The sequence below is a fragment of the Caloenas nicobarica genome, chromosome 20 (assembly GCF_036013445.1).
Source record: "Caloenas nicobarica isolate bCalNic1 chromosome 20, bCalNic1.hap1, whole genome shotgun sequence".
In the NCBI taxonomy this organism is placed as follows: Eukaryota; Metazoa; Chordata; class Aves; order Columbiformes; family Columbidae; genus Caloenas; species Caloenas nicobarica.
Window position 1 is genome coordinate 5,794,635 of NC_088264.1, and position 281,482 is coordinate 6,076,116.

A 281,482-nucleotide genomic window follows, 5' to 3' on the forward strand; every position below is an offset into this window, starting at 1 on the left:
TCACGCCTGCGTGCAACTGTCTCAAAAGCTCAGCCCCTGCAGGAGTCGCGTCTTTGTACCGAAGCGTCATATCGAGCATCCTGCTCGCCGCAGCACGCAGCGCATCCGCAAGGGCTGGGAACGTCCCGAGGTCTCTGGATGGAGTTTCGCAGTTTGTGTTGCCACAGGAGACCTTGACACAGCCCCACAGGGACGGAGGCTGTGAAAACTCAGGGAACAATCTCAATCCGCTCTCAAGGCTGTCAAGATCCCGCTTTAATTCATAGAAATCTGCTGAGCTCGATGGCATCTCTCCTGGTTCAACCAGAGCTGGGGCTCCAGCTGCCGGTATTTAACTACTCATTTTCAGGCTGGAAAAAGAGACAAACAAGCAGAGCAACGGCACATCACAGGCTCAGAGCCAACAGTAAAGACATCAAAAAAAAAGTCAACATTACAATACCTAACAATGCCACACCACCCAGCCACCCAAGTGAAAAAGCCTTTTCGGCTTGCTGATTTAATTAAAGTAGTTCATTATCTTATGGTGGAAAGATGAATAACCCTAGGATGGCAGAAACCGAAACCCTGGGATACTTGAAACGGGGTGTTTGCAACCAGCAGGGCTGTGGCAGAAGAATCCTGTGCCTGTACCCAGCAAAGAAGGATTCACTGATAATGCTTTCCCTGTGTATCATTCCTAATCCAAATTGCTTTTCATACAGTCATGCACAACAGCATAAATTCAAGCTCTCAGTCCCTGTCACAAGCAGTTTATGGGGGACAGAAAGGCCTCAAAGGTTTTCTAAAGCATGGGAGTCACAGAGCTCCTCTCCACAACCACTGCCGCAGCCTTCGGGCTATGTAGTTTCTGCAGAATTTGCAGTTCTGTAGAGTCCTTATTTGCCCCTATGCGCACAGGGACTCAGGAGATGAGCTGCAGTGGTACAACCAGCAGGAAAATCAAGGGCACAGTTAAGCAAATTTTCCTTTTCCTCCATGCTGATGGACCTACACCCATTTTGCAGCTCATCCCCTGAGATAACTTCTCTGAGTATCCACGCCCTGGCCACCAGCCACCAATAAACATGAGCTAAACCATAGTGACAAAAACTGCCTGTCAAAGTCAAAATAATTTTTAAAGTAGCTATGAATAGCAAGATGGCTTTTTTTCTTCATGTTCCCTGTATTTGCTTCCTTATTATATTTCCAAATGGGAATGTCCCAGGGTTTATATGCTTGGCCATGCTGATGTGACTTCCAGTGCTGGAACACAGCCCTGGAAAATAATCCACAGAAGGATGCGATTCAAACCCTGACAGGTGATGCTGTCCACACAGGAAGCTTCGACCACATTTCACTTTGCCGTGGAGTATTTCTACATTTTTTCATCTGGGACCTCACCAAGCAGAGCACTGTGTCGCAGCCGCTAGGCAAGAAGAGCAGAGCAGGTCCATCAAAAACCTCCTAGATCAGCCAAAACAGGTCAAAAAAGAAGCCAGGCTGAGGACCTGAGCTTAAATGCCGTTTCTGAGCAGCGGAGGCAGTTCTCCAGCAGTTTCCCTCCAGCTGTTTCTCATCTCCAGCATCTCCCCACAGGCTGAGCCCAGGTTGCAGCTGCACCATGTTGGAGCTGCCCCCCAGCACAGACAACACAATCCTGGAGGGCTGTGGAGCCCAGCACTGCCCTCAGGGCCCCAGCAGTGTCAGAAAGCATGAATACTATAATTATTTTTTTATCGGTTCCCTAGGCAGCCTTGGGGTAAGAATCCCTGCATGTAGCTGGACCAGGTTGGCAACCTTGGCATTTAGCTGCACACGTACTGAGAGGGATGGGGAACTGTACGGAGTGCATCAGAGGTGATTTCTGGCACTTTATTGAGGCTAAGGCCTCAAAGTGAAAGCTGCAGAGTGGGAAGCCATGTGACACAGCTGCTCCTTCCCCAGCATCTGGCACAGGGGCTGGCAAAGCACTGAAAAACGCTGGGTAAGGTGTCTGCAGTATTTGAAATGGTTCAGTGCATCCCCTTTGCTAGTGAGCTTCCTTCAAAAACATATTTCATCGACATGCTCTAGCATTTATTTGCAGGCTATCTTTAAAAAAAAGTATGTATATACATGCAAACACATACAAATTTGTCCACATATATGTGTTACACACGTGCATCCATTGCGATGCATGCACACAGAAAGCTCAGCACCCAAACACCTACACGCGTACATCCACCTGCCCAAATACGGGTTTTTGTGGGGCCACTCGTGCACGTGTGTGCGTGCTCTAAGGCCACCCCAAGGGCTGCTTGGTCCTGCTGGAGCTGGGACCCCTGGGCGCAGGAGGGGACGGGGCGGCCAAGCGGCAATGCCACCCCACTGAGCCACTGCTGGGAACACGCCGAGTCCCAGGGCAGAGGGAAACGGGTGGGTTTTTTCCACCAAATAAATCCACCCCCTATCCCGGCTCATGGAAACCTGGCCCTGGAGCAAGTATGTGTCACACCCCAGGGGGGCCAGCACCAGCCCCCATATTTGCTCCCCAGAGCTCATATTTTCTTTTCTGCTTCCAAATTTGCAGCCTCCACCCTGGGAAACTTCGGTTGTGGTTTATTGGAAGCAACTGCAGCCAGCTGTGCCCAAAGGCGGTCGTAGGAGACTCCTCTTTCTCATCATGGTTTAGAGGGTTGAGGGGTTTTTTATCCTCCCAAGGCTTTAAAGCTTTTGCTATATCACCAATGGGTTTTGCCAGCAATTGCAGAGGACACACTGGATGCAAGCATGGTTTTATTGACCGAGTTTTCTCTTTGGGAAGCATCTCAGACTTGTAGAGATGAAGCTATGCTGGAAATGGGATACTCTGGTATTAGCTGTGAAGTCTAAGTGCTACTGCTGAGGCTAAGACTCTGTCTGGGCCATCCATTTCCATGCGCTGTGCACCGAGAATGGATGCATCTCCACATTTCCTTCTAAAGAAAGCTCAAAAAGATTTTCATTCTAAATTTTTAAAAGTTTCTTTGTTGGTCAATTTTAGTATTTTTTTAATGGAGAATCAATTTTAAATTAATTCAAGGTGTGCAAGACAAAATAATCCTTTTTTTTTCAGTTAGAAGCTGCAGTTAAAAATATGTAAATCGTGATCTTATTTCTATCTTTTCCTGGACTGTTTTACTGTTCTCACCAAGTCTTTCATTTCAGATAATTTAAACATTTCCTGGACACCTTTCAGCTCATTTCATCCTTCTCCCAGGCACTAAGATCAGGTATACATGCAGACTGCTGCAGTTCCAAATTGCCTGTCTTTTAAGACAAGGCCACACTTAATGAAATAGTGAATAAAAGATATGGGGAAGTTTAAACTGCCTTCCTCTGGTTATGTGGATGACAACTGTAGGGAATAGGGATGGAGAAGAGTCGATGTATTTTATGCAGAACCGTGATGCTTGCACTCTGCACGGTTGTATTTGAATAGACATGAGGCTTTGTTATAGACGCAGTGGCTTGAAAAAGGCTTTTTAGTGGCAGCAACTGGCTTGAGCCAACAGTGATAACTTGGGACATAAGTGTTCCTGAGTTACTGTCACCTGTGATGCCACCTCCTCCTCCACAGCCCACTCACACTCTCCTCCCCTAACACAATTTTGGCTTCCGAAACATGCAAGAAATAGAAAGACGACAGCTTAAAAACGTGTTTAGTTTGGGTTTTATTTGGAGCGTGAACATCTCTGAGCCACACGCGGCTGCTCCCCTCCCCACATCGCCCTGCGGGCCCTGGGGGAGCACATCCTCCGCCCCGCCATCCCAAAGCATCCCAAAGCAGGGACACAGGACTGTTCAGACCACAGGGACAGCGAACGCTGCAACAAAGGTGGGATGTTTACCAATAACCCCTCTAATACCAGGTATTTCCCTCCCTTGTAAATGAGTTCAATCATCAGCTGAGTTATTGGTAAAAATAAAATATTCATGACAGTGACCCGAAAGCAGTTTTTGCAAACAGCAGCCTAGCATGAGTCCTTCCCATGCTTTTAAGACATGATGTCTTACTGACATTAAATAGGGGTTGGGAACTGCAGTCCTGTAAAGTGCTCAGAAAATGGCGAGCAATACAAACAATACCGAACACCCTGGCAATTAATATATTCCAAACTAAACTTCTGCTTTCATTCTTACTATGACCTGTTCAGTTCTCTTCAATAAGCCAAATACCACGAAGCAGCTTTACTCCTCACAAAAATTTCCCTTCCTTTCCTGTTCCTGACTTGGCAACTTTTGAAGTGACTGTAAATGCCCCTCAAGCCATTCAACACAAGTAGCTTTATGAGTATGCTTTGCAAGTCATTCAAAATTTAATATAAAAATTAATTGAAAACTCACAATCAAAACAGCCATGTTGTCACAGTATTTTCCTCTGTACATTCTATTTGATAATGACAATATTATGTTAGCAATGAGAATGGACCATTGCGCATCGTTCACTTCAGTAAAACAAAAAAGGCGGTTCCAGTTGTAAAAATAAACAATAAATAAGAAAGCAGCTAAAAATCTCCCTGTAAACGCAGCCGGGACCCACCGAGGCTCAGAGGCAGAACCAAGATGGGGAAAGCGGAACAGGACTCTGAACAAAGTCCTCAAACTGGTCCCCAGGATGCTGAATTCACAGCACGCATCGCTTTTCTGTTCGGCTACCTGGGTTTCTGCTAAAGTCTGTGGCTGCAGACTGGTTTCACTGGCCAAGGGAACACCAAGCCTAATGTTAAACCAGGGGAAAACCCCAGATTTCCTCTCCCACATGTAAAAATAAAGAAATTTTCAAAGGATCACTCGCCAAAGTGCATGTTTTGCTTCGCTATTCTCTGTCTAGAACAAAGGGCGAGTCTACCTACCAAGATGCCATCCAAAAAGCTGTATGTAAGAGAAGAAAGGAAACAGCACGGATGGCAAAGCATCCTTTTACTGCCATCAATGATGCTCCCAGCTGATGGGAAAGCCACCACCTTAGACCTCTCCAGCAGCCTTGCTGGACCACAGCTCTCGCTGCTGCTGTTTACGTACCTTGCTCTATAGTCGTGTCACGGATCTGTCTGGTCATCTCAAGCTTTTACAGAGAAAAGGTGGGAGGCACGCTAAGTGCTATAATATCTAAAATAATCTGATTTACAAGCTCCTTGGAGCACGGGATGTGTGCATGCTTTCAGCAGTGCTCTTCTAATAAATACATATATATAATAACAATGAGAAAATAAATAATAAAAATAGTAATAAAAAGTTACTCATGTGACCTAAGATTACATGCAATATGAAGGTCATGTAGCTTAAGCGAGGGATAAAAATGTCACTGCAAGGAATAGGCTGTACTGGAAGAAGGTGCAAAGCTTTGCTGCAGAGCACGTGTAGGAAACAGCAGCAGAAGGATCTTGGGATCAAGAGAAGGCAGGTGTGGGACCCCTCTGGCTGACAATGCCGTGTAGTCTTTGGACTTTCATTCTGGATGTTCCCTCGTAGGAAAAGCCCTGCGATCATCGCAGACACTGCGGGAATTGCCGGCTCTGCAGCCGGCGGCTGATGCTGCAGGTCAGAGGCAGATCCTGAGAGCAGGCAGGAGCTCTCTGGTTACGGATGCTCAGGGCAATCTGGTCTCTTTTTCCTGGGCTTGCAACTCAAATCAGATTTCTTTCTGTCCCTGTGGTGGCCCAGATCTCCAGCCACGCTGCAAGGGATGGCGTTGGGCTCCCACCTGCTCTGCTCCTCGGGGAGGGAGGACCTCTCTTCCCAGCAGCTCGGTGGGAAGCGGGCAGCGCTTGAGGTCCTGGGGATCCTGCTGAAATGCCAGGACTTCAGCCAAAATCCTGCTGCGCGGACCTCAGCCCTCGCAAACTGTCTCTCAGCCTCTGCCTGGTCCCCCGGCTCGTCCCCCCGCGGTAGATTCGGGCTCGGGTCAGGTATGCGACCGCTTGCTGATGCCGCGGCTGGTGGCCTGCTTGGTCATGTCCTGGTAGGAGGCGGACTTGAGGAACCGGGGGTAGGAGTCCTTCTCCATCAAGGTGCGGGTCTTGGCCTGGGCTTCATTGAAGCAAGCAGAAGTGGCACCCGAGAGATTCTTCCGGGTGATCTCCCTGGTTTCGTGGTCAATATTCACCTGCAAGGAAGAAGCGTCCACAAACATTAACTTGGCATTAACTCCCCTCCCATGGCAGGAGGAAACTCTTTTCTCCATCTTCAGATGAGGGTGAAGATGCTCACAAGCCTTTATATCCCTTCATGTTGGTAAATCACGCGAGGTTAGAAATGAAAGCTCTCATGAACAAGAGCACATCTTCCCGCTTTTATAAAACCCACCAGGATATCGTATTCCTTTACCCCCTTGGGCATCAACCCAAGACAGAGGCAGAAAATCCTCTCACCTCCCTGGGCGCCTCATTTTGTACAAACTCCTCGAAGATCCTGTTGGCCTTGGAGGCCAGCTTGGTTTTCGACCGGGTCTTTTTGAAGTCCTCACACGCCAGCCAAAAGTCGAGGTTCTCCTCGCTGAACTCTGTCTTCAGGAAGGTGTGGAAGGCGGTCACCCCGTCTAGGGAGGGGAGGGGAGAGGAGAGCAGTTAATGGGGCAGAATGGGGGGAGGAAGAGGAGGATGGCTGCTGGCAAGCATCCCCCTGGCAGCTCAGACCTTGGCATCTGCAGATTTCCTTTCCCTCCGGGAAAATTCCACCCTCTGAGACACTACTAATTGGCCTCTAGACTCAAATAAAATCCTTTCCCACAGACTAGTAATCCTCTAGTTTTATTTATCTGACCTTTCTTTAATGAGACTTCAGAGCATTTTCTTTACAGCTTTGGAAAAGAGCTAGTTCTCCCTAAGGAGAAATCCACTGAGGTATCAGTACGCCTGCAGGAACCGAGCAGCGATGGCTTTATTCTTATTTCTCAGCTGAGATCTAAGGGAAACGAGATGTTGAGAAGTACAGGAGAGTAATTGCAGCAATGATTTCAGAGCCAGACTGGGGACACGTATTAAGTTACAAAGCCAGAGATTCTTATTAGCCATCACAACACGTGAGGACAGCTGGAAAAAAACTATGTCTAGTCCCAAAATAGCACTGTGGAAGGACTTTCTCTTGCTGTGGAATAGCTTTTAAGGTAGACAAGTACTTTTGTGTTAAAATTTGGCAATTCTACTATTGAGTATTTACTGTAAAGCCTGGTGTAAGGAAGGGATTATGTGTGGGACTCAAAAAGAGGTCCCTTCTCTGGGTCTGGAAGTACTGTCTGCATGGGGAAGAGGGAGACAGCACCTCACAGGAGCCCTGAGCATCACTACACAAAGAACAAACACTGGAGGGGAAAACGGCAACATGTAACTCAGTAAAAAGCAGCTGAATTCCTTCTCCCTGTGGAAGAGCCATCCCCGAAGGCAAAGGACAGAAAGACAGACCTCTTTCTAAGCCCTAAACCATCTCATTTGGGGAGGAGATGAGATTTCCTCGTACACCGGCTGCAGGCTGCCGTCACTCTCTCGCTCACTGGATGCACCGTTGTCCTACACACTCTCACCCAGAGAAGAAAACAAGATCCTACTCACTTTTACTCTTCAGGAGCTGGTCGAAGGACTCTCTCCATTCAAGTACCTCTTGTGAGGAGTCTCTGGAAAAGACAAAAAGGATGTAAGGCTCGCTGTCCCGCCGACAACACTTCTCCTGCCCCACGGGGAAGGATGGGAGCATCGGTCACGCAGCCCCGTTAACGGGATACAGCGCAAGAAGCAAAGCTGTGGCACTCAGTAGGAAACCAAAGCAAGACCTCAATATCCATTACCTGTGGGCTCTCTTTCCTTTCTCCCTTTCTTTTACCTTCCCCGACATCTCACCAGACCTCAGCTCCATAGTGCAGCTTTGGACAGGTGGCTTCTCTAGACGATACTCGGAAGAGCCCTTTTCCGCTGGTACAATCCCAGCACAGCCTCCTCTGCAAGAAGACACCCTGCCTTCAGCAGCAATATTTAGTATTTTGTTTTTTAATGCTGCCTGCATTCCCCAGGGGTCCCAGGCACTGGTTTGAGACACCAGAGCCCCCTGGGTTTCTTGCCTATCACTGAAGCCCTGCTCTCTTGTGCCTAATGAGAGAACATCAGTTTCCCCGTCTGATTTTATAAGTGGAGGTGGGAAGTGATCCGCCTTCCCTGCCTGCCAGGGTGGGACCGTGGGGAAGGAGAGCTGCATTCTATCCTCCCTGCCGTGCAGATGGGCAGGAGCATCCCTGCGGACAGCCTGGTCCACAGGGACCTGTCCTGGGCTGAACCTGGGACACGGCACCGCCTGCCTTACCTCCGCCTGGAGCACAGCTGCAACTTGCCGGAGGTCCCAATCCTGTGTCCCAGCTCTGATTTATGAAGCAGGATCCCTAAGCGGGTCTTCAGATCCTTGGCTCTGGAATGGAGGAAAGGGAGAGGTGGGATTGCGGGACCACCAGGCTGCTGCTGCCACCCCCCTGCCTCGCAGGGGCTGCAGCCCCCGGACCTGACACAGCCCGAGGGGGCAGCCCTTGCTCCGCAGCTTCGGCCTCTTCTTTGCTTTCCGATGTGCAAATAAATGCTCCCCCAGTTGATTTTTCTGCTCCCTGGCAACCATGCTCGGCAGTGCATTAAGCCCAGGGGACTGTTCCCTCCTGCTCGCTTCCCAGGTTAGCACCGCATGCATTTATAAAGCACAGCGAGCTTTTTTCTCTGGGGCAGGTAGCAGAGCAGCTGCTGGGTGACCAGCTGGAGCCCCCACCACCCCCCCAGCTCCCTGGAGCTAACCCGGCTCCGTTTCCCATCCCCCTTTCCCGGCAGTGCTCTCAAAGCACTGGAAAAACACAGCAATTCCTTTCTGCTCGGCGGAGCGGGAGCATCTCCCTGTTGGGAGGCTGCTGCAGCACAGTTGATGCTCCCGTTTGGTTTTGGTTTTTTTTTTTTTTTGGGGGGGGGTGCTTCTGAGTCACCAGGAGCCTGCCACCGCGCCATGGAGATGGCTTTGCTCCCCGATGTCACCATCCACCTACCCCGTGCCTTCGAGACCCTGTGATCTCAGTGGCAGCGCGATGCTCCTGTGCCAGAGCCCTCTCTGCGAGAGGACCTGGGAGGTGGCTGCCTGTCACCGTGGCTGTGCGGCGGCAGCAGAGTCACCCCCCCGCCAGGATGTCCCTGCAGCAGTACAGCAGGAGCTGCTGCTCAACCAGCTCCTCTCCCCAGAGCCCCTCCGCAGCCCTGCTGTTATTTGTGTGCTGCAGCTCATTCCGGCATCCCAAGGCGCTCATACAAAAATAAGTGTTTAAATGTCAAGCCGGCAGCATGGTGCTCTGTAGCCATGTTTGGCAGGAGGAGCAACATGTAACTTTTAACATTTCAACTGTGTTGAAAAAAAAAATAAAGTCCTGCTGCTGTCAACCTGAAGCAAGCTCTGCAGAGACGGAGCCGGAGCCAGCGACACAGCCCTTTTGTGTTTGCCTGCCCGGACACACGCAGGGCAGCCCTATCCAGCCTCCTCTCCCTCGGCATGTTTTACCTCTGTGTTCCCCTCCTGGGGAGCAGAACGGATGCAGCCAAAACAAATCACTCGGGCCATCCTTCGCTGCATCCTTCCGTGTAGTCTGCACCTCAATTTCTACCAAAACATCACAGCCACTCTGAAGTTAGCAGCATCTTTTCCAGTGAACCCTCTGCATCCTAGAACTGCGGCATGGCGAAGCCCCTTACCTTTCCAGGCAAGTGATGGGGAGCATGGCTAACCCCCGGCACATGCTGAGAGCTGGGCACCCAGGCATCCAGCAACTCATCAGTCAGGTCCTTACGGCAGCAGCAGGGATGTGCGACAAGCGGCTGCGGCACCACCTGTGACTTGAGCGGGTGCTGCCGGCTGGAACAGCAGCGAGGAGATGTGCTTTATATCGGGTGGGAGGCGGGAGAGCTGGGAGGGGGGACCCAGCATCGCTCCAGCCTACAGCCAACCAAAAGCTGCTCTGGCAGCACCCAGCGAAGATAACGGCTTAGGTAGGACTTCTTTTTTTTTTTTTTTTGCGCTGTTAAGGGATGGTGTGGGAGTGGGAGGCTGAGGCTTGTCCTTGAGCATCACAGTCGTAAGTGCTTCCTTGATAACAGGAAAAAACAGGCTCATTTCCACCGACGTGTGGAGCTTGCTGAGTAACCGCCGGCGGCGGGGGGGTACGCAGATGCGGAGAGAGGGACAGGACAGACACCGTCATGCACGACAATTCGTCAGCTCCGTCCTGCTGCCCAAGGGCTTCCAATCCTCCCGGCGCTGCAAGGGTTGGCATCATGGCAACATGCTTTTCCCCAGGTGGTATAAGCAGAGGGTGCCAGTCCCCAGCAGAGTCAGGCTGTTTTGCAGCATCCCAGAGGCAGATGCAAAGCCTGGGGGAAGGGTTTGCACTCCCAGGGCATCATCTGCATCGTAAATTCTCTGCTGGGTCCATGGTGGGAGAAGAGAAGAGGAGGGAATGCGCATCAAAGAAATTCTGAGCAAAGTGCGGGGAAGTATCTTCTAAAGGTGGATCCTATTGAGAAACAAAGGAGGAAAGAAGAGACTAAAAGCAGGGGAGAGACTGGAAACTGGAGGAGAAGGACTGAACCAGCAAAACAGGATGATGAGAAAGCACTGAAATGGTGCCAGACACCACACATCAGCAAGCCCCAAGGTCTGATGCAACAAGCAGAGAGCTCCATGACAGGCAACAGGTCCCCTGAACCAGTCATAGAACCATAGAACAGTTTGGGTGGGAAGGGACCTTCAAAGCTCCCCCAGTGCCCCCCCTGCCCTGAGCAGGGACATCTGCACCAGCTCAGGTTGCTCAGAGCCCCGTCCAGCCTGGCCTGGGATGTCTCCAGGGATGGCGCATCCACCACCTCTCTGGGCAACCTGGACCAGTGTTTCACCACCCTCAGTGTAAAAAAAAAAATATTTTACCAAGGCCAGGCTCATGCAGGCTCCTGGAACTGCCCTCCCTGCAATTCCCTGGTCAGTGGCTCTGGGAGGGAGTGACCCTAAACCCCCCACCCATGGCTATCCCAGAGCAAAATCAAGAGCTGCCATCTCCACTCCTCATCCTCTTTCTTCCCCGCTTTGGTCCCTGCTATTAGCAGCTCCATAGCCAGCACAAACATTCTTCCAGAACTCAGGTTGTCTCTGACCCTCACTGCCCGCACTGATTGCGTTCAAGACATTGCTAGGACATCTCACCGCAAGAGATGAGCCATGCTGGGGAAGCAGCAGGACGCGCAGACATCTCAGCCCTGGGACGGGGAGAAAACTCCTCTGGTGCTGCCTTCGGAAGCAGAAACACAAGGATTTTGGGACAAGACTCTGGGACGAGCACTAGGCACCTCAGATCCTTTGAACTGTCATAGGGACTCCTGTCTTTCTCCTGTCACTTTGAAAAAGCCACCAAAGTGTTTTGCCCATGGCTAGCCAGAAAAGATGCGTCAGGGCTAAAGATCAAACACATGTTTATAGCTCCTGTCTTAGCTTTATTAACAAGAGCAGCCACTTTCCCGACAGCTCTGTTTTCTTTCACTTGAATAAATAAGCTTAAGGCTTCTTGATTACCAGATATTTGGCTACAAATAAATATCCAGAGCTACAGAAAGCCCTCAGTCATGTCTTTCCTGTGCCTTAAAACCACGATTAGAGCTGCGATTCTTGCTGTGGATTTAAAGAAAGAAGGGGAAGAGCAAGGGAAGTGCTTGGCTACATCAGCCTGGTGCTCTACCCCAGCTCGCTGCCATACTGGGAGCACTGGTGTCACAGTGGTAGTGCCAGCCCCATGTCCCTGCAGCTTTTCCCCATAATGTGTATTGGGAACACGCGTGTGTGGTTTTACCCCGTCCCCTCTGTAGCAGCATTTGAAGCGCTTGGCTCGGGTGAGGCAAAGCTGACAACAAGGCAGAAGTGAGGAAACACCTGCAGTGGGAGCTTGGTCCCTCCACGGGAGGGAGAGACCTCTATGAAATGGCCATGGGAGGGAAAGAGTCACCCCAAGGCTGTGTCTTCTTGGGCACCACGACCGCTCGGCCAGAAGATGCACAAAACCATCTGAAATGCCACACTCACGACAGAATCCTGCGTTTGGATGCTTGAGACCAGTGCATGGCTCTGGATCATGCCAGTATCACACGTGTGGGTCTGAGCCCATGCACAGGAATGGGATCAGGCTGCTCTGGCACCAGCCTCCCCACCAAGGCCAGGACAGACCCTCTGCCATGGCCCCCGCCCCCTGCACAAACCACCAGCTCTGCTCCCTTGGGGCAGCCTTTTAAACTCTCCCCTTCGATGGGGCAGGAGATGCTGCTCAAGGATGGGCAGCTCACCCGCGTGGGATGCAGTAGGTGTGATATTTGATAATGCAGAGCCTTTCAGTAAGGTTACGCAATAGCCCCCAAGCCCAACAATGTATGTGTACTCAGATGTCCTCATGCCACTCTATATCTAATTTAATTACGTGCTTCCTGTCTCATTTAGCTTAGCAGCCTCCCGCAGCTCCAGCTCGGTTGCCTGTATTATCAGTCCTTGTTTTGGAACAGAAAAAAAAAAAAAAAAAAAAAAAACACCAAACCCAAAATACCCTCATCTGTGTCACAGTGCCTGGGGCTGGGCAATTCCCGTAACTGTGCTGCAGCCTTGCTGGCACGAAGCCCACCTCCCTTCCGTGGGTATGGACCCTCTTGGGCTTCCATTTGCACCAGGCAGGGTGCACTGGGGGGACCCTGCATGCTTGGGCTGGGAGATGGCTGGACCATGGAAGCACCTGTGGTTGGAGATCCACATCCACAGCCACCGTTTGCCAGCGCAGCACCGGCGTTTGCAGGGGTACAGCTGCCAGCTCCCCCGTCAGAAGCCAAACACGAAACCTCTCGGGCCCAGTTATTGCTGAGTATTGTTTCTGGGTTAGTATTTGTGAAGTGCCAGCAACCTTGAAAAATAGGAAAACAAATTTTTCAGTCCCGAAACTACACAAATGAGGTGGGTAACAGAGAAACAAAGTGGGACCAATGGCAGGGTGCGAAGCATCTTTGCACATGAGCCCCAAAGCATAGCCACACTCTGATGAGCTTCTAGTACCAGGTGGTTTTGTGTTTGAGTGGAGTAAGAGGAGGAGGATGCAGAAACGGATGGGAGGAGGAGTAGGAGGAGAGGAAGAGCCAGGGTCAGCCAAGCCTCCGGAGCCTTGCTGCACTGCAGAAGACGTGGGCTAGGAGGAGCCTGACAGCTGATTTCTCCTAAACTGATGGCCATCAGGAGCAGTAAAGCCTCAAGACAGCACCGCGTGCCCTCTGCTTTTCTTTAACAGAGCCTGCCAGAAGCCCGACAATGTCTGCGTGAAATCAGGGAGATGCCGAATACAAAGGAGTAGAAAGGAGAGACTTAAAGGCACTGTTGGCATTGCACAGCCCCTTCCTCCACCAGCAACCCCTCGTTAAGCTCTGGTTGTGTTTAAAGAGAGATGTAGGCAAAGGAGATGAAAAAAGGGTGCTGGCAGGGGATCACCCACAGCAAGATGATGCTGCTGTGCAGGCAGGAGCGTGGCATCGCTCAGAACCTGGCGATGGTGCCTGGGAGGAGGAGGGAAAGCTGCTGAGGCTACAACAGCAGTGATGGGTCTGCAAGGGGTCCCCAAGGAGCCACATCACAGCTGGGTCTCAGCCACAGGCACAGTTTATGAGACAGGGACGGTCAGGGACTGCTGCGGGGTGCCACATCCGTGTGGTTGCAGGTGAGCCTTGCTCCATCCATGGAAACCACCCCGTTGCAGGACGGGCAGCTGCCTGCACAGGCAGCGGTGCTTGTTGCTCAGCAGCTCCCATGTGACAAAAGGCTCTCGCCATAACCCACGGGGCATTTAATTCATTCCCAACAAAAGCACACGCTGCGTTCACATGAAGCATGAGAGGAAATAGCTGCTCTGGAAATTTGTAGCAGTGCGGAAAGAGATTATTGAAATTAAAAAAAAAAAAATTAGAATTACAAATGAGCTTTTCAAGGGGCAGCTGTTATCCACTCTGCTCACGTGCTTGCTTTGCACAGTGCTGGAGCACATCTGTGTAGGGAGAGGTATCTGACAGCAGGTATTTTTAATCTTCGCTTTCTGTTCCCGGCACCTGCTCTTTAAAGCCACTCAAGAGAAAAAAAAAAATACAAAAACGATGGCTAAATATATCCTAAGAGAAGAGATAGAGCAGCACTAATGGCAGATCCTTCTTTGGATGCATGTAAATTGTTTTGGCTCAGAGACAGGCTTAGAGGGAAGAAACAGCAGACAAAAGGGAAAAACAACAAAAGCAGGAAAGAGAATTTAGGGGAAAAAAAAAAAAAGGCTGGGGAAGAGAACAGAGGGACTGATAAATTTCACTGTGCCACTTTCCAGAGTAAAACAAGCTCATTTATTTTTTGGTTTTAAATGCAACCCTGTGCAGACCATGCAGCAAACACTCACCTGTCGCAGGGAGGGCAGGCTGTGCACCAGGCGAGGTATGCCCAGCACTGGGACAGGTCCAGGTCACCGCTTTCCCTCGCTTGCCAGACGCGCTCAGGAGATGATGCTCTGCTCGGCCTCAGCCCTTCCCTGCTGAGTTCTTTCCTCCAGGTGGGCAGCAGCCCCCATGACATTGCTACAGTCCCCTTCTGCAGCAGCTCTCCCACCACACAATTTTCTACTAACACCAAAACAACTCTTCCCAGCTGCCCTCACTCTAATCTCTGCCCCTCCTAGCACCAACCCTTCCCCTTTTAATACCTGGGATTGCCCTCAGCTGCTGCCTGATCCATCCCCAGCAAGCCCAGGCTGCTCCAGACTCCCTGAACTGGCCCTTGGGACTCACCAAGTTGCTCTGACTTCTCCAGCTCTTGCTGTCCATCTCTCAATCGTGCACACCGAGTTGCTCTGACTTCTCCAGCTCTTGCTGTCCACCTCTCAATAGTGCACACCCTGCTCCCCAAATGTGCTTCCCTACCTGCCAAGCCAACCCTTGCTTTTCCCATTCCTTACGTCTTTGCCCCTGTCCCCGTTGCCAGCCCTTGCCCCAGGCTTTGCCAGTGACTTGCCAGCCTATTCCTTCTTGCGTCTCCCCAGTTTATCCTCCAAGGATGAATCGAGCTGAGCCCTTGATGCGATCTGCCTGCTGGAACCCTGGGCTGCTTTTTATAGCCTGGAGAAAATATTTGTTTGCCCTTCCTGGCCTGATCATGCTCGATTGATTCACGCTGCTGTCTTTTCTGGGAGACCTTGCTCATGCATCCCCACTGCTGGTCCTGGTACAGCGACCAGAACTGGCGCTTGTTTCCTTGCCCCTCGCTGCGGGGCAGCTTTGCCTTCTCCAAGGACGACTGGTCCTGATGCTGCTCTTGCTCAGGTCCTTGGGTTTGGGGTGGGTAATCCACCACAGGCAGCAGCGGGCTGTACCCAGAAAAGGACAGCAACGCACAGGTAGAAAACTCTTCAGGTTTACCTTCTTTATAGCCTCCTAGATCCTACTGACAATATTTCTGACTTGTCTCCCTAGACTGTACCTCCAGGGAGACTGGAGCTAAATTGCTTTAACAGAGAATACTGCTAAAAGTTAACGCATTTCTTCTTCGCTGCCCCATCCAGCACGTCTGTGCCAGTGAAACCAGTATGCAGAAGGATAAGGGCAGGGTTGTAAAAGGCACAAGCTTCTCCCACCCTTTTCCTCCTCAGCAATTCTGCTAGGAGGCACCCCTCCATCCCTGAGCTCGCAGTTCCCACTTTCCTCTCCACACAGGAAAAAGTGCTCAACTCGCATCTTTTCAGACACTCAGGTACAGAGCAAGTGCTCTCAGGCTGTTTATTACGTCCTCGTGATCTCTATACAGTACAGGTGAGTAACACTTTTCAATGCGGTGACACGACTCGGGGGGATATCATCACCTGGTGTGGCTGAGGAGCTTCTCCAGCCTCTTCAGGGCAAGGTGAGCCTGGCAAATGAGCGGCTGATGAAGAGGGAAGGTCAAACCGAACCGGAGCCCCTGCCTTCCCCTCAGCTGGAAGGAATCAGACTGAACAACTCCTGCTGTAATCTGCCAACACCAGCAGCACCCAGCCACCGTGGAGGCAGCTACCGCATCAGGACCTAGTTAAAATACAAACCTGGTGGAAGGAGGGTCTTAAAAGAGTTGGTCTTTCTGCCCAGGTTTGTGGTGGCTCACTGCTGGGTTCACTCCGTAGAGTAATGCCCTCCTGAATTTCTTCTGAGCCACTGCAATCACATTTGCCAAAGAATAAAGACATCTCAAACTGCATCTTATTCGGTGCTTGGGTTTTGGGTTGGGTGCTCAAGGCCCCTTCCTGCCAGTGAGACACAGCCATCCCACCAAGGATGGAGGTGCCAGAGAGCTTAAAGAAAAGTCTGAACTCTGTCTGATTTTGTTTGCTTATAGAGGAGGGGGGAGAGAGATTGTAGGAGGAATGAGATACTTTGATTGTGGTTTATAAGGAAGGGGGAATCTACACCAGGGAGTACTTGTTCAGCAGGTCTCATCAGTAACCCCGCAGAGGACTGAATAATAAACACGAGATGCCTCCTTCCCCTCATTGCTTTTTAGCTGGTGACCGCAGGCACTGATAGAACAACACGAAGACATTTCTCACAGGGTAACACCATTATCTACACTGTAAATGCAAAGCCGAGCAGCTCCTCACCCGTCATGCTTTAGATCCAGCCCAAGGCACACGATGCAGACTGGGAGTTGTGGGGCTACTGGAGACAAGCAGATCACACCGCAGCTGGTGCCCATACTTCCCTGGTACACCAGGTCCCTCTAGAAGCAGGCGCTGCTTTTTCTTCTGTGCCTTTTTGCCAGAAAGGTTGGGGTTTTTTTCCAGTAATAAGCTTATCCCCTTTTGCCACCTCCCTCCCACACCTTTGGTTCCCTGAACTCCAGTTGAGTTCACTGCAGACTCAAATTAGAGATCCAAAACCCTCCAGCAAAACCAAGAGGCGGCAACAGAGCAGAACGACTGACTTTACTAAGCAAATACAACACGCACGCCTTTATTTACACTCCTGTTTTTTAATATATATATGAGAAAGCCAAGAGGAAGCACAGCTGTGACCCTGCCGAAGCAGCCGCTGGCTCCTCGCTCAGCCAGCCCCTGCCACAAGCACAGCACGTGGAGCGGGGATGGAGCAGGAAGACAACACAATACTGGGGACAAGCAGACCCTCTGCAAAGCCCAAGGGGTGCGTGGTAAGAGAAAAGCATTCTGGACTAGCAGCAAAAGGTATTTTAATTCCAGTTCTGTGATATTATGCTCCTACACCGGAGGAAAAAAAAAAAACCAAACAGTACCGAGGAAGAAGACAACAGCCCCAGGAATGAAAGATAATGCAGAAATTATGCAAAGCGGTTTCTTCTTATATAATGGGCAAGGAATAGCAACTAGGAGCTTTATAGTGACGGTAGGAGAGAGATGGCAGGACCAGAGACGAGTGGGGGAGTAAGAGGCAAAGAAAGAGGAGGGACTGATGGGGATGGAGAGTATGTAAAGAGGAGGGCACGAGAGGAGGTGAAGTGAGACCCGGGCTCAGATATTGGGGACAAAGAGTGCTGGTGGAGCGGCAGGTTAGCATGGACAGGAGTGCTTCAGGGAGGACGCAGGGAGGAGGAGGAGGGAAGATGATGAGGACAGGACTGAGAAGGATGGAGGAGGTTGGAGGGAGAAGCAAGAGGCCCCCCAGGGAGCGAAGAGCTTGTGCTAATGGGCGAGAGGCACTCCAGGACTGGCGTGAGGTATGCTTTGCTATTGCTCTGAATGCTGTAAACATTTTGGTTTTGTGTCTATCGGTGAACATTCAGTTCAGTTTGATACATGTGCTCTTATGGGTAACTGGAAGCCGAGCAGAGTTTTACATCTCTTTTTACTAGTCAAACTTACACATGAGGCAAACACAACACTGGCTAAAAAAAAAAAAATCTCAGTTTATGTCGGTTATGCCTAATTCTCCTATTTTAACATGCACATTATGTCTCAGAAAAGCTTCTCTAGGAGGAGACACTAAATAACACACATGTAAAGTCACATGCACTCGCACCCACCCACACGCACCTATTTCCCTCCCCTGCTTAGACGAGCAGGACTTTGCCCCTCACACCTTCCCAGCACCAAGGGCAGGAACCCAGCGGTACATTAATAAGTCCAGTAAAAGTGACGGAAATCATCCCAAACCTGGCTGACAGGCCAAAGCGGGAGAAAGAAACTCAAAGCAGATTCGGGTTCTGCATCTGCTTCTGGAGTTAATGACATCTGAAGCTTAGAGAAAAGGCAATTTGGTAACTCTTCTTCCCTTTTGCTGTCAAAGGACTTGGGAGCTGACTGGCTACGTGCCAGCAAACACAGAATAAAAAGAGCTGAGCAAAATGTTTTGGGTTTTTTTTTTCCCCTCTCTTCATGTGATGGCACACTCTGACATTACTTGAAACAGGAGCAAAATTTTGGATGTGTGTGCTCATGGAGAGGGGAAGTGGGGTTTGTAAATTATGAATATCCCTTTCACTTCAGCAAGAGATGAATCAAAGATAGGATATTTGTCCTTGATGGGGATTAGTCATCACTCAGTGCTTTCCGAAGCTTTGGCTCAGTCATTATTTCCTTAATCAGCCCCTGGTTGAAGGGGAAGAGCTATAAGCTGCCTACTTTAATTCGCTTCAGACTGACATTTGGCATAAAAGAAGCAGCTGGTGCCAATTCCTTGTTCTCGAAAAAAAAAATTACTTTAAATAACTAGCCTGCTTTCCTTCAAGAGACAAACTGTAACAGCAGCAACAAAAATAACTGTGATAGACTCATATGCTTCAGACAATACTTTTGCTCCACTCTATGCTCTAGGATGTTTCCCATGGAGGATATTATCTGGCACCAATTTAATGGGCAAAACACTTCTCCTACATCAGCCAGCACAAATACAGCTCCTGTCAGCATTGCAGCAACAGCATCTCTGAATGTGCCTGTTCAAAGCAATTCCCCAGGTTGACGGAGAAGAGAGGGGAGCTTGGTTTCCACAAGGTGTTGTCGACTTTGAGGTTTTTCTGTGAGTTCTGACACGAGCTGAAAGGATGCCAGCACTGACGCTGGAGGAGCTTGCTGAGGGATGTTCCCTCCTGGGCTTTCTGGAGTCACACTCTGAATAGGACCAGCCTTTGTAGCCATCAGGGAAGCCAGCCTTACTTCTGAGCTTCTGGTTCCTCGTTCCTTGACATAAACATCTTGTCCTGCTGTTTCCTCGTGGCCTGGTTGCCTCTGGGACACCACGGGTGGCTGCAGGACGCTTTGCTGAAAAGCCGTGTCTGGGATGCATCAGCTGGCGCTGAAGGTCAGCATCACCCGAGCCCACTCAGAAAGTGTGCCGGCGGCTTTAAGGAAAATATCACAAGGCAGTTAACATGACCTTCTGCCTTCTCTTTAAAGACGATGACTGCCTAAGCCTGCTGCTGCTGTCTCCTACATCCAGGGCAGCACGGGGATGGTTTTTGCATGTACAGTTGAAGAGGAGGCCTCGCTTCGTCCCTTGCAACATGGCTTGTTTGACACCACAGCACAGGGAAGCTGAGCTGCCGTGTTGCAGGGGGTTGGATCACTGGTCACTGAGCTGTTTTGCAGCCACAGTGACACTGGGTACAACTGGCACCACAGGCCATCTCAAGGGGGATGATTTCAGCCAAAGCAACCCGTGTCCCTGAGAGATCCCGGTCCATCCCGTGTTATGCAGGTGTAGTAGTAGACACGGTGTTTCTTGGAAAGGAGAGTCCTTCCAGCCCCTCCTCACAGTCAGTGGCTTTGCATCCTCCCTTATAGGTCAAGCATTGAGAGTGTTTCACCACAATGCGGGGTGACTTGCCCTCCTCTTTACCTTTCACCTATAGCAGGAGGGGATCTATAGGCGATAAGACTCTGCTCCACTTCCCATAGCCCAGATGCCAACAGGGACAGCCACTGGGTGCATGACTATATCCTTTGCTTTTGTCTTTGACTCCATCCAGAGCACTGCACAAGTTTCCCCAGAGACCTGTCCCACTAGACCTTATTTGCCATGTACCTTGTTTGCTATAAAGCTGCAGGCCCGTGAACAGCTAAACTCACAGCTGTTTGAGTCACCGGATGATGTAGACCCCTTGGATGAACCTGAGGCACATTCCAGTGCCCACCTTTCACTGATCTTTTCCTACAAAAGAACCGGAGAATTCTAGAGCTGATCAACCAGGTACTGAAAAGCAGGTTTCCCTAATGAACAGAAATTGCACTTGCACAGTATTCAGACTTTAGTGTCTTAGAGACCACAGGAATACACCTCCAGAATAAACCAAACATGCTTACCATTCCTATCTTTATCCTAACCCTATTTGTCCTAATGTCCTGCACAACATCCTTACAAAATCCTCAAAACCTGCTTCCTATCTCCTGCATGGACAGTAGCATTTAATATCCAAAAGCAGGCTTTTTGTGTCTCATTCCAAACATGTTATGTTTAGTTTTAGAATTATGTTTACCTAGTTTACACCACATTACACTAAATATTTATCAGCAGCTTTCTGATGCGTCACACCTACCCATCACCCCAAACTAGAGCAGAGGCTTCAGCCTCTGATCTCTGGGTGACCAAGGGAAGGAAAAGATCCACGGACTCACTTTCCAGGCCTTCATAAAACTAAGAAAATAGGTCTGTAGGCTCAAATCCACAGATAGGCTGTCTGCTTCTCAACTAGAAAATATTGCAAGCACCTAACAGCCAATAAGCTGGAACGGCAATGCCATAGAAATGGGGCCTTTAGATGGTGTGACTGCACAGCACAGAGGGGATGCTAAACAACTTGACATCTGCACGGAGTCTTCTCCTGCAGCTGGCTATCCAGGCTGGGGGAATATGGCCAAGGAACAGCTCACATACCACTTCGCACCCAGACACTCCTTCTGCTCACTGCACCCTTCCCTGTGTCCTGTTTTTAAGCAAGCACCATGCAGCAGGGTCTGTGTCTTTAGTAGTTCTTTACATGGCATTGAACCCACAGTGGACAATCGGTAGGTAACAACAACAGTCAATAATCAGTAAATAACAAAAAGATAATCGTGATTTCCATGTTACCTCTCCCTGACATGTGCTGGTGAGGTACGACATGAAAAATGCGGTCTGCCGTAGCAGGCAGGTCTTGTGCTCTTCGTACATCTCAGCATGGGGCAGATGGGACATTCCTTCTCGCGACTATTTCCCAACAGCTGGCAGCTCATTCCCGAGAAGCCACCAAGCCCGTTAATGTCTCTGGCGTCCAGGAGCCTCTTTGTGTTAGGTTTTGGTACGGTGCCTAGCACAATGAAGTCTGAACGACGACTGGGGTCCTGAGGCTGAACTACAGTACAAATAAATAATGTTGATGAAAAACAATCATTCACACTGGAAGACTTGCCTGAGCAGGTCTAGCGAGAGCTTTTGGGCTTACCTTCCTCATGAGAAAAAAACCTCATCTCCTTAACAATCATATAGAAAATAACTCTTAGTCTCCATCTCTGGAAGATAAGGGGCTGTGGCAGGGTAGCAAGTTGGTGTCATAAGATGTGCAACCAAAATGGAAAGGTGAGCTGAGTTCACGGATTGTTTCCACTCTGGGAAGCAGCATGACTCTTGTACCTTTGTTTTCTCTCTCCCTCCCCAGAGTCTCTGGATCCAGACCCCAGCAGCCAGTGTGGGAGACGATGCTTTGGACCAGACTTGGCCTCACGAGTTTCAGAAATGCCCTTAGGGCCCCTCCAAACACAGGGGAGGGGTGAGAGACAGGGAAATGTCTGGAAGGACGGAAAGGTGCAGTGGACTTATTTACACACAAACCAACAAAGTAATTTTAAAGGAAACTTGCTTTCCCAACAGATGACCCCGTGACTAGAGAGGATTATGGTTTTGTGCTAGAGAGATGCAACAACTGCAAGATGGTACTGCTAACCCCAAAAAATCACAGAAACTCAGAGGGTCCTAATACCATGTCCGGATCGCACTCCGGAAGCCTCCTCTTCCCCTTCTCCCTCTTTTCTCATTCCCACTGCTTTTAACACCAAGAAAGTTTCACATTTAGGCATAGGTTTGGGCTGTTGTGGGAAGCGCGTGGTTTCTAAGGGCCCCATCGCTGCTCTAGCTGAGCCTCCGCTGGGTTTGAGACAGCAGGTCTGTGTAAATTTTGGATCTCAGGAACCTGGGGTAGGAGTCTTTCTCCATCAGGCTGTGCACCTTCCCCTGAGCTTGGTCAAAGCAAGAGAGGGAGGGCTCCTGCATGTTTCTTCTTGTCAGCTCCCGTGTCTGGAAGTCTATGTTCACCTGGGAAGAGTAGCAGAAGAGAGTTTGGTACCAAGTGACCAGTTTACCGGCTTCGCATGGCACGTTTCGTCTCAGCCATGGCTGTAGAAGCAGCAGAAGGACCGAGCTCCTACCCCCACCTGTGCCTGAACAGCCCCCCAAACTTTGATGGGTTTAGCAATCCAGTGTTACAAATCCTGCCCCAAATTTGGAAAAGTTGAACTAGTTTTACAGTGATCTGAGCACTTCCGAAATCAAAGTACTTTTGTTCAGGCTCTTAAGCATCTTCTAAAAATACTGACTCAGCCTGACCTCTCTCCTGTCGACTAAAATTTCTCTATTCACTTTATTCTTCACTACATGCCCAATACAAGGGTGAATGAACTTTTAGCTGGGTTTAAAATATTAGTATATTCTTATTAAATGCTTTTAAACTCTTGCTGTTATAAAATAAATTGTTTGATTTTTCCCATAACAGCTTCATGTTACAATATCCCAAGCAAGGACTTGAAAAAATAAACCACCCTCATGTTATGACTGCTGTTTGTTTGCAAAGCCAACAACGTAAGTTCTCCTGTTTTCTTTCCCTAGCAAAGCAGTCAGCATTTGTTAGGGTTACTGTTTAAAACCTGGCTGAAAAGATGCTATTTGTTGTTATTAACCCAGCGTCCAAACTTAAAAGAGTCTAGAATGTAAAGCTGTCTGCCTCCTATCGGGCGACAGCAATACAGATTAGCTTTCTGTGTCACTTAAGGGTCGTTTCACATTCTAGCGCGCCAAAATTAGTACAACGGAACCAAAATTGAGGAAAGACCCCATCCAACCTGCGCTCACATGTCTACTCCAGATTCAGCCCTGCAGTCCTGGAAAATCGCACCCAGCTTCATGAATAACAGCAGGAAGATGCTCGCTGAGGATGACGGGGATTGAAGCGTGCCCTGGGATGCCCACACCACTGGCTGTAAATCTGTGTGCTCCTCGATGACCTCACAAGAGCCTTCCTAGCTCAAAGATGGAGCAAAGAGAGCCCTTTTAGGGGGATCCCCTTGCAGGCACCTCTATCGTGACAAGCACCTGCACAACCTCTCAGGAGGAGCACCGTGAGATAGCAGATGCAGTGAGCACCCTCCTGGTCGCATTATGAACAAAATAACACAACCCAGCGTCACGATGCAGGATCTGACGGTCCCATCAGCCTGTCAGGACTTACAAGAGGACTTAGCAATTCCAGGCTTAGGGTTGTGACTGCACTTTTTGTTCAGCTCCGAGTTATTGCTCGCATCTTTTAGGAGGTCTAATTGAGTTGGGAGTTCGTCAGCAGATAAACCCTCCTCCCTGGAGAGTCAACAAGTTAGTCATTCGTGGGATGCTCTTATACAAAATGTCCTGTGAGAAACGAGCCCAAAAGCCTTGGGGATTGATAGTAAATGAGGGAAGTGAGGTGAAATACTCCTAGGAAGCTCATAGTAATTAGGAAATGTAGGTTGTGGTTACTAGCGAACTCACTAGTTGTGACTAATAGTATCGTCAAAGTAGTCGCCCTCACCAGGGGATGAGTCACCGTGAGCAGAGGCAGCTGTAGCAGGCAGGATGGCATCCTCGTCCTTCTCACCCTCCCCTCCCCACCACCTCTGGGAGGGAAGGGAGGGCTCCCCAGGTCCCAGCGCCCCGCAGGGATGCTCTGCCTGCCCGGGCTGCCAGCCGACCCACCTCTCGAGGAGCCTGCACGTCGATGAACTCCTCGAAGATCCGCTGAGCCTTGGAGGCCAGCTTGGCCGCTGAGCGGGTCTTCTTGAAGTCCTCGCAGGCCAGCCAGAACTCCAGGTTTTCCTCGCTGAACTCGGTCTTCAGGAAAGCACGGAAAGCAGCCAGCCCATCTGCAAGGGAGACACAGGGAGTCACAAGGGGAGGAGAACGAGGACAGGAGCAGTCTTTTTAATATACATTCCTCCATCCACCCCTGCCTACCAAAGGCCATTTGATTTTTCTCCCAAGTTCTGTGATCCCAGGATGTGTCCATCCCTTACACTACTGCATCAGCTGGATTCTCGTGAGCTGTGACAAAGCCAAACGTCATTCACTGTTGCTCTGAAAAAGCAGTTTGCCAGCTAACATGGCAAAAGGCTTTCTTCGGGATTGGGGCGCTTAACCTTTGAAAAGTTCCTCCTGAAAACATCAGGCTTCAATGACAGGGTGTCTTTGCCACAGCATCTTGTGTGTCTTAATGCAGCACTTTGTCCCATCTGTCATTAAGAAAAACCCTTATTAGAACATAGCATCTGTGGACTCGCCTCCCATGTTTTCTGTCACTTTGCTTTATTGCCTCGTGACATATTTTTAGTTCTTATTTAACTAGTGGAAGGATCTTGGAGAGTCTAGCTGTTACAGCTACAATAAAGGGGAGAGGGAAAGGACGTGGCATAATTACCACTTGTCTAGTCAGTGGTAAGAGTGTTCTTATCGCTTGTTAATGCTTAGCAATTGTGACATTTCAGTAACATAACCTGAGTCAGCCAGGGCAGATTAGAAATACGGAAAGATCTATTAGGCAATCTGTGTCCTCTTAAACTCTTGCCTGGGCGTATTTATGGACACAGCTATTGTTTTTTATTTCCTTTCCCTGAATGGCACCAGCAGAGTTGAAGCAGCTGAAGGTTTCACACATGCCCTTTCTCCTTCCTTTAGCTTAGGGGTAAATTTGGGTCCTATTTTTTTTTTTTTTTTCCCAGTAACTTGTTTCTAACTTTACCAGGTCTTTTCTATAGTGTCTGAACATTTGTAGTTCATGACTGGAAACCTCCTGAGTCAGCATCAGCTACTTCCAAGCAAGCACCTAAAAATATCGATGGAATCAGGAATGCACTCGCCAAGGTCAGACTCCCCCAAAAGGTGAGGGAGCGAGTGCGTGTGTGTGCAGCAGGGACAGACAAAGACCAAGGAGGGTTTGTAGGACTTGAACTCCTCCAACACTGAAAGGTGGGGGCTCCATCTCCCCCCTTTCTGGTGTGGGATATCTCAGCAGTGCTGTCTTCCCTCCTTCCTCCCGTGGCTGGTGGTGCAGGAGCTGGGATGGAGCCCAAGGGGCGATGCTTGATCCTTGGTGTGGTCATTCTCACATGTCCCCAGCAGCCCCAAGCCCACTGGGGACAGGGGCTGGCCATGTCACAGGACCCATCACAAACTCCCTTACAGCTTTGGCCTTGTTTTCTTGCCTGCACCAAGTGTGTGAGGAGAAAGCAGCAGGAATGTAACACTGCCCTTTTTCTCCCTTGTGTATCCTAATCTTATTCCTGCTTGTTTCCGGTAGTAACTTAGGATGTGGAAATACTTTTCAGTGCCTCAGCCTGAAGAAGCAGCAACTAACAATCCTATTTCTTGCTGTGCAGAAGTCAGTGGAGATGTCTGACTTCTAACTGCCCAGATTTTCCAAGGGAAAGGCAGAAAAGTAGTTTGGTCCAGTCTGGCCCAATATCAGGCTAAACCCTCTTTCTCAAAGCTGCTTCGTTAACGGGGTCTGTCCGCTCCATCAGTACGTGGCACTGCGAAGAGGACTGCAACTGGTAACTAAATTGGGTACATCCCATCTCAGCTACGCTTGCTTCCTCTATCAGCACCGGGAAACAACTTTATCAAACCAGCTCCATCCTGCCACTCAGTTAACGCATTTACAGGAGAAAATCAGGGTTTCAGACTGATACTGTGTACAAAACTAGGCCTTTTGTCCGTGAGCACTATAGAGCAATTAACAGGGCAAACTGTGCATTCAAGACAGGGGCGATGAGGTGACATTAGCCCCAGAGAAGTCCGCAGAGCAGAGCGCGCCAAGTCACCTCCAGGAGCAGCGTACCTGTCAGAGTCACACTGCCCACGGCTGTTCTGAGCATCTCCGTGGATAGATACGTACAGTGAATGAGACACATGCTTTAAGGCTGCTCCCCTTCCTGAAATCTAGGAGACAGAACAATTTTCCAAAACCTGTGTCCTCCTTAATGCCTATAGAATTCACAGGGCCCCTGTGGGAGCAAGTGGAGGACTTGAGAACAGAGCAGGGAGCCTTTGCAGGAGGAAAAGGAGAGGACATAAGAGCAGGCTGACAGGTTTTAGAAGGAAGAAAGCACAAAAGAGAAAAAGCAGCAGTTCCCTCAGATGTGTGTCATTTTATATATCACCAGTTCCTAAGACGTTTGATGTTAAACATTCCAGCACTCAAGCACACTGTTATGACTATACAACCTCTGCTGTTTATCCTTGCAGAGGTCTTGCTCCTCTTTCTCTGTCCTGGTCTTTTTTCCCCAACTTTTCCTCTACAACAGCCCCAGAGCCTCAGCACTGACAGCGGATCACTTGCAGAAATAGCAGCTTTGCATGGCAAATATCCGCGAAATATAGTATCTGCGAAGAGATGAGGACGTCATGATTGATGAGCTGAGAAACGTGTTTGCAGCCGCAGCAGGTCCCTCCTGGGACCAGGAGGTTTCCCTATGCTCTGCCTCCTGTTCTCATGTCAATCAGCTCCTTTTTATCTTGAAGTAAGTTTAGACAGTGGATAGATAACTAATAGTGTCTGGCTGTTCTCAATTTCTTCATATATTCCTGTTGTGCCCCCCTCGCAGCCTTTGAGGAGCTAGAAATGATGAGGCTGGACCTGGGAGGACCTTTCAGAGGAGGCCTTGGATGCAGGAGAGGTCATCCTTGACCCGAGGCTGCCTGGCTCTCCACAGATCTCATCTTTAGCCTTTGACTGCCTGCCAGCATTTACAGCTGTGCCTGGCAGACAGAGTTTAGAGACGGGAGCCCAGTTGACTGCGCAGTAGTAAATCGCTGCCCACGAGTTTATCATGGAACAATGACAAAACTAATTGAAAGGGCAGAAGGGCAATTAGGTATGGGGACTGCCACCATCTAAGATGGAATTCTACCTGGATGTTGACTTTAACCTCCTCCTGCACGTGGCAGCTATCAAGGAAGCATCACTCATGAAGGACCAGCATTTCAAAGCTCATCCCACCCAACTGGGCAGCTTTTTTTTCGCAGGGGCAACCACCACTGAACTACAATGTGATATGAGCAGGAGAGCATCACCAACTGGGTCATCCTCCTGAAATATCCTGGAAGATGGCTGGAGCACCTGAGAAGTACAATATTTAGGGGATGCTTTACAGGAAAAGCACAGAAATGAAAAGCAGGATTAGAAGTCTTCAGATGCAGCAGCACAAGATATCAGTAACACATAGTCTAAAGGCATGGCCATTCAAGAAGATAGATATATTGGTATAGACGCACAGCCCTTCAAGACAACTGTTGGACACTTATTCAGGAATTTGACCCAAGAGCAGTGAGTCTTGCATGAAGCAAAAGGAGTAAATCAGTGTGACAGAGCAAGTAGGGTGAAGGCAAAGAAACGGAGGGTCAAGTATGAAAGAGAAGTAGAAGACATCTGATTTTTACTTTTGCACTGTAAATGTAGCTTCAAAATACCCGGCTCTCCATTCAAACAGACCAAGGGAATGGACAAGAGGATTGTCAAGAAGGGTTGTGCAAGTATTTGTGCATTATCCAACCCCGAGATCTTGCAATGCACCATACAGACATAAGCCTGCAGGTCACCTGTGAATTAGACAATGACAAGAATTTGTGCTTTATAGATGGGGACTGCCAGGTGGACCAAAGACTATGTGAAGACTGGGACTCAGGTGGTCCTGACATCCCATTCGAATGTCCTTCAGGCCATGGAGAGCGGATCCTTTCCAGCAAGAAGGGCTGTGGAGGAAGGGACTGAACTGACTAGCACACAACACAACACAACACTGGTCTCAACTAAGGCAGGCTTTAGCGACATGAGGAAGAGCTGAGATTAGTGGCTTAAATCATTCGGGCAGACAGCTTAATAACCAAGCATTAGCCACTGTTGGAGCAAGAAAGCGATCAACAATCATATATTTAATGCATGCATTTCACGCCGCTGGGGCAATCAGCAGTTCATGTAGGAAATAAAGGTAGAGTCCTTACGGCTGGTAGATCAGCTCTGTGGAGCACGTTGGGTCCAGGGCTGAAGAGACAAGGCCACAATGCTCTATATAGCACATGTACCTGCTCTCGCTGCTGCTTAGCATTGCTTTGGTGGAGGTTAGCTGCCTGTCACCAGCACAACGCTAATGCTAATGTTATGCTGGCTTAGAAAGGACCAGGAGTAGGTTGCGATATTCCTGTGCTGTGTAGGAAGAGAAGCAATGCGGAGACAACAGAAGGAGAAGGAGGACAACAAAGTTTGTGCAGAAGAGCAAACAGATCACAAAATATGGGGCGGGGGGGCGAGAAACAAACCACCCTTGAGATAAAAATGGAAATTCAGCGCAAAGGTTTTATGTGTTGGATGCTTCATTGAAAAGCGACTAAGGGCTGAGGACAGACTGTCCTGCTGGATTCTGGACAAATGACAGGCCATGTGTCCAGCCCCGCGAGGGATGCAGAATGAGACGTGCCATTGCTTATATTTCCCTCCAGCAGCCTGTCAAAAGAAATCTCCATCTGGCTGACCAGCCTGTACCTCCTGGGCATGAGTACAGAGGAGAGATTACTCCTCTGTTACTCACATGCAAGCACACACACTGTGGACCACGCAGAGCTCCACTGCCTCAGGAGCCATTCTTAATCCACACTGGCACAAAATGGGAAGAGATGCCAAAATCTAGCGTGTCAAAACCACTGGTTTTGCTCCCTGAGCATCCAAGGAAGCATGCTATGTACGATCTGTCTCTTGCTCTCTCAATTCCCTGCTGTGAAGTAGGATCAAACTCCTCTCTCCTGTTGCTAGCTGTGCTCAGAGGTCCTGACCCAAGGGCACACGGCTGCGATGCGCTTGGGTCTCTTGCAGCAAGCTCAGACGAGGCTCCTGTTGTAAAAAGGGGGATCAACTGGCTGACCCCATGGGTTCAAATTTATTTGCGTTGCTCATTAGCAAAAACATATAAGATATCATTGCATTGACCTAATCATCTGGGGCTGTTGATGAAAGGGACCTGAGCTACATCCTACCACACTGGCCCAGGCTGGCCAGAGAGGTGGTGGATGAACCATCCCTGGAGACATCCCAGCCCAGGCTGGACGGGGCTCTGAGCAACCTGAGCTGGTGCAGATGTCCCTGCTCATGGCAGGGGTTGGACTAGGTGAGCTTTGAAGGTCCCTTCCAACCCAAACTGTTCTATGGTTCTACGATTCAGCATTGGTTACTCCAGGACAGCTAGGCTGAGGGATGCTGAAGTCCCAATGCCAATGCAGAAGGAAGGTGGGGATGTGACAGAGAGCGCCTTTCTGCCTTATCTACTCATGATGTCTTCCTAATGTCAACACAAATTATTCTTTAAATGACCGGGGAATTAATCTAAATCAGACCATGCTACACAGAGGGCTGTTGCCCAGCCTGGGAATCTCTGGTGACCTGCAACTGCCTCAAAACCCAGGGATTTTCAATACTCCACTCAAGATGCTGCCAGAAGTAGCATATCAGGATCAAACCTTACCCACAGAGATCATTCATTAAAACAATGGGAGAGAGTGAGGGAAGGGAGGGCTGCTCACAAGGCAATCACACTTCAAGGGTTATTTGACAAAAACAAGCAAAGTTACCGTCCCCATACAATCTGTATAATGCACAATACCTGTTCAGGTCACCTCCTTTTGGAGACTCAGGAAAATAGGAAATGGAAGCGCACAAGTTGTTTGCATTTCCCATAAAAAGCACCGCAGCCCTGCAATCCCCCTCCATGTAGCAGGGCAGCCTGCTCACCTTGGCACTTCAGAGAGACTTTTAGGGAGCTCTGATCCACTCTCCTGCTCCTCAGAACTCTTTTTTGCACCTATCCAACCCCTTGCAACATCACCCACAAAGACTGCCCCATTTTCAGCTGCTACATCCAGCTCCTGAGTCCTGTTTGAGCACTCTGGGTTTTTGGGGTTTTTTTGTTTGGTTGGTTGGTTGTTTTTCCCAAAGAACAGGTTGGCTGGAAGGGACCCAAAACCACCATAATATCTGAACACAGCAGAAAGCACCACTCAGCCCCCTGAAATCAGCATCCCAATCCCCCTTCCAAAATAGATGAACTGTCCATCTAGTGAAGAAAGAGTTTATGACAGATGCATCAAGCAGAAGTGATCTACCTGCTGATGCTGTGAGCCCCAGGGGAAAAACCTCCCTGAACCCAGCTGGAGCTGAGCCCATGCCCCCAGGCAGGAATTCAGATTTTCCCTGGCTAATATTGTTCACCTGGGCAGTCACAGAGAAATTAGGCTGAGGCAGTTCTGTCCTTCTCTTTGCACTAAGAGTAGAATATTAGCTGGCAGCTTCATTACAGATGCAGGCAGGCCAGGCGCTGCTTGTCTTGCTCTCAAATTTTGGTCAGATAAGGCACAAGACTCCCTTTACCTATCTAACATCAGCACATCTCTAACAGCAAAAATGCAACTCTCTTTTGTTCTGCTTTCATAGCAGATCTTTGGCAATTCTTCCGTGTTTTGGATGCAAGTATACCTAAGCAAAAACAATTTTACAACACAATTCCTTTTATGGGTATATGCTCTTTTTTTTTTTAAACCAGCTTAATTAAAATAACACTTCTGTTTCAACAGAGCTTTTTGTGTTTCCATCATTATAACCCTTGGCTGCCAGGCTAGCAATTCCAGAAACTTCAGGTGCAGAGCAGTTGTAATATATTCCTTTAGAATGCAGTTTATTAAACAACAATTTTTTTCTTGTCACTGATCACTAGGCAATGTCACCGTGACTGCTGATAAAAAAAGATTAATTTAAATTTTAAAGATCACCTTCTGTTGCTATTAGGAACTGACTATTTTTCTTCAGGTGCCAGAGTTATCAGAATTACTTTCCCTTCTAGAGATGGGAAAAATTCTGATAAGTCATTTATCACCCTGTAAGGCTAATTTATTAATAAAAACAGACACTCTTGTAGAGGCTGTTGGGCAAAATAATTGAACTAAGGTTTGATTTAGCACTCACAGCAGTCAGCTGAAGAGGGAACAGCGTGTATAGTGTCAGTACATAGATGCGTATAATCACTGGCTTTTGTAACCAAAGCACTTTTGCTGCAGTCTGTATCTAATCAGGAAAATTTCAACTTTTACACTGGTGAAGGAGGAACAGGGGCTCGAGTACAGAATTGTAACTCTGATGTGAATATCCTATCCTCTCCCATCCCCAGGCACCCTATAGTCTCTTTGATGCATTTTTCCCTTCTTGTTTTGAATTTCCACAAAAGAAATGTTCCTTCTTAGCCATACCCAGCTACACCATTATTTTTTTTCCTACTGGCTGCAAAAGCAATGATCTCAACAAGATACTGCTGCTAAAATTATATATTGCTTTTGCTGCCTTGGGCAGCCAGCCTGTTTAAAGTTGTCACTTAATTCCCTGCCAAAACTGTTGTCATCTCAGTAGAAATCCAGCAAAATTACACTTTATTTTAAATAATAATATAATTCGACACTTATGTTAGAATATAAGTGTGGAAAAACCTGAATCTCTAAGAAAGCCAGACAGTTCCTTATTGCGATAAAATAGTTCACCGCCCACATTGACTTATCCCCAACCTTGACTCACTCTTGTTTTATTCTCCAATAGAAACACATTCATGAACCTATACTGTGAATTTCGCCGTCTTGTTTATAATTTCTCAGCATGAAAACACTGGTGAGGCAGAATAATATTTTCTGAACAGAACTGATACGACTGATCTATTGAATGGAGCGAGATGCGCTGATTATATGTTTGCATAAGGTTTCTGGATGTGAAATTTTCCGGTTTGCACTGGTAACTGTAAATTAGAGCCTGCTAGGGGCCACCACGCACGATTTCTTTGCTACAGAGCGAGTTGTTCGAGGTTACTGAACCACACGGGGTGTTGTGCTTCGGCGCAGCGGAGCTGCACAGCAGCACAGAATAGCAGCTGGAGGGAGAGGGAAACAAGCCGGTGTGGTGGGTCTCAGGGGGCTTTAGAGAGCTGAGGACCTGTCCTTTGCTTGTGCGGAAAAATGGGACCCCGAGGCACATGCCGAAGGATGGTACACACGGTGACAGCCTTGGTGTCCTGCCTGCAGTGTATCCCCAGGAGGAGGTCAGACCTCGGGTTGATGGCTTCACCAGTTGTGATAATCCGGATGAGAGGAAACCCACAAAGGGAACCCACAGAAACTCACACCCTTGCCTTTTAATCAGAGAAATCCTGCCTATAAATCATAGAATCATTTTGGTTGGAAAAGACGCTCAACATCAAGTCCAACTGCTAACCCAACACTGGCACTAACCCATGTCCCTAAGAACCTCATCTACACATCTCTTCAACCTCTCCAGGGATGGTGACTCCACCACTGCCCTGGGCAGCCTGTTCCAGTGCCCGACAGCCCTTTGGGGAAGAAATTGTCCCTAATATCCAACCTAAATCTCCTCTGGTGCAACTTGAGGCTGTTTCCTCTCGTCCTGTCTCTTGGTACTTGGGAGAAGAGACCAACACCCTCGATGCTCCAAGCTCCTTTCAGGCAGGTCAGAGATCAGAAGGTCTCCCCTCAGCTCCTGTTCTCCAGCTGAACCCCCAGCTCCCTCAGCCGCTCCCATCACCCTTGTGCTCCAGCCTCTCACCAGCTCCGTTCCCTTCTCTCAACTTGCTCCAGCACCTCAAGGGCTTTCTTGTTGTGAGGGGCCCAAAACTGAACCCAGGATTCAAGGTGTGACCATTGCCCAGTGGGTAGTAAGCACCTACCCAAGGGACCATTGCTGGGCTATGCAACACATACTTTGTTTGCCCTTGCTACAACCAGTACTAAGGGTACGAGGCCAAAAAAAAATAGAATTTGGTCTCTACTCACATTTATGGGACAAAAGGACATCGAAAGAGTCTGCCCATCTTGTTGCTTCTTCTGTTGATAGTCTTCTGTAAAGAAAAGAAGAGGTGAGTTACAGACAGCCGTTGGCTGCTGAGCCCCTCTGGGGCTGTCTGACAAGGACACCGAGGAAGGCTGGATTCTTCTCACCTAGCTTTGGGGGTTTACAACATAGAGGTCTCCAGGTGAGCAAGTCACCCTGGGCTCCCTTTTGAGTCAGTGAGGAGATACCAAGGGACCTGAGTCTTCATCTCACATCCCCAGGTAGGCAGGTAAAATAGGCCAGATGAATCACACTCACAAAGGGACCAATTTTTCCTCATTTACTCTAAGTAGAAGCCCAGGGAACAAGTTCAGATGTCAACACTTACATTGTAAAAGCCAAAAAGTCAAGCAAAATGAGACCCACCCCTACAGAAGCATTTATTTCTCTTTCCTGACTTTCAGAGCAAGGTTAAACTCTCATCTCAGATGTAAGCAGTGACTTGTGGTTGGATGAGTCCCATCCCGCTCATCACAAATCAGGACTTCGGATTCTCTGAAGCATCTATCTTAAGCGCAGTGCAAACTAACACAGGACTTTTTGGTAGCGTTTAACAGCAAGGCTTAGCTAAAGAGGACTGTGACCTGAAATTGCTGGTCACCTCTTTTACTGAGTGAACCGCTCAGATTTCAATTTGTGATGGCAGCGGGGTAAATCACGTCCTCAAATATGTGCAGACATGTCCCACCAACAGCAGCAGGGACCAATGATCCAGGTGTTTTCTGAGGCTGTTTCCGCTGTATCAGCACTGGTTTGTTTTCCTCCTTCCTTGTGGCTAGAAGAACTACTCGACGCTTACACAAAGTACAACGAAAGGAAAATAACACTAGAGGGGGTGGTGGGCAGGGAGGAGAAGGACAGAAACGGGGTTGGGGTGCGATGCTGCAGCTATACTCACTTCAAAGCCCGGTTGGGCTTGTCCGGAAGAATAGCTGTGAAATCATTATATGAGTCTGATTTGTGAGACAGGCAGCCCAGGCGAGTCCTCATCCCTCTGTTCCTGTGGTCGAGGTGGGGGAGCGGGGGTGTGAGCAGGGGAAGACCAAAGAAAATGATGATTATAAGTTTAGCCATAGTGGCAAAAAAATGAAAACGAACCAAAAGCAAAAAAAACCCAAACCACCACCTTCAGTGGCTCTGTGCCTCAGACTTGTGTCCTCGGTTCCCTCATCTGTGAGAGGGACCCCAAAATATCTCCAGGAAGATGCCAAGCAGACACTAAGGATGGACACAGCCCCAGGCTCACCCCCAGCAGTCACTCAGCTGCTCTGGCTGGCAAAAAAGGGTTTTTAAGGCCGTGCTTTGGGATGGTTTCTTGGAAAGACCTGCTCTGGTCAGGTGTGGGAGGAGAGCAACGGGCAGCAATACCAGAAATCAGACGCCATGACCCAGCAGCCCCAGAAACAGCACAAATACCAGGGCTGGAGGGCAGGAGGGGGCTGGAGGGAGAAGAGAAGGAGCAAAGCAACCTGCAAGGTGCTGCAGAGCCATGAGACCCCAGCCAGGATCAATCCCAAGCAGCTTCTTTAGACTCGAGGTTACATAAGCAAACTAAAAAACTGCCTGTCTCCTGACAGGCTTACCCAGGCAGAAAAATGGCTTTATTGCTTTTCTTCCTCTAAATTTCAAAGCAGCCCCAGAGCCTTCGCTTCTCCACCAGCCCCTCGTGTCCTTCCCAGTCCCTTCCCGGGAGAGCCGGCCCGTCCGCAGCATCCTTCTTTACATAACCCCGGGACGGGGAGGAACACAAAGGGAGAGGAAAACGCCACACACACATGCATTATATGGGACTGGCATGACCTCCTCTCAAAAATATATAGGTGCCAGTTAATGGTTTTACATGGTTTCAAGAAGGGCAGAGCCTGTGATGCACCTCCCCAGCCCAAGGGCATCTCTTCTACTAGATTTCCCAGGCATCAAACGGGGCCATTCTCTTCTCCAGACCATGGGGGGAGAATTAGCAACCCTCTCTCTACTTCTCAGCTGCTGGACCCACTTCTGAGCTGGAGAAAGCCCCTCTTCCCAGCCCTGCTGCCAAACCGATACCAAATACTTTCTGACTGCAGGGGGAAGCACAGCATTTTTCCCTTCCATATGTAATTCTTGCAGAATACTTCAGCACCAGCGACTGAGCCAATCTGTAGCACGCCTGTTTCCCCCTTCTCCTCCCGCCCTTCAGAGAGTTTCTATTATTGCACACTCTAATGTAATCTTAAGGCAAATTAAATGTTAATTAAATGCAACGAGTGTCTCCGTGGTGCAGCACAGGCAGCTTGCAGCATTTAACATGCACAAAAACCTGGAGATCCTCAGCTGCAGGAATTGTTGCACAACCTCAAAATATTGACCCGTGCCCAGTGGTCTCGGGATGCTACGCTACATAAACTTCAAATATTGGTGCAGAAATCCTGTGTGCAAAGGGTCACATTCATGGCTGAGCACGCTGGACTTGCTGTGCATAAGCCGACACCGAGTCTGCTATAGGATCTTCCCGGTAGCTTTCCCGACACCTCCTATCCCCAACCCTTCTCTTCCCTGTGCTGTTTGTTCTAACAATCTCACAAATTTCTCAGCAAGAGGTGCGACATGCATTACCGCAATGCTGCTCAGATTTCTCCTCTGATGCCTGAGATCAAGGGACTGCAGCAAAGAATCAAAGCGTACGGGGAACAGAGATGCTGTGCCACGAGCAAGGAGCTCGTCTCTCACAGAACAGCCATCTCTAGGTGGGAACTTCCAAGACAGGACACAAGAGAAAGACAAGGAAAGAAAGTGGGTCCGCAGGAGGTGGAGAGGCAAGGGAAGGGCAGGAGGGAAGAGGGGACACTTGAGGCTTGCTGGACGAGGTAGACAGCAACAGGATGGGCAGGGGTGAGGGATGCATCACATCTTTTCGGTTACCTCCGCGGGATCAGTAAGGCAGCCATTCAGGCATCCAGTTATAGTTAACCCTTGAACTGGCTGGCTTGGACAGCAGTCGGGGCTGTTTGCCGGAGGCAGGAGTGCGGGAAGGAGGGATTTACTGTTTCATGTCCTGGCACTTAAAAATATATGAAAGGATCCTTTGAAGAAAAAAAAAAAAAAAAAAAAGGAGGGTGAGTTGTTCTCATTGTTCTCAACCCATTTGATCCTTGCCTCCTAGCGTGGAAGGTTGATTTTTCAATGGTAGACGTTCAGAGTTGAGGAATGATCACAGAGGAGACACAGCATTTCCTTCTAAGACCAGGGCCGCAGGTTAAGTCCAGCTTCAGCTCTGAAGTGATTTGGGTTTGGTGTCCCAGCTCACCACGGAGCAGCAGGAGCTGGCATTACCGCACTCATCATTCAACACCTCTGAAGGTGTCTCCTCAACAGGCAGAGCTCCAGGCTGACCTCGCTCCTCGCTGACCTCTTGTCCCTGTCCCTCCAGGCCATGGCTGATGTTACTGGCCAGGCATCATGGAAAAGGCTGGCACTGCAAACAAAATAACAGGAGGACTTCACGCGTCTGCAGATGCTGGTCCTTTCACTATCACAGGCTCAAGCACTCACACAAAAATAACTCAAAGAAAGCATCTCCTCTTTGGAGGAGCCACCAAGGAGATGCACAGTCTGCAAAGGGGAGGGAAGGAGGGCGGGAGGGAGGGATGGCACACAGGCAGCTGGTTGAACAAATCTCAGATCAGAGAGTGAAGGTGAGGTCCACCAGCCAGGAGAGCGGTGGGACAGAGAGCAGAACTGCACAGCAAGCAAAGGGCAAAGGTTTATTTGTCAGGACGAAGCCAAGCCCCAAGTAACCTCCATGCCCTCTTGCCCAGAGGGGACAACCGAGGAGACGATGAAGGAACCGATGAGAGCAGAGACAGCGCGTGAAGGAGCGAGGACCCTGCTCCGCCAGGGCCTGGGGAGATCCCAGAGCTTGGGCTGCCCATCGCAACATCCCTTTTAAAACTTGATTAAATTAAAAAAAAAAAATGCACAAAGCCTCTTCTCCCAACTAAATTAATGGAACTGGGATTGCGCTGCATGCCAGTGAGTGCATTTCCTTAATCCCTACCCTGACCGGCTGCTTCCATGCGCTTTAACTGAAATCAATCCTTGTAATTCCTTAAACCCCTTTAAATTTCCTCATTAACAGCCTCACCCGCATGTGGGGCGACAGCACATGAGTCCCTAGAGTCCAGCAGCCCCTATTCCTGTGTCCCTCTGCTGCTGCGAAGCGATGGCTGGGAGCAGAGCCGGGTGCCCTCTCCCTCGCAGGCTCCTCCAGCAGCCTGGATTTTGGGGTACCATGATGAAACAAGCCTCCTGCCTGCCTGTGCTCGCACCCCCTCGCCAGCCCCCCAAAAAACACACTGCAGGGCTGAGCAGCACCCAACTTCCCCGAGATCCCAAAGTCTGTCTGACTACACGGATGCCAAGACCCATATTTCCCATGAAGGCAATTCCGCTGCTAGGCTGACATCCCCACGGATCTCTCCTCTGATTGCAAATAAAGCCAGTCAATTATGACTTTAGAAATATAATCTGTGGCATTTGGTAAAGGCATCCTGGTAGGGGTCCATGGTGAGGTTTTTTTGCCTCCCGCTCCATCATTCATCCTGCTCCCCCCTGCAGTGAAAGGACCCTGGTCAAGGAGAATCATGGATGTGTTTTGGGGGTTTCTCCTTGAGAGACAGAAAGGGAGGGGTGTCACTATGACATTCAGGTTATCAAACCACCCCAGGAGATCACCTGAGCAAGGAGAAAGAAGCCATCCCAATAGCAAAAACTAGCAGCACAAAGGTAAAAAAAAAAAAAAATAAAAAAATAAAATAAAAAAAATTTTAAAAAGATCTTAGGGGCTTGAAGAGATTCTGACCATCCACTCGCATGCAGAGAAAGCCAGCAAAACCTGAGCAGAGAGGCACTGCAGACAGACAGACACAGAGGAAAAAGATACTCACTGCCTCAGACCTGTCCTCTCCACCGGTGCGGCTGTGCCGGCAGCGTGGCCGGCGAGGCTCTGGGGAGAGAGCAGAGCGGTCTTCTTCAGCGACAGCCCCCTGCCCGGGCTGGAAGTCACACTTGGACACCCCTCCCCTTCCCACCTCTCTGCTGGCAGCAGCAGCGCAGCTCCGAGCAGCTCCCTCGCGCCAGCAAAACCCTCCCGCAGCCTCACCCCGGCTGTGCTGCCGGCTCTGCCGAAGAGCTCACCCGGTCAGCACATCCCTCTGCATCCCCTCCTCACCCACCTGGCAGCCAAGCCTCGGTTTCTCCCCCCGTTGGAGATGGGCGGTGGATGCCAAAGGCTGGCAGGGAGCATCTGGGGGTGGGGATGGGGGGATGCCTGCGAAAGCGCTCGCTGTTGTCGCCCGCGGTATGTTGGAATAAAGCATCCGCCTGCGCCGGTTTAATCGGCTCCTCTGAGGTTTAGAGAAGGTTGCTGCCCTCAGATCGTCAAGAGTTGCCACAGACAGAAGGGATGAGAGAGTTTAATTGAAGTGCCCTGGTGACAGCAGGGCCAAATAAAATTAACAGGCAAGGGAGCACCTAATTGCAGGGCACGGGATGACGAAAGGGAAAAAATCCACCTGGCAAGTCGGTGATGATGATGATGATGATGACCCCTTTCACCCGTCCCCCCCTTCCCTCGGCGCGCTCACCCCACGGTACAGGCTCCCGCTCCCTTTTCTCTCCTGCACTCACACCTCCATCCTCCAGAGAATGTAAATGGGGTGCACAGTGCACCCCAGTGACTCGAACAGCAACCAAACCCGCGGCACAGGCACAGTGGGGCTGGAGCACAGCCCCCCAGCTCCGGGCTTAGCTCAGCCACCGGTGACATCTGGGTGTCACACAGGCACTAACATGGGTCACTGACTCGCCGGGGGCTCAAGCCATGGGATCTACATTGCTTTTTTGATTCTGACAAAGCTGATTTATAATAATAATAATAATAAATAATTTTTAAATCCTCTGCAGTTAAGCAAGTCTCCACCTTTTTCCTGCAAACTTGTAGTCACCTGCCTCTCCTCTGCTAAAACATTGCCAGGCCTGGCATCCCAGTGCTACTCGCAGAAATCATGTCTTGAGATAGCACATTATCACCAGGCAACATCCCTGGGGGAAGACAGAGTCCTGCAGAACTAACTACAAGAACACAGGGATTAGCAGCACTGCAGCAAAGATCCCAGCTCTCCATCATCTTGGATCCCCTCCTTTGTAGCTCAATGTGGCAAGGAAATATTTGCCTTGTTCTCATCCTCCCATCGCAAAGCCCAGGTCATCCTGACTCAGATTAATGATGTCTCTGGTTATCAGAAGACAAGCACTGCAAAAATGCCAGAGCTGATACAATCTCCTCTCAGCCAAGGTCAAAGGTTGAGGTTCATCTTATGCCTCTGGTACAACAGCCTAGTTTGTTCCAGTTAAATAATGGTCAGCTTCAGCCCTTGCCCCAAACCTAAGACAAATTTAATCCAACATCACCAAGGGTTTAAATTCGAGCATGTCATTTTTCTTTTAATGCATTTCTGCACTTCCATGTTCTCTCCGGGCAACCGCAGGAAGAACATTTTCGTAATATTTCCAGAACACGCACAGACATTGAAGGGTGGGGGAGGTCAACCAAATGTTCAATCGACAAAGCTCCAGATAATTCTGGTCCATTATTCAGATACCTGCACTTTACTGCAGCCTCAAACAGATCAAAAACTCTGATCAGCTAAGTCTGGATGCAGTAGATCAGAGGACCACATGAGCACTCCCAACTCCTCCTCCTACTTTTACACCAGTTTTATATATTGCCATCTCACAGCCATGACCAGTATGGACAGAGACCCCAGTCCCTATTTCTCCAGTATGTCAGCACATCCTTTCCATTACCTCAGTGAGATCCTGGAGCATCCCACAAATGATTCCGAACACCAATAGTTTATTAATTATAGTTTCCTGGACAAGGTGTGAGTTAGCAGAGAACAAAAATAAGTCAGTTGTGTTGACACAGGCACTATGGGAAATGTAATTAAATTGCGGATAAAGAGAATTATATTTTTACAGGGTAATATTTTAGAAAGCTTCTGTGCAGTAGAAAAGGTTTAGAGCAAATTCCTTCCAAAATAGCCCTCCTGCTTCTGATTATTCTGTAGTTTCTATTTAAAAGCTTTTAATAAAATAACTCATTTTGATATTAGGCTTGAATCCTACCCAAAATTTCAAATCTCTCCAAGAAATACTTTAAAGCAATTTCCTCATGACCTGTTAACAGCGTATGCACAGGCAGTGGACATGTGCAGCATTGGGAGCACTGCCTGTCACTGGACAGGGTGGAAGGGAATTTGCCAGCCTGTTCCTGGGGCGTTAACCTTCTCTCCACCATCTCCAGGGTCCTTTTCACCTTCCGTATTGTTTTAACTGCCTCCCTGCATATTTCATGTGCTTTATCTATTGATCACCTCCATCCCTGGAGGATTTTAAAAGACTCACAGATGAGGTTCTTACAGACATGGTTGAGTGCCAGAGTTAGGTTATTGTTGCACTCCATAATCACGAGGGTCTTTTCCAACCTAAACGATTGTATTATTCGAGTGGTTTTTTTACCCAAAAACTTCTTCTGGACCAAAACCACCTCCACTAGTTTCACTTGGTCGCGGTTTCTGCCACCCAACTGCTAGATAAAATTTCACGGCCTGATGACATCTGTTCCTCCAGCACAGCTGCCCTCACAAATATCCGTCTGGACCAGGACAGCAGCTCTGGCTGGTAGTCGTGAGGCTTTTGGCTCTCCAGCTCCAGCGATGCTCCTCCTGGGGCTGGCAGCTGGTGACCCTTCACCATTTGGAGCTGGAAGATCAGAAGATGCCTTCGCTGACTAACTCATTTGCTTGGCTGACATCTCCACGGGGTTTGACTTAAACAAACTCCTTCACCTTGACATTTCAGCAGACTTCTCCCCATCTTCTCACTCTTGGTCTCTTTTCCTCGGGGGTTTGCTGCCGCTCTGGGATTCCATTATTTTATGCTTAATGAGCCATCATGCCAAGCCTGCCACTGTCGCTTCCACTTCTCATTTTCTGGCTCCGTGGCTTTGTCATATTTACAGTGATCTGCGCCACAAGGGCTTTGAACTTCTTTGGGCTTGCGTTCACACTTACTTTGCCACTTGTCCTGGGTCTGTGCCAGCATCTCTCTTTTCTAGTACCGTGCTGCAAGGAGCTTGTTGGAGGGTGTGTTTCACGGCTTGCCGGTCCAACAGATTTTTCCCTAGAACCAAGAAAGTGCTTCTTCAGCCTGCTGGGATGTTTGGCAGCAACATCCCCCCAGCTGAAGTCATCCTTTGGTACGTTTCCATGAGATCCTGTTGTCTCTGTGATCTCTCTGGAGGATGCTCAGTGATGCAGGCTCTGTGACTGCAAAATGCCAATGACACGAGGCCAGCTGCCTCCCGCAGTAGCCGCTGGCTTGGGAATTCAGGTGACTTCCATGCTGCCAAGCCTGCCTTTGCCTCAACCACAACCCTGTAGCCGTGATCCACTTCTGCTGTGATCCAAGGGGGACTTCTTTTCTTCCAGTAAAAAAAACAACCAACCAAACAACCACCCTCGCCCCGGAGTGACAATCCTAGCAAATCTCTTACAGCACAAAGCGTCATTTGATCTCCTCCAACACACAGTCATTCAAAATATATCCAGAATCTAGACTGGTACCTCTATGGGCCCGACCCCAAGGTAATTCAAATGAGTAATTAATTTATCTCCAGAGATTGCTGTTCTCCATTACTACATGCAATTGAAGCTGGAAGAAAATTGTTAGCACCTGACATCTGACGAGCAGCGCTCTGCTGGCTGCGCCAGGCTGCCTGCCTGCCGTAGGGTCCAGGGGAAAACACACTTGGTCCAGCACACGGTGACTGTCTTGGCAGGAAGGAATTAGCTGACGTGGACAGCTTCCTAAACTGCAAACCAAACCACAGGCTTGTCTGACTTGGGAAGAGAGCCATGAGAACAGCTCCCTCTTCTACAAAAAAAAAGAGCTCCATTAACATCAGGAAATATCCACAGATGTACCTTAGAATGCTTTTAAGGGGTTAATTTTTTTTTTTTTTCATTCACCTTCAACATCAAATCATTCTCCACATCAGGCCAGGCAGGCAGGAAATCCTGAAAGGTGAAACAAGGAGAGCTTGAGTTTCAGGGGAGGTGAGGAAACCAAGCAGCTGATATACTGGATGGAGGAGTGATAAAAGCAGCCACTTCATGTGCTAACGAGGCGGGGCAGGAGACACCCGCTGAGTTGAACTCCCCTTGAAAACAAAAGGCTGCATTTAAAAATAAAAATGAGTTACATAAAGCGCGATCCACAGTTCTGTCTCCGGCTTAGCTCGAGAGCATGGCAGCTATTTAAATTCTCCCCTGTGCCAAGGATAGAAGTGTCTCCTGGACACGTTTGTGGCTGCAGCAGAACAGCATCTGCTCCGAGATGGCTCCTGGCCCCAGCCTGCACCTTCCCGGCTCCCTCCCCAATTCCTCAAGGCAAGTAGGATGCCAAACCAACAGCGCAGCAGCGCGGAAGGCTCCAGGCTGAGAGGGGCAGCTTCTCCCCTTTAAAGCACTTTATTGCCGTTTCCTAATTGTTCTCAGAGGAAACGTGCTCCCGTGCCCAGGAGCGGTTACGTGTGTGTGTTGCCGAGGATGCTGCGAGCGCCGAGCAGGGAGGCAGAAAGGATTGGAGCTGACACCGAGCTGCTCTGTGCAGCCTTGGAGTCCTCCCAGCTTTCGGCAGCGCTGCTGCTGTCAATATGGCAACGTCTGTAATGCAGTCGGTGTGTATACGGCTGGGAAGCCGAGATAGATCCACCCCGACAGACAGAGCTCCACGAAGATCCCCTGCCAGAGATGCTCTGTCCTGTGTATGTTTTGACTGAGCTCTGAAGCTTGAGACAGGCCGGGGAGCGAGGCTTGCTGATGGATCGGGTTCATTTTCTGCTGAGATATCTTTCCAGGTGATTGCAAGCAGCCTGCATTTTGCAAGCTGAACACTCTGCAAACTAGTTGCTTACTGAATGTTAGAAACCAGCCCCAGGATCTCAGGGTTGCAGTCCCAAATCCATTTATGACAGACAAGGTCTATGCTTCTCTGCTCTTATCGCTGCTATTTCAAAGACTCGGGCTTACAGGGCACCCAGGTCCCACAGCAAGGATTTACTGGGGCTACTAACCCCTATACAGACGCACAACGTGGCACTGGGAGGTCATTCCCACTGCAGCAAAACACCCGAGCACGTGCTTAACTTTAAACATGTGAGCAGTTGAATGGATATTTGTACGATGAAATACACAGTTAACCGCATCAGCAAGCTGGGATTTCTCTTGCGTCTCTGGAGGCTACTGCCCTAGCCTTAATTAAAACTTAAATGAAGTGAGTTAGATGGGCTCATCCTCTTTCTCCAGCAGATGGTGATTCTTTAATAAAAAAACGTCTGCTGCATCCAGCACCAATCTCTCTCTCTCAGGAGACCGACGTGTAATCGTCGCCCATGCCCTGCCAGCCTGGATGGAGATGCACATCGAGCTCTACCAATGCCTGCACCAGTCAAGCCCCAAGGATGGGGCAACATCGCCAAAGCCACACGGAAGTTCTGCAGGGCAAGAGGCCGGGCTTGTCCTGTCCGTGCTGCTTCGGAGGAGCCTGGGGCTGCAGGAACAAGTGAGTCTTGGAGAAGGGCAGCACAACAGGACAGCAAAAGCAAAGCCCTTTATGCAACGCGTGTGCTCCCCAGATGGAGGAATGCGACCGCATTCCTCTGGGGTTGGGTACAGTGATAATCAGCACGACGCTAGCACGACGGGTCCCTTCTGTGTCTTAGCTGTGCCAAATTACCGGCTTATTCCCTATTAAACAGCAAAAAGATGGCCCTTGCTACCGCAGGGATCTCCACGATGTTTCAAGGGCTGCAGTAAAGTGAGTGCCCTCACGTCAGGCCCCAGTTTTTCCCCCAAAGAACGCACACGCTCCTGCCATCTCTAAGGTTTCACTCCATCCCCTGCTCAGTGCAGTTCGCTCGCCTCCAATACATTCTCCTTTCGCTCCAATTAATCTTATTTTTAACTAGTTCAGCCCCAGCGTTCAGCCTGGATGTCAGTCACAATGTCACGGACACCCAAATATTCAAAGGAAATACAATCCGGCATTTAAAAATAACAACAATAGCAAAGAAGGGGGGTGAGGGGAAGGAAATGAAAAGACAGTGAAGATCTCAGAGCTGCAGGCACCAGCACAGACTGAGGTTTTCTCCCAGCATCAAAGGCCCACCGCTAATCCCATTGAAACGGAGATCACCCCAGGACCAGTCCTGCTCCTGTATCAGCCCAGCCAGGGCCAGGCTGGGATTAATGCAAGAAATACGCTGCTCTCTTTCCCCGCCTGCTAATTGGAAGCGGTGCCTGCAGCCCTCTGACCATTCTTAAGGTGCCACAGGAAGATTAACGCACCAGGAGAAGCGCTGCAGTGACACTAGCAGGGGTGACATCTGAGCAGCATCCTTCCCCTCCCACTTTGCTTGCAGAGCCATCCTTCCCCCCAGCAAACTGGGGCAGGGGCGAGTAAAAATCCCTCCCCTGGGGCCTCCTAACCAAGCAGAGGACCACAGGATCTTCCATCACCCACCACGGCGCTTCTCCTGGCTCTTACCTGTCTTGCAGCTGGCAGCAGGGTGGTGGCTACGTGGCTTTTGGTGCTTGATGGACATGGCTGGTTGGAACCTTGAGGAACAGTGTCTGCAGGCTCACGGGGCATCGGGGAGGGCAAAGGACCCAGCCCAGCTATAGTTATCTCTGGAGGAGCAGCAGCACTGTGGCACTTTTCCTGGCTCCCTAGCCCTGCATCTCATGAAAAGAAGAAAAGCTGGTGGAAGGAGGGGGGTTAGGAAAGAGAGGGAAGGGGGAGAAGGGAGAGCGAGAGCTCTCGCAGATGCACACACGCCGAGCAGACAGAGGCTTGCAGAGGATGGCACTGCCTGGCTTGCTGTCGCTATCGCTGCCGGCTGGCTGCTGCCCATGGAGAACTCGCCAGCATCCACTGCTGGCCGGGGCCGCGGTGGGGAAAATGGACAGGGAGGAGATTAGGACCTCATGGACCATCGGAGCAAGGAAAACTACTGTCTGGGCACTGGGGGCTTTGTTTGCTTTTACCTGGGAGGGGCAGGGCTGTCCTAGAGGGCAGGAAGGGATTGTGGTGATGGAGAGCTCAGCTTTTCCTTCATGACTTCTTTCTCCTTTTGAACATAACAAAAAACAAACAGGCTAGCATGACCCACAGCTTTTAAAGATGGCTTTGCATCCAGATGGGCAAAAAGTGGGTTGCACATACCCAAAACACCAGCATCAATTAAAGCTCAGCCTCCCCGTCTCGTTCCTGTTGCCCGGGTTGTGCAGATACAGGTGCAGGGTGTTGGGGGGTGTGGAAGGGCACTCCAGCCACAACGCCTCCCCTTTGCACAGAAATCACCGTGCAGAGCTGCCTGCAATCGCCAACGCTCTGCTGATCTGCTTCAATGACGAACCCAAAACACCAAGGGTTCAGAGATCCAGCCATAATCCTCCCCGAAGGGGCGGCAATCCCACACTCCGCAGATTTTTACAATGTGCTTTTCTAAAGCATCACATGCTTAGGAGCGCGTGCCCCTTTGGAAAGGAAGAGCTTTGTGCCTGATGCCTTTGCCAGCTTTTTGAAAGAGCCCACACCTCTTCCCCTTTTCTGCTCTAGTGGCTCAGCACTCTGAGGGGCTGGGTCTCACCTGGAGTGCTCAGTTTGGTCAGAAGGATTAAAAAGAAAGCAAAGCCACATAATTAATATATTAATATTATACCCTCCCCATCACCTGTTTGCTGCAGCTCCCTACTGTAAGGTTTCCCACTAATGATTGCAGAGATACATGGATATCTACCCATATATAAACACGTATCTACATGTATATACACATCCTATACACAGGGCTGCTGTTAATACAAATCAATGGGTGCGATGCACTGAATTACAAGTGCAAAAAGTCTTCAAGTCAATATCCTTCAGGATAAAAGCAGTTAACCTGAGAGTATACCACGTTGCCAGGGCCATCTCTATCTCTAAGTGACTATCTTCAATAATACACCTTCAAGACTCACATGAGACCACACAGACATCTGTCTAGGAGAGGACCCAGTCCTGCTGAGCCCAAACTCCAGCATCCCAACCGCCTGACTGCTCAGCTGGCCTCACGATGTTGGTGCCTAGCTCCAGGAATCATCTCCCCCGTGGGTCACTCTGCCAGGAGCTGTCAGAACATATTTCACGTCTCAGCATGCCGTCAGTTCAGGAATAGAAAAGGTCTCCCTGTGGATCCATAGCTATGGGTCACTTCTCTGATGGTACCAGCCCAGGGGATGATCATTTGAGGACGTACAACCATGAATCCTTATTGCCCCCACGACAGGAGTAAGAAGCTGAGATTTAATGCTATGTCAAGATCCCAGCTATTCCCTCACTACAGAGAGAGCCCAGCAGCACTGGGGAGCTGGATCCCTTTATGCTGCTGAAGTAGGGAGCAATCCCGCTGCATTGAGGGCGTGGGCATCTGCCTTCCAGCCCCATGCATCTGTATTACTTAAAACAGCAACAAAGCCGCTGGGAATCTCAGTGGATGCAACTCAGCTTTCTTACACCCCGGGGTGGGAGATTTCCAAATGACATCCTTTCTCTACAGGGCTGTTTTTAATGCAGATATACCGCAGTGCGATCTCTCAGTACATTCAGTGGGGTGGGGGTGAACCATCTTTGGGGAAAATAATGCCCACGTTTCGGGGGGGGCAAGGAGCCATCTGCTCTGTGCCCCAAAGCATGCAGCCAACCTTCCAGTCTCCAGGGTGCCAGATCCTCCGGCATCCTCACAGCCACATGGCTGGGGTCTGACTTTCCCAGGGGGGAAAAAGGACAGTGCACCTCAGATGATTTGCAATGTGACGTCCGGCACTTCACAGGGTCATGCCGCTTGCAAGGGGACACTGTCACCGCCGCTGCCTGTCACCGCCGTGAAGGTTTTAAACAGGCAGGGACGGCTTCTCCCCGGGTGAGCCAGGATTTCCAGCTGTGTGTGAAAAATCAGAGGGTTTGTTTTGTACATGTGCGAAAGCCTAAACTTAGCAAACACGATGCTAATTTGTGAGGGGAAAATAGGCCGTATTTATGTAACTGTGAAAAGCTGCAGCGAAGGCTACAGATGCCGTGGGAGAGGGGTGTACGTTGGGGGCTAACGACAAACGCTGCTATTCACTCAGCTTTGTCAAGAGCTCCGGTAGCTGCATATTCATCCCCCAGCACACAGGGAGAACAAGCTTGGAGGCTTTCCAGGCTAAGAATAGAGGTCTGGTTGTGTCTGCTGCTCCACAGCCCAGGTTTTGTCTGGGATGAGAGGCACCGGAGTGTGGAAGCGCTGGCTGAAGGAGCGCTGGCAATGGCAGCATCTGCGTACGCCTGTAGGGATGCAGGGCTCTCTGCTCAGCAGGGGTGGAGAGCGCTGAATAAAGGGCGGATTCATTCACAGCCACGCAGGACGGCATTAGTACCGGCCCTTTGCCCACAAAAACACGAATCCCTTGTGCATAAAACAAAACCCCGGCATCTTTCAGAGCAGGCAGCCGGGGCAATGCCGTGACCGAAATCAGCAGCTCGTCCTGGCTGTGAAGTCCGATGGCTCGGATCCACCTCGGGAATCCTGGTCCCCGCAGGGGCAGCGTCCCTGGCAATCCGCCTGCCCCCGACATTCCTCTCCCTGTCCCCTCACAAACACACATTCTGCTCTGCTTAGACCAGGAGCTGAATCCAGCAATACCCACCCTTGGGAATAGAAACCCCAGAGCTGGTCCCTTGGGTGTTTTTCAGATGGCACCTTAAAGGGTCTTTTAGTTCCGGATACCTTCACGTGGCAGCGCTGGTGGGAAACAGCAAGATGCTGCTACTCATCCGGCTTCGAATTTGTGACCTCAGGATTCTGGGAAAGCCCTTTCTTTGCTAAACTGGTCTTGAAAGCGGCGGAAAAGCCAGACTTACTCCCACAGGGAAACTACAAGAAAAAAAAAGCACCGAATTGTGGATGCTGAGGTAGCCTGTGGTTCCAGCAGTCCCCGATCCCGCGGCTGTGCTCCTGGACACGTATCTGAAAGCAGCAGGGGATGAGGCTTCCAGAAAGGACAGTGACCCAGGGCTTCACATGTCTGTCAGCACAGGCCAAGCCAGGGGCTGTACTGAGCAAAAGCATCAACCGCAGGCGGCCGTATCGTAACTTCTGTGGGACCGGAGTCCAGCCTGGGGGGTAAGAGAGACCACCCCATCACTGGCGAACACCAAGCCAGGGGCTATACCTGGCCTTAAGTGGTTTTTTCAAACAAATGGAGACAAATGGGGTTCTGAAGCATACAAGGAGAAGCTCTGCAAAACAGATTAATCTCCTGAGGGAAAGCACAGCCTCCAGAGAAGGCCTTTCCTGCTAAAACATCACGTAACAGAGGACTCTTTTGGGAAAGGACTTGTGAGATCATCTCTTTCTTCTAAAGTAAATGCCCCTGGGCACAATACTTAAAGCATTTCTAGAGGAAAAAAAAAAGTCTTAAAAACCCCCTGCTACTAATTCTGCATGTACCCTCGCTGCAGCAGCCGCACACAGAGCTCAGACGTGAGCCACTACCTGCCACTGCTCCTTCCTAATCCCGACCGGGAAGGATATAACCACGTTCCTGCTGCTCTCTCATTTCTTTCAGCTGCAGCTCACCGCTCGCTCAAACCAACCTGCTGTGAGCAGCAACTCTGCAAAACGTGTTTTGGAGTCATCTTCTGGCTTCGCGGTGCACAACGACCGGGGGTTTCCCATCTGTTGCTGTTTGTTTAGCCCTTGCGTTGCTAAAATAACATCTGGGGAAAGTGCTGAGCCTCTGTTTAAAGAGCGGAGTGCTTGGAGAGCAGACCTGTGTGTCTTTACCCTCTGTGGAAGACGGTGTGATCCAAGAACCATTTGGCAAAGAACAAGAGGCTCAGGAACTAAGCCAACCCTCTCCAGTGCCCAGGCTGTTGCATTGAGATCCTTCTCATGATGCTGCCCAAGATACATAAATGCAGCCCAGCCATTTTGACCCTTAGAGCTGGTTTCCACACCTGGAAAACCATGTGCCAGCTCTAAGCACCTGCAGACAAATTCCTCCTTTGGATTTCTATCACAGCAGCCCAACAAAACCTAGAGCTGTGCCGTGATGCAGCAGAAAGTCTCTTCTGAGTAACCATGAGTTGGGAAGGTCTGTCCCCTAGCAAGACAGGCAGTTGCAGCCCCCAAAATCAATGCTGGTGCTGAGATGGAGCAGGTTCTGGTGCTTGAGGTTGGCTCTTACCTTCCTCCCTCCCTGCCAGCCTAAACCCCATCACTTACCTGAGACCAGCAGCGTGACCTGTTGAGCCTTCACCGACACCGCCCCGAGGCTGGAGATAACGCCATCCTCTCTCGGTGACCTTCCACCACCTCTCCAAGTGGTTCAACAGTGTCCGAGGGTCTCCGACACCTAACTTCAACGCAGCCCGGCTCTCTAAAATAGGCAGAAGAAATTGCCAAGAAGCGCGTGTGGGGAAAAGATAAAAACAAAGCTATGCCAGATAAGACAAAGTTGCAGGATTGTTGCAGCAGGGAAAATCAGTCACTTGAAGGTTCAAGGGGAAAAAATAACAATACTGGAAAAAATCTATGGGAAATACAGAGGCAGAAGACAGCAACTGAGCACTGTTAAGGCTCTGCTGCAAGGAGCATTGGAGGCCAACCCTTCTGCTCCTGGCAATGCCTACGAGGCCAGGAAAGGCTCCTTGTATATCTCAGGCAGAGGAGAACAGAAGCACATTAATGCCTGGTCTAGGAGCTCGTACTAACACTTGGTCTGGTGGCTTGTTACAACTGCGTGTCAAAGCCATAAATCTGTATTTATTAGCAGACTTGTGGCATATCCTGCTTGCAGGCTCCTTACACATGACTAAAGATGTCCAAACAAGGCGACACCGAGAGAGGGTTATATTTCAGGATTTTCCATCATCTGCCTTTGCAAAGACACTATTTGCTGACAGCAAGCAAAGATATTCAAGTCACCACAGCTGCATGGGCAAGTCAAGCTGATCCAGACCCAGCTGATCCTGGGCTTAGAACTCCTACAAAGACCATGTGGATGCAAGTCCCAGCAGTCCCATGAATCTGCAACAAAGGTACAATGTGAACAGCCCCTCTGCTCTTAGAAAAATACAGCACTGGGGACGTGATCTTTGCCGATCCAGAAGCACTGGCCAGGAATTACGGCAGCGTGCGGCTTCTCTTCAAGGGCACGGCTCCAAACCTCGAAATCAGGTGTCGTAGCCACGACCGCACCACGCGGGGACGACAACAAGCGTTTTGGTGTCTGAGTGACTGTTTACACCCCAGCGTGGTATTTGCTTTTTCACAACGGAACAAGTTTGACTCACGTTTAGCTTGTGCCCCAGCATAAACACCAGCGGTTCTGCTGTCAGAACAGCCTGGCATCTGCTGCTGCCCGCAGAGCTGGTTTGGTGTGTGTGTTGTTTTGGGTTTTGGTTTCGGTTTTTCCTCCTAAATTCAGCAATCTGCATTTATCTTCATTGCATGGCATCCTTGTTTTTCCATGGCCATTTCTCCATCTGTCAAGGTTTGAATCCCATCATATCTCTCTCCCAATAGCCTACGGATTCTCCAAATTTGTACTAGTTTCTTAATACGCTAAATACTTTTTCTGTTCACCACCCAAGATTGGAAGAAGTGATCCTGGAACAAGCATCTGAAAATGTACCATTTTGTACCCAGTTTCATCTACAGTCATGTTCGGCATGACTATCCCAAAAAGAATTCGTATATTGTCACATACTGTCTCTCTCACAGCAATAAGACCTTTTTATCTTGTCATAGGATGGTATTACTTTGGTTTGCAATTACTTCGGTTTGCAATTACTTCAAGAAAAACCACATGGTTTGCTTGTCCAACATCTTCCAGACTGCTTTTGTTTTAGATTTTTTTTCCTCTGTAAATGAAAATTAAATGTAATTACCCAGGCCCTCATTTATTCCTTCTAGGAGCAGGTACTACAGAGCTTCTACAGCCGTCAGATGTCTCACCTACTCACCATAATTTGTCAAAAATCACCACAAATGATTCTGAAACCACTTCAGCTTGCTTTTTAATAAAATTCCTGGCACCCAGACAGCTTGAGACCACCTGATTTCCCAAGAGCCCTCTCGAATGTATTTTTTGTCCGCTATTCTAAACAGAGATCTTGCTATTTGTCATTATCACCAGCAGTGCTACTCAGCACTTCTTTCTCTTGAGCTTTTCAACAGCGACTAGTACGGAGAGGAGAAAGAAAAAAAAAAAAAAAGGCATTAAACATTTTTGCGTTCTTGACATTTTTTCAATAGGTCTTCGTGTTCCCACAATCATCTCACAGGAACATTAGTGGTATGAGGAGGATGAAGGAAAGCGCTGAGCTGCCCATTTGTCGTGCTTACCAGGGCTGCGGGAAGGAAGGGTTGTCAGAGGCACAACGAGTATTCTGTACGTTAAGGGATCATAACAAAGCAAAAAGCATTTGTCCTGCAGGCTGAGAGATATAAACTGATCCCAGGGCTACAAAGGGAGAATTGTGGTTATTCATTTAGCACTTCAGGTCACTGTCACCAAAGGTTCACTCCCTTTGCTCAAGAGAGCTCTGACTTAAGCAACTGGGAAGAAAAACTGTAATGCTGAAATAGAAACCTGGAATTTAAAAAAAAAATTTAAAAAAAAAAGCCTCATTTAGCCATGCAAGCTGTGCAGCGCAGTCCAACAAGCCATCTATCAAATATTACATTCAATGTTACAAACGACAGATGCCAAGAGTTAAGTGGTAACGATTTGTGTAGTGCCTGGGTACCTTGAAGATTGATTTAGGCTGAGCCCACAGAGCTGTCAGGACGCTTCGCCTCCCAAAACTCCTGTGCCTGCACCAGCGACCACGGCGAGGAAGGGAATGGGAGGGAGTCATCCACCCGCGGAGAAAAAAAAGACTGAGATATTAGTGTGAGCAATCCTAGCTCCAGGAGAAAAAAAAAAAAAAAAAAAAAAAAGAAAATACCCCAAACAACCCCAGAGCAGTTCAAAAGCAAGGTTGAGTGAAACGCAGGAGCTGCAAAGAGGTCATAAAAGTATTACGCTCAATTGGAAACATCCGACTGCTCAGTGACAGCACGTTCAAGTCCTGAGCGTTGAAAGCAACGCGAGTAAAGCAACTGACCCTCCCGAGCGCCCTCGTCGTCTCTGCTTTTATGTCATTGGGGTGCACAAAGTCTTCAGCAGGCTTGGGTGAGACTTCTCCTCAATTTTATTTATCCTCCAGGTATGCTTAATAAATAAATGAACACTATAAATCAACTTCCGTGCTAAATGACATTTTCTACTTATGAGTTTGTTAAAATGCATAAAAATGTATACAACGGCACATCATGTGATGGCTGTTCTCCATAATAAAATGTGTAGTATCGCAGAGGGTATATATAAGCACACACTGTACACCTCCAGGTTTTAGTTCACACTGCTGCGAAAAGCTAAGGAAGAACAAATAAACCAGCAACCTACTTTATGATTTCAAAGGGAACAGTAACCCCTAGGAAAACACACAAACATCTTCTGTCTGTGTCACTGGCTATTCAAAGTACGGCTTCAATATTTCCTATTGTTGCACGATAGATTCTGATTATTTTGACGTTTTTCAGTATTTTAAAATCTTTTAAGCGGGAGCCACGAGGTGGCAGCGTGAATTAACTGCACATCGTTTTACTGCAGAGTCAGCTCATTCCTATATTCCCTAAACCTCAGGCACTTATTCCTATTCCTATATTAATTTAGCACAGTTATTTAAACGGTGAGTCTACATATAATGCGTGCTTATAATCACTATCATTTATCTCATCTTCCACAAATGAAATTAGTAACGGCATGCCAGCTATTTTCACGTGGCTCCTACAACCGCAGTAAAACCAGCGAGCAATCTCCTACGGCAGCTGTGGGTAGAGCTCGGTCCTGGGTGTTTCTGTGGCAGCTGTGACAAAATTACGCTCCTCCCATTAACACAATCATTTTTTCCCCGCTCCCTCTCAAATATTTGCCAGTGAGTTGCTGGATCTCTCTTTAGTTATAAGATATTAACAGTGAAAATATGAAATGAGGATTCATGGCTTTATATGCTTTCACTTTACATTCTATTTAAAACATCCTTGCGATGTTTACAAGATATCCTCAAGCTCTTGCCTTCCATGATTGCTTTTTAAAAATTTTGCTACGATTATGACATAGTACTTTTTATTTAAATCCAGGGGTTTTCTGTTGTAAAGACGTACGGGAGGTTAGAGGTGGGTTAGCTTTCCAAGCGTTCCTGGGATGCTCCATCTGTGAGAAAACCTTCTGTGACCTTGAGCCAGTCAGCCCATCATCCACCCACCTCTCCTGTTTGTTCCCTGATGTGTTTGTACAGAGCTAAAAAAAAAAAAAAAATTTAAAAAAGGCATTCTACAGTTACCACAAGAAATATCACACCCATTTTGCTCTGGACATTATTGTTTTGCCACTCAAAGTGAAGCGATGCTGTTGGAAAGGATCAGAGGCGCTGGGTACCGCCCTGCTCAGAGCCCTGGCGCTGTAATTGCTGCCAAATTAGTTCTGTTCGTGCTGCAAAAACACACAAAAAAACCTCCCACACGTCCAAAACATTTAAGGCTTTTCTTTTACCAAACTGTACTGAACGTCTTTTTCTTTATACACAAATAACGCCCTAGTGACAAGAAAAATTGGATAGATGACAAATGAGGAGCCTGCATTTCGAGGGACAGCAGCAAAAAGCTGAAGCCTTCATCTACAGTTCCCTTCAAATTGCTAAGCAGACAAGTAAAATTCTCAGGACACAGAGTGTTTTAAATCTATCACTCTCTACCTAGAGGATAATATAAAAAAAAAAGAAATCAATAGTACACTGTGATTGTTGTTCCAGAGAAAACTGCCATTGTACATGGCCCGGTACCAACTTTTCCCAGAAATGTTTTTATATCATTCACTTTGGTATAACACTTGCTACTTGGGAAAATGCAAAATGTTGCCAAAGCCTCCTCTTTGCTTTTCCAGGTACTTCGTGATCTTTTTGGGTTTGCTTGTTTGTTTGTTTTTAATAGTAACCGAAGTACATGGTTAATGCTACTTTTTGAACCAAAAAAAAGTTATCTAGTACCTTTACACAGTACTGAGCAGAAAGTAAAGGTTGATAAATACACAGTAACTCATGGGGGGAAAAAAAAAAAATACTCCAAACAGCCTACAATAGCATCAACTTTTGGCCACTTCAGCTGTCAATGGGTATATGGAAGGTCACAGCTGGTAGGACAAGAAATATGCAGCAATTTCCAGAGGAAGGCAGATGAGAACCTGAAAGTCTACAGCTCAAAATTCATGTGGTTGAAAAACAGAGGGTGTAAGTTTGTGAAATGATGAGCAGAATGGAAAAATATGGAAGGAATTTCAGTATTCATTCTTTCTTATGACCTAAATGGGAACGTACCTCATGAAATGATCTGATGAGAGACTTAATTAAACAAGAGGAAGAACTTTTTAGGACAATGTAACAGCAGAACTCATGGCTACAGACATACAAATACATTTAAAATATGATCAAATTAATGGGAGAACTGTCCATAACATTTTTCTTCAACTCGACTGGAGCACTTCATAAAGCATCAATACAGTCCTAAAATCATATTCGGCTCCTTGAAGGCAAGCGCGAGGCTGATGTGGCCCCCGGTGAAAATGAGTTTGACATCCCTGATATAAAGGCGATCAAAACATAACGAGCAAGCTGGAGCCTGATGGATCATTAGAGGCAAATGTGACCAACCCAGGCTGAATGTATCTGTCACAGAGCTCTGTTTGCTGCAAAATTGTGGCTGGCACAGCTGGTGGCTGCATGTAATCAACATTTTTTAATTACATAAAACAATGCTTAAAAAAAAAAACAAACACACACACACAGCAAATACAAAACAAACTAGAACAGAAGCTTAAAATTAGAGCCCGAACATTTAGAGGTGAAGTCACGCGAGGCCGACACGGGGGATTTCCATCTGGTACCACCAGCTGTCTGCTGCTAACCCAGGCCAGGGAGCGTTCCCAACATCCTCACGACATGGATGTTACACACACTGACAACAGCGAGCGTGGCCCAAACGCACCATTGTGCGAGCAGCTAACGGTATAAAGAAAACAGAGGGATATAGAAACCCTTTCTATTTGGGGGATAAGCTCGCCTTACCCTTCCATTCTTACCATTATAGACTCTTTCTTGGAGCCTGCCTGTATTCACCAGACGCTGGACATCGGTGCAGCATCACCCAGTCCCCACAGCTGCTCCATTCCTCCTGCTCACATGCAGCAAAACTAGGTCTATATGTACAATCTAGCTCCAGGAGTAGTTTTCTAACCCCAAGTAACATCCTCTGGCTTCCACAGCACCTAATGTCCTTACCTCAGGTCTGAGCTAAGGTCCCCGTGCTCTCCAAAGTGAAGAAAAGCACACACAAATGTCCTGTCAGACTCAGGCTGCAGGAGAGCAATGACACAGAGCAGTAGCTCTCCCCTTGTCCCCATGGGGAAAAATAGGGGGTATAAATCCAGCTGAAACCATTCTTTGAAAATTTCTGCTGACTTGTGAATTATAATGCTTTCCTGCAGCAATGGTCAGCTTTCAACAGAACTGGAAAGCAATCAGCACCCTGAACCTCCGGGTATCTGCAGCACAGGATTACACAAACCTGCTGTGAAATTATATAGTAGTTTACCTGAAGAGATAGCTAAATACCAGCACTATATAGGATTAAACTCCAGTGTGAGTTCAGAAAACCGTTCCTGTCTTTATGGCGGTTTATACAAAACCGTTGCAGTCAAACTCACCCAAACCACGCAGGATGGCTGAAATCAAACGCTGCAGTTTCTCCCCAGTTTGACCCAACCTAAAATACTTTCTCTCGATGGGCTTGGAAAATTTCCAGGGGAAAAAAAAAAAAAAAAAAATTGGCTGCTGAGAACCCCACCAGCATGGAACATTTCTGTTCTGGAAGGGGAAAAAGAAAAAATACTCCAACACACCAGAAATGTACCTCTGATGTACCTCTGATGTTACAAAAGGGTGGTATGAACTTTACTAGAGGGTTGTTCCAGTGAAATGTATTGAAACATTCACCAAGCCAGTTCCCCTATGGATGGGGAATAAACTGTCTGCCCGTTTTAAAAGTGTCTTGTTCAGATCTAACAGAAGAAAACCAGCAAGCTGGAGGGGTTAGAGGAGCACAGAGGCCTTACGTACAACTCTGGCTTCTGCAAGAGCCCTCCTTGTACAGCCCCATCACCCATCCGAACGTCTACATCCCACCTACACCAGTCATTGAACTCCCTAGAGCAGAACGCACCCAACCACCATGCGTGGAAAAAAACCCCGACCATCACAAGTCAATCCATACCAGCAAAGACCCAAAACCAAACCTCCAGGCAACACCTGCGTCCAGCTGTTCTGTTCCCAACAAAGGTAACTGCTCCGGGGAGAGCAGCCAATTCACTTGTCCATCATACATCACAGTGAAAAGAGGTTAAAGAAAGAGCAGAGTCATGAGGACATGTGGAAATCACTGCAGGAATCTGGAGATAATGTATTTTATTACTAATTTTATGCACATACAAACTGTGGCATGGGAGGCAGCCCTGTGTGCCGGGGGATGTTTCTGTTAACAGCCGACAGTCTCATCAGTCCCTCCAACACAGGGAGGAGTCTGGGTATACTAATTGTAGGACTACTTGCTCTTTGGACAAAAAGGAATAGTAAAAAGACAGCCCCAAGGCCTTTAGACACTTGTTAAGTTGATGAACAGAGGGGGAAAAAGACCAAACCAAAATGAACACACAACCAAAAAACACACACACAACACACACAACCAACCCAAACCACGCAGCAATACAGATTCACCAACCTTTTCTTAGCAGCACACCTCTACTGAAAGATTACTGAAAGATTAGTACTTAGAGGAGTCCAGGACTTCGCATCTCCGAGCATAGCTGACGTGGCAACGTTTCTCCACAGGTTTGTCTCAAACAGGAGAAAGAACAGCGGGGAGAGGCCAGGAGGGCTCTGAAAGCTTGGTTTGTGGTTATGCTGCAGCCCATTTTCAGCTGGTGTTTCTGACGGACATTGTGCTGAAGTAGTGGATTCAACATCTATTTTCAGCATCACAGACCAGCAGATTTTCCCCAGCAAACAGGAGATACTGCTCTGCGGTATGACCGTCCCTTATTTCCATGCATTTCTTTGCAACACCTGTCTACTCTTGCTTTTCCTCAAATATTATACGCAGCAAAGTATGCCAACCAGATTGTGGTTTAAAAGTGACTTTCTGTACATCAGGCTTCCACAAGCCCAAGTGAAACCTTACACAATACTCCCTAAAAGCCAAAATAATTGTCTTCTCTGTGGCAACATCCACACAACCACTGGCAAATTCACCCCCTTGTATTTCGAAACACCTTCACCCACAAACCCAAGCACAGATGGCTTGCATCAATTTGGGATACATCTTTTCTACTGACCTAATCACAGCAGGACTGCAGCAGCTCAGAGGACGCGTTTTGTTGCATTTTTTTCACAGTAGTTAATCATAGCTGTGTCACACACTTGTAACTGCAGTGAGTCCTTAATACAGCAGTAGGTAAACAAACATCACACAAAACAGCTCACAGAAAAAGGGATATGTGGCCTCAGAGACAGCTTGCTCACATGTTTTGACAAGTGCTCTGCCATTTCTGCCAAAGCTTCTCAGAACATCAGTTACCCTTTGAACACTCGATGATAATCCCAATTTCAAGAACTGGGACTCTTCAGATGCAAACAGCATTAGCATTTACCTTTGCAGTTACTAACCAAATATTACACTACCCCTTATTTCACAATTAAAAAAAAATGTTCAGCACATTATGTTTACAGTTACTATAAATAATAGTGTTGAGGGAGTGAAGAACTTTTCAGAATAACTTATCTTCTGTGAGTCCATGTCCTCAAACAAGCCTCTGACATCCCTGCTTTGGGAACACAGATGATCCTCGAGCAAATTTCACACAAATTTAAATCTCACAACCAGTAAAGACACTAAATAACAAAATCCAGCACCCTCTAAAAAAAAAGCAGACCAAATATAATATACAGCCTTGTAGTAGAGTTAACACCAGCCAGGGTGTGTCTGCAGAGGGTTTGCTGTACACTACAGCACAGAGCTCAGTGGTCTCGTAATGATGCTGCTGGAGCCCACGTCCCATTCAGCACAGTTGCTCCTGCACTCTGGCTGTTCTGGTGTAGGACAGGGATGAACAGGCAGTTGTGGTGAGGAACTTGCTGCTGCAGCTCTCATCACTGGAGCCGCAGGTTTGCGGGACAAGGCAGAATTCACAGGAGACCTGCAACCCTGCTATGCTGTCACAGATTTCTTGTCATTTCCTGGAGGGATCGGGGGTCAAAAAGAAAAACTGGCAGCTTGCTCTTGTAGAGAAAGTCCAAAGCCAAGCTCAGTCAAAACCACACGGTCAGATAAAGTTTATTTACAAACCTCAGAATTAGTGTGCTGAAAAGCACCAGGACCACAGGCCCCAAAGACAGATCATCACCTCTTCAAAAAGCATTACCAGGACAACTGTGGCAAATGTTATGAATGCTTCTCTTCCCCTCTTTGAATAGGGAACACAGCTGAGTATGAACTCCCTGTGGCAAGTCCTGGATGTTCTTGTATCCTTCAACACAAGACAAGCTGCTGGCTGAAGTTTTGCTGTGTTTTCTGTGTGCACAGAGCTGTTGGCCCAGCACAGCACTGCTCTATTGTAACAGTCCTCAGCCAACAGAACCAGTGAGTATCAGGAACACAAAACCATCTGCCAGGGAAGCTGACACCATCACTTCTAAATGGGAGGGGAAATACTTTACAACGGACATAGAAAGAGTGGGGACTTTGAAGAAAACAGATCCCATCTTCCCTCCAACAGGAGGCCCTAAAGCCAGTTTCAAACCTCCTACGCTAAAATTATGTTCTTTTCTTTTGCTTTTCTACTTCTCCTTCCTATTACCGACCCAAAGGTGAGTTCCTATCAGGGAGCCCTTGCGTCTGTTTCCCATTCAATCCTGAAACTGCCATGGTACAGTGGGGTTGCACTGCCCCTTCTGAACTGAATTCTAGTATTTAGAAGCTGTAACCACCTCTGGTTAAACAGATCAGCTCACATCGCTGGCTCTAAATCAGTTTTGCTTTGCCTCTTTTCCTGCAAGAGGCCAGGAAACCTGGATGTGATACGGCTCTAGTTCTTCTGGAGTGATATAGTCTGGAGCATTGCCCATCAGGTCACGTCCCCTGAAGGATTTAGGAAAAGCGATGACATCTCGGATACTTGGAGCATCAACGATGAGAGAGATCAGTCTGTCGAGTCCTAGAAGCAGAAAACAAATGGGTGAATCATTTGCGTTACGGTCCTACATTACTTCCTCCAATTCAGAAAAATCGCAAAGGTGGAGTAGATAATATTACTAAGCTGGAAGAATAAAACTGAAGCAAATAAAGCAAAAAAATTAATCTCAACCAGTAGCAGAAAACCAGACTGGCCTCAAGAGCAGAAATGCCTTGCAAAATAAAGCTTTTCAAGATCACAGAAAGTTCTGCAACACACCAAGGACTGCAGGACAGAGACAGTGCCTTTGCAAAGGCAGCTTAACAAAAGCAGGGCAGCAAAGTGGCAGGAAGACTGTCAGGGCTCTGCTCAACTGCTCAGAGCTCTCAATCAACCAGTTCTGGAGAACTACAACTAGGAGGAATTAAAAAAGAACAAGAGCCTCTGGGTGACTGGATGGATGGAAATCACACTGGAAGACCACAAGTTAAAATGCCACCTTTGTTTTTTGTAGGGGTTGGTTGGTTTGTTTGTTTTGGTGGAGGGTTTTGTTTTCTTTTTTAAAAACCACGCACTTTCAAGGTTCTAGGAGAACAAAACCTGACATTATCCAAATTTAGTGAGCAAAACAGACAGGGAAGAAGGGAAGCAAGACTGCAGGAGAAAGCAAAGTTGTGGCAGTGAGCCAGGGGCATGAAACACAAAGTGCCACACTGTCCCAGGCCTCTTGGCATGCAGTACAGGGATCCTGTTCTGGCTGCACAGGAATGAGAATAGAGATGAACTAACTTTAATGAATATGCTGTTTGTAGAACAGCAGATAAGAACCATCCTTAGAGCCACCAAGAAGTGATTTGGTCCTTGCATAAGAACTAAATCACACTAAGACATTGGGGGGGAACAGCAAAACATTCTGCACTTGGTGCTGAGACCTCTGTTTCCTTCCATCTCTGTAGCAGCTTCGTAGAAGTGCTGTGTAAGCTCACACAGTGTTACCATGCTGGTGGTGCCAAACAGCAACACCAGAACCGCCATCTCCATTGGCCGGAGACAAGGCTTTTGCAAACAAGCACAAAGCTTCTTCCCGAGATCTAATATGCCAAAAAAAAAAAGTCATGAGACATGTGCATCTGGAAAGCTACAGAACACTTACCTAAAGCAATTCCTCCATGAGGTGGAGCTCCAGACTCCAAAGCCTCAAGCAGATGAGAAAGCACCTCAGAATCCTCCTGCAAAATTACATCAGAAGTGTCACTGACAAACAACGCTCTTCCTACTAGCAACATAAGATGAAGGTATGAAGTCATCCATACCTCAGGACTAAGACTTACCTTTCTTTATCTGAGAAGCACACAAGTGTTTCTTTCAGAATTGGAAGTGGATAGTTAAACTAGTCAGTCCTTTAAATCTCCAAGAGAATACTAGAGACATCTGTAGGTATTACCTTCAGCACTTTCTCCAGCACAAAACGCTGTTGTTCTGCACTATGAATTCTGATGGAGCCACCTCCAACTTCACTGCCGTTCAGCACAAGGTCATAGTGCTGGCTACGGACCTGCAGGAAAAGAAAGAACAAGCACCTCAGCAAGGCTGGGGCACAGCTGCATCTGCCACCGACCTGCACACAGCAGAAGCAGTGGGAACGAAGCTGTGACATACTATAACACTGCTCTCTCAGTGGCACCTCACAGTTCAGGTACCAGCCCTATCAGAGACAGACTGCTGCTGACAGAGCTGGGAACAGTACAAATTCTTTTGCAAAATTCATCAAAACCTGAAGCAACATGGGTGGATGAGAATATAAGATTCCTCCACTTAAGCAACTGTTTCCTATAAGCTTCTGTTGTCAGAGGCACACATGGATATTTATCCCCCAGTGTAACCTGGAAGCCATCTCTTCCAGACACGTACAACACGTAGTCAGTTCCATGAGACACCACCATTTTTTACTGTAAAAACAGATTCTGCTTGCCCAGTTTCCCAGGACACACAGCTGTAAAAGAGCCAGCATGGCCTGGAGAAGAGAAGGCTCCAGGGAGACCTTATTGTTGCCTTTCAGAACTTAAAAGGGGCCTATAAGAAAGATGGGGACAGACTTTTTAGCAGGGCCTGTTGCGATAGGACAAGGGGTGATGGTTTTAAACTAAAGGAGGGAAGATTCAGGTCAGACATGAGGAAGAAATTTTTTTTACATTGAGGGTGGTGAAACCCTGGCCTGGGCTGCCCAGAGAGGTGGTGGATGCCCCAGCCCTGGAGACATCCCAGGCCAGGCTGGACGGGGCTCTGAGCAACCTGAGCTGGTGCAGATGTCCCTGCTCATGGCAGGGGATTGGGCTACATGAGCTTTGAAGGTCCCTTCCAACCCAAACCCTTCTGTGATTCTATGATAAGTCAGTTACCTTTGTGGGATCCGAATAGAGGAGGCTGGTGTCTGAAGGGTGAGGAGCAGTGAAAGGGTGATGAGCAGATTCCAGTTCAGCGGGATTCTCTTCCTTGGGGAGGAAGAGTGGAAAATCCACCACCCACAAAAAGTGAAAAGTCGCAGGATCACGGAGCACCAGCCCAGCTGTCTCAAGGATGTCAGCGCTCTCCAGCCGTAGGCTTCCTAACGCAGAGCACTGCAAAGGAGAAGGGAAAGAATAAGACAGGGCAATTTTACCAACAGGGACTTCACTCAAATACCAACCAAGGAAAGAGTGTTTCACAGAGGTAGTGTCACAGACGGCACCAGTTGTAATACATTGTTGCCTTAAACACTTTCTGCCTCATCTCCTAAAAGATATCACCTTCCTGCTGATGCAGCAGAAGCTCCAGGGTTTGACAAAGAAAGGGAAGTTAAGGAGCTGGAAAGCTCATTTTCTTCCAAATGTTCCATCCTCACAGAACTCTCCTAGACTAGCCTCAAGATCTACACAAATGTGGATTAACTGGGGGAATACAGATAAGACTTGCACTTTGCACACAGAGAAATGAAGGCACAGAAAGAGAATATGACAAAATTTTGGCTATAAAGCAAAGCATGACACATTTCCATAAACCAATGCCTTTTTTAGGCAAACACAGAGAGGGGTAGAGATAGAATCTCCCATCGCTGCTGCTAGTAAGCAGCTGTGCTTCACTCTTGTCATCTGCTTATGGGAGACAAAATTAACTACTTGACCTTGTTTTCCAATCTCTGTTTGATGCTTTAAAAATTAAGCTAAGGTAAGAGAAAAGGAAGTGCTGATTTGCTCCTGTTTTATATCTCAGCCTTCATTTCAGTAAGGAGTTATTCCCAGAATTTGACTGGAGGAAATAAAAAACAATAGGTACATTTCATGCCTTATCTGCTGTTGCTATAGCTTCAGCTCCAGAGAAACACAGAATCAGATGATGACCTACTTTAATAATAAGAAGAATTAGACTGAGGTCAGATAATATCGGAGCCATCATCAACATTCAAGTCACACAGCTGCCCAAGAAACGCTTCCTACCACTCGCTTGTGTTCACCAGCAGCCAGCAGTAGCACATCGTCCACCTGCATGTTCAGCGCTTGGATAAGCTCTGACTGCTGCTTCTCACCGAGAAACTTGGTAAGCAGAGACTTCAAGCTTCCATCAGGCCTGCAGATAACTTCCATGATCTCCTAAAGAAAGACAAGAGTATGTTCAGCCCGGTGCTGCCCTCTCTTGCCTTGAAGCATCACATGCTCAGGCACTGACTCTCAGCTATTAAAAGCTGCTCTTCTGCCTTCCTCTGCCTGCAAGTGCTTTTATACACATTTTGTTATTCACCGTTTCCAAAGCCTCAGCCGTGTTTCTGTCTCACCTGGTTAAACTGGGATTTTGCAGACGCCTTTAATGACTCCAAATCTTTATTTTTAAGGTATCTCTGGGAAAAGACCAACAGAAGACAAGTTAAATGCCAGCAAAATATATGGAAAGCCCAACCAGGATTCAAATCTACAGACTGAGCCATTTCCAAACTTCTCAAGCTCTTTTCTTTCCAGTACAAGTTCATCTGAGGGCTGTGGAACAGGACAGGGCCCACAGCACAAGGCACCAGCTGTGCGTCTTCTCCAAGGGCTCCTTTCAGGAAGAGGCCCCTCTAAGTTGTACATCTGGCTGCAGTTTTTCTCCCTGCTCACAGATCACATGTAGCTGGTCAGCGCAGATTAGGCCAACTGCCCCCAGTGTGCAGGAACAAGGTTGTAACTCTGCACTGTTGATGGGGAACGCACAGCTCAACTTGGAAGAACAAAGGGAAACCAACTGGCCTGACTAGCACATGCAAAGAAATGCAGTAAATGAGCAGCTGCATCAAGATCTTGATTTTTTTCAGCTACTCTAATGTTTAGAAGGGCTCGAGATACCACTCTTGTTTTGCTCAAACGCACACCTTAGTGCCCTCTCATGGGAAGCTAGTAAGTTATGTTTTGTGCCAGAATTAAAGAAATCCCAAGAGAAACCATACTCAGAAAGCCCCATTCTCCAAATAAAACTCAGTGATTAGTGGATTTGTTTCCCATACTGCCCAAGCTGCAAAGATACCATAGCCAGAATTAAATCTACTTCCCTGCCAAAATAAACGGCTGTGTCAGCCTTCTGTATCTGTTGTCAGCCCTGGATTTGGTCTGTGACATTCTCATTACGAGATGCCTATCAGAAGTCATCCTTGACAAAGGCAAGTTGAGAGGCGTCCCTGTCCTCAAAGAACCTTGCAGTTCAGTTCTGTTTTCTTCTGTTTGTCCTTCCTGAGGACAATATATTCTTCCCAACACCCATTCATCTCCTTTCCCCTCTTCTAACCCCATTTAGCCCAACCTGACACCAATCACAACCAATCCCAAGTTCTCTGAAGGGCACTACTCCCCTAGTAATAGCAAAGAACACTTCCATACCAATGAAGGAATTCAAATTGGTATTTGATTTACTTCACATAAACCATAAGCAGTATGTAAAAGCATCACTTACCGCTCCCTGACGGATACAAATGGCCTTGACAGTGCCGCGTGGGTAACTGAGGGCATTCTGCACAAACTGAATGTCCGATCGTCGTAAAAAGTCACTGATATCCATTATCTGAGAAAGGAGAGATCACCGAAAAAAGCAGCAGTGGTAGAAACATGAAGAAAAATGTCCTGCACCTGTGTCTTAACGCCTTCAACGCTATTCCCTGGAACATTGTTTCTTTGTTCAGTGAAATCAAATGGTTCACAAAGAAATAAATGTGGCCAAGCTGGAATAACCATTAGGAAGCTGAATGCTGCAGAAACAGAAATGCAAGACAGCCAGGTTGAGGTGGTGACATCCTACCACAGTAGAGAGAGCTGCAATACTGAAACAGAACCCCCAAAAAATTAATTCCTGAAGAAATCTAGCATGCTTCTGTGCTTTTTAGCACTGTTCCTCTTAATACATTTGTCAATATTCTTAGTTCATACTTTCATACTCTTATTTAATTTACAAACAGTGTAAACACACAACCACAGGTGGTTATCTTGAAAACATCTTCAGGCCATAAAAAGGCTGGAGAAGCCTCTCATGAAGCATCCTCACCAGGAGTATGCTCTGGAGTGCCGCAGACAAAAGCACTTGCGGTATCTGCGGATGCCTTATGGGCATCTGTTCCTAAGACAGTGAAGATGCATTGCTTCCTAACACAATAATACACTACCTTTAAAATAAAATCTCCTTAAAACACATCTTTTCCCACAGCCAAATAATCAAACACTCTCTTCCTCAAGACAGGAAGACCTGTACAAAGCAGTGATGATGGGATAGACACCTTGGGTGAGCTACAGCATTAGGAACCCCAGCTAATCGTGTATACATGATCCAAACAAACATTATTAAAACACTAACAGAAAGGAGAAGCTGCAAGTTTCCAGTGGGCAAACCCTCACCTTCATCCCAAAACGAGTATCTGGTTTATCAGTCCCATAGTCAGCCAGCGCCTCCTCGTATGTCATGGAAGGGAAAGGAGTCGTAACGCAGCCTCTTTCCTCAGGCCAGGAATATTGCAGGAGACCCTCTATCAACCTCTGGATCCCAGCCTGATCTACAAATGACATCTCTATATCTATCTTAAAATAGAAAACAAGAGGGGAAATTCCACATTAGCTACAGGTTTTGCCTTTGCACTGCAACTTGCAGAAGCTCTTGCCTATAAAGTCAGCATAAAAAGAAACAATATACTACATTAAATCATGGCATGACTGCATTACACTGAGCATGTGCTTATGATGTCCCTACGGCGCGATGACTCAGGACACAATCTCCTCAGAGCATTAAATGAGGTAATGATGATGAGGACAGAAGAAGCAGCCTCGAATGAACCAGGCTCACTCTGTCTGGGATCTCAAGGCTGAGGAACAGGACGCCCAACCCAGCAGGACAGGAGGAGGTCGCACCATCACACACAATCACTGCTGCAACGTGAGTCCCACATCCTCTGCACCTGGGACCATGCAGTCACCCCAGGACAGCAACCGCTCTCCTCGTGTCCCACACTAACTTCAAGGAGCTGCGTCGATAAAACACGCAACAAACAACATTGTACTCCCCCAAGCAGCACAAGAGCTGGCAGAAACGGAGCCTTCAGAAGGGAAAACAGCTACAAGCTGTTTGGGGTGAGAAGGAGAGTAAAAGGCAGCATGAGCTGGTTACCTGAGTGAATTCTGGCTGCCTGTCAGGCCGTGAACCTTCATCCCGGTAGCAGCGAGCAACCTGGAAGTACCTGCAATAAGACTTTTACTCAGATGGCTATTTAAAGTATCCTAAATTAAATTGTGGCTATAGAATTGACCATTAAAAAAAAAAAAAGAGGTCTGTTGCCTTTGCAGTAATCCTAAGTATTTAAGTATTGCTCTTCAAAACACAAACCCCTTGGCAATAAGTTCTTGGGAAAGTCTCTCAAACTTCACAGATCAAAGGAAGCAAACCCTGGATAAGACATGCAGAAAACAGGAGTCCAAAAAACTCTTACCTGTCCAGGCCTCCAACCATGAGGAGCTGCTTGAACTGCTGAGGACTCTGCGGCAGAGAGTAGAACTTGCCCGCTTCCCTCGAGGGCACAAGGAATTCTTTGGCTCCCTGGCACCAAAAAGAAGAGAAAAGACTTTTTCCAACACCTGGTAAAACTAAAACACTGCTCTAATCACCACTCTTGAAATTTGGGTCCACTTTTGCTTCCCTGACATTTCCTGTTCTCCATTGCTTCATGTGACATGTGGGCTTTAACCTCGGCTCATGTCATGGTCAGGCCTAGCAACAAATGCAGCAGCAATTTGCAGAGCTGTTAGGGAAGGAAATATCTGATACATGAAGAGAGCCTTCTGCACAGCTGAAAATGACACCAAACTCTGAAAAGACTACTGTCCTTTGTAAAGAGTAGGGTATAAAAGCATCTTCCAGAGAGAAACTAAGAACTGATAATTTCTGAGCACTCAGCTCGAAGTACGAGCCAATTTTTCATACCTTTTCTACATACTTTCTTCCATCCACCTAAGCAAGAGAAAACTGAAACACTGAACTTTTGAGCAAGAGAGGTCAGCACAGCAATTAGAGAGTGATAAGTGAAATAAAATGCTAACGAAATGCACAATCTTTTCAGAGTTCTCTAGGAATTGCAGCAAACAGAGACTACCCTTCTCAAGGTAGTTACAGTTTGATAGACTGCAAAACACCTTCCTTCACTGTCTTTTGCTCTCACTGAGCTCTGCTCAACTGGATGTAGATCTATTATCAACATCTTGGACACTTTTGCAGCAATTAGGTTAAATATATAGAGGACTTAAGTCTCACACCACATCTAATGTAGAAACTGAGTAGACCATTATTGGGAGACTGGATTCTGCAGCAGGCAGTCACACAGCCTCAGACACAGCTATTTTGCAGAATTACATCCACACATTCTAAACTAACAACATAGCCCAGAGAGCAAAAGCAAAGGACCTACTTTCCTCATTACGAAATCCCACTTGTAATGTACAAACAGCCATTTCCTCACACTCCAAAAAATCTGTTAACCAACTTGATCCAAAAATATCCCAATGGAGATTCTCCACCTCCTGCTCCAAGAGACTAAAGCATAACAATACACCATCCAATAAAGGGGTTGAAATGCAAGAACTCCATGCATTAGCTGCATCAACAATTCCCGGGCTACAGCTCTTCTCTGCGATTATTTTTGAAATGAAATAAAGGAATATAAACTCCGAAATTAAAACGCCTTGAGTAGTGCCACTGCAGTAACCTACTAGTTAAGAGATAAGTGCTGGGGAAACAGTGCTTAGAGGAAGTTTTTTGGTTTTATAATCTGGCTGTCCCAGGACAGGACTTGTATTCAACATACAGTCTACAAGACACAAGCTTTATTCATTTGAAGGTTCAAAATTAAGACACAAGATGCCATCTCTCCCCTTTCACTCCCTCTACTTTTAAAAGGATCCATGTATCATATCAGAAATTGGCACAGGAGCTGTAACTTAGTCAGGGAACAGCAGTGAAGGCAGAGTGGCAAGTGACAATAATTCAACCACGAACTGCCTGTGCAATCACAGGAGGCTAAATGAGTTACTAACAGGATACGTACCCCTGGGGTTCTCTTAAAGAGCGTCGGAGTTTCTACATCCACAAACCCTGAGGAACAAACACATGCTTCAGACACGGAATATGCTGAGAGCTGGGAGAACTTGTAAGACACAGAGTAGGATAGACTGGGCTTAGTCAGCAAAACAGCTTCTTCAAAATCTACAGGTTTTGCTGCTTCAAAGAACAACACGTGTAATGACATTTAAAGGCTCTGAGCCATCCTGATGTCCCACCAGAACTGCTGATAACAGAGGACTCTACACAGGCTGAAAAATTGTTACTTCTCTACCCATTTTGAACTAGACTTTGCTTTTCCAAAAAGGACTTCCTGATTTTAAGATATGCATGTAGGACCTACAAGAAATCCATCCCTTTGATATGCCTTAGGTTGGGTGACCAAAAGAGGGAACCTACCTGCAAAAAGCATTTTCTCACTGGATAAAGCTCATTTGAAACAACTTGTTTTTAGCACGCTAAGAGATTTCAACATACTTAGCTCTTCAGGCCCACCAACACCCCTCTAAAGATCCCACCACAAGCAGATGTGTCTTTACTAAGTGGGACCAGTTTGGAATAGCAAGTTGACTGGCAATGTCTCCTGTCTCCCAGCAATAGCAAGCAGAAGGGAGGGCTAAAATGTTGTTTGCTGCACCCTGTTCTTCAAGAATTTTTCTTACCATGGAGGTTACACAGATATTCCCGCATCCTCATGACCATCCGTGATCTCATCCGCAGATTGTACTGCAACTGGAAGCTACGCAAGTCCAAGTAGCGATACTGCATCCGTAAGGCCTCTGATTTCTGGAGATAAGAGATGATTAGGATTAAGAGACAAAAATTCAAATTGCATGTCAAATGAAGCTGCTCCTAAGGTCACAGGACAAAAGAAGGAAGCTAAAAAAAAGATGCTGCTCTACTGCCACAACCCACCCATTACCCACAATCTACACAGACAAACATCAGCCTTTGAGAGTGTTTCCATGCATGGCAATTATATATATATTTTTTTTTAAATTACATTTACTATCATAAGAGCTGCCTCATTAAAGCTCAGGATTTCACTCCTCCTTATTCTCAGTCCACTGCAAGGGACTATAGCAATCCCCCTTGTGATTTTTAAGCAGAGGAGTGGTATAACACGTACATCTAAAGGAGCAACTAAATGGTGATACATCCTGATTACAGACAGGAAAATTGAAGTAGTGTGGATGATGGGAATTGTCCAGGACCTGTAACATGGAAGGAACAGGACACAGTTCTCCCAATTCCAACAGGTATGTATCAGTCACAACTTCAATGGCACAGAGAGTATCTTCAATTAACACTGATGTTGATCTTACACCATGGAGCCTCCACTAAAACTAAGCTCTTTTAAAACTGTGTATTTACAGAGGAAGAAAATCCTCTGGCTGACCAGCTACTTGTCCAGGTAAGACTAAGCATTCATGCCTTAAAACACAGCAGTGCACGGGCAGGTTCTGTTCCATACTCTCAAGAACACCAGCATAGCCTGATTTCTTTCACTCTTCCCTTTACCATCTGTTCTTACAGTGATATTTGAAAACCCCTGTGCACTGGAATCATTGAAGCCTTGTTTTCTGCTTAACTCTAATTAGAAATATACCCTCACAGCTAACAAGCAGCACCCCTATTTTAAATACTGTCCTTCCCCCAAAGCAGAGCTGGTAGAACTAAAGTTCTAAGATGTTTTGCCATCACCTTGGGCAAATTCCAAATTTATTGAAAAGTCACCACTTTGGTAAAAAATAAGAAAAAAACCACAGAAACCTTGATAAAATCCTTGATTTCAAAAGGTAGTTTCTTGCAGGAGTTTAGAATCTCTGCAGTCTCTGCCTTCACTTCAATATCCCCCGTTGGCATTTTCTGGAGAAATAAAAAAGGCAAGGGAAAAAAAAAAAGATTCAAAACTTAAGGAAAACAATTGGGAAAAGGTATCTCACAGATGGTGAGGGGAAAAAAAAGAAACCCATGTGATTATCCTCCCTGTCTTCTAACACAGTATAACTCAGAGAACTTCTCTCAGAGACACATTTCTCCTAGATTTCTGTTCAGAAAAACACAAGTCCCCTTACCAAAGATGGCATTTTCTTTCCCATTAGCACACTGATCTCTACAAAAAGTATAATTACTTTTGCTTTGCCTTCTCCTTGAAGGACATGCTGAGCACAGAGGAACAGGCAGGCAGAGACCTTTGAACAAAATACCAGTTCCATTAGCTTCAACGAAACCAGACAGCATACATTTTAATGTGCATTAGCAGCATCACCATCAGTCCTTAATACAAGTCAAAAACAGGCAACTCGTGAGGAACTTCTCAGAACCCCTAGTTCCGAACACCAGTTCTCAGAACTAGTCATCTTTTTCTTAGATTCCATGGAGAACAGACAGCTTCCCCACTTAGCATCGTGCCACTTCAGAGTTCATTCAATCCTACAGAACTCTTTATTTACAAGAGGAAAGTACCTACAACCTTCCAGCAAAACGATAAATGATTAAAAGAAATAAAAGCACGGTTCAAAGCTTGCATTCTTTATAGACATCTATAAGTAGTACGAGAAAAAAAAATTACAGTCATTAATCTAGATTCTCTTTTTAGGCCTGACAATGATGGGGTACGTACAATCCTGACAGATTAATCTACGTCTGTTTCAATGAGAGCTGAGGAATGCACAACATTTAAAAGTGATTCAACCTCTGTTTCCCATACAAAGAGAACAGCAAAATCTATCCTGAGTGAGAAATAGGTCATCACATGCTGTGGAACCTGGGATGACAATACTTCTTTTCAAGAAAAATAAATTACCTCAACCACACTTTGAAAGCCTGAAAAAGCCATTATCCTTTCAAAGGGCTGGAATATAATTTGATTCGTGGGTGTCTCTAATGCGCTTTGAGGTTCTCCTAAGTGACATGTCATAGCAGTTATTTCACCTCCTATTATCTGAGGATAGGCTATCACACACCCAGAAGCCATGGCAAACCTATGACACAAACCCCACCATAATCCCACTATCCAGTGCTCTTTGCCACAGGGAATAAAAACACAGAGAGACCCCAACATCCTCACCGGATTCTCCTGGCCTGGGGGCCGAGGGGACACAATTCCAGTCACTCGCACAACAGACTCCACTGGGGCGTTAGACAAGAGCTGCTTCACACGGGAATGTGCCTGCAAGATGATGACAATGTCTCACAGAAAATCAAAGAACAGGACAAAGACCCTGTGCTCGAGGGCCTCGTTTCATAATGGCCCGTTAGAACTCAGGATCATTCCTCATAACCCAGAGGAAACAGGATTAATGTTTCTGTTGCAGTGTCAGATCAGGGTCCTCATAATACTTAAGCCTTCTTGTGAGTCAGAGCACCCAGTGTGACAAAGTACCTCGTTCTCCCCACCATGTCTGCTGGACCCAAACTACCAAAGAAAAGAAAAAAAAAAATAGGGACCAATATTTTAGTAGCACTTACCTCATCCTGTGGAATGACGACCTGGGTCAGGCCCTGGAAATCCCTCAAAACCAGAAACAGGCCTTGTCTGACCCATGAAAAACACAAAAGGAAAAGGTTTTTTTTCAATAATTCAGTAGTCTTTTGCTTTTTATGCCAAAGCACATGGCAACTAGCTACTTTCTGTACCTTGTGACTGAGCTCAAGGCATTTCCAAGGAATGTACAAACAGACGCTTTTCCCATATCTGAATCTAATTTGAACAATTTGTTTCGCATATGTTACTTATATTTTCTCCTATACAATGAGGATAATAACATTTAATTGCTTTACAGTGTTGCAATAAGGAACAATTAACATTTGTATGAAACTCTGAAATTTTAAATACTGATCTGGCATGGTTCTCAACTGTTTTAGTCACTTCAGAAGTGACTACTGCAGAATATTAAAAGATAACCTGAAGCATTAAAAAACAAGTGTTTGAATCCAGGCCTAGAGCACACATGGGATCTGACAAACAAGCATCTCCATGTTCACCTTGGTTTGCATTTACCTTTGGTACTGAATCCATCCATACAGTGTGACCTCTTGCCCCACGTGAGCAGAACGCAGCTCTCCACAAGTGTTGGTCCGAGTGACAAAGCTATTGAAGTCTTGAATAAAAACAACAAATTATTTTGTGGCTTTTGCAGACAAACAAGACAGAAAGCTACAGAGCTCCCCAAACACCAATACAGACGTATACAAAGAAATCACTTCATATATCCCCAATATGACTACTATGACAGTAGGACGTGTATAACGCAAAATTATCCTAAAGAATTTAAGAGGAATTATTTCTATATCTCTGCCAAACTTTCATACAGAAATCTGAACACAGTCTTGCTGCAAACTGCTGCCCTGCAAACTCCAGTGGCAGGAGAAGGGAAGGCTGCGGATCAGTCCTGAGGCATGCTGAGCATTCCACGCTCAAATCTAGAAGACACAGCAGCAAAAGCGCTTGACAAGCCAAGACTGAACCATATTGACACCCCCCACATAGGTGCGAATTAAACAACTTCCTGCCTCTAATTAAGCGGTAAAAGGCCTGAACCATGATTACAGACTTTCCACAGACCCCAGTATACCTGGCCCCATGACTTAGTTATAAAACTAAGCACACTACTTACAGAACATGCCAGAGTTTCAGCTTGCAAGCAAAGATTTGCAGGATGCCATTACCTAGACATTTATATGTGTGCATAATTATATAAACTTGTCTTCCTACCTACATCACAGCCTAAAGGCTGTAAAGGGTAGAGAGCAAGGTTTGTTTTCATGTTAGGCACTCAGCTCCCCCTGTTGTTTGTAAGTTGTGTGCTATGTAAAAAAGACGGTGGAAAGAAGCAAAGGCTCAGGAATTTAAAAAGAGAAAAAAAAAAAAGTTGGACAAACTGGTTTTGATATATTTTGAGTTGCAATTCACTGTGATATCTATATATATAATTGAAGAAGACATTCTTAAGAATGATCATAGAATACCAGGTTGGAAGAAAGCAGAAGGATCACCTAGTCCAAGCTTTCTTGGCAAAACCCGGTCTAGACAAGCCAGCCCAGCACCCTGCCCAGCTGAACCTTGAAATTATCCAACGCTGGGAACCCACCACTCCCCTGGGGAGGTTATTCCAATGGCAGGGTGAAAAACCTCCCTCTTGTGTCCAACCCAAATCTCCCAACAGCAATCTATAAAGAGCGCGCTTTTAATCTCCTGCACAGACCACCCTGACCTGGGTCTCTAACAGAATAAAAACCAAACCCCAAAGCCCGTGGGAGCTGCTGGGGCCAAGACAAACGGTTCCGTCTCACCTGGAGCCGCCGGGGCCGAGCCCGGCCGGTGCAGAGCCCGTCCGAGGCCCGGGGCCCGGGGCCACAGCCGCAGCAGGCGGGGAAGGGCCATGGCACGGCCCGGGGACAGGCGGGACCGCCACAGGCCCTCAGGCCAGAGTCCGGGAGGGGAAGCGGCAGCCCCGGCCTCTCCCCACAGGGAGGGCCTGGAGAAGCAGAACCCGAGGAGCGGGAAGACCCGGCTGCAGCAGGCGGGTGACCTCCCGGCACAGCCCGCCTGTCCCTGGGACGATCGCCTCACGCTGAGCCGCGGCAGAACGAACACACCCGCAGAACGCGCCGCCACCTTCTTTCTCCTTCCCCCACTTCCGCCCGCCACAAATATGGCGGCCGCGGCACCGCCACGCCCAGCGCGCCGCGGGGGCTGACGGGAAGGGCGTTCAAAAGACGCCAGGGCGGGGAGCGGCGCCCGGCCCGGTGATGGAGGCGGCGGCGGACGGGACGGGGCGGCCGCGCCCCAGCACCGGGCGGCTGTCCTGGGGGCTGCCCTTCGGGAGGGCGCGCAGGCGCTCCGGGCTCAGCCCCAGCAGCCGGCTGCTGCCCACGCCGCGGCGCCCGCAGGTGAAGGCCCGGGCGGCGGCGGGGGTTGCGGTGAGGCCTACCCGTCCCCTCAGCCCAGGGGGAAGCTCTCCCTGTTTGTTGGCTTTTAATATAGAACGTCTTAACTTTTTTTGGTTTAGGAAGACGCAGATTCCCAGAGAACGGCGTTTCTACTGCGCAAGCAGTGGTCCTTGTACAGCGTGACCCCCCTGTACCGGTTCTCCGAGGCTCACCTGAGGGATTACTCGCGGCTCCTCAGCGCCTTCATCGCCGCCGAGAAGAAGAAAGGGCTGGCGGTGGAGATAGGGGGTGAGCTGGACATCAAAGTGGCTGTCACCAGCCTCCCAGACCTGAAAGGCAGCGACCGAGACCAGGCGGCGATTCTTGTGCAGGTAAGGAGCCTTCGCAGCAGTTCTGCTAATTATAATTAATGGATAAAATCAGAGTAAAAGGAGCAATCATCTAATTTTTTAGCTCAGTGATCGATTTACTGCAAGAGCTTGGACACGTAATTTAACTTCTTGGATAAAATGGGTATAATCCTATTTCTTGGCCATAGCTCAAGTCTAATATTTCTAAAATGTTTGCCTCGAGATGCTACTGAACTGCCAAGTCCAGCATGGCAATGGTTATAGGATGTACCATGCGATGGCTTTTCTTGAGCAGCATAAACTCTGATTTCAGGACTGTTCCTAATGACGTAAGAAGTTTTTCCTGCTGTTTTCAACAGAATTGCATGCGTCTTTTAGAGATGTAATGAGCAGACCAAATAACTGTATGAGCTTTAAAGAATGTTGCATGTGAGGTCCTGAAAAAAATCTTCTACCAAACACCTGAAATTATAAAACAAAAACCATTTGCCTAAAAAAAAAAAAAATCAAATGCTTCTTTTCCTCATCTCAGCTTTCCTCAAGATCATCGGCCTCCCCAAAAAACTCTGAAGAGAAACTGGTATGGTCAGGCTGGTTCTGCTGTGTGGCTGGAGATGAGCTTTCCGAGAACTTGCCAGAGGCTTTCACTTGTTTACCTCTGTTCCTTGTTAATGGGGCAGAGAGTTACACGGCCATTGTTGGAACTTGGTTTCAGAAGACTTTTGACTGCTGCTTCCGCCGTTTATCCCTCAGCCCTTTCAATCTCAGTTGGATGGCAGCCATGTGGACTGGATGTAAAGTGGAGAAACCCGCATCTGCCACAGAACTTGTTTTTTCTGTCCCCCGCCTGCCCCATCCTCTGCATATTTCGTATGCCATTAATCTGGAGGATGCCCAAGCTCTGTGGGACACAGTCCAAAAAACTCCAGGAGAGATCACTCAAGAAGAGGTGGATGTGTTTATGGACTGCCTCTATTCCCACTTCTACAGACACTTTAAGATCCACTTGTCAGCCACAAAACTGGTGAAAGTTTCTACAGCAGTTGCCTCAGCACACTGTGATGGGATTATAAAGGTGAGGCTTTAACCCGTGCTGGACAAATAAAATAGCTGTACCTGTCTAGAAATGCCTTACTTTTAAAACTGAAGGTATCAAGTTTCTTATGTGTAATTTCCTACAGGGAGTTGTTAAACCCTCAGCTTTTAGTAGTTACAATTAGTTCTGGAGTTGGGACAACTATCAGTACAGTATTTTACTACTACATTGCAGTAGAAGCTACTAGCCCTAATCTTGGGCCAGAAATAGGTGTACTAGCTGTGGTATAAACAGGAAAGTTTGTTTGCCCAGTGGCCAAAACTTAGGCTTAAAAAGATTCCAAACTTAGTCAAAAATCTTTTAAAAAAAGTTAATTAGCTTTATAGTATTGCAGTTATTAAGACAGAGAAGACAAATATAATTAACCTGCTATATAGAGATAACTGGTGCATGGGTGAGCTAAGAGACAGAAGATCTTAAGAGAGTCAAAACATCTTGCTTAAAACTAATTTGTTGGTAACCCTTTTCACAAAGGTGCTGTTCTCCCTATAGAGGTATCTATAACATGCTTTAAAACATGGAAGATTAATCCTTCCTGAAGTTTCTTCAAGGAATACAATACAGTCTTCTGAGTTAAAGAACAGTTTGTGTAATGCAATTGCTTAGATTTAGTCTATGATGTGCAGACTTTATTGTTCTGGGTACAGAGGATTTTCATTTTGACATGCCTTTTTTCTTTCTTACAGTTTCGCCAAAGCCAATACCTAACTGGAGTGCTGATGCTCCTGACAGAACTAGCAATCTGTCAGATACAGTGAGAGTCATTTCAGCAAATCTTCACGTTAAAAAAGCTTGCTATTGGAAGATGTCTACTGAGAAACTGATTGTAAAATCACTCTTGCAGCATCTTCTTTCCTTTCATCCTGGCTGTCCAGAGTTGGACTTTAAAACTCCTGCACTTGTCTCCATACATTGCTGTAATTCAATGTCATGCACAGAAGAGACATGCAGCTGTTTTGCTCTAAAGCAGCAGCTATTAGAAGTTTGTACTATAGCCCTCAAGTAACTTTATCATAGTCACTCTGCTCATTTCTGTGTAGTTACCAGCCAGGGGCTAGGAGATGAACTTTGAAAGTTCTTGGATGTAACTTATTGACAGGTATTTCTGTTGTTTCTACTTAAGTTTTCACTGAACTGGATAGCCTAAGCTATACAGACCTTAGCCTTAGCTAAACTGTGACTAGCCTTGGGCCAGTCTAAATGTAAAGTCAAGACCACTTGAGAAAAGGTGCATGCCCTACAACCCAGGGCAGCAAAATCCATGTCTCTTTCTTTCTAGCTCACTGAGGGCAGCTGGTAATGGTTGTAAACTGTTCATCTACATCCCAGCTGGGCTGAGGGGAACAGCACGAGACTGACAAGCACCTGTTGATCCTCTCAGACACATGAATACATAGGAAACTGAGGTCTGTGTGTAAGTTAGATATTTGCTATACTTTGCCTGTTTGTTGTCTTGGATGTGATCTTGTAGGCCAGAGAGTGCTCAGAGTTGGAGCTAGGGGTGCTAAACTTTTATATTAGATCTCTCCCTTCTACAGCAGAGTAGGGGTTCAGAGAGCTAGTGCAGAGTGCCTGGCTACAGCTGAAATGGGCAGAAAGGAAGTAGAATAAGTACATGTAAAATGTTATGAGTTTTGTATCTCAGTACTAAATAAAGAAAATATTTGCCATCTTTTGCTAGTAGATTGGTCTTGAGCAAAGTACAGACTACCTATGCCTGGTTAAATATATACTTGTGTGGTACTTATTTCCAACCATAGCTTACCTGACTAAACTAATTGTTACCTACTAAATCATCCTGTGAGCAGCAAAATTTAAAGTCTAGTTTCCTATACAGTTCACCTGTAATAGCTTCACATTTGTGTAGTATATCTGCAAATTGAGGTATAGCCCTCATAGGTAACTGCAGTTAAATGAACAGAGCTAGATTTAGCCAGATAGTGCAGATACTTCCTTCCAGAAAAAACTGGTTCTGAATCATGTGCTTCTAAGAAGTTGATGGTAACACTAAATAGCAGTTTTAAGCCAGTTTTACTTTGAATGGTATCTGAAAGAGAAACAAAAAAACCACAGCATCTATGTCCACACAAACTATGCAAAAGCATAGTCCACTGCTTTCACCCAAAGGAACAAACAAAGAACAGCATAAAAGAAATTTATTAAGATAGCACTATTTATACAAGTTACTCATGCTAGAAAAAAGCATAAATGATACATGTAAACATTTGTTTACAGAATACTTGTTTTCCTTGTAAAGGTGCAAATGATCTTCATATGTAAACACAAGAATACCGACCTTTAGGGGAAAAGGGGCTTTTAGAAAAGTTTTAATGACCCATTTATTACTGTAGTGTAATTGTTACTATATCCAAGCACATTAAAATGCTGAGTTACATGAATCAAAGTGTGAAGTCAATGAAATTAAGATGTCAGCACTGCCTTTTTCATCTCAAGAATTTGCAGTCTGCTTACTCTTTTAAAATCAGATTTAGTAAGGTCCAAAGTTGTATCAGGTGCAAAAGGTCATTCTAGATAGAAATTACAGTAAAAACATATCAGAACCTTTGAGTCTAGAGTTCTTCCTTCCTCTCCCCCCCCACCCCTGGGTGCCTCCACAGTTACTGAAACATGACAGTTGATCACAGTGCCAAACAGTCCCTCCCCTCTGAACTCTTGAATCGGCCTCATACCTTTCCCTCCTCTAAACATACAGAGGCAAAGTGCATAAAAAGATCACTAAAAGGGAAGGTGCCATCTCATCACAAGAGGAACTCTAAAGACAGACAAGAGGGCAGCTGAGGCAATGCTGGTTGAAGCTTTGTTGAGCAGGGGCTGACTGCGGGTCTGCCGTTTGAGCAAGAACCTGAGGAGCTTTGATCTAGGCTAGTCAGAATTAACAGCAGATACCTGTGTCCCCTCTTCAGACAAGAACTGATATCTAGCAGGCAACACGAAAAAAAGGTTTTTTGAAGTAAGCAACAACTAGTTATTTCTAGGTTGATGTACGGGGAAAGGAGAGACGGAAGCTGAACTTTTGTACCATACACTTGAATCATTTGAAATCCTGTTCACTCTCCCCCTTTTTGGGGCACTTCACTGATTCAGTCGATAGATGAGAGTTCCAGTTCTACTTCTTGCCTCCAGCAAGACTGAAAAGATATTCAGGGCACCCATCCTGTACTCTAAGAGACCCTAAAACATACCACAAGGGTTGGAACCACAATAGCTGGCAGGACATAGCCCTGCCCTACCCACCAACTTGTCAAAAATCGTATCACACATGCACATATACATATATATAAAATACATATGTATACGCGCCCATACATATGTATATAAAAAGCTGGAATTATCGCTGTGAGCGACACAAAGAAAATACATGATACAAATTAAATGAAAAAATAAATATACTCTGTGCACAGAAAAGCTCCTGTGCAAAGGTGGCACCTTGCAGGTCAAGTACTTTTTAGAAGCTCTCTGTAAATAAGGCAAAAGCAATGTTTTCTGTATCTCTTTCCTCTTTCACCACATCCACTGCTCACACAGCTGGAGGGAAAGCAGGAAACCCTCCTCTGTGCCAGACTTCCAGTATAGAACGTGGTCTCTACGTCAGCATTGTTTACGCTGCAGTAATTTTTACAGTTTGGTTTATTCAAAAAATGTCAACTATTTAGAAAAAATATGGACATAAGCCACACTTCTACTTTTGTCCAGTGGTTCCCTGGAGTCTGACAACGTGGTCTCCCACTGGGTGCACTCTCACAGAAGTCATTTTTTATAATTCCATAGAAAGAGTCACCGGCAAAGAGTTACATTGGATCTAGACCATTCATACCGCAGCTGCAAAGAGGTCCAGTGTCAACAAGTCTCTTCAGTTTTTCTAGGAATGAGAACCAGGGGGTGTCCCTCCCTCTTGATGCTTACCATATATGAGATTCACAGTGTGTCATTTTGATAACACCCACTCCTCCTCCCAGCCGCCGATAGTTCATCCCACCGTACAACCTGCAAATACAAGGTTTCAGTGGTCACGCTGATCCAGCTCCTTCGCTCAGCTACTAGAAGGAAGACAGAACCAGCCCTTGTAAGCACAGTTACCCCCTTGTTAACCTCTGGGTAGAGCGGACCGTGACAAGTTAGTTGGGTAGCAGTTGTTTTACATACTTCCAAGGTAAACAGCTGTACTTGCTCATGCATTTCTCTCCCAAAACAGAAACTGCTTCTTGTAAAGGTGCAAATGATCTTCATATGTAAACACAATACCAACTTCTAGGGGAAAAAGGGCTTTTAAAAAGTTTTAATGACCCATTTATTACTGTAGCATAATTGTTACTATATCCACACAAGAGTTTTCTGTTACTTGGCTAATCACTTGCTCTCTCCCTGTCTGGTAACGTGCGAGATACAGAAGAACTTTGTGGGCTGTAGATGACCTTGGGCTACATTTTGGGTAACACAAGAGTAAGACCAGGTTTGCTACTTAAAAATCAACTAATTTCTTTCATATTTCTAGTACTCCGAATTTGGATGATCCAACCAAGATGTAACACATCCCAAGCACCATCTGCTTCTCCAAAATATGTTACTTTACCAGTGCCTGCATTTCGTATGGAAACCTGATCCTATGGACTCCAGCATCCTACTCACTTCAGCTGCATATTCCCCTCTGTGCCACTGAAGTCTGCTGGCAAAAAACAGGAGAAGTTCTTCAAACAGCTCCTACCAACACAATTTGTTAAACCCAAATTGTGTCAGGAGCATTTCTCAGGCTACACAAATAAAAACATCCTTCATAGAGCTAGAGGTACAGCAAACAAGAGAAAGACGACCACAAATGTTGGTCAGCTATGTTGAATTCAGTGGGAGAAAAAAAAAAACACCTACAAGGTATTACCTTGAACAACCTCAACTTCTGTGAATGCTCGCCCAGGCAGTAACTCCTAATTCTAGACATCTTGTTATTGTTACTGCCACTGGAAGTAGCCAGAACCATTCAGCTATGGAATACAAAACATGTATTACTCTCTACTCAGCTGGTTTTCTCAGCAGTTCAAAAGGCATTCGCTATAGCTCAAACAAGGGGAAGTTCCTCCACTGCTTCTTATGATGGCTTATCTCAGCAGGAAAGGGTTAATCTACTAGTATTACTAGGCTGGAAGAAATAAGGAGATCAATTCATTTCTATTCCCCACCCCTGAAAGACTATTAAAGCAGGAAGAATACAGACAGGAGCCTGACATTTTATACTAGTAAGATTTGGGAATAAATACACAGGCAATTGCTTTGAAGTGTAGTTATGACTAGAAAAGAAATTGGAAAAAATAGCCTTTCTGCTCAGGGTGCATTTTTTGATTTGCAATTTCCTATTATTTCTCTCAGCTTGTAAATCAGATAAAATTCTTCTAATTGCTGTCTTGCTGTTTTAAAGGGGAAGAACATCGTATGCCCGAAGTGTTCCGTTTCAGCTCTTCCAAATGATCTGCATCATGACTGTGAGCTCCTTCTAAGGGCAGGCTTAGTTTTATTGGGAAGCAGAAGAGACTCAGCCCAAAATAAACAGAATGGTTCTCTCTCTCTGAATGTGGTCCATTTTTGCTACGTTCAAAAGTGGCACCTAAAAATCAAACTAGGTTTTGGTATGGCCTTTTGCTTGCTACCCAACAAGCCTGCTAAATCGTTTATTTTCTCTGGGTCTCAATAACCTACCTATATACCATTTTCCTACCTGTAAAAGATGCAATGGGACTTCATTCATTAAGTGTTGCTCGGATCTGTTGGTATACTCGGATGGTAAAAACTATGCAAAACTTGCTCCCATTTTACTTAAAATGGAGTCAGGCTGGAATTTAAGCAGAAATCTGCAAGAAAATGTTTCTCAACTGCCACAGTCATGGGGATGCTGTAGCTAAGTGGCATATTGAGACATTTTTGAAAATGTCATTCTCTTTCTTACACTTTCACGTGAGCCAACAAGCCACGATGTGAACACTGCGCTGGCTACCGCACCCAACTTCTTGGCTACGGTCTATGTCACATTTCTAATTTGGGCTGGGACAGCTCCAGCTGGGTGGCAGCAGCTACAGCTGCACATCACTATTTGATTGTTTCACAAACTTAACAGTTACCTCCATGTGTTAGCATCTGGATCGAACACCTCGATGGTCTTCAAGTACGTTGTGCCATCAAAACCGCCCACTGCCATCAGCTGCCCATTTACCACTGCGAGGCCAACCTGCAAAGCAACCATCACACATAGTAGCTATTTAGCTGGGATGTCCTGAAAAGCAGGGTTAAAAATCAAAATATTAACAAAAGGATTTAATAACCACGTTTGGTGAAAGGCAATCTGTAGTACAGGTCTTTTTTTGAGGAAAAAGGACAAACAAATAGCCTAAAAATAACAAGACATCAAAATATAGACTGTCAAATAAAAAGCAGAAGGTTCCCCTTAATACGATCTACAAGAACTAGAACCACTTGCATGATAATAGATACCTGAAAACCTAAGCCTTTGTCAGCCAAAATTTACTGTGTTCTGAACTGAAGTTCTTGACGAAGTATGACATGCACACATCAGAATATCAACCAGCCTACAGCCTGGAACACTTGCTTAAACTAGAACCATATGTAAGCCCTTAGTCTGCTTGGATCATCTGTAAACACCCTGGCCTCCAGTCTTTCTATTTTATCTTTCTGCTGAGGCACCAAAAAAAAAAAAAAAAAAAAACAACCAACCCCACAAAACAAAAAACCGCATTGAAATCTCAAACAGTTCTGTGGTTTAGGAAGATCACTTCCGGTGGAAAAAAAAAATCTCGTGGCATAACAGAAAAAAAAAAATGACAAGATCATAATGTAAAATAGTCCTTGTTTTGGCTTTGAGGAAGGTAGAAAGAACTCAGGATGGCTGCAGATACAGATGCATCTGTTTAGCAGTTTCTACAGAAAGCAAACATAGAAGCAGCTCATAAAAAGTCAATGTCTAATCAGTAACTAAATGGAGTGTTGGACAGTGTACGATATGCTTTGAGGCCAGAAAAAAAAAATATGTATTCTCTGCCTCCAAAACCAGTGGTTGCTCAAAATGATTCATGCTTGCCTCACCAGACATCGAAATACTAACACAGACAGAATTAATCCACTCTTTACGATATAATCCAGTATCCAATGATAAATATTCATAACATTTCATCTGTCCAAACACCATGACTACTTAAAACACTATGTTAATCTTTTGTTCACATGTCTACAGGGAGCAGTTGATGAGAACATGCTGTCACTGGCGACATACTAAGTGAAAGCCTAGAAACCCTGTTCCCACACAGATTTCTCAAGGCAATTGGAAGAACTGGCTGAAGTTTGTATCTAAACACATACTTGCCCAGTTTCCCAGCTCTTTCTTCTGGGCAAATAGGTATGTTCACATCCTAATTCATCCAAAGTGGACGGCAGGATGAGACTTGGGTACTAATTTTGATAGTGTTCTCTACCAGTATGTCACAGCAAGTATGGCTACTTCAGCAAGTAAAAGGCTGAAGAACTCCTCCGTTTCAGGCCTAAGCAGTTGACTCCATATAAAGGACTAAAACTATTAAAAAAGACCCTCAAATGACTCCCATTTCCCCATCCTCAGACACGTTAAATAACTGTCTAGGGCATGACACAACCATCACTTCATTCTCTAGTCTTGCTGAAGAGCTTTGCCTTTTTGCAGACCTTTCCCCTCACTGAAGAGAGGTGAAGGTACAGAGACAGCAAGAGAAAAATCCCACAAGATGACACTCCACCCTGTGCTCTCACCACGTGATTACGTGTAGGATACACAAGCAGATCAAGCCAAACTCACTCCGCTCCGGCGGGATGTCATGGCCACGACAGGAGACCACTGGTTGGTTCGAGGATTGTATCTCTCAGCGCTACTGAGCTCTGTCGTATCATCTCTGCCTCCCACAGCATATATCATGTCTTGGTACACCGCGCAGCCCAGGTGCTTCCTCCTCGTCCCCATGGGTGCAATCGTGTGCCAGCGGTTCTCCTGGGGGTTGTAGCGTTCCACTGCAGCAGAAACAACACATCTTTAGGCAACAGGGTTGGTGGGCAGTGGGGCTTAGCACTTTTGAACCTGCATCCAAAGTACTGCTCAATCTGTAAAGACGCTGCAGTTTCCATACACCAAAAATATGATGAACCAGTTTTTCTCTCACACTAATGCTTTTCTTCTATGGAAGGCTTGCTGTTCTCTCTCAAGTCCTACAAAGTCAATCACATTCAGCATCTTCACTCAAGAGTGAGCTGGCAATGCGACAAACCAACCTGCATTACCGTCTTGCAGTAGTTTTACCTTTGGCACTTTTCTTCCTACAGCAGAAAAGGGCTACTGCAGGAAAAAGATGCACTAGCAACTGTTATGCAAATGACCAAAGTATTTTATTCATGACGCGCTGCCAAATGCAGCATCAAGAAAGAAACAAACTACATGCAACCAGGTAATAGGGGCTCACAAGCCTAGAGAGTAAATTACTGTGTCACAGAATCACAGAATGTCAGGGACTGGAAGGGACCTCGAAAGCTCATCCAGCGCAATCCACCCACTGGAGCAGGAACACCCAGATGAGGTTACACAGGAAGGTGTCCAGGCGGGTTGGGATGTCTGCAGAGAAGGAGACTCCACAACCTCCCTGGGCAGCCTGGGCCAGGCTCTGTCACCCCCACTGGGAAGAAGTTTCTTCTCATATTTAAGTGGAACCTCCTGTGTTCCAGCTTGAACCTATTACCCCTTGTCTTACCATTGGTTGTCACTGAGAAGAGCCTGGCTCCATCCTCGTGACACTCACCCTTTCTATATTTATAAACATGAATGAGGTCACCCGTCAGTCTCCTCTTCTCCAGGCTCAAGAGCCCCAGCTCCTCAGCCTTTCCTCACACGGGAGACGCTCCACTCCCTTCAGCATCTTCGTGGCTGTGCTGGACTCGCTCCAGCAGTTCCCTGTCCTTCTGGAACTGAGGGGCCCGCAACTGGACACAATATTCCAGATGCTGGAATTCAAGTATGGTAAAAACCACATTCAAAGCAGAAAAAAAACCCCACAGCAAACTGATGACTAATTTGTTCAACAGCCATCTAGGGACACTAAGGACAAACAGGACAATGACGAGTGCTGACTACAATGAGTGGCAGCAAAGGACATACCAGTATTGAGAGGAGAAGTCCCATCAGAGCCTCCCACCGCATAAAGGAAGCCCCCTAGCACAGCCACTGCAACTCCCAGGCGCCTGGTGCTCATGGAAGCCACGCGAGTCCACTTGTTTTCTTTGGGATCATATCTGGCAAAAGAACAAACACCAAAGTTTAGTGAAGTGTTGACATTTTCGCAAAGGGGCAGGAAGACTGACCTTCTCTCCAAATAAAAATCCCCATAAATTGTGCAGTACTTACCTCCTCTCCAGCTCACCTGCATCGACTGCACCTTCTAAGAGACCCTCTTCTTCCTGTGCCCCACTTTTTTTTTTTTTTTTTAATAAAAAAGTACCTTTCCACAATGTTGAGACAAGAGACACCATCCTGGCCACCCACAGCATAGAGGTAGCCCCCAAGAACTGCTACTCCAACACTGGTCCTGCAGGTGCTTGTGGGGGCCACATCACTGCTCCACTGATTGGTCTTTGGATCATACCTAGAAAAACACACCAAACACCACAAATTGCTTGTCTAGGTAGGCTTCAGATTCTCTCATGCTTGGGAGAAACTCCCAAGCAGCAAAACTCGCTGATCTTGAGCTTAAACTGCAACACAGCTACCTGTAAGTTGCATAAAACCCCTGAAGTGATATAATGCATCCAACACATGTTATTCCAGGGATGTTTAAACTGCAGCTTGAGATGATTCAAACTGAAGATCAAAGGTTTGGGTTCATAAGAGAGCAGGTTACCAGGGGCTGGCTGACATGTGGTGACTTGCACCTACGCAAAGAGCAGCAGCCAGAGTTACTCTGCTGGATGTTCTCTGCAAGTCACACAAGAACTCAGACAGCGTGGGGACCTGCACTTCCAGGTAAGAGATGAAGGAACCAGATGGACTTGGGAAACCAGAAACAGGGAAATATAGTGCATAGGAGAAAAGTGCAGGACATGGGAGATGTAAGGCTAAGGTCGTGATTTGGGAAGCTGGGAGTATGCAAGGAGATATGTGGGAAAGAGGCTCGAAAAGGAAGGAGATATTTGCATAGTTCATTGGATTTTTTTACAGGGCTGAGATGTAGAATACTAGGAGTGCTCAAGTCATGTGGCTTTTAGGCCTGGGGATTGCCACCTCCCAGAAACAGCAAACTTGGTAAAGCTTACTTGACTTCAGTTTTTCACAGGTCTAAAATTGACCTATTTTCCTTCTTCTGTCTTAGTGCCAAGGTTCCCTAATTCTCTAGTTACCCCTCCACAATAAAATTCCAGGACCTTTCCCTCAACATCTAAGAAATGCTCAATGTAACCTCACCCTCCTCAACAATGCTAAAGAAATAAATCAGCAACTACAAAGAAGGTTAACCAGGATCATCACTCCTCCCCTCAATTATACCCAGACCCATTTCTAATATACGTCTTCCTTATACCAAAGGTTATGTCTTGTCTCATTAAGCTGGGCATAACACGACACAAGCTGTTATGCATGAAGTCCTAGTTCAGCAGTAAACCAACACAATTTTGAAGGGGTATGCAAGGGAGGAGGAAATGTAGATAACATGTAAGATAAATTTCAGGTTTTCAGCAGAACAAGAACACAGGTGGGAAAATGAACTCATTTTTAAGAGGCTGCACCCAGGCTTAAAAATTCAGAGTTAACATTTTGCATGTTGGCCTTACGCAGACCTACCTTTCTACACTGTTAAGGTAAGAGGAACCATCATGGCCTCCCACAGCATAGAGGAGATCATCCAGAACACTGACTCCAACACCACAGCGTCTTTTGCTCATGGAAGCCACCATCCGCCACTCGTTGGTTTGAGGGTCGTAGCGCTCGACGCTGGAAATTGCATCCCCACTACACCAGCCTCCCACTGTAGGAACCAAACACAAGAAACAGCATCACAAGAACGCACTGGCCTCACATATTCTTTGTGTGCCTGGTACAAATAATCCCTCTGGAATTTGTCAGCCTTAACCCCATAGCCCCATCTCTGAGTTACTTATTCTAAGGATTATAATTAGAAGAGAGAATGTGATTTTCAAGAGGATTAACCTAAGTTTGGAAGTACTGTGGCATTCAGAGCAGCAAAGTAATCACACAAGTAAGAAAACGTAAGTTAAATCTATAAATATTAATGCACAGGTCACTTCAGGAATATGCTGTGAAGACTGGTGTTACAGGAACACTAAAAACCCAGCTTGAGTCTCCTGACCTCAGCCAGCAGGAGCTATACATACCTGCAAAGAGCACTTCTCCACAGCGGATGGGTTTGCGTGGTCTAGTCCTTGGTCCTTGCATCAGTGGCCGCTCTTGGGGCAACAGCAGGTAGTTTTTAGCTTCATCCACTAGATCCCTGTGCAAGACAGGAAAATATTAATCCCCAAAGTTCACCACCAGTCTCAGAAGGTGTGAATCAAAACTGATGGCAAGAGCAGCCAGCACTAGTCATGCACTTCAGGTATTCACGAATCACTTAAGTGCATGAATAGCTCTAGTTAAAACGTGCACTGTCACCTAAATATTCATCAGTTGTTTACAAGCCATGTACACAGTGACAGCAGTAGACCAGTATCAATATTTGGCCAGAGTTAACAACAGATATTGCTTGCTATAATGACTGATTAAAAAAAAACCAAAAACAAACCCAAAAACTATGACAAGAGATTTGTCAGGCTTACAGTGCAGAAAAGACAAACCCAGCCTGCCTCAAGCTAAAACTTAACAACCAGTTGTTTTGCCTAGGAACTAAACAGGAGTTGAAAAGCACACAAATACATAACACACACACACACGACCAATAGATGGAGATAGTACCCTTGTGATGAATATTTTCTCCATCAGCTCTGGCCAGCTCACACTGTCCATCCATTCATGACTTGCCACCTGGACTAATCCTAATATTCCAAACCCTTGAATAAAACAAAAAAGAAAAAAAAAAGTCCTCCTTCCCTCTAGAATGTGGAATTTCCCCAATATGAATGCTTATTCAGGAATAGAACAGTTTAGCCTATCCCCTGAACATTTTACATTAAGCACAAGAAAAATTGCGTGCTTTATAGATGATACAGAACACCAGAGAACCAGAAAAGCGAGACTCGTAGCATAAGACGAGGAAATTACAGTTTCCCTGCACTAGCATTGTGGGAAATAGCAGAATCTAATCCCAGAGTCCAATTCAGTTATCAAAGTGCAGACTTTTACATAAAAGAACTACTTTAAGTCCTAATGAGATCATGAATACCACGGAAGTGGTAAGTTGTAGTGAAAGGTCATGACTAGAGAAACAAAAAGTTGAAATGGAAAATACACTGAAGGGTATTTTACCAACAGTCAAACTGCATGCTCAAAGTTTGCTATTTCACTGAAAAACAGAAAGAACAAAACACTTCTAGGGCACACTACTGACTATTATGCAAATAGAAAACACTCTCTTGCGTCTCTTCTCCTCCCAGTTGCAAAAGAGGAAATCGTGAGATATCACCCATTTATCACTGACAAACCAGCACCGTTTGAGAGAACAGATGCAAACACAACGAAATGCAATCCTGTAAATCAGTGAGGAGATTTACCGGCATTCCTCATCGCTCTTAATAAGTGGGTCAGAACCCACTGTACCCACAAGAAACTTGGGACTCAGCAGCGGTAGACGGACATGCTGCAGGACCTAAAACACAAAACAGAACATAGATGGTAAACCACAAATACCCAGAGATGCAAGAAGCCAAGTGGAAAAACAGTGGCTAACAAATTTTGATAAAGAGTTAATAATTCCTCTGGCAAACATGCATGGTCATTTACACATCCAAACCCTGGCATTTTAGTTAAATGCCGCTCATCTTACAGCACCTTTGCCTTTTCACTATACCAATTTAGATACCCAGCAGAAAATCAGTCTTCGAAAGGGGACAATCCACTGGATCTATTAACAGCCGATAACAAGGTCACAGTTGAAAACCATTAGAAAATTACAGATGTCAATATATCTGCCTGAAACACTAGTTTAGTTTGAAGTTTTATCAGCCATTTAGTTCTCTTAAATATGAGTGGTATTGTGCAGTAAATGAACAATAACAAATAACATGCCTTTCACAATGGTTCAGAATTTAGAGGTATAGACGGAGAGGTGCAAAAAGGGAAACAGTTACAAGAGCTCTAAGAGCTACCTTGAGAACAGCAGGTTTTTCTGGTTTAGTTTGTTTATTTAAAACAATTTTCAAAAGCTTTCCACTAAATAAAGCTGCATTTAACGTCTATTTCCAAAGCAGAAACACTGAGGCAGGCAGACTCTCACCTCTTTTGATCAGAAAGCCTGAGACTTCAGAGGCTTTCCAGCTGACAGCTTTGTCAGAATGGGTACTTCTCTGCAAAATGGCTTGCCTTAGATGAAGCATCGTATTTCAGCAAAACCATTCTGACAAGCTCCAGTATAAGATCATGAGGGCTGAGGCATAAATCAAACAGCAGAGCCTAACGATACACTGCAAATGAAGACAAGCTTTTTCTTATCCATTTCTTTTTTTTTTTTTAATACAACACTCAAAGCAATGCAGGCAGGTTTGTCTGGACAGACTACCTGAGTGATCTAGTTTGGCAAGTCCTACCTGGAAGCAATTTAACAAAGCCCCTATTGAAGGCTCTAGCGACTGCACCTTCGAGCCGAGACGAAAGGAAAGTGCAAGCCACGTAACCAAGGTAGAAGTCAGAGAGAATTACTGTGGCTTTGCACGCGTTCAGGACAGTGACGCTGTTGTGGCCACCACCGTATCAGCCCTCCTTACTTTTCTCCTGGATAAAGCGCTTTTGAATGTTCCTGAGCTCAAGATTACCTGTGGCAGCTGGGGTCTTCTTTCCTGAATGCTGTATTTCACCCAGGCCATCACCGCGTTGAACACCTGCTCTTCACTGCGAACGTTTAACTCATCACTGGATATGATGTCTATGAGCTGGTTGGCAGGAAGCAGCATGAACTCCTCGCTCTCCATTACCTGGTTAAATGAAAAGGGAAAAAAAAAAAAAATAAAGGAAATACGGAGAGTGGCCAAAGCACCAGAGCCATTCGCCACTCCAGCACTTCAGGAGACACAGCCCATTTGAATTCAGAGTCTAAAGGACTGATCCAGGAAAGTGCCCGATACCCAGCGGTTTTGACATCAACACACGTGAAGCGTTTGCTGCACAGAGCAGAATGCCGTCCCTAGCAACACAACAAAGACACTTTTACATGGGGATGCAAGTGAAAGGGTGTTCCACACAAAGTTGTTTTGTGGGACACTTTTAAAGGGTTAAACCACAGAACACACTGATCAGGTTTCAAAATCGAGGAAAAACAAAGCCCTTCTTTAAAAATCAGTCTCCTTGTCTGCCACGTCTAATATATAAAGCAGAAATAAAAATGTTGCACAGGTGATAAATACATGACTGAAAAGCTGAATCTTGAAGAGAGAGGCTCTAATCTCAAGAAATCCAAAACAGAGCACAAAAATAAGAGTCTCAGAAACAAGCTACCAGAGGCCTTGTAGAGGACATGGGAAGTCTTCCTTAACGCCGATTTGTGGCAGAACAGACAATATTTCAACAGAGGGAGACGCACTCATTCGATCCTGCCTCTTTTGTTCACCCTAAATATATATACATGGAGTGTGCACAGGTCCAGATGCACTTAAGAGGGAATCAGAGCCTCCCAAGACACCAAGGACTGATGTCTCGTTAAATTCAAGCCACTGACAATGTGCGAACACGTTAATTCCTTTGGTTCCCCACGACAGGGACTGAATTTCTCAGGAGGCTTTAGCTGCCGCTGAAGGACGGTTCACACCACATGTGTCGGTCTGCGACTGCCCGGAGAGGTTCCAGACCTCACACACAACCACGTCTTCTGCAGCGATACCGGGCGGACGGGAAAGACGCAAGAATCGAAGTAAATACAACTGCAAAAATGGTTTGATTGATAATTGTCAGCTCAGCTTCCCTACGAGCATTCCCAGTCTGCAGCCAGTCATCTCCAAGAGGTTCAGTGACAGAAAATAACTGAATATGGCCTTGTCCTTATCATCTGCAATCACATTAGAATTCCAGGACTTATTTTATGATTTGCAGCATAAACAAACGAAAAATGCATTCTTTGACACAATCATCTCAACAGCAGTTGGCTGTGCAGTCCTTTTACCTAAAGAAACTAATTAGGAGCACTGAATGGATATACAGAAATTGCAAAGTAGTGAGAACAGCAAATATAGTTAAAAGGTACATGAGAGACGGTGAGATTGGTTACCAGACTTTGGTCTAGGTTGCCCACACATCTCTTCAAGCCTTAGAAAAAGAACTGGGTTGGCCATTAAAGATCGTTACCAGCATTATTCCACAGTCTCCCTCCCTTATACAAGGTCTAGCTTATGTCTAAACTTTACCCTCATGGTTTTAAGTGCAGCCTCAGACTCTGAAAACAGAGGCGCTGGAAATTGAGGAGTTGAGGATGGTCACCCAGACTCCCCCATCCACCCGCAGAAAACCCAGTTGCATCAATGGCCTCATAAAACTCAAAGTACTGGAAGCACTCTGGCAAACCAGGTTATTACTACTATGCAACTTCTTAGTTTACATAGTAAAACAAATAATTATCTGAAATGCTTTGGCTTATTTTGGCTTAATTATCCGGACACTAATAATTATCTGACTAATATTAATGGTCTATTTGACTGACTTGTTTACTCAACAAGAATTGGATGGGCTCCATTTCCTCTGCAGTTTTCATGTGCATTACTGCTTTTACAAATAGATAGAATAAATGTCATAGCATACAATATGGAGTGCAATTTCTGTCTGTTGATAGAAAGTACAAGTTGTTCAACCTTAAGTATATTTCTTTTCCCTTCGCACAGATGTCGGAGACCAAACAAAAAAATATGGAGGCTGTTCCTGTACAGCAGAGTTGTTAATAGAAACATTTCACATTACACGCACAAGATTCACAGGGGGTTTTAGGCAACAAATTGAATTGAGGGGAACAGAAACTTTGAAAAACATTTTACCAAGAAGTTAATGATGTAATGCAGCAATACGCATAAAAATTAATAGAACTAGAGGTTAGCACAGCAGAGGACACGAAGCAATTCAGACTGCATTCAAAGTAACTGCATGGGTTGGCTCGATGCCTGGTGCTTAATATTTCACATTGCCATTTGGGAAATTCCCACCTCACGTTTCTTTTTGCCAGCTTGGAGGAACAATGACCATACGGTCTCTGCCAAGAAAGGCACATTTTTTATCAGTTCTCAGCCTCCACCGTGGAGGATGATGAAGTAGCCAAGTCACTGGCTTCCATCAGGGATTACCAATCCACTCTCCAGATGGAAAATAACAGCAGAATAGAATACAAACCCAACAAGCAGCACCATTAAAATTGTTTGCAGGGAAACAGTGGAAGAAAAATGAATGGTCATTAAGGATGAAGAGCTGCAAAACTCCCACGGAACCGAAAGGGACACCAAAACCTGTCCAGGCCAAAGAAATAGTGCTCTCATCTAAGCAACTGTTTTCCAGAGGTCATGATTCAGTTAAACCAACTATAATTTGCAGCATCTTTGAGGAAGAGAGTGTTTTCTCAAGTCCGAAACTTTTGCCTTTGTGTGCTCTAACAGGGATAAGGAAGACAGAAAGTTGTCTTCGAGGGACTGCAAAAGAACTTCACAGAAGGCAGCTCTTAACAGCCAGCTGCATGTATTAATGTGAAAACAACTTTAAATTGTTATGCTGTTTAAAAGTTATTTAGAGGCTTGTAAGCATGTCCTACTTATGTAATAACGAGGAGAGCACAGATTTAACCATTAAAATGACCAAGCATTGAAAATAAACAACCATCTGGTTATCATCCTGTTCCCCCTCCAAAAAAAGCAGAAGAAATGCAGAACAGGCATGGAGCACATGAAATGGCCAGCTAAAATGCAGGGGCTTTAGGAAATCGCCAAATTTAAATAAATAAATAAATAAAATTTTAAAAAAGAAACCTAAAAAAAACCTACAGGCGCAAACACAACAAACTCTAATCTTAAACAGCAAATTCTATTTTATAGTCTTTATGTTTAGAAAAGATGTATTTAATTGCAACTTTTAGAGTAAACTGATGTCACATATCTACAGTTAGATACCAAATATTGTCTCCAATGTGTCTAACAGTCAAGTTCAATCGTGCTCGCTTCTGCTCATAATTTTCTTAAGTACTACCTGACTGAAATTAATACAATTCCAAACTGCTTCCTGCAGGGAAAAAAAGTTGGCAAGCTGCAATCAATCACAGCACCTACATACTGCCGCCTCTCTAGGGAAACTAAATTAGCACCAGGACTCAGTAACTAGAGTTACTCCCTCTGGAAAGGACCCACCTGTGAAGCGGGTGGAAAGAGGAGATTTCTCCACAGCAGGCTACCCATTCCAAGGGACAGAAAAATGCAGTTTTTGGGAAAGACAAGAGATTAATCTCTATCAGGGGAACAGGCTTTCATGCTGAGCACACTCCTAGCATAGCTGCTTCCAAAACATGCACAAATGCTTGTCCCTCCAACCATAGCTCTGGAAAGACACCACTGAAGTGTTGGGCTCTTTTCTGCATCTGGGTGTAATAGTTAAGTAAAGACCCACTCTTCTCCTGTTGCTCACAGAATCCTAAATTATTATGCTGATCCTTCCCTGAACCAGTTGCTGACAATTTTTTCCCTAAATAATCAGCTAGGCAGAATTAACAAAGGAAAAGAGTCTTGAATTTATAAAGGTCAGCTACGAAATTACACTTTTGAATTACTTTCAAACAACTTCTGCTGAATAATGGATGCAAAATCCTAGTTCTGCTGCAGCAAGGGAGTTGAAGACTCCAGTGAGGCAGCTGTATGCTCCCCAATACACCCACTTTTCCAGTCCCTAAACTCAACATCAATTTTTTTGGTTCTATTGATGTACTGTCCTCACTTTAACACCCGTCTCCCCTCCAGCCATGTAGAATTTCTGAAAGTGCGGTGGAATGTCACACCATGTCAGATATAACACCAAACTCCGACTACACCTGCAACCCTGCCTTCCACATAGCGCTCGTGACACGACTCTAAGAGAAGAAATGCTGTGGATCATATACAAATCACGAGTGCAACGCAGTCCTGCAAGTACCTCTTCCCTCCTTCTTCCCCAACTAACGTCTGGCACTCATCGCTATTAGGGCACACAGCAGGATTTGGAAAGAAGCACAAAATGAGAGCTGCCCAGGCTCTCACAGGACACCCTCCCGTGTTTTACCCCACAACTCCAGCACACCAGCTTCTTACCTCCTGGAAGTTGTGCTGTGTGAACTTGTCAGCGATCCTCAGCAGCTCCCGGCACGAGTGAGTGTCAGCAAAAGCTCGGATGCCCAGGCAATTGGAAGGGTCCAACTGTCTCTTAAGGAACTCGCAGCAGGCCTCCTGGATCTCAGCCAGCTGGAGAAGGCAAGCAGCTGGCAACAAGGTCTGGACGTTCCCCTCTTCCACGGTGATCTGAGAGGTGTACGCAAAGTCAATCAGCAGCTCCATGGCCCTTTCGTCGATGTCTCTGATGACGACTTCTGTCTGCCGGCTCTCTGCCAGCTCCCCGGTGAACATGGCTCGGAAGTAAGGGCTGCAGGCTGACAGAATCACCCTGTGGGCGTAGATCTTCTTCGCGCCGACTACTAGGACCACATCGCATAACTCCCGGTGCTTCCGGAGAAGATTGATGACTTCTAAAGTCTGTCGAGGGTGCTTGTCGGAGACGTAGGGCATGCGAGCAGGCTGTGGCACGCCTTCTGGCAGTTTGTTGGGATCTCCAAGTGTGCAACGGCTGGTCACGTCCATTCCGGTCTCTCCTGGTCGAGTGCTGGTACACCTGCAGTGGAGGAAGCCATAAGACAGGACCATCGTCAACTAATGTACCACCAACTGTCAGCCAAAGCTCTACAGCTCGCACTGATTAACGAGCACGAAAACCAGCAGTGCCCGTAGCTCTGTGCTGGAACGTGGAAACAAGCACGTGATCCCATGAGAGAGGAATCTGTCTCAAATCAAAGCGTACCTAGGAGTAAACAAATGCCAGTTTGCAACAGGCTTATACCTATTTTTATATGCTTTCCATGACACAGCCCTGTAATATCCAACTACACATACATATTTAACTGAACCTCATAATAGCCTTGTGCAGTAGAGAAGTATTATCCCCATTTCATAGAGAGTGACTCAAAGCAGAAGATTAGCTGACCTGCCCATTGTCACCTGAGTTTTCTTTGACAGAACTGGAGATGGATTTCCACTGCAAAGAATCCCACCTGCGTGATTTAACCAAACTCCTCTGTTCTTCTACCTACGTTTTTGATAGGGTCGCTCATCACTGTGATATCTGAACATACTAAAATGTCACAGCCCGTCACAGTAACTTAAAATGGCCCGCAGCCTACCACAACTATCTTTCACATTCACGGAATATCCATTCAATCATCATGTCTTCAGATATTTTTGAATTATGGAGGCTTCTGACTCAATCCACCTTCCCCAACACATTTCAAAAGAAGGTTAATCTTCCCCAAGAATGACAGACTAAGAACTGCAGAAGGCAATTGGGATTATCAGAACAATCAGGAAAAAGTCAAAACAATCAAAGTATCCACAACTATCGGCCTACCAAAAAAGGAAGAACATAAAGCCAAGATGGTAACTTTAGAGATGAGGAACTACTTAAGAATATATAAACCAAGTTTCTGGCATGGAGTAGGAAAAACATTCTCCCCTCCCAGCTCCACATGCAACGTTCTAGCTACTTGATGTCTTTCTTTACAAAAGTTCAGGTACCTTTTCTTCGTCCCTCACATCCCTGAGCAGATGTCAGCTCTACCACGGTTTAAGTGCAATATCGCTCCGCAGAGCAGCACAACAACGCTGACAGATCACGCTTTGCACCATGTATACTAACTGGAGAGAGGAGGAATGCAGTATTGCCCCGAGCCCTTCTGCAGCTCTGCTGGGATGAACCAGGATGACACAGCTCATACTTAACTTTGCAGAGACGTCTGCCTACAGCCCAGGTTTCACCATCACATTATGACCAAAATCTGTGCTAAACAAGAAGAACTAAATCCAACTCTATTTTCAGCAACCAGACTAAATAAGCAGATCGTTGCACACATAACTGAGATGCCATTTTGCGTGTTTGGAGCATATTTGAATTTCTGCCACATATCATATGAACAATTATTAAAAAGACACATCAGCAGCAGTGACACATCAATTACTATAAAAATAAAGAAAATATAGGAAACTACTGCCTATTCCCACTTCAAAGGAAAGCCATCACTTACACCAATTAAAGCACACTGAGCAAAATATCAGAATACTGATGGTTATGAATTATCCAGTGAGTGCACCGGCTGTTGGAGAGGTACTGGAAGACCCAATACATCTTATTCATTACCAGCTTCACTGGTGCACTGGCATTTGTGAGCTGTCACCACCTCACTTTGTTCACACTAAGAGTTAAAAAGAAATCTCTCTTCACTTTGCCATTGCTCAATGTACTTTGCAGCATGCTTGAAGGAATTAAAAAAATAACTCACATCTTTTCCTCTCATTATTATGTCAAATGCACTTTCTAACCACAGGGAAACCAGACTCTTTGCAGCAGTTCAAATTATTCACTTGCATCTTCGCCTGTTTTCCCATTCCCCCCACGCCCTCTCCTTGATCATCACATTCCGATGTTTCAGACCATTACCTCTTCCTCATATCTTAGTTACACAGATCCAGCTGGGTCTCCCCTCTGGGTCTTGCTGCTTGTTCAAGTTCAGCCTCTGCACCTTAAATGCCTCGTTTTTTTAATCCCTACTCCATCTTTTTTATATCCATGACCATTCTCCTCCTCCGACACCTCTGACAAACCCTTCTGCTGTTACACCACCTCTTGCTCGCCTCCACCCGCTCTTGTCCCTCCCAACCCAAATTCACCTGGTGGGGTTTGACAACCATTTCCAAAGTTCCTCACGAATAATGCAGCTAAACTCTCCCTCACAGCAGCATACGCAAACTAAGTTTAATGGTACCCCCAACAAAAACCCCAAGAAACCTTGGCTAAAGATTTACCTAATTGGCTTACTTAGCAGCTAAGGCCAGAGGGTAAATAATTCAATCCCTCTGCCAAGAGATGGAGAAAGGTGGTGACCAAACCTCCCTGTAGAGTCCAGCTCTTGCTAAGCAATCCAAATGGATTTTGTTGTGCATTAGGGGTTTCAAGCAATGTCAAACCAACCTTTAGGAGAAAAAAGAAAAAATAAGAGCCCTATTAAGACACATACTACTGTAATAATTTGGGGCAGTTTGTCTTGACCAGGCTGTCAGTCAAAGCATCTTAGCACACAGCAAGCATTTTTCAAGTAAAAGCCCATTTCACATAACTAGAGATCACAAGAGGTGGTCTGTGTCCACCACAGCATCTCCTTTTAGAAAGCAGAACCCTTTTGTTATGCCTGTAGGCTTTCCTCAGAGATAACCCTCACTAAAAACAGCCCTAAAGCAGATCTCAAAGAGCTTTTTGGACTGGCGCAGGTTCTAACTGCAAAAAGATTAGATTAAGGCTATGCTGCCACAAGGAACCGTGTCAGTCCCACCACCCAAGACTCTGCTGACACACAGCAGTGGGGTGGACCAGCTTCTGCCACGTGATTAGTGGCCAGATTTAAGCAACAGTCCTAGTCCTTCCTGGCCAGAACAGGATTCTTCTGCCCAAATGAGATGCTGCTGAACACCTCTTTAAATTAAGGAAGGTGTCTGGTTAGTGAGACCTGGAGGCATTCCTGCATTGTTCCCATCAGCGTTCATCTGAGTACCTGCATTGTATCCAATCCCCTTCTTCCAGGAGAGAAAGTGCTGGTTAATGATTAAAGAACATTGAATGGATGGGAAAAAGAGTAATAATCAAATTAGCACTCCTGATTCATCCATAACTTATCTCTGGGTGAGGCAGAAGCTAGTGATCAATGGGCTTGGGAATTTCCATACTGGATCAAACCAGATGCTTGATGTTAAGCACTGTGGGTTGCTGCTATACACAGGCACAGAAGTGTGAATTAAAAAGGACACCGTCTGATGGCATGTGTCTCCACGAGGATAATAATTTAACCGCATTATGTGTGCATTATGCATATATATGCATAGAGAATGAAATGATGAGTCAGTAGCTTAGAGGTGTGAAAGACAGAAGGCAGCACTTGATTCTCCCATGGCAGGCTGGCTGCCTCCCCCCGACACAGGCAAAGCCAAGAGCTGCTCCTGAATACTCAGAGTGATTAAGAAGGGTTGAGGATTGGAGAAGAAATGTGTCTGCAAGGATAAAAGATTCACACTCAGCTATGCAGATATTCTGGGCTTAGCTTCCATCAAAATGCAGGGCTGGGGAAATCAGCAAATACAATGGGATTAAGAAAGGGCTGACGAAGGATCAGTTTTTGTAGCACGCTGCTGAAAAGCACAAATGGGAACACTGGCAGCCTGCAACACTGTCAGCTAAATAAATTGGCTGCTCTGCCTCCATTTTATTCAGCTATGCCAGTTCCCAAAAGTTTATTCATTAACACAGGCATCCATGGCACATCCATCCTTACTGCTTATAGAAGCTTCTTTCAAAGTAAAAAAAAAAAAAAACACACCACACCAAACCTAATAATATATATCTAAGAAAAATACTCTGATACTGTCATAAAGTTCCTTAACTTTCAAGTCAGAGTGGCCTGCACTTTTTTTTGTTGAAGATAATGTATGTTTTCGCATGAGATTACATGCAAGCTTTACCACAGTTCAGCAGGAAACAGGCTGACTTAAGGCCTATGAAACCAAAGTCTCAGGCTTAAAATACTGATTGAAATCCAAAAATCACACACTGCTCTACAGAATTTCAGTAGCAATGGATTTTAGTAGCAAATGAAGATAAACCAAACCTGTAGTGATTTCTGTCAACATGTCATCTGAATTTAATGCATACACAAAGAAAATATTTCCTATACTTCTTATAGTACTGCTAGAACAACCACCTTTTACTTGACTCAGCCAAGTGCAATACCTTCAGCAACAGAAGCAACCACCACAACACTGCTGACTAAGTAAATGGAAATGCTTTATTGCGGCAATCAGTACTCTAGGAACTAGTTAGCTAAAAGTCTGATTTATATATATATATATATATATATATATATATATATATATATATATATATATATAAAAATACCACCAACTCCTTTTCTTCCCTTGACAGCAAGCTTTAGCTATACATTCTCAAGGAGGCTGAGTTATGCAAACAAGCAAATAAACCCGACTGCAGTATTATTTTACATTACTCAAAATGAGAACAGCAAGGATCTCCTGTATATGTCCCTATTTACACTGTTTAGTTTGATTTTCACTGACCAAGCCCAGAAAACTCAGTTTCAGAAAGAATGAGGATGTCCACATGCAGGAAGATGAGGTCATGACGGGTCTCCCAAAACCTTCCTAAGCCTTTTGCAGTTTGTCTTGGGCAAGAGCTCTGTGCAAACCACCGGTTACCTTTCTGAGGGTGTGTGAGAGCCCAAGCACAGCACCCGGGGTCTGGCTGCCGGTGCCCTAGCCAGCTCTGATACCGCACTGCTGTAACCGGGGACCAGGCTGCCAGGAAACAGCTGGGTGAGAAGAAGCCAGGGAGCCTCCCTGCTTTTCTTGGGAGCTGCTCAAGCCCTCGTGCCTGGCCTGTGTTGAAGGCACACACGTACCTGCGCACGGGCCCCACTGACACCGACAGGCTTCCCGGCTTGACCTCAGCCCTTCCTCATCATCACAGACTTGCCTGACGAGCACAGGACTCTTGGCTGACCCTGCTCATCAGATCCGCTCTGCTCTCCGTGCTCGACCACTGGAGAGGTCCCTTCTGCCTTGCTTCTACCTTCAGCTAAACAATGTTCTCTTGCTGCTGCCTGACAGTGAGAAATAACAGCCTGCCCCAACTACCACTTCATTTCTAATGCAAGATAAATCCTCTTTGAACATCAACACATTTTCTCTACTATCATGTTGGCAGGAATAGCTGCAATGCCTTCCCTGTTCCAATTGTACTTCCTATCCTCCGAGTGCCGTTCACATTTGATACCAACTCACTGTGTTTACTAAAACAGTACTGACCAATTCTAACTCCCTTCTTCTCGCAGTATCTAACAGGACTCTCACATGTGGTATTAAATGGCTGCAGAGCCCAGAGTAAAAAGATAAAAGCAAGTGCTCCACCATCTGCTTAGCTGGACTTCACAGGAAGATCTGTGAGCCTGAAATCCAATCAGAAACCTTTTATCATTTTCTGCTAAGACACACAGTAGAATAACAAACAAATTTTAACAATCCACACAGAGGCCCTTAAAACATGCAAGAATATTCAATAACCGACAGCTCTTGCCTGTGCTTGTCAGGTTAGACTGCAGCAGTACAATACATTCAGGCGGAGATCAGCTGAAAGGTTAACTCAAAAGTAAAGCCATGTAAATATGTCAAACGTGTTATCCATGCTCTACCCTGGCTTGCCAGAGAAGGAGGGAAAACAAAATACACTGAAAGGTCTGCTCTGCATCCATTATCCAAATAAAATTAAAAACCAAAAAAAGCCTGAAGTGTCAGGATCAGCACCACAATAAACCTCTAATTCTCCAGCCCCGTGCTGTTGCCGACCACTATAACGACCCAGTCTGAGCAGCAGACAGAACTTCCATGATAGCAAATCCAAAGCCACAAATTCACAGAGACATAGAAACCTCAGCACTTCAATTCTCTTCCCTCAATGCAACATGTAGAAAACAGCAAACAAAAATAAATTTAGAACCTCAATTTTTCTGTTAGGTACACAAAAAATAGAGAGAAAACAAGAACACAAGCCAAGTTAGACACCAATTGTACATCATTTTGGAAAAGCATTTTGATAAATGGAGGACAACATAAGAACCTGAAAAGCTGTGGTTTTACATTGGTTAGGATTTAAACAGTCTTTCATTGCGGAAGACTAAGACAGAAGAGAGCTCATCTGCTACTTGATCCATCTCAGAGAAAAAGGAATTCACTCTAAAAGTCACATACAGCTCCTCATTGTCTAAACCACATTTCTTATCTTAGCAAAAATATCAAACAATACATAGCCCCAGTGACGCCCAAACTATGTCCTAAAGTTTACTCATGAGCTTAACTGAAGCATCACCACAGTCTCTTTTTGCTGCACTTGAGGGGTTAATTTAATTAAACAACACAGTGTCACTCTTCTAGCGTTTAAACGAGTAATTCTTACCTCCTTACATGGAACCCAGGCTAATGGTTTCTGCAAATGCTGTAGCTAGAAATGCTTTACATGTTCACCTATGGCTAAAATTCCTTGCCTTCTCTTAAGCGACTGTTTACAGAATTATCCATAATAAAGTTTCCCTACTTTCAACTACCTAAAGAGCACAGACAGAACAAGCAATTTGCATGAGTTCTCTTTACTTCATTTAGAGGTGTAGAACTTCAAGAAACTTTGCTTCCACACAGCCTGGATCACATACAGAAATGTATCTGCTGTTAGGTTTTGCTATGGGATTGCCATCAGATAATGAAAAGCAACTAGAACTAGCAGACAATCCTGTTTGCCAACCTGTCATCATGCTGATTTACTGTGACCATTTTTTCTCTATATAACAGATAATGTTTCTGACATAACCACAGCAAGAACTCCCCTGAATTAAACTTCAGCTGCATCTTCAGCTCATTAGAACTGAGGCAGCTGGCATCCATAATTAGAAAACAAAAACCTCCTTTTCACCCAAGACCTCACTCTATCAAAGGGACTAAACTCCTTTAGTTAAGAGAAAAATAATGGCCCTTAAAAATCAAGTTTAAATTTATTTCCAGGCAGTTTATGTCATACAATTTGAATACCTAAGTAATTAAATACTGAATTTTAAATATGATAGTAAACGGGGGAAGTAGCGAGGGTGTATAGAGAATTATGATAACTTGTGTGTCTACTCCTCCTAACAGCACATTCATTTAAAGACTTCTGGTCTTGTAAATATTGAAAATAAATACATCTAAGTAAGGACTAAAGATAAATGCCTTATATTCTAATTCCGTTAGCCAGGCCTTCAAAAAAAAAAAAAAATTATGGTTTAAGCACTTACGAAACCAACTCACATGATTTATCACATTTGGATAAGGACAATTGTGTTTCATATCTTACCTGCGCATTGGCTTTCCGTCCATGCACCGTGAAGAGAAACCTTCACCCTATGCTTCAAGACCTGATCAAAACAAAACAAAAAAAAAGAAATAAAAGGGTGATATGCTGGAGGAAGAGAACCATCTTTCCCCTCATCAGTCCAGCTCCAGGACAACAGAACTGACCACATCCAAGTACTAATAAGCCTTCGAGCTCTTACCCATCTATAAAATTCACAGCCTAGATTAACAATGTCTGGAATGCAGAGAATAAAGCAGAAGAAAATATAATCATCATTAAAAGTAGTTTCACCAGAGCTGCATAATGATTCTTTAGGCAAATGAACACACGTATCACAAAGTCAGTAAACCGTCTGCCTCCCTGAATCCTTGAAATTGTTCTACAAAAGGAAAAAAAAAAAAAATCTCAAGTAACAGGGTGCTCGCTCTCACTCCTTGCTCAGAGCCAGGAGGTATCTCTCTCCCTCATACATTTACCAGAGATTTAAGGCAGGCTGGCACCTAATAAACAGCACAGCGCTGCTCAGCAGCTACACTGCAGAGCCAGAATTTCATATAAGATAAAACTTGTGTCTGGAAATTGAAGATAACTATGTGCCCGAGAGGTAGGAGGGATGCTAACAATGGTACTACATCTGCACAGATTAATGAGGCTGCCTGATGCTCACACTTCCACTCCAAATATTCCTTTTCTGAGAGGAATAACAGTTTCAAACTGCACAGGCCTTCCATATTCAACCACTAACGTCTAATTCTAATGCAGATTTTACAAGGGCATCACTCATCCCAATTTCATTGCTAATGACTATTCAATTGGGAATAAATTTAATTGATTCATTATTTAAAGCAGTAAGCCTAATGTTCTGTCAAGTATTACAAGCACAGAAGCGTGTTCTGTTTCCCTATTGATATTCACAGACTTCTTCCCATCGAGAAATGGGAAACCAGTGAAACTATAAGAAAAGCAGTGACAGTATGAGACTGAGTAACTCTTAAAACAAACAGAAGTAACATTTAAAATAGAAAAACTTAAATTTAGGAAGAATAAAGTCATTTTTGGAAGACTGAGACTGTCAGATTGGAGGCCTGCATTCAACAATAAGAAGATATTTTTGGCACAATTTGAATTAAACTACAAAAATGCCTTTGGCTTTATCTGACTATGCGAACAAGCACCTTATTTGATATGCAACATTCTCCAAGTACATTATCACAGAAACACAAACAGAGCAGTTTGCCAGTTAACAAAGAATAAGCTCAGACTTGCTGCCTCCTATAGCTGCAAATTACTCGGGTTCATACCTCTCTGCAAATAAAGCAAGCCAGTTCCTCCAGGTTCGGGCATCACATACCAATTTAAATCCAAGCTGTGCGTTCCCAGCCTCTCCCCGATCAGACTTTGCCACTTCTGCTCCCACCAGTGTCGAGCGGCTGTGGGGACACGCGAGTCCTGCGGCGTGAGCCGGGGGGACACCAGGTGCCCAAGTGGCACCGCCACAGCTGCCCCTGTGCCAGAACACTCGCAAAAGCCGTTCTGAGCCCTTCGCACACGCCAGGGAACGTGGACGAGGCTATTCTTAGACTCCCTGATTGCATCAGATTTAATCCCCTTAAAACCGGCATGAAAAGTCGTCGGGAAAAATAAATAAATAAGTAAATAAATAAATGAAATAAATAGAAGCGTTTTGGGCTGGAGCTCTGGATTTCGCGCTCTCCTCCGGTGACACCACGGTTTTCCCAGCAGAACGTGGCGCTATCGCTCCCGCGGGCACAAGCCGGGTGTCCGGCCGGTGGCTGCCCCGCCGCGATGGGCACCGCTGCCCTCCCGCCCCCTGCCCCGCAGCCCACGGACACCGGCGGGCAGCCGGCCCTCACGAGGAGACCGTGGCGGGCCGAGGGGCCGGGCACGCTCCCCCGAGCCGCCGCCACCTCCCCACGGGCCCCGGGAGCGGAGGGCCCAGCCGCCCTGGGCATCCGGGCAGGGCAGCGCGGCCGGGCCGACACCGCAGCGTCGGCGCCCCCCGGGCCGCAGGGCCCGCAGCGCCGGGAAGCCGACCCCCGGCAAGGAGCATGGCCCGTGTCGCGGAGACTCACGCCGGGCGCGGGATCCCTCCTCCGCCGCAGCCGAGCCGCGCTCCCGCAGCAGCCGCGCCGAGCCGAGCCGAGCCCACCCCGCCGGGCCGCCCCTCAGCGGCAGGAAGCGGCCCGGCCCCCGCCAACCGCCGCCGCCGCCAACCGGGCCCAGCCCGCCCCTTCCGCCCCCGCCCCGCCCGCCCGCCCGCTGCAGCGGCAGCGGGACCGTGCGCTGGGCACTGGGGAGGCCGCACCTCGGATCCTGGGGTCAGCTTTGGGCCCCCTCACAACAAGAAAGCCCTTGAGGTGCTGGAGTGAGTTGAGAGAAGGGAACGGAGCTGGTGAGGGGCTGGAGCACAAGGGTGATGGGAGCGGCTGAGGGAGCTGGGGGTTCAGCTGGAGAACAGGAGCTGAGGGGAGACCTTCTGATCTCTGACCTGCCTGAAAGGAGCTTGGAGCATCGAGGGAGTTGGTCTCTTCTCCCAAGTAACAGCTGATAGGATGAGAGGAAACAGCTTCAAGTTGCACCAGGGGAGGTTTAGATTCGATATTGGGGAAAATTGCTTCCCAAAAAGGGCTCTCGGGTGTTGGAACAGGCTGCCCAGGGCAGTGCTGGAGTCACCATCCAACAGGGGTTTAAAACACACAGATGAGTTTCGTAGAAACACGGGCTAGTACCAGTGTGAGCTTAATGTTTGAACTCTGTGACCTCGAGGGTCTCTGCAAATCAAAATGACCCTATGATTCTATGCCCCAGAGAGTCACAGAATCCAGAGGCTTCTCAGCTTCTTCAGACTTCAGAGGCCAAAGTCACCCGGATGATGAGGTCCCTGAGGCGTGTCCAGCGCCGCCTCCGGCAACAGATCCGGCTGCAGCGCGCCAAGGAGGTGGCAAAGGCAAGACGAGGAAAGCCTTCTCCGTCTCCTGTGCAACTGCAGCCAGAGCCTGCACCGGTGGATTGCCAACAAGAAGGGAGTCCGTGAGGCACCCCAGGAGTCAATTTCAGCAGAAAACCGGCTCAGAACAGACTTTATTCTAGACAGAACCGCTTCATAAAGAAAACCACCTAGGAATGGGGTTTCTCCAAAATTATCCAGCACTCTGGCAACATTATAAGCAGAGACATCTGGGAAACCTGGCAAAACCGCTGGCAGCAGCCCATTTGCTTGACCTTCCAGTGCTGGTCACTCCAATAAAGCGTGTTGTTCCTGTAGCACGTGTCATTTTGGTACTGCGGGGATGCAGGGAAGTGGTACCATGAAATGCAGTGGTGCGAGCCAGGCTGCTGTGTGCGGGCTGGCGGAGCCCGTGCTCCGGGAGAAGCGGGAGAGCCGGGCTGGAAGAGAAAGGGCATCCATGGCTGTGAGGTGCCTCACGGGTGCCCAGGTTCCAGGAGGAGGGCCCGGCATCCTGGCAGGGTGTCCATGTCCTGTGAGGATCCCAGGGGCCCCATGTCCTGTGGGGATCCCAGGGGGGCCCATGTCCCAGTGAGGGGCAGTGGCCGCTGCTTGCCCAGGACCCCGTTGGTCGTGTCTCTCCATGAATAATTCTAGACGAGTCACACTCATCAACGGTGAAGATTTTTGTCAAACCAAGAGTGAATTTTTGGCCTTCCTCTTAACACGGGCTACCACTTGGCATCCAAGAGGTTTTGGTGCAGAACCATGTCATGTCTGCTGAGCTGTGGCACAGCACTGAACGCAGCTTGGAGGGAGCTCTGGGCACAGCTCCTCGAAGTTTGGGCACAGCCCAAATCCCATTGAGCTCGGTCCTGCACCCCTGCTGGGCTCAGTGTTCACCGGGGGGCACCGCCGTGGGAGCAGCAGGCTTCAAAATGTGCCTGCTCAGGTCCTCCCCAGCTCCACCTCAGCCTCCATCGCCTGCTGGCCTGGTGGCGAAAGGTTCTGTGACAGCACAGAGACTTGCCGATGTCACATCGGAAACCCTTGCCAGCGCAGCCGATGTGGCAGCCACTCGGTCCTGGTGGTTGCTGCCTGAACGCTACTGAGGGGGATAGCCCAAAACAGTTCAAATATCAAGAGGTTTGTGCTCTGGAGAGACCACCATGAGCTTCAGCCTGGTTTTCTCACTGACCATGGCTCTCTGCATGCTGCCTATGTTCCCCAGTTGCCTTGGCCTTTCCTTCCTCCCCAACTGGCTCACATTCTGGACAGAAAATCTAATCAAAGACCAGACACAGCCTCCAGTTGTGGCAGAGAACCCATTCTCGGAATGGGCCAGCAGCATCAGTCTTGGCAGCCTCCACAACAGGGTCCGGGTCAGGATGGGAGCCGTTCCTGCAGACCAGAGTCAACCACCCTTTGTGGCAGAGAGCGAGGCCTGTGAGCTGCTCTGCCCTCTGGACCAGCTTTGGGACTCCCTTGCCTGGGTGGACATGACCTGGCTGATATTCAAGGCCTCACTAGCCATGTGGCTGCTCCGCATGGCCTGGATTGCACGTCGTCTCTGGAGAAACAGGGAAAGACTCCAGGGACAGGCAAGTAATCGAGATCAGTCACACAGGAAGGGACTGCGTGGTGGGGAGCAGGGACCACAGCAGCCTTGGCCAAGGAGCCTTGCAATGAAAACACAAACCCCAGCGTGGGCAAGGAAGCCTCAGCAGGCCCCGAGAGGTCCTCTGCCCCTTCCCCAGGGACACGCCAAGCCACAAGGCTGGAACCCTCGGGGAGCCCCAGCACGACACGGGACCTGCCAGAGGTTTCCTCAGCCCAGAGCAGTCCTGCGAGGCTGGAGCTCCTCCAGAGGAAGCCAAGCCCAGCAGGCCACTTCTCAGCCCCCTACATCCCCACCCGCTTAATTGTGGCCTGGCGCTTTCATTTCCAGGGAAGGACACGCACAGCCTCATCTTCCATGGGGACAAACCGATGGGAAAAGGGCACTTGCTGCAATTACAAATTGTTCAGCCAGCTGGAGGCCAAATTCGCCCGGATGGTCAGGTCCCTGAGGGGTGACAATCGCCGCCTCCGGAAACTGATCCAGCTGCAGCGCGCCAAGGAGGTGGCAAAGGCAAGACGAGGAAAGCCTTCTCCGTCTCCTGTGCAACTACAGCCAGAGCCTGCACCGGTGGATTGCCAACAAGAAGGGAGTCCGTGAGGCACCCCAGGAGTCAATTTCAGAAGCATACCAGCTCCGAACACTTTTTTTGGGCAGAACTATTTAATAAAGAAAAACAACTAGAAATGGGCTTTATCCAAAATTATTCAGCACTCTGGCAACATTATAAAACACAGGTTTGGATACCAGTTGGGGATATTATTACTGCACAACCACATAAGAATAATGTGGATCCAGAGCACGCGCGCGCACACTGGCTGACAAAACCAAGAAACCTCTTTCACTCAAGGGCACCCAGAAGAAATAAGCGCTTGCCTGGGGTGGGCAAGGGCTCGCTCAAGGATATATCCAGAACAAAACCACTCAGCAAAGAGAAGGCGAGGGCACTCAGTCCCAGGAAGGCCCCTTTGATGGTGTTCTTCTCTAAGGGGAGGGCTCTGGCCACAGACCTGCTGCTTGGAGAAGACCACTCCAAGGGGGTCTTCAGCCAGGGCCCCGTTTTATAGCCAGGTCAGAACTGGCTATGGTCATAACGAGCATGGTCCAGAGGCTTCTCAGCTTGTCCAGGCCTGGGCACCTCCTTGGCTGAGGACCCTGTGTAGTGACCGAGGGTCCAGCCCCTCCTGCCGCCCCAGCCAAGGGGGAGTGAACATGAGGAGCCACGGTGCCCCGGGGAGGGGGAGGATGTGACGGGTGGCACTGACCAAGGGGCATACATGAAGACAAGCACAGTGGGGCACAAAAGGTGTCGAAGAGCCATCAACTGCCCTACTGAAAGTTCTGGATCTCATTGCGGGACATGCAACTGCCACAAAGGCGTGGTGCAAGCGGGCACTGCTGTCCCTGCAGGGTGGCACCTGAGGTGGGAGAAAACACGGGGCATCCGTGGCCATGAGGTGCTCCATGGGTGCCCATGTCTCAAGAGAAGGGGCCCATATCCTGCTTTGGTGCCCACATCCCTGTGAGGTTCCCGGTGGGTACCCCCATCACGGTGAGCTGTGTGGTGGTTGCTCCCCATGTCCCTGTAAGGGTGCAGCGGCCAGTGCCCGTCCAGGACCCACTGGGTTCTTCAAGCCTAGGACCTGCAAGGGTTGGTGTGAGGGCTAGCACCACACTAGGAAGAAGGGCAGGTGTTAGGAAGCAGGTGGACAAAAATTCCAACTGCAGCATTTTCATCCCTCTAATGGTGAATTTTTGTCAGGGTGGCAGCCAGCTGGTGCCTCAGGACGTGCCTCAGCCCACCCAAGGCTCCTGGGGTGAGACCAGCTCCACAGACTACACCTTGTTCTGCTGGCTGGAGGCACTTATTCAGCCCGGTAACAGTGTTTCTGCCGGGTGGCCATGGCCAATGGGTGGCCATGTACTGGTGGGTTGCCCATGTCCACCTGGCACAACAGCCAATGGGCAGGGCTGTGCAGCAGAGACATCTGGGACAACTGGCAAAACTGCTGGGAGCAGCCTGCTTGCTCGACCTTGAAGTGCTTGTCACTCTATCAATAAAGTGTGTTGTTCTGTAGCACGTGTCATTTTGGTACTGCGGGGATGCAGGGAAGCAGCACCATGAAAGGCAGTGGTGCGAGCCAGGCTGCTGTGTGCGGGCTGGCGGAGCCCGTGCTCCAGGAGAAGCAGGAGAGCCGGGCTGGAAGAGAAAGGGCATCCATGGCTGTGAGGTGCCTCACGGGTGCCCAGGTTCCAGGAGGAGGGCCCTGCATCCTGGCAGGGTGTCCATGTCCTGTGAGGATCCCAGGGGCCCCATGTCCTGTGGGGATCCCAGGGGTGCCCATGTCCCAGTGAGGGGCAGTGGCCGCTGCTTGCCCAGGACCCCGTTGGTCGTGTCTCTCCATGAATAATTCTAGGCGAGTCACACTCGTCAATGGTGAAGATTTTTGTCAAACCAAGAGTGAATTTTTGGCCTTCCTCTTAACACGGGCTACCACTTGGCATCCAAGAGGTTTTGGTGCAGAACCATGTCATGTCTGCTGAGCTGTGGCACAGCACTGAACGCAGCTTGGAGGGAGCTCTGGGCACAGCACCTTCTCACTTAGAAGTTCTGGGCACAGCCCAAATCCCATTGAGCTCGGTCCTGCACCCCTGCTGGGCTCAGTGTTCACCGGGGGGCACCGCCGTGGGAGCAGCAGGCTTCAAAATGTGCCTGCTCAGGTCCTCCCCAGCTCCACCTCAGCCTCCATCGCCTGCTGGCCTGGTGGCGAAAGGTTCTGTGACAGCACAGAGACTTGCCGATGTCACATCGGAAACCCTTGCCAGCGCAGCCGATGTGGCAGCCACTCGGTCCTGGTGGTCGCTGCCTGAACACTGCTCAGGGTTGACAGACCAACCAGTTCGTGTATCGAGAGATTTGTGCTCTGGAGAGACCGCCATGACCATTAGCCCGGTTCTCTTGCTCACCGTGGCTCTCCAAATGTTTCCTCCGTTCCCCAGTGCTCTTGGCCTTCCCTTCCTCCCCAGCTTGCTCACATTAAGGACAAAAAGCCAAACTGAAGACCAGAAACGGCCGCCGGTTGTCGCAGAGAGCCCGTTCTCTGAATGGCCCGGCAGCACTGGCCTCCGCGGTCCCTGCGACTGGGTCAGGTTCAGGACGGGTATCGTTCCTGAGGGCCTGAAGCAACCGCCGCCTGTGGCAGAAAACTCGTTCTTTGAATGGGCCAGCAGCATCGGTCTTGGCAGCCTCCAAGACTGGGTCAGGGTCAGGATGGGAGCCGTTCCTGCAGACCAGAGTCAACCACCCTTTGTGGCAGAGAGCGAGGCCTGTGAGCTGCTCTGCCCTCTGGACCAGCTTTGGGACTCCCTTGCCTGGGTGGACATGACCTGGCTGATATTCAACGCCTCACTAGCCATGTGGCTGCTCCGCATGGCCTGGATTGCACGTGGTCTCTGGAGAAACAGGGAGAGACTCCAGGGACAGGCAAGTAATCGAGATCGGTCACACAGGAAGGGACTGCGTGGTGGGGAGCAGGGACCACAGCAGCCTTGGCCAAGGAGCCTTGCAATGAAAACACAAACCCCAGCGTGGGCAAGGAAGCCTCAGCAGGCCCCGAGAGGTCCTCTGCCCCTTCCCCAGGGACACGCCAAGCCACAGGGCTGGAACCCTCGGGGAGCCCCAGCACGACACGGGACCTGCCAGAGGTTTCCTCAGCCCAGAGCAGTCCTGCGAGGCTGGAGCTCCTCCAGAGGAAGCCAAGCCCAGCAGGCCACTTCTCAGCCCCCCACATCCCCACCCGCTTAATTGTGGCCTGGCGCTTTCATTTCCAGGGAAGGACACGCACAGCCTCATCTTCCATGGGGAAAAAAGGACGGGAAAAGGGCACTCGCCGCAAATACAAAATGCTCTGCCGGCTGGAGGCCAAAGTCACCCGGATGATGAGGTCCCTGAGGCGTGTCCAGCGCCGCCTCCGGCAACAGATCCGGCTGCAGCGCGCCAAGGAGGTGGCAAAGGCAAGACGAGGAAAGCCTTCTCCGTCTCCTGTGCAACTGCAGCCAGAGCCTGCACCGGTGGATTGCCAACAAGAAGGGAGTCCGTGAGGCACCCCAGGAGTCAATTTCGGCAGAAAACCGGCTCAGAACAGACTTTATTCTAGACAGAACCGCTTCATAAAGAAAACCACCTAGGAATGGGGTTTCTCCAAAATTATCCAGCACTCTGGCAACATTATAAGCAGAGACATCTGGGAAACCTGGCAAAACCGCTGGCAGCAGCCCATTTGCTTGACCTTCCAGTGCTGGTCACTCCAATAAAGGGTGTTGTTCCTGTAACACGTGTCATTTTGGTACTGCGGGGATGCAGGGAAGCGGTACCATGAAATGCAGTGGTGCGAGCCAGGCTGCTGTGTGCGGGCTGGCGGAGCCCGTGCTCCGGGAGAAGCGGGAGAGCCGGGCTGGAAGAGAAAGGGCATCCATGGCTGTGAGGTGCCTCACGGGTGCCCAGGTTCCAGGAGGAGGGCCCTGCATCCTGGCAGGGTGTCCATGTCCTGTGAGGATCCCAGGGGCCCCATGTCCATGGGGATCCCAGGGGTGCCCATGTCCCAGTGAGGGGCAGTGGCCGCTGCTTGCCCAGGACCCCGTTGGTCGTGTCTCTCCATGAATAATTCTAGACGAGTCACACTCGTCAACGGTGAAGATTTTTGTCAAACCAAGAGTGAATTTTTGGCCTTCCTCTTAACACGGGCTACCACTTGGCATCCAAGAGGTTTTGGTGCAGAACCATGTCATGTCTGCTGAGCTGTGGCACAGCACTGAACGCAGCTTGGAGGGAGCTCTGGGCACAGCTCCTTGTCACTTAGAAGTTCTGGGCACAGCCCAAATCCCATTGAGCTCGGTCCTGCACCCCTGCTGGGCTCAGTGTTCACCGGGGGGCACCGCCGTGGGAGCAGCAGGCTTCAAAATGTGCCTGCTCAGGTCCTCCCCAGCTCCACCTCAGCCTCCATCGCCTGCTGGCCTGGTGGCGAAAGGTTCTGTGACAGCACAGAGACTTGCCGATGTCACATCGGAAACCCTTGCCAGCGCAGCCGATGTGGCAGCCACTCGGTCCTGGTGGTTGCTGCCTGAACGCTACTGAGGGGGATAGCCCAAAACAGTTCAAATATCAAGAGGTTTGTGCTCTGGAGAGACCACCATGAGCTTCAGCCTGGTTTTCTCACTGACCATGGCTCTCTGCATGCTGCCTATGTTCCCCAGTTGCCTTGGCCTTCCCTTCCTCCCCAACTGGCTCACATTCTGGACAGAAAATCTAATCAAAGACCAGACACAGCCTCCAGTTGTGGCAGAGAACCCATTCTCGGAATGGGCCAGCAGCATCAGTCTTGGCAGCCTCCACAACAGGGTCCGGGTCAGGATGGGAGCCGTTCCTGCAGACCAGAGTCAACCACCCTTTGTGGCAGAGAGCGAGGCCTGTGAGCTGCTCTGCCCTCTGGACCAGCTTTGGGACTCCCTTGCCTGGGTGGACATGACCTGGCTGATCTTCAACGCCTCACTAGCCATGTGGCTGCTCCGCATGGCCTGGATTGCACGTGGTCTCTGGAGAAACAGGGAGAGACCCCAGGGACAGGCGAGTAATCGAGATCGGTCACACAGGAAGGGACTGCGTGGTGGGGAGCAGGGACCACAGCAGCCTTGGCCAAGGAGCCTTGCAATGAAAACACAAACCCCAGCGTGGGCAAGGAAGCCTCAGCAGGCCCCGAGAGGTCCTCTGCCCCTTCCCCAGGGACACGCCAAGCCACAGGGCTGGAACCCTCGGGGAGCCCCAGCACGACACGGGACCTGCCAGAGGTTTCCTCAGCCCAGAGCAGTCCTGCGAGGCTGGAGCTCCTCCAGAGGAAGCCAAGCCCAGCAGGCCACTTCTCAGTCCCCCACATCCCCACCCGCTTAATTGTGGCCTGGCGCTTTCATTTCCAGGGAAGGACACGCACAGCCTCATCTTCCATGGGGACAAACGGACGGGAAAAGGGCACTCGCCGCAAATACAAAATGCTCTGCCGGCTGGAGGCCAAAGTCACCCGGATGATGAGGTCCCTGAGGCGTGTCCAGCGCCGCCTCCGGCAACAGATCCGGCTGCAGCGCGCCAAGGAGGTGGCAAAGGCAAGACGAGGAAAGCCTTCTCCGTCTCCTGTGCAACTACAGCCAGAGCCTGCACCGGTGGATTGCCAACAAGAAGGGAGTCCGTGAGGCACCCCAGGAGTCAATTTCAGAAGCATACCAGCTCCGAACACTTTTTTTGGGCAGAACTATTTAATAAAGAAAAACAACTAGAAATGGGCTTTATCCAAAATTATTCAGCACTCTGGCAACATTATAAAACACAGGTTTGGATACCAGTTGGGGATATTATTACTGCACAACCACATAAGAATAATGTGGATCCAGAGCACGCGCGCGCACACTGGCTGACAAAACCAAGAAACCTCTTTCACTCAAGGGCACCCAGAAGAAATAAGCGCTTGCCTGGGGTGGGCAAGGGCTCGCTCAAGGATATATCCAGAACAAAACCACTCAGCAAAGAGAAGGCGAGGGCACTCAGTCCCAGGAAGGCCCCTTTGATGGTGTTCTTCTCTAAGGGGAGGGCTCTGGCCACAGACCTGCTGCTTGGAGAAGACCACTCCAAGGGGGTCTTCAGCAAGGGCCCCGTTTTATAGCCAGGTCAGAACTGGCTATGGTCATTACGAGCATGGTCCAGAGGCTTCTCAGCTTGTCCAGGCCTGGGCACCTCCTTGGCTGAGGACCCTGTGTAGTGACCGAGGGTCCAGCCCCTCCTGCCGCCCCAGCCAAGGGGGAGTGAACATGAGGAGCCACGGTGCCCCGGGGAGGGGGAGGATGTGACGGGTGGCACTGACCAAGGGGCATACATGAAGACAGGCACAGTGGGGCACAAAAGGTGTCGAAGAGCCATCAACTGCCCTACTGAAAGTTCTGGATCTCATTGAGGGACATGCAACTGCCACAAAGGCGTGGTGCAAGCGGGCACTGCTGTCCCTGCGGGGTGGCACCTGAGGTGGGAGAAAACACGGGGCATCCGTGGCCATGAGGTGCTCCATGGGTGCCCATGTCTCAAGAGAAGGGGCCCATATCCTGCTTTGGTGCCCACATCCCTGTGAGGTTCCCGGTGGGTACCCCCATCACGGTGAGCTGTGTGGTGGTTGCTCCCCATGTCCCTGTAAGGGTGCAGCGGCCAGTGCCCGTCCAGGACCCACTGGGTTCTTCAAGCCTAGGACCTGCAAGGGTTGGTGTGAGGGCTAGCACCACACTAGGAAGAAGGGCAGGTGTTAGGAAGCAGGTGGACAAAAATTCCAACTGCAGCATTTTCATCCCTCTAATGGTGAATTTTCGTCAGGGTGGCAGCCAGCTGGTGCCTCAGGACGTGCCTCAGGACGTGCCTCAGCCCACCCAAGGCTCCTGGGGTGAGACCAGCTCCACAGACTACACCTTCTTCTGCTGGCTGGAGGCACTTATCAGCCCGGTAACAGTGTTTCTGCCGGGTGGCCATGGCCAATGGGTGGCCATGTACTGGTGGGTTGCCCATGTCCACCTGGCACAACAGCCAATGGGCAGGGCTGTGCAGCAGAGACATCTGGGACAACTGGCAAAACTGCTGGGAGCAGCCTGCTTGCTCGACCTTGAAGTGCTTGTCACTCTATCAATAAAGTGTGTTGTTCCTGTAGCACGTGTCATTTTGGTACTGCAGGGATGCAGGGAAGCAGCACCATGAAAGGCAGTGGTGCGAGCCAGGCTGCTGTGTGCGGGCTGGCGGAGCCCGTGCTCCAGGAGAAGCAGGAGAGCCGGGCTGGAAGAGAAAGGGCATCCATGGCTGTGAGGTGCCTCACGGGTGCCCAGGTTCCAGGAGGAGGGCCCTGCATCCTGGCAGGGTGTCCATGTCCTGTGAGGATCCCAGGGGCCCCATGTCCTGTGGGGATCCCAGGGGTGCCCATGTCCCAGTGAGGGGCAGTAGCCGCTGCTTGCCCAGGACCCCGTTGGTCGTGTCTCTCCATGAATAATTCTAGGCGAGTCACACTCGTCAACGGTGAAGATTTTTGTCAAACCAAGAGTGAATTTTTGGCCTTCCTCTTAACACGGGCTACCACTTGGCATCCAAGAGGTTTTGGTGCAGAACCATGTCATGTCTGCTGAGCTGTGGCACAGCACTGAACGCAGCTTGGAGGGAGCTCTGGGCACAGCTCCTTCTCACTTAGAAGTTCTGGGCACAGCCCAAATCCCATTGAGCTCGGTCCTGCACCCCTGCTGGGCTCAGTGTTCACCGGGGGGCACCGCCGTGGGAGCAGCAGGCTTCAAAATGTGCCTGCTCAGGTCCTCCCCAGCTCCACCTCAGCCTCCATCGCCTGCTGGCCTGGTGGCGAAAGGTTCTGTGACAGCACAGAGACTTGCCGATGTCACATCGGAAACCCTTGCCAGCGCAGCCGATGTGGCAGCCACTCGGTCCTGGTGGTCGCTGCCTGAACACTGCTCAGGGTTGACAGACCAACCAGTTCGTGTATCGAGAGATTTGTGCTCTGGAGAGACCGCCATGACCATTAGCCCGGTTCTCTTGCTCACCGTGGCTCTCCAAATGTTTCCTCCGTTCCCCAGTGCTCTTGGCCTTCCCTTCCTCCCCAGCTTGCTCACATTAAGGACAAAAAGCCAAACTGAAGACCAGAAACGGCCGCCGGTTGTCGCAGAGAGCCCGTTCTCTGAATGGCCCGGCAGCACTGGCCTCCGCGGTCCCTGCGACTGGGTCAGGTTCAGGACGGGTATCGTTCCTGAGGGCCTGAAGCAACCGCCGCCTGTGGCAGAAAACTCGTTCTTTGAATGGGCCAGCAGCATCGGTCTTGGCAGCCTCCAAGACTGGGTCAGGGTCAGGATGGGAGCCGTTCCTGCAGACCAGAGTCAACCACCCTTTGTGGCAGAGAGCGAGGCCTGTGAGCTGCTCTGCCCTCTGGACCAGCTTTGGGACTCCCTTGCCTGGGTGGACATGACCTGGCTGATATTCAACGCCTCACTAGCCATGTGGCTGCTCCGCATGGCCTGGATTGCACGTCGTCTCTGGAGAAACAGGGAAAGACTCCAGGCACAGGCAAGTAATCGAGATCAGTCACACAGGAAGGGACTGCGTGGTGGGGAGCAGGGACCACAGCAGCCTTGGCCAAGGAGCCTTGCAATGAAAACACAAACCCCAGCGTGGGCAAGGAAGCCTCAGCAGGCCCCGAGAGGTCCTCTGCCCCTTCCCCAGGGACACGCCAAGCCACAGGGCTGGAACCCTCGGGGAGCCCCAGCACGACATGGGACCTGCCAGAGGTTTCCTCAGCCCAGAGCAGTCCTGCGAGGCTGGAGCTCCTCCAGAGGAAGCCAAGCCCAGCAGGCCACTTCTCAGCCCCCCACATCCCCACCCGCTTAATTGTGGCCTGGCGCTTTCATTTCCAGGGAAGGACACGCACAGCCTCATCTTCCATGGGGAAAAAAGGACGGGAAAAGGGCACTCGCCGCAAATACAAAATGCTCTGCCGGCTGGAGGCCAAAGTCACCCGGATGATGAGGTCCCTGAGGCGTGTCCAGCGCCGCCTCCGGCAACAGATCCGGCTGCAGCGCGCCAAGGAGGTGGCAAAGGCAAGACGAGGAAAGCCTTCTCCGTCTCCTGTGCAACTGCAGCCAGAGCCTGCACCGGTGGATTGCCAACAAGAAGGGAGTCCGTGAGGCACCCCAGGAGTCAATTTCGGCAGAAAACCGGCTCAGAACAGACTTTATTCTAGACAGAACCGCTTCATAAAGAAAACCACCTAGGAATGGGGTTTCTCCAAAATTATCCAGCACTCTGGCAACATTATAAGCAGAGACATCTGGGAAACCTGGCAAAACCGCTGGCAGCAGCCCATTTGCTTGACCTTCCAGTGCTGGTCACTCCAATAAAGTGTGTTGTTCCTGTAACACGTGTCATTTTGGTACTGCGGGGATGCAGGGAAGCGGTACCATGAAAGGCAGTGGTGCGAGCCAGGCTGCTGTGTGCGGGCTGGCGGAGCCCGTGCTCCGGGAGAAGCGGGAGAGCCGGGCTGGAAGAGAAAGGGCATCCATGGCTGTGAGGTGCCTCACGGGTGCCCAGGTTCCAGGAGGAGGGCCCTGCATCCTGGCAGGGTGTCCATGTCCTGTGAGGATCCCAGGGGCCCCATGTCCATGGGGATCCCAGGGGTGCCCATGTCCCAGTGAGGGGCAGTGGCCGCTGCTTGCCCAGGACCCCGTTGGTCGTGTCTCTCCATGAATAATTCTAGACGAGTCACACTCGTCAACGGTGAAGATTTTTGTCAAACCAAGAGTGAATTTTTGGCCTTCCTCTTAACACGGGCTACCACTTGGCATCCAAGAGGTTTTGGTGCAGAACCATGTCATGTCTGCTGAGCTGTGGCACAGCACTGAACGCAGCTTGGAGGGAGCTCTGGGCACAGGTCCTTCTCACTTTAGAAGTTCTGGGCACAGCCCAAATCCCATTGAGCTCGGTCCTGCACCCCTGCTGGGCTCAGTGTTCACCGGGGGGCACCGCCGTGGGAGCAGCAGGCTTCAAAATGTGCCTGCTCAGGTCCTCCCCAGCTCCACCTCAGCCTCCATCGCCTGCTGGCCTGGTGGCGAAAGGTTCTGTGACAGCACAGAGACTTGCCGATGTCACATCGGAAACCCTTGCCAGCGCAGCCGATGTGGCAGCCACTCGGTCCTGGTGGTTGCTGCCTGAACGCTACTGAGGGGGATAGCCCAAAACAGTTCAAATATCAAGAGGTTTGTGCTCTGGAGAGACCACCATGAGCTTCAGCCTGGTTTTCTCACTGACCATGGCTCTCTGCATGCTGCCTATGTTCCCCAGTTGCCTTGGCCTTCCCTTCCTCCCCAACTGGCTCACATTCTGGACAGAAAATCTAATCAAAGACCAGACACAGCCTCCAGTTGTGGCAGAGAACCCATTCTCGGAATGGGCCAGCAGCATCAGTCTTGGCAGCCTCCACAACAGGGTCCGGGTCAGGATGGGAGCCGTTCCTGCAGACCAGAGTCAACCACCCTTTGTGGCAGAGAGCGAGGCCTGTGAGCTGCTCTGCCCTCTGGACCAGCTTTGGGACTCCCTTGCCTGGGTGGACATGACCTGGCTGATCTTCAACGCCTCACTAGCCATGTGGCTGCTCCGCATGGCCTGGATTGCACGTGGTCTCTGGAGAAACAGGGAGAGACCCCAGGGACAGGCGAGTAATCGAGATCGGTCACACAGGAAGGGACTGCGTGGTGGGGAGCAGGGACCACAGCAGCCTTGGCCAAGGAGCCTTGCAATGAAAACACAAACCCCAGCGTGGGCAAGGAAGCCTCAGCAGGCCCCGAGAGGTCCTCTGCCCCTTCCCCAGGGACACGCCAAGCCACAGGGCTGGAACCCTCGGGGAGCCCCAGCACGACACGGGACCTGCCAGAGGTTTCCTCAGCCCAGAGCAGTCCTGCGAGGCTGGAGCTCCTCCAGAGGAAGCCAAGCCCAGCAGGCCACTTCTCAGCCCCCCACATCCCCACCCGCTTAATTGTGGCCTGGCGCTTTCATTTCCAGGGAAGGACACGCACAGCCTCATCTTCCATGGGGAAAAAAGGACGGGAAAAGGGCACTCGCCGCAAATACAAAATGCTCTGCCGGCTGGAGGCCAAAGTCACCCGGATGATGAGGTCCCTGAGGCGTGTCCAGCGCCGCCTCCGGCAACAGATCCGGCTGCAGCGCGCCAAGGAGGTGGCAAAGGCAAGACGAGGAAAGCCTTCTCCATCTCCTGTGCAACTACAGCCAGAGCCTGCACCGGTGGATTGCCAACAAGAAGGGAGTCCGTGAGGCACCCCAGGAGTCAATTTCAGAAGCATACCAGCTCCGAACACTTTTTTTGGGCAGAACTATTTAATAAAGAAAAACAACTAGAAATGGGCTTTATCCAAAATTATTCAGCACTCTGGCAACATTATAAAACACAGGTTTGGATACCAGTTGGGGATATTATTACTGCACAACCACATAAGAATAATGTGGATCCAGAGCACGCGCGCGCACACTGGCTGACAAAACCAAGAAACCTCTTTCACTCAAGGGCACCCAGAAGAAATAAGCGCTTGCCTGGGGTGGGCAAGGGCTCGCTCAAGGATATATCCAGAACAAAACCACTCAGCAAAGAGAAGGCGAGGGCACTCAGTCCCAGGAAGGCCCCTTTGATGGTGTTCTTCTCTAAGGGGAGGGCTCTGGCCACAGACCTGCTGCTTGGAGAAGACCACTCCAAGGGGGTCTTCAGCAAGGGCCCCGTTTTATAGCCAGGTCAGAACTGGCTATGGTCATTACGAGCATGGTCCAGAGGCTTCTCAGCTTGTCCAGGCCTGGGCACCTCCTTGGCTGAGGACCCTGTGTAGTGACCGAGGGTCCAGCCCCTCCTGCCGCCCCAGCCAAGGGGGAGTGAACATGAGGAGCCACGGTGCCCCGGGGAGGGGGAGGATGTGACGGGTGGCACTGACCAAGGGGCATACATGAAGACAGGCACAGTGGGGCACAAAAGGTGTCGAAGAGCCATCAACTGCCCTACTGAAAGTTCTGGATCTCATTGCGGGACATGCAACTGCCACAAAGGCGTGGTGCAAGCGGGCACTGCTGTCCCTGCGGGGTGGCACCTGAGGTGGGAGAAAACACGGGGCATCCGTGGCCATGAGGTGCTCCATGGGTGCCCATGTCTCAAGAGAAGGGGCCCATATCCTGCTTTGGTGCCCACATCCCTGTGAGGTTCCCGGTGGGTACCCCCATCACGGTGAGCTGTGTGGTGGTTGCTCCCCATGTCCCTGTAAGGGTGCAGCGGCCAGTGCCCGTCCAGGACCCACTGGGTTCTTCAAGCCTAGGACCTGCAAGGGTTGGTGTGAGGGCTAGCACCACACTAGGAAGAAGGGCAGGTGTTAGGAAGCAGGTGGACAAAAATTCCAACTGCAGCATTTTCATCCCTCTAATGGTGAATTTTCGTCAGGGTGGCAGCCAGCTGGTGCCTCAGGACGTGCCTCAGCCCACCCAAGGCTCCTGGGGTGAGACCAGCTCCACAGACTACACCTTCTTCTGCTGGCTGGAGGCACTTATCAGCCCGGTAACAGTGTTTCTGCCGGGTGGCCATGGCCAATGGGTGGCCATGTACTGGTGGGTTGCCCATGTCCACCTGGCACAACAGCCAATGGGCAGGGCTGTGCAGCAGAGACATCTGGGACAATTGGCAAAACTGCTGGGAGCAGCCTGCTTGCTCGACCTTGAAGTGCTTGTCACTCTATCAATAAAGTGTGTTGTTCTGTAGCACGTGTCATTTTGGTACTGCGGGGATGCAGGGAAGCAGCACCATGAAAGGCAGTGGTGCGAGCCAGGCTGCTGTGTGCGGGCTGGCGGAGCCCGTGCTCCAGGAGAAGCGGGAGAGCCGGGCTGGAAGAGAAAGGGCATCCATGGCTGTGAGGTGCCTCACGGGTGCCCAGGTTCCAGGAGGAGGGCCCTGCATCCTGGCAGGGTGTCCATGTCCTGTGAGGATCCCAGGGGCCCCATGTCCTGTGGGGATCCCAGGGGTGCCCATGTCCCAGTGAGGGGCAGTGGCCGCTGCTTGCCCAGGACCCCGTTGGTCGTGTCTCTCCATGAATAATTCTAGGCGAGTCACACTCGTCAATGGTGAAGATTTTTGTCAAACCAAGAGTGAATTTTTGGCCTTCCTCTTAACACGGGCTACCACTTGGCATCCAAGAGGTTTTGGTGCAGAACCATGTCATGTCTGCTGAGCTGTGGCACAGCACTGAACGCAGCTTGGAGGGAGCTCTGGGCACAGCTCCTTGTCACTTAGAAGTTCTGGGCACAGCCCAAATCCCATTCAGCTCGGTCCTGCACCCCTGCTGGGCTCAGTGTTCACCGGGGGGCACCGCCGTGGGAGCAGCAGGCTTCAAAATGTGCCTGCTCAGGTCCTCCCCAGCTCCACCTCAGCCTCCATCGCCTGCTGGCCTGGTGGCGAACGGTTCTGTGACAGCACAGAGACTTGCCGATGTCACATCGGAAACCCTTGCCAGCGCAGCCGATGTGGCAGCCACTCGGTCCTGGTGGTCGCTGCCTGAACACTGCTCAGGGTTGACAGACCAACCAGTTCGTGTATCGAGAGATTTGTGCTCTGGAGAGACCGCCATGACCATTAGCCCGGTTCTCTTGCTCACCGTGGCTCTCCAAATGTTTCCTCCGTTCCCCAGTGGCCTTGGCCTTCCCTTCCTCCCCAGCTTTCTCACATTAAGGACAGAAAGCCAAACTGAAGACCAGACACGGCCGCCGGTTGTCGCAGAGAGCCCGTTCTCTGAACGGCCCGGCAGCACTGGCCTCCGCGGTCCCTGCGACTGGGTCAGGTTCAGGACGGGTATCGTTCCTGAGGGCCTGAAGCAACCGCCGCCTGTGGCAGAAAACTCGTTCTTTGAATGGGCCAGCAGCATCGGTCTTGGCAGCCTCCAAGACTGGGTCAGGGTCAGGATGGGAGCCGTTCCTGCAGACCAGAGTCAACCACCCTTTGTGGCAGAGAGCGAGGCCTGTGAGCTGCTCTGCCCTCTGGACCAGCTTTGGGACTCCCTTGCCTGGGTGGACATGACCTGGCTGATATTCAACGCCTCACTAGCCATGTGGCTGCTCCGCATGGCCTGGATTGCACGTCGTCTCTGGAGAAACAGGGAGAGACTCCAGGGACAGGCAAGTAATCGAGATCGGTCACACAGGAAGGGACTGCGTGGTGGGGAGCAGGGACCACAGCAGCCTTGGCCAAGGAGCCTTGCAATGAAAACACAAACCCCAGCGTGGGCAAGGAAGCCTCAGCAGGCCCCGAGAGGTCCTCTGCCCCTTCCCCAGGGACACGCCAAGCCACAGGGCTGGAACCCTCGGGGAGCCCCAGCACGACACGGGACCTGCCAGAGGTTTCCTCAGCCCAGAGCAGTCCTGCGAGGCTGGAGCTCCTCCAGAGGAAGCCAAGCCCAGCAGGCCACTTCTCAGCCCCCCACATCCCCACCCGCTTAATTGTGGCCTGGCGCTTTCATTTCCAGGGAAGGACACGCACAGCCTCATCTTCCATGGGGACAAACGGACGGGAAAAGGGCACTCGCCGCAAATACAAAATGCTCTGCCGGCTGGAGGCCAAAGTCACCCGGATGATGAGGTCCCTGAGGCGTGTCCAGCGCCGCCTCCGGCAACAGATCCGGCTGCAGCGCGCCAAGGAGGTGGCAAAGGCAAGACGAGGAAAGCCTTCTCCGTCTCCTGTGCAACTGCAGCCAGAGCCTGCACCGGTGGATTGCCAACAAGAAGGGAGTCCGTGAGGCACCCCAGGAGTCAATTTCGGCAGAAAACCAGCTCAGAACAGACTTTATTCTAGACAGAACCGCTTCATAAAGAAAACCAACTAGAAATGGGTTTTTTTCCAAAATTATCCAGCACTCTGGCAACATTATAAGCAGAGACATCTGGGAAACCTGGCAAAATTGCTGAGAGCAGCCCATTTGCTTGACCTTCTCGCGTTGTTCACTCCAATAAAGTGTGTTTTTCCTGTAACACGTGTCATTTTCGTACCACGGGGATCCTGGAAGCAACAATCCTCTTATTGAGCTAAGAAGTCCAAGAAAAACCTCCAGCACGCACTGAATTTGTATTCCTTATAGAAGTGCGTTGTAACAGTGCAGTGCTACTCTTTTATGTGCTCATAAGATACAGATACAGGCCTGGACCAAGAGGTTAGACAGGATGTGTTTTCAAAAAATGTTATTCCAAACACACCACACTCATGCTGTGACTGTTTTCGGTCACATTCCCATGCATATCTTGTGGGCATTATATCCCTTCTGACCCACTCGTTCACACACCCAGGCCAAACATTCACAATCATACATACGGGGGTGGTTTTCCAGCCTGGGCTATCACTCCTTACACTCATAAAAAACATACTTCTGTATAACCTGTCCAAGGCCCTTTAGCTGGAACCGCACATCCTGCCATTCCCACAGTGGTAGTCTGATTTTACTTGTTGAGGAGAAGAAAGAAGATACAAAAAAACCTGATATAATTTATAAAAGAAAGCTGTTTGCTTCAGTGCAACTTCCAGCTTGTCGTTAGACTAAAAGACCTACATCTAAAAGGCCTGGAATTGTATTTTGAAATGAAATTTTGACTTGACATTTCTGGTCCTTGTAACTCTGTGCCTAAAAAATGACACCAGCACTTTTCATCCACCTTTAACATTGGTTTTATACCAATAATTACCACCACCTTGTAATTAGGTGAGTGTTCTGAATCTCTCTGCATGTCATCCCATAAACTGGGTTGTTCCCGTGAAAGTGTGAGTGTTCCTGTATTCTTATGTGCTTGAAGTCTCTTGAGTTTTCCTTCCTTGATTCAAATGCTGGTTGATAAGACCGTTGCATGTGAAGGAGCAATCATCAATTTCCTTGGTATCACCATCTGAGCAGTAATTCTTGTTAAACTCCTTCAAGGATATTTCATCTTTATGATTTTGTGGAGGATGGAGAAAAGGAAAAATTTCATATGAAAACTCAGGTTCCTAGACTGTTCATTTTTATCTGCACTGTACATTATTTTTCTTTTGGTTCACTTCTGGTTTCTTCACAGGATTTCCCCATATTCACCACTGACACTAGTGCTAGAATGATTTCTCTAGAGATTGGTAGATAGCTACATATAACTTAGCCTTGAAAGAGGAGTTTACTTAGATTGTTCAAGATTACATTAATTCAGCTAGACCTGTTTCCAAAGAATGTAGCAGTGTGGTCCCTCTCATGCACGCACACCCAAACACCACAAATCTAAACCAGCACTTTTTTTCCCCCTAACTAGAAGCATAATTAAACATTACACTTGAAAAAACTGTCACAGAAATTATGCCTTTGAATCATCACACACAGAAAATTAACTGCCAAGTTCAGGTTCCTGTTGTTACTGCCTTTTCCTTACAATTTGGGCAGCTCTTATACGTGGAGCATTTTGTTGTGCTCCATGTAGGTAGGTATGGTAGAAGGTTTGGTGCTTTAGACTGCAGACTCTCTGGGAAATAGGGTACTGTAGAGACACAAAATGGAAAACATCCCCATAAAATGAGGCTGCAGTTTCAGCTGGGAGCCTGGGTACTGCTGTTGTGCCACAGTCTGTAAACAGTGCAGTAAACATTTGTACTTGTAAGGAACTCACCTTCCATCCACAAGCGAAGCTGCTGCTTTTATTTTAATTTTGTTGCTCTATTAAACTTCCCCGGTGCTCAGTTTGTTCATCATCAGTGCAGTCTGGCATGACAGGCAGAGTCCCTGTCAGGCTACCGGGGTGTAATAAGGGAAACAGGAGATTCTGTCAAGTAATTTTGCAGCATCCAGGATTTCTCCAAGCATTTCTCCCTGTTTCTAACCTCTTGGGCTGCCTGTCCAGTTCACTTACTTAAGAAAGCAGAGAAAGTTTGGGTTGTTGTTGTTGGGCTTTGTGTTTTGGTTTTGTTTATTTCTGTCTCTGCCTCTCTTTCCTCTCATCCTACACCTGGCCTGTGGCTGTCAGAAAGTGCTATTGATCCTGGAACTGGCGAGCAGATAGGTCTATATTGATTTAAATGTGATTTCCAAAAAGCATACCCAGTCTGGGAGACTGGTTATTCAGTGGAGTAATTACAGGGAACAAAAAACTTAACACTTTAGAACGTCAAGCGGTGTTTATCTGCAATTCTTCCCAGCTAAGGGGAAATGAGAGAAGATGCAGCAATAAAAAGGAGGAATGTCAGTGCCTGCCTGCCAGACTGACCCTCTGGCTCCTAATCCATAAGCTCCATCCAGCCCTCACCAGGGTCACAGAGGGACCTGAACACGCTGACTTAGGGGGAACACCGGAGAACCAGCACTCTTGCAAATCTCTGCCTCGGTTTCACTTTTCTGTGTGCACAAGGTCGAAATCCCCCATTTATCCACAGACATCAGGAAAATGAACTTCTGCAAGAAAGAGCGGAAGGCCAAAGTATTCTACTTCCCTCCTCACTCAGAGACGCGTGGTTCAAGGCAATGGTGAACCGAGCTTCGGATACCGAGTGAAATGAGATGTGGTGAGCCCATCGTATATCTGGACCAAAAGGGCGCTGGGCCTTGTGTCTTCCTCACGCCGCAGCCAAGCCTCAGCCACCACTCTGGCTGTGCAACAACAAAAGGAAGGGTGATACGGAGTGACAGAAGATGATCTTTCAAACAGAATTCTCTGAGGAGCCTTTCAATACATTCATCTTGAAATGTGCGGAATGGTCCGGTGCTTGTCACAGCCCTGACGGAATGCCGGGCGCGAGGCAAAGCGGAATTGCAGCTGGCATCAGTAGCTGGCTTTTTAGTGTCGTCACAGGGGGTAGTCATGGGAAATTCACTACCCAGAAAGAGACGTTTGAAGCTGGGGCAGTGAGAGCTACTGTGGCTGTGCCTACAGAAACCAATGGCACCAGGAATGTGGCTGCTCCTCAGGCAGCACATTCCTCTGACACCCAGGGAGTGATGTTTGGGCCCATACTCTGCCCTCCTTTTGCACGGGAGAGCCGAACTGTCGTGTGGAGGAGAGTCTGTCTCTCCTGCCTCCTGTCACAGGAACTTCCCCAATAAATCCCTCTGTCTTTGCTTGTAACCGCTCCCAGTCCATGGTCATGTCCATTCAGCACTTTCAGCTCTGATGAAGTGATAGTTCTTCCTGTTAAAGGCTTTTCTTTGGACACAGAGAAGATGGTTTCAGCATGGAAGGACAGTGAACAATTCTTTTTCATTTATTTTCTTTCTCTCTCTGTCTCCTGAACCATCACCTAAATGGTTGGAGTTGAATTCTGATATAATATCTATGATTGTGGTTTGTTTCTGCCTCTAAAAAAAGCCCCACAGCAAACTTGTTCTGCTTTCAAACATGAAGCAGTAATTAATCAAATGCTGCAAACCTCACCAATAGAGAAGTGACAAAGCCACTGCAGAAAATTTCATGGTAGGAACAATTCATCAGGCTGCGATCAATAGAGCTATTTTACAAATGAAACTTTATAATCCCTCAGTAACTAGTGAAGGAGCTGGTATCTAGCAGCTACTGTAGCCTACATTCACATGTGAGAAATGCCATGATTTTTCCTAAAATGACAAGCTGAAATCTCTTTTTGATGCAATGATGCTCTGAAGATGTGCTCTGGTATTCCGTCCATCTTTGAAAAGTGAGAGACGACGGTTATGCCAGGCAGACCTTTTCCACTGAATGCATTGCTGCCGCTGCTCTGCAACACACACAGAGGAGCAGCTGAGGGAGCTGGGGCTGTTCAGCCTGGAGAACAGGAGCTGAGGGGAGACCTTACTGCCATCTACAGCTACTTGAAAGGAGGTTGTAGCATGGAGGGTGTTGGTCTCTTCTCCCAAGTAGCAAATGGTAGGACAAGAGCAAATGGCCTCAAGTTGTGCCAGGGGAGGTTTAGATTGGGAACAATTCCTTCCCAGAAGGGGTTGTTGGGCATTAGAACAGGCTGCCAGGGATGTGGTGGAGTTACCATCCCTGGAGGGGTTTAAAAGGTGTTTAGACGAGGTTCTTAGGGACATGGTTTAGTGCTAGAGTTAGGTTATGGTTGGACACAATGATCCTGAGGGTCTCTTCCAACCAAAATGATTCCATGATTCTATGACACTGACTCATAATCTCACAGATGACAAAAGTGGAATTTTCCTCTGGCATTTGGAAAAACGATGTTTTCTTACATGTGCAAACCATCTCTTTGTTTTTCTCACTGAATCCCCAGTATTACAATCTTTAGGCTGAAACAACAGCAAATTTGTTCTAGTGTTCTGCTAGGGGTGATTTATTGGCTGCTTTTCAAAACTTAATGTCTTAAGTGAGTTAAATATGCAAGTAATTCTTGCTGCGGAAGTGGAACCTGGTGAATCACACCTTCTCTTGCACGATTGGTGTCAACTGCAGAACACACATCAGCTGCATTATTGAAATAATCAGAATGCTTAATGCCCTTCACGCAGCTTTACTTTTTTTACTTCACTCCCTTTAGCTGAAAGGCAGCTCTGTCAAAGAACAAAATAGCTGACAAATATTGTAGCGAAGAAAGGTGTTGCGCTTTGGCCACTTTGAGTTGTTTACAGCCAGCAAAATAGTTCCCATTCTGTGACTGACAGCCTTGGCTTTTCAACACTTTGCCCTCTGGTTTTTTAGCATTTAATTAGGTGCTACCAGTGCAGCTTAATACTTAAGTGAGTTTTAACTGTCACATCCCCGGAGCTGCTGCGGAGCTTGAGGGAAGGCTGCAGCCACCTAGTGGAAAGCATACCTCATTGCTGGGGTCTAATGCTCTTAAAAGCTTTTCGGATCTACGACACATAGTGCTCCCACTCAGAATCACCATCTCCACCTCCTCTGGGTGCTGCGTGCTCTTTTGCTGCCACATTAAAAAGTTCAAGCCGCACCTAAGGTGAAACTTCATGGGCTGGTGTGCTGTAAGTCCCCATGAGAAGGGACAGGGACACATATCACAGCCAAGCTCAGGGACTTGAAGAACTAAGACAACATTGGCCAAGTCTGCCTCTACACTGAGAAGGCAGCCAGCAACATGCAGCACCAAGCAGGGGACAAGAACCACCAGCATCCATTTGTTCTGTCTTTATTTAGAAGTCAGAGGAGGCCAGTACTTCATCTTTAGAGCTCTTAGCTGCTGAAGCCCTAAGAAGCCTCACTAGTTCTGCAGGGCTTCACTCCCTACGGCTGTACCTAGAATTAACCAGTGCCCTCCCTTGACTGTGGCAAAGCTGACATACCTTGGGGAACATCTGCAGACAGGGAGGGGGATACAGGGCTGCCACGTGTCCCCATCACAGATCGGGAGGGAATGAGTTTGCCCCAGCAACAGTCACAGGGGGAGGTGTTTCCTTTCTTGTGCTCTCTGTCAAAAATCAAAGTTCACATGGGGCTGGAAAGTGATGGAGCATTGAGTATTTAAGATCTTAAGCTTTTAACCACGCAGAGCAAAACCAATACTCTGCAACAAGTGAAAACTGGAGAGAGAAAGGCTAAGGGTCCCTGCTCCAGGCTTTATGGGATGCCTATGAAACAGGGTTTTTCTCAGTGGGGCAAGTCAGTCCCAGCAGTATGTGCTCCCACCAAGCCCCTGCCCCAGCCCAACGGCCCCACGTTGCTCTCCAGGCATCCCCAGACCTGCAGGACAACCCCACCAGACTCTCCTGGGACACGGCTGCCGCAGCACTACCAGGTTAGGAGAGACCAGTTCTCGCCTTCAGTGAGGGAGGGCACTCCTTGAGCAGCCCTGGGGCCAACAAACTGCAGGGACACCATGTCCTCCACCAGGACACAATGAAAGGGACACAGGCCAGGCAAGAACATGCTCTGAAAAAGGGCAGCAGAGGAATCCTGGGCATCCAGCTAGGACCTGTGGATGTCCCATACGGGGATGTTAGAGAACCCAGGAACCACTACATACCTCTGTCCCCCTCCTCAGGCTGCTCAGCAGCTGCCTTTCATCATCCCTTGCTCCTTTCTTTCAGAAGAGGCTGGTTCTCCCTTAACCATATCTTACAGACCCAACATCCAAGAGCAAAATTTTTTACAAGTGAGAATGATAGACGCACCTCTGACCTTCTGCAAGCCAGCCTCTGGCCTCGGGGTTGAGCCCAAGGCTTGGCTAGGAGTCCCACCACACGTGTGACCACCAAGCTCCAGAGGGGCCGAAGGTACCCACATGCCGTCCCCACCCAAGCCAGGCGGTGAGACTGCTAAAGACACACAGTGCCATGTTTATAGGATCACCTACCAGGGCCTTGCTGGAGGGTGCAACTGCAGAGCCACACCTGCGGTGGGAAGGGGTGTCAGACACAGAAAGTGATGCTGTCGAGGGACTGAGGCATGGAGGTGCAGAGGCAGCCGGGAAAGGTGTTACACACCGCTCTCCCAACAGTGCCTGCCAGCCAAAACCAGGCTGCTTGGACATGAACAGACACGCCAGGAAGAGGCAACACCAGCCCAGTTGCAAAATCCATGCCACAGTCAAGCTGCCAGCTCCACCACAGCCCGTCCCTTCCCTGGGATGGAGACCACTGTGATATAAAATACTAAAGCAGTTGTTAAATGCTCTTCTTTCCTTACCGCCTTTGAGGTGAGGATCCTGACACCAGCATCTCCACAGACCCTCTTCCCAGCCCCCTCCCAGCAACACTGAGCCTGGCAGATACCTTATGGCAAGTAATTTTACGTTATTCTGCATTTACACAAAAATAGAGCAATTCTATATTTATAGAGATTTATAGCCGGTTCCGTGCTGGAGGAGTTATTGAGCAAGGCCAGGAGCTGTGGGCGGTCCAGGCTCCCGAGCAGCCGGCTGCTTCTCGTTTCGGCATTTCCAACATACAAAAATTAAAGGCATTCGTCTCCGTCTGGTTTCTTAAATAGATAAGGGGGGAATGAACGGACAGTATGTACAGAGGGGCAGTGGCAGGGCCCCGAGTGCCCTCCGTCCCCAGCCTCGCGCCTGCCGCCCCGGGTCAGTGAGGCCGGCTGCTGGACTCTGAGGGCTGCCGCTGGCGGGGAGGAGTGTAGCCGTTCAGGTAGCCATTGCTCTGGCGTTTGCTGAGTCCTCCGTTAAGAATGTCCTGGATGTGCTGCACTATCAGGTTTATGGCCACTGTGAGCGAAAAGGGAGGGAAAGACAAGGGGGGAGAGATTGCATTAGGATCGTCGCGAGTAGAATAGAATCGTAGAATCATTTTGGTTGGAAGAGATGCTCAACATCATCAAATCCAACCATTAACCTAGCTCGGGCACTAAACCATGTCTCTAAGAACATCACCTATGCTTTTTTTAAACCCCTTCAGGGATGGTGACTCCACCACTGCCGTGGGCAGCCTGTTCCAATGTGTGACAACCCTTTCCGTGAATAAGTTTTTTCCTAATATCCAATCTAAACCTCCCCTAGGTAAAGAAATCAGAGGGAAGCAAGAGATGATGACCCCCCAGCTGTCTCCCCTGCTCCTATCCCCTCCTCTCACATGATGGGGAGCTGCAGGAGCCGCCCCACCGCGACTTCATCCCTCTGAGCCCAGCACTCAAACCAGTATGGTCAGGCTGATTCCAGCCAGGTGTTTGTCCCAGCTGCACATCTGGCCTTGGAGAAGCACATTTCCCTTTGCGTGGGACGAAGCGGCCGTTTGCCTGGAGGCACTGCACATAGATGGGCTCCCAGGCTTGATCAGAGGAGCACAAACTCCCACTCACTAATGCTCCAGGCGGGAGGGAAGGGGAGAGGCTCATCTCAGCTCGTGTGGGAATAACATTCTCTCGGGTGGCAGTGGCCTGAGTCACCTCTGTGGCAGGTCCTGCTACTTCCTACCTAACTGTGCCGCAACAGCAACAAGCCGGCTGCCAGGACATAATGACAAGGTCTGGTTCCACTCACCTTCATTATCTGCTCCTCTGGGAATGATCACGTCGGCATACTTCTTGGTCTGGGAGGAGAGAAAGCACTGCGTTACAGGGAAAGTGGAGAGAAACCAGGCTGGGGCACTGTCCTTGCTTCCTGGGGCAGGTCCTTCCCCTCCCCCTGCCAAACCCACACCCGCTGGGAGGTAGGACATTGGTGATAATACACTTTGGATGCTCTTGTCTTCTGCTCTGTGTTTCAAGGGGCAACGCTTTGCACCTTGACTCCATTTTAACAAGCTCATACAGATTCCAGTAAGAGACAACTTCGCAAAATCTGAAATTTAAAAGCCTCATGATTGCAAGCCTCCAGCAGCTGATGCTTTTGGGAACAACCTCCCCCATGAACCCAGCCAGGCTCAATACAAGAGTGAGGGCTGTGTGGACATGTGGGGCACTGCCACGGATCTGCTGGGGATGTGGAGAGAATTTTCTACCAGCATTGTTTGCAGAAAATATCTGATTTGGGACACCAGTCTGACCTATTTTCACTTGCAGGTGCCAGTCTCAGTTTCCTCCCCTATATTTTGTGTCAGCTTCTACAGTTCATCAGTTTCCTGACAGCCAAGCTCTACCATGAGTAAATAAGGGGCCCGCTGGGCAAAGGGCATCATCTGACACCTCCAGGTGCTTCCAGCCACATCAAAATCACCAGGACATGCTGGACCATTGCTGGACCAGCTGGCCCAGAGCTGGTTTAGGAGTCGAGTAACAGCAACGGTGGGTGCTCAGCCTGCTCAACATCTGAATGCAATTGCTTTGCAGCTGAGCCCACCACCAGCTTGGAAGTGGGAGCAGAGCACTGCAAAGCCAGTGGGTAGGGACAAGGCAGTTGTTTTCCATCCTTCTTGGCTTATATTTCGTCCTCCTACAGACTCTTCAACAGAAGAGACTGATGTGGCATCCGCTGCTTTGTAAAGCTGCAGATTTACCTTGCTGAAGACTTGCAAGGAGGGGAGGTACCAAGCTGGACCTTTCTGGGATTACACTGGAATTGGACCTTGGTTCCCAGAGCCACATCTGAGTGAGACAAGGAAAAGTGTGCTGCCCACAAGTCAGAAAAATATCTTGCAGCACAGAAAAAAAAATCAGCCCCTCCTATGGGAAAGGGCAGAGCTGGCCACACTGACAGGCACAGAGATGTTTCTGTGGCCAGGGCCTGAGGCTGGAAACAAGTTCAACTCCTGCCTGTGCTGCTGGCCAGCAGTTCCCAAGGTGGATTCTTCTGGCTCAGTTCTTCCAGAATAAGAAGAAATTCCTCATATAACTACCACATTTGCTTGAAAAGCCTTGAGAACAAAGGAGCAGGCTCCTCTCCACAAGGACCAGGAGAGATGTATGATGTCCTGCAAATGTGGTATTTCACCTGCAAGTTCTGCAGGACTGCAGCAGCCTCCCGCATGCAGGGTCTCTGTCTGCTAGGGAGCCTTGCCTTGGTTCCCAAAATCACTTTCCTTTCCCGAGGCAGACCTTGCAACCTTGTCTGCTCCACATTTTGACCTCACCAGCCAGGAGGTGTGACCCGAAAGGCCACATCCCACAGCACAGAGCAAAGGAAGAAGCTCCTCTGCTTTCCCAAGCATCCAGCCAGCAAGAAGCCAGGAGCACTGCAGGGTGAACAGGGCAGGCAGGACAGCCCAAAACAGGAGGCAGACACAGGGGACACCACCTGGGGACAGGGATCTCCCCTTCCCTGGCTAGATGCAGCCAAGGATCTTCCCTCCCAGGCTTCTATCTGCTGAGCTGCCTGGTGTTGGTTTGCCAGACCCTGCGCAGGGAAGGGTTTTTCTTGCTGTGTCAGCCTTCCCATCGGGGAGGGTGATCTCACCAGGAAGGCGGTGGCTGTATAAATAGTCCCCATCTTGCCCTGCATCCCCATTTTTGCCAGTGCCCGCAGGGAGGGAGCAAGGCAGAGCAAGCCTGACCTGAGCTCTGGGGCACAAAAGGCTCCTATTTGAGGAGCTGGGAAGGGTATGGGACATTTTTGGCAGACTCCTGTGGGTGTCACTCCCCTCACTTACTGGCAAACAGAACTCCTCGAAGGCAGGCTTGACGAAGGTGATGTACTGAGATAAGATTTGCTCGAGGTCCCTGCCTCGCTCACTGATGTCTCGTAGCACTGCGGGGAAGATGTCAAAGCACAGTCAGGAGCTGAGACATTAATCGTTCCATCCTCCTTCACTTCAGTACCACCTTTGGCCAGCCACTGGTTATTTTCCCTGAGGTCTCTGTTCCTGGAAGTTGTTGCCCACATGTCCGAGCACACCCCAGCCCAGCTACATGCTTTTAACTCACTTTCCTGGTAGCCAAGGGCTGGCTGAGCTCACCAAGGGCTTTTCTTGGCCTCCCTCCCTCCTCGGCTCTGCAAGCTGTAACCAGTGCCACCCCAGTCCTGACTGTTCCCACCCTCAGCCCTTGTGTCCCTCCTGTCACTCTGCCTTGCCCCAAGGACGGCGTATTCTCCCAGTCATCCCCATGCAGAGGTCCCCAAAGAATAGAAAAATCATAGAATGTCCTTAGTTGGAAGGGACCCACAAGGATCAGAGTCCAACTCCAGTCCCTGCATAAAGCAGTGGGGTTCACCCACACACACATTAAGGTGTGGTTTAACTCAGGTCTGCAGAAGTGACAAGAGTAAAACCCACCCACCTGCCCAGCTCTGCCAGGCTTCAGCCTGGAAAAGGTTCCAGGGACATCTTATTGTGGCCTTTCTGTACTTTAAAAGGGCCAATAAGAAAGATGGGGACAGACTTTTCAGCAGGGACGGTTGCAACAGGACAAGGGGTGATGGTTTTAAACTAAAGGAGGGGAGATTCAGGCTGGACACGAGGAAGAAATTTTTTACACCGAGGGTGGTGAAACCCTGTCCCAGGTTAGCCAGAGAGGTGGTGGATGAACCATCCCTGGAGACACCCCAGGCCAGGCTGGACAGGGCTCTGAGCAACCTGAGCTGGTGCAGATGTCCCTGCTCATGGCAGGGGGGGCACTGGGGGAGCTTTGAAGGTCCCTTCCAACACAAACTGTTCTGTGATTCTTGTGCTGTCCTCAGGTGAGTGGGATGGGCAGGCGACGCAGGCTTCCACAACCAGGGGTGCTTGGAGGAAACCAGCTCAGAAGGAAGCCAGGAGAACAAACTGGCCTCCTCCTTGTTCTGCCCTTCGAGCCTTACACCGTATTTGCACAAGGTATTTGGGCCGTTGCCATCTCCGCTCTGAAGCCACTTGAGCATGGACAAATGCCCCAGTCCAGCAGGAATTCGATAAGAGCCAAGAACAGCCCCATGGCCGAGCAGACGGCTCTCGGCTCTCCCCAGGGAGCTGGCTGGCTTCTCCCCAGCACGCCAGTGCCTGGCACGGGGCTCGGAGCGAGCCTTCCCCATGTGCCAAGCAGAGCCGAGCCACGGCACTGCCAGACGATGCCCATGTGCTTGCAGGGAGGGGACGGCACGGTTCTCCCAGCAGTGGTTTGGCACCGTCCCAGTGACTCTTGCCCTCAACCAGCAGCTTCACCACATGCCCTTTCGCAGCTCCGCACAGGGGAGGTGATGGGGGGAAGAAAAGAGCTGGTGGCGGGATGTGTGCCGGCTCCCTGCCTGCTCCGGGAACGGCTCACCCAGCCCAGCCTCCTCTAGCCAGCTCCTTCCCTTCTCCAGAGAGTGGGAGCAAGCCCCAGCCCAAACAATACAGAAAAAACAGGCAAGGAAAATTTTTAAAAAGGGACACAGAGAGACTTTTGTTTCCCAGGTCCCACACCCTGTTTGTTGGCTGCTCTGGAGCGGGGAAGGAGCACAGCAAGGGTGTATTTACAGCACACCCGGCCTGGGATGGTGTGTGGGAAGCCTGTAAGAGGCACAGGGCGAGTGCCCAGGCTGCAGGACTGGCCCTGATGGGGCAAAACTCTCCTGCCCGCTCCCAGGGCAATCGCCCCACACCCAAAACCAAGTCAAGCACCCATTGCCTTGTACCTGGCCCCAAAGGGACAGGTCCCAGCAACCCAGGCTAAGACCACGCACCCTATCTGGAGGTATCACCCTCTACTTGCAGGGCAGGCAAGTGTCCCAAGGACAGACCGGCACCCATCCAGACCCAGCAGGCAGACATCACTCAAATCAGGCCTGAAACATGCACATGGCACCTGACCTGGTCATTGTTCTGCAGAGGCTGGATGAGGACAGGGTAGTGAGTAACCTCAGCCAGAATCACACGGACAGACCTTGTCCCTTGTGCTCTGGTAGCAGTGGTTTTTTTTGTGAGAGGTGCTGCAACGGGGACAGTGTGAGTTGCACGTGCTGAACCCCAGCACTATTGATTAACTGAGCTGTCAGCTACATTTCCAGGAACCTCGTCTCCCACTGCTGCCCAGCTGAAAAGCCCATTGCTGCAACTCTTCAGGAACTCTGGGAGAGCAAGATCACTCAGGGCCATGTCACAATGCAAGATCCTGACTTTGGCTACAAGTTGCCTCCGGCTATATTCCAGGGACATAATTATACCTTCAGCACCTCACACACAGGCTCTCATTTCCCAGAAATGCCAGGGAGACAGAGTGAAGAGATTTGCTGCTGCAGTGGTCCTTACGAAATGCTGATGGCAGGCCAGGAGTCTGCCAAATCATAGAATCATTTTGGTTGGAAGAGACACTCGAGATCATTGAGTCCAACCATTAACCCAACACTGGCACTAAACCACGTCCCTAACAACAGGTCCCTGAGTGTCTGTTCAACCCCTCCAGGGATGGTGACTCCATCACTGCCCTGGGCAGAGTGTTCCAATGCCTGACAACCCTTTCCGGGAAGAAATTGTTCTCTAATATCCAAACTAAACCTCCCCTGGTGCAACTTAAGGAGTCAGGTCCCTATCAGGAGGCTGACGAGTTGCCCTAACTAGGAGACACCAGCACCTCAACCAGTCTAGCCATCACTTTGCAAGGCTTTAGCAATTGATGGTGGGTGGAAGAAAAACCCCAAGAATGGCCTGGGCCCACGTGGCTCAGACCCGTCCAGCAGCTGCAGCACAACAGGGTTTAGCTCCGAATTGTGATCAGCAGCTGGATGGTCTCAGTTCTTAGTCAATGCGATCCCAACCAGTTCTCAAGCTCACGCTTCTGTACCAAATCCAAATTACTGAAGCACACGCGCCAGAGTACGATTGGGATGCACACACGGTCATCTGGCACTGCAAATGCATAAGGCAATGCCGTGCCTTCAGACAGCTGATAAAGGGCACTGCCAAAAACGTGTATTAACCCCAGTCTGGGTGTGAACTGAAGTTCCTGCCCAGTACAGTCTGCTTAAGGGATAAGGCTCACGTTGCGGGATCCAGCAAACGCGCCTCTGTGACCTGCTAATGCGTCTCCCTGCAGTGACTCTGCTGTCACCTCCCTAGATGAGTCATGCAAGAGCAGTGGGCAGGGTCCAGAAGGATGCGTAAAAAGGAGCTTTTAATCAGCACTGATGACATCCCAGCAGTGGAGGGCGGGCAAGACCAGTTCCGTTGCAGAGCGGAACACTCCTGTGCATATTGACACACTGAGACAAGCTCCTCTCATCACGGCACAGAGGTCTGGACAGGACCTCTCCTCCAAGTCACTTTCTGCATCCCTGGACGCCCTGTGGAGGCTGTTGGAGACAGGCAGGGGTAGGGACAGTTCAGACAGAACCAAATTCTGCCCCAAGAGTCTGCAAATGCTTTCTTAGTCATCCACGACACTCAGGTGCTACATCAGTGACCCTGCTCCTCAAGGCTGCTTGGAAATGAAAGGCACCTCAAGCCACACAGACGCTGCACAGTCCCTCCTATGGCAGCTGGCAACCCACAGCCAGGCCAGCTGGACAGGAGCAAGTCCTACAGAGGGATATTCTCATTTCCAGGGCCAAATTTGTGCCAAATACCACAAAGAGGCTTCACGCTGTGCTGGCTGTGCTTGCACAGACCAAGATGTACAACCAGACTCCCTGTGTGCATCATCCACGATGGACACCCTCACACCCAAATGTCACCCTCGGAGCACACCCACACCCCAGGTGCTGAGCAGATCCACCAGGCGCTGCCTTCTGATTGAAACTGTCACAATGTTTTGCCTTGCTCATTGCACCCTTCCCTGCTGCCATTCAGCTGATGGCACAGGGCTGGTGGCACAGGGCCACGCGAGGACACAGCACGCTCAGCAGTCACAGCGCTGCATGCATCACAGGAGGAATTGCAGACAAGGCAGCAAAACCACCGCTGAATCCTAAGCAGCATAGAGCAGGGTGCTCTCCACTGCCATAAGCTGCCCTGTGTGACGCTCTGCACCAGGGAGGAAAAGCTCCCTGGCTCATTGCTAGCAGCAGCGCAGCTTTGCACCAGTTCCCATTCTGCTCTGCTCACCGTCACCTGCCTCTGCAACCAGCTGCCCAGATGAGTTAAGTGACATTTCTGTCCCTGCTGCACAAAGCACGTTCGGGCCTCACCTCTGCGGGACAGGCGGGTGTCTGCATCCGTGTCCACAAAGAGCTTCATGCGGAAGAGATCCCGCACCTCCTGGCTGTAGAAAGCCAGGATGCCTTCGAAGAGCACCACGTCGGCGGGGTAAACGGTCACCGTCTCCTCTTTCCTGGCAGAGGGAAGGAGAGTCAAAATCTGCTGGTGAAGGGGGAAACAAGCCAAGAGAGGCTGGGGCGGGGGGGAAACAGCGGTGCTCCTAGGCACTGCTCCAGCCCTGGGACATAGCTGCTGCACCAGGGGGGTGCCTGAGGCGCGGGCACACCTACCCCACCGCGGTGGAGGGAATCCAAGGCATACGTACGCTTCCTAGAAGGACAAACGGCAGAGCAGGAAGCAGACCAGCCCTTCTCCCCCCGCCTTGGCCAGCTGCTGCTTGCAAGGGTTATGTGCCAAGCCACAAAGCCCAGAAAGACCATACATGGGGCTTGACGTGTGGGACCTGCAAGGGCCAGCTCTGCTCCCCTGGGAAGCAGGCAGCACTCCCCTGACACCGCAGCGAAACAGAGCACGGTCACGGCATCCACGACCAACACAGCCATGCAAGAACAGCTGAACACATGCAAGGGAAGAGTTACAGGAGCAAGAACTGTTGTCCTCCTCCTTTCCTGGCAGTGCCGGGCTGTTTGGGACTGGAATACTTGTTAAAGCTGCAAACAGTTTATGGGAAGAAGCAGCGTGGATGGGGAAAGGAAAGAGGGAGCCATAACCCCCCTCCACTGACATCTGCCTGTTGCTGGATGGAACTGCACAGCTGCACAGCTTTCCAGGCCTTCAGGCTGTGCCTGTATCTGCCCTGGACTCTCTAACCAAGGGGTTTGGAGCAGTCAGCATTGACACTTTCAGATGGCACGTTAGGTGGCTCAGAGCGGGCAGGAGCGGCGGGGCAGAGGGTTCGGGCTGTCAGGGCTGCGTGCGGCGCCGCAGGGCATTAGCAGAGGCTCAGCAAGGCAGGGGCAGCTGTTAGACCTGGAGTGGGAGACAAAGTCATAGACGGGAATCTGGACAGTCTTCCCTTCCGTGATCTCTTTGAGCGTTTTCACGATCAGCTCGTTGTCAAAGGCATCTGAGGAGAGAGGAACCGTTACCCGAGGCAGCTTCGCGACCTCTCCCACCCACCAGATGCTGAGCTTAGTCGAGCCAGAGCTGCTGGCAACCTGCGCTGGGGACAGACACACAGACTCGGGAGGAAAGCCCTGCATGTCCCCATGGATGTAGCAAGGCCCAGCGCTCCCGGAACCCCCAGATCTGGCCTGCAGACATTTATACCACCCTTGTAGAGTGGTGCTGACAGACTGGGCTCGGGAAGGTACCTCCTCCTGGGCTCCAGCCCTCGGAGAGACTGGAGCGGTGTTTCAGTCTCAAGCTGCCGGACAGACAAGGGTCTGTTTGCTCGGGGCTCGCTGCCTCTGGCCATTGTCTTCGTGAGGATGAAGGGATAGCAGCTCTGGAATTTCCCCACCGAGCCCGGAGATGGTTCAAAAAGCCCCTGTTTTAGCAACAGGGTGAAGCCCCCTCGGTGGAGGGGTTTGCAGAGCAGCTTCACACGACGGTTCCCTCCTTGAAGGGGGGACATGGAGCTGCTGGCTCCTGGGGGCTGTGCCAGGCCAGAGCTCTCTGGTCCTGACCCAGCTGCACCAGAAAGGTTTTCAAACCGGGGTATGTTTTTGCAGGGAGAAGAGGAGCGTCTTAAGGAGTTTGAGGGTTCAACCTGCCCTTTCTCATTGCAAACACCACCCCAGAGGCAGTTTCTTTCCCAAGACAGACAGAGGTTGTACTGCAGGGGACACAGGTGGCCCCCAGCGCCCTGCCAGGGAGGCACCCAGCTCCACAAGGGCTTAACTAAGCCACTCACAGCTCTTTGCTGGTGGAACTGGGGGTCCCTCTCCAGCCCTCACCCCCCACTGCGTGGCAGAGCCCCCGGTGCTGTTCTCCATTCACCTGGGTGGTCAAAATTGAACTGGCCTTTGAGCGCTTTGGATTTCTGCTCCGAGGTGAGGACCCGGTAGAAGCTGTCTTGGCTCACGATCACCACCTGCTTCTGGCGGTAGTCTACCTCGTTCTGCCCCAGCAGCTGGACGATCTTGGAGCACACCGAGGACTGTGAAAGGAACAGCAGAGGAGGCAGGTCAGCGGCATGTGACACCTGAGCCACACGGGGAGGACGTCCCCAGGTAGCAGCCGTTCCTAGGTGCATGGGGCACTCCTTGCTGGACCTCCAGCCGAGAGTTCGTGGTCCCCTCAAAGGCACAGCCCAAAGCCACTGAAGGAAAAGTGCCCCAGAGGCATCACCGTGGAGCCCTTCGGTGTGAGAGCAGCACCAAGCTTGCTCCCTGCCTCGCTCTCCTCCATCCCTGCCGCCTGCCCACAGCTCCTGTTCCGAGCACAAACTGCAGCAGGAAACCCGTTGCTGTTGCCTGGGTTCAGCCGCAGCCCCAGGGCCCCCTTGGCCAGCTCCAGCCTGCCCAGCGGCTCCCCGGGGAGCTGAGCTGTTCGTGGCACCAGGGCTGAGCCTCCTCCCTGGGACGCAGCCTCACTGCCTTGCTTCCTCCAGCCCTGGTCCAGCCCAAAAACCCCACCATAGCACGGGCAGGGACGGAGAGAGTCCTCAGACAGGGAGAGCCAGGCTGTTTTCCAACCATAAACACAGCCCAGGATGAAAATACACCATGAAGAGAGCGTGGGGACTTCATCAGGGATCTCTGCCGTGGCGGGGAGGAGCAGCACCCGCATATCCTGGAGCCTCTTGGCACAGCGAGGATAAGGGCACTGCGGAGCCAGCAGCTGCGGAGCAACGTGGCTCCGGCTGCCGGTGCAAGGTCCCCACGAGCGCTGCTGGCACAGGGACCAGCACCTTGCACTCCGACCCTCCGCTGGCACCACAGCAAGCACCCTGGCCGAGGGTCACACCAGACCCCGCCGTCGCGACATGAATCGCGCACAGCTTGGGGGACAAATCCCAAAGCTTGCCTCAGTCCCTTCTCCTTAGCTATACGAGTCCTTGGCCACTGCACAACACAGCGGCGTGAAATGCATCACTAACCAGCGGCTGGCACGCCAGTCCCAGCCAGCCAAAGCCAAGGTCAGGCCGGCGGGGGAGCGCCCTGCTGCCTGCGGGACTCTGCACGTCAGCCCCGCAGCATCCGCCGTTCGGGGAGAAGCAGGTGCTCCTGGCACCAAAATGAGCTGCTTCAACTCCTGCAAATCACGCTGGCTGCAGAGCCCCAGCTGAGCCGCTCCTGGCCTCAGTTACCACAAATACTCTCTCAACCGAGCGCTCTGCTCTGCAGAGAGAGGTTTGCTTGCCCCAGCCTGCCTGTGGCTCTTTCCATGCTCCCACCTTCCTGCTGGCTCAACCATCTGCTCCCTACCTGCCTGGCAACCTCCAGATGCACAGCTGAAGACAGCGGTGGCGCGAGGGAACAGGGAGGGGAAGGCACGCCTGGCAGAGGAGCTCGCCCCAGCAGACAGAGGGCAAGGCTGTTTGCCTCAGAAGCTGGAAGATTTGACGGCATTCCTGTCCCCAGAGACATTCCCTTCCCCTCCAGGCCAGGCTGACCTGACTTGGCTGTGACCGCGGTGCTGTGAGTCAGCCCAGCCCAGCCGAGAGCGTCCGCGCACAGCACTGCTGCAGAACCAACCGGCTCGGGCTGCCCAGCAGCCGTCCTTGGGCACAAATTTGGAGCTTGGGTCAGGGATGGGGTCTCTCTGAGCATCTCACCTTCTTCTCCTGCTCCTTGCGGCTGGCAAATTGTGCTTTGTCAGCACCCCTGCCCTGCAGAAAGCTGCTGCCACCCAGAACAAAGCCCTGCAAGTCGGTGCCAGTCACTCGCCCTTCAGCACGCACAGACACAAAGACAGAGCCCATTCTTCATTTCCTCTGTTTTCCCGCTCCCCACATCCTTCTCCAGCCTGTGTCAGCCCTATTGCTTGTCCTGCTGTATCCCATAGGTTTCACAAAAACAGGGTGCGCGCAGCACCCCTGATTCACTTTTCCTCCCTTGCTCTCTCTCCCATGCGCTGCTGCCTTCCTGTGCAGCGAGGAGATGCAGCGCAGCAGGGCTCAGCGTTGGCCACAGCTGCCGAGGACACCAAATTTCCCAGGACTTCTGCAATTAGGAATAAACCACCTTCCAGCACAGATCCCCAGCCTGTGGGTCAGCAGGCTCCATAAGGATCCGCACCAGAAACTGCTTTCCCCAGCCCAGGGGGCTTTGGATCAGTGAAAGCAACACACAGTTGCACTCACACTCACTCTCCCCTTGGACCTCAGCATGTGGATGGGTAATAAAATCATTTTTGGGCGTCACAGAGTTCCATCCAGTATTTCTTCTGCCTTATGCACTCTAATCTCTGGTCTACTCATACTGGAAAAGTAGGGAAAAAGAGTCCTCATCAGCTCTGAAAATCCCCCTTCTGTTCCATACCCTACAACTCAAGACATCCAATGGTGAGAAAACCCAAGAGAAAGTAGCCCTCAGCAGCTGGAGACTGGAATAAATTCTGGCTCACACGTACATCCTCCCACCGGGGACCAGGACAAGGATCAGAGCATATCCTGGATGAATTTACCACCCAATGCTCTGGCGTGGCCAGTGCCCCTCGCGAAAGCATCCAGGCAGATATGACAGACCCCGTCCTTTTCTCTGGTGGGCTTTAGAGAGGTATCAGAAGTGATGGAGAAAGATAATCACAAGGACATTCTCCCCTCAGGACAGAGCTCAGGTCCAGTGTACTGCATTGCCTGAGTGGCAGGGATGTCACCTTGGTCCTGCAGAAGGTGTGGGCCAGGACACTGCTCACAGGTGACACCTGCATGAGCGCTGCGGGACGTAGGGACAGCAGGGGACATCATGGCATGTCCCTCCATCCCAAGGGCTGCATTCAGCTTGCCTTAGTGGGGCAGCAAACCTCGATGAGGTCTAAGCGAAGGTTTTTTCCTTTCCTCACGATCATTTGTGATGGAAACAGGAATGGTTCATAGGGGGCATTCCCTTATGCCAGCCTGAATACCTCCTACGGCTGGACAGGCAGTTTTTCCCCTTGGTGGATAAATAACCTATGTTAAGGAGGAAGAAAAACCAGAAACACAAAGGTTACAAATTCCCCTGAGCAGCAGGAACAGAAACTCACAGCCTCAGGAGTCGTCCCTCCAAATGAATGACGCATGTCCCCTGCTTAAACCCCCTTCTCCCAAACCAGCACACGTACACATGACTGAATGTTTATCAGAAGTGTGAAAAACACACTAATAGCTGGAAATTATAGCGGTTATGCTCTGGGGAGACCTGCAGATGCCCAGAAAGACCAAGGCTATGACTGTGAAGTACCGTGCCAGGGTGCAGCCAGCCTGGATGCACAGTAACCCAGGGGACACGTGGTGCTCACACAGGCACTCGGCACCCACGTGAAGGGACAACCTGAGCTCAGATTCCTTCCTTTGCCCATTCATAACTGCTTCTCCTAGGGTAGAAGATGACAATTGTTTCTTCTCTGAGAAGCCCAGGACTGCAGGGGAACACAGAGGATGACTTGAAGATGATGACGTGATGCTATAGATAAATCCCAATACAGAAATTCTGTGATTTGAGCCCCACCCCTAGCTCTGCCCTGCACAACATACCCCATCTGCAGGAAGATAATACATATGACAGCCCCTTCCCCAGATCTATATTGTCTGTGCATACCTCACCATGACCCAAAGCAAACGCTGATGGCGATTCGGCTGCGGCGCGCTCCCAGCAACAGGATGCTTTCTCGAGGAAAATAATTCCCCTCCTTCAGAACTTGTTTAAAACTAAATATAGACAGGACACAGCAGCCTTTGAGCCTCCACAGTTGCCAAGAAGACCTTTCCAATATTATCCACATGAAACCGGCACAGGACTTCCCAGTTGTGTAGGTAGGGAGCCCCGGACCCTCTGCCATGGTTCCCAACTTCCCACACGCTGCAGCGAGGGGAGCTCAGCTCCAGGTTGGAGCAAACCGGCTGCCACCCACCGAGCTGCACTCCCCCAGGCTTTGTGCTGGAGCTGCTCCCCAAGAAAGCTGTTTCCTAATTACAAACCAACCCACACCACACACAGACGGTTGGGAGGGAGGTATCCGCACGCCGCAGAGCGAGGAGAGAGCTCCGAGATGTTATTCCTGCACAGAAGCGGCTGCAGCTCCCCTTGCACGATCCCTCCTCTGAACCAGGCACACAAATAACCAGTGTTTAAGGAAGAAGCACAGCTTTATTCTGCTGGGAGAGGAAAACACAGAGGGCACCTGGGGAAGAACTCCAGCATATTTTCCCAAAAGGAGAGAGGTGGTGCGCAAGGGAAGAAACTCCGACAGATTTTCAGAGCCCTATCCCCGACATTTATTTGAAATATATTAATTACATTACATATTTAATTCATATTCACTCATGGCCTATAACCAGCTGCTCAGATATTCTTCAGGAGTTGACTAATTCCCCAATATTATTATGCAGATTATCCCACAATCCCTCTTGGGTAGCTCTGATCAGCCAGTGCATTATGACTTCAGACGGGAATTAGAGAGAAAGCTGAGGGACAGTGCTGCGGTTGCCCACCGCGTGAAGGTACCAGGCAGGACACAGCTGATGCTTTCAGCCCCAGGTTCACTGCGGCAGAGAGGGCAGTAAATTAACCTCTGTCCTGGCTGGTAGGAACTATCCTGGAATAGAGGTTCTCTCTCTGTGGACACCACTGACACGACCTCCTTCCTGTAGGATCTGGATGCAAAGAGTCTTGGCAGGGGCTGTCAGTGGCTTTGCATCCACAGGAGCCTGGCCAGGGTGTCCTCATCACACATTTGTGGATAAAATAGTCTCCAGTTTGGGGATCTAGCAGGATTTTCCTGAAGATCACAACAGGGACCACTGGGATTGTTGCATTTGTCTGATGCCCCCTATAGCATGGTTCCCTTTCCAGGCATCACAGGGGACTTTTACTCAATTAGGCCCTGGAAACTGGGAGTCATGGCAATGCTGTCATCCTCTCCAGCTCATCTTTTGGCCTCCTCTTGTAAGGCTATGTTAATTATAGAGTATTAGGAAGTGGCTGGTGGACTGGGGTGACACACAGAACAGATACCAAATTGGGAAGGGTCCCGGAGCATCTATTAAATATCTGCCTGCAACGGCAGAGAGCTATTTCATGACCCCTGCAACCCTTTCCAGTCCTAATGGAGCACATCCATACGACAGCACTGGGACTGGAAACTTGCTATTCTTGTACCCAAAGCCTGGTCCTCCACCCAGAGCTTTCCCAGGCAGGTTCACCGCTCCTGCCTTTCCCTTGGCGAGCCACAGGCTAAGCCATCTGGGGCTGGGACAGCCAGGTTTGTGTTCACTCGCCCTGGGACACCGTGCATGTGATCAGCAGTCCTGGGCTGGAGGACAAACAGGCACACACAGAGGATCTGAGCACAGATTATGCATGGCGAGGAAAACAACCCCGCTAACACAATCCCTCCCAATCCACTGGTTTTAGACACAGGATATTTTTCTCGAGCCCCTGTTGCAAACTCTATGGCCCAAAGCTGGCTGAGCCTGCAGGACTACGGTAAGCAGGCTCCATAACGAACTCGCACATATTCAATCAGTAACAGGAAAGGGCTGACCTGTCAAAACATCATGTGTATCAGTCTGATCAGGAGCTGGCACAGAATAACGTTCTAGTAGAAAGTTTGACGAGTCTCTAGCACGCATGGACACCAGCGTTTAACGAGTCAGACCTTGTGATTCAGAGCTCCTGCCAGCCACGGAACGAACGTCACCAGGAAACGGCGCTGAACCAACGCAGCACTGCTGCAATCCCTGCTAGTCCCCCTCCCATGGCTCACCCTGGGCTTCTTTGCCTGGCATCCAGGTGGTGACATGGTGGCAACGTCCCCCAGGATGCTGTGTGGGACTACAGCCCTTGCTAGTGTAGAGGACTGAGCTCTGTCATCCAAGAAGCCCCATGTGGAGAGGGAACCACCCCCTGGTGAGATGCACTGTAGGACACTGCTTCCCTGGGGACCAACGTGCTGGCTGTCCCATCCTGGCTGGGTGACACCAGCCTTCTCTACCAGGCAGCCAGCTCAGCCTCAGACAGTGTTTTCAGTGTTTAAAGCAGGAGTGTCTAATGGATTAACAGTGCAGAATACACCCGGGTGAACACACGCTGCAATCTTGGTGCTCTGCAGTCTAGAAATTCTCAGGCTGCATGTTCAAAGAGACATCTGCAGCTTTATGTGCTAACTCAAGATCTAAACTGTACAGCCACCGAGCCACAGTGACACCCATATGCAGCCCTCACTAGTCTGAGGACCAGGCATCCAACAAAAGCATTCGGCCCTTTGTAAATCCGTCTTTTCCTACAACCTCCTGTTGGAAGGTAGCAAACAGAACCTCGCTTTGCAGCACGTGGGGACAAGCAATTAATGCTTCAGCCCGAGTTTGAAGAGCTCTCCCCAGCCCTGCAACCACCCCAGCACCAGATGCTTCCACTGGTGCCGGGAGCGAGCCGCAGCAGCCCCGCCGGCAGAGCTGCAGGGTTCCAGGAGCTAAGCTGAATAAGGACGTATCCCAGCACTTCCCAGCTCATCCCGGTAGCCAGTTTGTTGAACTTTCCTCCAGCCTGGCCACCTGCCTTGCATGCTGCAGTCCTTGGTAGTGAAGAATCTCTTGCAAGAGGGAGGGAAGAAGCTGTTAGCACAAAGACCATGGGTATAAGAAGGAAATAAAGAGCTTTAGCAGAACACTTGATAGCATACAGGTTGAAAGAAAATGCTACGACCAGCCTTGGGAATCCCTCCGAGGAAATGAGCCGGTTGCAGTTCTCTCCAGCTTTGGCACAGGAGGGGATCTTAATGCCATGTCATCTCCTCCACAGCAAGCTTTGCCTGGGCCGCACAGTGCTTGGATTTTGGAGGACAGTGGGAGGAACGCTGCCTCCCAGCGAGCTTTTGTGAAGAGCCTGTCCCAGCTGAGCTGACACAAACCAGCCACCACGCGACTGGCACTGTCCTTGTAGAGGCTGCGGCACTGCAGCGGGCCCAGGACCTCTGCAGCTCCCTGGCTTTGCACCCACCACAGTCCAGATCTCTTTTAAGAACCAAACATAGGCGGTAGAAGCCTGAGTGCTCTCCCATTTGAGTACCAAAAGTTGCACAAGCCTCGTTTGCTCACTAGGGAACAGCAGTCAGTCTTTGAATTTGAGTTCTCACGAATTTGCCTGTAAGAAATACCAGCCAAACCCTCCCCCTGGCTGTTCGGGGAAGGCTGGCCGCTTCGGATGCCAGCTTCCCCAGGGCACCACGCGACAAGTTGCGGCAAGCTACAAACAGGATCCCTTCCTTCCACAGCCTGATTGTGCTGGTACATCGAGAGGGACGGGCAGGGACCACAGAGCCTTTTTCCCCATCTTAGACTCAACAAAAGCAGCTGTGGGAGGAGCTGGGGGGGCTCTGGGAAGGCAAGCGCCCTCCGTTATCTTTGGGCTGGTGTGCTGCCAAAGGGATGTGTTATGACAACAACCCTCAACTGGTGCGAAGGCGAGTGGGATGGATTTGCTGCTCTCCCAGTGGGAAAGGTGTTTGCTTTGCTTTCCCTTCAGGAGCGTTTTGTTTTCGCCCAGAGGCGGCACACCAGCATGGATTTGAGCTGGATTTTAGCTGTGGGCAAGCCCTTGGCTGAGCAAACCGCACCAGCCCCACCGCTGCTCTCCCGGAGCGTGCTGCGGCACTCGGCATCGCCCAGCACAGGCTGCTGTCCCTAGCCAGATGGGGACAGCCCCAGTGCACCCCAGCCTCACAGCTGCATCAAATGCACATTTGAGAGCCTGCATGCACAAGCCCCAGGTCCTTTTTTCCTGTTTCTTCTGCTTGACCAAGCTTTTTTTTTTTTTTTTTCCTTCTTTTTTTGCCAAATTTCTTGCAGCCTTTTCCCAAAAAACTTTGTACTGGTCTGCTGGATTCCCTTCAATGGGCAGCACTGCACAGAGGTTTTTAGCAGCCAGCAATCACTGGAGGGGGGGAAATCAAAGCTGAGAGACAGGAAAAGCCAGTTACTACGTCTCCCTTGCTAGAAAGGACCATTTCCCTACTTCTTTTTTTCTAAGGCTGCCTGCTGCTACTAAGCATTTTCACTTTGAAGTTGAGAACAACTGTGGTGTATTGTACTGTAATCGCTGCTTTTACCTTGCGGGCCAGAGACACAATGTGCAGACACATAACAGTTCAGCAGCGCCAGACACACTGTTACTGGGACAGCTACAGACAGGTAGACCCATGCACCACAGAGCAGACAAGCCCAGCGCCTTTGAGTCACCGGGAGCTGAACTGCGGGAACAATCCAGCTTTGGTTCCCAGTGGAGGAGATTGCATCCTCTCTCACCACCCCTCCTGTTATATCTGGATTTTTCCCCCTTGCAGCAGCAACAGTGGTCCAAGAATCAATAGGGTACAGAGACACATTCTTAACATGGGCTGAGGGACAGCAGTTGGGTTATGCCATCCTCCAAACACGAATCAACCCAGAGATACAAGGCTCTGTCTTCTGCCCACATTCAGTTTCCTTAGCAAGAAATATTTCAGCGGTATTTCTACTTCCAAATCTATTAATGCTCTCTGAAACGCCTCTTAAAAATGCAGGTAGAACGTCTGTGCTGCTCTGCATAGGAGGGCTGATTAGGTGTGGATCTGGTTTTACTTAAATAAGAAAAAAAAAGTAATTATCTTTACATATTAGTAGAGAAAGCAACCTACCGCTGGTTAAACAAATAAAGAAAAGCCACTGCATGAAATGACTGGGGGGGGGGGGGGGGGAAGTGCAAAAAAAAAAAAAATCCGTAAGGTTGGTGGAGTTGCATTTCGCTGCAGTTCGGGTGCAGGAGCCCTCCGGAGAAAACCCGCATTATTCACCGCGGCCGGAGCGGCTCCCGCGGCCCCGCCGCCCCCCGCCCCGCTCCCCCCGGCGGCTGCCAAGGACCATCCCCCCCGGCACGGCCGGGAGGTCGTTCTGCTGCTGTGAGTCAGCATTCGCTGCAGAATTTCCACCCCCGCTACCCCAAAGTTGGCCAGAAAAGGGCATCCCCCCGCCATGCACGACCGATATAATTAAAATACGTATATATGTTATTAAATAATTGCGCCGCACCCCGCGCACACTGCGGGTCTGCCGCGGGGCGAGCAGCCCTTGGAGACACCGCAAGGGACAGGGCTGGCGGAGGGCAAGCGCTTATTGAAGCCGCGGGAGGGTTTTGCAGGGGGATGCCGCCTCCATGCCGGCCCTGCTCCCCGCGGAGCGGCGGAGGGGCCCCGGGTCCCGGCCGGGAAGGGGATAAAGCCTGCGCGCCCCCTCCTCCACGTGTCCCCGGAGCTCCCGCAGCCGCCGCCCGCGGAGAGGCCTCGGCGGCCCCGCTCCCTCCGCCGGCTCGTCCTTCCCCAGGCGGCAGCGTGCGGTGCCGGGGCAGCGAGGGAGCGAACCCGCCCGGCCCCGGTCCGCCCGGCCCCGGCTCCCGGGCAGCGCACGTGGCGCGGCGGCCGCTCGGCCCCGCCGCGCTGCCATGTGGCGGCCGCTCCCCCCGGGCTGCCCCGCTCACCTTGCCGCTGGCTGTGCCGCCGCTGACCCCGATGAGGAAGGGCTCGCCGCCGCTGGGCTGCCCCTGCTCCTCCAGCCTCTGCTCGCTGTCCCCCGCCATCCTCCCCCTAGCTCGCTGCCGCCTCCTCCGCCTTCGCTCTACCGTGCGGGGCTGGATTTATCTGATGAGTCAAGGGCCTTTCCTCCCCGCCTGGTTCACATCCCCGGCGCTGCGGCTCCCTGCCAGGTGCCTGCCGCAGCTGCACATGCTCCGGCCCAGCCCGCCGGCGGGCGGGCACGGCACGGCACGGCGCAGCACGCCGGCCACATGGGCCCCCGCCTCGCCGCCGCCCTCCCCCGCCCGCGGACAAAGGCGACGCGGCCGGCGGTCCTCGCTGGCTCTTCTCGCCTCTCTCTCCTCGCCGGGATGCTTTGCCCCTTTGCTCGTTGAGTCCCGCTGCCCAACCGCCATCACCTCCAGCGAGCGCTGGGACCACCCCACCATTTGTCCCCCACCATTTGTCCCCCACCCAGATGTCCCCCACCCTGTCTTCTGCCGCCCAGGCCCTGGTCCTGCAAGCACTTAGGAATGTTTATTAACGACACAAAGGCAAGAATAAAAATTATGCTCGTGTCTTCGGCAAACGGGTTCCGTCTGGGAGGAGGCCAGGATTCCAAGTCAAAATGCTCTTGACAAAATAGAAAAAGGCTCAGCGAAATGCAGGGTGTGAGTCCATGTGGCCAGGCGCCAAGTACTGTACCCAGGTAGGAGTAATCATCAGTGAAAATGCAAGATGGGAACGTGCTGCCACGCCAGCCCTTTTACAGATAAAGATCCGGGAGCGCAGCAGATCAGAGAGTCAACGCCGTGCAGCCGTGAAAAAGGCAAATATTCCACCAGGACATACACACGTAGGCAGGACGTGGTGGCAACGCTCTGCTGGGGACCAGCGCCCCTGGGTACCGCGTTTCGAGAAAGGTGAGGGATGATGGAGAGATTCTGGTGGGGTCTGAGGAACAGGTTTGCAGAGGGACCGCAGGAACCATGGTTTAGTCTGGGGAAGAGACGGCTGTGGGGACACATGATAACCATTCCCAAATACATAAAAGGCTGCCACAAACAGGAAGGGAATACGTTTCTCTTACCCATGGGCATTAGAACAAAATGTTGCCAGCTCAAATTGCAACAAGAGTAATTCAGGGTAGATATTCAGGGACATTTTCTAAATGTGAGAATGGTTAAGTCCTGGAATAGGTTGTCTAGGGAGAGTAAGGATTCTCTGCTGCTGAGGATTTAAAAAAAATGCACAGGGCAAGCTCCTGCGTAGGAAGTTTTTAATGGAGTTGAACCTGTGCTGGGGCAGGGCACAGCCTAAGCGATGCCCTAAGGTTCCTCCTGCCCCTGTTCATAGCACTGTAAGTTTCAGCAAGGGTTTTAACTTCCCACTTCAAAACAGCGAAATAGGTGTGGAAATGTTTTTCCGGACAGGTCCTGCTTCCCAGCCCTCATCCCGCAGGGTGTGAGAGCGGATCTCCTGGGAAGGTGTGTCCCATCTCTGCCCACCGCTCCCAATTTCCCCCCAACCGTGCCCCCGCTCGGCATTTCAGACTCTGCTGTCCATCCACCTCAGGGCTGAGCGTCTCTGCAGGATGCTCATCGTGGCATTTCATCTCCAGTTCCCCTTCTAAGCCAGATGCCTGATACACGGCAGGAGCAAACGCACCTGGAGAGGAGAGGATAAGCAAACGCCTCTTGATGGGCCCTCAAAAGGTATGAGCTAAGGATATTCAAGGCTTAGTTACAAAGAACACAAGGAGAACTTGCAAAGATCAGATTAACGGTTCTTTCAAAACCCATCCAGGGCTGTAAACTGGAAGCGGATCAAATCCTGGTTAATTTTAGATGGCATCTTTTCCCAAAACTTGCCTGAGAATTTTACACACTCTTCTTCCTAGCTGCCCGTGACTAACATACGGTGCAGAGCAACTTAATCTTTTGTTCAGTTCAAGTACTGAGACTTCAGTATGTGAAATCTGTTTGGACACGTGTCTCTCCTATCTGGTTTTGAGGTTACCTCCATACATATTACCTCCGCTGTAGCCAGAATGTTTCTAGATTGCACTGGCCCTTGACTTGTGCATCCAGAGCTATGTATTACGCAAATGCCTTCCTTTTTCTCATATGCCAAGCTTGTTAGATCGAATCAAACTGCACCCAACTCTTCATCTGTCCTTTACACGTTGATCAAAGCACAGAATGCTGTTTTAAAAAGGAAATGCCATTGACAGTAATATGCCTTCTGTTGTCTGAAAAAAAACCCCTGCTGATAAGGATCCTGGTGTGACTCAAAATGACAGGATGAAATTAGAAAGCGCCCGTGTCACCTCTGCCTCCAGTTCAAAGCACGGACACCAGAGAGGAAAGAGGTTCATGTCATTGACTGTCTCCTCCTGGCCCGGCTTCTGCCACACAACCGTTCTGTGAAAGTGTCGATAACCAATGCCGTGTGGTACATAGTGGTACAAGAGAAACTACTTCCAGATATTGCCTTGATTGATACGGATACATCTCACAGCCAGGGAGCTCCAAAGAGAAGGAGAGAGGGCAGAGGATGGCACACAGCACAGCCAAGTGCGTCAAGTGGCACACAGCAGGACACAAAGTATTATCATGGGTCCTGCCACATCAGCAGCTGTTAATATCTACCTGCTGCTCACCCTAAATTGAAATATCCATCCTTAATTTCATCCCCATCTCCCTGATGGCTCTCACTCCCTCTCTCGTTGCTCACGGCCAGGTTCTGCTCTCGGTTCTCCTCCGATCTTGCAGGAAGCTCCTCATTCCTGGAGGCAGCACTGTGACTTTCCACAGGGCACAGAAGGTGCTCAGCTGCAACTTTCAGTGACACCTGACTCACTACGTAGCCACCTGCACACATACGGCTTTCATGTTTCCTTGTATGCAAATGTCACCAGGCTCTGGAGGATGTTTGCTGTCTAATCTCACACCTTCCTTTATCAGTTGCACTGCCTTCTCTGAAATTGTCTTTTTCACCATCTTTCTGAAACGAGTGTTTAATTTAAGGGTGATGGTGGGGCTTTTTACCTTATTTTTCACTCAGCACTGCGGATGTAATCCCACAGTGCATCAGTTTCCACTGATGGCAAACTCCTCCATTACCCATAGACAGGTGCAAAGCAGCCCTTCCCTGCCCGCCCTGTTTGCTCTTCTGTATTTCTGCTTTCTAGGTCTCTGTACCCCATCACAACTTGCCGATTTGGTCTGGTTCTGCTGCTCCAGCTGTAACCGCAGGAGCCTCAACAATAGTCAGTTAGTCTCCCTGGTAAATCCTTGCCATTATTTTGCTGTCCTCTTTAGCGTTCTTCTTTGATTCATCCCAGGCACAAATATTTTACACATGCAGTAACTTAAGATTTACTTCCCCGCTTCCCACCCTTTCAATTGCTGAGCTCAGGACTTGTGCGAGGAGTGCACGGGCCAGCAATGAAACCCAATAAAGGGCAGGCAACCATATTTTCAAGTATTTTGTTCCAGAAAAGGCCTCCTGCTGCCATGTGCTAGCAGGATCCCCATGCCGTTGGCAAATTAACACAGGGTGCAATTTTAGAAACGAGGAAGGCTGCTCCAAGCCAAACCCTTCGTGACTGCAAGGGGCATGTTTAAGAAAAACCAAACGCCTTGTGCATCGTCCCCTGGAAACAGCCTAGGAGGAGCACCGCGGCCTAGTGTGGGCACCGCCGCCCGGCCAGGTGTGGTGCTGGCAGCAGGAACCGCGCCGTGGGGCCTGGGCAAGGCCTGGGCACCGCCAGGCCCAGCTCTGCGGGACTCGGGGGGCGCTGGGGCAGGGGAACGTCCCTCTGGCCGCAGGGAAAGCGCCTGGTCCCGGTCCCCAACCAGCGCCCCCCGCCGCCATGACAGGCTGCGCGGCGGCAGCAGGCCGCGACCCCGGCCAGTATTGACAGCCCCCTCACCCAATCAGAGCCGCGTCTTGTCGCGCTTTCCCCACCCCTCGCTCTTCCCGCGGTTCTTCTCCCAGCGCCGCGTCGATTGGCCAGCACCGCCTCCCGGAAGCGTGGGCTATCGCTTCCGGCCGTTGCTAGGCGACGTGGCCCCCCCGGTAGCTTCCGGGTGGCGGGGTCTATTTCCGGGAGCGCGGTGGCGTTACTGGGGGAGGGTGTTGGAATCACCATGAGCACCATGTTCGCCGACACTCTCCTTATCGTCTTCATCTCCGTGTGCACCGCGCTGCTGGCCGAGGGTGAGTGCTGGGCCGCCGCGGGGCGGGCTGCGGCGTCCTGTCCTCGGCGGGCCGGTGCGGCCTGTCCCGGCTGCGCCCTGGCGGGGCGGGGAGGCGAGGCCTTGGGGCCGGTCCCGGCCCGGCGGTGCCGTCCACAGGAGGCACGGGGAGGGCTCGGGGTGGCAGGGAGGGGGCTGGCGGGAGGCGGTGGTTTCTCCGAAAAGGACAGTGAAGCTGTGAAACGAGGTTCGGTTACTCAGGGGTGAATAACTCCTGAACAGAACCGCCCCCTGATGTGAAGTGGTGGGAATGGGGCTTGTTGGGTCTAGGAAGGGGAGGGTTGTGGGAGGATGGGCTGACACGGTGTGCCTGGAAGAGAACACTGGTGGTTTTCCGTTGCTCTTGTGGGAAGGACATGCAAAAATCACCTGAACTTACAATGTTGGTGACTCAGATTGAGGTTTTTTTTCAATGGCAAGTGTTGAAATAGGTGCAACTTCTTAAAGACAAGTTAGATAGGTACCTTTTGGGATAGCCAAAGTCAGAGGCTGCTCCCTCTTCCCGGCACTAAGCTGTATCCCAAAATCTCCTTTGTACCAGAGCTCCAAGACAGCATCTTTGGATGTTTAGGGGCAGGGAGCGTACCAGATGGAATACGATATTTACTTGCTTTTTAGGAGCCCTACTGCACTGCATTTGATGTTAGGCACCGTACGCATCAATTGATTTTTTTGCAGCACAAAGCTGTGTTGGCCTCAGAGGCACTTACAGGGTTCCCTTCTCTGCAGCTGGTGATCCCAGGGATTCAGCAGCACAGCCCTGTTGACAAAGACAGCCAAAAAGAGGGCTAAAAGCTTTGTGTAGGAGCTTGGATTAAACTGCTCACAAACCACTCATTCTGCATTTGTGGCACAACTTGTTTTGATCATGTCTGAGTGGAAGAATTTAGGCTGGAGAACCTCTCAAGGCCTCTTCTAGCCTAATACCTCTATTTTCCTTTTCAAAATGTGATTCTGCTAACAGGTAGGTCCTGGTAGGAGCGGGAATTGTTCCTCAGGCCTTAATTAGGCACTATAAAAATGCAGAACACAACAATGTTTATTGCCTTAATCAGTCTCTGGTTTTAAGGTAAGCAACAGCAGGTAAAAATGAGCATGAAGGAACTGAATGAGTCCCACAAAACATCAGTGCTCAGTCAGGGAGCTGGTAACTTCTAAAGACATTTATTTTACAGGCACCATTGCTACATGAAACTTGAGAAGAGGCTTTGAAGGAAAGTGATGATATTGCTTGCTGGTGCTTTGTGGTACCTTTGCCCTATTATAATGTGTTTTTGTAGACATGACACGTACTTTTTTTTTTGGTATATGTATTTACTAACTTGTATCCCCCTTATTGTAAGAGATTTCTACTTACCTGGTTACTTGCTGAATACTTGTTTCAGGTATAACTTGGGTGCTGGTATACCGAACAGACAAATACAAGAGATTAAAGGCTGAAGTGGAAAAACAGAGCAAGAAATGTAAGTACTCTTCAGACACTAGAAAATGTGTCTTGCTGCTCCTGTTACATCCTGCTTTAGCAGATGACAAATTCGATGGCTTTAATAGGAGCTTAATTTTACAAGGTACACAAATCCATGCTGGGGGGATTCATTCTGTCCTTGATTCTTTTGCTGGAGGGAAGGTTAGTGCAAAAACCTGTGCTGTCTGAATTGCCTCTCCTCTTAATGGAGAACTGGAGGTGAGTAAGAGATCAGTACTGCCTTCTTTTCTTCTGACCATGAGTAGCTGGTATCTGTATATGTAGATTCCTTTAGAAGCCTGAAATAAGTTCAAAGATGCAGTTTCTGCTTTTCAAGGGTGGTGGAGAACTTGAGATCTATAGTAAGAAAGAACTAGGGTTGAATAACGAATACCATGAGAGGAAAGCGTTGTACATAAAGAGTAAAAGTGATGATTAATGGTGGGGGATGAGTAAAGACAAAGTCATGATAGAAAGGTCTGAGCTATCAGCTGATATAAAAATAAATTATACTAGTGTAAACTGGAAACAAATAGAATTGATTAGGAAAAAAGTCCCAGGTTAGTTCAATAGCAAGCACATCTGAGAGGCCTGGGAGGAGTTAAAACAAAGGGTGAGGGAGGAAGGGAAAAGGGAGCTGAAGGTGAGCAGTCAGAAGAGATGCAGTGGATATTATTATAAAAGGAATGGTGAACAGGAGAGTCTAAGCATGGAGTGTTTCAATGGACCTGTCTGTATTGGAAGCCAAGGAGCAGAGGAGAAATTCAGCCAACTTTTTAAACTCTATTGTATGTACCCTACGTAGGTTGCAGCAGTTAAGAGACAACACACAATTGGGGCCAAACTTGAGCTGGTTTTACCTTATAAAGATTTCACCATGATTTCAGTGCTCTTAGTATGTCAGAGAACAATATTATCAGAGTGTGCTCTTTCCAGTCTAGCTTTTTCCAGCCTTCCCCTGGGCAAAATAAACTGAGAAGTTGAAGTATGGTCTTACTTGTGTCGAAGCTCCTGAATCAGGGGCTTTTGTCATCACAGCAGTATCAGATGGGGATTGCATCTCTGCCCACCTCGTTTTAATCCCACCTGGCTGACAAAAATGTGTGGGGTAGAATTACCCCCAGAAGAGCAAGTTAGAGAAGTAGTTGAAACCCAGCTGAAAACTTAATATCCTAGTTTGTTTGTGCTATGGAACTCTGAAAGCAGTTAGCAAGGCTTAATCTCTGGGGTTTAATGATTGCTGTAAGAGTTTCGTGCTGTTTGTTTTTATAGCTCTCCTGGTATCTAGGCTATAATCTGTGAAGGGAAAGAGATGAGGCTTATGCATCTCAGTTAGTTTCTAACCTCCTTGTTTGATTTCCCCACCCCAACCAAAAAAAAAAAAAAAAGTAACACTGAATAAAGAGTCACTAAAAACTTAGCTTTGAATTTTTTTTTTTCCTGCTGCACTAAGGACATCTGGCTGACCTGATGGCTTACAGACAACTTGCAGAGTAGACCACTTGAGCCACACCTTTAAACTGTTATCTAACACATCTGAAACAGGAAAAAACACATTTGAGATCTTTAAGCTCTCCCATGAGAGTCCTAGCAGTCCTGAGGATTTGTGAAAACAAACGGGCCAAGCAGTGTGCTGGAGCAGACATTGTTACTTGCAGCCATTTGCTTCATCTTTTCCTGTCCTCTCACTTCCATTGAGAGGCACAGGATTATCTGAGCCTGCTGCAGAGATTATAGTAAGTGTTCTGGAGTAAACGTAGTGGTAAATTTGCAAGCCTGAAGGCTATCTAGAATTGCTGCCACGTTGTGTCATGTATGTTCCAACAGACACGCTTGTGCGGCTGCCTGACAGTTATTTGTTCTGCTCAAACCATGAGGGAGTAAGGGCTGTAGAGTTCCTTGGGGTTGGTATAAGGCTCAATAGCGCTGTGCAGCGTGGAGCTGGGGTCTGGAGGAGCCTCATGTTAGGGCTGGGAGCGGTAGGTGGGCCTGAAAAGAGTCAGTGTTGTCCAGTTGGGTTTAGAGTTTGGGGCTGTGGAGTTATGTGGACTAGGGTTTGGATGGACCGATCGGGATCCCCAGCTGGATTTGCATAAGGAAGGTTATGGAGAGAGCGTTCTGTGAGCACTGGGTGTGTTGTGTCATTTGGCACCTCTCTCCAGCATTCCCTCTGAGCAGACTTCCCTGTTTTTTCCCCTTGTGCTAGCCTGCCCATCAGAGATATGCGTGTTCTTTGGAAAAAACAATTGTCTTACTACATTACCACAGAAAAGATGATGTTCAGGTATCTTGTCTGGGCTAGTGTGGTTTTCTTAGAAGTTGTGACTGCCTCACATATCATGGGCATTTCAGAAGGCAGCAGTACAAATCCCTCTGATTTGGAAGGCCTGCTGTCTTTATTTCACCTGTGCTTGGAAATCAAGGCTAGAAGATCTGTGCTGAGCTAGGACTTCATATGGGAGGAGAGTCCTAATGCTCAGATCCCTGAGCTGATTCTGTGAGCTCACGAGGAGCCAAGTCTATCCATTGGTAGAGTAGATATGGTACAGATACGTAGAGTTTAGAGTAAAAAAGGGCTGCTATCTGTTGTTAGACCACAGCCATGCTTTATCATCCTCACTTCTTGTAGTACTCTTGTTATAGGTCTTAAAATGTCTCTTACTTCATGGAAAAACTGCTCTTGCTGTCAGCAGAAGAGCCTTTGCAGATGAACAGTCCATTTGCTGTGTAATAATTTCACTATGCTGGCTTTATGTTAGCCTTTTTTGCTGCAGTGGTAGTTGTTTGCAGATGCTTGTTAAGTGTCTGATTTGGGGTTTTAGTAACTTTGAGCTTAGGCTCCTACTTTAAAATATTGGAAATGCTTCAGTACTAATTAATTGAAGAATGGAGAGGTTGTAGCCGACTGCTTGGACAGCATTTCCCCTGAGAATGCCTGCCTGTGAAGAAGGGATGTGTGAGAACACAGGCTTTCCTGTATTCTGCTTCCCATTGCAGATAATTGAGAGCAGAGCTTGCCACAAAGCTCTTTTGATTACACTTGGTGAATCAAAAGTACTGTCTAATACTAATGACAAATTAGTAAGGGTCACTTGAGCCAAAATTGTCCCCAGACTGCTCAGTTAACAATGTATTGGGCTCTTGAGAGAGTTTAAAATTAACCCTTTAAGTATTCTGATATCTTGTCTAGGGTTCTGAATTTTTAAAAAATTATTTCTAAGTGTCTGGTAGGGCCAACCTTGCTGGTTTATAACATGTTGATTTTTCAATATGTTGTTAGTCATACCTAGCTTACTTTTGTGACTGTTCTCTAAAGGAATAAAATGTTTTGTTTGGTGTGTGAAAAAGGAGTGGTGGTGTCACTATGTAGAAATGATAGTGTGTCTTTCTTTTCGCTTGGCAGTGGAAAAGAAGAAGGAAACAATAACTGAATCAGCAGGCCGACAGCAGAAAAAGAAAATAGGTAAGACTGGGAGAGGAGTGCAGTGCCCCAAGAATGGGAGAAAGTTGAGAAACTTATGGAAGTGATTATCCTGCCTTTCAAAACTATTTATTTAAAGTGGTACTAGAGCTGATTCTTGGCCTGGTGACGAGAATATGAACGCTTTTGCCTTCCTCTTCCAAGACAGGAGAGATCTAGCCTTCTGATGGTTTTAGGCAAATGCAGAGAAGGGCAGCATCCCTAAGAGGAGCAGCACTTCTTGCTGAACTGGTTGCCTTTCTCTCTGATTTGAGCCTTTATATCCACAACTGATATTAACTTCTGTTGTCAAAGCTCTTTGCTGCAGTGCACTGTCAGCTTGCAGTGTCTGTATGATTGCATGATTTGTGATTTTTTGGGGTTTTTTAAATCTTTCGTTTTTTTTTCTCATTTGAATACTCCAGAGCTGAAGATGTTTGCATGTTAACTGTTACTGCACTTAGATTTATTTCAGGTTTGATAAATGAGTTTTGCTCAATTTTTAGGTAGTGCTTTATTTTTTCCACCATTTTTCATTGTCAATAAGCTTAAGTCTTTCTGGGTAAAAGTAACTCTTTACATAATGAACTATGCAAGAACAACATGGTAGAAGTTTAATGGACGTGATCTTTAGAAAGTTCTGTTATCTGCAGGACTCTAAAACATGCAGCAAAGCTTAGTTAAATTATTACAGAAATTGTGGCAGGAACACTTCTGAGAGCTCCTGGGAGTTGGTTTCCTCATTCTTCTCTAACACCAGGTAGCTGGATTAGTCATTTGATCTGTACAAAGCTTTGTATAAAGCTTTATCTTTATACAAAGATAAACATATCTTCAAACAGTTCTTCCAAGGTATAAAACCTGTTGTCATTAGACTCCTGAAGGAACAGAAGCCGAAATTCTTCCTCTTGTGCATTTTCAGTTCTAATATTGAATAATCCCTGCATGGGATGACTAGTACTTAGTGGATAAGACAACTTTTTAATGTTACACATGTTCACTTTTGAATGTAGCAATGATTTTTTTTTTATGGCACCATCCAAGCTCTGTTCCTAGCAGATAATATTTTACTTGTGCTTGGACTAAACTAATAAACAGTAGAATCTGAGGAATTCAGATGCCCCACCATTTTTTTTAATACACTGAAATAATCTTGTTTTGCAAATGAAAAACAAAGCACAAAGGGACTAAGAACAGAACTTAGGAAGCGACCACGGATTTTGTTTGCTTGCTGGCCAAGCCAGAGATATGCAGCACTTCTATAAAAAAAAAAGTCTCAATAACTTGAGCGTCTCATTTGTCTTCAGGCGAAGCCAAGTTCTTAGTGTTTCTGAAAAATCAGACCCTGAATGTCAAGCCGGGCATCCAGAAAATGACTCGCAGCTCTTAACTGCTTTTGAAATCTCTGATTCCAGTAACTTACTGGATGTCAAATCATTCTTCGAGATGTAGCATTGTAACAGCAAATTTACTTGTGCCAGAGTTCCTTTAAATTCTACCATTCTAGTTTAAAAAAAAAAAAGAGCTGAGGCTATACAGATAAATCACAGCTGTGGTACAGACCTGCCTCTATTTTGTGCACAGAATAAGGCAGGAGGTGTGTGTATGATATTGCTTGGTTAGGGAAGGAATTAATCATGGTTATGCACAAGGAGGTAGGGTGAAAGTTGTATGGGAAGGCTTTGTTTGGTGTTTCCTACTTGCCAAACCTTTTATTTTTAAGTGTGAAGTGAACCAACTTTGGTCACACTGTGTCTGCATCACCTTTCACATTGCTGGAACAGGATGCCTTTAACATCATGGTGCAGCCTTCTGTCATTTCAGCTTAAGGAGTGCATGTATTGTCTTAAACTTTGCTACTGCTTTCTGTAGCCGTGTGCCCCTGGAAGAAAAGACAGTGATGTTCCCGGGAGTCCACCTGAGTCCTGGGTAGGCGGCAAAAGAAAAACAAAACAAAAAAACCCAATGCTAGCAAATAAGATTATTGCTGTATCCTCGTGGTTTGTGTTCCAATGAGCAGAATAAGATGATTTTGGAGTCCAGGGTGCTGCTTTTTCACCTGGTCCTCTTTCTTTGTGCCTCTATCGGCTGTACAGCAAAGTGCTTAAAGGCTGCTTATGTATGACTTGGGCGGGAATAGACCATTTGTGGAAGGTGGTTGGACACCTGAAGAGTGCTTGTTTTGAATTTGTAGAAATGGGTGCAAAACAGGTCAGGTATATTGGGGGATCCGGGCTGTATTCTTTATCCCTATGTAACCTTTAGCCCATCTAAATAGATGGTTAGTTATGTAGCAGAGGGGAAAAAACAAGTATTTGTGCCAAATGTGATTCCTAAAGAGCTGGCCTGTGGTTGTTGAAATGTCCCAGAACAAAACTCTCCACCTGGGTCAGGAAGCAGGTGTCTGGAAAGTTCCTGCTGGGGTGGATGGTTTGTAGTTAAGAGCAATTGCAAATTGCAATGAGGATTCTAAGAAATTGGATAGGGGTGCTGCTATTGCTTTTCTTGATGCTTATGTGAGTCCCTGTATTTAGCAGGGGCTTGAAAGGTAACTGTGGAGCTTCTGTGCTGTGAGCCTCTTGTACTGAAACTTCAGCAGGGATCCACTGGACAACTGGCATGCTGGATAGCCCTTGACAGTCCTTCTGCATCTTCCCTCTCTTTGGCCACATTGTTTTTTTGCTATTTCTTCATAATCCACATTCTTACTTCGGCTAGGTGCTGCTTCTAAGCCCTGGCTGCCCCTCTGGATCCTCAATCTGAGAGGAGCATGTGGACAAGGGACAACAGGGTTGTGGGACAAGAAAGGCGACAGGTGGTGGATAATGCTCAAGGCTGAAGTAGCCTTCAAATGAGAAGCATGGAAAATACACTCTCAGAAAACTGTGGGTCTTTTAAGTTTGTGGTGACTTAAGGACAGACTAAATTTCCAAAGTAGTATTTTAAAGTACTCTCTGCAAAGCATAGGTAGTAATAAAAAAAAAAAAGAGAAGTACTGACATACTGAAGTTCATGTAAAAGATATCTTTCCTCTTTAGAGAATCTTTTGGGTGTGACAAGGGTCCAAAATTCATTACTAAGACCAGCAGGATAGAAGCCTTGCTGAAGTGTGGCTCCCAGCTTTGTGTATGGTTTTGGAGTCCCTTCTGACATCTCCAAGATGAAATTTTTTCTTATATAATGTATTTATGATGGTGAGCTGCAAATTGAGACTGCTCTCTTTTGGATGTGTGATATAGAGGCACTGTCTCTGTTTTCTGGCAATGTTGTTGATGTTACTGTGTTAGTTGGTTGAGTTAGCAAATTTGACATTCTGCGCATTTCTTCCAAAAGTGCTGAATGTGTGATTCTAGCCTCCTCCTCTTTTGTGCCTGCTTTGCTGCATGCTGCTGTGGTGAAGAAGCAGTTGGCTGTGTACAGTTTTTCACTTTATACTGTCTGGTGTAGAGAGCTGGAGTTGGTTTTGGAAGTGTTATTTGTTTGGAGAGCCAAAAAGGTTAAGTCTTCCTGGAAATGAAAACACTATGGTTTCTAGGTTGGTATAACTGATTATAACTGTTGTTGTTTTTGTCTTTCCAGAGAGACAAGAAGAGAAACTGAAGAATAACAACAGGGACTTGTCAATGGTAAGAAAATTAAAGCCAGTTCCCAACTGCTGAAGATTTCAATCAGCTTTCCAACAGAAAGACTTTGGTTGGCAGACACAGCGACCTTTCCTTCTGAAAGGTCCTTCTGGATTATCTACAATGGCTACAGATTGTAGTATGAGTCACGGAGTTCTCCAGCAGTTACTGCTTCATCTCATGCCCAGTCTCAGCTGTTTTCATCTTTATAAGTCTCCGTGATGTTTTCAAAGTAGAATTAATTTGTCTGACTTCTTTTTGTAAGTTCTGTCTTCATAACGATTCCCTGCTGATTGGTTGTACAGGCTTAAGGGAAAAACAAAACAAAAAACCAACAACCTGTGGAAGGTAACAGGACAATTCTTGAGCACTTCTCCCCCTCCCCCCAAAAAACAGCTCTTCACATCAGCGGTCCACTTTGACTGGCTTTATACCCAGATATTGACCAAATTTTGGGAGTTCTCCAGTCACTTTTTACAATCCCTCTGGCCTTCTGGATCATAATTTTTTTTCCTTCTAGATTCCAGTGATGCTGTACAAAGCCTGTTCTTAAGGGTGTGAGCCCGTCATCCCTCAGCATAAGCCTGTTGTTTTGGTTATCTCTGACCTTTCTGCTTGCAGGTTCGGATGAAATCCATGTTTGCCATTGGCTTCTGCTTCACTGCCTTGATGGGAATGTTTAACTCAATGTAAGTATCAAATTTCTGGATTTGTCTTAAATTGTCATGGTGAATATATTCTATACCTTCCCTCTGTCACCTGAAATGTTACAGTGACAGAGTCCTTCCAGAACCCATCACTAATCTGCATAAAATGGATGAATATTTTGTATGCAGATGCAGTTGTTTGGTCACCACACGTGTTTTGCTCAAGAGGGAATGCTGCATGCTGAATGGAATCAAATTGAACAAATTGCATTAAATCTAGACACAATTCTAACATCCTTTTTGCTTGAGAACATCTTGACAAGGGAACATCTTGACAGGTTTGGTAGATGTCAGGCAAGCAGCTACAGTCTTCAGCTTCTTCGGCTTTGCTGTAGTAGTGTGACCAAAGAATGCTCTCGCAAGCAAAACTGGGTCAGCTCCCTTGCCCTAAGAAATGAACTATAGTTGCAGAGTTTGTTGTTGCCCTACTTAAGGTGATCAGAATTAAAATACTAACAGGTCCAGGCATGGGCTCTAGTCATCCTTTGCTTTAAAAATGACCTGGGAAAAAAACGAAGACATAAAAAGCCCAAACTGGTTCGCGCAGTTATAGACAGCTTTTTTTTCAGACATGCAACACTGAAAGACGTTTGACTTTTAAATCTGAAGATAACATAAATATGGTTAGTATAACCCTTGGGACGCTGCTTAATATCTGGGCAATATACTTGTCATGGAAATGGGATTTTTACGTTCTTGGACCCCAAAACCTTTGGCCTCTGTGCTGGCAGTCGCCAGGATACAGTCAATTGTTATTTTACTGCAGATCTGTGGGTGTAAAAATTGCAAACGGGGGTAACATAATAACAGAAGTGTCACTGTGCAGACTCTTTATATATTCAGCTTAGTCAGACTTCAGCATCTAGCATTCCCTGGAATGCTGTGAAACCGAGCAGAGGAGCACAGCACTAAAGGACTTTAAAATTTGGGTACAATCTTGAGTCATTGATGTCTCATTTAACGACGGCCCTGAGTGGGGATGGGGCTGCGTTGTGAGTCGTGTGCCCAGCAGCACAGTGTCTGGGGTGGGGGTTTAGTGCTGCACCTGATGCCTTCAGGTGCTTGCCTAGCTATTTGGGTGCAATACAAACACCACCAGCACTCCTGCCCCTGAAATAAACTGAAAAACAAACTGAAAAAACTCACCCTACTCTGCCTGCTTTCCTCGAATGGGAAGAGGCAGTTCTGAGTTTGCTGTGACTGACAAGCATTACAGGACTTTGTTTTAGGAAGGAATTGTTTTTGGTTAAATCCTGTGTGGCTCCTCCTTCCATAGATATTAACCTAAAAATATCAGTGTATTGGTTTTTTTCCTCCTTCAAGACCACAAAGTTTACTTGTCTTGTCCTTTTTTTGAGGATTCCAGCCCACAGAGACCACGCTACAAGCCAAAGAGTTGACATGAAGCTTTTGGGCATATCTTTCCTTTAACTGCTGCTTTCTTTAGAGGGAAGCTGAACATGAGCAGCAGGAGTATCCAGAGAGCTCACTGATGGAAATGAAATAGCTTTCTTGCTAATAGCTGAGGCTATTGAATTAAAATCTATAGATTTGGCTGTCTTGCTTTTGGGCCTAGATAGATAATTTTTTGTTCCTGTTCTCAGTACAAGGTAGCAAGTGCATTTCTATCAGAAGGGCAGCTTTGGTCGGTTGTACTTGCACTGCCTGAAGCTTATAGAATGGTTTGATGGAGCTGGTTCTCACATATGTACTGTCATTTTCTTGACGTGGCATCAAAAGCAGCTGCTTGTCTTGGGAGCAGAGTACTTCAGTTATGAATTCAGGAGCCTCTTTGGTTCCCTCTGGGAAGTCGCTGCTGTCAGGTCATCCATGGAGGTGCTCTGGGTGTGGTGTGAAAAGGAGGAAAAAGGGCGGCTGACACCTGCAGTGGCCGTAGCCTGATTTGGTTGCCTTTCCTGTTCTTGATTGAGTTCATTGCTCTGAGGGACAAAAGGAGCAGGAATTGCATGGGCCGTAGTATGATGTGCCACCCTTTGGACAAATACTACACAGATGCTGCTGCTCTGTCACTGGGCACCTCACCTCTGCCAAGTGCCAGCTTAGCCAAAATGGAAATGGCTCTGATGGCTGCCTCTCTTCCTTGGAGTGTCAGTAGTAATGGGGCAGCAGGGTGGACTGTAGTGAAAGGGTACGTATGTGTCAAGAAGGCTGGTTTAAACCCTAAGAGCAGAATGCTGTGCTGAAGATGAGCGGCTGAATGACTGTTGTGGCTTAAAAAGTATGCTAGGGCAGTGAGATCTGTAGCGGTGCTGGCCTCCAAGCAGATGGGATTTCTCCTGGGAGAGAAATTAGATTCTGTGTGTCTCAATTTTCTCTTGTCAGAAACTTTTAAATGCAATCATTCTGTCTTACTCCAGGAGTTGTGTATTTCAGTACCCCTTCATCATAACTGTGAAAACCTGCTGGAATTAAAAGCAGGTACCTCGGGGTGCTACTGCTGAAGAACTAGTCATTCTCACAGCAGGAATAACGCAGAATTTTAAGCCACTGGGGATGTTACAGGGAGATAAACATCCGTTCCTAGCTCTTTAGCCAAACTGCCTGTGAGATGTAAACAAAGTTGGCGTGTGTTTGAGCTGTAGCTGTGTGAATGTATCTCCACAGGAAAGAACGCTCGTTTAGGATCTCTTGAAACAAGAAACACCTGTTAGAAAATCAGCACATGCAGAGAAAATAACATCCAAATATGCACATGCTGATGAGGCATCATACACACTTACTTCAAAAGACTGGGTTGACTGTCTGGGTTGAGAGAAATCTTTGCAAACTGGCCAGAATTCACACTCTGCCTGATGCCCTGGAATGTGGACCTGGAGTTGTTCCAGGAGTGGGACAGGCTGCTTGGAATACGCGGTATCATCCTGCATCTGCACTGCCTTAATCTTCAGAGCTAACACAGAGAAGAGTGTTGGTATTAAAAAGCATTTTCTTGGTGGCTTTTGTGCATCCTTCTTCTGCTGAGATGTATAGCTGCTCTAGTAAAGGAAAAGGTGTCTTTGGTTTATGCTCTGCTTAAAAAAAACGCTCTTTTGCTTAAAGCAAAGAGTCCATCTTCTTGCAGTGGCTGCAATACAGCAGGGTGATAGTCATCCATCTTTTGGTCAAGTGCTGACTGTTATGGGAAACAATCTGCTAAATTTGACTTTTGCAGTTTACTGGTGCATTTTATTTAAAACACAAACCAAGACTTTATGAACCCAACAGCTTGTTCAGCTGATCACTGAAATCGCTATGAAACACTTTGACTGTGGCAGAACTGTTGTTGAGGGAAGCCTGCTCACCCTGTGGATGACTGGGTGTGAGACAGGCATATTTACCCTCCTTGTGTGTACGTAGAGGTGGGCTGGGGAGGGCAGCGTGGCTTTTTAGTCTTCCACATGGTCTTATCTGCTCTGGTGGCCTGTTGAAGATGCTCACTTGTTCGTTCTACAGCCAAAGGCTCTTTTACTGTTCCCCAGTTGTGATCCAGTGCTCTCTTTTCCAGATTTGATGGCCGAGTGGTGGCGAAGCTTCCGTTTATCCCCCTCTCATACATCCAAGGTCTCTCCCACCGCAACCTTCTAGGTGAGGATTACACCGACTGCTCCTTCATCTTCCTCTACATTCTCTGCACAATGTCGATCAGACAGGTGAGTACATTGCTGTGTCTGCTGTGTCCCTGGAGCAGGTAAAGCACATCTCCATCCATAAAGAGGAGTCTACTACTGCTGTCCAGTTTTGCATGTATAATCTTTGATCTGTTTGTGGTTTCTATGTTTGCCTTCATTCCTATGTATCATTCAAAGCAATTCTAGATTGGGATTTTAAAAACAGCCACTATCCTGAACCGGTGTGGAAGACTTGACTGGAAACTTGTACCAGGGTGCTACGACATTTAGCAAAAATGGATTCTGTCTGTTTCTGATAACTTTGCGGATTGCAGCACCAAGAGGTTGTCTCCATCAGAAGCCAATTAAATACTGCTTCTTAGTAATTAATGACTTTTAAGTTAATATGAGAAAAGAGAAGTGTAGCACTTTCAAGGGAAACTTCCTTGATGGCTTGAGGTTCTTTCAAGGTTCAATCAGTCCATAAAGCTGCTAGAAAAGTGAGGAAGGAGTTAAACCTGTACTTTTGGGTTTGTCCTTCCTGTTTTTGCTGACTGCCTGATTTTTTTTCAGTCTTAAGATCTTTACCTTTGGTGTCAAGTCTCTCCCAGTGTTAGGAACGTGACAGAGAAAGGGGGTCTGGCAGGATGAGCCAAGAGTAGGCTACACACAGCTCCTCAGAAGCTGCTTAGTTGTTTTTTGTTGTTTTGGTTTTTGTTGTTGTTTTGTTGGGGTTTTTGTTTGGTTTTGTTTGTGTTGTTGTTGTGTTTGTTTTTTAAGAGAAGCATCACTGAGAATAAGGGGAAATGCCTGTTCAGGAAGGTTCGCAAGCATCTTCAGTGGCAGAGTGGCTGGTGAGGACAAATGAGACTTCTCAGTGCAACCAGAAGTCTGAGGGTTTTTTGCCAAATTTTCCCAGGTAGTGCTGGGGATAAGTTAGACTCTGGGGGCTGGATGAATGCTGGTAGAACTAGCTGCAAATTGTCTGCTCTCCTGTATTTATATTTCCTTTTGCTTTGATTCTCTTTCTGAATTCTTGCTGCTTTTCTCCTTGACCAGCTTGTTGCTTTTCCTCAGGGAGTGCCAAGGTGCTTAGAAAGACTTAAAGCAGATTGGCAAAGGGAAGTGATGGGTTATGGCAGCTGCTGTCAGAAGTTTGGATGAGCTTCATGGAGCAGCTCAGTAATAGAGAGTTCCTTTAGTCACAGAGTGCATGCTAGTGAATTGATTTCTCTGTAGCCCTCAGTATCAAGTCCTTGTGTTGAAATGGATCTGTGTCTGGTCCTATGTGAAAGCAGAAAATGAATTGTAGAATAAGTTACGTTGAAAGTGTCACTTGGAGGTGATCTAGCCACCCCTCACTTCAGGCGCCAGAGTACCAAAGGCCAGGGGCTTCCTCATTCTGTTTGCTGCAAGATAAATCTTGTTTCACTTCCCAGTAGCTGGAGCAGTGTTTGCTGCTTTGAAATAAATGAGACCTTTTTAGCTCTTTGGATCATCTTCCCAAATTCCTGTGATGTTGTGGTCTGATGCTGTTCCTTCAGGCAACCTTGCAGGGTGCTGCTCTGTTACTTACCTGTTACATGAAAAATCCCTTCTTTCCTTTGTTGCAGGTTTTTGTATGAAACTAGCACCATGAGCAAGATTTTTCTGCACCCGTTGGGTTGACTGGGGAACTCCCTTGCTGAAAAATCCCCCATGGATTTTTTTTTTTGTCCAAAAATATAATTCCTGTGGTTAGTTCTAGTCCTGGGAATTTCCTGCTACTGCCTATTGTGAAATCAGTAGATGGCATGACCAGAGTGTGGTGGTCCAGTCTGGCTCTGAGCAAAAATGCTGAGCTGTTTGCAGTGGGTTGGGCTTTCAAGAGAAATTCCGGGGGAAAAAAAAAAATTGCCCTTGTGCTTGAGAGTTCATGCTGATGGCCCTGTGGAGGACAGAAGTTACTTTATTGCTTTGGAGATGGGTTTTGCTCTGAAGTGTTAAGATTGCAGTCTTGTTAGTGCTGCCTTACCTGTGTGATGGTGGTTAATTATACCTGCAGTTCTCCAGCTGGTGGGCAGCTCAGTTTCTTCCTCTGTACTATATGGAGGGAAGGGCAGGGACCGGCCACATTAGTCTGTGCAAAAGCTGGGAACTGAAGCTGTGATCGCTGGCATGCTGCTTTTGGCTTTGTTACTGTTTGAAGGAACTTGGATGATAACAGCATTGGGAAGAGGACTTTGAAGGGCTTCGAGAGGCCAGAGGAGAGGGGAAGAAAGTAATTAAGGGCTTAAAATGGTGCCAAAGATTTGCTTTCTGTGCTTTTGATGACCTTGGAGGTGAAAGCTTTGTCACCCTTTGTGTTTCACTGGGCAAAAGGGGAATCTCACCAGGTCAGCTTCAAAACAGCTGTTAGACCAAGGGAGGAGGACTGATGTGGGAGTTAGTGTCTGGCTTGATGCTGCTGACACAAGAGAAGGAGCAGAGATGTACCAAATGTCAAAGAATAGGTTGTGAACAAACTAAGGAGACCATACATCTCTCAGCCTTCCCTTAAATCCTGGAGTTGCCTGTGAAGGGATCAAAGGCAGGGAAGAGAGATGTCCCTGTGGAGCTCAGAAGTAGAGGAACTTGAGTGTGTGAAAAAAGTGACCTGGAGGGATATGCAGGGGGAGTACGTGAGGAAGGGATGATTAAACTGACATTAGTGGGATGGGCAGTAGCAGCATCAGGCAGTCTCTTCATGGAGTGATGGGGGTGATAAACTCTTCAAACGCTGACTGGGAAGCTTGCTGACTGGGAAGCTTGCTGCCTGTGACCTGGCCAGCATCTCCCAAAATAGTCAACTTGCAGTGAGTAACTTCCTTTGCGCTGTTCCCAGCTCTCCCTGGCACGTAAATCCTGTCCCCTAGTTCCTCCTGCCTTCCTGTTTGGAGAGAGGAGGGTTGCTGGGAGAGGCCTTCCAAGGGTCCTTGAGCCATTGGGTTTCAGCTGGGAAAGTCTGCGGCTGGGCTGGGCGGGAGGCATAATGTCAGGGTTACATCCTCTGTCCCCGCTCCTGTTTCTGAGCTCCCAGCCTTCACCTGCGCTGTTTGTGAAGAAGAATATGCTGCTGTTCCTCAGGCGTTTGCTGGTCTTCACTTCCTTTTCACACGCGCCTGAACCGTAGATTAGGCTGCTTCTCTCTGAAATGTGTTCCCAGTGGGAACAGGAGCCAGCAATTCTCTCCTGCCAGGAGTCCACTTTCCCACACGGCCTGATCTTGGGACAGGGAGCTACTTGCTGCCTTGTCTCTGAGGCCCCTTCTGGGTACGAAGACAAAAGCAGAAGCAGCTCTTGTCCTTCCTGCAGTCATTTGAGGGAAAGTTCACAAGAGCTCAGGTAGGGAATTTGGATCGTTAAATCTTGCATTCTTCCCTCCCCGCTCCTGAAGGTCTTGTCTGTGTTGGAAGTAGACTCTGCAGATTTCCTTGTGCAACGTGGCCCACAGCAGACAGGACAGGTTTCTGCTGGACCTTGCCCCAGCTGTGGTGTTTCCAGCTGTGTAGACTTGAGGATTGCTGTCCAGCAAAACTTGCTTCACAGATAGCACAGGGGGCCAGCTTTCTCTTGGTACCTGAAGGAACAGGGAGGAGGCAGCACATGCTGCTTTGCTTCCATGGATGCTCAGCTGGGATCTCTGCTCCATGAGTGAGCCACTACGAAGCTGATAGGATCCCAGTCGTGCCTGCTGCTGACTCTGCAGCACCCTCTGGTGTTGTTGAATCTGTCCATTAGCTGCTTTTGTTTTCTCCCTTCTGTCAATCTCTTGACTAAGGAGGCTCTGAGAATAGGAACCACAAGGAGTCTCCCACAGTGAAATGTTCTGATATATATTCAGTTGCTGATTATCAGCCAGTGGCTGATTTATGGAGGCCACAGACTAAAACTGATTAATTCCTTTTCAAGTGTTCTTTCCTTTACTTTTGTGCTTGTGTGTGGGCTGAAACCTTCCTTTCTTTAGTCTCCACCTGGAATGTTTTCCAATTTTTTTTAAACTTAGCTACTCTGGAATTATGAAACTGTCTGCATTTTTTTTCTTTTTTAGTTTGTTCTCATTCCATGATCAAAAAGCTCAAGAACTCTATGACCTTCCTATCTGACCTATCCTGACAGTTATGTTTGAGAGAACACTCAGGTTTGAAGAGAATCCTCTTTCCTTCTTTTGTTGTCTCAATAGCCAGGATTCAGCTGGTGACATGTGGAGGACACAGTTGTTTTCTTCTTTCCCTCGCATCAGATGTCCCTGTTTTGCCAGCACTGTGTGAGCAGCATCTTGAGCTGAAGTTATTTACAGTGAAGGATGAAAGAACTGGTAGCTCTTTGTAGTTGCACTGTTGCAAAATTTAAAAGGAATTTCACAAAAATCAATAAAAACATCACATTTAAATATTCTGCTGTGAGTTTTTAGCTTGTGTCTGACGCTGCTACATAAATCTTTCCTTGTTTGTTGTTTTCTGTTGAAACGCCCTGCTCAGATGTAGATGAGGTCATCTCAACAATCAGTTTTTGGGGTTTGCTACGTACATACTGTTATACCGCATGTCTCCACCAAGCCATTGTTCTGTCTGCATCACTGGCATTCATGTTAATTCTGTGCCTAAGCTCCTGACTTGAACTTGGCACACGCTCTGGTTGCCATGTTGCTGACCCAAATTGTGCCTATGTTGAGAGTGCCTTCCTCACCAGCTTGCAGACCCTCAGGCTCTGGTGGCCGCCAGAAAACAGGGTTTCTTAAAACAGGGTTTCTGTTTTCCAGAAAACAAGGGTACTTGTGAAAACTGAAGGCTGCTTTGGTTCTGCCTGTGAGCAGATGTTAGGAACCTGCTCCTGTGTCTGCTCTGCAGTTAAATTGCAAAGATAGCTCTTGCAAGTTGATTTTTAAACCAATCTGTGTGGAGAGACATTAATGAGGTATCTGCCAACTGACTGTGCGTTGCGAAGCTGGAGGGAGAAAAGAACTCTCAAGCAAAACATGGATTTAATGATTAGAAGGCTGTTGCTGAGGTGGGGGAGAGTGGCCCAGCTCTAATTGTAGCCATTGTGGATGGTTGTCTGGCTCTGTGCTAAGTTTTTTCAAATGTATAGGGATAGAGGTCCAATATATACTAGCCAGACTGGTAACACTATGTGGGTGTGAACCTAAATTTGTAAAAACTAATGGGAAGGTTGTACTTGTAAGCAGAGTTGGGTTTTTTTCCTCTTTATCTCCCTCATCATGGTCTGACACTATCCTGTTCTTCTGTTCTTGTTTTTGCAGAACATCCAGAAGATGCTCGGTCTTGCTCCTTCCCGGGCTGCCACCAAGCAAGCAGGGGGTTTCCTTGGCCCACCACCTCAGGCAGGGAAGTTCTCCTAAAGCACAGTTACAGCCTTCACAGAAGGTCTGACCAGGGCACAAGACTGTCTTTGGGAGGTAACAAGATGGGATTCTGCACCAGGCTTCACATGTCCAAAAACAACCTATGCAGTATTGGACACAGTCTTGGAAACATCTTCCATTTGGAGTATTCTACCAGCAGTTGTTTGCTTGTCAAATCGAGAAAGTTCTCAAAAGATAAATTGACTTTTTGTTTCTGAGAAATAAATGGCATGGGCATGTTGATTTAGATGTCTCTTAATTTTGCTGTAGGACAAGTAGAAATACATTGATGTAGTACAGTTGATTTAGTCTGTGGCATGGACATCAACTCAGATAGCAAGAGTAAGATCTGCAAAGTAGACAATTTGGAAAATTCAGAGCAACCACACTGAAGTGACTCTCTTGTCTTAGACGTACTGGCTGTAGTCCTGTGTAGTAGGGAGCTGAGCAAGTAGGTGTGCTGAGTTCTCCCTTTGCAAAACTTCCAGCGTGGAGGGTGAGGTTTTTTGTTGACTGAGGTCACCAGAGGTGCTGGAACCTGCCCCCATGCCAGGCAACCTTTGGAGATGGCAAGTATTTCTGGATGTGCTGTCAGCCTTTGTCTTGCTGGCAGAGTACAGCCCCACTGAGACTTTTTTTTTTGTGGCATTGTACAGCTTTTGTAAAAGTTGCTTGCTGAGGCAGAATCTGCTCAATTACAGAAACAAACCTGGCCTGCAAACTTGAGTAAGCTGTCAAGTTGTGCCAGTGCCAGCCACTGCTACCGAGCCCTTTATTGCCAGAGTGGTTATGACAGCAGATTTTTGTTCATACTCCTTGGTTTACTGCTGAACAGCCCGATGATCAGTATGCATCTTAAAAGTCTTCCTTCTCAGGCCAGGAAGCTCTCTACACTGTCCTCTGCTTTGCCAAATAATTCTCAGTTTGAGTCTTGTTGGCTGGAGCCTGCTCACATTGTTTAAAAGGGGTGAATAAGTCTTGCTGCTGCTCTCAAGTTAGGCAGTACCCAGAGGAACTATTGATTTCTTGCATCTGTGACCAGAGGTTTATCATGTGGTAACTCTTACTGGGAAGTTTTGACTAGTTGCATGGTGAGGAGATAAATCTGAAACACCTTATGGCAGCATGGAGCATGTGCAATACCATATTAAATACTAAATATTGAATTAATTCTCATTAATTATATTAAATACTAAATCTTGAATTAATTCTCATTAATCAGTGTGGGGAACTTTAATAGGATTATTAAAAGATAAATCATGAGTATGGCACTTCTATTCAATGCTCTGTGTCTCAAAGCTGAGTATGGACAGGTAAAGGAAAGCATCTAGTGTATGCAGATGCTGCCTGGCTTTCAGGGTGCATTTTTGACTTGCAGTCTTCCACAGGGAGCAGCACTGGTTCTGCAATTCCCGTTTCCTTTGCGTAGCTTCTCTTAGTTCAAGGGCCTGATCTCACAGCAAAGCCAGAAACATCCCAGCCTGTTACCTGCCTGTCTCAGCTCTGCTGAAGTAGTTTATTTTGCAGCGTATGGTTGTTGGATCCGACCACGACAGCTAAGTCTAATCAAGCATAATGACAGCCTGCACTTTAATGGCTTTGGGAGGGTTCCGTGCAGTCCGCTGCTGTTTGATACCTCCGAGCCGCCAGGGGGAGCCTGAGCGCGGGGTGGGGCCCGCGGTCCTAAGGTTCGAGTCCCCGGTGGAGGCGGCGCCTGGCGGCGGAGTTCCCGCGGGGTACGGGTCGCTCTCCCGTGGGCTCTCCCCAGCTCGCCCCTTTCCCCCGCCGGCCCGGCCGATGCTGGTTCGCTGCCAGCTGCCGAACCTCCTGCCCCGACTCTGCGCCCTCCGCCCCAGCCTCGCCATGAGCAGCGCTACCGGCACCTTCACCACCGACCAGCCCCTCAACTACCGGGCGGGCGCCCGCGTTCGGCCCGTCGATGGCGGCCCGGCGGAGGACGTGTACGAGCCGGCCACAGGTACCTGCTCGGGGCGGGGGGGTTGAGGCCGTGCTGAGGCGGGGGCCGGTGCCCGGAGGTGCTTCCTTGATATCTGTAAGAAATCAGTTCTGACTCTCAGTCAAAACCAGCCGGCGGTGCCCGGTGTCTTGGCAAAGGACACGATTTAAACATTTCTCGTTATTTATTTATTTTAATTTGAGATACCTCGGTTTCGGCAGAATTTAAGAAGGAGAGCGTTTAGCTATGCTGAGGAATGCGTAACAGGCTCCTGGAGGTGGTGGTGGGAGTATAACACGCTCCAGTGGAAAACGGAGGCATTTTGTAGCAATTGGAGCTAATTAGTAGCTAGAGCAAGACTGTGGAGAATGACAGATCTTTTAATTCAGACCAGCTGAATTGCAGCACCTCTTCTGTAGCCAATTACAAATGAGTGGGAACCACGGTGTCAAGTGCTGTAGCCTGGTATAGGTGGCTGGACTGAAGTCTTTAGGGATCGGATGCAAGATAAACCATGTTCTTTTGTGCCCCCTTTTCTGAGATTCTCATTTATTTCCCATTTAAAACGTGCCCAGGTCGTGTGATAAGCAAGCTGCTCTGCTCTGGGGAGAAGGAGGTGGATCTGGCTGTGCAGAGTGCAAAATCTGCCTTTGAAGTATGGAGTCGGATGTCTGGCATGGAGCGGAGCAGGGTGCTGCTGGAGGCTGCCAGAATTATTCGGGTATGTTGCGGGAGCTCGTCGCCACTTTTGGAGAGGGGTGGTTCGGTCTTTCAGCTTTATTGTGGGTTAATGTGACTGCTGGGGGCTCATGGCAGGACTTCCAGAGCTCCAGGAGTAATGCAGGAGTTAAAACCCACCTTTGATCTTGCTTTGGGCAGAGCTTCGTTCTTATCACTTTATTTGAGGCCAGTGTATACCTTCTCTGCTTAGTTCTGTTAGAAGATGTAAAACTGAAGCCACTCAGTTGAGATCTTGCAGGGCTCATACTTCTTTTCACAGCTCCAAAGATTATGCTTCACTGCACATGATTTCAAAGCTGAAATTGCGTAACTGTCACATCGTTGAACTTTCAGCTTGTTGGACACTGTTGTCGTGTGACTGGACTGTGTCTTGCTGTAGCAACAAAAAAAATGGGAATACTGTTTTTTATCTTAGATACTAGATAATACACGAGAGAGAGGATACAAACAAGCTAGCTTTAATCACTAACCACTTAGTGAGATAACATATTCTTGGACATCGAAGTTAATTCCTGTCGAGGAACAGATTTGTAAGAAACCAGACCTTTCCCCAATGTGTATATGTGATGAGAAAACTCTTTTCTTTCTGCCAAGCTTCTGCTTCTGCCAGCCTTCCACAGCAGGGTAATATTTCTGCCTGGGAGAGTCTGTTAAAGGATGCTTCCCAGCTGCGTTGCTTTGTCCGTCCTTCACCAAGTCCTCTGGTTCCATTTTGAGCTTGCTGTTTGCTTTTCCTCCCAGTTTAGTTCTTTGAATTTTAATCATTGTTTACCAGCCGGCTTCTGGGTTCAAGTTTGCTCATCTTTTAGATAAACAGGGATGTTAAGCAAGACTGGACTAGCAGCGGACGCCAGCGACTGACTGTTTGACATTCCCCTGTGATCAGTTGCCACTGGGAAATGGATAAATAGCAACTGGGACTGTACCTGTTAGACATGACTATTTCTTATGGCAGAGCCTGGCTTACTGATGGCAGAGCCTTGTTTGGGACTTGTGTGCTTGGGAAGCAGTTGTCTCCTTGTGGAGTTCTACTACAGGATTCTCTAACACGTTGTCACTGTCCTGCGCCTCTCACAGGAGCAGAGAGAAGAAATTGCCACCTTGGAAACCATCAACAACGGGAAATCCATCTTTGAAGCCAGAGTGGACATCGACATGTCCTGGCAGTGCCTGGAGTATTACGCAGGACTGGCAGGATCTCTAGCTGGTGAGAATGTTACTGGAGTTTGCTCTTTACTCTCTGTCCTGCCACTTGCGCTCTCTGGTAACTTCCATGGCACAAGATCATCTTTGCTGCTGATTTCTCTAAGAGATGGACTGCTCCCTTTTTCTGAAGATCCCGGAAGGATTTTCAGAGATCTCTACCTAACGCTGCTGTGCTCTGTGCGCACTTAGACACTTTCTGTGAGCTTGCTGGGGTAGAAGCAGTGTGTTTGTTCCCAGTCAAAGCGAGGTATGGCCCCTGAGGCTCTGATAAGACAGGAAGGAGCTTTGCTCTCCTCTACATTCTGGCTGCTTCTTTTTTTTTTTCTGCAGGTGAACACATCCAACTTCCCGGAGGATCCTTTGGGTACACTCGTAGAGAGCCCCTCGGGGTGTGCGTTGGGATTGGAGCCTGGAATTACCCGTTCCAGATTGCGTGCTGGAAGTCTGCCCCGGCCTTGGCTTGCGGTAATGGAGACTCTCTGCCCATGCGAGCTTCTCCTTGAAGCCAAATGATTCTGTAGGGAAGAGTCATTTGGGGGATAAAGTCTAGGATTACCTTGAAGGAGGTGTTGAAGGATTAGCAGAAACTTCAGGCTGTTACTGTGGCAGGAAGGGAAAGGAAATGGAAGTGGGAACGCAGCAGAAGCTAAGAGGGGCAGGGAGTGCATCAGGAAGCAGGCTGATCTCTTGGCTTTGTGCCAGATGAGGAGCGTCTCTGGGAACGTCTGCAGCGCAGGACCAGCAGCCCCATCTCCCCCAGCCCTTCCCAGCAGGAAGGTGCAGTTCCTCCGTTTCCCTGATTGCAGCTGAAACTGTTTGCTCCTCTCTTGGGGGAATCTTCTGAGATCTGTTGAGACAAATCCATTGTGTGGGGTGGGTTTTTTTGTTTGTTTTTTGTTTGTTTGTTTTTCTAAATCTGTTTCGGTGTTAACTGCGCCTTGCCTCTGTCTGGGTTCCCCTAGGCAATGCAATGGTCTTCAAGCCCTCTCCCTTCACCCCCATTTCGGTGGTGAGGTTGGCAGAGATCTTCGCAGAGGCCGGTGTGCCCAAGGGGCTCTTCAATGTGGTGCAGGGTGGAGTGGCCACAGGCCAGTTCCTCTGTCATCACCCTGATGTGGCCAAAATCTCTTTCACTGGCAGCGTGCCAACTGGCATCAAGGTAAAGGCACCTTCACGCTCGGGGACACGAGAGGTCTGTAGTGCCAGCCTTGCTCACACACCGTGGATGTCGATGCCTCCTTGAGCTTTTGTGAAGGAGACTTGTAAAGATGGGGTGGCAGCAAGCAGTTTGCATGTCCGGGGTTATGCTGGGTCTCCAGGTAGCCTGCTGGGCATGGGCTTGTGCGCTCAGTCCTTTCAGAGGAGCAATTTTTCATCTTCACTTGTTTAGTCCCTGGTTGCAGTGAAGTCTCAGAGCTGCCAAAAATCTGTGTGGGGAGGAGGGTATGTGAATCAGAGCAGCACTGGGAAAATGTGTGTTTCTGGTGGTAATAGTTCAGTTTAGTGGCATGCAAGCCACTGCTTTTAAGCAGGAGGTTAGTTTCTGTGAATTTCTCACCCTCAATTTATTCTTCAAAAACTTACAAGTCCCTAAAAAGACTTTTAAAAATAAATTCTGATTTGAAAGACGGGAATTGTTGCCCCTTGCGTGTGTTTACCTGTGGGGTGCAGTGACACAGATGCAGTTACAGCTGTCCTCCAGGCTTCCTGCAAATGACTCCTTAGGTTTTGTTGCTTTTGTTTTTAAGAAAACTAACCCTCTGAGACTGTCCCCAGACTAAACACACCTAGGAAACCCAGCTTGCCCTTCATGCTGCTTCTGTTGCTGGTGAAGGGCCCTGTGGGGACTCTCCCCTTGGGTGTATCTCACCTCCCTCTGCCAGCCTCCCGCTTACCAGTGGGTCACTTGTCTCTTCTCTCCTCGTTTCCCTCAGATCATGGAGATGGCAGCTAAAGGGATCAAACCAGTCACTCTGGAGCTGGGAGGCAAATCCCCCCTTATAATCTTTTCGGACTGTGCCTTGGAGAACGCCGTGAACGGAGCCCTCATGGCCAACTTCCTCACGCAAGGCGAGGTGTGTGTCTGTGGGGCAGGAGTGATCGGCCTCAGTGTGGTGGGGTGGTTTGAGAACCAGGTGGCAGAACCCGCCTATGACCTTGCATGGTGAGGGATGCTCTGAAGCTCCGATCTTGTCAGCTCTTTCCCTGGGACAGCAGGTTCCAGTCCAGTGCACTGAGCCGCAGCCCCGTGGGGCTCTGTTCATCCCAAATTTGGGATCTCCACACGTGCTGCAGGTTTTGTGTAATCCCGTTGCTATAATTGGCTTACTGGGGCCATCCCTGGGAACTTGAAAAGGCTGCTCAAAGTTCTCTCCTGCTGGTGACTTGATGCATGGTGACTTTTTGCCACCTGGTGGCATCAGTACCACTATGTCCTTCACAGACTGTTCAGTACAGCCGTGAGCAGAGAGGTAAATCTAGTTGTCCTCAGGGACAAGTGAGGTGTTTTAGCAGCTGTGCAGGGGCTTTTCGGAGAGCCTCCCTAGCAGGACCCAAGCAGGGAAGGACTGCAGAGTGCTGTGTGTCTTATTCTGAGCAGCCTGTCCTGTATCCCAGGTGTGCTGCAACGGCACGCGGGTGTTTGTGGAGAGGAAGATACTGGATGTCTTCACGAAGGAGGTGGTGAAACGCACCCAGAAAATTAAAGTTGGAGACCCGCTTCTGGAAGACACACGGATGGGAGCCCTCATCAACCGGCCTCACTTGGATCGTGTCCAGGGCTTTATCAAGCAGGCAAAGGAGCAGGTGAGATTGTGATGCTGCCTTGTGCCTGCCCTGAAATGTCTGTCTCTCTTGTTAGACAAACAGATTGGCAGCTTTTTTCTTGCCCCATGCTTTCCCAGTGAAGCTGTTTTTTCTGTTGTGTTTGAATTACTCAACGGTTGCACTCAGTAGGCCGCTAGATTAAAAGTGACCCAGTGCGTGTCTCTAAATCAGCATTGAAGGTGATGTGGCGCTTCATATCCTGATGTTGCCAAGTTTTAGAGGTTGTGAGATACCTAGCATGGCAAGGTTCAAAATGGGAGAATTCATACATTTGAGCTGGTATCTCTCAAGTTGTGGTGACACCTTGCACACTTGGCCGTTATCTCGTTTTGGTTCCAGTTCTGTTGGTTGCAGAAAGAGCTTTCTAAGGATTAGGGGCAGCTGGAAACAGTCTCTGTAAGAACAATAAGATTCACCCAGGATTTTTTTTTCCTCCAGCTTTTAGTGTAAAAGTGTTTTAAATGCCAGCACTAGGTATATGACCAGCTTGTAGCCAATTTGGGGATAGGCTGTAGAAGGGGAACTGTGAGTGAAAACCAGTAGGGCTAGATGAGGTTTTGGAAATGGGAAGAGGGATGTGGAAGGAGATGTGAGGAATGAGAGGAGAAATCCTCACCTCTGCAATGGGTTGTTTGATGGAGGTAGGTGTTTCTCACCAGGTGATGTGCTAAGGAACTGATTGACTTGTTAATAAGGGAAATCACACAACATGAAGACGTGGAAGTTAATGTAATGCTGAGGATCTGCTCCTAGTTGTAGTTGCTTCTCCAACCTACAGTAGCTCCTGTGGCACTTGCACCCCAAAGCAGCATTGTTTGGACTTTTAGGATGGGTCTCACCCCCTGACCCTGATGTATCAGTGATGCTCTACCAGCAGTCCTGACATGCAGAGACACCAGGGAGGGCACAGGCATGTTTTTTCTGATAGGATTGCAAACCCAGCAGGGAGTTTTGTCCAGCCGGAGCTGCAGCAGAGGGGCAGATGCCCCTAGATGCCCCTGCCTACCCTCTGCTTGGCTCTTTTTCAGGGGGCAGAGGTGCTGTGTGGTGGGGACCTGTATGTGCCAGATGATCCGAAACTGAAAAATGGCTACTACATGCGACCCTGTGTGTTAGGTATGATCCTTCCTGTTCACGGTACTGCCGTCTTCTACATGGATGTTGCTGGGTTTTTTTCTAGAGAAAGCTGTGTTCAGTGTAACCTGTCTCCGTGTGCATCTACAGTGTGGACAGGTGTATGGGTGTATTAGAGAGAGCTGAGGGATGCAAGAACTGCATCCAGAGAAATCTCTGCTGTTGGAGGGTCTGACAGGACATGGGCAGTTAGTCCTTTGCTGCCTTGAGATGCAGAGTGGGACTTGCTCCTCTGCTAGGAAGCCCAGTGCCGAGTGCTGTCTGGAAAGCTGCATGGGTTGCTGAATGCATAGGCTGTTCTGCTGACTCTTCCTCCTGAAGCACATGAGCTCTGCCATGCTTCCAGGGAACTGCAGGGACGACATGACGTGTGTGAAGGAAGAGATCTTCGGGCCTGTCATGTCCATTCTGCCCTTTGACACAGAGGAGGAGGTTGTGGAGAGAGCCAACAACACCAAATTTGGCCTGGCAGGTGGCGTCTTCACAAGGTATGACTGGGTAGTGGGGCTGCTGTGGAAGTGGTCTAGGGAGAGGAGGAGAAGGGAAATACTGCAGCAGCTTGATGCTCCTCTTGCCATGCCTGGCATGGGCACGGATATCCTCTTCCAGGAAAGCTGGAGCAAGGGATAGCCAAAAGGGAACTTTGTACATGACTGCGCATCTCCTCCTAGTTTTTCCTGAGGGGTTAGGTGGGCCCAGCTGTCCTTCAGACTCCTTCCAGCCTGTGCTTGGCTTGCTGCCTGCCTTCCTGCAGCTCCAGGAGACGTGCACCAGGAGCCTGCCATGCTGCTGGAAGCACGCAAAGATGGCTGTTGGCCGCTTGCCGCAGTCTGGTGTCCTTGTCCTGCCCTCTCAAATCAAATGCAGTTTTGAGTGTCCTTGGGAATAGGTGCTACATCCTTTGATTGGGCAGAGACAGAGTAGGGCAGGTCAGGCTCCAAAAACCGCTGTAACCTGCTGGCCTTTCTCTGGTGGGATGTCAGCTGGCAGGGGAGGGGATGAATGGGAAGGGATCCAGCTGAACTGCCCTTTTCCTGCAGGGATATCCAGAAGGCTCACAGGGTAGTAGCTGCTCTCAAGGCTGGAATGTGCTTCATTAACAACTACAACATCAGCCCCGTGGAGCTGCCTTTCGGAGGATACAAGGCATCAGGTGAGCTCTGTTTGACCTTCCCTGGTAGGACTATGTGACAGTTACAGAGGGCATGAGCGGTGCGTGGCACTGCCTGGGGCTGTGTTCTTACTTCTGGCTTGTCCCTGCAGGATTCGGCAGGGAGAACGGGCGCGCAGCCATGGACTACTACTCGCAGCTGAAGACTGTCTGCGTGGAGATGGGTGATGTGGAATCTGTGTTTTAGTGGCTCTGGGGCCTGCTCAAGGGACCATCAACCAGTTCTTGCCTGTCGGCCTGAGATGTGGATCATTTACACAGCAATAAAGTGCTCTAAAATTCAAAGTGCCCGGGAGAGGAGCATAGCTGGAGCAGCAGAGTAGGGAGCACAACTAGAGTGGTAGCAAGCTCAAGCATAGGATAGAGCGCTGCCTCTCTTGAACAAAACCTATTTGACTTCCTTGCTATAGGCCTACTGTTCTTTGTAATCATAATGAAGCAACAACTTTCAATGTTTGCCTACATCTTTTTTTAGCAAATAAACACTAACTCTGTTTGGAACATCTTATCTCAGAGTGACATGAATTGAGGGGCCCAGAAATAGGGCTGCTGCTGTGTGGGTGGAACAGGTTGCAAGATGGCTTTTCGGTCACTAAAATCATAAAAGCTCAGGCATCTCTGCCTGCAGGGCAGGTTTCCGTAGTCCTACAAAACCACAGTCGTTCTGGCATTCTGCAAAGCTTAAGAAAACTCTCTAACTTTAGAATGAAAATACAGAATCAACAACTTCGTTTTATTGAATGTTGAGAAAACAAAACAAGGAAATGAAATGTTCTAAAAGAAAACAAAACACAAACTCCTTTAGTTTCCCAGGCAGCCATCGTGATGGTCAGTTAGTTCTGGCCGATCCAGCCGAGGTGCTGACAAGCTGAATACACGCCTGTGCCCACCAGCCCAATCAGTGCAGCGGAACCCATCGCCCCTCTCCTTCGGTTTTTTGGATCTGGGAAAAAAAAACCAAATGTTTTGTCAGGTCAGCAGCCCATTGCTGAAGGACTATTGCATCCTGAAAATTAGAGGAAGCATGAACTAGGGACAAATCCCTAATACCTGCCCTCAGTTTGTGCTACTATGAGTGCTGCAGGGTAAAGACCTACCTCCCGTGTAGTAGCCATGGGCATAGAGGATTCTCCCAAGGATCCAGGTGATGCCCAGCCCTGTGGCAATCCGCTAGAGAGAAAGGAGGAGCGTTAAAGGTTTTGGTGACTTGCTGCTTTGTGCGCTTAGCTGTTAGAGCAGCCCTGCTTCAAAGAAACAACCACCAACTACAGCATGGGTCCTGCCTGTGCTAGGACACTGGGGAGTCAGTGACTGATGCAGCATCCTGGGGTGAGTTTTGTACAGGAGGAGTCATCTTCAGGATGCCATGTGCTGCAGAGCCTTGCTGTTTTGTAGCACAGCTCTTCCCAAGCAAGAAATGGTTAAGTCGTACAGCAAGCAGGTGCTGAATCTCATTTAGCCACTGTCCAATTAGTGAACTAAAGCAAGTGCAAGGATCTTGGAGGCAGCTGTTGCCCCAGGCCCCTCTGCACTGCCTCCAGCTGGAGTACAGGTTTTCCTCTTGGAGGTGTTACAAACTTCCACCTTGCCTCTTAATTTAGAGCTTGTTGCAACATTGCTCCAGTTTGCCAGATTTGCTTATGCTGCTTCCTTCCCTCTGAAAAGGAATGTTCAATGAGGACACGATTTTTCTGTTGGTGGCAAAGAAAGAGCTACTGGTTTTGGCCTCTCCCACACACCTGCCTCCTTGTGAGTTGTCTACATCTTTCAGTTAAACTTACTCCAGGCTTTTTTTTGATCCTTTGCACACCTCCTTTAGTGGTGGAAGTGAGTGGGAAGATCACCATGTTCCCCACCTATTCTTAGCAGATAAACTCCTCATGAAAGTGTGCTTAGAAGCGGGGGAAATGGTTCCTGCCTAGCAGGACCCTGCACGGCTTGGAAGAACCAGGCAGGGTTGGTGAGACCCTTCCCACTCATGGCGTGGAGGCTGCGAATGCTTCCGTTTATCCAACAAGGCACCCTTAGGAGAAGGAAAGGGGTCTAAAGCTGAAGCAGGAGTAATGAGTTTATTAAATACTTGTGGGTCCCCTGTACAAGACCTTCCACAACTACATTTCCAGAAGGGACACAGCTGTGAAGCAGTCTGCTGCCAAGGGGCTAGCTTGGCTTCCAGGGGGGCTAGCTTGGACTACTGCCCCCTGCCCTCCCTAAGTCAAGGAGCAAGAGCAGAGTTGAGTCTCACAGACCTGCAATGTAGCATCACTTACCGGGTAGAAGAGTCCACTGGTGCCTAAGAAGAACAGGAAGGTGGGGTAAATTTCCAATCTGAAAATAAAAGTGAGGAGGTTGTGTTTGAACTGGAGTTACTTACAAAGAGGAAACCGCAGAAGCTGCGAGCATCCCCTGCCGAGGTCTGACTGTTATGGGTCTCTGTGCTTGGTGCTGTGGCCAGAGGTGGAGGAAAGATCGAATCTGAACATGCACAGACTCTTAGGGACATCACACTGTGTGCTCCTCTCTGCGGCCACCTGTTTTGTTTTGTGCCTTAAGCCACTCCTAAATACTACATACCACTAACTAAGCCAGGAGGAGCTGTTCTTCCCAACACCACTCCGATGTGCTGTTGTAGCTGAGTGGACTTAACACCTCTCCCCAGGGAGATCTGGGCAGCACAACAGATCAGGAGCCCCCAGACAGACTCTTCTGGAAACAAGACTTTCAGTGTCTTAAGATCCACCCATGGAGGCAAAGAGCTGGGCAAGGGGGAAGGAAGAAGAGCCTTCTTCACAGCCCCGTCTCATGGTTTAAGGCATGGTAAAGAGCCAGCACACAGCCTCACTGTAAGTGTTACGTGGCCATGTGTTTTGCTCAAGCGTTGAGCCTGAACCCAAGCATGTGGCAGCAGCAAGTTTTCAAGGTCTGCATTCACAGACAGTACTCACGTGTTCTGGTGTGCGCGCTGGATGCAGTTGAATATACGCCCGTTTTCAGGGTCTGTGCTGTACATGGTTGGATACTGCCAAAAAAATAAATCAGCAGCAGAACGTGAGCAAGTATGGTTTGAGCTGGGGAGCCGGGCGTTTTCCAGCAGCGAGGAGCATGCCCTGCAGCACCTCTCCCCACAGATCCCCAAGCTGCAGGATGCTTGCAAGGCTGACTCACATTGGCAAGTCAGAGCCCGTCTCCTGCCCTGTGACCCACAGCTGCTTTGTTGAAATTGCTGCTTGCCCCAGGCCAGTTCCTGAACTCCCTGAGCAACCTGACTACCATGGAGGTGGCCCTGCTTTGAAAAGAAGATAGCCAGGTGCTCTGTGAGCTCCCTGTTTAAATCCCATCTCTCTGGATGCGAGAGCAAAGCAGCATTACCGAGGATGTGTCCTGAGTCTCCTCTGGGGAGCTGGCGGTGGACATCACCCGGGACAGGCTGGGAGGATGCTGCCCTCCTCACCGCTGCCGAGCTGAGCTTCTCCCAGCCCGAAATCTCTGCGCATCCTGACTTCACGTGGTAGGAGTGGGGTCACCCCAATAGGCACCCGGGGCCTGCAGCACACCCCTTTTTGCCACTTCCCTGAGTGGGAAAGGAGCAAAGGAGCGTTTGCATTCGGAGTGGGACGGGAGCCTCCACGTGCCTTTGCCCCGACTCGCAGGCAGGACCGGCCGCCCCCACCCAGCCCACAGCCCTGCCCAGCTCATGGGCTCCTCAATAGATGCGAGGGAAGGTCACTTTGAAAGATGGCTTGTGATAGGGCTCACGTGCTCCCTCTGAGCTTGAGAAACCCTCCTGTCACTTGTGTTCCACTGCCCTTTGTCCCCAGTGCTGCATCAGCCTTCTCTGCAGGAAAAAGAGCTGTGTGGTTTCTTGCTCATCACAGTTTCCAAGCTCAAAGCCTCGTGCTTTCAGCCGCCTCAGCTCGGTGCCAAGTGCCCCATCTGCCAAAGCCTGAGCTCTGTCGTGCCTCCTGCTCCCGTCTGGAGAGCCAGAACAGCAGCTCCGTCCCTTCTGTGTAAGTGTGTGGGGCAGGACCTGTCAGCAGTTCACCCAAAAAGAAGCTCATCTGCAACATCCTGCACAGACTGGCCCCAACCTTCCCGCTCCCTCAGCCTGAGCACTTACATCCACGTTGTACTTCTTGCGGGCCTTGGCCACGTTGACTGCGAGGTGTGTGACCAGGACGAAGCTGGCAGCCCCCGTCAGGATGACGTAGCCGTACTCCTTGGACAGAACAGCCATCGTGGTGCTGTCAGAAACAGAGAGCCCGTTACTATTGCGGGGTGTGACTGGAGAGGCGGCAGCTCACTACGTGCAGATGTGCGTGGAAGGGTTGCTGGCCACGGACCCAAGCCCTCCAAGCACGGGAGGGGTGGACAGAAACGGAGTGTTCACAGCCGCTTCCAACACCAGAACTCAGAACCATCAATGGAGTCAGGAAATTGATTCAAAACAAACCAAAAGAGGGGTTTTTTTCCATGCAGGAGGAAACAGACCTGTGGAACTCCCTGCCGAGAGGTGCTCTGAGTGCAGGCAGTTTTAATGTACTCAAGGGGAAACTGGGCAAGCTCTGGGAATGAGAGGTAAACTGGGAATTCTAATACAGACAAGCTAGAACTGGCTCAGAAATCCCCCAAGCTGAAAGGAGCTGGGCTATGTGACAGTTTCAACCGCTAAGGTCATCCTTACATAAAATAGCAATAAAAACCACCACAACAACTGCAATAACAACCAAACCTTTTCAGCAAAGAGGCACTGGCAAGACAAGCAATGCTGCAGCTTCAAGGAACCCTCTCAGAGTCACAAGTCAGCGAGCAGCTGCAGCGACGTGCGGCTGCCGGCACCTACCAACACCTGCACCAGCGCGTCTGCTGGCCAGGAGACACCGGGGCCCGTGTGGTTTGTATTTAACGGTTCTGGCTTCCTCGCACAGGCCTGAGACGAAAGCACGGGGCAGGAGGTGCATCCAGCAGCCTCTGCCATGCTGCCCCGCAACCTGCAAGGGAGGACAAGGGCCCTTCCGATTTGACACCGGTCCTCCCGCGCAATCCCGAACCTCAGATGTTTGCTGTCTGCACGACCCAAGACGGTGCTGCGTGACACATCCCAGGAGACGGGAGAGACCTCTCACCACCACTGAGCCCATTCCCTCTGCAAACCAAACCCCAGCCGATGCCGCTCTCCATCTGGTGCCTCCACAATGTAGCAAGGTTTTGGTGTGTCCTGCGCCGTCCCACCAACACAATCTGTCAGTGCGGGGGAGAACAGGCCACATCACAGAACCAGTGCGAACAGCCTTCCTATTGCAGCAGCACCTCTCGCAAGGGATCCTCAGGGACCACAGGCTTTTAATTCTCATTTGCAAAGGGATTATTATTGATGGAGCAAGGTGAAGACATCACCTGGCTTTGTCCGTGTGAAGTTTGGTAAACAATTGTAAGTAATAACATTGAAAATCTCAAGTAACTTAGAAATGGCAGCTGCACCCACATGTAACAGAGGTTAGTGCGTGACAGATGAACCACTGAAAATACAACATAGAGCAGGCTGATGGTCACATTTCCCTCTTCAAATTATAAGGTGGGTGGAGAACCCCCACCTGCCAGCAAGGACAAAGCATTTTATCCTCACGGTACCAAGTTACAACCTGGGGTTTTATCTCAGCAGCAAGGAGCACAATTCAGTCACAGCAAAGCATTAGGGCAGGTGTATTACAAAGCTCCTACTCTTACGCTACAGGTATAAAACTTTACCGCAAGCCTTTGCCCTAGTAATCTGGAGCCCAAGGACTCTCGGTCTCTCTCACATTGCATGCTGTGCAGCTGTTTCCGGATCCTGGTGGCCTGTGCGTTCCAGCAACCTTTGTCCGCAGCTGCAAGGACTTTGCAGACAAGCACCGGCACCCTGCACATGGCTGGATTTGTATCTTCCACGCAGCAATGTTTCAAGCGGGAGCTACACAGCTAAGAGATTCTGGAGCATGACACAGCACAGATTGGGAGAAAAGAGCTTCACGGGGGTGCTTGTGCTCCAGAATAAGGGTTCTTACCAAGTCTGCCCTAATGCTACAATTATGAGTCAGCAAAGCCGACTAAGTCTCCTTGTGCAGAGGATGTTTAGGGAATAGAACTTCTCTAGCACCGTGGCTGGAATCTTGAGCTAGCAGATACAAGCTCAGGGTTTCAAGCCAAGGGAGTCTTTTGTCCCCTCTGTCACCAGGCGAGCGGGCAGGCTCAGCCGCACAACTCCCTGCGGGGTCAGACTCGGCCTAAACTCGTCCTGCGGGCACTTTCTCGCACTCGGAGGGACAAACGGGAAGTCAAGAAGGAGCGTGACCGCGCTTGTCGTATTTTCGTTATCATCAGGATAATCAGCACAAGCATGCACCCGCTCCGCCCGTGCCCCCGCCCCGGCCCCGGGGGGTCCAGCCGGGGGTCCCCGGCCCGCACTCACCGTCCGGCGCGGAGCAGCGCAGCGCAGCGCAGCCCAGCCCAGCCCAGCGCAGCCCCGCCCAGCCCAGCCCAGCCCAGCCCAGCCCAGCCCAGCGCAGCCCCGCCCAGCCCAGCCCAGCCCAGCTCAGCCCCGCCCAGCCCAGCCCAGCCCAGCTCAGCCCCGCACGCAGCGGGAGCGCGGCCGGAGCGGGGCCGGCTCTGCCCGCGGCACCGCCCGTGGGCCGGGCGGTGTTGTGGGAGATGGGTTTGGCACGGATGCCTCTAGACCTGCAGGGGCGTTTGCCAAAATGCCCGGAGGGTTCACAGCAGCATGCCCGGAGGGTTCACAGAATCACAGAATCACAGAATGTCAGGGATTGGAAGGGACCTCGAAAGCTCATCCAGTGCAATCCCCCCGCGGGAGCAGGAACACCCAGATGAGGTTACACAGGAAGGTGTCCAGGCGGGTTTTGAATACCTGCAGAGAAGATTCCACAACCTCCCTGGGCAGCCTGGTCCAGTGTTCCGTCACCCTCGCTGTGAAGAAGTTTCTTCTCAAATTTAAGTGGAACCTCTTGTGTTCCAGCTTGAACCCATTACCCCTTGTCTTACTGTTGGTTGTCACTGAGAACAGCCTGGCTCCATCCTTGTGACACCCACCCTTTCTGTATTTATAAACATGAATGAGGTCACCCCTCAGTCTCCTCTTCGCCAGCTCAAGAGCCCCAGCTCCTCGGCCTTTGCTCACACGGGAGACGCTCCACTCCCTTCAGCATCTTCGTGGTTGCGCTGGGCTCTCCCAACAGTTCCCTGTCCTTGAACTGAGGGGCCCACAACTGGACACAATATTCCAGGTTGAGGAGGGGGTGTCTGTCCTGCCCGGTAGCTCTCCATATGTGTCCCAACACATATATATCCTCAGCACACCGCACTGCCGTGTCCACTCTTAACCATTTTTGTCATAGCAATTATACCCAAGACAAAGATTTCAGCTTTGATTCACAGCCTACAGTTTAACGGCTCTGAGCATGGTAATTCGTACTGTGCTTGCTGAAATCTCCCGCTTTTCCCTTTTTTGCGCCAGGTCCTGCTAGTATCGGATGCACAAGCCAGTGTTTCACACGTGGAGTTGCTGTACTCGGTCATGTAAGCAGATACTGCTCTTGGCAATTACCAGCGTTAGTGAGATGAAGGATCTTATTCACATCTCCCTTTATTCTGGTCTGTATATGCAACCCCAGGCCTCTGGCACCAAAACACATGCCATTTCCAAGAATACTTGGAGTGTGTGTAAGCAATATTTTTCACATTTTTAAACCCCCCAGTTTTAGGGATATGTGATACAGAACTGGAGCTGAACTTTCCAGTTCTGTAAATGTCCACAAACCGGCAGGGGTACAGGTTGTAGGAGGACAGATGGTGTCTTCTGCTGTCACCAATATAATGGGGAAAAAAGCAAGACCCATTGGGATCCCAGGCCCCTAGAAGTTTTGGGTTTAATCTTTTCGCTCACATACCTGCCTGTCGACAGCAGAAAGCTCTTGGATTCCCTGTGTTGCGGAAAGTTCTGGTGCTTTTGAGGTGGGGAGTGGGGGAAGAGGTGCACCTGGCACACCCTGGGGCTCCAGTGAACTATTTGGGCTGTACCCGAGAAGCTCTGCTGGGCTTTCTGGCCAGGAAGGGCTGGGTGAACTCCCCGGCTACAGCTGAGTGCTGAGGCCTTTCCCATGCCCCGGGTCGTACCTCTTTGAGCCTGACTCTATGGCCCTGATTATCTGTGGTCTCATAAAGCAGGAGCATAAATGCCTGGCACTGTGCACACCTCTCATGCTAGCCCCCCCCAAATGAATATTTTGCCAGTGTCCTGAGTCCCAGTGGAAGAAGAAAAGTGGAGGTAGAACAGTGAGTGAAACTGGAGCACAGAGACTTTTCCTTCTATTGCAGTTTTATTTCACTTCAGAAAAATAGCATCTAGAGCAGGACATCATGTGGGAAATCAGGCAGGAAGGGCTTGCCTTCAGTTCCCACGATGGGAGTCCAGGAGGATTTGTAGGGCTGATCCTAAGTGACTGTGTCTTCCTCCTCCTCCTCCTCTTCCCCCTTCGAAGTGTGGACTTCATAGATGACAGCACAGATGCCGGCCAGCCAGGCTGCCACGGTGCCGGCAAAGAAAATGCAGAAGCCAATGAGGCACAGAAAGATGTAGTCTTGCTTGTACAGCTGGGTCAGGCAGCTGAAGTCGAGCTGTGCCTCCACTGCAGGTATTTTCAGGGCTCGCAGCCCTGCTGGGGTGTAGCAGGTGATGTTGTCAGCATCTGCAGAGGGATAAACAGAAGCTAGACTCTCTTTATTAAGCATTAATTAGCAGGAGTCCTGCTATAAAAATGATGGAGGAGTTTGCTAGACTCCTGAAAAATGTCTACAGACTTCACACCCCTCTCCCTCCCTGGCTTAGGTAAAATCAGACAGGCGAACCCTTGCCAAACCACAATTGCCAGGTTGCCAGAATGATTTCTGTGGCATTGCCTCCATAGGAAAATGTTGCCTGTCAGATTATGCCAAACTGCTGTCCCTGCACTGTTCATCTCTGCTGATTGGGCACTTCTATTTTAATATAAGAGCACTTGTGTTTGTGTGTTTGTGTGTTTTTTAATTTCAAACAGTCTAAATGATGCTGGAATAATTAGGCTTGTGCGCAGGGAGTCAAGTTTGACAACGGGAGTGCTTTGCAGTTAGGCATGGCCTCACCTGCTCTGTGAGAGAGGAAAAGGAAACTCGTCAGTGATTCAGTTCTACTGAAATAATGGCTATACCCTGTTGTATTGTAATATACGCCATGACAAAATAGATGCTGGCTTTTCCCTCTGAAGGTAGCAAAGGCTGAGCGTGGTAAAAAGCACTGTCTCCTTTTGGTGTGTGTAGCAGCACAGTTCTCTCCTTTTCCTGCGGGTTTTGAACTCCTTGGACCAGGCACAGTTACAGTGCCAGACACAGGCTGGTCACAGCTTCATGCACTGGATGGATGGGCCTCAGGGAAAGGCAGCAGTGGAGAGGACCAAGATACAGGGGATTTTTATTATATTACATTGCATTATATGATCTATTACTGAGTGGTATAGCTGCAGTGGTTGTTCATGGCGATATCTCATCATCCCAGGTATAACTGCCTCCTGTGGGCATCTCTCCAGGACACAGTAAAGCCCAGCACAGCAGGGAAGTGGAGTAGTTCCACAGCCTCCCTGGTTTCTTGGGCTTTCCTGTTTTCCAGAGCGTGGTGCAGGGAGCCACACTCGTACCCCTGGACTTTGCTGCCCCTTCCTTTCCTGGCCCTGCCCTCTCAAATTGCCCACAGTGAGATTTATTCTCTTGTTCCAGGGTTCAGTGTGTTAAATCCAATGTTACTGCTAAGAACAGTACTGCTTGTAACATTTATGAGGAAAATAAAAATCTTCACTGTCTCTAGGGAGCTTACTACATCCTATAAGACACAGAGATGTCCTTAATTTGGTTCTGTCCTAACACCAGCATCCATTTGCCCTTCCCTTTTCTCCTCTGGGCTCTTTTGTGCCCCTTTCTTATTTGATGGACACCAAACTTCCTTGATTAGTATATGCTGTGCTGTGTTCCTTTTCAGTTTGGAAAATCACATTCATGTGCTGCAGCTGCAGAACAAACCTTTGCCCTTGGGACCAGTGTTTTTCTGGGAAAGGGAACTGGTGATTACCCTGCCTCACGAACACTCAGTGTCCATGGCCCAGTTGTAGAATCTCTCATTATCATGGGAAATAGCTGATTTGGGGATCCAACGTGCTGTAAGGAAAGAAGTCCTGGAGACCCAGTATGCTGCTGCAGCCTGTGGGACTCAACGCTCACCTGCATTGCATTTCTTATATTGGAAAACTTAGAGCAGATTCGCTCTGGGCTGCTGGCGGAAGAGTGGGAACATATGGAACCTCCCAGCCATAAGGATACGGCTGTTTTTCTGATCACAGCTTATGTTCTGTTTGACCACGAAACATCAGCTGAGACCCAAACCAGAGCTCCCATGGGAACAGCAAAGGTCTTTTGCTGATTTCTGAGCATTAGGTCACAGTCTGACACAGAAAATCAGCCAAATGTACCTGCTCTGAGGGCTGAGGAGCACCATAATGGCTGGAAGTTGCAGGATTTGTAATTTTTATGTGTCCTAGCACAACAGCTGCTCTGCTCTTAAGAAAAAGCTCACTGTGTACAATCTTCATGTATGGAAATGGGTCGGTGGGGAGCAGGGCGTGATCACAGCCCCACAGAAGTCAGCAGCTAAACTCTCGCTGGCTTCCACACTACCCAAACTTTTCCTGGGGACCCCTGTCAGTGAGAGATGAGAGCAGAAGAGGAGCTGCCTGGCTTTCAACCCGGCTTTGTTTTCAGCACTGAGCAGGGCTGCTGTGGAGGTTGCAGGAATGAGGTCTGATCATTACGGACATGCTGGTGCTGCAGCAGCACCAAACGGTCAGAGCAGATGGAGACAAGGCAGGAAATTCAGAGCAGCAGCAGCTTTCTCAGCGCAGATCTCCCCAGAGCCACGTTGGGCTCCTCGGTTTTGGTGCTGCAGCCACGGGGTCCTGTGGGCACAGGGACGCCCCCTGAGGCTGGAGCAAGGTGTTTCAGAGCTGCAGCGATGTCCTCACTACAGGCTACGCTTCCCTGACTGTCCTGAGGATGTGACCAAGTGCGAGGCTGGAACCCAGCTGCTCCGATGCGTGTTTTGTGCAACACCAGAAGATGGGCCCCACAGTCAACATGCGTCAGCACCGTTTTGGGAAAGGGAACAGAAGGCCCTCCCCGTTCTACACAGATCTGCAGGAGTAGGGAGGAGAGAGGTCCTTCCACACAGCCCTCACCTGGAAAATGAACGTCGCTCTCTGTCATCCAGGTGATGAAGTCCAAAAAGGAACAGTTGCAGTGCCACAGGTTGTCACTGAGCCCCAGAAACCTCAGGTTGGGCAGATCCCGGACAGTGCTGGTGTCCAGGAATGTTAAGCCCGTCCGGCTCACATCCAGGTGCTTCAGCCAGGTGTTGTTGGCGAAAGCGTCCTTCTCGATGGCCACAAGGTTGGGATTGTCTGAGATCTTCAGCACCACCAGGCTAAGGAGGTGCGAGAAGGTGCTGAAGGTGACCTGTGTGAGGTCGTTGAAGCTGAGGTCCAGATAGACCAGCTTGGCCACACCGATGAAAGTGAAATCCAGGTTATCCCCCAGGAGGTTCTTCCTGCAGTCCAGGTAGACCAAATCAGCCAAGAAGCTCAGTTCCACAGCCGGCAGGTACGAGACATTGTTCGCCGCCAGAATCAGCTGCCTGGTGTCCAGCGGGATGGCTGTGGGGAACTCCTGCAGCTGTTGTCCTGTGCAGTTCACCTCCAGGTACTGACAGCTACACCTGCTTGGGCAGCTGGTCCTCTCCGACGCCATCCCCATCCCCAGAAGAAACACGAGGCTCAGGGGCCGTGGTCTACCTGAAGGAGACATCGTCTAACACCTTCCCGGCTGCCAGCGGCCCTACGGAAGCCGCGTTACCGTCACGGCCATGCTGAGGAGGTGTCTGGCTGCCAGGCTGTCGAGAAGCACTTTGTGTCCGAGTCTCACCTGACTCCTTGGCAGCGCGCCCGGCTGGAAACCGAGCCCACTTTGTACATCGGCAAGTGCGGAACGGTGGCCGGAGCGTCTCCATGTCGCGCTGGGTGCCAGGTGACACCTGGGTGATGTCAACGGCTTGCAAAAGCCGCTCGGCTTTGGGGACGGTGCCGTGGCCTCACGTGGTGTTGCTCTCGGCTGGATGGAGGCGCGGGGAAGGTGTGCATGGGGTGCAAGCACCCAAAATGCGCAGGGCAGGTGTGAGCGGTGCAAACTTTGTCACAAATGGTGTAAAAACGCAAGAGGTGGTCACACATGCTGGTTAAGCACAAGAGGAAGAGTTTCTTCTTGTGGTTCACCAGGCAATTTAGCACAGAGTAGATTTCATCCCCCGGCAGAATACACTGTTCCAGATCTTTTTCAATCCATTTGTACATCACTCCTTTCACATGTACATCTCTAATTGCATCAGATATGTCCTTGTAAAGATGCAGCTGGTCAAACTCAATGCCATGAGTTATGAAGTAGTCAATGGCTGAAGAGAGCAGTGTCATTTCAGGAAGAGAAAGAATGTCCATAAACTGCTTAAGTGAAGGACCCTTGCCATAGAAGTCCCTCGTCTGGTACAGGGGGATGTGCTGCGTACCACCGCAGAGTTCAGTTACGTCTTCATCAGGCACTGTTTGGAGCCCTCTATATGCTGTCCACAGCTGGACCAAATGGAAAGCATCGATCTTCATCAGAAGACTCTTTTGTACATCATAGTGGCGTCCGCGTATGGCAAACCCTGGAACGTAGTCATACTTCCCAAGCCCTTCTGGATACTTGAATTGTTCTATGAGGATATCTCTGGCCGTGTTGAAAATCCTAGAGTGTAGTAAATTAGAATACTGTGCTAATGCGTAGTGGTAGTCAAAGCCATATATCTCCATATCGCCCAGGCTGATCTCATTGTTAGCGCAGTGCTGCACTGGAGAGGCTTCGTCTCCTTGCAGGACACACGACAAGGCAGCCAAGGGAGACTCGATGATCTGCAGAGGTCCCTTCCAAGCCTAACTGTTCTGTGGCTCTGTGATTGTTCAGGGGCATTGCGGCGGTGGGGAACGACGGGCACCGGGCCGCAAAGGTGCACACACAGGCAGAGATCGTGTTGAGGAAGGAGCGCGGAGCCGGGCAGAGCACAGAGCTGAGCCCGGCCGGGGCGCTCGTTATTAGCCATTGACAACTGACAGGTTTTACAGATACGGGCCTGGACTAAGAGGTTAAACAAGATGTTTTTTCAACAATTGTTGTAGCAAACACACCACACTGGTGCCCGAAGGGGCACTTTCACGCAGCACCCCCGGCCCTCGCTCTCCCTCCCGAACGCCTCAGCGGCGCCGCCCCTAACGGTCACGGGCGGCCGCGCGCCGGGGCGGGGCGGAGCCTCGTCAAGCCCCGCCCCCTTCCCCGCCGGCGCGGCCGCTGATAGGCGGGAGGGGGCGCCCGCCATATTCAAGCTGCGCGCGGCCGGCGGGGCGGTTGGGAGCGCGCGGCGCGGCCGTTGCCCGGCGCCGGAATGGAGGCGTTTACCTTCCCCCGCTACAGCCCCGACGACATCATCAGCTACCTGCGCAGCCACGTCCTGGCGGGCGCCGAGGCCCGCAACCTGGTCAAGGAGGACGTGTTCGACAACCCCAAGGTGCGCCAAGGGGTTCCGGGGAGGCGGCGGTGCAGGGGGAGCCCCGCTGCGCTCGGGCAGCTCCTAATTTTTTTTTTTTTTTTTTTTTTTGTGGAGGGAAGAGCTTTGTCTGTGTGTGCTCGTGGCACCAGAGGTTTCCTTGCACGGCGGTTGGTTCCTCGGCTGCTCGCCCCGCGGTTCGCGCGGTGCGTGGCGGACCCCAGCACTTCTCGCTGCGGTGAGGAGTTTCCCCGGTGTGGCACGTTGGTCTTGGAAGAGCTCAGGGGCTAAATCTAGCGCTTCTCCCCTCTTCAGTTTGCGAGGAGCCCGCTCAAGCCTCGCCAGCAAGGGGGTGGGTTCTCAGGCGGACGAACATGAAATTACAAGGTCCGTCTATTTCAGTCCCGTGGTATAAGCCACTGTGTTCGAACAGGCTCATAGTTTCAACAGCTTCGTTGTTTAACTAATGCCCTTAAGCCCGTCCTGTGAAAAGCATCCTCTCCCCCCGCTTTTCTTTCTTCTGATGGTCTGGCCGTTAACACTAAGGCAGTCTTGTGGTGTCCTTGGCGAAAGAGAAGTGGCTGTAAAGTTGGGTGGGTGTCTGGGCGTGTTTCCTTGCGCTTGTCCCCGCTGGAGGAGCGGGCTGGCCCTGCCTGTTTAGGGAACCGTGGGGGGATCGTTTTTAAGAAGATCTATTTGTCCTGATGGTGCATTAGTGTTATAAATGAATAACTGTTTGGCTTGTAGATGTTTTTTTGGTTTTTTTTTTTTCCTGTCTGTTTTAATGATGAGATGAAGGGCACTCTTTGCTATAGGGTTATAGTTCCTGTAAATTTTTTTTTTTTAAATTTTGGTGTCACTTGGTTTGAAAACTGCTCAGTGAGCAGTAACGTAATGAAAAACAATGAGTGGTTGTGGCAGCGAGGGCTGTAGTTGTCGGAGCTGGTTGCTGTCTCTTATGATTGTATTATGTCACAGTAAGGCTTCAGCTGCAAACCGTTGGAAAGAGAAACTTGTTTGTCTTGGTGGTGGCTCAGTGAAATCAGTTTTCATGTGTTAAAGGCAGAACTACTTTTATGGCCTAGTCTGAGAGCTGTGAACAATCAATCATACGGAATACTGATTCATGCCCTTTCTTCTTGCAGCCTGATGTTTTACGCATGGTTTACATGAGAATCCTGCAGAAGGTGTATGGAATTAGCCTGGAGCATTTCTACATGGTAAGTCTGTAGTGGCAGGTGTAATGAAATATGAAAAGAAAAAACATTGCACTTAACAAATTAAATGTTGAAGTATCTCCCTCTTGCCTTCTCCTTAGCAAATGGCAAGTAGCTTATTGTTTTCCGTGTTATAATTGCATGAATGGGAGCTCAGAAATTCTGCCTCTATTGCAAAAAACTTGTGTGTGAGATGCTGTATATGTCTTTGGCCATGGCTGGAGGAGGGTCTCTGCTTAGATGTTAGACTCATCTAGAAGGAAAGTAAATGTTTCTTTTAAGGTTTGATCATTTCTGCTTCTCCACTATCTGAGACGAAAATAAGGAGAAATGCAGCTGAAGATTAACTGATACCTTGTTGATTAACACTTAACTCCTGTGTCTGTTAGACAAGAACTGATTCCTGAAAGTGAGAATAAGTAGTATTTTCTCATGCCGTTTTTGGATAAACTGAAAGGGAAGCTCATATGTGCACAGGGTAACTCAGTTCTTTACAGGCAATTACATTAGCTGGGATACTGCATTATGAGGTTTAAAATATCAGAAAAAGTGACAGTATACCACTACCCTCTCCTTCCAACTTCTTCATAAAACAGTTGTGTGTGAGTTTTTGGGTAGTTAAAGTAAGAGCTGCTTCCTGTTAGACGTGTAATGCAAAGTCCGTCCTTAGGTACCAGTTTTGAACAAACTAAAACAGAGTTTAGACTGAATTCCAGAGTCTGTCATGTTGCTGCTTTTAGCTATTATCGTCTTTTTATATTTTGACCAGCCAAAACCGACACTTAAAATAGTCTGCTGGTTAACTTGATGGCACTCTTCAGCCACGAGCATGTGTTCCCTGTGGATGGGGAGATGATCCTCAGTGTGTTTAACCTACTTGAAATATCTTATGTTGTGGACATAAATGTGTGTATTTTTAAGTATTCTCTACTTATGCGTTTAATCTCTTTACTGTTTAGATGCCCGTCAACACTGAGATAACGTATCCACAGTTATATGAAGGCTTTCTACCTGTTTGTAATTTGTATGTTCACATGTAAGTAGAAGATTCTGCATCTGTTCAATTGCTATTCCTTGTAAAGGTCCAATTTACTAGAAGTAGCAGGGCTTTATGCATCTTTGGTGTTGCGGTTGTACTGCTTGTTGGTTCTGAGCAAGGTGGAATTTGCATATGAGCAAGGGACAGCAGTGCTTAGAGTAAAATTCTCAGCAGGCAGCCGTCTTGTGAAAATGAATGTGTTAACTAAATAATCCGGCTTCACCAAGATGGAGCGCACATCTATACTTTCAATGTCTAGAGGGTCATCATTACACCTAGAAGAGGGGTTTTAAGTACCTGTTGTGTACATTTGCTGTCTGAATTCTGTGTAGATATCTCTGTTGGAATGGGGTGGGTGTTTGACTTCAAGCTTTGTTTCAGTTATAAGGGGAGAAAAGACTAACACTTAAGTGTAGGTGTTCCTTAATTAAGCTGAAAAGTTGTTCCACAGGCAAGTAATTTGTCTATAGAAATCTCTTTGAGATGCTGTAAGAATACACATTTTTAATGCTGATCTGTGTGTAGAGTCCTACTGTGTTATTTTCCTGAGACTTACCGTTATGTGCTTGCTGTACATATGCTCTGGGATGAGAGGACAAGTTCTGGTTTTTAGTAAATGGATTTAGCATAAAAACTGAGTAATGGTCACTGCAGATAAGGTTTTATTTTGTTTTCCTTGCAGGCAGCGCTTACTTTCGGTGTGCCAGATTATGGATTTTCAAATTGATGATATTTTAAACCCAAGTAAGAAAATGCATTTTAATCCTTGTGTTTCCTGGGGTGGTGGGTGTCACTTGATATCCAGGTGCTTTTTCTGTTTGGTGGAGAATTGTCCCTGGCTTCCAGCTTGTATGCACAGGCACATCACAAAAAGAGCCATTTAACCAACCTCCTTGCCATTCTTGTGCTATATTGCCATACACAGCTACTCTTGCGGCCCTTGCTGTGGCCCTTGGACAAACTGGTTCTAATGAGCAGTTCTCCTCCTTATTCCTTACACAGGCTAATCCAGTTCTTTAACTGAGGGGAGTTCTGCATGCGACAAGTCTGTTGAACAGCTGGTCTGGAGAGCAGTCTGTGACATACTTGAAATAGTATAAGAATAGGTGGTAACGAAAATTATCCTGACAACTCTGGCATGCTGTAGGTTTTTCTTATGCTGGTGCCTGTGTGGGAAGCAGTTTAATTTTTGCTTCACTATTTTCAATATCTAGGAGTGATGATTCTGGTACAACAAAAACAGCTTAGTAAAGGCTATTCTGAAGAACTCTTCTGGCTCTGCCTTGTCTCAGACATTCAAAGCCTTCGTAATCATCTTTCACAAAGCTTGCTTGGAATAGAGCCAAAAAGTCCCTGCAGTTCGAACTGCTGTCTTCCGTTAGCCTGATAGTTACAGTGAGGCTCTGTCTTCAGACCTGTAGTTGAAGATCGATACGCTTTCTCCCCGACTTCTGTTTTAATGGGAAGCTGTATGTTGATAGTCTTTCTCTTAGATGCCATTTTCGTTTGTGAAATTGCATAGAACTGCTAAGACATTGGAGATTCGTAGCTTGGTGCTAGTTTTTGTGTACTCAGTGAGATCTTTGCAAGGCGAGTAGGGGAAGAACTAATTTGGACTCTGTTTTGTAATTTCTGTCTCTTCTCTGAATTATGTTTTGCCCAAATTTTTCTAAGCAATGGCAATGCATGTGGAAACCAGAATACTGATGGCTTCTAATTCCTATTTCAGAAACAAAGAGGACAGCTCGCTTTTTGAGCGGCATTCTCAACTTTGTGAATTTCAGAGAATTCCGACGTGAGGCTTACTTGGAGTTACAGCAGAACTATGTAAGATTGGGTGCCATGTTACTCCAGATACCTACTTAAGGATAATGTTAACTTGGAACTGGGAACATAAAGATTGTGGGGTTTTTTTTAATCACATGTTTAAATATTGCATTTGAATCTTCAGTGTTGCTGAGTAATACAGAAAGGTAGTAGTTTAATATTATGTAAAATTTGTACAGCTGTATTACACGTTATAAGCTTGCACAGCTATTGTAAACGGTTTAAGAAAAACCTTGGCAAAGCCCTTGAGGAAACATGTCAGTTTAGAAGAGTGGATGAGTTTGTCGATATTGTCAAGGTTTCTGTATGACCATGACCAAGTTATTACTTGGGCTATTATCTGAATTTTTTTTCCAGTAACTTATTTGATAGTTTAGCCTGGTAAGCAAAGGTCTGACACCTCACATCATTTGGAGAAAAGATAAATGTAAGTCATGGGGCTGAAGTGGGAATTGCAGGTGGCTTCTCTTCTGAATATCTAAGTAGTTTAGAGAGAGTGCATTTCATGTGAAAAAATGATGAGCAGGTTTCTAATAGAAGCCCAGAAAGAAACCATATTCCTTTAAAATAAAAAAAATCTCCAAATATTAATTTGCAGAAACTGGCTATGGAGAAACGCCAACAACTGGAGGCTTCAAATCAGGAGGCAGCAATGAAACTGGAGAAACTGAAGTGAGTATGAGGAGTAAGCACTGAGAGATGCACTACTTGACTTGGCTGTTGTTCCTGTTCAGTGCACACGATCTGGACAGGCTGAATTGACAGGCTGAGGTCAATTGTATGAGATTCAACAACACTAAATGCTGGATGCTGCACTTGGGTCATAACAACCCCATGCAATGCTACAGGATTGGGGAAGAGTGGCTGGAAAGCTGCCTGATGCAAAAGCATCTGGGGGTGCTTGTCAACAGAAGCTGAATATGAGCCAGCAGTGTGCCCAGGTGGCCAAGAATGCCACCAGCATCCTGGCTTGTATCTGCACTAGTGCGGCCAGCAGGACCAGGGCGATGGTGAGGTTGCACCTCGAATCCTGGATTCAGTTTTGAGCTTCTCACTACAGGAAAGTCCTTGAGGTGCTGCAGCAAGTTCAGAGAAGGGGCTGGAGCACAAGTGTGATGGGAGCGGCTGAGGGAGCCTGGGGGGTTCAGCCTGGAGAACAGGAGCTGAGGGGAGACCTTCTGATCTCTGAACTGCCTGAAAGGAGCTTGGAGCCAGGGGGCTTGGTCTCTTCTCCCAAATAACGAGTGATAGGACGAGAGGAAACGGCCTCAAGTTGTGCCAGGGGAGATTTAGATTCGATATTGAGAGTAATTTCTACCCAGAAAGGGTTGTTGGGCATTGGAACAGGCTGCCCAGGACAGTGGTGGCATCACCATCCCTGGAGGGGTTTAAAAGATGTGTAGATGCGGTTCTTAGGGACACAGTTTAGTGGTGAACTTGGCAGCATTAGCTTAATGGTTGGACTTGAACTTAAGAGTCTCTTCAAACCTAAATGATTCTCTGATTCTATAAGGAGTGTCTGAACAGGAACTGAGTAGCTGAGCTGTGTTATCAGACAGAATTGTTTGATAACTACTATAGGAACTTTTAATTTGAGCTGACTTGACTTCTTTGGCTCCTTTCTGACTACTTTGCTGGTTAGCCTCCCCAGGGAATAAGCCAGAAAATATAGAGGTGCTGCTGTTGGGTTGCACTCAGCTATAGAAGTAGCTCTACTGGCATTAGGCTAGAAGAGTTCCTTGCAGAAAATAAAAATGTGACTTTGAGCGTGTGTGGATGCTTTAAGATACTGTATTTTGTATGTTGGGGACTACGATGAAACTTTTTGCTGTTAGAGTTAGTTTTTAGTGATATGTCTTTATCTTTAGCTATAGGAAGCCTATCTTTAACTTAATAGATGGGTAAAATTGGCTTCCTTAGTTTTTTGTCATGTTTGCCCCATTCTCTGTTTCAGGCCATTTAGTCCTGTGTCTTTGCACCGTTAAGTTTTGGTTTTTGCTTGTGCATAATAGGATGCAGAGATGGCTGGCTTCCAAAATAGTGGTTTTTTCTTTGATAGCTGCTCTTGGTATGTGCTAGACAGGAGGTTCTCTAGTTAGCTATAGGTCTACCCTTATACAAGTTGTTTCTATGGCAGGTAATACTATGCAAATATCAAATGAAAATCACAACAAAAATTGGTAGAAGCGTTGTTCTTTTGTGTTTTGCTTAGCACTGTCTTTAAATTTAGTCCTCTGTTTTGCTTGTACCACTTCTTGCCAAAATAGCTCTTTAGATTATACTTCGACTATGAAATCCTACAAGCAAAGGACAGCAAGGTCTATTGATTGAGACTCTTGCCCTATTTATTAAAGTTACTGATTGTAAGCTCTTTAGAGAGAGTGGTTGTTTTATCTACTGTACTCTGACCTGACTATAGTGATGCTGAAACTGTCCAATATCTTTATTTTTTGCTTAGCACCATTCCAGTTGAACATCAAGCAGAGGTCAAGCAACTGACAGAAGATATTAGAGAGCTGGAGCAGCTACTAAGGCAAGACTATCGTCGGAAGCAAGTATGATCTTGTTATGTATTTCTCTGAAATGCTGCTGTGGCTTCTGATCATAGGTTTCCTTATTCCTGTTGATTTTGTTCCCCTCCTGTTTCTACAAATGATAAAGGAGAGTTTTCTGATATAAAACGAAGGTCATCACAGTGCAATGTCTTGTCTAATCGGTAGCACCAACTCTTCATTTCACTGTAAGGAATGTGAAACATACTTGAAATCAGGGAATACAAAGGTGTAATAGACTCTTTTTGAGATGTGTTACTGCAATGACTTGGGTGATACCTGTGTTACTGTTCAGGAGTGTGTTGTGTATGTTTCCTTGTGGAATTTCTTTGTTTTCCACCTGAATTTGAAGAATTGGAATTGGAGGTATGAGCCATGGCAGGAAAGGAGGCCTAAGAAGGGTCACCTGAGGGAATGCCTGGCAAAAATAGTAGGGTTGATTGCAGGGGTAACTTGTCAGCAATGGCAACTTGCCTCTAAGGCCTCATAGGTAACTTTTTCAGCTGTTTTGGAAAAGAAAACAAACACACAAAAAATCTGTAGTTAGTTTTTTTTCTTATGTTAAGTCCTATCTCTACTATTAATATTATTAACCATGTGTTTGACCTCTATGCTATTTGGGATCTTGTATCAACTTAGTTTTTTTCTCAAGACCAGTGCTTCTGGTGAAGGATGTTGTGTGTTTAACAGTGCCAGGGTCAGTAAGAATAGAGGCAGTCCATCTCTTATCCCTGTTCCTAGTTACCTATTGCTGGCTGCATCCCTAGTGATCCCAGTGGCTTTCGTGATGATTATCTTCTTACCCGTCTTTTACATTTTACAGATAGCAATTTTGTCTGCTGCTTATGGCACTCCAAAGAAACTATATTTGAGATTTCTCTTGTAGACAGATCTGTGACAGAAGGGTAAAGGAGGTAGCAGTTGTAGAGATGCTTATTTAAAGTTTGTTGCTTGTTTTTTAGACAGCTTTGCAAGAAGTGATTTCGCAAAAGAAGACAGATATTGCAGAGAGGGCCCGAAAGCTGGTAAGTACACCTCTGTGTAAGCTGTAGCTTACATCTCAGATCAACTAAGAGAGATCTTTCTAGGATCAAATTATGATGTTCAAGTGGTGATTAGTTGGTGTGTTTTTAACTGATTTGGCTTCAGTTTTTTTTCTTCCCATGGCAGCTTTACTGCAGTAGCTTGTTTTATTGTTAACTTTAAATACGCATCTCTGCAATGTAAAACTCTGTGTTCAGGAAGCTGATCTGGACTTCTGAGAAGCTGTGGGCTTACCTTGGGTGCATAGAATGGCTAATGAGGCAGCTGCTGACCTACCTGGTGGGGACAAAACAGGAGATTTTTGAGAAGTCATGCAGGAGCTTGTTACTCCTCTTCTAGGCTAATATATCTGGCTCTGAAACCCTGCAGTGACTGCCTGGGTTGCCCTCAGTGAGGGGTTCTGAAGGAGAGAGCTGCTAGTAATACACACTAACTAGCAGGTTTTTTGTGGAGTACTAGTTAATTGCTATTCTTGTGACTTAGTGTTGCACACCAGTAAGCACGCTCAGGGAGAAAAATGGACTGTTAACTGCTTTGATTTGGAATGTTAATGCTATTTAGAGGAATTTATTTTTAAAACAAACTTTCTAATGAGGAATGACTTAGAACAGAGAAAAGAACCTGTCTAACCAAAAGATCCAGGCAAAGCATCCCTCACAATTCCTCTTTGTTCACCTAATCGTTAATATTGAAAATGTTTGTCTTGTTAACTAGAATGAGCTTAAAGTGACAATGGCTACTTTGAAAGAAGAACAAGAGCAGCTGAAATCAAAAATAGTGGAGAGTCCAGAGGAACTGAAAAATTACAAAGAACTGATGAAAGAGACTGTTAAGAAACTGAAGAAATCCAAGGTGAGGTTTTCCTCAGTCCACACAAGGAGGTATTCTGTTATAAAAAGCACATGTTTTACTGAACTGTCATAATCTGGAGCTATTTCTTGAATGACTTATACTTCTAGTCAAAAATCAACAAACAGTAACTAGTCTGAAAGGAAATCACAACTTCTGAGAAAAACAAAAAAACACCTACAACCAATTTTCAGTTGCGTTGGTGGCTTTTTTGGGGTGTGGATTTTTTTTCAATCAGGATTGCAGTCACTACTGCTTTGTCCTGGATGAGTAACTGTTTATTTGTGAAACTAGATGTAGAACTCTTGAATCTATACTCAACCTGTCTGGCTGTTATCTCTCAAGAGATGACAATATTTTGGCAGTTCACAAATGTCCTTGGATTTAGAACACATACTACATAGTGTTTCTGTTATCATTCCATATTTCTGGAATTGGTGGCTCTCTCCACTAGTATGCTGAACAGAGTTCTCTTCCTAGCTTTTTTTTTAATAGTAATGTCAAGTCTTTCAATGTTTGTAGTTCATGATTGTTCATATGTCAGTGAAACTTGCATAACTTTGTCTCCCTGTGTATTTTTGTTCCAAAGGTGTGAACTTTATTACTGTAATTCCAGGCATCTGTTTTTATAATGCTTTACATAACTCCCAGTGTATAATTTCTTCACTGTACAGTTTTTTCTGTTCTGAAAGCTCTTCTGATGAGCTAGTTAGTTCAGAGTAAAACAATTGCATGTCACTTTTCCTGTGCTTTCCAAGTAAAAAAAAATATATATACAAACTGAAGGTCTCATTTCACTAACTACTTAGAGGGAGTGGGTACAAAAAGTCAATATGTATTAATACTACACAAAATAAATGCTGAACTCCAAAGCTGGCTTATTAATAGTCTTTTCTCTTTAAAGCAAGAAGTTATTGAGAAATATGAAGTTTATAGAGACCTAGTTGAGGTTCTGCCGTCATGCCAACAAGAGGTGCAATTATATCAAAAGAAGATGGAAAGACAAGGAGCAAATGTGGAGAGACTGGCCAGTGTCTTAGCAGAGGTTTGTATTATCCAGATTAGATCTGGTTAGGGAGAACTTTGTCTAAGCAAGATAGGTGATCATAATCAAATGTCTGTATTGCGAAAGTTCCCGCCTCCCCTCTTCTCCAAAAATAAAGAATTTGGATAACTTCAAAATCTCGTTCTTAAACACATCAGTAACACAGAGCTGCTGCTTTGCTGCATGCCACTAGCTAATATACTGTTGACCACTTTTAATAGTCAAAGCCTTTGTTACCATAGAAACCTGACCTAAAATAGTTTGAACTGTCTTGGGCTTGTTGGCAGGAAATGGTGGAAGAATAGTGAGATCAAGTTTCTTCTGCCTAGAGAGCAGAAACTAAGGGCAAAAAATGAATACTTGAAGAAGAGTCATGTGTTAAATGACTTTAATTTTATTAGTGTTACTAAACCAGCCTTTCCCTGATGCAAGGTTTGTTGCAACACAGTACTTTGCTATTTGCTACTCAGTTTTGGGAGAATGCAATTTTTAGAAGCATTTCAAAAATAGTATGCAGTCTTTTGGAGGATTTGTATAGCACGTGTTCAAATCACACTTGGCTGAGAGCTATAGCAAAACTCACAGTAACTTCTGAAAATGATTCAAAGTCATGGGATCTTAACTTGGATGTATTTAGAATCGGATAAGGACTAGGGAACTGGGATTTAACTGGGAGAATTAGTTAGCAATTAGATCTTCAAAAAGCAGAAAGCTAGTTCTAATCTCAGTAAATTAACAGGGTGTGCTGTTTCAATTATCTTTCCTCCATTTAATTCATTTCAATACTTATGTTCTCTAGGTCAGAAATCTGGAGGACCAGCTTGAGAATGCTCATATAGAGCTGAAAAAGGCAAAGACAGATGAAATGTCCTTAAAGAGACTGGTCACTGCAAAACATGAGAAACTGTCTACACTTGAAATAAGGAGAGAAAAGAAGCGTGAAGAAGTTGAGCAATATAAGCACACTATATTTGAGTATGGATGAGTTGACACTGCTGCCTGATATTATTTTATGTCTTTGTTATGTGCTACCAAAATTCTTGTCTGGTACAAACACCTAGCTTAACAATAAGAAGAAAATGAGTGATATGGGATAGCTTTGCGTGAAGACCAGTAGTGCTGCAGGCAGGGACTTAGGGTCTCAAATCAATAATTGCAATGTGACTTGACAGCAATTCTTTTATTGGAGCACTAATTTAATTTATAATGCTTATTCTTGATTCTTTTATCTTATTAAAGAGAATGTCACATTGGGATAATTTTCCAACTTATCAGACTTCAACAAAGCCCCATTTGCCTTTCATGAATTTTTCATAATTTCCCTTGCCACTTTTGCTCGTTATCAAAGATGTTTGAGACCCATGGGGAAATGGGGCTCGTATCTCGGAGGAGTATTATCCTGACACGATGCTTCTAAAACAAAAGCAAAAGTGTCATTTGATCAAAGCCTCTCAGCCCATCTTCCTTCCTACCACATACTAAAGGCAAGCGGCAAGGCAGTGTTTACAGCACAGCAGTCGCTTCAGCAGCAGCAAACTGCAGTGTTGTAAGGTCATGGCTTCACTGTGAGATTGGAAGTGCTGAACTCTTATAGAGAAAGCTTATTAGATAACTTTTTTTTTTTTTTTGCTGCATGGATAGGAAAGGGAGTATGGAAAACTATTAGCTGGGTAGATTAACTATGATGGGAGAGAGCTTTTTCCATATAGCTGAGAGATTCAACTAAGATTTAGTCATTCTGAAAGGCTTGTGTGGTGTGTAGAATGGCAGTGAGATTTGCAGGCTTCCTTTGCTTTTCATCCAGTGTATTGTACCAGCTAAATGAGATTAATTAAAGTTACTTTTCCTTCCAAATAATGAATGAAAATAATGTAATGTGATGCTCCTTTATGTGAAGTTGCTGATTTATGTTTTTAATGTGTTGGATATTGCCCTTGAGTGATACAATTAGATGCTTTGATAAGAAAGAGGGCATGGGAGGTAACCTTGAGTTGAAAAAGCATTTTTGCCAGTGAATAAGAGAATGTGTCCTGACTCTTCCCTTTAATCGGAAGATGTAAGAAGGCTCTTTCTAAGTATGAGTGACTTCAGCCATTCTTTAGAGAAGGCAACTGTTACAGTTCCAGCTGTAATTATTGTACAAGTGCTTACTATAAACTGGTAGGTGGTTTTGCACTTGAAATCAGAGTAAATCTTCTGTTCCCTTTGATTATATGGCAGCTCACAGCTGGAGCAATCTGAATTTACCTACAAGCTGGGGAAATACTATTTGGTCTTTATTTGCTATGCAGTGAAATGATGGCCTGGAAGTTGCAGATAACATACACAGATGTCTAGGACTGGCGGGAGGGGATCTGAGGCTAAGGAAAATGTGTAGCTTCCACTTATGCTGAAACAGAGTGCTTTAAAGGTGATCTAGTGGCTGGCCTTTAGGCTGGGCTCTTCACTGACACCTGTACCGCGCTACACAAAAGCAGGAAAATGCAGTGTCCAGATGTCAGAGAGTTGCCTTGACTTGCATCAGCTGAGGATCTTCAACATACTCCTTTAACTCCACTTTGAATTTCACTTCTTGTACCTAAGTTCTAGTTTAAGAATGGTTCAAGTTTCCAAGCAAGTAAATGCTGTACAGCGTGGCTTCTAGAAGCTGCTAGTTTCATGCTTATAAAATGAAAACTCTGCTTGTGGTGGGGTTAAGTTTAATCTGGGATTAGTCATGTCTCAGTACTAACTTTTTCCCCCCACTTTTAGATATTGTGACAAACTGCAGGAGAAGAGGGGTGCTGTCTGTGATAAAGTGACAGCTATTGAAAAGGAAAAACAAAATGCAAGATTCAAAATTCAGCAGTTGAAGGAGAATGCTGAAAAAGAAGAAATGAAAGCCAAGGTGAGGTGTTTTTGTGTGGTGTCCCTTTTTTTTTTTTTTTTGAGGAATTCTGCTTGTTATTCTCAAAACTGATTTTTAACTTGGACTGTGTAGAAAAAGGAACATTTACCCTAAAAACAAATAGTCTGTACAGGTGGTGGTTTGGGTGGATAGTGGGAGGGAGAGCACATCCTGCTTGTGGTGTAACTGGGTTTGTGCTAGGGCTTGTGCTCATCTTTGCAGGCTGTACGTGGCCCTCAGGAGAAATGGGGTTTGCAGACCTGTAGGAAAAGATTCTGGAATGGTGTGATTGCGCAGTGTTTTGGGAGGTGAAATTAAACTCGTCTTCCCACCTATGCCTGTAGCAGATACTGTGCTAGTTCTGTGATGTCTGTTTTTTGTATCGTGGTACTTCCAGCTCTACGCAGTTGTAAGCAGTGGATTTTTTTTTTTTTTTGGCCCCTGCAACCTGACCTGTGGGGCTTTAAAATTCTGTTGTAGTGATGGCCAGTACTGGAATCCTCTTGACAGTCCCCCTCAAATCCAGGATGTCACAAACCCTTTCTTCCTAGGTTTTCAGGAAGATGTATGTCTAGCTCAGCTTTGGAAAGAGAGGGAGATCCTGATGGGTTGAGAGTAGGGGATGACAGTCTGCCTGGAGGGTCTCATCCTATCTGTTCATTACTGAAGTACTATCCATGCTGGGAGGACAATGGTGGCAGTCACGGTGGCAGAGACCTCGGTGACACAGGTTAACATATAGTAGTGTGAATACTGAGCTAGTGCTGTGGTGTTTTATTTTTTTGACAATCTTAGTATTGTCACCTCTAGAGTTACAACAGAATTGCGACATTGGGATTTTTACTTGTGCCTGCTCTTGTTCTTCTGATGTTTTGTAACTTCTCTGTGTTCTGTGAATGCTGCTGCTTAAGCCTGGGATGAGTTACCTTTGAAATCACTTGAGACCACCAGACTGCTCTCATTTAAGTACTTATGAAGCAGAAATGTTAACTTTGCTGATGGATGTTTTGTTTTGTTTTTGTTCCCCCCCTTTATCTGCTCTTTCTAGGAAATATCCCGAAATTTGAAGGCTGGGTTGGAGAAGTTTCATGACTCTCTCATTAAGACAGCAGAAAGTTATGCAGCCTCAAGAGAAGAAAAAATTGCTGAACTGAAGAAGGGGCTGCTTAGACTTCAGACTTCTGGAAGTAGTTCTTAGACCTGTTTTCACTTGTATTCCACTTCTCATGTCAGTCCAGTCTATATCCCAGCTTGACAAGATACAGGAAGCCAAGCATTCCTTAACTGCTCTGATAATTTCTGGGTTATCGGTTATCTTTCTTTTTCGGTGGTGCTATACACATTCAAAGTAAACTCCTGTGACTTGGTATTGTGTAAGTAGAACGGTCATATCTGCTTTCTCATAAAGACAGGTCAGAGGTTGTGTTCTGCCGCTTGGATGTTACAGCAGCTCTTGGGAAAGAGATTCTCAAAAGCTTCAAATAGTTACTAGAAGGAATTACTCCAGCCAGCAGGTAATTTTGATGGGATAAGCTTACTGTCCTTCAGGTAACTGCTTATAAATATTAAGATACTTTCTCTAGAGAGGTCATGCTTGCATATCCCAGTGATTAGGAATCTGTAGGACAATGAAAATGCTAGGTTCTGGTTCCTCCTCTTGGGTTTTGCAACACCAGCTGTTGGGTAAAACAAAAGGCCACAATTCATGAAGAAGCAAAACTTCTTATTTCCAGTGTCAGGTTTATGTATTTCCAATATGATTTTGTGCCTTCAGAATGGCCTATTTGTTTGTAGCTAAAATACCTATAAATAAAGCTGTATTTTATCTAGAGAGAAATGATTCCTCGGTATGAGTCTACTGCTGCTTTTCAAGAACTTCTACTGGTCTTGAACCAACGGCAAGGCAGTTGGGGGGAGTTTGTGTGAGCTGAATAGCAGTGAAGGGAGGATGGCTTTGCTAAGGCCATACAGCTCAATTTCCCTCAAGAGGGCACTGTTATTCAAGATTTTCTTGTTTGGTATTTTTTGTTAGTACTTCCGTCTAAATGCCTAGAGTCATCTGTCAAGGCCTAAATCAAACAAAATTGCAGAACTCCTTTATTTTTAGACACTGGTGTGAAATAAGCAAATTATAGATAATTATAGATGGACATGTATCATGACCCTGATATAAGAGACTAGATATAGTGGAGTGAGACCTTCAACTTTCCCTGTGGTCTACCTGTGAAAATAATTGAATGTCAGTAGCTGCTCTGCAGTTTGGCATACCACTGTTTATGTGTTTGACTTTTTTTTTTGTACTTCAGTATTTTATGTACTACATAAAGCTTGTACCAAACTTGCATTGTGCTGCTTGGGCTGCAGTGAAGTTAGGTGATCTTTAGGAAACCAGGGCAGAATGTAGCCTTGATTGGAGTACGAAAACTTCTGTGGAAGACTTAACATCTACTCCATCTTTGTATAAATATCCTGTAAACTTGGCTCTACACCTCTGCTTGAGTAACCAGGTAACTTTGCCAATTCAGATCAAAACAGAGTTGAGGGACTTGCTTTGTGCTCTGATTTAGCATGATCTGGGTCTGTCTTAGAGCTTTTCTTTAGGGAACCTGCATAGATCAGGCAGTAGCTTAGATCAACTAAAGGTTGATGTGAATATAGGTTCCCACTCAGAAGGTCCTGACCAGGCTGCCCAGGGAGGTTGTGGAGTCTCCTTCTCTGCAGACATTCCAACCCGCCTGGACGCCTTCCTGTGTAACCTCATCTGGGTGTTCCTGCTCCGGCGGGGGGATTGGACTAGATGATCTTTAGAGGTCCCTTCCAATCCCTGACATTCTGTGATTCTGTCCCTTTCCAGGAGCAGGAAGTTTAAGATGGATTAACTATCAGCTTGTCCATAGCCTGTTCCCAAGCCCCCTTCCTTAGAGCTGAACAGTTTTAGCTTAGAATTAAAAAAAAGTCTGTATGGGGGGATGGAAATGGGTGGAGGAGAGGGTACAGAGCTTATCAGCAGTTAATTGTATGCAGCTGGGAGAGTGCTGTACATGAATGCAGATGAAAATACCACTTCTGATGAGCTCATACCTATGAACATTCAGAATATACATACAGACAGCAGAGCCTGAACTTCCTGCTATTTGTAAGTATCCTTCCTTTGCACAGACTCCACGCCATAAACTATTAAAAAGGAAGGTAAGTGTCTCCTGCCCATGAAGATATGTGGTCTCAGAGGGAGGACAGGGCTTTGGTCCCATTTAAACAAACTTGGGTATCTCTGCAAGGAATAAAAAATAGTAATAGGTGAGATGGGAAATGGGTGGGCAACTTAAATTATGGCTTGTCATGGTATGTGAACAAAACTGAGACTATGAGATGTCTCTTCCCTGCTCATATGTCTTGCTGCTTCTTTCCTTGTGGAGGAAGCTTTTTTTCACTCTCCTGTTTTGCCTTTAGTGAAAAGTCTTGCTGGAAAGGAGATCTTCAGATCTCTGTCTCAGAAGTCCCCTTTCTGTTAGGCTTTGGCCACAGTGAGTAGGGCTGGGTTAGGTGCACAAGCTTTGTTTTTCAGCAGTTCTTTGTGGGACCGTTCTGATGCAGGATGAGCTGGAAGAGGAGCTGCAGGTGTTTGCCCACTTGGTGGGGCTGTTGGCACAGAGTGGTGGTGAATTCACGGTTTTGTTTCTGTCACAGCTTTGCTGAGGAAGCCGAAGGAGATTTGCTGAGTCTGCAACCCCAGAATAGCAGCTTTGCAGCTTGAGATTCATATATTCTAGGACTAGCCAGAACCAGGTAAATTAAAAGTTAAAACCTTTTTAAATGTAAATATTTCAGACAACTGATAGTCAGCTTTGTGTGCAGATCATCCAAACAACTGCAAAAAGCTGCTGTGTCCTTCTTGGTGTTGTCCTCCAACTGGGGAATATGAAGGTATCTTGAGGTTGCCAGTACCCATGAAATCACATTGCATTATATGGTAGTGGGTCTCAGCTTTGAAGGGCCCACTTACCTTTTGTAAAGCTTGCTCAGGCACTGAAGCTGCCTTCAGCTGGCACCAAGTCTCCAAAGCTTATGGACCAGATACAGATAGAGTAAAACAAATGGCTAGAGATGCCTGGGAATAAAAACAAGGAAAACTTTGAGCTGAATATCTAGATTCGCTTTGCCTGCATTTTACAAAGCTAAAAAGGGAATGGTCTGGTGCTTGGTACTTTCTAAATGGGGATGGAACCATATACGACACTATGAAACTCTGTAGCATTTTACACTTAGTTGATCTCCTGTGACATTCAAGGGACCTCTCAATTTGTGGTATTTTTAGTGCTAGAATTTGTATGAAAATGTTTGCAGAATATTGATGATGGTGGACGTTCTTGATGTCACTGGATGCAACAAAATAAATGGTAGGTATGTATCAGCACTGCTGCAATATCCTTCTGTTTCTTCAACCCCAAAAGGTTTGAGTTCTCTCTTGCTGGTCTGTATTCCATTGCCCAGTAACAGCAGGGTGACTGCAGAGTGGCAGAACATAGCAGCAGTTCTTAAAACTGCACTTGCAAGATAGAGACCAAGGTTTTATTTTGTGTATGTGCATGATTTGATGGGGATTGGGTCAGGTTTGTTCCTCTCATTCAATATCACCTAGTGTCATTATTTTATTTTTTTTTTTCTTAGCGCCAATGGGCCAGAATCAGGTTTGGTGCTTGCTTTGCTATATATTGTATAACAGTCCCTGATGGTCTTTGCCTTACAGTTCTGACAATCTAAAAGAGGCAGTGTGATAGGTAAGTTGAAGTGACCCTTCCAGGATGTCACCAATGTCACCACTTGTATGATTCTTCACCAGTTTGCAGTAGTACTGCGAGTTTCCCATTCTGTACATGTCCTCAAGTTGTACGTGTACAGTTACTGCTGAGGCCTGGGCCATCCGACACACAAGAATCCACAGGACCTTGCTTTGTTCCTTGCTTCAATGTGGTTGTCTGACTCTACTGCAAATACAAAGTCAATTTCTAGGGCTTTTAGGTTGCTTTTTGGGTTTGGTCTCATTTTTCTCTATGGAAGAGTTCACAGGTGGAGCTGTTGCAATTTGGGAGTAAACACCTGCAATGCCTAGAGTGAGACAGGTCCTTACAAGCCCTAAAACACAATCACTAGAGGCACACCTTGCTGACTTCAGGAGAAGGGAGGTTGTAGATGTGGTTTCTCCCTGAATGAAGCCTGAGAAGACGCAGCTTTATTCCCATGAGGCTTTTCTCCCTTTTTGCCCAAGCAGAAAGAGAGCAACGTGCCTAGGAGCTGTTTCCTGATGGGTAGCAAATTATACGGTACTTCCTGCAAAAGAAGAGTTTGGAGGCTGTGGCAGTGATATTGTGAAATGCAATGTACTGAAAAATATACTTGCAAAGAAGCGGACACTGGAAAAAGGAATTGTTTTTGTGAGTTACAAGTCACCGGAGGGGACTGGGAGAGGCCAGTGTTTGTAAAAAATGAACAAACAAAAGGAGGGAAAACCCGGGTTATGTTGAGGTTTCCATAGCAACACAATACTTTTGCTGGAAATATCAAATGATGAGATCTAATCTATCTGCTATTTAACTCTTGCATGCAAAGCCTTCTCCTTTCTCAGCTTACCTGCCATCTTCCACAGCATCGTCTCTAGTGACGAGTGTCATTATGCAGTGGTGGCCTGCGTGGGGAAGGATGTTCCTGAGACAAGGCTGTCCCTGTTTCCCCCCTATTCCAAAGCACATGGAAAAGGAAGAGCTGATGAGGCAGGAGTGGTGTGTGTGTTATGGGCTCTGTGTAGGAATGCCTTACTGGCTTCTTGAAGCTCCTGTTTCTTGCAGATCCAAAAGAATGGACTATGCTGGTACAGAGAGCAGAGCTGCCAGGCAGGTACATTGCTGAGCTGTTCCAGAGCCTGCAGGGTTTACTGCATAAGGATGTGTCTTCCTTAGAAACTATGCAGCTTAGTACCTGTCTGAGATCTGTAGAAAACTTTTTGTGGATGTTTGGAGAGTTCATCAAAGCAGCCTGACTTAAATTTGTACCTTTGTTTGAAGAGCATCAGATCTGGGAATCCTTGATGGCAGGGGAAACCTCTTGTGGAAGGGTGGCAGTTTTTACCTGGTTAAAAAGGACAATTTGAGAGAGTGGGCAGCATGACAAAAGTCCATGAAGTTACTAGTGGTTTCTACAATGTAGAAGGGAGTGTCTGTTCTTCCTTTCTTGTAGACGGAAGGCTGGAGTGGATATAAAAGACATTTGCCTGACTTGCCCCTCTTGACAGTGTGGTGTTTGTAACGCAGCGTGTTCATGAGATGGTGATGTTTGCCTGGCCAGAGAGAGTGCCTGGGGCTGCTTCAGCAGAAGCCAAGTGCAGCTGATTTAACCGTTCAGGTCATTTAACTCTGCTTTGTATTCCTCCTGCTTTTCAGCTTGTTTGACTGTCAATGAAAGATGAAAAGTTGGGTTGTGTGGTTTTGGTTTTTTTGTTGTGTGTGTGTTTTTTCCTCTCTCTGTCACTGCTGTATCTGAGGTCTCCTGTGTGATAACTAGTTACAAAGAGAGCATGATGAGAGAAGGAGAAAGCACGTCCCCCAAATGATGCTGTATGCATATACCTTTATAACTGCATTTGGGGTGGAAGAGTTTGTAACCTTCAAGGGAATGAAATTTGGAAACTAACTGGCAATCTGCCTAGTGAAGGCACTTAGATAAGACCATGGAAGGAACCTTAGAGCTGGAGACTACTCTAGAAGGAAACTCAATGTGGTGGGGAGAGGTTGAGAAGGAGATTGTGTTCCTGTTCATGCCATGAGTTCTGTGAGGGAGTATTTCCCCTGGTCATCCCTTTCCTCCTTGCCAACTCTAACTAAGCTTCTGAGTTGTTGTGGTGTGTGTGTTGTTTTTTTTTTTTTTCTTAAATCTTCATCTTCCCTAGAATCCATAGGAGTTGGGCATGATACAGACAGGGTGTTAGTATAGACCTCTGGTATTTCCTCTTTAGCATAATGGTATTTTGAGTGATCAGCTGGTGCATCTTGCTTGCAAACTCAGTGCTAAACTGATCACTAAACTTCAGAGTTCCCATCAGATGATAATGATAGATGCTGTTTTACCCCTTTCTAGCAGGGTGTATGAGCTGTGGGCATTATGAAGATTTGGGAAGACTTATCTGTTTCTAGGAACACTCTTCTGTATTCGTGTTGGTGAGAACTGGAGTGTTGGTGATGCTTTGTTTCATGTTATGGCCTTTGTTTTTATTGCAGGTCTCAAGACTTAGAACTGTGGGTGAAGTGCTGTGGTGAGTGGTCTACATGTAGATGTGGGCTTTTTTTGGTCTTTTTTGTTCGAGACCTATTGCCTGGCTGGCCGTAGGTGCAGAAGAGGGAATTCAATACCCTGTGTGATCCCCAAGGTCTGTGATTCTTTGAGGGGAAAGCAGAGCCTACGAAGTGTGATGTGCAGTATGACAGAGGCACTGCCGTAGGACCTCTGTATTTCGATGTATTGTGTTATACCATTGTTAAGGGCCTGACTGTGGCCAACCCAGGCAATATTCTGTTTCAATAGGTGGGCTTCAGATTTTTATTTTCCTCTGATTGTTGTTTTGTTACCAACCTCTTAACACTTACTGAGCCCTGAAGATTTGTGGATAGCAAACAACCTTCATTGCAACATTTAGAAGAAAATCAGTTCAGGGGAGTTCAAAGAACAGTAATCTAGGTATGTCCCAGTAAATAGGAAGCAGTACTTTAATATCTTTTAACAAACCATCCCCTATCTTTAAACATTTATTTTATTTCCTTGTATTTCTCCTGACAGCCACCTGTTCAACTTCTGACCTGTTTGTAAAAATCTGCACACCATCTATCAGAGGGATATGCACACTTAAAAACTTCTGTTCTGTGGGCATTAAGTAAATTATTTCTTTAAGATCATATGGCAGATCTATAATTAATTAAACCCTCCATGATATTAGTGCAAAATAATTTAGCCTTTCTAAAAAGGTAAATGTAATTTGCCGATCTGGTATTTGGAAGAATGCTTTCCCCAAAATCAATTCCTTTAGTTTCCAGAGAATAGAAATGAGAAGCAATCTCATTTTAATTATATCTCTTTATTGCTAACAAAGGAATGATTTATGCAATTAAATTAACTGGCTAGAAAATTATTCTCAGCTGGGCTGTCCTAATTCTTTGCTTTCTGAATTGCAGGCTCTTACACTTCCCTATGTAGATTAATTTTTCTGATATGCAAACAATGCTCCTTGTGTTCATTTTTAACATTTTTTATTCACAGCTCCCCTTTTCTTAGTGTCAATGACATGAGTAATATTTGTGCACTGCTGGGCTCTGATTCAGGCCTTTTTTATGTAGAAAGATTGGAAAAAAAAATCTTTTCTTTTGAATCTCATTATTGCCAATGCAGAGCAAGGTTTTGAAGTTTTCTTATCTATTGCTGAGAAACAGCAGCAGGAACATGAAGGGACTGCAAAGATGTCAAAGGATGCAAACTTTTGAAGGGAAATGTATCAGCATTGAGGAGACAGGTGAGTTTGCAGCTAGTGTTTAAGAAAGTATTTTCTTAATGTATTCCTCTTAAACCCCTGTCTCCTTGCAGCCAGGCAAAAAGCTGAAATGCAAGGAAAGAAAAAAAATCTGTCTTATGTTGTACACAGATTTAATAGGGAAAGAATTTTGGATTTTCTTTCTGCCTGGGATTACCACACAGTGGCTGGCCAGAACGTTAGCTGGTGATATTTGGGCTGAGGGGAAAATTACCATGTAACAACACATTGTGACCATGTGCCAACGCAGTCTGACATCTTCTGAATGGGGCATCAGTGTAATCTCCTGTTTTAAAACTGCCATGAACATATTGCGGAGCACGTGTTAGCTCCATCTGAGCTGTCCTGCCCTCTATCAGTAGAGATGTGTCAGCTGGCCAGTGTTTGCTGTGTTGGCATTCTCACTGTGGTTTTGAAATAAAAATAAAGCTTGGTCTGGGTTGATACGTGGTGCTTCACGTGTGGAAAGGTCTGTGCCACTGGGATTCTAAAAGTTTTTGAACTGCCAGATAGAAAGGATCAAGCTCTGGTGATTTGGATGGCACAAGAAAGCAATCTGAGCTTGTTTCCTTTGAACGTAGATCACCCAAGGGGAATCTTCCTTCTGGGCTGGAGAGCTGCTGGGTGGGTCATGGGGTAGTTGGGGCAACACCTATGGACTGTAGTTGCTGGTGCTGTCCTTGAGGACAGCGCTGTAAAAGCAGCACAAACTGAATTTGCTTAAAAAGTGGGATCACACCCCCCAGAAGAACCTTTCTCAAAGAACAGTTGCCCTTTGCTTACTGTCAAAATGTTTAGTGTGCTGTGTGTGGTGTTTTGGTTTTTGTGGTGTGTTTGGTTTTTTTTTCTTCTGTGAGTTCTCTGTGCTGGGTGATACAGTTCAAAATGATCTAGGCAAATTGAAGGAATGGTTAGAGATCAATAGGATGCATTTCACAACAAACATTACTTTTAGGGAGGAAAGATCTGATTTAAAAAATGAGAAACAACTGCCTAGGCAGGCAGTACTGCAGGAAAGGGTTTGGGTTGATAGTGGATCGCAGTTAAGTGAGTCAGAGTGATGCTCCTTCAAAAAGAAATATTGTTCCTGGGAGTATTAATAGGAATGTCATGTGCAAGCTGTGGGGTCAGGAGTGAGATAAAACTATCCTGTGTCACTTGGTGAAGTCTAGGCTAGCAGAATGTATCCAGCTTTGCATGCTGCATTTCAAAAGCCAAAAATGGGAAAGAACTGGGAAATCATGGCCTATGGGATAAGTAATGGAAAGTCTTAGTGGGAGAAAAACGAACTTAACTTACAGTAAGGGAGAGTTAAGCTGATACTAGGAAAACCTTAACCATAAGCTACAATGCTCAATACTCAGCCTGCCAGAAAACACCTTGGACCCTGCTGGATGTGTCCTTTGGTCTTCAACTCCACCTGCTTCTCTTCTTAACTCAGCAAAACTGAGCTTTCTCTTGCCCTGTGGATGCTCTGTGTTCCTACAGCCTTTGTGGGTAGAAGGTTTCATACCTCTTCCTCATCTTCACTTAGCTCCTCTTCCCTGCTACCTGATTCATTCTGCTTTGGCAGCAAATTCCAGTGGGTGCTGGTACTGAAAGCTGCTTCTAGTGATGTCTAAGGGAGAGGTTTCACTTCTCAATGCCAGAAATCCCGTTTGTTTTGGAATAAGCAGTGTGTGTTAACATACAAGGAACAGAGTAAGCAAAAAGATGTGCTTGTAGTGGAAGGTGATGAAAGATGAAAACAAAAAAAGTCTCCAAACAAACATAACCCAACCAAACCAGAAAATGGCTCCTTTTCTACAGTTGATGGCCAAGTGATTTTTCACTGGCATCTTGGATTTGTTTTCTTATGAAGGGACTTCTTACTGGGACTGCTAGAAAGCTTTTTAATGAGGGCCAGTGTAATTTACAACACCAGGACAGCCCTTTGGTTTATTCTATTGAAAGAAGGGAGGTGAATGCTGCAGTACCCCAAAATGTCTAGTTGCAGGTACATCGCCATGGAGCCACTATGGGAGGGGAAGGAGAGCCAGAGTAAAGTCCTCAAACTTCCAAAATGTTAGGAAATGCAGAGTTTAAAGTGTGCTTCTTACAAGCACAGCCACTTAATAACCCTGTCAATGACAATGACTGTTTCAAGGATCAGCTCCAGCAGAAACTCTGCTGTAATCTGAATTCTGGACTCCTTTTTCTGTTCCTTAACAAAACAAACATAACAAACAAACAACCACAAAAACCCCCACAAAACCAAACAAACCCCACAACAAAACCAAAACAAACTACTAAAAAAAAAGCCCCACCAAAACCCACAAACATAAGAGCGAGTTCCCTCCAGATCCTCTAATAGAATTAATCATCTCTCCATGGACCATTTCCTAAATGCACCAGGATTTAATTTCACACTGAGTGATATCCAGATGAAAATCTGTCTCTGGTAATGCAGAGAATATCTCTTCCTGTAAAGCAGATCTGTATTCCAGGTGTCTGTTCTCCCTGTGAGAAGATCCTTGTGCTTCACTTGTTGATTGATCCTACAGACATGGCTTTCCCGGAATGCCTGTCCTCTCTCAGATAAGGTTTGGTGCTTTGTGAAGCTACCGTAGATGCGCGCCCTGCATGTGCTTTTCTTCCAGATGAGATGTTGCTGAAATATTGGTAAAACAAACGGGGGTTAACCTGGACCTGGGAGGTGTGTGGCCATGACTATGTCCTCTCTGGAGAACTGGGTAGAATTTGAGGACCTCATCTATTTGTCCATGGCTTCCTTAAAATGGGAGAAAGATCCTTAGCCCCATTCTGCTCCTGCTTCATTCTGTAGTTTGTTTTGCTCAGAATTTTTTTAGAAGCCTGATATCTTCTGCTTTTCTTTCTGCTCAGGCTCTCTTCCTGCTTCTCATGAAGCAGGACCCAGTTAGCTGGAGTTTGAACTTGCTACCATCAGAGTGGTTTTTGAACAAAAAACCAATTTTCATGTGTTTGTTTCACTGTATAGGGTTAAAAATTTAATGATTATTAAATGTCAAATGAATAGTTAATTTATTTAGAATAACAACAATACCTTTGTTTATATCTGATTCTACACGAGTGCTAAAATTGCGTGTTTAAATCTGGCTCACTACACTGAAAGAGATGCGAGGACTGGAAAGCTTTGTTTGTCTTGTATCTTCATTTCTTCTGACTTTTCATTTCTAGTCTTTCCCATCTTCCACTAAATTACCGAGAGAGAGCTCTAAGCTACATCTTATGAGCAGCAGAAGAAATGGAGCAACGTAAAATATAGATAGTATATACTGTATGTAATTAGACTACATAGTTGTGCATATATGTGCTCTGTCTCATCGCATTTCAGAGAGAAACACTGTTACAATAAGCTCAAGGGTTTTATACTGTGGCTTTTTAAAAATCTATTTTCTTATTCTTGTCTTGAACAAGATCTAGTTTGGAGCTGGGTGATCTCTTTAAAGTCCCTCCCAACCTGAATTACTTTCTGCTTTTATGAAGATCTGCGTGGCTGTTGGGTCCAAGTTGGCAATAGCTGCATTGCTCCTGTGAAGCTTTGCACTGAAAGACAGCTGGCAACCAAGCAGCTCAGTCAAGGTATTTGCTTCTGAATTCCATGAGGTTTCTCTCAGCCCCCTGGACTCCCTCCAAAAAGCAGCCCTGTCCTCAGCGTATGGACTGCTCTCCCCTGTTTTAGTGTTCGCCTACCTGCTGAGATGGCGCTCTCCCATCATTTAGGTTGCTAATAAGGCCCATTAAACAATACCGGTCCCAGTGTCCATCCCTTAGAGATGCCAAGAGTAGCAGGTCATCAGTTGGACTTTGTTCTGCTGATCACCAGGCCCAAGTGGATTTCTGCCCTTCTGATTTCTGTCCACCCTGAATTTTATTTATTTCCCCCCCCTTGTTTTGATCCAAATGAACTCTTTCTGCAGGAATCTTAGTGTCTAGAGCTGTCTTGGCAAAGAATGGGCCACTCCATTCTAAAGGGCATTTGCAAAATTTTAAATATGCAAATAATAATTATTATTGCTGGTAATAATGGGAGCAGCAGGGGATTTTTTTTTCTTAAGATTTCTCTGTCCTCTGCAGATGCCACTTTAATGCAAATCAAACTTTGCGGATTGCGTTACCTATTGAAAAATAGTTTCAATTAGAAATTCAATTACACTGTCTTGGGGGGATGGAACTGACAGTTTCTTTGAATTTTGCACGTTATAGAGGGCTCCAAAGTGCCATAAATCTGCTAATTGATTTCTGTACCTGTAATGTTTGATTAGGTGTATTTTATTGTCTTCTTGGTTTTAATTAACCCCAGGCTTGTCAAAATGCTTCCACTGACAAAGGATATATGATGAACTGAGATAAACTCTATTAACAGAGGCTGACTTTTGTCAGTAATTGCTATTATGCATAAGAGTTATTAGAAATTATCACACACAAAAAGAAACTGTACTTTTGGTAACAACTTTTATGGACTGCTATAAATCTGTTGGTTGCCCCTTCCATGCAGGAGATAAGCAACTGTGAATGACAAGGGGTGTGAAGCAAAATCAATCATTTACTAGATGTCTTATAAATATTAAGAGTGACAAAATGGGAAGACTTATGAAGTCTAAGTACCGAAAATTGAATGGATGCTAATGCACCTAAACTTGTGCTCATTAGAGATGGTGAGGGCTGTGGAGACAAGGGTATGACCACCTCAGGAAGTTCTTGGTTTTAGTGAAGCAGAGCATGTGGCTTTAGCTGTGGAGCTCTGAAAAACTAAAGTTATGTTGAGCCTTTTGCTTCCCAGGCCCTTGGTGGGAGTCCGAGTCTGGAGGCTGTCACCGCCTGGACGTTGTCCGTTGCCTTGGCACACAACAGGGACATGTCACTATTGTCTGGGGACAGAGGCAAGCAGGAGGGTTGAGCTGATGATGCGCAGGTTTGACCCAAAAAGCAATTGCAGAAACTGTAGTTGAGACGTTTTTGCAAAGCACAGAGGTACTTAAAGACGCTATGTGCTCTTTGTATGTTCTGCTCTTGGAAATGCTTTACCTAGGAATGCAATGGCAAACCTGACAAACAATCTCTTTGACAAAACAGGAAAGAAGGATTAATATCCTAATTTTTACTAACATATGCACCTGTAAGGACTTGATTTATATAAGATCTTTAGATAGGCACAGACTTCCACGTATGTTTATATATGTTACTAAGTATTTTTGTCTGAACTGCAACTTCATCTGTTGAGATCTCTGACCTTGCTTGGTCTCTGGACACTATGTATGTCTGGAGCTCTGTATGAATGGGGTGTTGACACAGGTATAGTCCTGTAAACACAACTGAAATAACATGTATATATTTATTTGAGAGAGATATATATATACACACACAATATGTACACAGACATATTAAGGGGAAATGAAAATATGCCATGTCAGCTTCTTGCAATAAGATGTATTAATTTGGGAATAGAAACAGAACAGTAATTAAACCATACAAAGTTGTGAAAGTATGACACAAACTTTCTGTAACAGTTGTTAAAGTTGATATGGCTGCTTCCTAGAAACACTGTGTAAACATAAGTTTTGCATAGGTAAGGCAACACTTGTCAATTTGTTTTTAAACTATATTTGGGGAGAGCACATACAATCCTCAGGAGCTGCACAGACTTGTTCTGTTTTCTGTCAACTTCTGTCTAAGCTTTGGATGCTCTTGGCTGCAGCAATTTTAAAGTTGCTTAATACATCTTTTGTCTTACTCAAAATGGTTAATTTTAGCTTGATTTTTTTTATCTATAGCCGCGAGGGTATTTTTAAACTGACCTTCATTTTCTTTGCTGCTTTTTATAAGAATTGTTGCAATGACTTAACAGTACAGTTGTGTGAGTGTGCATGTAGAAAGGAGGAGCAGAGCGGAGATCATGTGCAGTCCTAAAAGCTGTTTGATCCATAGTGTTATTAGTGTTAGCCGATAATTAAAATTTAGGGGACCTTTTAAAACATGGCTGGAGCTTGTGAGGTGTGCGATTCTTACTTTGCTGTCTTAATTTAGCCCAAAGCAGATCTTCAAATGCTTGGGGCTTTTTGGAGCAGTTGTCTGTCTTCCTGGGCACTGCAGTGTTTTGCCCAGTTGGCACTGGGGAGGGGCAACCATGGGCACATCCATCCTTCAATTCCCAGCATGAGAAAGCTACTTAACCCGTTGATCCTCATGGATGAGGCAAGAGACCCCATTGTGCTTGAATCCCAGTTCCTGTGGATCATTTCCACGCAGGACAAGCAGGGAAGGTATTCTGCAGCATGCCAGCTTCCTAAGGATCGTGTGTTTTTGGAGCGAGTTGTTAGAGTGAGAACTGCCTTGCTGGTTTCTGCAGCCCAGCAGAGGATCTCGGTGCTGGACCCCTGGCATGGCACGGGTGGGATTTCTTATGGGATTTTCCCCTTTCAGCTGCTGTGAGAGGGTGGAAAGTCTAGTAATGGAGAGCTGTGATGTGGCTTGATGTTTTGTGGACTATTGGAAGAGTCCTAGGCATCCTGTAATTTGATGTGGGAATGCGAGTTGAGACTAGCAAAGAGGTGCAGAAAGGGCTAAGGGTGCCTTGTACAGAGGAGCTGAGACAGATCTTCTGGCCGTGGTATATTTGGAACAGTTCTGCAGGCTGGAAAGGTGAATCTGACTTGCTGTATGGGGTATCAGAGTCATTGCAGGTCTCCTACCACATTTCTTAATTTCCCCAGCCTTCGAGGGGCAGTTGGAATTTTTACTATCATCCTTCTTGTTTGTCTTAGTTACATAGCTCTGTTTAAGAGTTCCCATGCAAGTCTCGTGTGTGTGTATGAGAGTGCACATATATCTATATTCCCTCTGGGTTATGCCGAGAACAATCCATTTAGAAACCAGGTGTCCTTGTCTCTCTTGGCATCTGGTTAAATATCAGCCAAGTAGGAGAAGGTAAATCCTAAGATGCTTTAACAACTGCTGGGGCTGTGAAGCCCTTGGCTCTATCTGATGGGATTTGAAGGTCACGGTGGTTGCCCACATGTGAAAGATGTGTCCTTATTTCCCATAGATAAAACAGACTAAAACGATCCGTCTTAAAGGTGGATGAGAAGCTGATGAGCAGTGAGATGTGCGTTTCAGTCTGCTGAGAGCAGAGGTCGCTGTTTAACTGGAAATGGAGATCCCCTGCTTCTCCAGAGCCACCCTCTCTCTATTGTGTCAGATTTTTAACCTGCTCTGTAATACCTCAGGCTGCTTTTCCCTTACAAAAGGAATGTTACCCGAAAAGCACAACACTAGGCTTCTGCAAATGAGGGACTAAATAGATGTAGGTAGAGGAGAATGTAGGACAGTGTGGTTGAGCTGTTTCTCCACAGTTCTCTCTTGCCCTTTTGAAGCTCACTGAGCTCTTTTTGGCTGTACTAGAAGTTAAACTGCTGCTGCTCCACAGAAATGCCCTCCTGCAGAGGAGCGCGGTCCTTTCCTGGGCAGGCCTCTGACTGCAGGCGCGGAGCTGCGCCCCTGAGCCCAGCTGGTCCTGAGCTGGCTGGGAGCATCTCGGGACCAAGTCCACTCCCAGACGAGGAGACCTGGCCCAAAAAGCTCAGCTCCTTTTATGAATCTCTGTAAAAAGCCCACAGGTCACAATTTGCTGCAAGTTGCACAGGTGAATTAGCATCTTATGGCAGCATTCCTAACTGCTTGGGGAAAAAAAAAAAGTGGCTTTTAATTCCATTGCTTCTCTCTAGAGAAAAACTGAATGAGAGTTTCTGACAGAGACAATGGACACTTGTGCTTTTCTGCAGGAGAAGGGTCAGGAATGTCTGGGCTTGACAAGACGGGACATCTGTGGCAGCAACAACCTGGGAAAGGAGCATACTGTGATTCACATCACTCCACTAATTCTGTATTCGCAGCAGACTGAGATTGAGCGGTATGTTCTCAATTGGTTTATTATAGTCAATACTTATTATTAATAGATATGAAACAACAAAGATCTGAGCCTTTTGATGTTGTAAATCGATATAGATCTGTTCACTCCCTGAAACGGCAGTCTAGTCTCAGTAGAGCCACAAATCCTTAGTTAAACTTCAGTCTTTTGCCTAGACCTGTAAACTTATTGTGGATACCTTTGTCTTGTCAGAAACAGGGTTTTCATTAGTCCTGCTATTCCAGTACATGTGGGGAATAAGCTATCCAGCAGAAAGCACTATTTGGCTAGATAGATTAGCCTGGTGCGGTTATTTTGGCAAATTCCCTGCAGCTGGCCAATACAGCCATGGCAGCAGAGCTGTCACATTGAGTGTTACCTGGATTTGGGTGGCTCAAGTTGTGGCCCTGTTTCCTTGGGAGCAGAACACTGCATTTGAAGCCGTGGGAGTGTAGGAAGCACTGTGGTGTCTAAACTTGCAACATCCTGTAATGTTACTGCACAAAAGGTCTGAGTTAATGATCCAGTTGATTCACAAGTCAACTGCATGACAATAAAAATTAATATTCACTGATGAGCCAAACTGAGAGGCCTTTGAACTTTTTTTCCTCTCTAATGGTTTTGTGTCAAATCTGGGTGAGTTCATATACCTGTGTATGGATCAGAGGGTATCTGGGGATAAGTAGCATTTGATTAATTTTGGGGCTATCCTGGAAAATGCAGTGCAAGAAGTCTTGTGTGAAACTGCCCAAGCACTGTGCTATTCTGAAAATATCTCTTAGTACCAGTGAATAAGTAGATGAAAAAAGGAGATTCCTGATCAAATGTGGCTTTGTTTAGGGGGCAAAACATAAGTAGCTGAGGCCAGATTCTGCTCTCCTTGTCTGATTTACACACAGTTGAGCTACACCATTGTAAAATCACAGTGAGAGGGGGAAAAAAAAAGTGGTTATTAGGAGAAGGTGGTGGTACTTTTGTTTAAATTAACTGATTTGTAGTTAAAACCAGGCTTGCTGAGTGGAAGCTGCTGGCTGTGGCAAGTCCCCTCCCTGCAGCAGAAGGCTGTACGGAGGCAACTTCTCTCCAGCAAACTGGTAGTCAGAAGTGGCTTCTTAGATGGTGTGTTTAACCCGAAGAACTGTAGTGTCAATCACCTGCCTGCTACACAGATGGGTGGTGGCTGGCTGAGAGCAGCTCCTTTGGACATCTCTGCTTTTAGGTTTTTCCTCCTTCCTCAGCCTGGGCTGAGCTGAACTGACTACTGTCCTGTGCTGTGCCTGAGGCAAGAGGTTGCAGGAACTGTTCCCCATCAACCCTGGGCCATGTGGGAGATAAGGACCATCTTTTTTTCCTTGCACTGAATGTGTCTTTTCCCAGAGAAGACAAGGAGATGAGCTTGTTTGATCTTTGTTCTGCTGTTCAGCATAAGCAGGGACTGGGTGCAGATGACTTGTCAAAGGGGCGTGTGTTACGGAGCTCCTGGCCCTGCTTTCTGCTCCCCAAGACCCAGTAAGGTCTGTAACATCGCCAGGTTGTCTCTGTCCTGTAGCTTCTCTCTTGCGGAGCCAGTACTTAGCAAAACTCCTCTAATAGCCTTTATGGTCTTAACCCAATTTTCTTCAAAATTGCCATATGCTGTGAGCTTTGGGAGACATTATGAGAAGGCTGCTCTTTTAAGTCCCATGCAAAGGAGGAAATGTGGCATTTTGAGTGCCTGCAGGCAAGGAATAGAGGAATCTCATCACTTCTGTTTTGGGGCAGAAAAAGAACTTACACCCTTACCAAACTGAAGACCGCTTCCTTCAGCAAGCATTTTTCCTAAACAGAAGAAATGTGAATGAAGTCTCAGGTGCTGTTTTGTTGTTATATTGGGTAATGCTCTGAGATGCTTCTAAAACCTGTGAAGAAATGAGACCATATAGAGGATGATGAGCTCCAAAGAAAAACCAGATGCTGTAGAGATGGAGTTGAGCCTCCTACTGAGTAACTACTTCCCTCCATATCAGCATGAGATCTATCCCAGCTGGTAGGGAGAATTTTGCAGGGTGGTAAGAGAACCAGGTGCTGGTGCTCAGTCCAGACTAGCTTGTGAGGCTCTGGTGCCTGCCACCTGGAATTAAATCCTGCCTGGATCAGGGTGGGGAGCAGTGCTCTGTGGCCAGCATGCCTCCATCTGGGTGGAAAAGAGTCTGTCTATAGCTATGGGTAGCTTTCATGCAATGAAACCGAAATACCAGAAGGTGGGTGTTTCTTAGGTATATGTAGAGGGTCTGTGCACCGTGCACAAACAGATTAAAACTGGAAGTATTTTTTCACCTGGAATACCTGATCTTTGATCCTGTGGTTTTCGTAGCCACAGGGGGTGTTGTATCACAGCACTAAAATAATGAAATGGACCCTTTCTCCTGCTTTGGAGGGCTACAATATGAGTTTATTCTGCATTAGAGAGTGCCTGAGATCCTTTGTTGCAAGCTGTGGTTGAAGGACAAAGTGCAGTGATGGAAACAGCCCTGAGAAGCAGGATGCAGAGGTCAATTAGTGAATGAGCAGGGATAAGAAAATGGAGGTTGAAAAAGAGTCAAAGATATTTACAGCCTGCATGGCCTTCCCTCTCCTGGTGCTTTATTTTTAATGGCTTGCTGCTTTTACCTCTCTTTGTTTAATGAATATGTTGCTGAGTTATTGGAAGCACAAACTGCATCCAAAAGCAGGACACTCAGAGTTTATTATATTCATATAACTCAAAAACAGCCAAATTGATTTTTTTTTTCCTTTTTTTTTTCTTCTCCACTTCATCTTTAAATCTTGCAGCCAGTTTAGTGGTAGTGACAGGTGTGAGACTGACAGCACTGGAGATAGAGAGGCTGTGTTTGGGTAATGACCCCAGCCATGGGTGGGGAGAGCATCCTCTCCTCCCCACCTGGTGCTTGCTTTGCCTCCAGCCACCTCTCCCTGGGGCAGATGCAACCCTTGGCTACCTGCTTTTGATATTCTGGTCGCTGCTGCTGCTGGAATGGCTTTCAGAAGCTGGGCCTGATTTTTTCTATCCAGTTACCAGCATGGCGTCGTGCCAGCGCGATCACTTGCTCTCCTATAACTGGAGAGTGGAGGTAGTAGACAGACATCCTCAGTCATCACGGCACAGAGCGTGAACTTGCGGCTCTGCAAAAGCTGTTGGAGCTGGACTCCGAAGGTGGCTTCGATCCCCTTTGCAGCTGGAGATTGATAGCTGGCGGGAAAAAAACTTATGAAACAGTTGCTCTGGGCGGTCTCTTTATCGAAGCATCTCTGGGAGTCTCCACTGATTGTCAGGCTCAGTCCAGGTAATCCTGTCTGTGGTGGCAGAGACGGTGGGTGTATTTGGTGGCTTCTGCCCTCTTTAAGGCAGCTTGTACAGACCTGTAACCTGACTGCCCTCTTTTGGGGACATTCCCCTTGCTAGCACAGAGGTGGACATGGCAGCGAGGTGTAGGGAAGCCAAGCTGGAGCAGTGCTGTCTGCCAGCCCCTTGGAACTTTGTCCTGCAGCTGCCCCATCTGTCTGACACTCCTGCCCTGTCCTCCCAGAATGGAAAAGGGGCAGGGAGAAAACCGGGGAGTAGGGAGATCTCCGTTCCTGGAGAGAAATAAAGGACCCCACCCTCAGTATGAAACAGCAAGAGGTTTTCATCTCAGCCCTGGTTAATGAGGGCATTTTGATCTACAATTGTTGACTGCAGAAAGAGCCTCCCTGATAAAGGGGGAAGGGATGTCCTGGGGGAGAGGGTCGCTGAATATGCATGGCCCCGGGTCTCTTTGTTTAGCTGATATCTGACTATATTTATTCTTCTAGATTACACATTCTGACTGCGGAACAAAGGGCTGGCAGGAGCTGCTCTCTTGTGCTTAATAATTTGAGTGAATTTACATTTCAATGCAGCCGTGTGCTACTTCCCACCCCCCATGGAAAGAGCAGAATTTCCCTGTTGCGGAGAAGGGGAAAAAGAAACTCCCACCCCAGTCGCCAGGTTGGGAGATTTATTGATATTCCTCTCTGAAATGATTCCTCGTGAATCCTGTATGTGTGTGCCCACCCGCCCAATGCAGAGATGTTTTCTTCCCTGCCACCCCTGCTCCAGGACTTGCTTGGATAACACTCTTTGCCCCACCTCCCTGCTGAGCGGTGTGATTCATTGTCAAGTAATTAACCATCAGCAGTACAGAAAGTACCTGGCTAGGCAGAAGTGAGAAAACACATCTACGCCTTATGGGAACAGGACAGAAGATTTTCCAGTTTGAGTGACACACGGGTAGCTGCAAAGTGACAAAAAGACAGAGCTTGTTGTTGCCAAAACACCCCAAACATGCTCTAGTTTCTATATAATGTCCTTTGCACTCTATTGTGGGGATTGCAAATGCAAAAAATCATTTGCTGAGTCAGAGTCACAGGGGGATCTGGAGGTGGCAGTTTCTCACCTGTCCGTTTGACCAGGCTTGGATTCCTGCCTGGAGCACGTGGTTTGACCACAGGGCTTGTCTCTTGTTTGAGATGAATTTTCCCTGTTCTGCATCCCCAAACTTACCTATAAACAGGGTTTTGTGTCTCCATGTAGGATCCTGGGCCTTGTGTGTAGAAATGTCCTATGTTAGCTGCCAGCCAGCACTTCCCGAGCCGCAGTCCTGCAGTTTTAATGTAAGGACAGTTGCATACTTTGCCTCTTGCCCACCTTGATGATAACCTTGCAGGGACAAGGACTTTGCTGATAACCCCAGCATGATACACTGCATTTGTGTATGGATCCGCTAATTCCTTTCTCCCATTTGGTGCTCTCTAGTCCCACATTGTCTCACATGGTGTGAAATGAGATGGAACCTCGCTGCTCTTAAGACTGAAGAAGCAGGATGTGACGGAAGGAACAGCCTCAGATGTGCCCAAGTCCAGCACCAGCCTCTTCCAGAAGCTTGTTATGTCTATATTGGCTCTTGGGTCAGCCAGAGGACAGGTACTGTTGTCTTGAATTATTTTCTTGGCATTTTTTTTTCCTTATTTTTGAGTCTGTATGAAGGCCTGTGTGTGGAGGTGCGAGTTCTTGAGCTAAGCTGCAGAGTGCTTCCATGTGCAAAGGGAAGCCTGTTCCTAGTCGGCTCCAAATATGTGACTGGTGGCCTTTAATACATTAAGTTCAGGCCTTTATTCCAACCTGAACTGCAGAAGACCTTGAAAATGGGTTTTATAGCCAAGTTTCACCACTTCCGTGTACATAAGCATGTGTCAGGCTCTCTGTGGATGTGTTTCCCTATTCTGGCCAGAGCAACAGGGCTGAATTCTTGGCTCTGCAGAAAGCAGTGCAGTGATCCTAACTTGACCGGTGCTTATAAAGTAAGAGCTTGCGTGGGTGTGATGCTGCTCTTCTTATTGCTACCCTTACTAGATGTAGTTGTTTGGCATTACAGAATGCAGGATATAATGCCCAAGGAACGCGGGCAGAACCAGGACCTGGTGCTGTGTCCCACTTAAGCTCAACAGAGGGAGTTTGTGCCCTCTTGAGCTTTGGTCTAAAGGGTGAAACAGTGGGTGGTTGTCAAAAATCTGTCTGAAACACCTGCTGGAACAGGTAACTATGTTTATTTTAATGCATAAATATACGCATTCATTATTTTTCATTTGTTTTGCATTGTGTATATGCATAAATGTGGAAACATACATATGTATGTTCCATATCGCTCATACACAATCTGTAATATACATGAACACAATGCAGCATTAAATCAGGAGTTTTTGCTTCTCTTAATTACCTAATTATATTGATTTTTTACACTCTGTACATCTTGGTTTTATCTGAACTTTACAGAAGGTGTAAGCAATACACATCTTGTCACATCCCATTTTCACACTAGCACTGTTGCTGTATGAACCATTGCTAGAAATAAAACACGACTAGAATAGTCAGCCATCTGTCTGGAAAGCACATGCGGTCCCAGATGGCAGTTTCTCTCCCGCTTGCTGGTAGCAAAGTCCTCTGTCTAAGGAACACAGCAGAAACGTGTAATAATTCAGCAGGGATATGTATAATGTGCAGCCCTCCCCCAGACTGGGGCTGAGGGCCCTCCAGTGATGGAAAAGGAGGGAGATTTTGAGGCCCGAGTCTATCCCTGCGGGGGACAAGTGTTCACCTCCTGCCGAGCTGAGATCAGCATCCAGAGCTTGCGAACTCCACAGCGAAGCCCCTGTGCTGCTCGGCTCTGTGTGAATGAGGTTCCCCATCCTGTCTGGCCCTATGCAGGACTATTCCTTTGCAAGGATGTGGTGGGGAGCAGATGCAAGAGAGTCAGCAGGACCTGGGCAGGTAAAGATGGAGGGATATCAAAGCCCATGAGCTGTTCTCTCTGGCATTGCAGGACTATTCGTCTGTCTCTACTGGAGAGCTGGGCGCTTGGTTCGCAGGCAGCTTGGCCACCAAGAACTGACACTTGTCCACCTCAAAGGCCTCTAAACTACCTTTACAACCTATCTCCCTTAACAAAGGAGTTGCTCTGTGGTGTTCAGCGGAATTGCAGTTTGGTGTTGCTGCCTGCCCTTAGTTGATACCACCTGTGAAAAACAGCATGGGAATGTCTTTCCTGCCAACAGAGGTGAATGGGTGATGAAGCACTTCTAGTTGGCAAAGCACAGTCATTTCTGCTGGGCTCAGTTTCCCAGGGTTGCTTTTATCGATCAAAAATGAGAAAGGGGGAGGAGGAAAAAAAGAAAAAGCCCAAGAATGTGAAAATCACCAAAGTGTGAGAGTAATGTGGTGAGAATGCAGCTTCACCATCCTTTGAACTCTTTGCCCCTTCATGTAGTTTTGAATCTGGTCTGCAGGAGGAATAAAGGATAACAGAAAGAGAACAGGTTTCTACAAAACTGAGGAATATGGAAGAAATAATCACAAAAAGAATGACAGCATTCTGTGCATTGGGGAGAGGCACCCAAAGCCTTTCACTCCAGCCTTTAGGAGAGTTGAACAGTGGTCCTGCAAAACAACGCTGAATTTCCTTATCTCCTGATTGTTTTGCCTTGCAGAAACACCTTTGTGGATTCCAGTGTTCTGGAACATCTTTCAAGCCTCTCTCCATTCCCAGAAAAGTCTCTGCGCTATCTACTGTCCTTTTAATCTCATTATACCTGTCCCCATGTGCTGTTTTTCTGTAGGGAGATGCTTGTGTGTGTGTGGTGTTGTACTGCAGAGATTGGTACAAGTCCTTTTGTACACAGGAAGGGTGCTGTGTGGGCTCTGTGGAACCTTCGGGCGATGGCAAAACTTTGCTTCAAAACCTGCCCTGCGCTGGGATGTTCTCTGGAGATCAACCAGCTGTTTGTTCTTGGTGCTGAGCAAGGGCTGGCCAGGAGCCCTGTCGCTGCAGTGCTACAGCAGTTATAATGTGTGCAGGGGGTGTAATGAGTCGTCTGGTTCTCCCATCAGTGCTTCCCTCCCCAGGGCCTTTGTGGAAGCTCCTGAGATACCCACTCTGTGCAGCGACAGAAGATTGCAGCCACTGGAGCTGCTGGATCCCAGCTGTCCCCTTTGCACCCACATGGTCAGGAGGAAAGAGAGCGTGTCAAGAAAAGGTCCTGCTGAGACTGGGCAAAGGGTCAGATTGTTTTGGAGGCAGGAGAAAAACAACTGCTCTTTCCTTCCCCTCAGAAATGATTTTGCCTTGGCCCAGCCTTTTCCAAATGGAATTAGAAAGCCTTGCTGAGCATTTGGAGCTGGCAGGAGCCATCACCCAGCCAATTCGTCATAACGGGAGCCTGCTATCTAATAAGCAGGTAATAAATGCACTAAGTGTCCACCTTTAACGTGCCTGCACGCCTCCCTGCAGAGGCAGACCCTGGGCTGCAGCTGCTGCTGAGGAGACGTCACCCTGCCCGATAAGCAGACGATGTCAAACCTACTGAAGCAGTAGCTGTGTGGCTTTCCTCTCCCCGCTGTGGCAGGGGAGAGCACAAGTTCTGCAGAGTGGGAAGAGGGCAAGGTTTGGGGTGGGGGAACAGGTTAGGGCATGAAGGCTTTCTGTAAATCAGTGCTCTAGGCAGTTTCACTTTGTAATGAAAAACTTCACATCTTTGAGGTGCTAAAATTGTGATTTTTTTTTTTTTTTTTTTTTTTTTTTTTGCTTTAGGTGCATGAGGTGATGGACAAATGGCAACTAGAGGAGGATGCTTAGGAAGTAGAAGATGTTGAGTAGAGAAGCACGGTGTGATGCTCCCTGTGCTCTGAGCAGGCAGCCATGGGGCATGCTGTGGTACCAGGAGGAGCTGGGCCCAGCTCTGGGCTCAGAGAAGCTCAAGGGAAGAGTTTGTGTGGCAGGGAATTGCCCATCCTACCTCCTCTGCTGTGCCTCGGTGGGTGGCTGTTCTTGCTGGGGGATATGTATGAGGAGAAGTGATCCTGGAGAAGGTGACAAGTCCAGAAGAACAGGTTCTCCTCTAATCTCAGGGGAAACCCAGTGGCAGCTGAGGGGGACACACGGACCCCCAATGGCAGCAGGGACTGGGCCATCAGACCAATCTCTCCAGTGGAACTAGGACCAACTATAGCTGGAGGAGAATGGATGAAGGACAGGAAACAAGGACACCTTTACATCCTTGAAGTGAGAAGGACTTGCTAGGGCATAAGCTCTGGAATCACCACCTGTGATTGACAGCTCCCTGCACTGCCAATTTTCCATCCTTTTTGGGGCTCTTCCCAGGACACCCACCAGCACACGGGGAACGCGTTTCTCTCCGGTCTCTGCTGGTCCTGGCTCCAAGCAGCCGCTGGCAAGGAGGTCATTATCGCAGGGCCCCGCTAAGCGAGGCGGGGAAGCCCGTCCCTATTTGTCACCGAGCGTCGGGGCCTTGGAGGTGAATCAGATGCGCTGTATTAATAGATCTAATCATCGCAAGCCTTGGTCGTGCCGTATGTAGCAATCTGTTTCCCAGCTGACAGTGTGCTTGCTGCTCGCAGGAGGGAGAAGCGAAGGAAGAAGCATTGCCCGTCCCCAGCTCCCCAGGACAGGACCTTGAAAGCAGCTGAACAAAGTTTTTTGTCACACGTTGGAGGGGTGAGAGCCTGGTCTTATGCTTGCTGATGGCAAATCTCCTGATAGGAGCAGATCACAGCCTGGGAGACTTTTTTTTTTTTTTTGAGAACTTCTCATGCATTCAGGACAGGGGCTTTTCTTTTTCTTGCATATTCATGAAAAGAAGTCTGCTGTTCCTTTTAGCTTGCTGGCAGCCCCTTATTTTGCATTTGTCGTCTTGGCTCGTGCGAGCAGTTCCTGCCACTGCTGGCTGGTGTTTCAGAGCAGCCAGGGATCAATAGGGGAGCACTTGCTAGCATCATATTAATTGAGTCTTATGCTGAGAGCCCTTGCGCTATTGATTGTAACAGGAACTTCAGCTGGAATTTGGGAAGCACTTACTTGAAGTCTAAAAAAATGAGAAGAAAGCAGGATGCCGGGTGATTGGATTGACTTAACTTCCAGCGGATTACACTGTAATAATTGTGTATGTCCAGTCTGCTTTTGTTACTTGTCCCTCTAATAAAAGTACCAGGAATGCTTTCAAATTTCAATATGCAGGATTACAGGGCTTGCTTGGAGCAAGCACTGCAGTACACTGGGCAGGAGCAATATGAGAGACTTTATCTTAATAACTGGCAAAAGATACCCACTCACCCTACTGTCTGCCCCATTCACATCCTTTTCTTTTGCTTTCCTTCCTCTACAAAAAAAGAAACAAAAATGCCAATTACTGACTTGAGAACATGAATTTTTCATTCACCTCCTGTAATTCCCCACAAAGCTGAAGAGCCTGGAAGGTAATGAAATGAGATTTCTTCCAAGAACAAATGAACGAGAGAAGATGACTGTCTGAACCAAAAGCCTGGTGAAATGAGGGCATTGTTAAGGGCCTGTCTTCGGGATGAGGGAAGGACAGAGATGCTTTGGGGTCAGGAGGGATAAGAAGGGATGGCTGGAGGCTCATCACACATCTTTGCTTTTCTTCCCAGCTTAGGGGTAGCCACTGCTGAGAATGTGGCATGGTCTGGGATGCCCTGTGGGGTTGGAGTAGCCTTGGTGTGAGTGTGCAGGGCTGTTGTGGTTCTTTTGGTGTGTTGTGTTTGTGGGGTTTTCTTGTTTGTGGGTTTGTGTGTTTTCTTTTGTTTTTTCCCTAAATGCAGCTTTCCACTATTGCTTTTGGTGTGGGGTGAAGCATCCTGAGTGCACTCAGGTTGGGAGTGCTTTTGCTGTCAAATGTCTTGTCTTGCAGAGCTCTTTGTGGAGGGACCCTGCTTGCTCATGGCTCCAAGCTTGCTGGGGTCTTGCAACCTTCCTCCACACCATACTGGGGCTTTCTGGGACTTTTGTTTTTAATATGTTGCTTTGAAATAATGCAGCAAAACTTTCTCTCAAATTCATTTATTATTTTTTATAAATTCTCCCCCCCCCCTTTTTTTTTTTTTTAAAGATGCTGTCAAATTGCACTTCTTAAGATTCATGGTGGATCTCCTCTGCCTGACTCTATTACCCAATTTAAATACACAACAGCACGAGGGGTTGAATGCCACTATGTTAACAGAGTGCCAGAGACCTCTGTGAGGTTGTTTGTTAAAAGCAAATTGTACCTGTTAAGGGGCTGGGAAGGGGAGCACAGCTGCTGTTAACTGCTTTACCAAATTGACTCTGACTCATTCGTTTCAAATGAAAATTGAAATGCTTTTGACTTCTTTTTTTCTTTTTTTTTTTTTATCCTTCCAGTGGCAAATTTGCTTTACTTAACGCTAAGTGGGGATCATTTCTTGTGATTACTGAAAAATGCATCATAACTTTTGATTACGCTGCTATTAAGGATGCAGAGTGGCAATTGCTGCTGCTTGCAGAGAGGGAGAGAGAGAGGGAACGCTGCTGGAAGAGCTGGTGTAACCCTTTGCTATGCTGAGTGCTGCGGAGAAGGTGTAACTGGTGTCGATCTGGGGCTGCAGACTGGTGGGGCAGGACCTACAGGTCAAATTTGGGCTGGGCGCAAGCAAGCATGAGCGCTGCTGATCCCAGATGGGTGAAGTGAAGGCTGGAGCCTCACTGGACTGCCACGGCTTCCCAGAAGTTGTCCCTTTGTAGGAGCTAATGATCCAATCTTTAAATGGAAATACCTTGGGAAGATGGGCTGTTGTTTGCAGGAAGGGGAAAGTTTTGGGGGATAGGGAGGGAATGTCACTAGCAACAGGACAAAGGACAGATATCCCAGGGTTGTAGAGACCTGTCAATGGGATGGAAGTTTCTGGTAGGAGCATCCTGATTTATTTACAGTGGTGGGCTGGGGAGAACAGTGTAGATGGGCTGGGAGAGAAACTGTGGAGTGGCCAAGGATGCTGCCTCCAGTGCTTCAGAAACTGAGACAGGGAAAAAAAGGTGGGAAGATGAATTGCTTTACATTGCATTGTGTTTTTCATGCAAATATTTCTTGTGTTTAAGGAGGACCTGCTTTGCCATTGGGGATATTTGCCCTCCCATCTGTGTGAAGATCGCCAGGGTTTGAGTGGAGCCCAGGGAGATGATGGAGTATCTGGGATACTGTGTGTTGGAACTAGTCAGCCCTGCTTCTGGGGCAACTGGACTGCAGAGCAGCAGCAAAGGCTTGGCCTCAAGGTAAGTGCCAGTGAAGCCAGTGGGAATATTGGAGGTAATACCCACGTGGATGCGGATAATGCTCTGGGTCACTGCAGGGAGCCCTTTCTTGGCTTAGGAAAGCTGTAATCAAGGTTTTAGTCCTACTACTCAGTGTGGTAGGCTATAAACAGAGCACAAGTGGACTGGTGTAATCATGTGTGTGTCCAGTGTCCACAGGATTTGTGCAGTTACCTGACTTGGGAACTGAATGAAAAAGGGGAGAAACTGATTTTGCACTGTCAGCATACAGATACATAATCAGAGGGGCCACTGGTGGTGAGGCAGGGAGTTTTGGTGGCCAGTTGCTTAGATACTTGCTCCTTTGTGGCCCCTTCCAAAGGGCTCTTGCTTTATTATTTTTACTGCCCCTTTTCTAGCTCTCATAGGGCACCACCTGCCCCCTGTGGCTGTTTTAGTGCTGGTTTTCCACTAGGAACTACATTTCCCAGAGTTCCTATTCTTAAAGGACTGAGCTGCTGTCATAGGCAGTGCTGAGCTTCTGAGACAGAACAAAAAATGTTGGAAGTGAGGCCGCACTTAATTATTATAAATAATAAGCACAGAAGAGCAGCCATAGCAGACATTTGCAACAGGTTTGGAAGATGAGGCTCTGTTAAGAGTTAAGGAAGGAAGCTTCTTTTGTTTTTTCCTGCAGCAGTCCTTGTTGCTCTGGGGAGCACTGTGGCCAGCTGCAAACAGCTGGTTCTGCCTCATGGCTTGGAGCAGAGTTGTGAGTTGGAGTGAAAGCGCAGGCTGAGTTCCTGAGCGCTGTGAGGCTCTCGGCATACTCGGGAGGAGATTTCTGCCCTAGCAAGACTCGTCTGTAAGCCTCCTAAAAAGAGGAGCAGTGCTTTGCTAATACTACAAGGCTGGAAAAGTTAAAAATGTGTCAAGGACAGAAATATATGGAATGATTCGACACAGAGATCAATCTGCAGCACTACAAAGGAAGAAATGTAGTAGCTGTACTAGTATTGATGAGACAGCCGGTGCCCTCCATGGAGAATTGTGGTTTCTGCTTTATTTTTTTTCCTCACTGTGCGGTGAACTGAGCTAGATAGAACAGTCTTGGCTTGTCTATCCAGTGGAATCTGGTTACAGGAAGGTGTTTGCTTAGGAAGCATTGGCAGCTGTGTTAATTGGATTTCTTGGCTATAAAGCTTGTACCTTTACCAGCTCAGCGCTAAGCCCAGCCCCAGTTGGAGGGGACCTTAACCAGTCCTTGCAGCCCACCCACCTCTCACAGGGACAAGTAGGGGTTGGCTTTGTCTTGGGAGGATGGAGACCTTCACACCAGAGGCTGGGGCTTGGCAATGCACCGAAAGTCAACCAGACTCGGCATTCCCAAAAGTATATACATGCCTGCATACTTATAGATATGTGCGTGTATATATATGTGTGTGTATATGTATATCTATATAAAATACGTATATCTATATAAAATACATATATATATTTTTTTTGCTGGCAGCTGAGATAAAAGGGATATAATGAAAATGTAAACGAAAAACTTTACACCAGGCATGGCCTGACAGAGGGAAGATTGATATCCCGTGATGCTTTGTCTTGATGAGACAATGAAAAATAACCACCACGGCAGCTGTGTCAATATCAGACTTGGTAATGCACCACTAGCTGTGGGTTTTTATTTAATCCGCTTTGCTTTAAGATGATAACGGTTGTTACTTTTCAATGCCTGTCTGTCAGCACCCTGGCATTGCAATATTCCTCCGCAGCTTTGCGAGCGGGTTTCATTTATTTTAAAATACCATTTCACACACTGCTGACTTTTAACAGTGTTCCATGTGAGTTTGGGAGATTGAATAGTGACAGAAACAACACTTTTTATGAGAATACAGAATATTAAAAATGGGGCACAATATACAGATGGCAGTTTTCACTACAGCTTGTTTTTTTTCCCCCCAACCTGCTTCTGCTACTCAGCTTCCCACTGAATGCATTTGTAGTAACACCATAAATGTCACTTTCGCTGACTGCCTTTTGGCATTTTATTTAAATGGGAATTCAGCTCTTGCTGCTGCCGCCACTGCATTGAGCTTGTGTTTTGCAGGAGTGCCACTGTGCACGGTCGTCTTGCATCCAGTGCATTTTCGATCAGCTCAAATCCAGCCAAAATAGCAACCCCAGCTGTGGCAGCGTGATGGTGTGTGCATCTGTGTGTACACACCTGTGTATCTCGGGGAGGACTGGGAAGGGCACTGAAAGCCATCCAAGAGTGGTTTCTACTCGGTGAAATACTTTTCTTTCCGCTTGGCTTCTCTAAGACTCTCATCTTGCCAGCAAAATGCAAAATCACTTGCTGCTGTGATGGCATCAAGAGGCAGATGATATCTGGAGTTAGCAACTCCTGGGTTTAACTCCTGGGGCTCTTTTGGCTGCTTTCTGCCTAAAATCTGGCTGTCTGCATTAGCTCAGTTGCTGTGGTGTAGAAGGAGCCCTGTCCCCTCCAGGTTTCCTGGGGCAAAAAACAGTAAAGGCTTCCTACAAGATGATAAAGCCACAGGATGAATCCCTGTGCGGGCCTGGCTGGTGCTCCCGTAGCTGTGTGGGTGTCCAAGGTTTGCTGTACGAAGAACTGCAGTGCGTGACAGTCCTTGGCATTCCTGATCTGTCTCCTGTCACAAGGCTGGACGCAACCGCTGGTCTGCAGGACCATGTAGACTGAAAAGCAACAGGGAAGTGGGTAAACTGAGAGCTTGTTTTGATTTTTTTTTTTTTTTTTTTTTGTCCTTCAAAAATATTTGTGCCTCAGGGTAGCTAGAGATGACCAGCGGTCTCCTGAAGCATCCATCCTCATCGGGAACAGACAAGTCATTTTGGTGGTTTTTACCCCATCGTGGCCACTGAGCGAAGAGTGTGAACCGCTGCTTGTGTCCTGGACGCTGTGGCTCACCTTGAGACAGCTCTGCTCCCTCCCTTTCCTGCACATGAGCTTTTTGGGCTGTAATTCCATAAATGCAGGAGGACTCTACACCACAAGACACAGAAGTGGTTTTGAAGACATGTAATTGCCTGGTTTCCCCTATTATTTGGATATCTTTGGACATGTCTAAGGTTCTGCACGTTCAGGCTGTAACAGTTTGACTGACGTGTAGAGGATGATTGTGGCGCAGTCAGGAATCCTGCGGCCTGGTGGACGGAAAAGATTTTTGCTTGAAAATGGAAATATTTCTTTTTCTTAACACGGGAAAGATGATTATGTATTTTTTGGGGGGGAGGGTGGTCTTCATTTGTCATTTTGAGGCAAGGGCTTGTTGCAGGAAAGTATTTTGTTTCCTACCTGTGTACCCTGTAGAGGTCCCTTTACAGGTCCTTGACATCACCAAATGCTTTATAAAGTTCTTTTAGTGTTTTGGAAAATGATAGATGTAGGATTATTACTTTCATCTCTGTAAAATGCTTTTATTTTAATCTTTGAGCTGGAGGTTCATTGTACAGGTATACAAGGACATTATATAAAATATAATGACCTGAAACAATATTGTTCCATCCTCCCTGTAATATTTTTGCTGTTACAGATTCTGTTACTGCAGGACTAAGTGCACCTGCATACCTTGAGCCCTTCTGGGAGGCTGGAAGCTTGTCCTTTTCCAATCTATGGGGACAAAGCTGCTATTCCTGGCTTTGTAGGTTGCAATGGCATCGGACTCGCAAGTGGTGATATTTTAATGTACATAAAGCTGTTTTCCAGTGCAGGCTGAATCTTCTCCCCTCTCGGCCCCAAGGGAGTATGTAGCAGGGGGTGGGAGGAGCAGGATGAGCCATTACTGAACAGGTTGACTTTTTAAAAGAAAATGTGAGCTGTTTGAAAATGCTCCTACATGTGCAATGTTCCAGGCAATCCTGGGAGATGGATGAGCAGTGAGAGTGCAGGTGAGGCAGGCAGAGGCACAGGAAAAAATGCTGCTTTCATGTCTCTATCCCATCAGGAATAATTTCCACATAAATAGCATCTATTTGTTATTTAACGCTTAAATCATCAAAGTGTCCCTCGGCACGGGGCTCTTTTATGCTGGGTGCTACACAAATATTAAAGTGTGTGGATGAGATGGTTTATGGCTCCTGTTTTAGGGCAAGGAGATGGTGCAGGTGACCTCTTCAGAGCCCTTACACCCTATTATCTATTCATCATCTATTATAACTCTTTCTTGTTGCACAAAGTTTGCCCTGCATTTCATCAGGTAAGAGCCTGGCGCACACAAATCAGATCTATGGTTTGGTTTCCTAGAGTTAACTTAGGGAAGCTATGCTTTCCTCCTGGTAGCTGAGTAAAAATTGCTCATCTACACTAGTGTACATGTTCTCTTTGCATGATCCATCAGAAAATAGCATACCTTTAACCTGGTCCTTTCTGAGTTCTTGGATATGAGGCAAGATGGAAAACAGTCTTCATTATAATACTGATGCCAGCTCAGCATGTGTTGGCCCTGCTCTAGCATTTCCTAAAAACATTGCTTTCCTGTTTCCCATGGACAGAGTGTCTGCACAGTGCAAATGGTTGCCAGTGTTAATTTAGTGGTTCCCCAGCCTTACCTGGCCTGGCTGTGCCAGGGGATATCGCTGAGCTGCAGCATGCCATGTGTAGTGTGTGACTTGCTCCTCACCACTCAGCAAAGCAGCTCCTTGAACAAGCAGAACAGATTAATTAATCTGAGATCAAGGAAGAGAGTTCCTTAACATCCCTATCCCTCTAAACATTTTTCTGTGGGGTTGGGCAGTGGCACTTCATGTGAAACAAATGAGGAGGCGCACTGGGGAAGGGGATGTTGTTAAGGCTGGGTGAATTATAATGATGTGGGAATCATGGGTCACATCTGTGTCTCAGTTGTGTACCTAAGGAACGTGTCTGTCTAGTGACGGATGGCCTGCCTCGTGCACCCTGTAAACCTGTCTCTTGGCTCCCAGTGTGGCATTGTTTTGAGCATCAGGGAAGCAGGAGGAGCTCTGGACAACAGGATTTTCTAGGGCTGAGTGGAAGGGATGCTAAGGTGTTTCCCAGCTTGAGCTGTCTCTAAGGTGCAGTTTACCTGTGTGAGGTGGTTATAAGGCTTTCCCTGTATCTTGCTGATGAACACAGTTTCGCTGTGCTTTGGTTGTCATGCGAAGGCCCTATCTAATATCTGAGGATGCTCTTTCTCCTTGGACAAGCCATGGCAAGTACCGGAGGAATTTTTCCCTTTGCTTTTTCTTTTTTTTCAATAGAAGGTGTTTGGTTTTTTTTTAAACACAGAACTATTTGAGTTAGGGTGGGAGGCTGGGATTTCTGAAAGCGGGGCTCAGCATGCCTTTCTGCATGAACTGCTGGGTTTGTGGGTGCAGGATAACCCTGACAAGCTTTGTTAGGCACTTCTGGCACCAATCTGGCAAACATAACTTCCACAAATTTAGTCCAAGGCCATGTAGAGGTCCCAAGCCACGTAGTGATAGTGTCTGCCTGGGCAGCAGCAGCAGGAATAGCCAGTGAGCTCTGCGCGGGAGAGCCAGCTGCCTTCCTGTGATGCAGGTATGCAGCTGCACTGATGGACTCCGATCTTTGCGGGGGCAATCAGAGGGCATTTCAGCTTTCTGTGGTGTTTCTTTTCTCTCTCCATCAGGATCTGTTCAGGAGCACTCAAGTCAATTCACCATTGCTTCACAGGATTTAGGTTTGCATCTGCACTAGGTGGGAGGAAGGACTTGCTTTCAGACTTGGTGTTCATCACGTTACCATAATGCTCTTGTGTTTCCAGCGGCTGAGCTGGCGGCTGGCTCTGTGCCCGCGGCCATCGTGTCCAGGGCAGATGGGCATTGTGGCTTCTCTGTTGCACCACCTAACCGTGCTGACTTGTTTTGTTATCTTCTCACAGCTGACAATATGCCTGATATTGGTCTGCACTGTGCTATGGGGCACAGCTGACTGGTCTGCAAGTCTGTCCATACGCCCTGCTGAGATGCGTTCTTGCTGTCTCTTGGAGAAGACGACTTCATGTGAGGAGCAGCAGCACTGGAGTATGGAGAACTTCAGAAGGAAGTGAGTACAGCCCAGTTGTGTTGATGTCATAGTCTGCCACATTAGCCTTGGTCTCTACTGTGTGGCACTGACACTGAGTCTTCTCAGAATTATAGTAATCTCCAACTGAAGATGATGATGAACCTCCTGCTGGTTGAGGTGGATGCGGGGTTTGGCTCTCAGGATAGTAGACTTGGATGTAACTGGCCTCTTTAGGTGGTGAGGAAATGTCTAGGGAGGTAGAGTGGTATGCGGAAAAATGTCCCACGTGATTGCTCAGAGCTGCAGGGACCGGGAGTTCAATTCGGTATGCACACAGGAGTGCACCTAGGGTGGGATGGGATTCTTCCCAGACCCCAAGCTGAGACACGTTTTGGGATTTCTGGGGCTGGAGGTGGCAATTTCATTCCAGTCCTGGCGCTGCAATTGCTGATTTTCAGTTTTTGTGGGGGGCTTTTTTTCTGTGGTGTTTTTGTTGTTTTGCTTTTTTCCAGCTCTCCTTTACTTATGCCCCTTAATTTTACTTGGGCTATGTAGACTGTAGGTGCCAAGCCTTGTGGCAATGGTGAGAGGGTTGTGAGGGGAGCACTGAGAGAACTGTGGGTGGTCAGTGGGTTGGACGGGTGGGATTAACCCTACTCCAGCAGTGCCCGTGCATTGTGTTTGCCAGGTGAAAGAACAGTAGATAACTGTGTGACAGCTCCCCAGCCCTGAAGGCTTGGGGATCCCCTGCACCGTGGTCCCCCCACCGCACCTCACCCCTCCAATATCCCATAGCAAACCCCACGCTGACTGTCACAACTACAATGTGTGAACAAAGAACCTGCAAGCGTCCTGAGCTGCGTGCAGGGATTGCCAGCTCTTTGTAGAGCGTGGAATACCGCTAGGAGTTTCCAGGACTTTCATCTTCTGTTGCAATACCGGCATTATTCTGGATAGCAATATTTGTACCTGGTAACTCTTTCATGGCAGTTGCAGTTTCGGAGGCTATTAACCTTGCAGATGAACAGTTCTTTGTCTAAGTTAGCGCCTAATCTTTCACATGACAATATCTTTACAGCTATACCCATCTGGAGTCTGAGTCAAAATCAGATTTGCTTTCTGTGAAAACTGCAGATTTGGAGAATTACACTGTGTCAGCAGGGGAAGGAGGAGAGATTTTTGGTACGATGATGGAGGAGATGTGGATATAAAATGGTAGCATTAAGTCTTTGTCAAGGGATCTTAGGAGGGTTAATGTCTTGCTACATAAAAAAAATAAAACAGATAATGGACGTTTGTATGAAAGCAAATGATACATGAGTTTTGAGCATGCTGGAATTTTCCCTGGATAATGGACTACTTGTTCAGATGTCATCTTTTAAGTTCATTAGCTTTGTTCCATCCTCTCTTTGGTGTTTTAATATATATTCTAAAACACTACTTGCATTATATTTCTATCCCTGTGTTTCAAAATATTGGCTAGGACAGCTTTACTTACCCTTGTATTATCTCTTTGCTTGAGATCTGAGTATTAATATGATTTGGAGGATGAAATACAGGTTCACATATTTTCTGTGCTGATCACTGTAGAGCTAGGAAATTACTACCTTGACACCTTCCGTTCGTCTCTTCTCAGTTCTGTGATGCCGCCTGCCAAACGGGGGTGAGTTATAGATGGGAACTCTTAGGGTTTTAATCTTTGCTGCATGCTGTAGGCAGAGTTTTGAAAGGGCTCTGATCCTGTATTTCTGAGGAGACTTTAGCTGTTCAAGTAGGATTGTCCTGAAGAAATATAACCCCCGGCTGTCCTTAGACCTCTAAGTCTCACTTTTTCTCCAGATAATCTTTTTGTTTCTTTCACTCTCTCATGCCCTGTGATCCCCCAAACCAGCCTGCTGGAAACCACAGCAATGCTCTTGGAAGGAAATATCTGCATTTGCTCCATGCACAAAACTCTGGGGATGCACAGGTGGGATAGCACTGGAAGGGATTTATGTGGTGGAAGATTGCAAACAGTTCCTGAGCGTGAATAATTCCTCCTCTTCTTTGTGGTTTCTTTTCCTAGCTTGATAATGTTCAGATTACTTAAAAAAGTATAGCTCCAAAACCTAGGTTTTATACTCCCACTTGATCTCTTAATCACTCATGAATCCTGTTTTATCTCATTGTGGTTTTGTTGTCTAATTTCTATTAATGTGAAGAATTTCTTAATTATGTAGCAAGGTCTTTTTTCTTTTATGTCTTTATTTGTATTGGAAGATAGCTTGTAAAATGTGATGCAAAAATACCCTCATCTTTTCTAGTTATGCAATATCTGTCTCTTGCTGTGGTAACCCTCTGACCAAATAATATCCTCAGCCACTTAGATATCCTCATTATAACCATTAGGTTAAGTGCTGAGGACAAAATGTATATACTGTACCTTAAGTTTCTAATCACAGTGGCAGAGTTTAGATTGGTACTATCTTTTTTTAATGACAAGCAATTCACTTTCTTGTATGAGGTAGTTAATTGGTTCTTTATTGCCTATAGCCTCAGCAAAGCTTTTTTTTTTTTTAAAAACTTTTTATTTGTGAAAACCTCTTATCCTCTACTTTTAGTGTTATTTTTTTTGGTAGAGAAAATGCAAAAAAAAAAAAGGTCTACAAAATGCATGATGTGGGGTTTTTTTGGGGTGGGGATTTTGATCTAAAAATCACTTTTCCAGTGCAATGAAAAAATCCCAATGAAGCAAGCATGTGTAAACAAATCTGAAACTCCAGCTAAGCTCTGAGTCGTGACTCCAAGACCTAAGGTGAAGAGAGGGGCCATTGGGGGTTACGTGAGGGAGTCAAATTTAAGGAAAAATCCATTCGAGACTTCACATTCATTTTCCTGCTGTTTTCAAGGACTTCATGGCCACAGAGGTTAGAAACTTATAATTATCTTTTAGCACAATTATTGTTTCTCGTGTAATTACTTGCCACCAGCAGCTGAAACTTGGAAAAAAGCTCCTAAAATATTCTAAGACAAGGAAATAATGAGGATTTGGGAATATTGCATTAGACACCTGAACTGTTACCTATTTGGAAGTCTTGGGGAACTGCTGTTTCATGGATTTGGCCTGGGGTGCCAGGTAAGAGAGCTGAGATGTTTGTATATGTGGAATAACTGCAAAACAAGCTGTTTCATACCAAAAAATGAACCACAGGGTCACACTGTAGGCTTAGATGTGGGGTATGGTGCATTGGTTATCTGAAAAATCTTGTAAGCAAAGGAATCTGCAGTCAGGTGAGCTGAACACGATCCAGTGTTCCTGCAGAGCTGGGGAGCTGAAGGCAGGTGTCAAGATACTAATCTGCGAGCGCGATCCCAGTTCAGTGCCTGAACACCAACCTTGTAACTGGAGGCTGCCAAAAATCCCTCTGATTTTCTTTGGGTGCAGGAGGGGAGTTTCAAGTGTTGAAGCGCTCGTTTGATTGAGAAGGTGATGCTGGGGACGTTGGTTCCTTATGGATGGCCGAGGGCAGGAAATGCCAGGGCTGCACTTTGACTTTTTGAAATCGAGGTTGTTTTCATTTCCAATCAAACTGAGGCCGTCCAGGTCTACTCTAAGCTGTGGGCTTCAGCCTTGAGGAACTTATTCCTTGTGGATCACTAATTTTGGGGAGGAGGGAGACCTGACACCTCTCTCCTGGGAGATATAGTGGAAAGGTCATGTGCAAAACAGGGAGAAACATCTGTTTCTTCTGCCAGGTAGTCATCTGGCGTGTAAGCACTCCTGTGCTCATTTAGCATGGGTGTTTGAATCTGGCTCTTGGTAGCCTGTTCCTGTATTAACCTTTTGGAAAGAGTTGCATATGAATTTGGGTTCCTGCAAACATAGATGCCATGGTGACGATATGTTGTTTTCTCAAAAAAAAAAAAAAAAATCCAAGCTCTGAAAGGACTTAGTTTAAGAGCCTAAGTGTTGGTGCTGTGGATGTAATGAGTGTCTGACTCAATGAGTTTGTCTTAGGACTTGCTGATAAAGTAATACTAGAATAAAGTGATTATAAAATTGGTGTAAGACATGGGAAATCACTGCACGGTGTTATTTTACAGAGCAATAGTGTAGGATGAAGTGTGTTGTAAAGCATCGGTGTCCTGAGGTATGTTTTGAGGAGGATGGTGAGTGAGGGGACTAGGCAGGAGATGAAACCTGGGTGAGGGGACAAAAGCATTAGCAGGAGCCCGCCTGGCTGGGCTGCCTGCGGGAGCGGAGCTGCCCAGTCATCCTCGTGCCCTGGGCTGGTCCTAAACGTGCAAGAGAGCCCGATGTCCTCCCACACTGCTGGAGAAGTGTCCCTGCAGCTGTGGGCAGCTCTGAGCCTCGCAAGGGAGCAGCAATGACGTGCAAAGGACCTCTGTTCTAGCCAGACTGCTGCCTATGTGGTCTCTACAGGAATTTTTCTTTGCATATGTAAGCCCAGGGTGGAGAAGCTGGTTTGCAGTCATTCCTAGCCCCACAGGGAGCTATGAACACTTACGTTAGCTGTGCTTACAGCACGTTATTCCTTAGCTCTGCACTTACACAGCACCACTAAGCACCTGCTAATGCTCTGGAGGATTTTTAACCATGCATAGCTTGATTAAGTACAAACTGAGCCAGATACACAAGGAAAATGTGGCTGTAGTCACAAAATCAGCAAGCCTGCACCTAGATGTGGGTGACCATAGGTGGGTGTTTTGCATCCAAGCAAGCTCCTGGTTATAATGTCACATTTGCTACCTGTGATTGTCATTGTTGGAACTGGGTAGGGCAAAGGCTCCCTCCAGGCATTAAAAACTTCCTTGCTGCTTTACAGAGATTAAACAAAAGCAAGGGGTGTGTTTTCTGATCACAGGCAAGTCCCTCTGATTTACAGCCACGTGGGCAAGAGCAGAGCCACATACACTTGGAGAGCAATTTATAGAAGGAGCACAACTGCAATGAGACAGCTTTGGACTCTGCAAGGTGCTGACGAAACGCCTCCCTTGTACTCTGTCCCTGCTGGGATCTGCTCCCATAACTACTGTGTAAACTGTTTGAAAAACCTCCTGGCTTTGTTGAGGCTTAGGATGACATATATGGAAAAGGCTGGTTGCCCAAGGCTCGTAGGGAAAGGGGTTGTTTCACTGGAAATGCCCAGATGCTGGGTTCAGCCTGCCCCGGGCTCTGCTGCGATGGCAGGTACTGGTGGGGCTGGCTGGGGATGTTCCTCCCTGGGGACAGGCCACCTGAATTGCATGGGAGGGCCAAGGCGAGAGGAGAGCATCGTTCCAAGTAGATTGTCAGCTGCCGTTCTGTGTGTCCTCCCCTTGCTCCTGCTTTCTCCTCACCGACATATCAGTGATGTTTATTAAGAGATGACAAGTCTATCAGGCCTCATAAGCAGCCTTTCACAAGGAGGAGATCTTATATCCAGAGAGCATCATCAATCTTGTCTCTGCTCTTCTGTGCAGCTGATAGCGAACAAGGCTCCATCCTCTTCCCCCCCCTTCCCCTCTCCTCCCCTCTACCAACTCTCTGCAGCACAGCAGGAGCCAGCAAAAGAGAGATTTGATTTGCATAGTGTCTTTCTGGTAAAGAGAGAGAAGAAGCAGAGGGAAAAAAAAAACAAACCAGCTTTTCTTGAAATGCAGCTGCTCTGGGAAGGCATCCGCCACTGCCTGGATTCTGGGGTGGTCCAAGGGTGCTTGGTGAAATGCGCCCTGATCCACTGCCCCAGCAGCCTGCAGCTGAAGGCTGGTTAATTCCGGGGAGATTAGCACTGAGCAGGGTCAGTGGATAAGTAGAAATTAGAAAATCCCCCTTCCTAGCTGAGGTTGCTGTACGTGGTGGCAAAGGGTAGGAGTGAGGCTGTGGTCCAGCTGTGCCCTCCTGAGCTGTATCACCGCTGCTCAAGGACGGGCCACGCAGACCTGTCGTGGCACTTCTTTACAGCTCAGCCATCTCTGCGGAGAGTTCTGGCTGTTACCTGGGGACATGGGCTGGTGGAAAGCAGGTCCCTGTGCAGGGCAAGTGGGTTGAACAGGTGTGTTGTCCTTCAATATGCAAGAGCAATAGCAAAATCCAGGAAATAACGTGCAAGGGTTGAGAAATCCCATCTCGCAACAGGAATCCTCATTTTTGTTTCTGTTTTACAAAATTCGTACTGTCTCAATTTTTTTTGCATGTTCTCCCCATTTGATTGTCGTGGTGAGCTGATGTGTTAGAAAACCAAGGTTACTTTTTCTCCCTGACTAAATTAAGTTTCTAGTATTGCCCCCACCTCATTTACCCCTGTGTGTTTTTTTTTTTTTTTAATTCCCTTCTTTATCTCTGCTTTCATCCAAAGACCCTGGCTGTTTAGGACTAGATTTTGTGTGCGGATTTAGTCCTGAACACTAATATGTTAAGAAAAGCCACCCAGTGCCTCTCTGTAATCCTCCTTCCACAGCTCGGCTCAGGCTGGCAATGCTCAGATCTCTGCAGAGAAGACATGGATTTACTTTTGGGAGCTTGTTAGGTAGCACAGCAGTGAGCTTATTCAACAAAGATTTTTATTCCCTGGTGTTTCCAAGAGTCTTGCAGTGGTACTTATGGCAGAGAGAGGCAGCTGAGTGATCTGTGAGGGAGTTTTAGCCCGTGGTAGCTCTGGGCTGAGCCCTGTATGTCCTCAGCTCCCTGCCTCCCGTCGCAGGAGACAGCTACAAAATCACCTTTATCGAATATAGGTAATCCTACAACGGATGATTTCGGCTGTCCAACTTGCAAGTGTGGGATAAATGTTGACACATCGTGGTTAAAAATGTTGCTAAAACTTGCATATCTGACGTGCTTTCTTTTTTAAACTAAAACCTGTAGACGGTGCCCCAGATATAATCAGGATGCACCTCACCGAGTTTTGCATAGACAGACAATTTCTGTCTGAAGATGTGTCGGAGGAGCTGGCAATTTCAAAAGAGTTCCCATTAAAACTTTATGATGAGAAATTGAACGCGAACCTCACAGAATATTCAAAGCATTAAAACTAACCCTGTGTGAAATTTCCCACCAATCCCTCTAGGAGGACGCGCGCTGCCAGGGGGGGAGGCAGGAGTTTATGCTCCGTTTTAAGACTCCTTGAGCGCAGCCCTGACCAGGGTGGCAGCAGGAGCTGCCTGTGTGAACAGATCCTCATGGGACACGCGGTGGAGAGAAATACGAGGCTTTCTTGGAGGCATTTGAAGTCTGATCTCGCTCCCTTGAGCTTGGTGGGAAATCTGTGTGCATGTTGCAGACCTGAGTGTGGTGGAGGCTGCAGGAGGACTGTACGGCTTGGCCTGCGTGCCTTGGTGCTTGGACCCCAAACTCATTCGGCTTGTATTGAGGAAAAAATCTGAGATAAAGAATTGGGAAGAGGAGAGGACGAGGCAGAAAATGGCGCTCAACTGAAAAAAGGTCTGTTAGAAAGGAAATTACTTGCCATGTTAATTATTTAGGCATGAAGGAATGACAGGAGTTGCACCAAGATGCATCTAACTCAGTCTGGTGTTTGATGGCTGCGGCACTGGATGTTTTAGTGGAAGAGCGGAGGAAATTGTAGAGCGGGTAGCTGTGGGGTGACTTATTCCCATTCTTTTGTCTTTCAAAGGTCATTCAAAACCCAAGGGTTTATGTCCCTTCCAAAATTCTGTAGCATTATGATTAGGTGTCATTAAACTTACTGGCTATAATATGCCAACATTACCCTTTTAATGCATCCACATTCCACTCCGGTCCTCTCGGGAGCAGAGCAGCCTGACACATCTCTCCTGTCTTGCTCTGTTGTGTGCTCCCTGGCTCCAAGGGCAGGCAGTGCCAGCACTGAGTTGAGGTTTTCTTGCTGTGCTGGGAGACACAACCGATGCCACAGGTTTTGTTTGTCAGGTCTGTATTTTCCCAAAAGAAGCTGCTATCTCATAACAGACCTTTTGGAGGAAAAGATGTTCATTCCTGGCTTTGGGGGGGGAGCTAGACTTGCCGTAGCCTTGCAGCATCGTTTCACCAAGAGGTGTGCTGTGTGCTATGGATGGTCGCTCTGTTGTGGCTCAGCCTGGGCCACCAGCCAGAAGAGCAGGTAACACCGAGGGAAATCACGTATTGCAAGTTCTCCATCACTGTTGCACCTCTGTTTTGGTATTCAAGTGGCTTCACATGCTTCATGTCTCTTCCTCTGAAGTAAATGACCACAGGGCTTTTTTACACCCATGCAGGACTTGGTAATTTGTGTCTCTCCCTGCTCCTTTGCTATTCAGGATATTTATTTCCCTGGGCCAGGCCCTTGCTAGGAAGGGGCTGAGGTAGCTGGAATGGATCACCTTTTGCTCTCTGGGTCTGTAGTTCATGTCCAGCTGGCAGTTTCTCTATCAAATGGACTTGGTGGCTCAACACCCTCCCCCTTGGATAGCAATCCATCATGGGGGTTTCACAACCCCCCTGTGCAGGCAGGGCTGGGGAAACGGGCTGTAGCAGCTTGGGAAAATGGAGCTGGAATTGCCTTCCTATCCCCTTAGGATTGGCAGGTCAGCAAAGGTCATTGCCAGGAGAGGCTGTTAGAGCAACACAGGGAGGAGACCCCAGCTGGGGCTGGTGGGTGGATGGAGATGGAGCTCAAATCAGCGATGCTGCAAGTCCTTTGGCTGCAGACAGCTGAGGTGCTGCTGTGTGCTTGTGTTTCCCTTGCTACAGTTGGAGGCTTGTCACTGGAAACAAGTTGAAGATGCCCTGTGCAAACTGGGAAAGAGTGAGGCTGGGCTGTGAGCATGGTGGTGGGAGGGAAAGAGGTGCAAAATGCTTTTTTTTTTTTTTGGTCTGTGGGCTGTGCGCAGGACACAAACAGGAATGCTGTTCGAATGCCGAGGCCAGCATGGCAGGGCTTGGTAGTGCGAGATGACCCAGCATCTGTCCTTAGGGTAACAACCACCATCTGGCCAGGGGCTGAGCTGGGGACCCGCATGGGCAAGGAGGGGGCAGGTCCTCTAGCCGGAGTGATAACGGGTCAGCGTGGACCAGATCCTGGCAAGGCTGGCATATAATGCACGTGTCCTGGGACAGAGGTTCATCTGACACTTAAAACTGTGCTTTGTTAGTCCTGAGGTGCAGGAGAGGCTGCGCCACACCAGCCAAGTTGTCTTACCCTGCAGACCTTTCTGTCTCCACGCTGCTGCATGTTTCTTTTCTTGGCAGCTACATGGCAAGAACTGTCCTGGGCCACAGAGACAGGGCAAGGTCTGAGGAGCACGTGCAGCCACAGGGAGACCATGGTTTTTGTGGAGTGGCAACTCTCTTGAGGCAAGAAGCCTTTTCCCTGGGAAGCACCTCTGCTACAGTAGTTGGTATAGCTTCTAAAGCTGTTCCCCAGCTATAATGTGGAATCTTAAAGTATTTTTTTTTTTTCTGTTGAGCTGCCGTTAATGAGGGGGGAGTGAGAGTTTGCTCCATCACTTTCTGTTAGCTCTGAACCACACTGACTCAGGAGAAAGCCCCTTCCCATATTAGAAATGCCACAGCGATGACCAAGCCAACTTCATGGCTGGCTTTTGCTCAGCCTCTGAAGTCTTTGCACAGTGTTGGGGCTCTGGCTTCAAACACCAGCGTAGCTGTGGTTGCGCTACGGCTGCTGGACCCCACAGCCATTAATGAGCTTGCGGGAGCACTCTTCTCTCCTCCGAAACGCTGTGACTCGCATCTGACCGTGGAGAGGAGCAGCTGCAGCCTCCAGGAGAGCCCGTAATGAGGCCAAGATCTCCAGCACGGGGCCTGCTTTCTGTCAGCTCTTGGAGGAGACCGCGGGTAATTACCTCTCCTGTCGGCTCTTCTCCGCTGCCGGCTTCGCTTCAGGTTCAAACGCTCACTGACAGGGAGAAGGGTTTTCAGATACATAATTTAAAATTCTGATGGCGTGTTGTCAGGTCAACATGCTGCAACACGGAAAGAGATTTTTACATCATAAGGACTCCGGTGTCACTCTTGGCTATGCTGCTCGGCTGGTGCATTTCTACCTGTTCGAAGGGTACATGGTGGGTGGATTTCTGCCTGCCTTTGGATTTCTCTGCAGTGGGGTTTTAGCTGGGCGTTGCTGCTTCTTGCCAGACCTTTGCGGTCTGTGGTTCACCGCCTTGTCTGGCCTCATGTTGGGGATCAGTCGATTGTTCTGTATTGGGCTGGATGAGCTGGAGGTGGCATGGACATCTTGGAAGAAAGAAGGTTGAGAGGAAAGAAATCCAGACTAGAGATCATTATTAATTGCTGTAACCCTTCCTTTACCTGGTGTTACCACCTTTACAGCGGGGAAAACCTTTTACAAGGGTTCAATATGCCGTTTTATCAGGGGTTTTATGTGCACAAACTTTGGCTTACAGTTAAATCTGTGCTTTAATTAGCCTCTGTCTACAGCCTGCGCTGTAGTTGGCTGATGTTGGCTAATGTACCTTTTGTTGTGCAAAGAAGCATCAAGTGTCAAGGGCATTACTTGAGTGTCAGAGAGAAGAATCTTGATGGTAATCTCTTCACCTGCCTCTGGTAGGACTGGAGAAAGACACTTAAAATGCATCTTGCTCTCCTCAAGGCAGCTCGGTTGTCTGGATGTTTTGCACAGCCTTGCTGGAAAACTAACCTAATCAAATATCAGGGTCTGGCCTTGTCATGGACTGAGAGAAATTTTTCCTGTTCTGTGCTGATGGACCAAAGATCTTTCTTTGGGATAACACTGTCTCCTGTCCTTTCTTCTGGCCTGAAAGGGAGCAGTTCCTGGCTGCCCCAGTGTGACTTGAGCTGAGCAGGAAGGAATGGCACAGAGAAGGAAGAGCCTTGGTGTAAATGTATGCAGAAGCGGCTGGAACAAATGAGTCTTTTAAGCTGGAGGAGTAGGCTGGGTCTCTGCTGCCCATGAGCTAAATGGAAGTGGGAGACAAAGGGAAGAAGTGGTGAGGAAAGGAGAATGCCAGCCTTTTGCACACCTGAGTGCGAAGGTTCAGCTTCTGTCTCGGTGTTTTACCTTGCCTGGTGCCAACCACCTTCCCTGTTTCTGCATGCTGTGCTTGGCACACACTGCGGCTTCTGTGTCCAGCTGCCTGTCTGCATCTTGGGGCATCTGTATGAAAGTCGAGGTGAACACATGTACACCAGACGTGTCTGCACCGGAACCAGGGTGGCAAGGCTGGCAGCACTGCAGGAAAACTGCCTCTGGCATCAAGATTCCTGCACTGTTCTGGATTTGGGGCTGTGCTTAGGAACAGGAGCAGGGTAGTGTCTATGTCTGCAGTGAAGCGATGCTGAAACCTGACGTGGAGGGGCATCGTAGCTATAAATCAAATGACTGAGATTTGGTGTGTTAGGGGTTTTTATTACATTTTTCTTATTCTTGGCTTTCTCCAGGACTGTTATCCTTTCAGCCAGGAGGTGGCTCTGGAGCACGCTGTGGAGCTGGGCACAGCTCGGCGTGCAGTAGCCAAAGCGACAGGGAGAATCTGCCACCGTCACCAGTTCGTGATGAAAGGCAGATGGCCTTTCTTCTTGCTTCCAGACGGGATGCGTGCGTGTCCTCTGACACACATATGCAGAGGAAGCTTCAGTGCATTTCCAAATGCTCCTGACACTGTGTGCTCTGATGCAATGTTTAGGAAGTGGGGAACATGCTTCTGGTGCTGGTAACATAAGCTTGGCTCAGACTGTCCTTTGGGAGCAGGGATGACTCCAAGCACAGCATCATAGCAGATGTAGGCTGTTCTCAAGAGCTTCAGATCTGCAGAGAAGGTGGTTGTGCAAGGCAGCCGTTCTGAGCTGTGTAAAAGAGGAGCTGTCTTTATGCTTGCCATAGGCCCCAGGGGGGATGTAGGACATGAGGGCAAAGCTGGGAAAGCCTCAACAGAAGAAACATAGAGGAGCATAACTGCTCTCTAGGAAGATATTGGCATCCCAGGCTTTGGAGTCTCTGCCAAAACTTGTGCTTGGGACATACAGGGCTGTGAAGTTTAGATGACTTGGTCTCTGTCATCCTTGGGCAGCACTATGCGGAGGAACGCCTGACAGATGGAGAACTCTGGGCCTTAGTCCTGCGTGTGGAGAACGAGATCACAGTAGCCCAGGGCTCTTCTCATGGTCGAAGCCTTGGGATGCGCTGGAAGAAGGGAGTCCCTGCTCTTCTGTTAGCGCTGTGGTGTGGTTCCTAGTGCTCTCCTCTAAGCTGAAGACTGTTGCCTGGAGTGAAGCAAAACAAATTTGCAAAACCCACCAGAGATGCAACTGCATACAAGCCACCCTTGGGTGTGTTTCTACAAGAAATTTGGGAGTTAGCCCTGGAAATCTAACTTACTCTGCACTTTCTCTTCCCTAGTTGCTCAGAGAGGAGATAGAGGGACCTTTGCAAAAACTGGAATTCACATTTTAAGGAGCAAGAGGGATAGTGAAAATCAAGCAGGCCAGGGCTCCTCAAATGACATTTGAGGTGGCTTTAGAGAAGAAACCAGCTTAGAACTCACCTGGGCTGGAGCAGAGATGTTTTTGCTTCAGTTTGTTTCATGGATGCACTGCCTGAACTCCTTTTGGTAGGTCAGATAGAAGAACCAGAGATCCTGGTACTGGTGCAATTGATTTTCCTCACCCCATGGGGAGAGAGGGCTACTAGGTGGGAAGCTCTGTCCCATGAGAAGAGGGAGAAGGGTGTTGTGGACATGGAAAGGCAAGGCAGATCAAGACTGAGGTGTGCTGGCAACAGAGCAGAGCTTTCAAGGATTTTGAAGTTTCCCCTTCCCAAGCCCTTTGATTCCAGTGACCTACAAATGTCAAGGCAAATCTTGGAACTTGATTACACAGGGAGCAATATCTCCTGTCCCTGTGCCTGGCTGGTCAGCCGGAGATGGGGGACTATGAGGACGTGTCCCTGACACTCACTTGGCATGGTGGCTGTCTCATCCCCGCAGGGTCTGGCCAGCCCACGCAGCCCTGAGTGTGGCAGCTGGTGGCTCTCGGCATGCTGTGGCCTCTGCTTACGTGTGAGATGCTGTTGGTGCTGTGAGTGTGCGCTCTGAAGACCTTGTCTCCTCCGACAATGGTGCTGGGTCAGGACAACGCCTTGGGGCAGCTGTCTTTGCTGGCGGAACAGTTGCTTGTTCAGATGGGGACAAGTTGTGCTCGGCATTGCTGTCAGCTGGTTGTGGGGAACCCTGTGGTTTGGCATCAGTGTTCTCATTACCAGCTGCAGTGTGAGACTGCGGCAATTAGCAGCTGATCTGTATGTGTGCCCTGGTCGTGTGAATGGCCAGAAGTCACTGGGTCTGTTTTAGGTGGCTGTGTCAGCAGCAAAGCACAATGTGATCCCTCAGGCAAAGATGTATGAGTTTGCCTAGACTGCAGGCTGAAGACAACCTGTAGCAAGCAGACGAGGGCAGAGCTTGCTCACTTAAACTGTGCTTCTATGGAAATGCATAAATATAGTGCTGTTACTGAAGCAATGGGAGCCTTTGCATGCTGGTTCAGGGCTTGTCATGCTGCACACAGAGACCGTCCTGCCCAGGAGAAGGTCTAACAAAGCTTTGTCTCCATCTCCAGTGATCCAGCTGTGCTGTTGGTGATACAGGTCAGACATGTGGTCCCCTTTCCAATGTCTGTGATTAACAGAGAGTCTCATGCTGACTTTGTGGGCTTGAAGGTAAATTCAAAACGGTTTGCCTGTTTTGACCTGCAAAAGCCTGTGGTGGGACCCAAGACTGCAGCTGAACCTCAGCCTTCTCTGCTGGTCACTCATCTGCAGCCAGTCTGGTCTGGCTGGGAGCCAGGGCCTGCAAACGGGCCCTGCTCTGAGCTACTGATGGTTTGCTCCTCATATCCTATTTACAGAGGCGAAAGTTGAAGAGAGAGTAAGGGCTTTAATTCAGCTCTAGACTCTCTGCTGCCTACTGGCTTGTGCTTTCCCTGTGTGTGCAGAGTGGAGCAGGAGGGTTGTTTCAGTGCTACTGGTCCAAACTTGTTGCTGTATTTCAAAATGTGCAGTGAAACCTGTCTGATTTCTGCTTATCTATGACTTCTTTTGGAGCTAAAGAGAAGAGATTCCCCAGGCTCCACATGAGGTGCAACTGTAATTCAGTCTGGGTTGCTGGATGCAGAGTCCATTGTGGGCTGTTGGAGGAATACATGCTCTGCTAGGGTTAAATGCTTACATGAAATCAATACAAGTTTTATTGCTGCCACGTGATTTCAGCTGGAACTCTGCCACCTGTAATAGAAGCTGTGTTAGATCTCTCCCCTCCAACTACAGGACAGATATATTAGTCTAGACAACTGAAAAATAGTGGTATATTGGTAGGCTGTGTTTTCATTATGTAAATGGAGCTCTACAGGAGGATTAATTGATTATTCAGTTACTGTGGATCTGTCTTGGATATCCTGGCAAGATGAGAGAACCTGATGGAAGCTCTCCAGTGATGCTATATGGTAGTACAAAGGAGTCCTTGAGCATCCCCTGCTCCCCTCCAGACAATGCACAGCATGGGCATGTTTTATGTTGCTCTCCCAGAAAGGGTCTTTCTTCCCAGAATGAGGCAGGTGTCTTCATGCTTTATGACTGGCGACTATATCCTGGTACGGGCAAGAAAGACTTGCAAGGGATAGCCAGAAACAACCTGTGCTGTTTGGAGGGACTTGCCTGTTGGCTAAGGTCTTGCTGATGGCAGCTGGAGACCATCCAGAGGGCTCAGGAGGAAATACTTTGCTGCAAGTGCTGGAAGTTGGGTGAGAGAAATTCACTTCTGGAGATTTGCTCCTAGCTGAAAAACAAGTGTAATGTATTGTCGTGGTCTCAGCCCAGCGGATGAGTGATACAGAAACAGAGGGGCAATAATTTGGAAAGAGAAGTTGTGGGAGGGAGAGCACCGTGATGGGGACAGGCCTGAAGATGTATTCCATGGGCAGCCTGAGAGCTCTGGAGAGGAGATCTAGTGGACAATGTGACAATCCAGGTGACTGTAGTACCATTTAGGCATCAAGGTTGGTGCCCGCAGCTGACTATCTTAAAGCTGGGATCGGCTGCTCTTAGGGACGGTTACTGAGCGAATGGCGCTGTTCTTTCCTTTCTACGTTGCATCCACGCGTAGCATTTTGAGGCAGGCAAGCAGGGCTACCACATCTTTATAACTAGATGTGTCCCTTCTGGCCAGGATAACACATTATAGCGTAGAGTATTTTCTGAATTGGAAATACCTGTAGTGCCCTCCACAGTGGTGGGAAATGGATCTGCACAGTCTGTTGGGCTCGGGTTGCTGGAGGAAGAAAGGACAGCTGTGGTGAGATGGATGCGCTCGCTTTCTGCTGTCCTGCTGCGTGGGATATAATTGCTTTGTCATTCTCTGTTCTTCCAAAAGCATTTCGATACTGCTGCCCAGATCAAATTTAGTGAAGAACGTTTTAAAACAAATCTTAGCCTTTGGCCTGAAATTCATCACCTGTAGAAAGTTTTACAAACAATCCTGACATTTGAAGACTGGGTGTGGAGAAGCTGTGATATTGGACAAATGAAAATATAGATCCTGTTCCTTATTGGTAAGTGCAGATACTGGAACTGAGGGCAATATATCCCCAGATTTGGGTGGGAAATGACTTATGCTGGTAAAAGAGGAAAACTTGCCTCTGTTTCCATGTATGTAAAATTGGGGGAAAAAGAATCAGTTCTCATTAAATGTAACATGTTTTTCCAGAAAGTTTGTAGAGTGTCTTTGCAATCTTGCTGACAACAGAGCAAGAAACTTCTAGAGACCAAAGTAAGGACCAGAAGTGATGAGATCCTTGTTTTTCTATGAGAAGAGAACAAACTATGGTCAGCTACCTTCTTTTAATGGGCTACAGAATTGCACTAGATTACTCTTGTAATAAATGCAGGATGGCTTTTTACACAGACATCCTGATGTTGTGAAGGCAGGAGAGATCTTTTACTGATTGTTAGACTGGCAGGTGTTTAGGTCAAAGCTTCCACTGAAATTGGAGTACACATCACTTATTTCATTTGTATTCGCTGATGCTTTGTTCAGTATTGGCCATACAAAGGCAGTTCAGCACAATTTCTGTGTTGCTGGCATGTCTTGTGCATAGAGATGTCTTTGCCTTTTTTTTGAAGTCGCCAAGTACTGGCAATTTGAGTGCAGTGCAAAACTTTGCAGACGTGAGGCTTGTTTGCAACACAGAGATGCATTTCCACATCCTGTCTCATGGATTCCCGAACAAAGATGTTTACAGGAAAAAAAAAAGCAAGCGCTAATGCTAGACTAGGAGGGGGGAAGCATAATGTATTCTTCAAATGTTTGTATGTCAGCAAAATGCCTGCAAACCATTCAATAGATTAATCCTGTAGCTGGTCTAAAAGGAATGGATTTCTAGCCATAACTGAGATTGGGAAAAATTGATTTCCATGTTCTTGTTGACTGAATAAGATAAAAACAACTGCCTTGGCACTTATTACTGGGACAAGAATTCGGATCTCTACTGCCCAACTGTGGAGTCCAGTTGAACACTAGAATCAGCTGAGCCCAAGACTTGACGAAAAGGGGCTTTTCCAGGTACTAAACCTTATGGAAATGGGACTTGAAGCAGAGCATGGCTGCTAAAATACCTGCTGGCTTTGTATAGATGTTTGGCTGATGCTTTGGTCTTTCAGTCAGAACTATGAAGGCACTTCTGAGAATCAAAAAGGTGAGAATGAGGACTGTGGCTAATCTTTCTACATCAGAGAGCTGCTGCATGCCTCGCCACCTGGAGCCTGGCTATTAATTTGCGCTCTTGAACAGTGTCTTAAACTCTTTGGGATAACTACTGTTCTTTGGCACTCAATGGTCCATCACATCTGGGTTCAGAAGAGGGAGATAGTGGCTGGTCTGTGTTGCTGGTGAAAGTGCTAGAGGGAATACCATCCAGTGGGCGTCTCTAGTTATTTTCTCTAGCTCTAGACAAATTCATTTCAGAAGGCAGTTCAAATGAATATTTTAAAATTTGTTCAGGTTTCATGGGAGGATATTTGCTACTTTTAGTGTTAAGCAGCTCTTAGCAGGGGGAATAATGATCTTATGTTATGACTGGGTTGGAAATGCTCATTGCTTTCCCTTCCTTTGACAAAAGACAGCTGAAAAGATGGGAGAAAATACTTGCGTTTTGTCGTTACACTGTTTCAGGAGTCCTCCTTCGCCTCTGGAGCATCCTTATGCAGGAAGCAGAGGAGGTAAGCAATGCAAAAACTCAGTTTGAGCTCCTGCAAATCCAAACAAATGCCTCTTAGATCCCTAGTCTCTTGTGTTGTGGGTAAGGCCCATGTGGAGTGGTAAATCCCTGTCCTAAAATTCCTCAGGCAAACTGGGAATCATGGCAGTTTTTGACTGACTACAAACAGATCACTTTAACTCTCAGTCTTATTGACATAACTCTGAAAATACACTGCAAAGTGTAAATAATAAATGTGTAGTATCTGCACTGGAGCAAGTAAACACTGCCTGATGTTGTCTGATATTTCACTGGCAAGGTGTCCTCAGTGATGCTCCAGCAGAATAATTTTCCAAACGAGTGGCTTGCATGACAGGTGGATGTGCTGAGCTAATGCAGCCGGGCACGGAGCTGGTGCTGGGAGCGGGGGCGTGCGGGGCTCTTTGCTGGAGACGGCGGCGAGCAGACCCCACCGCGGGTCCACTCCTGCCGGCGCTCAGCATCTCGACAGGGAGGTGTGAGAAAGTGGCTGGCAAACTCGCCTTGGGCTTGCTGACACGGGTGTGTTGCTAAGAGCTCTTTTTTTTTTTTTTCCTGTGTGGTGTGGATATATCAACTTCTGAGGCTGAGTGACACACTGATTAATAATTCATGCTGGCAGTATTGACTGTTGGGAGCTAATCTGAGAACTCCTGGGTGAAAGCCGTTAGTACGTCTGCCCTGGGTGAAGAAGCTGTCTTCCTGCTCAGGTGCTGGGGTCATGCAGTAAAGACAGTCTCCTGCTGGCAAGGTGGCTGCTGTTGTGTAGCCAAATCCTTTTCAGGCTGGTAATTATAGCTGCCAAGACCGTGCTTCCACTCTTCTGCTTTCTAAGGTATCTCGAGATGGCTGGAAACCCAGGCTGCTGAAGACCGACCGGCTTTTACCATAGTTCATAACTTGCGGATGGACTCTCGTGACTGCTGTCCCAGAGATGCTGGGGTTTGAAATCCTTCTGTGACAGGATGGGCTCTGGAGTCAGCTGCTGGGTTGACTGACCCTCCGCGGTTGCTGCTGGGGTGCATTGTTGTGTGTAAGCGTGGTCTGTGGTCTTCCCAGCAGGCTGCAAGGCAGGGAAGCGTACACAGGCTGAGCTTGGCTGGCCAATCTACCGAAAGACCCAGAATGACCTTGGGAAGTTGGCTAGCAACATGACCCTGTTGGAGCCACATCTACCAAGAAGTAGATGTGACTTCCAGGAACTGGGAAGCCACAGTTTGCATAAATGTAGATTTTAAAGGAATGTGTGGCTTTGAATGCTGCTCTGACCCTGGCTGGAGGGTGCCACCCCCGTGCTGCGTGTTGTGTCCGGTTGGCAGAGCTCTTCCTTCCTTGACCATGTGGAAACAACAGCAAGTCTATGAAGTTTCCCTAGGGCTATACAATAACAGTCTGCGATGTCTACATTCATGAGCAGCAGATTGAGGAGACGAGTGATACCTGGCTAGGAGTCCTAGGGAAGTTATTCTTAACTAAAGCAGTCCCAGAGCCCCACCAAGATCTGCCTTTCCTTTCCCCTTGTCCTTGTGCACAGTGCAACAATGCACTGACTTTTCCAAGTAAGATGTAAAACTGAGCTGATGAGCTTTTGCAAGCAAAAACCCTGTGAACAAAACCAGGGATGTTAACCTTGGATCTCTGCCCAAATTGAAATGGATATAATCTCTAAATGGCTAATACCAAAATGAAATCCACTTACAAGGGAATGTTTGTTCGTGTCTCCCCTGCCGTGTTGATGTGTTGAGCACAGAGGGGACAGTGAGTTGCAGGTGGGTGAATTTTGTCTCTGATGTGGTGGGGACCAAACCAGCCCTGTGTCTCTCTTGCTTTTCTGGATATATGTGGTTCTGTGGTCAAGAATGTTCGGCAGAAGTGAGCTGGAATTGAGCAAAAAGCCAGGTGGCTTTGTCACCCGGGAGGTGTCTGGTGGCACAGTTTGGAGATGTGGTACTGTGCTTCACCATGTATGGATGTTTGGGTAATGGAAAGTCTCTCTTTATGTCACATGCCTAGATATGAACTGTAGCAGTGTGAAAAGGAGCCTTAGGGATGCCATGGCAGATGTTAGCTATCAGAGCAATGTAGATGGGGGACAGAGTGACAGATGTCCCTTCAGAGGGTCCTGAGAAGGAAAGCAGGATGAGTGGGCTGAAGAGCCCACTGAGAGTGGGCTACAGAATGAGCAGAGAGATGAGGTCTCACTGCCATGGTCACAGTCGGACCTCAATGAGCCCAGAAGACTTCATGGTGGGAGGCACAAGTCAGGACAACAGGCATTTCCATGCTACATTTCAGCAGGAATGGGATGATGGACACAGCATTGTGCTAGGGAACCCAGCTGTGTGTATACAGACCGAGAAGGAATAGGCTGGGTGTCTGAAATAGCAACAAAAGCACTCGCTGCTGGGCTGAGAGGACTAAGTGTGCCTGATGGTGAGAGATGTGCTGTAGCAACGCAGGACCTCGATGTGTCTTGGTCATCCAGCAGGACCGGACCAACTTCTGGGAAGATGCTCGCAGCTTCATCTTCATCAAACACTTGCCCTGGCTAACGCAAATGTTGCTTTGGAGATGCTGAGAGGTGTGTGGTTTTTTTCCCCCACTCTTAAAAAGAGCATATGTTCTCACTGCTAACAAGCAGGTTTGCAAAGAGTCTATTTTTAAGATGATTACAGGATATCAGTAGCTGTTCCAGTGTCAACTGTCGGTTTTGTTTCCTTGTCGGCAGTAAACTGTTGGCAGGTTTGTGCACCAGAGGTTTACTCCTTCCCAGCTGTAATTGCACAGCACAGAAATTATCACTTGCTCTGTGCATGCCTCTGCTGGTTTCTCCCTCTGAGCCTGCTGTTCACAAGCAGCTCCTCCAAGCGCTTTCTACCCGGTGAAGAGCCGTGTCGTGGCATCTCCTGCTGGCAAAAGACAAGGCCTGGGTAGCTCTAAACAGCAGAAATGAGACGAAATGTGTCATTATAATACATGTGTACTTGATATTAGTGCATCCCACTTGATTGCACAGACAAGGAGCCCAGAATCCAGCTCCTCTCCCGGTAAACCAAATGTAGACACTGTGTTTTGCAGGCAGTTTTCCCTGTGTGTTATATAAAATTCTACCTACGGCCCCAGCTGGGATCTTCAGGGTGTTGAGCACAGGTGATCTGGTGGCTGGGTCTCTGGAGAATTGGTGCTCTTCACTTTGCATGTGTCTGGCACATAGCTCAGGCTTTCTGCACCTCGGATCTCTGCTTGGCTGGCAGGCAGAGCAGTTTCCACCAGGCTTGTCTCCACACAGCCACAGAGAAACGCAAGTCCTCTGATGCTTTTGTGAAAGAGGATATGAAGTGCTTCTGCTACAGCAATAGCTGTGTTTGCTAGAGGGCACTGGAGTGTTAACTCACGCCATCCCTTTGTCCTGCTACCACACTGCTAAACCAAAGGTGACTTATGGAGGGGGAAGCAAATAGGAGCCTTTATTGAGAATTAAGGAAACGGCTTTATAAACGGCGCCATCCTTTTATTTTTTTTTAAGAGTCTAAATCAGCCCATGATTTGCGACTGCAGCTCTGCACACAGAGGTGATGAGGGAATGCAGTGGGAAGTGTCAGCTAATGGAAGTCTCTTTCCTCACCCCGTGGGGCATGTCCGGTAGGAAACAGCCACTTGAAGTATACTTTTCCTTTTCCCTTGACACGATGGGCGGCTGTCATCACGACGACGTCTGGGTGTGAAGCCTGCTCCCTGTCCTTCGGTGCAAGCCCTTGGCACACCTCTGCATTCAGACTCAGCCTTCTCCCCAACCCTGGAAGTTTCCAAGTGCCACCGAACCGACAGGAGAGAAACAATCGTTGTGTTTCCCGGGCTGACACCTCCTGCTGAGCAGCCTTCCCTGCAGGAACGGCAGTCCTCTCGCGTTACTCTGGGGACACGACGCCTCTGTGCTGATGGGACCAGACAGGATCCGTCACTGTGCTGATGTGTCTCCTCCACAAAAAATCCTAAATGACACCAGTGGCTGAGAGACGAGGAACAAAGAACAAACAAACAAAAAGATATTTGCTCTGTTTGCTCCCCTCTGGTCATCTCTGTCATCCAAATCCGGAGCGGGGACTGTGGGCTTTGCTTGTGGAGGCAGGCTTGGGTCTGGGGTTCTGCTGGGGACACGAAATGGGTTAGCTTTTTTCACACGAGACCAACAAACCTTGCAGGCCAGAACACTGCTTCTGCTGGACTGTGATTATGGACTATCTGCCCATGGTTTTGGCTTGTTTTTGGAGTACAGGATCCTCTGACTGGTATCCTAGCCCTGGTACCAGTCCCTAGCAGCAGGGCAAAGGGGATGGGGTAGGGCTGAGCATTGCTCATGCTACAGCATAGAACTGCAAAAGAAAAGACATTAGAAGGACCTTGCCAAGGTCATGTGAGTCTGTTTCCCTGCCCCAAGGTAAGATCAACTCTACCTATGTTGTTTCTGGACTAATCTGTTTTTAAAGACCCTTGGGGATAGAGGTTGCTCAACCTCTTCCAAGGCTTCTGACAAGAATAACGTAACAAGCATAGAAAGTGTGCTGGGTTTTTTTTTTCTTCCTCTGCCTCATCTGACCTAATCTACCTTACCTCAATTTTTAGCCTGTTGTTTATATGCTGTGGTAAATGCGGCTGGAAAAAACCCTTTCCCATCCCATTTCTAGCAGGCTGTTTGAAAGCTGCTTTTGGATCCATGAGGACCAACTGGGATGGCTGTGCTCCTGCGCAGTGTGTTTGGCAGATGCATCACCTCCGGGCTCGCTCTCTCCAAATGGTCCATTTCTGTCTCAAATCAAGGTGACCAAAAGCGGAGCACCAGACTTATGATGAAAATCAACCTTTTATGGTGAGAACCTGAGATACTCTTGCTTGAACAAGGTGAATGTGGAGTCTTGTCCAGCTGAGGATGCTGACATTAAACCTTCAAGGCACTGTGGCCTTATTCTTGAGAACAGTGTCTCATTCAACTGGGCAAGGATACTTCTCCCAGGTGTGTGTTCTGGTTTTTAAATTGACTGGCAGAGTTTTCCCTTCTCTTTACAAAGCTGCTATTTTCTAGCTTCAGCAGTGAAGATATTTTAACGTTAGGAGGGTTAGTGCTTGTGAAACAGTCTAGGCTGTTGAGTTTAATAGGATTTAAGACTGACTTACTGTTTGTGTCCTGAATGTGCTAGGAAAATTCTTTGCTTTGCCTGGAGGCCATTTTGCACTTAAACCAATTCATGCCAGGAAGGGAAATTATTGGCGTGACCCTCCCTTTGTGTAAGTTGTTCAAGCTGAGAGTCGTGCATTCTGTAACAACCTCTTCTCTGCGACAGCAATATTTTTGGGACCTGCCATGATTGCAGTTTTGTGTGATGCTACTTTGAAGTATATGGAAGCACCTGCTTTGGAAAGAGTGGAGGAGAGGTGGCCAAGGCAACCTGAAGAGCATTTCTGTAGGAAATAGCAGTGTGTCTAATTGAGGTAAGGAGACTACCAGGAACAGGACAGCCAGCCTAGAAACATACAAAATCGGGAAGGATAGTTGGACTAAAATCCTGTAAAACGAAGTCTTTATTGTCTTGTAGGCTGAGGTTGATTTTTTTTTTTTTTTTTTTTTCCCCTGTGGACCTCACAGAAGAGTTGTGAAGAACTGGCTGAACGAACCACAGCTTCCATTAACCTGAGAAAATATAACATCCTGTTCTTTAAAAATGCCCCAGTCTGAGTAGTTCGAGTCCTAGAAAACAGCCTTAAGAAGAAGGAACCTGTAGCTTTGACTGATTACACAGTAAGGCCATCACCATCCCTTCCATGGGCAGGTGGCGCAGGTTGGAAATGAAGGGTACTGGTGTGGTGGCTGCAGAGCTTCCAGGGGAAGCACTGGCTCTTGTCCCTGGGCAGCCCCGGTTAAGGAAGAAACACATCTGCAGGCACCGAGTCTCCTGCCTGCTGCTGGGACTGCTCACTGGTGATGACATCTCAAATATGTTTTAATAACCAGCGGCTCTTAATAAGCACTAGCTACTTCACCAGCTTAGATGCATCTCTTTAAATTTAAACAGGATTAGATAAGGTAGGGAGATTATTAAATACCCAAATGAACATTAAGCAGATATATTGGAGGCTTAACAACTCTGCAGCAGATTGTTAAATTGCTCTAAATATTTCCCTGCTAGTCTGGGGGTATTTAATTAAAACAACCCCTCTAGTCCTCTGTAATGTGCCTAGCAGGCCTACAAGCCCCGCGCAGGGTGGGACCCTAATTGGCAGTGTTACCGTAAAGCTGAGCTGTGCTCGAGGACAATTGAAAAAACAACAGCCCCCCCTCCCCATCCCACCCCACAAACCACCCCAAGCCCCTCTAATTAGTGTGAGAAATGACGACAAAACAACTCCGAGTGTCTCCAGTGACAGGTGCACAAATAACAAGGCTGATGAAAGATTTTTGCAATTAAGATTGCGCTATGAAGATTAATGGGATATTTTCATAAACTGATGTAAGATTGCCTGTAACCCAGTCGCCTCCACATAGCTCCATCTCCTCACCAGCCCTTCGGTATCTCTTATCTCAGATTTCCCTTGCCCCATATTTTCCAGTTTTACATGGGTTTTTGTCTTCTGCACTTTTTTCAGGTTTCGGATGTTTCCTAGCATTTTCCTTCTCTTCCTTAGGCTGGTGTTGTCTAAATCTTGGGTTTCTTCTCTGTTTAAACTTCTTGGGTGAGGATGGAAGTGGGGGTGTCCAGGTGGGGTGTCTGCAGCGTTGCTCCAGCGCAGGCTGTGCTTGCAGAGCCGTGGACGACTTGCACGTGCTGCTCACGGTGTTGCCGCATTGTGCGAGAGGGACTAGGGAGTGCCAAATTATCCTTGTAGCCTGGTTTTCCAAGATGGTGACGACAGTTGGGCTTAGCAATTACATCGCCTTCCCATTTATTTATTTTTGTGGGGTTCTTGGAGCTGTTTGACTGGTTTCCCCAGCAGTGATGGATCATGATCTTGGAGGGACTAAGCTCCTGCTAGTCCCATGGAGATGTGTGGCTGGGTAGCAACGGGAAGCTGCTAACGCCCTACTAGGCAAGGGCACACGGTGTATGATTGGCCTCTGTTAGTGCCCCGAGGATCCGACTGCAAAGCGCACGTCTGGCTCCAGAGCCAGCCATGCCCGCGGCTTTCCGAGGCCCGCGGGTCACACTGCCTGTGCCTCTCCCCAGCCATGTCTCTCCTGAGAGTGCCAGCGATCCTATTAACCCAGATTAAACGTGATAGAACTGCTGCTGGATAGGAAGCATTAAACTGGCAGGGAATTCAACTGAGAGCCAGACCCTCCCACGCACTCTTCAAAGAGGGAGGGAGATTTGCACCTATTGCCCAAACCCACTCCTTTCCCAGAGATGTCTGCCTGTTGCTGCTGTCATTGCTACTTCATTACTCCTAATTGCCTGTTTCTCTCGATATCTGCAAGACAGGCTAGTACACAGGGAATTTACATTTTTAATTTAGTGAAAGCAATGATTGGACACACAGCTTCCAGTCCTGGTTTTCTTTCTCTCTCAGTCGCTGCCATACACCAGGTTTGATGTCTAACTTTCCTGTGTGTCTGTGCTTACGGGCTGCCCCTCCACCCATGGTTTTCCTTCCTGACCTTGTCCTTGGCCCTGCCAGTGGCTTTTGCTGTGACTTTCCCATGTTTGTTAGGAGAATGATTCACAGGCAGTGGGGTGGGGGACATTAGGGACACTAGTCCTGCCCAGCTGGAATGGGCTCTTTCTCACCAGCCATGGTCCTCGAGGCTGCCCTGGACCTGCAGAGCTGGAGATGCATAATCCTATGTGCAGGGATTTCGGAATAGTTATATCTGGGGCCCCAAAACCAGTACAACCACTCCCACGCTGTACTGGTTGTTAACTCTTCCCGGGGAAGTGTGTAAACAAGACCTCAGTGAGTTGCTGTTTGCCTCCTGATTCAGAGGCTCTCCCCTGTGTTCCCCCATGCCTCCACCCTTGGCAAAGGCACTGTAAATTCTCATTTCCCATAGTTTGTGAACAGTCTTTAAATGAGAATTAGTGCATGGCTAGCTGCTTGTTTCAGCCTCTTATCTGGACAGAGGGATGCTGCGTGCCCCAGGCTTCTGACATGCTTTCTTTAAGGTCCATGTGAAAAACCCGGTCCAGCAAAAAGGCAGGAGGATTCTAGTCTCCTATGGGAGAGGCGCTAATTGGTGGTGACAAAAAAAATGTAGTTTTTCCTAAGCATGTTATCTGTCTGACAGTATTCCACTCACCAAAGCAAACAAGCAGAAATTAGGTTTTTCTGTCTCTTGTCCATGAGCCTTTTTGACTAGATATCTCGTTGTCTCTGCTTTCCTTTTAATTGCTCAGCTGTTGTCCTATTAGTGTCAACGCTTGGCGCAACGCAGGAGTTCTATCTGAGCTGCTCTGGCTGGTGTTATGCAGGGTGTCAGCCTGGATAAATACAGCAGTTCTTCCTGGTCTCACAAATCTCCTCTCCCATTCCCTCCTCACTGTCAAGATGCTGAAAAAAGTCAGTAAAAAGTTATTGCAGCTGTAGATTTCAAATGTAGGTAGTATTCCCTCCTGGTCCTTGCAACCCGGTTCAGTGTGTTCCCAATGTGACAAGCTCTTTGGGGCTCAATATAATCATTGCTGGGTGAACTCCAGCGCTGGGGTTATACTGGAAACCAGATATGCTGAGCACTGGGGCTGGGTCTTGCAGAACTGGAAAATGCTCTGAAAACTTTGGGATGAGAGGTGCTGCTGTGGCCCTGTCTCTCGCTGGGTGTGCAGGTCTCCAGGGCTTCTGAAGGTACAACCTGTCATCCATCCCACTGCAGCCTGGCCCCTTGCTCTTGTGCTTTAGCCTCATCTCTGTGTGGTCATCGAGAGTGCCAGCTGCCAACCTGTAAGCTTTTTATCCCTTTAGCTGTCCTGGTGGTTGTACTGATGCTTGGTTCCAGCAAGCTAATCTGTTGGGGGAAGTCTCCACCTGGTTAGCTTCTTATGTGGGCTACTAATAACTCCCAAGAAGCTAATGCTTCCCGGTGATCCAGAGCAACCAGGTAGCCTGCCTCTTCCCCTCTGCTAATCAGTTTCTTGGTGATGGTGGGTATGTAGCATGAGGATGGGAAGACATCAGAGCTCAGATCTGCTTTAGGGGTTGAGCTGCCCCAGCAGATTGCAGCAAAAAGGGACAAGGGACAGAACATGCCATATGTGAGACTGTCCCTAGAAAACTGCTTTTGCCAAAGGCTGCTGAAGAAAAATGCTGTCCTGCTCCCTGCAAGAAGCACAGATGGTGCCAAACCGAGCCTACCAAGGAGCAAGTCCCGTTGTCCCTGTCACCTGTGGTTCTGCTGTGACCTCTGTCACTGTCTCCCTCTTTGCCCTGCATTGCTTAATGCAGTGGATTGGTGGGAAGTGAATTTGTGATGCAGGGCAGATTTAATTCCTGATCTTTTAAAACCCAAGTGCCTGACTTTTACAGATGTGGTTTTACTATCCCCTCCCATCTTAATAGCTATTTTATAAATATTATTATGAGGAAGTCTTGGTGGTAATGCTAAAGGGAAGCTGGGCTTTGTTTTATCTGAATAGCACTTGCTTCCAGCTTGGGATAAGGGCTGTAACGCTGCAGAATGAAGCTGCGCTGAACAAAAGGAAATCTATTCATTAACTTAAATCGTAGTAATTTTAGCATGACCCAAGAGGAGCCTGGTGAATCTAACCCTCTATTTTCCCACATCTTTCCTAGTAAGTGCCTTTCTCTCTAGCTGAGGTTTGAGAGCTGACTCACTTCTAGACTAGAGTGAAATCTAGGGTGGATTTTTTTTTTCCTTAAGATTAGAGTCAATGTTGTTGCAACAATTGCACTAGAATGAGAAATGACTGTCACTGTTGATTTTTGATGTGTAAAAGCTGAATTTAAGTTGTCCACTTAGCAGTTTCCTAGTAATTGCATTTATTTTTGTTATGCTTAGTAGCAGATCTCTGTAGATGCTGCTGCCCACCTGGGGTAGCAATCACAGCTGAGAGCTCGATTGCTTGCTCCCTCATGATGTTCATGACACTTCTCTAGGGACATGCCCTTGTAGGACTCTGCATTTTGTGGTGGGAGAGAGTGGTCAAACTGAGACCTAGGGGAAGAGAGGTGCAAATGACTGGGACAGACTAAAAAGGACCTGGTGTTACTAGGGCAGGTGGGGATTCCTGGCCTCCCGTGGTGTGACCAGGCTTACTAAGAGACCCTGGACCTTGCCACCATGGGCCAAAGCCAGAGCTCAACTTCCCTTGGTAGGTTTTTATTGTTGAAGGTTGTATTATTTTGCAGAAGCAGCTACAGTTGTAGAGATGAGTAGACAGAGGAATATCTCAGAGGGAGAAGATGGGTATCTCTGAGGGACAGAAAACTATGATGTCGAGGGGGACACAGGAGGTCATGGGTTTTTTTGCTTTCTGCATCAGTTTTCCAGTCTGTAAGATGGGGGCAAGGAGCTTGAGAACTTCCATAAGAGCTACTGGCATGCAGTATTTTGTAAAGGCTCTGAAAAAAAACCTTATGGATGGCAAAGCACAATGGGAGCACAGACAGCCTCATCACTCAGACAGCAAACTCCTACGTGTGAAAACGTGAGCTGGGAGTTTGACGTATTTGCTACCCGAATGCAAGCAGGTGATGAGCAGATGGGGCTGCCGGGCGCTTGTCTGAGGTCTGCCTGAGCAGAAGGTGGAGGGGGAGTGGGGATTTGAGGGCTGGGGCTTTTCTTTTTTTCCTGTGTGTGTTGTTGATAGCTGACACGTGGTTCTCACCAAAGATGTAAAAATAGAAGCTGTTGGCTGTGTGGGGCTGTGGCACGGCACTGCTTTATCAGGGAGTTTGGATGTCATGCTCTCCCAGTTATTTATAGGCAGCAGGCAAACCTTAGGAGAAGGATGAGAGGAACAAAATGTGGGAAATGTCTCACATTGGTTTTCGACCACGGTGGTGCCTGCTGGGCTGTAGGAACTAGGAGCCCTGGGTCTTCTGATGGTGCTTTTGTCACTCCTGCAAGGACTGTCATGGGAAGGGGAGTCCATCTTCAGAAGGGCTGCTCTTTCTCATCCATGTGCGTGACCTGCCTTGGAGACAATGTGGATTTTAAACATACTAGGGAAGAGACAGGAGGCAGATTGCAGGAGTTCATGAAGAGCTCCGCAAAGGACAGAGCCAGCAAACAGCTAAAACGATGTGTTGTGTTTTGGGAGCGATGATCTGCTTTTCTGGTGGGTAAGCCAGCAGAGCAGTACGTGTACCAGAGGGTTATGTCTTGCTGCAGTCTAGAGTCCTTTATCTGACAGCATCTTGCTGTACCCTATGGTCCCAGTTGTCTTGCACCATGCAGCCTCCCATACTTCTATTACTCTCAAGATCCCAGCTGTATGCTCCAATGCAGCCCTTGTGGTAGAAAGGAATTGGGGATTGAAAGGAATGGCCTTGAGACATGCAGCCCCGAGTCTGGTTGCAACCGCAGGTTCCTCTCCTGAGGCTTTGGAGCTCTGTGTGGTGATGCTTTGGTCCCTCTGCCCCATACAACCTCAGGAGCGGCCCCTGAGGCCATGGGCACAGGATGGCTGGGCTGGTGGGTGCACAGGAGTGAGGGACCAGACAGGCGAGAGCTGGTGGCATGGAGGGAGCCAGGGCACACGAGCTCCGCTCCTGGATTTGCCTGGGAGGTAAATTTGAGAGATGCAGATGAATAGGGGGATCAGTGACCTCTGTGAGCTTGGCTACTGGCTTGTTGCCTCTCCCTGCCAAGCTCCCTTGACGCCTCTGACAAAGGAGAAACTGAGGCAGGAAGGTCAACGGGACCCTCCTGAAAACCTGCAGAAAACCCCCTGACCTTCCTGGGAAGGCATCCAGCCCTCCACTGCCCATCTAGGGGTGGTAACAAAAAAGCAGAGCCCCCTCTGACCTTGCTGAGGGGGCTTGCCCCCCTCCCTGCCCACAGCAGCAAGCCGTGGCAGTTCACGAGCCGCTGGGAAAGGGATGCCCGCGGGTCCCTGGTGCTGGTGTTAAGGTGCTGGGGAGAGGGGCCAGCACACCTGATGGTGGCCGGGAATAGGAGGCAAATGATTACAGCTGAAGAGGTCGTATACCATTGTAATCCCGAAAAGAAACATTATGATTCATCATTCCTGATGTAATGTCATCTGTTTAATAAAGCCGTAATTCACTCTCTGCTCATTTTTAATGGGGCTATTTAAGTAATGGCGTCGGGTTTTCTCTTTCCCAACCTCCCCCCACTCCCATACTAAGTAGGGTTTGGACGGAGCACTTGAAAAGAGCTATTGGAGCTGAAGATTTTTTTTTTTATATTTACAATATCTTTCAGGCCATAGCTGAATGGGGTATTATTTATGTCAAATCACTACTTACACTGAAATATGGGGAGAAGGAAAGCCAACAGCTGGATATGGTAATGAGTAAATAAACCATGTGTCTATTTAATGATAGGGACATGAATTTGTGCCGCATGGGGAAATGGCTGGTGATAAGATGTCTTTGACTGGGGCTGACCACAGAGCAAGGGCACCCCAAAATTTATGTTGCTGGAGGGCTCCCTTGGCAGCTTGCTGGGAAGAACGATGGTCTGATGGTTCGGGGTTCACTTTGCTGCCTGTTCTCTGGGGGTTGTTGGCCACTGCAGGCACAGCAGTGTTTGCTACCTCTGGTGTGGTGACATACTGTGATTCTTCCCATGAAAACCTTGGTCTGGAACTTGTGGTTTCTGTGGATGTCTCAGAAACTCAGGTTTCTTAAAAGAAAAATCCAGAAGGGTCATTTTGGGAAGAAGTGATGGGAATAGGAGTGTCTATGTCCCCAGTCCAGAGGGAGGAGGTGTAACTGTTCTTATCGTCTATTAGAGTTTTTTGTGTGTGTGGAGAGAAGCATATCTAGGGATGTGAATTTTGAATGCAAGTGTTTGACCATCTACAAGTGACATTGGGTCTGAGCCTTTGCTGGTGGCCAGGAGTGTTTCTAGCTCTGGTGATGTGCCACAAGGGCAAATCCAGGGAGTGGGTGACTGATGCAAACAATTGAAGGAGAGAGCTAAGAGGAGATGGTGAAGGGAATTGCCTGGAGACAGCAGAAGGCTGAAGACTCTGAAGTAGGAATGTGTTGCAGTTGCATTTTCCCCCCTGAGAACTGGTGTGGCAGTTGCACATCCCCCTCTGAGAACTGGGGCCTTCAGTGGGGTGGTTAATGGCTCTTTTTGTGGGTACCCGGAGTCGGTTGACAGGGTCCTTATCAGGGAAGGGGCCCAGAGAAGCTGAGAAGCTTCTGGAATGCCCACAGCCGGATCTGAACAGACTATAAACGGGGCTCCTGCCGAAGACTCCTTTTGTGTGGTCTTCTCAGAGCTGTGGGTCTGCTGAGCCAGAGCCCTCCCCTTAGGCTGGAAGCCGTCTAAGGAAACTTCCCGGGATTGGGAGCACCTCACCTCCTTGTTTGGGTGAGTGATAATTTACTGGATATATCCTTGAATAAGTCCTTGCCTAGCTCAGGCAAGTGTTTGTTTCTTGTGGGCAAAACGAGGCAGAGGGCTCTGGTTTTGTTTCTCGTGCGCGCGCGCTGTGGATCATCATTATTCTTATTTTTTTCTGCACCCCAATAATCTCCTCAACTGATATACGAACCTGCATTTTATGTTATCGGAGTGCTAACTAATTGTATAAACCCTGTTTCTAGTCAGTTTACTGGCTGTACTTTTCTGGCCAGAATAAAGCTTGTTTTGGACCTTGTTGTCTGCCTAAAACTGACTTTGGGGTGCCTACATGACAGAATGCTACGGTTGAACTTCGTGGTGCATTGGGTCTCCCTTGCAAGGGGAAAAGAGATGTTTTCGTTCTGTGGCAAATCAGGATTTGTGTGAAGTTCGTGTAGGGTAAAGCTCGGTACTGCAGCTAAGTTTCATACACCTGGACATATGCGGAGGCTGTGGGAGTTCTGGTGGCTGAGCATCCCCGTCTGGTGTACAGACACGGGACAGAAGGTCCCTGTCTCAAAGAGCTGACGCACCACTGGGTGAACATTGATACGTAGCCAAGTGGGCCCATTTCTCTGGAAGTCAGTTGTATGACGGGCTCTCCGTGCCTCTAAGAAAAATAAGAACTGCCAAACTGGATGGATCATTTCTGATATAGCAAACTCCTCTTGACAGTGGCCAAGAGCAGATGCTTTGGGAGTGTATGAGAGCTGGGCGTTTATGGACAGATCCTTCCCACTATATCTACCTGGCTTTTGGCAGCCCTTGATGTAGGAACTTCCTTAAATAAGAGTCTCTTAATGTCAAAAGAGAGCAGACTTTCTGCATTAGAATTATTTAACCTTTTGAAATTCATTCTTATGTGCTCGCTGTGCGTACCGTTTATTGAAAAACCAAGTCACTCCTGCCACCTACATAGTCTTTCTGAAGGAGAACCAGAACTGTAACTTGTTACTGCTTCTTCTAAGATGCTTTGATTTGGTTTGAAAGGGCTGTTAAAAAATATTGCACCTTGCAACCCATAGTTTGCTTAGTTGGGAGCTGCACATGAAGGCTAAAATTGTTTTATTTGAGAATATTTTTTGCCAAATTCAGGAAGTGATGTCTATGGTTTTAAGAGCCACAAATTAAAAAAAAAAACAACACAACAAAACCTCAAGACCTGTACAGGTTTTGTGGCAAGCTGCACTTTGTATTTTTTCCTTAGGCTTTTTAGATAAGCAACAGGGAGTTTCCAGTTATCTCTCCTGTTATCATACCAGGAGCAAAAAAGGAAACTCGGAAAAAAAACCCCAAACCAAAACACTAAAAACCCACCAAAAACATAAGCACCTCAAAATACCCTGTGCTCAAAGCAGTTTCTACTTTTGTCCCATCCGGTGGCAATTTATCACGGTGGAATGAGGCGGATGCGGGAGCCAGGAAAGGCGGAGGGCTGGGAAGGTGGGTCCTGTCTGGAGGAGAACGGTGGTACATGTTACGGGGGTCATCAGGCTTCCTGCGGGGTCCTACACCATGTCTTACAGGCTGGGTCTCCCTTGTGTCTCCTGCTGGACCTGCATCCTGTTTGGACCATGGGATTTGATGCTTCATGGACCTGAGAGGAAGGTCAATAGATGTCGTGTGAGGACACCTGGATGCTTGCCCAGCCTGCAGAGGTGAGCTGTCTGGCAGTGAAATGGTTAGTGAGGTATCATGCAATACAGCTGGGGACATGGTATTTGGGACAGGTCCTGGCTTTAATATCCCTTTCCTCCCCTTTCTTCCTCGTGCTGGTCCTCGCCTACAGAATGGGGGTGATGGTTTTCATCTGCCTTTTAAAGGGTTTTAGATCTGACGTGCTTGATGGCTGAGGCTTTGGTAGGGGGATTGTTGCCAATTTCCCCGTAGACATTCAAAATGCTATTTGCTCTTGGTGGAACTCCGCATAACTTGGTCTGACCACCTGTGCTCATGTCAAGTGCCACCTCATTCCACCCATGGTCTTGGTTTGGGCTCGGTGGAGCAGAGGACTGGTCTTCATTACTCCAGCCCTCTATAAGCAGCTGCTGAGGCTGAATACCTTTTGTGCAGTGAGAGGAAATTGTTTCTGCCTGCCTCTTCTGTCTGCACTGTCACCTGAGGAGCCCCTGGTGCGAGCTACCAGGGCTGCACTCACACAGCTTAGAGCCGGAACTGAAACCAGCATGTCTCTCCTAAAGCAAATACCAAAAATCACATCTAGTGAATGCTGTCGAGAATGTGAAATTTGTGGGTAAATCATAACGTTGTCCGTGGCGTCAGCAGAGCAGGATAAACCTGCCACTTGCAGATGCTGAAGGCAATAAAAAGGGCCTGTAAAGAAAAGCCCCTTGTTGCCAGGCAAAGCCACAAACGCAGAATTGCTCCGTGCCTGGGGCCTCCGGCTTTCCCGGGAGGCAGGGAAGGGGTTAAGTCTGGAGCCCAGCGCTCAGCTTGCTCTGTATTATGTCCAGGTGGCATGACGTGTGAACAGACGAAAGATAAAAATCGCAGCGGATAAAATCACAGAGGAAATGGCTCTGTCTGAGCCCGGATCACGACGCCTTGCGCTGACCCCACAACCTGAGCTCCATCAGTCAAGTTGTCCTTCCCTTGACTTCTCACCCCATGCTCCGCTGCTGCTGCCGCTCCATAAAAAGCAGAGGGTGGCGGGAGGAGGGGAGAGGCGGCTCAGCCTGATGACTAAGAGGGTCTGAGGACATGGGTCAAGTTCTTTCTTGCTGAAGTCTGGAAAGGAAAGCTGAGTATTCTACCAGACCCTGCTATAAAACCATCTTCCCCATAAAAGGACCGAATGAGTAACTGGGAGGCGAGTCCGGTCCTCGTCTTGTTTTGGCTGGGGATAGGAGTGATGGAGCAAAGCCAGGCTGTCCCGGCTGTGTGAGACCCTCGCTGCTCGGCAGGGAGAGCAGTAGCAATGTTGGGGTCTGGGGCTTTGCTTCTGAAGCCATAAGATCTGTGACTTCTCTGGTGGTGGGTCCCTTTCTATCCAGCCCGGCCAGCTTGGCAGCTGTGCTCACTCTGCTGCTTGGACGTGAGGGAAGAGACCAAACTATCTTGTGTAAGGATGCTGCTGCTGTACCCTTAGTGCCTTGTCACCTTCTAGAGAAAGTCTTGGAGGGCTTTGATCAACTCTTGTGGGCATCTCTAGGGGGGAATGAAAGTCTTCAGTCTCCTTGTTCGTCCACAACAGGTGGCATTGGTGACCGAAATAAAGCGTGACACTGTCCCAGAGCCAGCAGCCACAGCTGTGGGGAGAGGCACACGCCAGGCTGGAGCGTGCCTCACTCTCAAAGGAGCCCTGTTCGCTCCAAGGGCTGGAGGATGCTGGAATTTGCTCCCTTTGTCTGATCCAAAAGAACCTAGTTTTGGGGAAGGCCTTCTGGGCATGCTGCATAGGACATCTGTTTTACAGGGTGTTTGGGACTGTGCTCAGCTCAGGCTTCCCAGAAGTGGGAAAGGCTGGGAAGAGGTTCCCAGCAGTAGCTAGTGGAGTTCTTCCACCGTACTTATATTTTCCAGCCCTGGGATTTGAGTGTGTTACCAATGACTCTGTGCTAGGGCAATAAGAAGTAGAAGGGGAGTTTTTAGGTGATTAGACTCTAAACTGCTCTGTGCATTTGGGAGAAAAAAAAAAGTGTTTTGTGCTCTCTTCTAGTATAAAGATGCAGGAGACCACAGCTGTGGTGGCTTGTGGCTTCATGTCTGTGTGGAAACTTGTGTTTTCAGTTCAGCTTTAAGTAGTTCCCTTTGTACTTTAGTACTCAGCCTGGTTTAAATAGAATTTATGCATCAGAATAAACAAGCTGGCACCCCATGAGCTGCAGGTGGGCTTTGTTTTAGAGATGCTTGCAGAGGTACAGGAGACTACTCCTGTCTGTAACTTATTTAGCACAGAGCCACAGCAGTAATGTGCTTGGGCATCAGTAGATGCAGGTGCTGAGGGGCCTTCAGTCAAATGGGGAGTGTGATTTAGTTGGGTTAAGCATCTGCTGAGTTAGTCACCCAGTCTGTGCACGTGATGCCCGTGGGCATGGGAGGAGCTAATGCTCTGAAGTCAACATATGCCATGCTAATCCATCCCAGGGCTGGGGGCATCTATGGTGATGCCTGGGGCTCGTGGTGGAAGGTGAAGGCTTATAAAGCCCTCTCCTTCCTGGAACATTGCTTCTCTGAGGCTTGTGAGGGCTGTTGGCCATTGCCTGGTTAGAAGGATGTACAGTGACAGGGTAAGCACCTCCAGGCTGAGACATGGCCTGGTAAAAGGAGGATGCACGTGTCTGTTAAAAACTGATTTAGAGCTTGATGAGCATCACACCTCTGCCACTCTTTGCTATAAGGAAGGTCAGGGTATAGTGACTAGACCGTTTCTGAGAGCAAAGGTGTGTCTTGTTTTGAAAGCAACCTCTTGTGGCCTTTGACATGTGTAGCAAGAGCAAGCGGGCTCAGAAAATGCAAGCAGTGGTTGAGAAGGCTGAGGACTTCTTCCCTGTCCTGACTGAGAAGGGAAGGGGTGATCCAGGAGCGCACACTGACAAGGATGTGGAGAAGGTCCACAGAATGGACACGACTTTATTTGTGGGGCAGGATGCTTGTCTGTGAGCAAAGCCACATCCCCACGTGGAGAATCAGGCAGCTGCATTATGGCTTCACGGCAGGCTCTGTAGATCATCTCCTGCTCAGCGAGCAGGCAGGGAAGCCCATCCGTGCACATCTCTGCTCCTGGAGACGCTGGAGAGCATCACCGCTTCTCCCTGGGGAAGGCAGCTCTATGGCACGACCTCCCACCTGGGGAAACAAGATCAGCAAATGACTCCTAAGTAGCGTGTCCATCACTGTCAAATTGACCATGGATGTCAAGTGTGAATCGGCTGTCCCCGCAGCGCAGACAGAGCCAGCCCCTTAGCTGGCTGAGTCAAGCTGTGCTGACTCCCCATGATCGCATTTTAATGTGAGGGATGACAGAGGCCTCCAAGTTAATGTCTGCGGAGAGGTGACAGTTTTGAATGTCAGCCAAAGTGGAAGGCCTGCCTGGAATTTTGCGGAGAGTGAAGAGGATGGGCATGAAACTAGCACAGGCAACCGCGTCTGCTGGCAGCATCCTGGTGCTGATGCCTGGTGCTCCTGAGAGCTGGCCACCTGAGTGGACCTTCTCTCTTGGACCTTGGAGGGTGACCTACGTGTCTCCCAATGTGGTTCTTCCCAGGAGCATCTCCAAGGACTGGAGAAGGGACTCAAGCCTGGAGCTCACAGTGTCCCTCTTGGTCGCACTGCTGCAATGTGGAAATGGCAATAGAAATGCTACACTGGCTATAGGAGTTGGAGATAAGGTCAGAGCCGAGCTGGAGTCTGCCCACCGTTATTAAGAATAATCAGCGCATGTATTTTAGATGATGCCTGGCTCTAAGGAGCTTGGCTGGCTGCCTGAACAGCCCCGTGGAGTCCCACAAGAAGGCACTCCTGGTGATTAAAATCTGATGGCAAAGAGCATCTGAGTAATTCCTAAACAGCTTATTCAGGAAAAGGAGCAAAGGATTCCTGATGCTCATCGTGCAGATGAGGAAATAGCCAGTACAAGTCAGCCCAGCCCAAATGAGCGAGCATTCATGTCCCCTTACTGATCTTGGGTCAGGCAGCTCGCTTTGCTGTGCCTCAGTTTGCCTCCTCTCCGTGGAAGAAAAAGCTGCATTTCTTTATGGAAAAATGTTGGGGAAAATAAATGGTTCCGGGGTTGCAAAGGGCCTGAAGACTGCAGGTGGGAGGCATTCCTGAAAGGAGACGAAAGAAATGACAAGATACTGAACCCAGCCAAGAGCTAGGCTGGATTTATTAAAGAAAAAATGAGGGAGACATCTGTGGTCAGCTTGATAAATCGTCTCCCCCTCAAATCTGTATTTCTCTGTTATTGTTTGCCTGTAATGGGATCTTGACAATGTCTCCTGGGCTCAGGGGCTAATTGCTGAGTTCACAAAGTTGCAGAAGATTTTCTGTGTTGTCTGTGCTGGGACTGGGCTGAACTGGTTGGAGACTGGCCATTGGGAAACCAGTAATAGGTCTGCTTGGTAATGCAGTACAGGGTACAATATTCCTTTTTAATCCAGTAGAACCCAAAGCCCTTCGAAAGGGTAATTCTATTCACTTGGTAACCTTCAAAACAGGGTGAAGAGCATATTGCTGTTTGGGTTCCTTGCGAGATACTGTCTTTAGTGTGCAAAAGGGTTTTCAGAAAGCTGGTGTTGAGTGCCCAGGAGGATTCAGGGGCAAGATGCTCTGCTTCTCCTGCTTGAAAAGTGCAATTATGTCCTTGCTGCAAAAGCACAGGAAGGAGGAAAAACATTGGTTGGTTTAACTTCAGTTTCTGTTCCAGTAGGGCCACAACTTTGGGACTCTCGCGTCCTGTTGTGGCTGTGTATGCGTACACTTTGACCTGAATATTTGGGAAGTCACAGATTTGATTTGAGAGCTTTGAGAGATTCCCTCACTCCTAAAGCAGGATTTTGACTGGGAGCCGTTTAAACAAAAATGTATCGTTGTTTGTATGTAGATAAAGCAGTGGAAGGAATGACAGCAGCTATTGTATGGATGTAGCGTGTTTGCGAGGAAGAGGGTTGTGGCTATGGGCAAATCCCTTTGGAAAATGTCTCCTGGGTGTTGGGAGGTCCTGGAGACTCCAGGAGCCACTAACCCAATCCCGTGTTGCTGGGATGGCACCAACTGGGACGAGGTGATGTTGGCAGAGGTAGGGAATTGTGGCTGCTCTTCTTGCCCGGGATTCTTCTCTAGCTGCCCATGTGGAAGTGGAGCTGATGAAGGCTTTGGCCACCTCTTGCTTGAACGTAGAGACCCACTTTGCCATTGCGTTGAGAGCTGCAGGGCGGCAGTAGGCTGCAAAACGCTATGCAAAAAATCCACCCGAACTCCTCACAAATATGTTGAATTTCCATTATATGTCAAGAAACTTCCAAAAGAAAATGAAAATTGTGGACCATCTAGTTCTCAGCACCTCAGAAGATCAAGTTGGTGTTGGGTGTTTCTGAACGTGGAGAGCCAGGCTGATTTGAACTGGATACTGAAATACAGTGGTATTTGTGCTGAGAAAAGCCTGCTTAAGGGAAGGAAAGTCTGAACTGAATTTCAAATTTCTTATTTTAGGTTTAATGCTGTCTTTAGATGACTGTGCCATTGACTGGAGAAATTCTGGAGTGTGTTTAGCTATTTTTCTTGGCAGCACTTTGACCTTTACGTGTCTCCGGGTCTTGACCGTAGCTCTTTTCCAGTGAGCCTTGGAGGAATGCTGCAATTTGCAGGCTCTTAATCCTAATGCATCAAACGCCACTCTCGGATATGCTGAAGTACTGACCCGTGTTGTCCTAGCCAGTGCTTGTCTGCACTGTTTTGTGGCTTTAAGTCCTCCTTTGGTAGTGTTGAAGGACACTAGTGAGCTTGTCTCTCCCTGGGACGATATGGTGTTGGATTCTCTCCTCTGGATCTAGCAACTAGGTGGCTCTTGCTGGTCCTGTCTTGCTTGGTGATAGCGCAGGAGGGATCTCACAGGGAGGCTCTGGCTCCAGTGCAGCCCATTGAGTTCCACCACGCAGGTGCTTCTTATCAGCTTGTGGTTTTTGGTGGAGGAGCACTTTCCTGCCATCCCTGTTGCCATGCAGAATACTCATCTTCCTTCCCACCAGTTCATTTTGCACCCAATCCAGGGTCTGTGAGCTCCCAAGACGTGGGTTGAGGGAGTGTGGGAGAAGACCTACGTGGATTAAACTCCCACCTGCTGCCATGCCTGCCTCCTCTGCCAAAAGCCGTGACCAGAGAGCGTTCCTGCTCCTCAAACTTGGGCTGTGAGCTAACGCAGAGGAGAGATGAGTGCGGTCGTTTATCCTTCTCATCGACAGATGGGATCCGACAGCTTCTTCCCTTCTGCAGTCACAGACTCCACAGCTTGCATCTTTTCCCCTTTTCTGCCAGGAATAACTTCAGGGGGGGCTTTAAAAAATGTTTCATTAATGCTTCTGGAAATGTCGTTTTATGTGTGAATTGCAGGAACTATTTACAGTAACTTCATAAATGAACCTTGGGAAACATATAATTTTGGTGTATGCAAATTTCACAGCCTTTTACTGTCCTGATTTCTTTTTCTTTTTTTTTTTTTGACAGCTTCTACATTTTAAAGTTATAGCCCCAAGCCTGAGAAACCCAGTGTCTTTTTGGGCCAGGTGAATTATGAATCAGCCTTGAACTCTCTTCATAGCGCTGAGTATTAATGGGTCTGTATTGCAGAGGGTTAGTGACTTAACCAGTGGGTTGAGCAGAGAGCAAAGAGGGGACTTGAGGTCTCCAAGTATTTAAGGCAGGGCACTATATTCTTTCCCTGCTAGACAGATGGGAGACAGAGAGGCCCATGGACCTTGGAGAAATTAATGGGGCCCTCTGAAAAAACATCCTGCTTGGAAATGAAATGTTAGCTGCAGAGCACACATTCTGTGTGGCTGCCTTTATTTTTTTTTTTTTTATTGGCCCCTCATCTGTTAAAGTTGTCACCTCCTGCCATCATCCCAACTTTGTGTTGGGAGAAGGTTTGGTGGTAGAGCCCTTCTGTGAAGTGTGGGGATACTGGCGAGTTGTGCTGTCTGCATCTTATTTGAATGGGGGTTGTTAACCGATTATCAGCTTAACTGAGGATACTTGCTGGAAATTTAATTAAAACTGATTATGTGAGGTATGCTTGGATGCGTAATTAAAATGGTGGATAGCTGTCAATGGTGGCCAGCAGCCCTTAGTTTGCAGGACCTCTTGCTATGGCTGATGTTTCGCGTGGTGGGACTGAGCAAGCTGCAAGCTCTGACCTGGTTCTGGCTGGTGCCTGACTTGATGTCCCCACATGAGATCGGGGGGTGTCACGTCTGACTCCCTGGCAGCCAGAGGGACTGCAGGCGATCTGGTCTGGGCCACGTCTGCAGGGTTTATAGACTTGGGCAAGAGAAGCAGAGTCTGCTTTGGCCTGTGACGTGCTGGACTTGGACTTCTGATGGCCATGTAGATGGTGAGGAGCCAGGTGGATCCTGCTGCAAAGCTGCCTTTGGTTGAATGGGGCCATGTGTTCTGTTTAAAGGTTTTCTTAATAGATACAGTGCTTCTGAAAGATGCTTTGAATGGAGTCCTGTGTAGGTATACCTCTTTAGATGCCCAAATAAACGCATGGCAAAGAAAAGCACGTCTCTATGTCCCCAGCAGAATGAGGGCTGCTCCGTGGATGTTAGTGCATGGGACCACCAGTTGTACTGGGCTCCGTTCTTGCAGAAAGCAAAATACTGTCCTGCTAAGTGCTTTTTCCTGCTAAAGAGAGGCATGACAACGTAGCAGATGTCTGATATTGTTTTTTCTTAAGCCCTTCTTAAATATTTTGGGCTGGTCAATTTTGTTGATCTTTCCTAACTTTTGTGAGTTAACTGCAGGTCCTGGGTTTCTGGAGAAAGATGTTGGATAATGTTGCAGCCCCTCTTGTCCCCGACATCCCGAGCCTCCTTCCTGCCTCCCAAACCAGCCTTGCTGGCTTCAGGTTTTGACTTGCATTGTTTATTGCTCTCTTCTTTACGGCAACCCCTCTGGTGAAGCCAAACCTCATCTCGTTGAGCTTAGCTCCCTGGCAAGTCTGAATCTTACATGTTTGTCCAGGTTCAGAAGAAAAACAACCATTTGAGGTTTTTCAGTTGAATTGAAAGCCAAAAGGAAACACAGCTTTTCATTTTGGGTAATTAATAGATTGTTTTGATAGAACAATAGCACTTATTTTTGTTGATACTTATTACTAAGTGCTGTCACTGAAATGCTTCTTTTGAAATATAATTTTAATTGAATTTGAAGCAAAAGACACTTCAAGATGAGGAAAACTGAACTGCTAGGCTCAGAAGTATTGCAGCTAGGCATTTTGTTTTTGCAGAATTAAAACATTTCAGTGTGAAGAGCCTTCAATGTGAAGGAGTCAGGAGCGATTTGAGAAGTATTTCATTGTTACTGAATTTGCATTTCTCCCTGGTTATATGCATAGTACATGTGTATGATAGTGGAATATTTTTTTACCTGCTTCCACAGTAAATGAGTAGGTGGTACAGTCCTTTGAAAAGCCTTAGAATTTAAATAATGAACTGGCAAGTTATTTCATCTCTGGATACTTTTGCCTGCCAGCAAAAGAATAATTTTTCACTTGCCCAGCTCCGTCTTTGGCCAAGCCAAGAACTGAAGCTGAGTTTTCAGAGTCCGTGTCCCATGTCCCACGACAAGATCCCTATCTTTTCTCTTTGTTTGCTGTTTGTGATTAATCGCCCAAGTCTCCTGTTATTATTTCTGTTCTGCTCCCCAACTGTATGATTTGAAACTTTATAAACAGACCATAGTAAATGCATGTGACATACAAAAATATGAGTATTCATCAACGTAGCACAGCTGCTCCTGAAAC

At 47.9% G+C, this 281,482-nt stretch overlaps 11 protein-coding genes and 1 long non-coding RNA gene across 17 annotated transcripts; 5 read left to right on the plus strand and 7 right to left on the minus strand.

The window, feature by feature from the left end:
• Window positions 1-5,908: 5,908 nt before the first annotated feature.
• RGS16 (regulator of G protein signaling 16) lies at window positions 5,909-9,781 on the minus strand. Of its 2 annotated transcripts, XM_065649059.1 has the most exons (6): window positions 9,702-9,781; window positions 8,293-8,394; window positions 7,784-7,933; window positions 7,551-7,612; window positions 6,375-6,541; window positions 5,909-6,109 (listed from the first exon to the last, which is right to left on the minus strand). In XM_065649059.1, the coding sequence occupies exons 1-6, from the start codon at window positions 9,779-9,781 to the stop codon at window positions 5,909-5,911; spliced, it is 762 nt and encodes a 253-aa protein (XP_065505131.1). The 2 variants fall into 2 exon arrangements, with proteins under 2 accessions (XP_065505131.1, XP_065505132.1); XM_065649060.1 differs by lacking the exon at window positions 7,784-7,933.
• Window positions 9,782-22,148: 12,367 nt separating this feature from the next.
• RGS8 (regulator of G protein signaling 8) lies at window positions 22,149-44,997 on the minus strand. 2 transcript variants are annotated; one of them, XM_065649021.1, is made up of 6 exons: window positions 44,893-44,997; window positions 38,169-38,227; window positions 34,142-34,243; window positions 33,186-33,250; window positions 24,021-24,187; window positions 22,149-22,331 (listed from the first exon to the last, which is right to left on the minus strand). In XM_065649021.1, exons 1-6 carry the CDS (start codon window positions 44,995-44,997, stop codon window positions 22,149-22,151), a joined length of 681 nt encoding a protein of 226 aa, XP_065505093.1. The 2 variants fall into 2 exon arrangements, with proteins under 2 accessions (XP_065505093.1, XP_065505094.1); XM_065649022.1 differs by lacking the exons at window positions 38,169-38,227; window positions 44,893-44,997 and adding an exon at window positions 36,145-36,170.
• A 12,026-nt stretch (window positions 44,998-57,023) lies between these two features.
• Window positions 57,024-73,980, minus strand: DARS2 (aspartyl-tRNA synthetase 2, mitochondrial). 2 transcript variants are annotated; one of them, XM_065649169.1, is made up of 17 exons: window positions 73,641-73,980; window positions 72,349-72,448; window positions 71,817-71,883; window positions 71,416-71,517; window positions 70,116-70,211; window positions 69,005-69,128; window positions 68,329-68,375; window positions 66,721-66,827; window positions 66,402-66,471; window positions 65,639-65,818; window positions 64,707-64,814; window positions 63,562-63,624; window positions 63,227-63,379; window positions 62,153-62,371; window positions 61,198-61,308; window positions 60,907-60,982; window positions 57,024-59,795 (listed from the first exon to the last, which is right to left on the minus strand). In XM_065649169.1, the coding sequence occupies exons 1-17, from the start codon at window positions 73,729-73,731 to the stop codon at window positions 59,608-59,610; spliced, it is 1,902 nt and encodes a 633-aa protein (XP_065505241.1). In that variant the 5' UTR covers window positions 73,732-73,980; the 3' UTR covers window positions 57,024-59,607. The 2 variants fall into 2 exon arrangements, 1 of the variants encoding a protein (XP_065505241.1); XR_010607326.1 differs by having other exon boundaries at window positions 59,783-59,795; window positions 61,085-61,308.
• A 119-nt stretch (window positions 73,981-74,099) lies between these two features.
• CENPL (centromere protein L) lies at window positions 74,100-77,480 on the plus strand. Its single transcript, XM_065649103.1, has 4 exons — window positions 74,100-74,270; window positions 74,360-74,611; window positions 75,123-75,665; window positions 76,373-77,480. The coding sequence occupies exons 1-4, from the start codon at window positions 74,100-74,102 to the stop codon at window positions 76,442-76,444; spliced, it is 1,038 nt and encodes a 345-aa protein (XP_065505175.1). The 3' UTR covers window positions 76,445-77,480.
• Window positions 77,481-77,833: 353 nt separating this feature from the next.
• Window positions 77,834-104,299, minus strand: KLHL20 (kelch like family member 20). Of its 3 annotated transcripts, none has more exons than XM_065649092.1 (13): window positions 104,214-104,299; window positions 102,121-102,181; window positions 94,173-94,746; window positions 89,691-89,849; window positions 88,434-88,528; window positions 87,102-87,217; window positions 86,551-86,734; window positions 85,217-85,360; window positions 84,877-85,010; window positions 83,533-83,741; window positions 81,812-81,918; window positions 79,611-79,691; window positions 77,834-79,526 (listed from the first exon to the last, which is right to left on the minus strand). In XM_065649092.1, the coding sequence occupies exons 2-13, from the start codon at window positions 102,141-102,143 to the stop codon at window positions 79,496-79,498; spliced, it is 1,857 nt and encodes a 618-aa protein (XP_065505164.1). In that variant the 5' UTR covers window positions 102,144-102,181; window positions 104,214-104,299; the 3' UTR covers window positions 77,834-79,495. The 3 variants fall into 3 exon arrangements, with proteins under 3 accessions (XP_065505164.1, XP_065505165.1, XP_065505166.1); XM_065649093.1 differs by lacking the exon at window positions 104,214-104,299 and adding an exon at window positions 103,472-103,513; XM_065649094.1 differs by having other exon boundaries at window positions 77,834-79,691.
• Window positions 104,300-104,391: 92 nt separating this feature from the next.
• Window positions 104,392-105,405, plus strand: LOC135996860 (uncharacterized). The gene is made up of 2 exons (XR_010607321.1): window positions 104,392-104,533; window positions 104,950-105,405. It is a non-coding gene; the product is annotated as an uncharacterized LOC135996860 (long non-coding RNA).
• A 21,990-nt stretch (window positions 105,406-127,395) lies between these two features.
• Window positions 127,396-148,593, minus strand: UCK2 (uridine-cytidine kinase 2). The gene is made up of 7 exons (XM_065649025.1): window positions 148,340-148,593; window positions 138,684-138,843; window positions 137,712-137,808; window positions 136,712-136,854; window positions 132,282-132,379; window positions 130,238-130,286; window positions 127,396-129,466 (listed from the first exon to the last, which is right to left on the minus strand). The coding sequence occupies exons 1-7, from the start codon at window positions 148,436-148,438 to the stop codon at window positions 129,327-129,329; spliced, it is 786 nt and encodes a 261-aa protein (XP_065505097.1). The 5' UTR covers window positions 148,439-148,593; the 3' UTR covers window positions 127,396-129,326.
• Window positions 148,594-152,461: 3,868 nt separating this feature from the next.
• TMCO1 (transmembrane and coiled-coil domains 1) lies at window positions 152,462-172,026 on the plus strand. The gene is made up of 7 exons (XM_065649076.1): window positions 152,462-152,597; window positions 154,021-154,098; window positions 157,504-157,563; window positions 161,140-161,186; window positions 161,805-161,872; window positions 165,396-165,540; window positions 170,780-172,026. Exons 1-7 carry the CDS (start codon window positions 152,528-152,530, stop codon window positions 170,876-170,878), a joined length of 567 nt encoding a protein of 188 aa, XP_065505148.1. The 5' UTR covers window positions 152,462-152,527; the 3' UTR covers window positions 170,879-172,026.
• Window positions 172,027-172,587: 561 nt separating this feature from the next.
• Window positions 172,588-180,417, plus strand: ALDH9A1 (aldehyde dehydrogenase 9 family member A1). Its single transcript, XM_065648982.1, has 11 exons — window positions 172,588-172,859; window positions 173,414-173,559; window positions 174,657-174,786; window positions 175,116-175,250; window positions 175,748-175,944; window positions 176,720-176,860; window positions 177,402-177,590; window positions 178,640-178,727; window positions 179,092-179,233; window positions 179,786-179,898; window positions 180,009-180,417. The coding sequence occupies exons 1-11, from the start codon at window positions 172,679-172,681 to the stop codon at window positions 180,101-180,103; spliced, it is 1,557 nt and encodes a 518-aa protein (XP_065505054.1). The 5' UTR covers window positions 172,588-172,678; the 3' UTR covers window positions 180,104-180,417.
• Window positions 180,418-180,628: 211 nt separating this feature from the next.
• On the minus strand, window positions 180,629-186,418 carry MGST3 (microsomal glutathione S-transferase 3). The gene is made up of 6 exons (XM_065649126.1): window positions 186,362-186,418; window positions 184,034-184,157; window positions 182,862-182,935; window positions 182,187-182,244; window positions 181,014-181,086; window positions 180,629-180,859 (listed from the first exon to the last, which is right to left on the minus strand). Exons 2-6 carry the CDS (start codon window positions 184,148-184,150, stop codon window positions 180,750-180,752), a joined length of 432 nt encoding a protein of 143 aa, XP_065505198.1. The 5' UTR covers window positions 184,151-184,157; window positions 186,362-186,418; the 3' UTR covers window positions 180,629-180,749.
• A 1,982-nt stretch (window positions 186,419-188,400) lies between these two features.
• On the minus strand, window positions 188,401-191,847 carry LRRC52 (leucine rich repeat containing 52). The gene is made up of 2 exons (XM_065649153.1): window positions 191,223-191,847; window positions 188,401-188,654 (listed from the first exon to the last, which is right to left on the minus strand). The coding sequence occupies exons 1-2, from the start codon at window positions 191,845-191,847 to the stop codon at window positions 188,401-188,403; spliced, it is 879 nt and encodes a 292-aa protein (XP_065505225.1).
• Window positions 191,848-193,510: 1,663 nt separating this feature from the next.
• NUF2 (NUF2 component of NDC80 kinetochore complex) lies at window positions 193,511-207,357 on the plus strand. The gene is made up of 13 exons (XM_065649107.1): window positions 193,511-193,633; window positions 194,758-194,832; window positions 195,789-195,865; window positions 196,551-196,612; window positions 197,598-197,695; window positions 198,294-198,367; window positions 200,154-200,250; window positions 201,210-201,272; window positions 202,006-202,143; window positions 203,045-203,185; window positions 203,985-204,160; window positions 205,937-206,072; window positions 207,121-207,357. The coding sequence occupies exons 1-13, from the start codon at window positions 193,511-193,513 to the stop codon at window positions 207,268-207,270; spliced, it is 1,410 nt and encodes a 469-aa protein (XP_065505179.1). The 3' UTR covers window positions 207,271-207,357.
• Window positions 207,358-281,482: the final 74,125 nt, after the last annotated feature.

Coding starts and splice junctions, on each gene's coding strand:
- UCK2 (XM_065649025.1), bottom strand. CDS start 148,438: ATGGCGGGGGACAGCGAGCAGAGGCTGGAGGAGCAGGGGCAGCCCAGC. Junction 138,844..148,339: donor GCGGCACAGCCAGCGGCAAG/GTGAGCGGGGCA, acceptor TTCCTTTCACAG/TCCTCGGTGTGCTCCAAGAT. Junction 136,855..137,711: donor GACTTTGTCTCCCACTCCAG/GTCTAACAGCTG, acceptor TCCCTCTGCCAG/GAAAGAGGAGACGGTGACCG.
- TMCO1 (XM_065649076.1), top strand. CDS start 152,528: ATGAGCACCATGTTCGCCGACACTCTCCTTATCGTCTTCATCTCCGTG. Junction 152,598..154,020: donor CACCGCGCTGCTGGCCGAGG/GTGAGTGCTGGG, acceptor TACTTGTTTCAG/GTATAACTTGGGTGCTGGTA. Junction 161,187..161,804: donor ACAACAGGGACTTGTCAATG/GTAAGAAAATTA, acceptor TTCTGCTTGCAG/GTTCGGATGAAATCCATGTT.
- RGS16 (XM_065649059.1), bottom strand. CDS start 9,781: ATGAGTTGCTGGATGCCTGGGTGCCCAGCTCTCAGCATGTGCCGGGGG. Junction 7,934..8,292: donor CAGCTGTGCTCCAGGCGGAG/GTAAGGCAGGCG, acceptor GTCTTCTTGCAG/AGGAGGCTGTGCTGGGATTG. Junction 6,110..6,374: donor AAAATGAGGCGCCCAGGGAG/GTGAGAGGATTT, acceptor TCTTCCTTGCAG/GTGAATATTGACCACGAAAC.
- KLHL20 (XM_065649092.1), bottom strand. CDS start 102,143: ATGGACGGAAAGCCAATGCGCAG. Junction 94,747..102,120: donor GACGGAAAGCCAATGCGCAG/GTAAGATATGAA, acceptor CCTCCACTGCAG/GTGTACCAGCACTCGACCAG. Junction 79,527..79,610: donor CACTGTGAATCTCATATATG/GTAAGCATCAAG, acceptor ACCTCTTTGCAG/CTGCGGTATGAATGGTCTAG.
- LRRC52 (XM_065649153.1), bottom strand. CDS start 191,847: ATGTCTCCTTCAGGTAGACCACGGCCCCTGAGCCTCGTGTTTCTTCTG. Junction 188,655..191,222: donor GAGCGACGTTCATTTTCCAG/GTGAGGGCTGTG, acceptor ATCCCTCTGCAG/ATGCTGACAACATCACCTGC.
- CENPL (XM_065649103.1), top strand. CDS start 74,100: ATGGAGGCGGCGGCGGACGGGACGGGGCGGCCGCGCCCCAGCACCGGG. Junction 74,612..75,122: donor AGGCGGCGATTCTTGTGCAG/GTAAGGAGCCTT, acceptor TCCTCATCTCAG/CTTTCCTCAAGATCATCGGC. Junction 75,666..76,372: donor ACTGTGATGGGATTATAAAG/GTGAGGCTTTAA, acceptor TCTTTCTTACAG/TTTCGCCAAAGCCAATACCT.
- MGST3 (XM_065649126.1), bottom strand. CDS start 184,150: ATGGCTGTTCTGTCCAAGGAGTACGGCTACGTCATCCTGACGGGGGCT. Junction 182,936..184,033: donor GCAAGAAGTACAACGTGGAT/GTAAGTGCTCAG, acceptor TTTTTTTGGCAG/TATCCAACCATGTACAGCAC. Junction 180,860..181,013: donor CCATGGCTACTACACGGGAG/GTAGGTCTTTAC, acceptor TTTTTTTCCCAG/ATCCAAAAAACCGAAGGAGA.
- RGS8 (XM_065649021.1), bottom strand. CDS start 44,997: ATGCCCCGTGAGCCTGCAGACACTGTTCCTCAAGGTTCCAACCAGCCA. Junction 33,251..34,141: donor AAGCCCAACCGGGCTTTGAA/GTGAGTATAGCT, acceptor TTTTCTTTACAG/AAGACTATCAACAGAAGAAG. Junction 24,188..33,185: donor TGTCCTTTTGTCCCATAAAT/GTGAGTAGAGAC, acceptor TCTCCCTTGCAG/ATGGGCTGGCTGCTTTCCGT.
- NUF2 (XM_065649107.1), top strand. CDS start 193,511: ATGGAGGCGTTTACCTTCCCCCGCTACAGCCCCGACGACATCATCAGC. Junction 195,866..196,550: donor TGTAATTTGTATGTTCACAT/GTAAGTAGAAGA, acceptor TTTTCCTTGCAG/GCAGCGCTTACTTTCGGTGT. Junction 204,161..205,936: donor TATAAGCACACTATATTTGA/GTATGGATGAGT, acceptor CCCCACTTTTAG/ATATTGTGACAAACTGCAGG.
- DARS2 (XM_065649169.1), bottom strand. CDS start 73,731: ATGGCCCTTCCCCGCCTGCTGCGGCTGTGGCCCCGGGCCCCGGGCCTC. Junction 72,449..73,640: donor CTCGGCCCCGGCGGCTCCAG/GTGAGACGGAAC, acceptor TTTTTATTCAAG/ACTTCAATAGCTTTGTCACT. Junction 66,828..68,328: donor TCTTTAAGAGAACCCCAGGG/GTACGTATCCTG, acceptor TTTTGGTGCCAG/GGAGCCAAAGAATTCCTTGT.
- ALDH9A1 (XM_065648982.1), top strand. CDS start 172,679: ATGCTGGTTCGCTGCCAGCTGCCGAACCTCCTGCCCCGACTCTGCGCC. Junction 175,251..175,747: donor TGCCCCGGCCTTGGCTTGCG/GTAATGGAGACT, acceptor GGGTTCCCCTAG/GCAATGCAATGGTCTTCAAG. Junction 177,591..178,639: donor TCAAGCAGGCAAAGGAGCAG/GTGAGATTGTGA, acceptor GCTCTTTTTCAG/GGGGCAGAGGTGCTGTGTGG.